At 37.9% G+C, this 288,358-nt stretch overlaps 5 protein-coding genes across 36 annotated transcripts; 3 read left to right on the top strand and 2 right to left on the bottom strand.

Moving 5' to 3' along the window:
• Nucleotides 1–11,074: 11,074 nt before the first annotated feature.
• On the bottom strand, nucleotides 11,075–21,343 carry DNAJB9 (DnaJ heat shock protein family (Hsp40) member B9). 4 transcript variants are annotated; one of them, XM_041471446.1, is made up of 3 exons: nucleotides 21,211–21,343; nucleotides 16,361–16,588; nucleotides 11,075–14,613 (listed from the first exon to the last, which is right to left on the bottom strand). In XM_041471446.1, exons 2-3 carry the CDS (start codon nucleotides 16,575–16,577, stop codon nucleotides 14,183–14,185), a joined length of 648 nt encoding a protein of 215 aa, XP_041327380.1. In that variant the 5' UTR covers nucleotides 16,578–16,588; nucleotides 21,211–21,343; the 3' UTR covers nucleotides 11,075–14,182. The 4 variants fall into 4 exon arrangements, with proteins under 4 accessions (XP_041327380.1, XP_041327381.1, XP_041327379.1 ...); XM_041471447.1 differs by lacking the exon at nucleotides 21,211–21,343 and adding an exon at nucleotides 20,257–20,301; XM_041471445.1 differs by lacking the exon at nucleotides 21,211–21,343 and adding an exon at nucleotides 20,224–20,289.
• On the top strand, nucleotides 20,527–26,271 carry THAP5 (THAP domain containing 5). 4 transcript variants are annotated; one of them, XM_041471440.1, is made up of 3 exons: nucleotides 20,527–20,648; nucleotides 24,022–24,211; nucleotides 24,856–26,271. In XM_041471440.1, exons 1-3 carry the CDS (start codon nucleotides 20,566–20,568, stop codon nucleotides 25,792–25,794), a joined length of 1,212 nt encoding a protein of 403 aa, XP_041327374.1. In that variant the 5' UTR covers nucleotides 20,527–20,565; the 3' UTR covers nucleotides 25,795–26,271. The 4 variants fall into 4 exon arrangements, with proteins under 4 accessions (XP_041327374.1, XP_041327376.1, XP_041327375.1 ...); XM_041471442.1 differs by lacking the exon at nucleotides 20,527–20,648 and adding an exon at nucleotides 20,660–21,154; XM_041471441.1 differs by lacking the exon at nucleotides 20,527–20,648 and adding an exon at nucleotides 21,323–21,450.
• Nucleotides 26,272–73,163: 46,892 nt separating this feature from the next.
• On the bottom strand, nucleotides 73,164–77,972 carry LOC121355832 (arg8-vasotocin receptor-like). 2 transcript variants are annotated; one of them, XM_041471585.1, is made up of 3 exons: nucleotides 77,259–77,972; nucleotides 76,874–77,111; nucleotides 73,164–75,832 (listed from the first exon to the last, which is right to left on the bottom strand). In XM_041471585.1, the coding sequence occupies exons 1-3, from the start codon at nucleotides 77,787–77,789 to the stop codon at nucleotides 75,633–75,635; spliced, it is 969 nt and encodes a 322-aa protein (XP_041327519.1). In that variant the 5' UTR covers nucleotides 77,790–77,972; the 3' UTR covers nucleotides 73,164–75,632. The 2 variants fall into 2 exon arrangements, with proteins under 2 accessions (XP_041327519.1, XP_041327518.1); XM_041471584.1 differs by having other exon boundaries at nucleotides 76,874–77,971.
• Nucleotides 77,973–90,411: 12,439 nt separating this feature from the next.
• PNPLA8 (patatin like phospholipase domain containing 8) lies at nucleotides 90,412–124,942 on the top strand. Of its 4 annotated transcripts, none has more exons than XM_041471506.1 (10): nucleotides 90,412–90,551; nucleotides 91,729–92,939; nucleotides 94,067–94,216; nucleotides 95,427–95,578; nucleotides 96,334–96,428; nucleotides 99,857–100,028; nucleotides 104,730–104,787; nucleotides 106,944–107,138; nucleotides 122,059–122,254; nucleotides 124,085–124,942. In XM_041471506.1, the coding sequence occupies exons 2-10, from the start codon at nucleotides 91,818–91,820 to the stop codon at nucleotides 124,357–124,359; spliced, it is 2,415 nt and encodes an 804-aa protein (XP_041327440.1). In that variant the 5' UTR covers nucleotides 90,412–90,551; nucleotides 91,729–91,817; the 3' UTR covers nucleotides 124,360–124,942. The 4 variants fall into 4 exon arrangements, with proteins under 4 accessions (XP_041327440.1, XP_041327442.1, XP_041327439.1 ...); XM_041471508.1 differs by lacking the exon at nucleotides 90,412–90,551 and adding an exon at nucleotides 90,557–90,683; XM_041471505.1 differs by lacking the exon at nucleotides 90,412–90,551 and adding an exon at nucleotides 90,693–90,899.
• Nucleotides 124,943–142,029: 17,087 nt separating this feature from the next.
• NRCAM (neuronal cell adhesion molecule) lies at nucleotides 142,030–285,401 on the top strand. 22 transcript variants are annotated; one of them, XM_041471527.1, is made up of 32 exons: nucleotides 142,030–142,137; nucleotides 187,042–187,137; nucleotides 219,242–219,430; nucleotides 221,815–221,832; nucleotides 223,816–223,921; nucleotides 225,376–225,572; nucleotides 226,485–226,607; nucleotides 226,984–227,154; nucleotides 229,635–229,746; nucleotides 231,672–231,856; nucleotides 233,313–233,444; nucleotides 241,099–241,242; nucleotides 242,270–242,381; nucleotides 242,709–242,875; nucleotides 242,959–243,106; nucleotides 243,685–243,809; nucleotides 245,089–245,118; nucleotides 246,449–246,550; nucleotides 249,402–249,599; nucleotides 249,712–249,782; nucleotides 250,457–250,682; nucleotides 250,953–251,068; nucleotides 254,532–254,736; nucleotides 254,896–255,018; nucleotides 256,052–256,228; nucleotides 257,406–257,441; nucleotides 265,401–265,526; nucleotides 266,573–266,745; nucleotides 270,258–270,378; nucleotides 273,516–273,594; nucleotides 282,426–282,437; nucleotides 283,005–285,401. In XM_041471527.1, the coding sequence occupies exons 3-32, from the start codon at nucleotides 219,340–219,342 to the stop codon at nucleotides 283,240–283,242; spliced, it is 3,864 nt and encodes a 1,287-aa protein (XP_041327461.1). In that variant the 5' UTR covers nucleotides 142,030–142,137; nucleotides 187,042–187,137; nucleotides 219,242–219,339; the 3' UTR covers nucleotides 283,243–285,401. The 22 variants fall into 22 exon arrangements, with proteins under 22 accessions (XP_041327461.1, XP_041327462.1, XP_041327463.1 ...); XM_041471528.1 differs by lacking the exons at nucleotides 142,030–142,137; nucleotides 187,042–187,137; nucleotides 282,426–282,437 and adding an exon at nucleotides 227,594–227,650 and having other exon boundaries at nucleotides 219,385–219,430; XM_041471529.1 differs by lacking the exons at nucleotides 142,030–142,137; nucleotides 187,042–187,137; nucleotides 282,426–282,437 and adding an exon at nucleotides 227,594–227,650 and having other exon boundaries at nucleotides 219,385–219,430; nucleotides 256,052–256,237.
• Nucleotides 285,402–288,358: the final 2,957 nt, after the last annotated feature.

Below are 288,358 nucleotides of genomic sequence, written 5' to 3'. Positions count from 1 at the left end.
TCACTCTTCAGCCTTTAATCTGGCTATTTCAGGAGTCTCCAACCTATCTGGCTGGCTAATTTCAGAAAATTTATAAGAATTTAACTGTCTGGATTCATTTATTTGTCTTTAAATCATAAAAAAAAATTCAAAAGCTATAGCTAACAACAGAGAAGCCCAGTATGATTAAATAAGAGACTGAGCTAAAATCCGCCACAGGGCTTTCCCCCTTCCCTCTCTCATGTACACAAGCTTCATGCACATACACACATACACACAAAGAGGGAAGAAAATGTGTGTAATGCCTTAAATACTCGATGAGAGAAACTAACCCCGACAGGGCAGGCTGTCCCCCATCTATGCTATCATGTCTGAACTGCAGTGATCTCTGAAAATTTTCCTACCAACCCTCAAGATAGTGGGAATTCCTTTAGTTGCATCTTCCCCTCCAGTGACCTCCTCTCTGCTAGTTTCAAGTAAGGGAAGGCTCTTCACTGCAACATGACATCCACTACAAGCACTGCTGGAGAAACCAGAGCTGCTACCTGCAGCACCAAGCCCTCAATACCAGGCCCACAAAGGGCTGAAGGATCCTCCTGTCAGGAAAAATACAGTGTGAACTGGAGAAAGATAGAAAGGGTCCTAAAAAGCTTTGCTTTATCTTCCTGTGTTTTTTTGCTAGTCTGTGTCATTGATGCTTTATGTGGAGGGAGAAGTAGAATTAATTTTGTCTTGTCTTTTCTCACCATAAAAATAGGTCAAGCTCAAATCTGGGGGATGTGCCTTCAATATATTTTCTGCCATAAATCTAGCTGGTGTTCCAGCTAGATTGTAGTTGCAGGCCACTAATTATTCAGTCTCTTAAACGCAAGGCATTTCATTACAGCACCGGTAGTAATTACTCACAAGAGTTGGAGTGCTGTCTCCATCCAGTGGTGAAATGTTAAAATGCTGCTTTCCAGGAGCTTCAGTTTTTCAGATTTTTTGCAAAGAATGAAACACATGATGTCTTGATTTTAAATTGCCCAGGTAGAAACTGGAAAACTTCATTGAAAGACCCTATATGAGACTTAAAATGTACATTCCATATATTAAAAAAAAAAAAACAAACCCTTATGTATTTTTATCATAAAAATCTCATCAGTAAATGCTGTGGGTTTAAATTCTTATCCCACTTCAGATTTCAGCTTTGTCTTTGAAAGCTGATGTTCTTCTGCCATTGTAACTGTTCCTGGAGACAAGAATGCAGAGCCTCACACACCTCCCTCGCCCCTTCCACCTCCAGTTTAATACAGCCACATCAATAACCTCCTCTTCCCTAAGGTAAAAAAAGGGCTTCTGGCAGTTCACATTTTTCATGTGTTGCAGCAGGAGAGCACCACTAAAGAGAGTGCAGGGTTAGAAGAATTAATGTGGCTTTGCCAGCAGAGACTCTGTAATTAGTTAAGCTCCTGGTTCTTTGCCTTTCTTATGCCACATTGGTTTTAGCTGCCATGGACAGAAAAGAACAAAATGCAGGCAGAGTTGGCTAGCAGTACCTAAAGGAATGCCAGGTTTATTCCTCACTGTAGCAGCTTGTGCTTTAAGTCTTTTAAAGACAGGATGCCCCAGCCTGACTCTTACCTTGGCCTCCAGGAACACATTCTTGTTTTCCTTCTCTTTGTTTTTTGGCCTGGCCTCAGGAAACATTCAGTCTCAGATTCTTCTCAGAAAGAAGAGAAAAAATGTTGTTGTCTCAGCAGCACAACACCAACTTTATCAAAAAATGGTGCGAAAGGTTAATTCAGACAATAAATGGCCTGTGCCAAGCTCTCAGCAATATTACACTGACCTGCTCTTTGTTTTGTTTTGTTTTCCCTAATTGCTTTCAAGTATGCCAAGGCCTGGCTGATCTCCAGAAACCTGGGGCTGAAAAACTGTGCAAATCCATTTCTAACCCATCTCCTTGGACTACCCTCAAGGCAGAGCTGGCGCAGTTCAGACAGTGGTTCTTTGTATTCTGAGGACACTATTGAAGCCTGTGCAGGTTCACTGTATGTGCTGTTTGCCCACGAAGCTGCAGTATGGGATTGGGAAGAAATCAATGTTGCCTTTCAGCATTTTAAACCCATGTATGGCCTATTTTCTTTTCTTTTCTTTTGAAGGTATGATAGCTCTGAAGTTGATAAAAAGAGTTGTCAGTAAAGCTGTGCCTGAGATATTTGGAGAGCCACTGCTGAATGCTCATTTGCTATTCCCTTCAGCTGCCAGGTAAACCCCTGTTTCCAGAAAGTTTTGAAACAAGTCTTACCAGAAAGTTCAGGAGTGTTTGGAGCACCTCCTTTTTTTGGATCAGTTCCTAGATAACAGCATTCATTCAGATGGCCCTTCTAAACTGAACAGGACTGGTAAGGTACTATTAGCACACCAAGTTATGTATGAAAATATTGTGAAAATCTAGTTTTAATTTCTTGTTAGGTCAAAGTGCAAATCTGGAAGTACTGAGGATAATTCTCCTTTCATTATTGAAGTGCTAAGGAAAGATATTTATTTTTACAGAAGGAAATCTATCTCACTCAGGAAAATCATTAGTTTATTATAAAACTAAGGGTTAAACAATCTCCCTTTTTGTTTCACATGGATTTCTTTAAAATAGATTATGCAGTTCATTGAAAAGATGTGACCTTTTAAAAAAAATGTTCTCCAAGTCCCTGGGACTTTCCTATACCTCTTCTTGGCCAAGAGTATATCCCCACATACCAGCTCCCATCCTCAGGCTACATTGTCGAGGAAAGCATTCAGGCTGGACTTGGATGGTTCCACTGGTCCTTTGAAGAAGACCCTGAAGGACATCTGCATTCCTTAAACAGGCAGATGAGAGCACCTGAGAGTTGTCTCCTCTGCTTAGGAGCAGTTCTGCAAGTCTGGCAACAATGCTAATGGAGCCAACCTGCCTCTGCATGGGGGCTCCTGCCCCGACTGCTGTTTAGGTGAATCCCACGTGAACTGTATTGCCTAACAAAGATGCTTATTGTAAAAAAATCATACAAAATTATTATCCTTGCCATTCAAGGATTAAAGCATGGTGCCAAGGAGGTGGTTTAACTCTTAATGAGAGCTATCAGCAAGTGCACATAGAGCACAGACTGCTTACTGAACAGTGCATACTCAGTGGGGCTGTGAACCAGGCTCTAGCCCCTCTCACCACATTTCATTTTTCACACTCACCTTCATTTTTCATCTTCTTTAACAGATAGATTCTCCTAAAAACTTGCTGTAAGAGATACTTGTAATCACCTACCTGCACTTCTAGACAGTGGGATTGTTCATAAATGTTGGACACTTGTTGATGAGACAGAGGCTGTCTGTGACATTAACCTGATTTCTCAGTTCCCAGCCTTGCACCCCATGACTCACAAATCCCCTGGTCCCATCAGCCTGCAATGACCTGAGAGTTCTCCACCATACTTTACTTGGAAGTAACTCTGGCCAATTTACAATGCCCCAGGGAAAAGGCCCTGAACTCCCCGAACTCTCATATAAGTCACTCATTGTATTTAAATCCTCTAGTCCATGGGTTTATTCATGCACCCTTTGTCCAAGGAAAGAAAAATTAGGTAGTAGAAGTATTTTCATGGAAAGCTTCCTCTATCTTTTAAACTAAAACAATTTCTTCATTCTGATTGAAGACTTTCCACACTCCCAGACTCCCACAGTTACTTATAGTGCAGGGCTTTGCTTAAATCATACCAGCCTTGTTCTGAGTAACCGGAAGAATTGGCAGTGACCACAAATCACTGGATCCTTGCTTAGTTCTGTTTCTCAGATATGTCTCTTGCCCATCCCTGCAAATAACCCCAGGCTCAAGATTAAGTGGAGTTGAAGTTTTCCATGCTTACCCCCAGCACAGACTGCTGTGCTGATGGTCACTCCAGGGATTCAGAAAGCTTCCTAACCCCTGCTAGAGAACCCCTCCAGAGGGATTTTTGTCCTCCCTAGTCCAGATGACAACTTTGCAGTAGGGTCTTGCAAATAGGTGGTAAAGAACAAGCAATAGCAACTCTAAATGAACTTCCAGTGAATCCTCCCCCTGGACCTGTCTGCATATCTAAGGCAAAGTTTGCTGCCTGTCTTCTAGGTGCCTACTGTAGTCACTGTGTTGTTCTGTGCTAAGCAAAAATATGCTGAGCCTTTCCAGTATATCATTAGCTACAGCGTTGGTAAACATTGACTTTGCTCCTATGCCTGGAGGATTAATATCTTACAATTGCAGCTTGTGATAAATAAATGAAACTTGAGAAGAAAAACAATGTGTTATCAGAAATCCTTGCTGTCAGGGCATTATTGTGCTGGGAGCTGGGATTTCTCCACCCCTGCTCCAGTATTTCCAGACTAGGACATATCTGTGTCTCTGGGAACTCAGTTCAGCATTGCTCTGCTGCTCTTTCAAAACAATCACTAATTCCAGATGGCCGGGGGATAGGACGCCCCTTGGTCTGACAGCACTCCCATATCTCACAGCCATGCATGGCTGTATCTGTGCTTACAGTTCTGCATCAGAGATAGCGACTCGGAGCACAGCAGTGCACAGTGCCTGGGAGGCCTGACAGCCACCACGCAGCAGCACAAGGCACTCGTGTGTGTGTGCTCCATATTTTCCATACTCCTGAGTATACAAGTCTCTAGCAGACTGCAAAAAAACACACCATAAGTAATGCAAATAGAACTCAAATTCCTCTACTGCTCATTCCAATATATTTGCCTTTCTTTTAACCCAGTCTAATTCCTTAATTTTTCTCATTAATCATAATCTATAGAATTCAGAATGTGCAACTTGCGGCTATCCATTGATTTTACAATCTAGCTGTCAACAGACCAGGCACAGTATCTTAGGTCATAAGAAATTGCCAATACAGGTGAAAAAAGAGAACAAGACTAAAGTTCTTTCTTCTACTAAGTAACATTAATGAATACCTCTAAATGTGTAGTCAGAATTTGTTCTGAAAAATCACAGTACTAAAACAGAATTAAGAGTGACAGAAGACAGACAGCTGTATCTGCCAGAGGACATCACATCAAGCTGAGCATGAATGCACCTGTAAAATTACACTTGCTAGAAGGCAGCTTACTAACAAGCTGGAAGGTGAGTACAAAAAAAAAAAAAACCCAACAAAATTATTAATAAATTTTAAAATAGTATGAAATTTTAAGAGTCTTTAGGCATTGGAATGGCTGCACTAGCTCAAACCAAAGGTCCTTCAAGTCTAATACTCTTTCCTCAACAGTTTCATTAGCAAACCCCTTGGATGGTTAGCACAGGGCAAGCACATTTGCTGGTGTTCCCTTCTACTCCCCTCAGCTCCAAATATTTTCTGCTCAGGAAATTCCTAAGCTTGAAGAGATTTATATGTTTATTAAACCCCAACAGAAAACTCTTCCAAGATTTGCCCAGTTTCAACTTGAACCACTCTCACAGTCTCGTCATCACCCTATTTTTTGAGAATTCTGTAAGTCTACTACCTCTTGTATGAAGAACTGCTTACTTTCTTTATTTTCCTGGAGCTGACTGGTCCTTGTAGCCCTAAAGACTATGAACAGTCAATCCCTATCCATGACCTCATTACCACTGATGAGGCCTGTGCATCACCCCATGGCCACTTCTCAAGGCTGAAGAAAGATAATCTACTCAGTCAAATCTCATATGCAAATTCTTTCATCTAATTATTCCTGCAGCCATTTTCCAAATGCCTTCCAATTTTAACATTGTGTCTTGAAGATCAGGGGATCAGAACTGGCCAGAGTCAAGGGTTAGGTAAACCACGGGCTTATATTGTGGCATAACTGTGTTCCCTTCATTAGTTACTCCTTCCTAAAATATGGTTTGCTTTGCTCATTTCTCCTAGACCCAGAGCTGATGTTTTCCTGGACCTATGCCCTACAGCTCCAAGGTCTTGCTAACACTGATCATCAAATCTAGGCTCATTAATTTTCATTTTACTCCACAAACATCACCTTACATTCATCTGCTTCAATCTCCACTTGTCACTTCACTTTGGTTTAATCATCCAAACCTCACTGGAAGTAACAATAATTACTGATATTGCTAATTTACTTATACAATAAATAAGTGTGAAGAGATCACCCTTACTGTTTTTCACATTTTTAATCAAACAAAATTTCGGAGGTGACTTTCTACCCCTCTTACAGCAGCTCTTTATAACAGTTTCAGGAAGAAGAAACACAGTCTCTAGAGAAAGATCAGCTTGTCAAAGAATTTGTCTTTTTTTTAAAATTTACAAAACAAGCAAAAAATCGACAATTTTCTGGTCAGAATCACCTCACATGTACATATTGGTTTGAAATGGAGTAAAACCTTTAGGCATGTACAACAGAAACAAGCCTGTATTTCTAGACTACGTTAAGTGACTAATATATTTTCTGAGCCTAATTTGTGTATTTGCCTGGAAAAGAATTGCATGCCTTAAAAAAAATGCACTAAAGATGGCATGTTGCTTATTTCATATAGCAGTACTGCTGTGCCATGTAGCATTTCTGTGGTTCTTAGGCTTCATGGACAGCAAGTAAACAGATTTATGATATTGTTGGAATAGACTGTGGGTCTCATGAGGTGTGACAGCTGTTATTTTACAGTACTTAAGTCAGTGTGAAGTGACAGTCAGCCACCTACTGGAAATGCTGCATACAGGCATAAATAATGTGTATCCACAGGAGTCCTGCAGCACATAAATGCATTAATGCAGTCATATACCCTCTTTCAAATGCACTCGCCTTGGAAAATCAAGACCACGTAGTGGGCAGCTATGATGCTCTGTGACAAATTGCCCATTCTCCATGCTTATCCATTCTTTATGACACAATCCACCGTTTTCAAAGATAGTCTTTTTGAGCTTGCAGTTTATTTAATCCACATTCTTTTTAGTACACCAATTAAACTGGACCAATTTTAGACCAATTAAATTACTGTAAATCCACAGATATGAAAATAACTACCTTTATCTTCTTCATTAAAGATCCACACATCAAAAAACACATTATTTTCAACATAAAACAGGGTTAGTTCCTTCATCACAACAGAATAAAAAAGTTTTAATAGAAGCTCCTCGTACACAGGACATGTTTTGTAACACAGCCAAAAACATTACCTGAAGCAGTCTGTTAATTTGACATTGGTTCAGGAAGCAGGACCTCTTTGAATAGTCAGAACAACTTCGTGAAAACAGTACAATGTCAGGAGACAAGAAATCTGGCCTCTCCTCATAGCTGTATATCAGATTATTTATGTAACTATGTGTAACTCAGGTCAGGGCTCAAACGCGTGACTGAATTATGAGCGTGCAATAAGCTACTGTGGGTCTAAGCAGCAATAACTCATGATAACTCCTTGCAGTCTCATAGCCAGTGAAGGATGCATAAGCTGATGCAAGTACTTTGAATGTGGGCAGATGCAAAACAGTACTTAGAAAGTGTAAATAATACTCAGTTGTCAAGGGGATAACTTCATAGAGTGCCCTATGTTGATTTCATTAGGTGGCCATAAGTTGAAATAAATCTTTTTATTTTAGCAATCATAAATCTACCTGTGGAGTTATAAGTGCTCCAACCACTTCCTTCCATTACTTCTTACAGATATTTATTTATCATTTGTTAAAAACTCTGTTTCCCTCAACACAGAAGAGATTTTGTAAAATATTTACCCTGCTCAGGTTAACCTTCACACTAACCAAGGGACTGGTTTGGGTTTGGTTGGGTGGGGTTTCAGGTTTGTTTCATTTTTAAGCTTCAAGGTTGTCATGCTAAGTGCTGATTAGACCAACTTATTCTGCCAGGGATATTTTTTTTTCCAAAAACTTTTAGATTAAATTTATATCAGCAGATTTTATATAAGATACAATCTGCCAGCACCTGTCTCACTTCATGCCAAATTAGGTATCATTTGTCCTCCCACAGATGGAATAAAGAAAACCAGTACAGAAAACCAGTACAAAACCTCATGCTGCACATGTAGCTAACTCAACAGGATATGGCAAAGGCAGGAGGAAATTATATGGTTTGCACTATTAAAAAACCCCTAAACCCATTTAAATTGGATTTGAAAAATAGGTTTTGTATGTATGGACTAAAGTCAATTGATAGAAATTTGCAAAGCAAGTAGAAACATAACTACTATAGCCACTGCCAAATGGGGGAAGTACAGCAACTGGAGCAGAGTCATCAGTCATCAAAGGCAGAAAAAAAACAGAGGGGAGTTCAGTGTAAGAAGAGGCGGACAATATGTGCTGTTGATAGTAATAACATTTCTACCACCAAGCTACAAGCTCTGCATTCAGCTCCCAGCAGAAGCAAGCTATATTTGTGCTCCATCTGCACAGGTAATGATTTAATTTGTTTGTACACAAGTGATAACATCTGCACTCTGCTCCCAGCAACAGTCTGAGCCCTTCCTCTGCCCTGCCTCCCCACCTGTCTCCAAATTCGAGCTACCAAAAGGTGGCAGAACCACCCACACAAGCAGGCACTGGCTGCCTGACAGACTGAAGATCCATGCTATTTTAAAACACCTTTCAATGCAAAAATTTACATATTAAAGCAGAAGGACTGAATCAAATCCATTGTTGGGATTCATTAAGCAATTTGGGCAGAGAGGACCTTCTTCCTCAGCTGGAGCTCTGCATGCTCAACATGAATGATTTTTGTGCTGCAATGGATTCCCCTGCTTCAGGCAGGTGGAGTCTGGCAAACGCTGCTACCACACAGGCACTTCAGCTCCACTTTATAATGTGAGCTCCCTGAAGTGCCTATTGCTGCACAGCAGAAGAGACAGGTATGGTACTACTGCCATGTGGGCATAACACACAACTTGTCATTTAGATCACCACCAAAAAATTCAGCATATTGAAGGCTAAAAATCTTGCAAGTTCCAAGCCCTAAAGTAAAATGGGTTAAACTCTATTGCAACCTCCAGATAGCCCACTTCATCTTTCCTACAGCAGTGGGAGATGAACAGAAACGGCAATAACATCCAACAAGTAACCACTAACACTTCATTTTCTGTCTGGTATCTAGATAAAATTTTAGTGGTGCTTAACAAGAGCATTCAATGTGGAATTAGAAAAATCTTCATAAGACAGCAACACAGGTACAGCTTCAGGATCTCTTGATGTACATTATTCAATATTCTGTACTTCTGTTTCCTCTAAATCCAGCCTATCTGGAGTAGCAGTAACAGTCTCTGCTTTTGCTTCTGGCTACCAAATGTACACTGGCCAGAATTCTGCAGCTTAATATATGAGATGTTACAGCCCACCTAAGACAGGTTCCTCATTTCAGCTACTAACAGAGCCAGACATTAACATCAGTGTTCAGCAGTGGTCAGCAGCTCCACTGCACCAGCACCACTGAGCCTGTTGTCAGCACCCATTCCCAGCTGCCCATGGCTGGAGATCAGGTGTCAGGCTGAGCAAAAATGTGTCAGACACCTCTCTCCCCTCATGGATGCCTTTGAGAGGAGCATCAGTTTTTGACTAGAGAAACACACAAGTCAACACAACCTCCAGCACAACCCCCTCCCTTTTGGTGCAAACACACAAAAAAGATATGTTAATACCAGGGTCATGATCATTCTTTGGTGGACTGTTCCAGAAGAGCTGCATGTGGCAGACTGTCTTGTCTGCCATCTCCAGCAAGTGTCTCAGAGCCTTGACAGAATCCTGCAGCCATCCCTAGGGACCTGAGCATCTCCACACCATCTTTCGGTGCCACTGTAACCTCAGCAGGAACAACACAAGCAGTAATGTTCATTTCAGTGCCACTGTAGTTCATAAAATAGGTGCTGTTGAATCACACACCACTGCACAATAGGTAACACACTCCAAATTAAACTCTAGAGTACATCACTTCAAAGCAAGTTGTTGAGCTTTGGTCTAAATCCAGCGGTTTGGGTTTTTTTGGTTTTTTTTGTTTTGTTTTGTTTGTTTTTTGGTGGTTTTTTTTTTTAATTGTGTCAATTTTTTGTTTGATTTTGGAAAAATTTGTTGTTTTGAAAAATTTTTCAAAAAAAGGAACTGGAATCAAGGATGAAGGAGAGCCATAGCCTAGAATTGATTCAGACCTGTACCAGGAATGACTGACAGTCAATGGATATCACAAGTGATAAGTGGCCTCTACAGAGCTGGTCTCTGCCCATTCCTGAAGGAACAGGTGCCCACAGGAGTGAAGCCAGCAGCACGGCTGTGTGAATCACTCACTAGCTGAGGGCAGACCAGTCAGGCTCAACCACAACAGCTGCCAGAGCCAAACAATCCTCTGAACAGCATTTTATTCTGAAAGGAGCCCTATACATGGCACAGCTGATAAATTCTACACATGGCTTTTAAGTCCAACAGACACTTCTAATGAGTTTTCAATTTACAAATAATTTTTAAAAACCCCTATACTCCTCACTATAAAAATATAACGCAGATCACACATTGTTTCCAACACATTTAGTCCTCAAAATCTAGGCTTGCATTATTGACAGTTTACTTGGGTTCCAAGGAAGACGATTCTAATGAGAAATGGCCAGATGAGACAAGCCAAATCCCAAAATTTTCACACCCTCCACCTTTTAAAGATCTGACCCAGAAAACAAGAACTTTCAAGCAGTCTTGTGAATCAGCACAACAGCACCTGACCTTGGCTTCAGAACCTGCGATTCCCTGCGGCACTCCAAGCCTCCAGCGCTGGCCTCATTGCCCTCACACACCTCAGCAGGGCAGAGCACAGGCAGTGACCCACCAGCTCCAGGCAGAAGCTCTCAGCTCTTACAGCCCCTGCTTCTCAGAAAAAACAAAGTCCTTTTGCACAGGCTTTTTTGCCTGCTCTGTTTAACAGCATAATACCTGAACTCCAAACCATTCCAAACTTCTCCAAAAAAATACAAACCAGGTGAAATTGACCAAATTCTTTTCAGCCCCACTCTCTTCTCCCCGCCAACTCCATCATCTCATTCAGGGAAAAGGCAGTGGTCAAAACATTCATAAAACACAAGCACCACATAAACCACTTCAATTTGGTTTCCCATCTATATCTTGGAAAAAAAAAAAAAGACATCACACCATTAATTTTAATGTGTTTAATGTAATGGCACTCTAATTAACTTTACAGTACTTTTATCTCCACTAGATACTGTGTTTCAAAAGTATAATGGGAAGAAAACAAACATAAAAAACCACTTTGATGGTAGTTTTAAAAATAAATCATTTGGAGATACATATGCATAAATTACTTTCAAAAAATTGTTCAGGATTTTATTTCTCACCCTTCTCTAACAAAAACTGATTTTGTTGGGTATTCTCCTAAGATTTAAAGACAGATCAAAGATGGCACTTAAGAAACTCTGAAGTCAGGGGTGTCATAAGGTCATACCAGGACTTCCGCTGGAGCCTGCCATGAAGCAAACACTATAAATAGGGAAAGAATGTGCAAGAGCTCCGAATAAGTGAGAAGCACAACGTGTCTTGCAAGCTTGTGTTCTGAGGGCCATGAAAGTGAACTCTTGGCTGAGGAAAGCCTGCCTGAATTTCCCCAGCTAAGGCCTATTCAAAGCAAACCCATCATAGAAAACCACAGGGACAGCCATACACTGGTTTCTGTGGATTTGACCTTGGATCGACAACAAAAACAACCAGAAGGTGACTTGGAGAACCCATAAAAATAATGGAAAGCATTTGTTGTTTTTCCCATGACAAGTAATTAAGAGAAATAATATGAAATCAAGTCAGAATAGACTAGGCAGAAGTTTTTTTAAGGTGGATCAGCTATAAAAATAGCAACACTACTGGTTTTCTTATCGGTTTCATACTTACTTACACTTTAAAGAGATCAGGAAAACAAGTACATTTTGTCCTAAGTCTGGAGCGTTCTTTAAGAGGGGAAACTAGTCTAGAAGCAGCCAGGACCCTTATTTTCACCTTAAAGTTTAGCCTGAAAGATTGTACAGTCACTTAAATGACTTGAGTTTTTGGGCTGAAATGTGTTTCCTACAATTGATAGTGTTCATTTTAGCTTTCATTCCCTTTAATTCAGAGTTCAGGAAGGAACCTGAGTGCATTGCTCATTCTACTATTTACTTTTTTTTTTTTTTAATTAAGAAAATATTCCCTTGACTAAGAAAGGCATTAATATTTTACCTGTGCATCCCACTTCTAGAGTTGCCTCCCACCAAAGGACACTCACAAATACTCTCATGTTTAATACTTAATCTTTGTGAGAGAAAGTAATTCATAACTTCAAGTTAATGATTTGCTCACTTGGATGCCCATATGATATGAATTGGGCAGATAGTTTGATTCATGCACAGGACTAAAGGAGTATGTTAAAAAAAATAAATGCAGAAATCTACAGGAAAGTACAACTTTTGCTTGAATCATATATTAATTAAACAGAAGAAACAAAAATCTCTACTTACACAGAAAAGGATGAAAAAAACAAACACACTCAATCCAGCACTCTTCTTACTGTAAGAATATTGCACATTCCGATAATGTTGCACAAATTACTGGCTTTTAATAAAGACCATATATGAGGTATTAGTCTATTAATAAATAAAGAAGAACATGGAAAAGGAAAAGCGCTTAATATAGCGCAACAATCCATTCCAAGGATTAGGCAATGAAAACAAGCCATAATATGTACACTTGAGGGGAAGGCTAAAGTTCCTTAACAAATAGGCAGCTTTCAATATCAATCTGAGAAGCAAAGGGTTAAACCTCTTAATAAAGATTTTAAGAACTCAAAGCCTATTTAGAACACTGCTACTTAAAATGCTTATTTTGCTCATGCAATCAACCTGAAAGGTAAATTCTTACTTCCCAGTTCTAAAGGGACAGCCAATTTAACATACCGAACCTGTATGACCAGTTAAACAGAAGTTATTAGTTAAACTAAGCTACAACAGAATTTTTTGACTGACATCAGCTAAAGTATTTGGGGGCTTTGTTGTGCAGCATTTTCTGGTGGTTTTTTCTTACTTTTTAGTTTTAAGTAGTTTACACTGGTTGTGGGTTTCCATGGTGCTAAAATCAATACCCATTAGTAGTACTGTCCTTATTAGCAGTTTCCAGCACCACAAGGCATTGGCTGAATACAAGGATTCTAATTTTCAGTTTTACTCTGTGGTTAGGCTAAAAATTTACCTCTCAATTCACAACACTGAAAAATTCCTGCTGACAGGTAATAAATCTGCCAATCCAAACACTGTAGCTTTTACTAAGGCCCTTTCAGGAACACCACAAATCTGTAGGCAAGCTTATCTTATTGAACTTCCTAAGATCACAGAGGGGTATCTTAGTTCAATAAAGTGAGTTATAAAAAGTACATTGCACACATTGTAATACAGTAAGCATAAAACAAGAGTGTTTTGGGTGTGCCCTTCCAAACCTTGTCAGAGAGATATTTGTACTGTGGAAGGAGGGGGGGGAAAAAACCAAAACAAAAACTTTGTGTGCACACAAATTTAAATACATGAATATCCCTATGTTCCCCTAAATAAGTCAAGGGTTTTTCAAATCCTAAGATCGTTTCAGGCCAATTCAGAAATGAAACTAATTCCTACATCACTCAGTCTTCACATATTCCCTTGCTATTTTCCAACTTCAAAAAGTAAGGGTATTACTAATACTTTTGCAATGCTAGAGAAAGTAACAAAGACCCAGGGAACTTATATTTCTGCTGCTATTTTGTGTAAATTATGTAATTTGCACAATAAGTCTGTATCAGGTAAAAACTGCAAGTGCAACCTTGGAAAGAAATTAAAAAAAAAAAAAAAGCAGCATATCGAAATTAAAGTATCTCCTCTGCTTCAATCCACGCACCAGTAATTACATCAGTCCTGAAGTGGCTAATATGAAAAAAATTATATTACATTTCTGAAATGAAAAATATATATTTTGTGTTCAAATTTAGGGAAAGTGTTTACTAAACTGAAATATATATAATTTTTTCTGTCACATGAGATTATTTCTCTCCCATTCTAAGTAGTTATTGACACATTTACTTCCCAACAGCATGTTGTTTCTATTCTGAAGACTAATTTCATCTACAACTTCTTTATAGTAGTTTAAGTGTTTTTTAGAAATACAGTTTAGAGAATTTCTTCCATGTTAGCACAAAACCAAGAAAGATTATGAAGATGTTGAGTAAAGAAGAGCTTAGAAGAAAGGAAACATTATTGTCCAGAACAGTCAGTGTACGTGGTAACCATGTTTCCTCGTCTCTGAGTGACAGTCCTGCAGTGCTTGCTGGATCCATGAAACCTGGCATCAGTTCGCACCGCATGCCTGTGTGCATTTTCAAAGTCACTGAATGAAAACATCTTTTCCATATTTTCAAACACATCATCAAACAGTCCACCTCCAAAAGAAAACTCTTGGAAAGAACGTCTTTGCCGGTTATGAGCATCCCGGTGACTTCGGAAGTGATTTTCAAAGTGCTTTTTTGACCGCGAGTTTTGACTAAATAGGTCAAAGTCTTTGAAGAGATCGTCAAAGTTGAAATTAAATGACTGATGGAACGGACTTCCATTACTTCCTCTTCCTCCATGACGGCCAAGCTGATCATACTCTCTTCGTTTATTCTCATCTGACAATGTTTCATATGCTATTTATGTTAAAAAAAAAAAAAGTTACAGTTCATTTCTATTTAAAAAAACAGAAAAAAAGAAAGCCATACACAAAGAACAGTAGCTTTCTCACTCTTCCTGAACCAAAGAAATTTCAAACAAGACTTTCATTCAATGTTCAAGCCCAATCAAGAGCTCTACATTTATTTACCTTTCTCCAAACCAAAATAAACTGCATCAAAATAGTTACTTAGAATAACAAAAACACCTATATTATGAGGACAGGTTACTCATAATACAACACAGTTTAACTACCAATATATACCCCTGTTTAGATTTGAAACAAAATAACAATGAGAGGTGCTGATCAGAAAGCCTGAAGGAGGATGGATGAGTTAGGAGCTCTACCTAACAGGACAAAGGATCTGCTGCACTCCTATCACAGAAACACAGAAAACGTCTGCAAAGCTACTTGCCACCCAGCAAGTTCTAGCTACACCAGTAACAAGCAACAACAAACACTGAGGAGATAAGGAAAATTAATTTCACCATGTGCCAATTCTCAATTTTTTGCAAGTTCAGCAATAAATCTAGATTTTGTGATTGGATATACCCAAAACTAAATTAGATTTTCCTCCAAACTTTGGTTTAGAACTACAGCTACTGGTATTCCCAGGCAGAAACTCTGATAGAAAATACACCCATTCTGATAATTAAATATTTTAAAAACTCATTTTCTTCCCTGTCAAAGATTTGCAATTATTCTACATAATTCAAAATTTAAGAGTTCCTACTTCCTCCTGTAGTAGGTGTTAACAACTACAGTAAGTATCTAATGAGGCTTGTCACTCTCATTATATTATTCACTACTTCTCTTTCAAAATAACTCTTCTGCAGACAAGGTAAACGCCAGAAATCCCATTTAGCTTAGTTAAGAGATGGACAAATAGATGGATGTTATACATGAGTCTACAGGGAATAGAAGTGGGTATACCTTATTTTTCAGCAAGTCTTTCTGTTCTTGATTATCCACTTGCACCATTTTACCACACAGCACTTATAAGTGTTATATTTGTAGGATCAGAGTTCAAATTAGACATGACCTCAGACTCTAACCTCCTGCTCAAAGTAGGGTCAGTCATGAGATCAGACTAAGCTCGCCATCACTTTACCCAGTCATTCCTGAAAAGTGTCCAAGGTTGAAGACTGTACAACCTCTCTAGGTAATCTGTTCTAACACTGGCCTGTGGAACAGAATCACAGAATTGTTAAGACTGGAAAAGAACTCCAGGATCCTCAAATCCAACCATTGTCCTCAAGGTGAAAAAGTTTTTCCCTGTAAGCACTTGAATCTCTTGCACCTGTTGTCTATTGCATTTCCACCATGACCCACTGAAGCACCTGCTGTGTGTTTTCCAATAATCTCCCCATAGTTACTGCAAGGTTGCTGTTAGGCCTTCCTGAAGCCCTGGTACTAATCCTGAGCCAGATCTTATGAAAAAGATAAAAAAGTAAAAATTAACCTCCTAGGGCTAAAGCTGTTCTACTACCAAGTATTTTTTGTGAGAAGAAGAATACGCCAAAAGCCTAATAAGCAGAAATGAATAAACTGTGTAAAAGGCCTTCCTATTGCAAGAACACAGAAACAATTCAGATTTTGATGCAACACTTAAGTGAGATTCAGAAAAAAAAACCTTTATACCTCTTATTCAGTTAAAACAAAATGCACATAGTTTATAGATGCAAGACACGTATCAAATTATGACCATAGATAGTGTATATTACCTTCAGCAATTTCTCTAAATTTTGCTTCTGCTCCAGGACTCTTATTTTTGTCTGGGTGGTATTTCATAGCCAGCTTGTGAAATGCCTTCTTAATCTGGCGGTCAGATGCATTTTTTGGAACTCCTAAGATATCATAATAGCTCTCTGTAGCCAGTATTAATTCCGTTATCATTAAAATGCAGAGAGCAAATGTGAAGACAGATTGTGTAGTAGCCATTTCTCCAGTTCCTAAAAAGAAAAGGAAATATACTTGAAGAACAAGTTGTTTTACATTCTACAACAACTTAGTTACAGCTGTAGGCCGGCAGAGGAAGACCAGCATGGTACAGGAGTAAATGACAGACTTGTAAGCACACTGTTTTACACCTGTCAAACTCTATCACGCTGTTTTCATATTCACAGAATACCTAAGTGAAAATACTGCAAAGTGACATTTCATATGCATAACAACCACTTTAGTGTCTTTGTTTTACACTTAACTGATCATTGTCATACAAAGTTGCAAAAGTAATACACAGCACATTCCATTGCATCTAACATTTCACACTGCCACACCTGAACTAGCTTTTCATTAATCTTGAGTCCTAGGACCCCAAACAGAGTACCTCTAAATTAAGCACAGGCTGCAAAAACTGACCCTACTGGAAGACCAAGTCACTGATTAGCTGGTGCAACAATAGGAGCATGAAAATACAACTGGCCTGGAGTTGACTGTGAGGTGCAGGAAGACGAGGCTATTAGACGCTCATGCTCCGGTTCAGCTTGTTTAGCCCACCTAAAGTGAACATGATGAAGAGCAGATCATTCATTTCCAGAGTTCAGCCAAGTAAAGCACACTTTCCTCTATTTAACAGTAGGCTGGCTTAGCTCATCTGCATATTAGATTGCTTTATAAAGGACAACACCTACCATATCTTTGATATCAAAAAATTCATCTGATAAATATCACTGCATAGAAAGGTTTACATATGAAACCCTCAGTGTTAGAACTAAAGGAAAAAAAAAAAGTCTTTTATACAAGACAAATAGCTTCAACAATAATTAAAAGCTGTAATTTTTTTTTTAACAACTCATCTGTCAAAAAATATATTTTGAAGCAAATATATGAGAACTTAGGGGAAAATTGTGGCATATATCAATGACTTAAACACATAGCCACATGTGATCTCATGATTTTCATGAAGGACAGAGTGAGCTGTTCCTACTAGAAGGTGAGAACAGATAATATGCCTGTGCATATTATATTTGAAACAGAGTGCAGAAAGGCAAATGTTCAAAGATAGAATGCTGGCTGACACCTGACCAGAAGGATGTACAACAAGACCCTGAACATTCCAGATGTAACATGTTCTCCTCACCAGATTACACTGATTTAAATATAACGTAAGAACAACTCAGAGACGGTGCTACTTTCCTGAAAGTTGAATAAACAAATTTACAGTCTGAGCACCATTAAAGTCAGAACACTTTTGCTAGCCAGCAATATTTGCCAGGCAGAATTCAAAACCTTTGAATACCTGATACATATGAAAATTAAACATTTACATGAAAGTCAATTCCCTCTAAACAAAATTAAAAAGCAAGAACCAAAATTGGAAAAAAGAATACCATTTCTAATAGGCAAGTCAGGGGGCTAAAATGAATGCTGTGAGACAAGAGCAAAAGGCCTGCAAGATTAATCTACCCATGCCCTCTTAAGCATTTATTTGGCCAGCAGCCTGCATGATATCAAGTGTTAAGGGGAAGCAGTTGAAACAAATTGTATTTTGATCAGTGTACTTAGATACCAAATGGATAGTTCTTTCCAGTATTCCCCATGCACAATATCAGACATATTTTTAGTACCAAGTTCTCCCACATATCTTCTCTCACCACTTCACTAACCTGATATTTTACCGCTTGGGCACTAAGAACTGCACGCATGTACATCCTCCCATGTTTCTAGGGCTTTCTTCCTGTTTGTGCTTTATAGGTGCAGACTTATGTGTTCACCTCACATATGTGATTGTTTTAATTTACTTCATTAACCCACACCTGCATCATGCTTGCATAATCATCTGCTGCACTCTCTTAAGGTCAACCATCCTGCTTCTACTACTGAACACTGAAAAGAGCTAAAAGGAACAGTTCATGTCCTCCATTAAGAGCAAAACCCTCTTTCTTAAGTCATGAGAGCCAGAGATCATCAAGTTAGTCCTTCAGGTCTTCTGCTCTGTCTCATCATCTCAACTTTTATTATTTTTGATAACAAAATACATCTGAATTTTTCTTTTTCTACAGTTCTTTACATTAGGAGTTCTGTAATGAAGTTCTTTGCTATATTTGATTTCTAAAGCATAGTAAAAAAACAGGACTTAAATTTCAAAATTTTTTAAACGAGCAAACACAGATTTAATGCCGCCCTTGAACAAATCAATCAAACTCAAATTTAAGATGTAAATAAAAACCAAATACAAATAAAACTCCAGTATAAGCAGCATTTTAAACTTCACAGGGTTATCAGAGAGAGCAAGTCTTATATTTAGATACTGTCATTTATTGGATTTACTTTTTAGAAAACACCTGTTTTATATGCTATCAGTATCTTAGTGTTGCTACTGCCAACTACTTCAGCCTTGCCATTCCAAGCTATTTTTACAATCCTTTTCAAAAGAAAGTCTCTTAAATACTTTTGTTTGCTTATGTCTCTTCACCCTGTTTGTCAATCAAAAAGGGATAGATAAGTTGCACTTTCCAGATCATACACTGCAGCTACTTAAACCACATTCCAGAATTTAATAAATTCTGTACAAATTAAGCTCATGCATTAATGAGCTCTTCTAATAATTATCTATATACTTAATTTAGATACATCTGTCAATGAAGTAAGAGACCTTATGCCACATAGTAACTGTTTAATTCTGTTGGGTGAGCAGGTACAGATCTCAACTACCGTTCACCTGTGTATAAGAAGTGCACCGTATAATGTTTATTCAAAGTACTACAGAGGTAATAACAATCAGTTCTTCATTAGTTTATCAACATTTACCAACACCTGCACAATGAAGCAATGCTTGAGGATGATGTACCTAGAATAAAACCTGTCAGATTTAGAAAATAAGAAGCTACTTCTTCTTGCAACACAAATACCCTATTCCATCGTTCTTTGAAAGTAATTAACCAAAATCTTGGAAAATGCTTATATTCAAAGTCTCGCATACCCAGAGAACACAGCGCATCACTAGTGTTCTGCTACTGCTTTCATTACAGAATTGCTATACACCAACCTGTGGAATGCTCACGTCTTGTAATTGTTTCTGCAAGCAATTTACTAATAGTAATAAAGTTTCCGAGGTCTTCTCGGTTCTCCTACCACAACTAATCTGATGAGTAAGCAAGTTTTCCAGTCCTCAAGCAGCTACAGGCAAGTCTGTCAAACGGAGGGGCTTGTACTTGTCTTGACCTCTCCTATACTGACTTGAAAGCATATACAGAAGAAGGTTCCTGAATCTTGCCCTGGAGCACAGTGAAACGAAGGAATCAACCTGGCATCACCCCACTATCCAGACTCCTCAAGACCTCTCTGGAGCCGGACCGCACCATCGGGCGGGGCCAGGCCAGAGCTGGGCAGCCGCTAACAGCCACATTCAGCGACGCTGTCCCACCTCCAATGCAGCCAGGCTGGGAAACGCCACCGCAGCGCGGCCCACAGAGGCCCAAATTCCAAATTAATGCTCCGGACCGAGCCCCAGTGGCCCCTCTCTCCGCTCCCCCGCCTAGTTTCCCACGCTGCCCCAAGCTTCCCAGCGCCCCCCTCCCGACCCCTCCGCGTTCGCCTTCACTCCACCCACTTCAGCAACCTTCCACTTTCTCGGAGCCCTTACCCAGCGGCCGCGGCCCTTCTCCGCCGCCCTCACCTCAGCGCCGGCCCCGCTCCCCCGCCGCCGCCGCCGCCGTTCCCGCCCGCCCGCGCCCGGCGCTCGCGCAGTCCGGCCCCCCGCGGTTCCTACACGAAGCGCTGCGCCATTGGTCGTGGGGGCGCACGTGACGCGGTGCACGCGGGAGGTCGCAACCTCGGGACCGCCGCCACCAGCCGCTGGGGGCGCTGTGAGCAGGCGGTGCCGCTCCCAGCCCGGCCCGGCCCGTCCCGGCCCAGCCCAGCCCGGCCCAGCCAGCCCGCCCCAGCCCGGGCCGGCCCGCCCGCCCGCCCGCCCGCGGTGGCCGCCATGCCGCGGTACTGCGCCGCCACCCGCTGCAAGAACCGCGGCGGCCAGAGCACCAAGGACCAACGCAAGCTCAGCTTCTACCCGTGAGTGGCCGCGGAGCGGGGCAGGGTCTGGGTGGGCGCTGGCCGGGGGGTAGTAGTGAGCCCCACCGCGGAAGTAAATGGCCGAAAGACTCAGCGCCTCGGGTGGACCATGCTGGTGGTCGCCTTGGAACCCCGCCTGCTCCCGGGAGGCTGGAGGGAAACGACGCTGACCCCCTGGGGGAAGGGAAGGTGTCGGGGATAAAGAGCGGACAGCTGGGACGCAGTAGCAAACAGCGTCCCTCGCACCAGACAGGCGGAACTTGGGGGAGGGAGCGATGCCACGGCAGCGTCTAAGCGCCCTGCAATAGGTGCAGAGGGCCCGTGAAGTGAAGAGCGAGGAGAGTCGACTAAAAAATAACATTGGCACTTCTGACTCCGTTTCGCTGCTGCCTCCATGGAAGCGATGTTCCAGCAGGACAGGCAGTAGGGGAGGCTTTGGCTTAATGGTGAAATGTCTTGTGTATGACGGTTTACAGGCCGCGTGAAGGGCCCGGAGGAGTGAGCAAGTAAACATAAAATGATTCCTTAAAATTAAGCTTTGCCACTAGAATTATTACCTTACCTGCATTGTGAACAGAGGCATTGGTGGTTGTTTGGAAGCAGCTGAGTTAGCTGGAACTTAGCTACTTCGGCTGCCAAAAACCAGTTAATGGTGGCTGCATTGTGCTGTCCAGACTCTGCAGGGAGCAGTCGCACCCCAGGCCTGCAGTGACCTCTGCCCTGGTGTGGTTACGTGGCTATCGCTTCCCAGGATGCTGAGTTGTAAACAGTATTTCACAATCCTGAGAGAAGCACAGTGCAGGTAGCTAAATATGAATGTATTTGTGTAGAATAAAAGTATGAAACCATTTGTCAACAGAAGCAACTTAAGAAAAAATTGAAAAATAAATTTCACAATTAGCCTCAAAATCTGGTTATGGTAAAATTTATACCTCCAGCTAGGTTTTCTTTCAGTTTCTGATTAGTCATAGTTATTCCAAGATCAGGAAGGCTGTGTAGGAAGACCTACAGGAAGACTTCTTTGAAAGAAATTTTATTTTAGATTGAAAGAAAGCTTATATCCCTGGCACATTTCTAATATGGAATGCATCATAAAAAAGTAAGGAAAATAATTACTTTTCCCTTATGCCTTAGAGAGCATGTCATATGGATAATCAAAAGAAGTTTGAGCACTGAGACATGTCTGTATTCAAATGTATGGCATCAGTATGGAGATGTTTGCCAAAACTTAGCTGGTTTATCTAGCCTTGGAGTTGTGCTCCATTCTGAGTTTCATGCTCCTGTAGAAGGGGTGCTGAGAGTTGATTTATTGATTTCTTTTGCCTTATATTAGTGACTACTGCTGACATGAATTGCAAGTTTTATTCCCTTGCCTCTTACCACTGCCAAAGAAGTCCACTGCTGCACTGTGTTTGGGGTCTGAGCCCCTTCCAAACCTTTTGTCACCTAATCTCAACTGGCCTAACTGACCTTGTTTTATTTCTTCACTTCTTTGACTTGTGTAGTGATGGCAGCTGCTTCCTCTTTCCATTTCCCCTTTTTTTGTGTCTTGTTTACGCTAGATTCCGTTGATTAGTGAGGAGTTATTGAAGCATGAGCAGATTTTAGCAAAGTCACCTTTAAGCTAAAACAATAACTTTCACTGTCAGACCCTTCTCTTGCTACAGATTGTTTTGTTTTCCATCTGAAGCTGGTTGAGTCTGGGTAGAGCAGTGAGTCCTGTGTTGTGAGGTTAACTGCAGTGGGAGCAAGTGTTCTCAAGGCTTTCTTGGAGAGGGTGTGAGTTGTGACGTGACCCTCAATGAAAGGAGGCCATCGTCTTCCTGAGAGACTTTTTTGGACCTCTGCAGTAACAGCCAGGCTAAGCTGTGTTACCAAGGAGCACGCTCTGTCACACATGCAGTGCTGCCACTGGGTGCCCATGATCGAAGCAGACAGGATTTGAAAAGCCTGAACCTCTAACTTGTCCTTCAGAGGTTACTGTGTTCTTGTTCCTTGCATTATTCCTTGCATTCCTGCAGATACACAGAGCTGGATGCATCAAATGCCTGCTCTATTTCCTTGGTAATTTGAAGACTTACATGGCAGCAAATTCAAAAGGTTGAGGAAGGGTGAAGACATGCGCATTTATGCTATGACTTTCTCTCCAAATCACCTGAGTTTGCAGTTTTGGAGCACAGGGCCTGTGTATGAGTCTGCTGCTATGTATGGCTTTTGGAGGAAGCCTGCAGCTTCAGGGATTTGAGGGTGGCATCACAAAAGCTGAGATTTTTCCTTTGTAATTATTGTTGCTCGTGATTCTCAGGGATATTGTTTTCTGAACAGTAGTCACTTAACAGTGCTCAGAATTCAACTTATGGTTTATGTGTCATATGTGGTTATATGCTAATGTAAAATTGATATACATTATGTAGAAGTACATTTCAAATACCCTGATACCTGACTGAGAAGAGGTGAGAGACAAGAGTGGTCTGAATGTTCATGTTCCTGGTACCATCACTTCTTGACTGTGCATGCATCATAATAAGCCTTTAATTTGCCTTTCATTTGTGTATTGCCTGTCATTAAGTAAATTACATATCGTCACACACTTTCTTTTTCATTTAGTTCTCTTTCTGATGTCTGACCATTTGCATGTATTTTTAAAGTCAATTTTCTTTTTCTGTGAGGGTGTATACTCATCATTTACTTTTTCAGGTAGGTTAGATGATTGAAAAGCTAATTCTAAATTCTAAAATATGATGTGGGCTCCTAATCCTGTGAGAAAGTTTAATTGCTGAAACACAAAATATAGAAATGCTTTGCATCTGCACGCATTTACTTTTTGAACAAAATTTAAAACCTGTATTGGAAATATTCACATTGCCAAATTATCTGGTAATCCAAAGTGGGGCATGTATTAGGAGGTACTCTGTTAAACAGAAAATACTAGTTGTGTCTAGAAAGACAACGAAGCCCTAGAAGTACTATTAATAAAATAAAGACCAGTCTTAACTTTCTTTAATTATGTCTCAGTATTTCATCTTCCTTCAGCAGAACTGCTTTCTGAGCAAGTGTTAGAATCAAACCTTTCAAAACATCTGGGCCATGGATTCTGAAACCCTTAGCTAGTAGAAATCAGAAATTCTACTTCTGAACTCCAGAGCACATACAACTAGAAATAATGTATATAGTGGTTGGATTAACGTGTACATGACATCCAAATTAGCATTTAATAGCTAAAATTTTCTGAAAAAAATGTTTTTATAATCTTTTCTAAAGGAAGGTTACCTTCTCAGTAACAATGAGATATTCTTATTTAAAACAAAGAAAGACAACAATAACAGGGGGGGTTGTATATTTTCTTGTTTGTCTTTTCAACTGCTTTAAAAAGATTCCCACTTCATGATAAAGAGAGACTTGAGAAATGGTTGCGGAATATGAAGCGAGATTCGTGGACTCCAAGTAAGCACCAGCTCCTCTGCAGTGATCATTTTACCCCCGATTCCCTGGATGTGCGGTGGGGGATACGGTACTTGAAAAATACCGCTGTGCCAACTATTTTCTCTTCCTCAGATGATGAGGTAATCTATTTCTATCCTTTTTTGTTTTGTAGTACGAAGCTAACCAACTATTGATGTAATACAGATTTTTTAATCTGTCAGATAATCATGTTTTATTTAAAAAATAGAATTCCTGTCCATCAATAGAGTTTGTCAGCAGGACTGACACAAAACAGGTATGTGATTCCGTAATGTAAAGGAAGAGCAACTTCCCCTAGTTTGATTGGAGGTTCAATATCTTTTCTTTACTGGAGATTACAGAAGCATTTACTATAGAAAACGTTAAATTTCTTACTAGAATAATTACTGTATCATGTGTAAAACAGTCCAAATTCCCTAGAGTTTGAAAAAAAACCGACAATAAAACAAATAAAAAACCCCAAACCACAGTAAGGAAAAAAAAAGAAAACTAAAAACCCAAATGCTATTATTGCTTTTAGAGCTTTTAAAATAGTCTTTTAACATGTAGGACCTGAAGCAAAGTTGTGGAAGACGCTTACATGAATTCTTCGGCCTCTGATGTAATTTTTAAACAGTGCTCATCTAAGTTAGTCCTTTTGCAATACCATAGTACTAAATGATATCTGCCTAATTTTTTAATGCTCAGCGATTTTCTTGTTACAAGATGGTGATTTTCTTTTTTTTTTTTTTTTTTTCTCCTCCAGGAAAAAGATTCTTCTCAGAACAGTTCACAGCAGGTACAGAAAAAAGACCAGGAAGAAACAAACGTTGTGTCAGAGAAAGTATCTGTACCACTTGAACCTTGTACACCAAAGAAAAATTCTGTAATTGCACGAAATGTAGAGGAAAAAGCAGAAGTGGTTTACTCAACTGCACTGAGTGAACCTTTACAAATTCAAAACCTGCAGCTTCCATATGAAGGTGGCTTTCAGGCAGACAGTGTCATTGTTGATAGTTCATCTAAGCAGTACATGCATCCGCCTAATCCTATTCTAATGACAGCAGCAGTCCAGAGCGTGAAGGCTACCAGTGTTCATACTTCTACAGAGGATTCAGGAGGTTGTACAGCTACAGTCCTGCAATTTACAGACCCTGAGTACTTGAATTCATCTCTGAAACTGAACAGTGCTTTAGGGTCGGTTACTGACTATGCAGTTGAAAATTCTGTCCCTCATGTGGTCTGTTCTGGTGAAGTGCAGACAAGTGAAGATGCGGTTTTACTGAGTACAGTCACACAAACTATTGAACAGTTCAGTGGAAGTGAAGAGTCTGTCATTGCTATTATAATGCCAGCTGAGAGTCCAGAAGAGCCTGGAAGAGTAAATACTTCTTTTCTGCCCGTTAAGGAAGAGTTTCTTGACATAGAGGAGACAGAAGTGATTGAACGTGATGGAAATGAAATACTGCAGACTGAACATTCATACTGCAGACAAGACATAGACAGAGATCACCTTTGGCAAAAAATTTCAAAACTCCACTCTAAGATAACTTTACTTGAAATGCAAGAGGTAAAAACTTTGGGGAGACTCAGGTCGTTGGAAGCTCTTATTAGACAACTGAAGCAAGAAAACTTGCTTTCTGAAGAAAAGCTCAAGTTGGTAGAAAACTACTTTACAACACTTGAAGTGACTATGATACAGTAAAGGCTTTCAGTTGGTGGTTCTCAAATATCTTTTTAATCTCTTTGACTGTACTTTTGGACAAATTAACTTTTTTTCCAGTTGTGGTGTTTTAAACATCTAATGAAAATCATGTGAATAGCATTCTTTAAAATGTAACATCAAACAAAGCTAAGTGGTAGAATGTTGTCTGCAAAACATGACTGGCAAGTAAAACTTTTTAAAAAACCTGAATTGGCTAAATTTTCTTAAATGTGTGAATCAAGTCAGTAAAAGATAATTTAACCCTTCTTAGCTGCAGGCTTCTCTGAAACATGCAATGCCTGCATTGGGGACAGCAGTAGAATGGGCAGAATAAGCATATAGGATGAACAATTATATACGTACATATATGCATTGTCCAGTGAGGACAAAATTGCTCTTTAGTTTTCTGCTCATCTAACATTTGTTCTGATAGTTTTTTTGTATGCTTTGATCTTATTAAAATTGTTTCTGCATAAAGGTGTTTTCTTTAGTTTGTTTCTAGAAACAAAAATTCTCATAAGAATATGGTTCCAGTGGACAGGCCCATCTCATTTTTAATTTTTTTTGTTATGAGTCAGCTCAAGTGGAAAGCAATCTTAATACAGATGTATTTGCTAGTTAGTAAAAGGGAAAGCTCTATTTAGTGAATGGTGTCTGCATTGATACTGTTACAGCATACAGCTTGGTAATGCATGTACTCTTAATAATACACTGAAGGAAACAATGTTCTGCAGAGCAGGTTGCCAGTGAAAATAGCAGAATTTTACTTTGCAAGAAACAGAATTGCAAAACTAGAAATTTACTCCCTTTTCCTGATTTTATTAACTATTTCTAGTGCATGGGTTATCACTATAGTAGACAGATACTATAATTCATTTCAAGGAAAATTAATTTGCTTAAATACTTTCTGCTTATTCTGTCAGTGTTACGCTGTATGCTCCAGTACAGTGAAAAAGTCCTAGATCTTCTGATTCCTGACTTGACATCATAGCTGTGCTAGGTGATCCTTGTTACACCCCTTCCAGCTGAACTTTTCTAGTGTATTATATTCTACAACCATTAGATTGCTTGAGGATGTGTTTTTCATTATTCAAAATGGTGTCATCCCCACCACCACAAGTTCAGTCTAGGATTGAAGCGAATGAGTTCCTTTTCAATATTATTTATATTGTCTTTTACACGCTTTCTAAGCTGTTCTTTTAATCTTTTCATGAGGAATTGAGACTCAGTTCCCACTAGCTACAAAGCCGGCCTCCAACTAGATAATAAGTTCCAATTTCAAAATTTTTGAGACTTGGAATATCTTAAAGTGCAGAAGTTGGGTTGCTAAAGCACAGTGCTGTAGGAGGTTAGTCTGCCTTAGTAACCACTGGATTAGGCTTGCTTTGTCCTGCAACTCCTTAACTTCTTTCACACTTGAAGCACAGGCTGTGCTTGGTAAAATTGCTAAAGGACAAAGGTCACTTACAATATGGTGAGTTATTTACCATGTCTCTGACTCACTCATTTTGCCCTCCCTGGAGCAAGAGAACATTCCTGTTCTGCCTTGTATGTTATGAAATCACAAGGGGTGTTCTGTATACTGTAGAAACACTGCTGCCATATCTGATCCTGTCTTGGGAGCATTATCCAGGTGGCCTCTCTGAACTGCACATTTTGTAATGTTTTACAAAGTAAGAGATCTTTCAAAGTGATTTACAAAACGCTATATGAAATTGCTAAATGATTTGGCAATTTTAGAAGTCCCATGAATGTACTACAAATCCTTTGCTAATGCTGTATATTTTAAGACTGACAACCCATTTCAAAAGTTTGCAGTAGTCCTTGAATGGCAGTGAGAACTCAGACATGGCAAAAGAATAGCAACACCATAAGCTCTTGTCTCAGCAAAGCTCTATTCCCCCCAAAATTTGAGAGGTTTAACATGAGATTTGCATTGCTGATACATTTTTGCTTTTACTAAGAGCTTACAGTATTAAAATTAAGAATATTGTTTGTGGCATAGATTTCTTTAAACATGGGGAAAACCCACAATGCTCAATTTCCCTTTCTTTTATGGAATTTCTTGAGTTGACTTTGGCTGGGTGCCAGGTGCCCACCAAGCTGTTCTATCTCTCTACTTCCAGCTGGACAGGGGAGAGAAAACACGATGGAAAACAACTCACAGGTTGAGATAAGGCAGTTTACTAAAGCAAAAGCAAAAATTTCCAAACACACAAGCAAAGAAAGAGAAAAAGAAGGGTTCATTCTCTGCTTCACATTGGTAATGACATTCAGCCACTTCCCAGGAAGCAGCGCTTCAGCACGCATAGGGATTGCTCCAAAAGGCAAATACTGTAAATAAAGAATTCCCCCCTTCCTCTTCCTTGCCTTAGCTTTTATATGTGAGCTGACACCATATGGTATGGAATATCTCTTTGGACTACTTGGGTCAGCTGTCCTGGGATCCTGCCCAGGCCTGGCCGGGAAGCTGGGGAGACTGCACAGATGCTGTGCCAGCTCTGCTCGGCTGCAGCTAAAACACTGGTGTTTTACCAATCCCTTTCCAGCTACCAGTGCACAGCACAGCTCTGTGAAGGCTGCTCTGGAGAAATGAACTTTGTCTCAGTCCTAGATTATAGCAGAAAAACTTGCCAGGTTTACACATTTTCCTTCAGAGTGTGTTTTGGACCAATGGGGCCAGGGTGGATATATTAATTTTAAAATATTCAGCATTATAGTTGGCTTTGCTGCTGACAGGAAGGTATGTCTGGGTCCTTTGCTTCAGTTATGCACTAACCCTGAATTACTGGGCTAATTATTACAAGTAAGGAGAAATAGCATGTTGAGAATCAACAAACCTCTCTGAATTAGATGCTACATGTGCAGTGCAATTTCAGTGTCCCCTAATCATTAAGCCTGGCACACACACAATTGTATTTCAATAAGCTTTATGGGCACCTGTGCTGTATATTACTCCTTAAGATCCAGTGGAAACTGCTTCTGTACAGTTGCAGCTCTGCATCTGAGTAGTGCACTGAATCATCATCATTCCTTTTGTAATGTATCGGGCTTATCTTGATCCAAGTCAAATGTGTATGTTTATCTTTTCAATAAATTTTGATTTACATCAGTTTTTTTAAAAATCTTTTGATTTCCCACTTCCACTGAAGTAACTATTTCTTCAATTAGTTACTTCAACAGATGCAATCTGTTTTCTTAAGGCACCTGTTGAATTGTTCAGCTCTATTTCTTTTCCACTGTCCTCTGGCTACTGTAGAAATTTGGCTTTTGCTTTCTCCTGGATCTTTATTTAAATCCCACCAGTTTTATTAAATTTACCTTTAATTTTATTAAAATTACCTCAAGAAGTAGGTAATGCCTACAAGGTGTTCCATCTGGAATAAACTGGTGCTTATTTTCTGTGATTTTCCATCGTCTGAATTTATCACTCTCATGCTGTGAAATTAATCTCTCATTCAGAATGCAGGGACAGCTATGGGGATTTTTTATTCCTCTCAGACTAACAGCTGTCCAGAGTTTCTCTTTTGTGCTTTCTTGTGTCAGAGGTGCAAATATTGACTGCACTTTTGCATGCATCACAAGCATTCCTTAGAAGTCTGCCTAGATCAACGTCTTTGATCTTTTTTCACTTTTTTTACCACAGTGAATTTGTAATTATTCCACTTAAACCACTTGCCACTTAAACTATCTCTGCCTGCCTGTGAGAAGTGGTGAATTAATTCAATTTTTTTATTTGCTTGCATGTATAGCTTCTGCTTTCCCTGTTAAACTGTCTTTATCGTCAACCCACAAATTCCCTCACTTTTATTCTTCTGATTCTCTCTCCCTATCCCACCAGGAAAAGTGTGCAAGTGGCAGCATGAGTCTGTCTTAGTTTCTGACTAAGGTTTAACAGTGACACACACGTTGTTCCTGATTGCTTTATGCACAACTCAATGCTCCTCTCCCTGGATGATGCCCCTGAACTGCAGGTTAATGTCGTACACACAAATCCACGTCCTGTGCTTCAGCCTATCCAGTGCTGCCTCAGCAAAGCACTAGGACAGCTGAGCAGCCTTTCCCTGTCACAGAGAGATGGTCTAACACCCAGGGACCATCACACACACAGAGAGCCCATCACACACCCAGGGACCATCACATCACCTCACCAGGGCTCATGCTGGCAGGGCTGTCTGCACTCCATGGACTCCTACAGCCGTAATTAATTATGTCAATGGCAGTGGTAAGAGACTGCTTGGCAGAATATGTTATTTCTAAACCCACTGAAAAAGTGCTGAAATTTCTTTGCTCTTGGACTTTTTAAAGCCTTTAAGGCGTTAAAGTCTTAATCATAATGACAGTGGATCTATGAGATGCAGAGCCTGCTTTTGTGAGAGATTGCAGCTGCACAGTAACAGGCACCACAAAAGACCCACCTCCTTTCTGGGCAACCCAGGAGACACTGTGAGAAGCAGAATGAATTTTTTAACCACCCAGGCAGAACTGGACAAATTCCACATCCAACCTTGAGGAAAGGCATAAGACATGGCTGAATGACTTGGTTCCTTTCCATAGATTCCACAGGCAAGAAGCCTCTTGCTGTGTTGTAAGGCTGGAGCAGAAACTGGGCCTTGTGAGACACTCAGGGAAACGGGAGGAAGGAGTGGGCTTTGGCTTTGGCATTGGCAAAGGTGCTCTTCTCTGGGGCATCTCTGCACCACTGTAGTGCCAGTTGCAGGTGCTGTCCCCCTCGTTGTGTTCCCAATGCCAGACACAGCTCAAAGTTGCTGAGAAAACCAAGTAATGTGCTAAATGTCATGATTTGCCAGCATCAAGGCAAGAGGGGAGAGAAACAGAGAAAGGGAAAAGGGCAAATTATATGCTCATGAATTACTTTAAAATGAGCTTAGATTTGGACAAAAATGTATTATCCTTTGTTCATTTATGAGACAATTTTCTGACTTACACTAAATTTCTGCAACCTCAAGCAGATCTCTGTAAATGCTTTATAATTTTATTCCCACTTACAAAAAAATCACAGCTCTATTTTCTCCTTTATTAGAACCAGTGTAATGGATTTCTAATTTACCAGACCGTTTACTGCTGCCAAGGTATGAGTTTCAGCCAAAAGATTTTCCACAAAGAAAACAGTAAGAGTAAAGCATCTAAATGGACATTTTCCAGTAAACATATCTCTTGGCATTGTTAAATATTATGGGGTACATTGCAAAAAGTCTATCACTGTTTAAATACTTGTCTTTCCTATAAAGGATTGACATTTCTGATGGCACAAAATTTATAAGCCTTTTTCATAGTCATTCAAAAAGGTTAAACCGTAGAGGTGCCTGTGGAACGTATGTCTATTTCTATATAAAAATAGTATTTATTGCATAGAACCAAAGCAGCACTGCTCTCTGTAAACAGCAGGTGGTGCTACGGGATCACGCGGTAGACGTGAAACTAAAGACATGCATTTTATTTTTATTCTGTTGTTGATTAAACATCTGCAAACAGATTAACTATGCGGGGTTCGGGGTTTTTGGGGTTTTTTCCCTTATTTCAGATGTGTCTGTGAATTTCAAATGTATCTTTAATAAGGAAGGGTAAGGTATGAACAAAACAGTGTGACATTCTCTTCAATCTTACAGAAAATAAAACCTTCAGACAAGAGGAAACTAATTTATATTCTGAACATAAAACATTAAATTCGAGAGCTTTCTGCTCAAATGAATGGCAAAAAGAAATGTATTCACTGTCCTTACGTGGAGCATGATTGCATTCCTCATTTGTTGAAGTGGGTCAGTGATTACTGTTTGAATCCCACAAACAGTTTAGTGTTGCTTATTTGCATATAAATCAGGATAATAGTGTGAGTGTTTAATCACACCCTTCATCAGGGGTGTCTGGTTCACTGCTCAAGTACTGCAGCCATGCTTTTGAGACTGGGAAGATACGTGCACAACAATTTACGTGTGGCATAATCCCCTCTAAATTTTGCTGAGAATATACAACTTGAGATGATCAGAATAATGGAGTGTTGGTCGTGCACATTCAAGTAAGATTCTTCTTTTTTCATTGTTATTTTCAAAATATTAGCAAATATTTGGGCATTACAGTAAAGGTTAGAAGTACATATGTGATTTTCTGAATGAAAGGAATGGGGCAGCAGCAGTAGCACTGCAAAACCAGAGAGTGAAAGGATATGTATCATGGCAACCACTGCCTTCAAAAGCATAAACGATCCTCAAGGCTGGTGGGGCCACGTGTTGCAGGTTCTCTGAGTCCTCAGTGAGTGGTGGTCAGCCCCTGCACCACAGCCTCCTGGAAGAAATCTCACCTGACTCTGTATGTCTCCACCATGAGGTGCACCACAACTGAGTGATATTTGATATGAAGAAGAAGAAATTAACTAAGTAAATGTCTGTTCATCTACTGAATATAGATGTTCTAGACAGATATTTCAGATTTATCTTATAAACACCTAATATATTATAAATATCTAAGTTCCCTAGTATAGATCTCACCTGTTTCCAAATGTAAATCACTTTTAGTTCTCAGACAGGGACTAATTAGAAAGACTAAAGTCTAACACGAAGCAGTTGGGCACATCAGTCCTTCAAAATTGTGCCTCAAGCTTCCTGTACAGCCAGTGGCAAGATGAAGTCCTTTGAGAATTCTAGAAGGGATTTTGCTCAGATATTTCATTTGTACAGATACAATCCCTTTTTTTCCCTTAAGATTCTGAAAGACACCTTAATCTCTGTAAGAAATTTTAGGAAAGTAGGAAAACATTCACCAGGGACTGCCTCAGTCAAAGTATGTTGAAGGCACAAGTTTGGTGCTGCAAAACATCCTCACAAGGTGCACATCTGTTATAAGAGCTCTGCCCTCCTCCATTAGCAAACTGGTTGCAGTCAGACACATTTGACCTCTGACAGCCCCTCGGGCCTGAAAACAAACTTGTTGCTGCTATAGCTCCTCTCTGGAGTGGCAGCAAGCACCACGAGGGGTCCTTTTCAGCCATGTCTGCTTGGGTAAGCACATTATAGATCACAAACACCAGCAGTCTGACCTTCGTTCCGAGTCAGTGGACTATGAAGCCACTAGGCTTTAGGGGCTCTCAGTGACAAGAATAGCTACTGATTGGAGATAATAAAGACATGAGAGGGATAGTTTCACAGCAAGCAAAATATATAAAGCCCTTTGGATCCTATACTTAGCAGCAGCTGTTATTAATCTTACATCAAAATTTTTTATTTGGTGTTTTATGTGGTGAGAAGTCCTATACCACGTAAAGCTGGCTCTAGCTGGGGGGTAGTTACATACTACCTCCTTTTTAATATGTCCTCCTTTTTTTCTGGCTGGAATAGAGTTAATTTTCCTCTCAGTAGCTGGTACAGTGCTGTCGTTTTTTGGATTCATCATGAGAATAATGTTGATAACTCAGTGATGCTTTAATTGTTATGAAGCAGTGCTTACCCTGAGTCAAGGAGTTTCCAGTTTCCCATGCTCTGCTAGGGAGGAACTGTATGAGAAGCTGGAAAATTTGAAATATTTCAACTGTTCTTATCTCAACTCACAGGTTTTACCTTTTCTTTTTTTCCCAGTTATCTCTCCCATCCCGCAGGGAGCCGAGGGAGTGAGCGAGCAGCTTCATGGTACTTAGCTGCTGGCTGGGGTTAAGCCATGGCATGGAGTGACAGCCCCATATTGCCTCAGTGCCCACTGACAGACTATGAATACTCTCACAGCACTGAATTAACCTCCCCAGGGCTGGCTCCAGCAGACTGACAGGCTGTTTGCAGGAAATGGTGAATGTTCTGCTGCTGACAGATAAGGATGAGTACAATACAGACTCTCTTTTCAGGCCAGAGCCCCAGCCCACATCTGTAGAAAGGCACCCACTCCTCACTAGCAGTGCAGCAGCCCCTCTCTGAGCTAAAGTTGCCTGTGAAGTCCCGTAACAAGTGGGGGGACTCTTTCCCAAGGAGCTCAGCTTCCCACCTGGTACAGAAACACTGTTTTCCCACTGTGAGGAAAGCACATATTCAAGGTCTGGCTGGCTCAGAGGACATCTGCTTTGACCTGAATCACAGCTCAGACCTCCAGCAGGGACTCGACGAAGCAGCAAAACCTGGACTGATGCTGGCTTGTATTCCTTTATTTCCTCCCCCTTACTGTACTGAAAGAGGAACCAATAATCTGAGGCTCTGAGACTTACTGGGGTAGGAAATCCTGCAAGGAAAAAAAATACAGATAATGAGCACAAAACTACATTTTATTATGAGCATTATTAGAATCAATAAAAAAATCCCAATTAGGGTTTTACTTAAAAATATATTAGACACTGACACTTATCTGAGACTTGCTACAGAAACATGAGCTCAGCCACAGTTTCATTTGAAATGACTAATTTCACAGCTTTTAAACATAAATCACCATAATGATATCACAGTCATAAATCCAAATGAAATTGTATTTTACATCTTTCACATTAAAACCATAAATTTGCTTCTTCTAGTATCCATTTTGTGAGATTTCAATAAATTTTATTCTGTATTTAACATCTGAAATGAATTTACAGCTTTATCCGTGGGGTTTGGTGTGTACTGAAGGATTGCAGACATTCTTTGTTTACCTTTATTTGTTGTTTTTGATCACTTTTTGCACCGATCTCATTTCAGGACCTCAAGAACACAACATCCTCTTGCAAAATCCCTCACCAGGCTGCCGAGAGCCTGCTGCTTGTAACAGGTGCTGCTTACAGCTTACACCTCTTTGTCTTACCACAAGCTCACATGTTAAATTTGTGGGGTGTAGATATGCCCATGGCTTATTGCACTGAAATCCTCAGCTTCCTTTGACTGCATCCTGGCTGGTAAGGTCCATTATCTTCCACCAGCTAATGTAAATATGTTAGGTGGTGTCCTTTTCAATGAGTAGGGTAGCTTTTTAACCTACTTTATTCAAAATTAACTCTCCATTATGTCTGAAAGGATTTTTCTTATAATAATTTGTCACTGTGGGGGTCTGCAGCTTCAGCTCCCTCATTGTTGAGAGCAGATAATATATGGAGATGGAAGAAAAAAGGCAAAGAATACAAACACATCTTTGGAGCTTTTCTAGTTATTTGATCTGTTTCTTCGATAAATACAGATTTTAAAAATTTGCCATCAACAGCTGCATAGATAATATAATAGTGGAAATCATTGATCTAATCCCCAGCACAAGAGACATAAAAGATGGAAAGCTTTTGGGAGTCACTGTGACAACTGCCTGTTCTAAACACCTGCAGGGTTTTTAAATTTTGTAGTTACTCAACACAGTAAAAAAATAATCTGACAGTTAAAGAAATATTGCAAGTTTCTCAAATTATGTTTTAGCCAGAAATGAAAGTTTTGCTTTGGGTTTTAAATAAGTGTGCTTAAGAACAATTTAAAGTATGAGTTTTTGGCATAAGTTTAATTGGAGGGGAAGTGATGCTGTGAGTGTCATGCATTAATATGAACACAATGCTGAAGTGATGGCAACTGATACAGAGGCAGAAGACTTTTACTCTGTCATACACACATGCACACCCCAAAAACTCTCAAGATAATGTACTCGCTTTAAAAAGCAAAAAGATATTTTAATAATGTTGCCAAAACACGTCCCAGACACACAACTGTTTTCACCCTGTAAGCATGAAAACCAACATATTCTTGGTCCTCAACATTTATTGTAAAAATGCATTTTATTGTTTATACAAGTTTTTAACAATAGAACATGAAGCAGTGATGAAATATTATATGACAGAATAGTATGTCCTGCCTTTTCATTCAGGACTGTCTCTAAAACTGCAGTATTTGACATCAGTATTTTACATTTGACAGGATCAATAACCTTCTGGGAAATACCCTTTATTGCTTTCTAATGAGCAAAGGGATGGATTTTGAAACAGAAAGTTTATCTGTTATCAAGTTATCTTCCTGAAAAGCTGTAACTGGGAATGAACAATTTTAAGTGAATGCTGACACCTGCACAACAGCCATGTTTCTGCAGTTCTCCAGAGAAAATGCAGAAGCAAAAAAACATGTCAGAGCTGCAGGGACATAAAAAGCATTAAGTGACTGTTCATTTTGATTTTCTTCCCAAAAGGTTTATGATTTTCAAGGGATATGAGTAACGCCATAAACAAAAGTAGAGTCATGAATTTTAAAAATTTAAATCAACCCTGATATTCTTTGTTCTCCACACAAACCATTTCCTGTCCTTTACAGCAAAAGCCAATTTCTGTTATGAAACAAATTCCCTGAGCCAGGCTCAGGCAGGCAGCCCTGTGTTAGATCCCACAAGCAGTGTGAAGACTCACCAGAGACCTAGTCAGATGTGAGACACTTATCACTGAGTTTCTAAATGCATGGTCCTCTAACATGTCCTTTATGCAAAACAAAGATTACAAATTTCCACTGCACTTTCCCAGAGCCCCCTTTCTCAGGGCAAGATGTAAGTAATTCCAAACATACAGCTTTTCATGTTGCTGCACTTTCCTCAAGTACTTCTATTCCTTAAGAAGAAGCTAAAGACTAAAGGTTGCATTTTAAAGGTATGTAGGTGTTACACATGAGGCTGCCTTTACAAATCATGCCACTAATCTTTTTTATTCGCTGCAGCTCCAAGATGCTTGGCCAGAGGCAGGAGGTGGCATGCCACAGCTGACAGTCCATGACAGTGGCCTGGAGCCACAGCACACACCCCAGGCACACCTCACAACCAGCCCCTCAAAGGGACAGCAGTAGCTGCTAAGAGGAGGTGACACAACTTACACAGACTCAGGTCTGGGAAGATGCTAAAATGCTGAAAGAGAGAGCTGATGCCTTTGTCACCTGACAGGGTGCAATAACAAAGCACTCAAGCACTATACTCATGAAATGTATGCAGACCTGAAATAACAGAACTGGCCTCAACGTACTCAGTGCTCCCTCTGAGAAATGCTACTCCTTCTTCTCCCTCAAATATATCAGAGCCTGCATGAAATGAAATTCCCAGTGAAGTCAGGATGGCCCAGAGCTGCCTCCCAGCCAGCTGTGATCCCTTCTTGTTGCAAAGGGCTTCAGAGCAACCCCAGTGAAGGACAAATATTTGCCCTCTGTCGAGTTTATTGTCACATCTGATGTTGAAAAAGGTCACTGTAAGGTAGCTGCCAAAGGAAGAAATGCAAACCTTCCCTTCCAGAGTGAAAACATTTGAAACACAAAACCAGTAACCTACCACAAATACCATAAGCAAAAGGCAGCTCTATAAGAACAGGAATCCTGACAAAGATAGCCCACATGCCTTATACCATCTGCAAGCTCCATTATTCCTTTATTGCCAACTGCTCACTTTTAGAACAGCTTCACCAAATCACACATACAACATGCCTTTGGCATCACACTTTGTCTTTATTCAAAACTGCTAAGTGGTCAATACTGTTCTTCTAAATATAATAGTTTGTAATAAATATTCAGATTATTTAATTCCATGAATATCATGTTTCTGGTTTAATATTTGATGCAAAGGGAAACAATGCTCTTAAAACTGATGAAAAGCTTTGTAACTAAAAACATTGGGTTTTGATTTGAGCCAAAACATAAATCTAATATGAAAAACAGAAGAGAAGAGGAACTAATTCATGATTCTGAAGGGACTATGAAACATGCTATAAAAATACTTTTAAAGGGTTTGAGAGAGTGAGGGCCAAACTATCACAAAACGTCAAACTTTGACCCACATTCCATCTCCCATGACCCATCACAACTGCAATATGACTGCCCACTGGCTAAACTTCCATCACTATTATGAAGGGAACATGGCTCAGGGGTGATGAACCCTGCAAATACAGCCAGTTCTGAACCTAATAGAAGAATCAATGAAAAAGTAAAAGAAAGATGATTTTACCACCCCTATTGTATAGTTCTAGAACCAGACAGGGATGTGTATGGCCTTGGGAAAGCTGAGAAAAGACTCTACATCTTCCAAACTCTAGACCTAGTTAAGTATCCATGCACAAACTACAAAACCACAAAATCCCAGAAATGTGGATTCTAGCAGGGCTCTGGAGGTCACTTACTGTGGCTCCTTCTCTCAGCAGCCCTTCCCCTCCCAGCACTGAAGCCCTGCTGCAATGGGATTCTCCAAGCTGGGCAGCTCCCTGCCAGGAGCAGGGGGAGGGAGGACAGTGGTCCTGGTACTGGCATGGCCCACAGCACCACTCTGAAACCCTCTCTCTTCTGCCAGCAAACTCTGCCTGAAACAAAAGGCAAATGTTCCCAGTCATGATTTCCGAATATAATGTTGGCTCAAAGATGTGCTTGTGTTCACACAAGAATCTACAGACCAGGCAGACATTATTCTGTGGTGAAAGCCTTTAAAATTTGTAGAAGTAGTAGTAGCAGTTTTTCCTTTGGTTTTGCTACTGGTGAAAATTTGTCTTCAAGGGAAAAAAAAAAGATGGAACAAGAATGACAATGATTCCCATCCATGTCCCAGCTGTACTCTGAGGCTGCAAAAATGTCATTTTTATTTTAAGACTGCATGCAGAGCTCTGCTTCTGCTGAATGGGAACTGAACCATCATGATGCAAAACATCAGAATTTTCATGGAGACTGCATGTCATGGAGACTCCAATGCACTGTACTGTACCTTCTCCAGTTAAGGGAAAAGACAAAGACAAAATGTACTCTATTCTTTGACACAGCTTCTCAGAATTACAGAAAATTCTTTGGTGCTAACATTTTATTTTTGCTAATACATAGATACTTTATAATATTTCTGCAATTCTTTTATCATCCTTCCCATTGCCACATTTAGCAAGAAATAGTAGGTGAAAGGCTGGAGAACAAGAGGGCAGCAGAGCCTCTTTCAGGCTTTGAAGTTATAATGGCATTGGAGACAGCCAGCATGATTAAGGGAAATCCAGGAACATCCATTTGATTCAGTGTCAGTGGAACAGCATAATCCTTCCACACTAAGCCCTGCTTTGTTTTCAGATTGTGCTGCTGATCCTAATGAGAAATATCAATGGGAGAGTAAAAAGGGGCCTGGATATCAGTTTATATTCTTTGGAATAAACAGGGCAATTCGTACTTCTGATAGCATCCCCCAGGGCTGCCAGTCACCTCTAAACTCTGCTTTTATTGGCCAGTATCTGAAACCAGTCTCAGATGTCAATCACCAAAATTGTCACCAATCATTTATATCTGTATATATGTATATATATTTCTGTACAGGTTTAAGTTTTTTTCCTTACAGGTAAAAACACCAAGGAATATAAAACCAGAAAGCCAACCTGTGCCATTTTACAGACTTTATTATGGATTTTGACATACTCCTGTGATTCGAGGCAGTCTCAGCATAGTCTGATTAAAAGTGTGAAAACATGTTCTCAGGGAAGAAAAGTGTCAGATCCTTTCCCCAGGGAAGTTGAACTAATTGGCACACTGTTTGCCCAGGAATGACTGAAATGTAACAGAGAACTTAAATGATAAAGAAATATCTTGTAATTGATAAATCCTCTTATTTCCCATGTGCCATTCCAGTTATTTCACTGAGTCACACACTCTCAACTATTAATAACTGTGAACACTTGAACCTTAAGCAAACCTCTGCTTTGAGCAGCATGGCTATTACAATATGCAAACTGTCTCATTTGACAGCCTGAGCTGCCCTTACACAGTCTGGTAGGCTGCAGACAGACACTATTTTCCACACAAAGAGCCTTTCTGCTTGAGCAGCTCCCGTCAGACATCACCACCAGCAGCACACCACGACATCCAAGTGAGCAGCTGCCACGCTCATCAACACAGCATGGTAATACTCAAGCATAAGGAGCAGAGAGGAGCTTACAACCTCCAGCAGGCTAAGGGATCTGCACCAGGTTGATGTGGCTAGGGTTTAGCTTTTGACAATTTGCAGGCCCCTGGGAGACGGTGTTTCAGTGGGCACTCATTTATGTGCTCTCTTTTGGTTGAATTTTCACTGAGAACAAAGTGTCTTGCAGATACCTTGGTCCCTTGTGTAAAAATTCATTGATTTTCTAGTGTTTTCCTCTATTCTTTGCCATTGCCATTTAAGTGTAAATAAAGTTTATACCATGAGGAAGGGTACCTAGGGAGTGTTATTTTCTCCACCATCTCAAAATGCTTTCCAGGATCAAATAGGAGTTGCTGACTTACTAAGACTTACGACTGCTACATTTTCAGCTAATCTTCTTACTTGGTTTCCCCAGCTGTCGTCATACTGAATGGGATTTAATTTTTGTAGCAACTTGCTTATCTTTGAAGTCAGTGTTATCCCTTCATAAAATCTTTTGTGTGCCAAAGATTAGAGGAGCCATTCTTTAGCATGCTCAGCTTTTGCAGCTCCTGTAGGCAGCCTAGAGAGTCCTATAAACCACTGTATCTAGAAACATGTTAATTCTGATTTGAGAATCAAACATGCTCTTCAGAAGCCCAGCTTGGCCAAAAAGGAAATCAAAACAGTTTTGGACACTGCAGAAAGCAAGCAATATTTTTTAGAACCAAGGGGAAATGAAGATCACTTTTCACTACCTGAACCAACATTATTCTGATCTCATTCTACAATTTTAACTCATTTATTTGTTTGTCTCATTGTTCCAAAAAACCTCACTACATTCAGGTAGCATTTTTCTGCATTATGGGGTCTTACCCTTCTTTTAGTATAACAGACATGCTGGAAGACTAAAACATAAACAAGAGTTTATTGGATATATTTCCATTCTAACATTGAAAGGCAGATTTGTTATTGAAAGAGTTACTTTATTTATCAATCTGGCTTACAACCAACCAGTTTCATGGCTGCTAATCAGACTACAGCAGCTGCCACCTTCAGAAGAACATGTGTGTGCCAAGATGTCTGCTGACTTCTTTGTAATTTCCCATTACAGCTCCACAGGCTGCTGAGTCCTTCCTCTTGCATCTGAATCTTATGATCAAAGAATAACAATTTTCTGAAATGAGAGTTTGTAGATCTAAAGTGCTATCCACATTCAAAAATGGTATTTTATAGCATTTTGTTAGATTTTGTATTAATTCCAGCACCCAAGTTTTCCCCACCCCTGAAAAGCCCCAACATTTGCTGGCAGCAGAATGTGCCCAGCAGAGGCCAGAGCAGGATCCATCTGTACATGGAAGGGAAAAGACCACTCATGGAGCCCTGCTCCGGGTGGTGTAATAGGCCATATGGGTTTTTTCCACATGGCTCAAGCTTTGCTCTTGTGTTTTAACTGGATCATTTGTTTGTTATTTTGAAAAGTAGGGGCTGCTCAGATTTTATGTTGGCCATGGAGATACATATTGAATTGATTGAAAACTCTGCAGTGTATGACAGGTTTCTATCTTACAGGTGTCACACCATCCAGACATCAGTAACAGCAAAACACATGCTATAGAGGAAAAGATTTAGTGACATTTTTCCATTAAATTTTCTGTAGGGCAGGCATTCCTCTCCATAGCCTACAAGTGTTTGAACTAATCAAATGTAATGCATCATGCAATGAGATAGAACTTTTCTAGAACAGGGAGTTTCACGAGACTTGGCCAGAGGACACTTGGTACAAGTAGTCAACTTGGCGCAGGAGGAGTCGGATGATGAGGTGGAAAGGCACCATCTGGGCACCTTCTTCTGCTTGGACTCACTCAGTAAGCAAAATACACCCAGAAAGGTAGGAAGTGTCATCTACATTTGGCATGGTCTTGCACTTTTGACCCTTGTTGAGACAAAATGGCAGGATAAGTGGACCTCTGGCCTGAGCTGCTACAATCATTTGGTGTTCTGACATTGATTTATGGTAATTATTGTAGTAACCTCTAAGTTATTATTCAAATGGAGGGAACCTAAAAGACCTTTGCATACATTGAAGTTAATAATTATTAATAATGCATTGTTAAATACATTTAAGGATTACTTCAATAGGACTATTCATGACAATGCATGCAACCTTTAAATGAATATTTTTAGGACAAAACTTGGTGGCATGTCTTCCATGCTTTTTAATGAGAAAAAGTCACTTGCTTTATCTGTGAGTGTGACAGCAATGATTCTGAAGATGCTTTTCTAAGGAGCCATAAAACACAGCTTTATTTTTCACAGGAATAAAAATTTTGTCTTGATCTTGCATGCTTTAGAATATGGGAAAAAAGTATTGTGTGCACAGGGTTAAACCTATTGTATCGTCATAAAGTCTTCAAACTGGCAAAACAATTATCACTCAAAACTTGGATCAAAAACAGGCAGAGGAAAAAAAATTATGCCATGAAACTGAACAGTAATAAGCTCATAACTATGTAGTCTGCTTCAGCATTTTCCATGGAAGTTTAACACACAAACATTAGGATTAAGGTTTTCTGTCTCTCACAGGATACACCCTTGTCAATTTGCCATGTTTGTTTTACTTCAAGAAAGCAAACTCAGTGAGGTGAAGTAGCATATGAAGTTTGCTGTGTTCACTTGTAAATTCCAAGTTGTGTTTTCACTTACTTTTACTGATACAGTCTATCATGAGATTTGAAGATATCAAAGACTACTAGCTAAACAATATATTTTCTATGATAACATTTAATTTCCTGAGGACAAAAGCTTATATTTTCTTCCTAAATGTAAAACAGGGCTAATACAGGCCATAAATGAGTCACTGTCAGGGAAGAATGTAGCCCCTAAAATCTGCTTTAGCAAAAACTGACAATATTCTTGAAGATCAATTACAGATGTAAAGAAAATGAAATTATTCTCATAATACTGCCTTCTTGTACCTTCCAAACCCAATCCACAAACCAACCAGAGAAGTTTGCACCACTAGGCATCATTTGACCATCCCCTCCCACCACAGCAGCTCTGTTGGGCGTTGAGGCAAGTGGCAGAGGGACAGGTTCCCTCCAGACCCTTCCCCATTCCTGAAGACCTTCATCATCCCAGCAGAACCTTCAGCATCTTTCAACAGCAAATGCCCCTGCTCCCTCCCTGCTCCCTGGGGGGGTCTCTCCACGGATCCATCAGCTGCAGGATGTGGTCCCACAAGGCAGTGTAGCCCCAGGTCGCACAGTGCACAGGCAGCAGATCCTCTGAGCCACCTGCCTTTTAACCCTCAGCATTCCTCAGCTGCTCTTTGTGTCTCTCTCGTACTTGGTTATACTTCTTTTTTTCATTCTTTACTTTAGATATTGCATTTTAAAGGGTCTTACAAAATTGGAACAACATAAATCAAATCAATGGGTTTTTTCTTTATTATTCCCTTAATTTTTCTGTCTGATCACTCACTAGCAGTTCCTGCCTCTTGAAGGAGAAGATTGTGCTTTTGCTTTGCATCTAAATATCTTTCACTTTTTAGTCATTGGTTTATACAACATTAAATGATCTTTGAGATTCTTTTTGAATAGTTTACTTTGGCCATAACATATATTCTTTTCATAAAATGTCCTATGATCTCACATATAGAAATATGGATAAGTATTTTTCAGCTTTGAGACAAGTCTTCATTTCAAGCTGTGGAAGCTATCTTACCTGAAAGAGATATGGCCCAAGGTTGCAGTTTCAAGGAACAATTTCTTTGATGCTCTGAAGTGATGACAGGTGCTAAGCAGGTGCTGCCTTTGATCTACCATTCTTGAAAGCAGACACTTCCTTAACTTCAAGTAAAAATAGGAAAGTTATTCTTTGTCAGTAATTAAACAGTAGCAGTTACCACCCAAGTGATTGACAAACTAGTTTTATTTGGCAAAACAGAAGATAAAATTGCTCTACAAGCTAAATTGCAAAATAGCCACCACCACAGAAAACTGCTGTCTGCTGCTTGTCCCACATGCATTAGGGGGCCTATTCTGCTCCCTGTCCACCAGTTCAGGGGGCTGGTTTCCCTGATGAAATTAATTCTTTCTGTTAAAGACATAGGCAAAGAAGACATTAAGTACTTCAACATTTTCTTTACTCTTTGTGGCAATGTTCTCTTTCATATCTAATAAAGGATGGAGATTTTCCTTAGCTCTCCTTTTAATAAAAACACTTTCTATTATCTTTCACAGCAGTGGCCAGATTGCTGAGCTTTTGCCTTTCTGATTTTCTATCTATGTAATCTAGCTTCCTAAGTTGCTTGACCCTTATTCCAAAGGTCATAAACCCTCTTTTTTTAACCTGAGTTTCAGCAAAAATTCCCTGTTCACCCAGGCTGGCCTTCTGCCCCAGTGGCTCATCTTTCAGCACATAGGAATGGCCTGCTCCTGAGCATTTAAGATTTCCTTCTGAAAGTATGTCCAGCCTTTCTGGACTCCTTTGTTGTTAAGGACTGTTTCCCAAGGGAGTCTGTACAGCAGTGCCCTGAATAGGCCAAAGTCCTCCCTCTGAAAGTCCAAGGCAGAGGGTTTTTGACCCCTTTCCTTACTTCACCAAGAATCAAAACTCAATCTTTTCATGGTTTCTACATCCAAGAAGGCCTCTGACCACCACATCTCCCACCATCCCTTCTCTCTGTTTATAAACAGCAGGTCTAGGGGGGCTCAGTTACCAGATATGTCAGAAGTTCTCTTCACACACTCCAGGAACCTCCTAGGCTGCCTCCTCTCTGCTGTGTTGGGTTTCAGTTTTGTGAAATATCAGCCAGCAGCTTATAAAACACTTCATCTACCTCTTCTTCATGGTTGGGTGGTCTACAACAGACAGCAGGGTGTCTGCCTTGTTAGCCTTCCCCCAAACCTTAGCTAAAACAACTGCCCTTCTCCTTTCTGAACAGCCATAGTTATTATAATGTGTGAGGGTGACTGACTTGCTCTGGGCAAACCCCTGGATGACCTTCACTGCCATTTCCCCAACCCTCAAGTTCCAGAGCTTCATATCTATTATCATACCGAGGTGGTGAGGGAAGCTGAGAGGGCATAATGAGGGCAGAAGTGATTTGGTAGTGACTGTCTGAATCTTTTAGACCTAGAGGAAATATAGCAGCAGACCAGAGCCAAAGGCAGCAGAAGGAAGCAGCGGGTAAAATTAATTTATCTCGTGCATTAGTTTGTTTGCTTCCCTGCTTTCTTGCTTGCAGTTTTTAAAAATGTTAAGCAGTGGTTTTAATATGGAAACTCGTGGTTGTCAGAAACGTCTAAAATACAAAAAAAAATATTCTTGATAAACTGCCGTAAATTATCTTTAGCTAGAGTACTGTGAACAAGCATGGGAACCAGCTTGTTCTGCCCAGCCTGCCTATGCTCTGTTTGGGAAGCTGCCAGAGGAAGGGAAACTGAGCAATATTACAAATTACCAAAAGTAAGTTCCTCACCCAGGGGTTCCAGACACCAGTACACTCCAATGTCCTTTCTTTGATGAAGCTCAAAAATATAAGGGATAAATCAATGAAAAATACATCAGAAGATTTACAGCTGTCTTCATGTGTGAGTTGCTTTCCTACTTTTAATTTCTACCTTTTTTTTTTTTATCTTTTAAGCCAAAAAAAAAGAAGACTATATCTTCTAGTTTAAGACCTTACATGTTACAGTTTGATAAAACTACTCATTGTGCCAGAAGGAGAGTGTGGGTGTAATCAGAGTGAGCAGAAAATCTCTGTAAAGGAGATTTCCTTGTTTCCCACCAGAGTCTTGTGTTTCTGGGACACAGTTCAGCAGCTGGACATGTGGGTGCAGCTCAGCATTCACCTTGGGAATTCCAATGTTTGATTTGCATACATCTGTACACAGACTGATTTTGGCAAGGCAAACACACATATTAGAACAAGGAAAAACTTTGGTTCAAAACGTCTTCAGAGTCTACAATAATCTGGTTTGCAATTTTTTGGTTCCTACTCACAGATTTTTAACATCCTTGTAATCAATTCCAACAGTTACGCTTTTAAGACAGATATAGAATGCCTTTTATTAACTCAGTGTATTTGTATAGGTGGTTGTGGTTTTTCTATAATAGTTTTCTCCAATGCATTACCTTGCAAAAGTAGCAGCAGCTGCTATTTAGTCATCTGATTAAATGAAATTCTGATCTTTGCACCCTCATGTCTCTAATGCTCTAGAGGCAAATGAGAACTAAATACAGAGCTCTCTCACCAAACAGGGCTTGGCAAGATGTTGTTCCTTATTACACCTATTCAGTGGCGGCACAGGGACAGTATTTTGCATCATAAAGGAGGTACAGGTAGTTATGTCATGTGCCCTGGTGTTCTGTTTGACAATTTGTCATCAAAACAAATTGCTGCAAAGCATTATATGTATAAAAACATTTGGAGAGATTTGTATCCAGGCAACAGTTGTAAGGTACTAGATAAATTGCCTATTACTCATTGCTTGTAAATTAGTTCCAGCTAATTTCTCCTAGCAAACAAGGGCTGCATAGACCTGATAAAGGGAAGTTATTAAAGCACATTTTAGGAAAGCTGACAAAACATTGTTTTACCAGTCTCTGGCCCTAATTTTCCTGTGGATTATGAATTTGAGCAGGAACCCCATGTGATATTCTTAACAGTGCAGCTAATTCTGACCATAGCAGAGTTGCTGATGAGGCCACATGTTTCTTGTCTGTAGAGGAAATGCTGCCTGTTAATTGCACTCTTAAAAATTATAATGATTATATTAAAAAAAGGATAAACCAGATGAAAGAGTATAGAAAAGAAGAGTATAAAAGAGTAAGAAAAAAAGAGTATAGAAAAGAAGGAATAAGGTGAGCACAGGCCCCCCATGGCTGTAAGAATGTGCCCCAGTGACCACAAAATTCACTGCTAGCTACCAGAATTATAAGAGCAGAGTTGAGGATTTTATAATAAACTGAGCACAGCTATCTCTCCTTTAGTACATGGTTTGTGGCAGATGTCTCCAGAAGATAGCGATAACCCACAGCAATTTGGAAACCACTGTTCTCTTTGCAGACCAGTTGCAGGACTTTGAGGTCACATCTCTAATGGGAGTAAAATGAAATGGGAGCTGTACCTTGGTTCTGAGACAAATGCTACAGTGCAGGTATACACCTAAACCCTCTGATTACCCCTAAACAAAGCAGTTATATTATTACATAGACACCAATATTAATGTACTATCATATTATTAGATATGATTATTATTAACACATTGATAGATTTTTATAGCTATATGGTAATTATTGTCTATATGATAATTACTAATAGTATTACTCTATAAAAATAATATTTCTATTAAACTAGTATATAAATGTTTGTGCATTATATAGATACATTTTATTTATTGCATATATTGTATATGTAATAAGTAATGTATTGATATTACTATTATGCATACAATTTAATATATTGGCTTGGCCCTTTGCTGGGCTGTGGTAACCACCTCAAGCCCAGAGACTGTTTGGGAAGCACTTAGCTGACTGGAGGCAGAACTGGGCCAAAGTCTGTGCAAACATTTTAGCAGATGGTGAGCACATACCAGAGCTCAGCCCCGGCCCTGTTAATGTCCTAATGAGCACAAAGCCTGTAATTCCTTCAGCCTTAGACAAATGCCTTATAAAAGACAGATCTTCACTTTAATCCTCTAGGATCAGTATGGCTTTCAGGACACCAGCCACCAGGAGAGCAGGAGGAGGCATTGCCTGGACTCGTGGGTCTGAAAAGGGAGGCAGGCGCGAGGCTTTTCCAAGTCACCCCATCCTGCACCTCTGGAGCAGGACTGGCCTGGATGGTGCCAGAGGTGAGGCACAGGTCATGGCCTGCACCTCCCGGCCAGGACAGCCGGGCTGGGGATGCTCCCTCCTCGCCTAAGCCTGAAATACAATCACTGCCTCTGTGAAGGGCAGATCAGCCCTCTCAGACAGCAGCTTGTCTGAAGAGCTGCACGATTAGTGCTTTAAAGGAAGGCACAGGGATCCGTGCAGCAGGCAGCCAACAGCTTGAAATCAGAATCCTCTTGTCTGGGGCTGGTGAATGTGCATTTGAGGCTGAAAGAATTTCAGAATACCTAAGAAGGAGCAGCCGAGTGGTTCTGCATGTGTTCAGATTCTTTATTTTCCTCTCTTGTGCTTAGCTACTTTCATTTATAAGCTCTGTAGGAAAACTTTTCTTTTTATATTGAAAAATTATAATTTGTAGACACTTCTGATAAAAGACCAAAACTTTCATGACAACAAATCCACTTCAATTCACATGAAAATGAATTTATGAAGGATGGCAAGAATAAGGGTTTTTAAAGTACTGGAAATATACTGAAGTCATTGCTTCCCTCTTGAATTAATATACCAAAATATTCACAATGTAATCTAAGAGTGCATACTTTCTCTGTTTAAAAACATTTTCCCATTGCAATTATTCAGGTATAATTCATTTAGATTTACTCTCTATTTATAAACTCAGAAAAAAATCGTAATGTGGGAAATGTAATGTTTCTAATAAGCTATTAAAATACAGAAAAAAATTATTCCCTCACAGAGACAAACTGCATCTCACAATAGCTCTGACTGTAATTAGGGCCTTTTAACATCTGATTTTTAAAAACTTTCTTTTATTTTAACCCTTCAAGATGTTACACCTTTCTTTTTTGTCTCCTACTAGTTCCATACAGGACTGTAATAGAAAAATATCTTCATTTTTACAAAAGCACTTTCAAACATATACCAGATCTCATTCCCAAATCTGAATTGATTTCTATGTTCCAAGCCAATATTCTGTTATGAAACAGATATTTACATCTAAGTCCTGAAGTTAGAACTATTTCCAGTGGCTCTAGTAGGAATTTGATCAAGCATTAAGTAAGAAAACAAGAATAAATTCTCCACAGAGTTTTTTTCTCTTCACCCTTTTTATTTTATGGCCCAGTGAACACAGGTATGGCAGAACCTATTCACCTGTCTCCCTCCTTAAAACCACTGATGGTTGATATGCACAAGAACGTCACTGAGCCATTGCTCATGGGGAACTGCATTCTAGAAAGGGGTACTAACAACACAAACTGGCAGAGACACCTAGGTTTTAAAAAGCAGCATGCATAATTCACCTTCTTAATCAGTGACACAGCAGTGCCATATTTCTTGAGGATCCCAAGAGCAAAAACAAAATCCTCTTCCTCATTTCTTCCTTTTAAAGACAAGAATCCTCTCCCAGCTGCAGACTACTCTTTTAAAACTAGTTTGGATCTTTTTCCTAGTTGAAACTGCCAGATTAGAAATACTACTCCTAACTTTAACTTGCTACCTCTCAAAGCCATTGAGACTGGTTTTCCTGTTATGTATATTTTAGCTAATTCATATGTAGGGACATCTTTATCAGAAACTTTGACTCAGTTCATTAGCTTGCCAGCTGTTACTGCTTGCCATGGATGATCAATTCCCTCATGTGATTCCTATCCTAAGAGCTAGATTTGCCAAAGAAGGGGGAGAAGGTAAAAATAACTGCTTTGTTAAATAAGCCATAATAGTTGTTTAACTAAATGAGATGCATTGTTCATTGGAAGAAATATTTTTCCTGCTATCACATTCTTTTGTTTTAGTTTTTTCCACTCTGCTTAGACACCAGCTGTGTTTTCTTCCTTTGTTGTGGACTATTTTTGTTGAGATCTTTAGTTTACCATTCTTATCTGGCAATGTATCTGTAGGGCTTCTATGGCAGCTATTAAGCTGCTTTAGAAAATCCCTTCCCTTAAGCCTCTTCACAAAAATAAGACAAGTGACATTTATATATATATGAATGCTGGGGTTTTCCCCTCAAATTTTCCTTGGGAGGTGAAAAAAAACCATTTTCATATGTTTTCTGATAGCAAGAAAACAAAAGAAAGGCAGCTATAGGTCTGAACTTTAACCATCAAACCACTTTCCAGGGAATAGTCAGGGCAATTGATTTCACTTGCAGAAAAGAAGTATTTTTACTACAAAGATCTTATCCCTAAATCTACCAATATACATTTAAGGAGCATAATTTTTGTTTTCAAAACAGATTAAAGATGGCAGGCTTTGTGACATTCTAACCTCCATTTGACATTCTTTTTTTTTTTTTTTCTGATTTCAACATGCACTCCAAGAAACACTTCTACAAAAATGTCGTTTTCAGCCTTTGCCACATTCTTGTAAGTCCAGTAATAAATAACACACTAAAGCACAGGCTCCAGTATTTAAACCATTTCAGGTTCAAAACCACAGTTAGGGGGTTTGTAGTCAGCCATAGCTCCTGAGTCAAGGTGGCATCCTCCTCATGCTTGAAAAGTGGAGAAGAAGGAAACATTGGAGCTGATATCTGACTTGTCATTGTTTAAGAAGAAAATTCTGCAAGACTTCCAGTCTTACATTTCTGGGACATGGTTATGGGGTGTGCAAGCAGCTGTGCAATCACATTGAGCCTGACTTTGGAGGTTTCAGCCAGGAAGATCCAAGAAAGAAGTGAATGCTGGAGACTGGCTGGGCAGGAACCCTGTTTGCTTATCTTCTTAGCCAGACTTTTCCCAGATCCCTGAAGCATCTGTCTCTTTAGAGTTGACAGGGAAAATACCTCTAGATTGAGTAGTCCTAATCTTCTGTTTGGCACCTTCAAATAAATACAGAAAGGGAGTTGAGTATAACCTCAGTGGAAAGCTGTACCTTTAAAAGACTTGTGTGTCTTCAGGCAAATTAAAGACATCAGCTACACTTCTCTCCAGTCTTTGGCTGTTAGCAATCACTGAATCCATGATCAGGAGTGTCAGGCATATGATGTAACATGAATAAAGCCAAGATAGCTCCCTGAGTGGAAGGCTAGAATGAACAAACTTTCCTCATAAATGAAGACTAATGAACAATTCTAGAACACAATTAAAGAAGATTTCAAGATTTACTTGTTGGCTTGTGTGGGCCTTGGCACATGTCCTCTGCAGTCTACTGGATGCAGAGGTGCCTCATGCCAGTTCTCTGTGGTTCAGGTTTCTTCAACCACCTAACTCACAGCAAGGTCTGCAAAGTCCTTCAGTGGGTCTTGCTCCTACCTGTAACTCCCTGTGTTAAAATGAGTTCTTGTTTTGCTTACTTAGCAGAATAACTCTAGTGCATTTATACAGCCACAAAAAAACTAACTAGACAAAAAACCTGCAGTCATCCCTGCTGAAATCAAGTGCAAAAATTACATACCCAAAGTCCATAGAATCTCTTAGTCATGTATGATTTCTTCCAGCCATCCTTCTGAATAATTGTCATGTCTTTATACTTTCCACATTTAAAAACATTCACAGTAGAATTAATCATAAACCATCTGGTTTAGGTGACAAAAACCTTTTTAAATTAGAACATTTGCCATCTAATGGAGCCTGAAAGACCTAACTATGAGACATTCTTGTTGTCAGAATGGCACCAAAGTTTACCAAGAGTTGATGCAAATGTGAAAACAAGATGATGTATGTTGAGCAGGTCAAATCCTTTGGTACCTGTGAATGAAGTCACATCCTTCTGTCCATCCTGAGCAACAAAAGGAACAGATGAACTGAAATGAATTACTGTTCCTAAGGTGCACTTAAGCATAGGGCAGGATCAATCCCTGCTGCTTCTGTAGAACTGGCTTGAGCTTCCTCCCAAGTACAGACTTGCCTCTCACCACTTATTTTGCCAATCAAATTTTGACCAGAGGCATACTCATACTCCCTTGTAGATGTCACCCTCTTCTGAAATACAAGAAAACACATTAGCTCCCAAGGAGTGCTGCAGGCTGTTCACTTTAACTTCAGTCTGCAAGTCCCAGATGCTTCTAACCAGATCTACTACATTTACCTTTCTGTATATCAACTGTCTTGTAAAAATAGCTTCTAATGATACAGCTACATTTCTTTTACTTTCCTTGTGTGTAAGAATAAGAGGGAAAGAAGGAAGTAATTGTTTGTCTCTTTGTCCAGCTCCTCTAGACACAACCTTTTAAAATCCCTTAGAAATCCCCCATACTCAAGTGGTTACATTCTTTCCTGCATTCACCCCTAGTACTAACTTCTACAAAATATGATTTATTTTCCACAAAGGATGTAAAAATTATATACCACATCCTTAGACTTGCTGCAAATCCTTGTTCAGAGTCATTGCTATAGTCTTCCACAGCAAAACCTGCCCTTATTTACTGCCCACTGGTTGCAGCCATCTGAGAAGGATCTGGACCTCACTGTATGCCATTGTTTATGAACAGCAAAATGGCTCATTTATGTCTAGATTCTGTCAGGGTTCCTTCCTTCCTTCCTTCCTTCCTTCCTTCCTTCCTTCCTTCCTTCCTTCCTTCCTTCCTTCCTTCCCCCCCAACCTTTATTTGAAAAAAAAATCAGATTTTCAAAAATGAAAAAAAGTCATTGCTTTGTCATGGCTGCTTGGGAAAACACTGCTACTCAATTAAGGGAACAAATGAATGGTCTTTAGATCCAGGATCTCATTCATCAGGAGGTGTTTTCTAGTTACTCCATGGTATCCTTATTACCGATAATGTTAGAAATCAGCAAGGCCTCCCTGGCTGACATGAAAACAACGTGCAGAACACACCCCACGGAAACTTTTACAGTGGATGCTGCTGATCTTGGTGGAGATGAGCAAGCAGGAGAGCTTCCAGTTTATTTTTACTTCTTCTATCTTCAAAGTATTCATTCAAGCACATCTGTGTGTCTCTAAATGCACCACAATGTTGGATGATGAGCCTGTTGCTAGGCTACTAACAACATGTCCCTTTATATGTCTAAAAATACATTGAACCCCTGTATTTAATGGTGATGCTTCTTCTGTATCCTAAAGTGCACATGATTATTGCAGACCACCTTGAGGCTTCATGAAGATGAGTGTTTTAGTCCTCGTTGTACAGCCCTGTTATTAAGATTGTTACAGAATCTGGAAGGAGGCATGAGTGTTCCTGCCTCCTAATTCATACATGCTGTTCTTTCTTAGCAAGCACAAGAAATAGAAGGGGGAAGGACTTTGAAGGTCATATTACTTATCTATCTGTATAAGACAGGATCAACTAAATAACTCCTGGCAGACACTTGTCAAACAAGAGTCTGCAAGTTTATAGAGATGGAAATTCTTTTACCTCCCTAAGCAACCTAATCCCATGTCTAAATATTCCCACTAGAAGGTATTTCTACAATACCCATCCTAAATTTCCCTCTCTGCTCTTTAAATTCATGAATGCTTTTATTAAATGCATTCATGGGTGTTGTCTGACTAGACAGACTGAAAAAACATAGCCAACAGGAGCAAAATTAGATACCAGGCCTTTTCCATACTACAAAAAGATGGTTATTTCTAATAAATAGAATAAAGGCAGCTGCTGCTCCTGCTTCAGACTAAGATGCAAGTCTCTAAAACAGTTTAAAAGGGGAAGCTTCCATATGTTCAGAATTCTGTATCTGGTTTCTTGTCTGACTGATGGAAAGAAACACCATAGGAGGGTTCTGATAGGAGTTTGGGGCTTTATTGAGGGAGGTCAGCGTGGAGGCCATGCTGAAAATTACTGCAATCTTATTTACCCACTTGCTGCACATAAGTGCAAGTGAATTAAAGACTTACTCCTCACAAAGGAGTCAAGGCCTTGGCTATTATGGGCCAGAGAACCAAGCCTTTGACGATAGAAGTAGATAATGAACAGGATCTTGCAGTATGAGTGAAAGAGCAGATTTTCCCTAGCTCAACAAGGAAAACTGCAACAACAAGCCTCAAAGGATACCTGCCCAAAATCCCAGGTACATGCAGGGTGCGGATGGATTTCTAACACTGTCACTGTAAATAACATATTTTGAGCAGTTGGACCAGAAGAGGAAACTCAGAAAATCAAGCAGAAGATACACAAGTAGTAGTACCAATGAAGTCTGATGCTTTATAAATTTGTATCTAAGGCATGGATTCTTTACAGCCTCTCCATCATGTCAGCAGGACAATCTCTCTCCTCTGTCAAGCTACTGACTTTCATGAAACATGTAAGACCCTATCTTACTTTCATAATTTGGTCAACCAGAAGATATTTCCATGACAGACAGGGATATTTCACCTGCTCTGATCAGGAAGGATTCCAAAATTAGGTCAATGTTAAAAATATTGTTCTGATGTTAACAATAAGCAGCACTTTGAAAATAGCACAATGAAATAGCATGGCATTTTAAAAATAATACTGAAAACCGCAGGCTTTAACACATAAAAAGTGTTAAAATTAGTCCTCATTAATGAGAAGAAAAAATCAAAACAGCAAACTACCAAGAAAATGGTACTGTCTAGCTCTTGACAGAGTGTCAGCCCTACCCTGGGAAATGATAAAAGAAAGTGAGAGCTCATACAGTGTCAAAAAAGAGAACACTGAAAATACCATAAAAGAAGTCAATGTGTTGGAAGATTTGAAGAGGTGAATGATCCTTTGACAGGACTCACTCAGGTTTTTATCCTTTTTAATAGTGGCTAGATTGAATCTATACCAGAAAAGGTTCAGGATTAACTGGGGGTTTACTCAGAAAAGACAGTTCTTCACAGGAAAAAGAAATAAAAAGCTCCAAGCAATGGCCTCTTCGTTCTTAGTGTAGTACAGATGTCTCCATGCTCACAACACTCACACTCCCCCGTGGCTACACTTCCCAGGCTGTGTAATCCCTAAGTAATCAAAGCCCCTTCAGTTTGCTCACTAATTGTCCTCCACGCAGGTTTCAGAGATGTGAGATTACAGGCCCTGCTGGAGGACAATGGGATAGAGTGTGGGTCCTCTTTAGTACGCACTCACTGAAATGTGCACATTTATTCTTAATCATTTTCAGCAGTGACTTATTATTGCAGTAGATCAGGTATGTCAGTGTTGTCTCTAATAAAGTCTTGTGTTGGTTGGAAAACAATGTCTTGCTGAAAGGGGCTATTTCTGGAGCCAGAAGCTGCTACAAAGAATGCAGGTGTGGCTTGACAATGACACAGCCTTGTAACATCACGTGGAAGGCTTGAACTGCACTCAGGTATATCATGAGCAGCACTCCCAGATACCCATTCTTCCCAGCACTGATCAGTAATAAACAGCTGGAGTTTGGGAAAAGGTAGTATTTTCAAATCCCACAGCTGTTTCTAAAGTGAGAGTGCTTTTTCTCTTGTAAAACATCAGAATGACTTTAAAACAGTGGAGCTCCACATTAAAGGAGCACCTTATTGTTGAATGGTGCCACTGCACAAATAATGTCAAGTTTCATATGCACAAAGATTTAGTAGGGGGGTTCACAGCTGGTGACGTACATCAATTAAAAGAGTGCAAGTTACTGCTCAGGTAGAAGAAAATCAGGGTGATGGAAGGAGGGTTGAGGGAGGAAGAAATGGAAAGGACAGAGAGAAAGCACAACGGGGGAAGACAGAGGAAGAGAGGGAGAAGAAGGGTGAGAGGAAGGAAGGAAGGAAAAAAGTTGTACATGTAGCCAGATAGGAAAAGCAGCAACAGTCCTCTGGATTCTCTCCTCAGTGCAGCAAGTAGCAACACTGAAGATGTCTGGAAGGATGATTTCCATCACACTTTTCCCCTTGGTACTTTCCATTGTGATTTGTTTGAAGCTCCTGTTACTTGTCTGTTTATGATGATGTTGGTACTGATTGGAGCATGTTAATTAAGTGTAAGTACTGCATAACCATTGTCTGTTAAGATCTTATGCACAAGTATCATTGCATAATATTTACCCCATCTTTAAATAATGCTATTGATTTCACTGTGATCTGTGTTTGCTTTTTCTCTGCTGTAAACAAAATCTGCAAAGTGAGAGGAGATGGAAAGAGGCAAGAGGGACAAAAAGGTGCAGATCTCAGGCTGGTGGCAGCCACCTCCCATGGGAACCCAGCCTAACAACCATACAGAGGTCTGTAGGCACCAAGTCATGTTCAAAGACAGCAGAATAACACATGGGGAAAAACTTCCACAGTGACTATGGAAAAACAGTGCCCTGGCATTTCAGAGAGAGCAGTGAAGCTGAGATACAAAGCTGTGCTGGGATACCAACCATCTTCAAATCAGAATAGGATGACCAGAGAAAGGGTTGAATTTCAGTTTCTTCTGTGAGGAAGAGTAAGAGCAAGAACATAACTCTGGAATACAAATGTGTAAAACAATATAAAGTCAACAAATAGATCTGAATTGAGCCTTTCCTCCTCTGATGGCAAAAAGAAGAAAAAAATAAAAATAATTTTAAAAAAAGCAAAAAGTAACAATAAATGAACTTGCTGGCATACATCTGTGGAGTGATGCAGATTAAATAGTGTCTATGAGAAGCAATCATTAATATTTATAAAGAAGCTCAGCAGCAGCTGCCAAAGGATGAAGGGAATGTTCAGGAAATTTCACACTGGCAATAAAACAAGTTAGGTTATAAGAATGGCAAGTTTGCATATGAAAGCAAAATGTATCAATTTACTGAAGGTCTTGTAATATATGTTCCTCCACTGGTCCAGTATTCCTACACTGCGAGCAAGCAGACGTTATTTTGAATAAACTATTGCACTGAGATATGACGGGTTTTGGTGACTTGGGAAATCACTGCTGTGAATCTTTAGTGAAGTCCTGCAGAATATATCAGGTAGTTCAACTCAAATACAATCAAAATGAGTCCACAGACAAATCTTTCAAAAGAAAAATTACTTAGGCAGTAAAAAAAAAAAGTGCAAAATTGTCCCCTCTTTCCTACAGAACTGCTTCTTGTAACAGACACAGCTGATGAGCACTCAGATGAGATTCCCACAAGACATGAAGCAGAGGGAATATTCTCCTTCATAAATTGTTCCATGCAGTAAATTTTATATATAGAAGTTTTATAAATTGAAAGTACTGAAAAGATTTTGCTGTATGAAACACAGTGGAAAAAAAAACTGTTCTGGTGTGAAAGTCTGTAAAAGTCACAAAGAAAAGCAGCTGACACAAAAAGTGAAGAATAGGTCACTTTCTCCATGCTAACATTTTACTACACTTGAGTCTCAGAGGTCCTTTTATTCATGAAAAATTAATTTCTATGTTTCTAGAAGGCTATAATTTTTCCTATACAAACTTTTCATTTCCATTTAAGCATGTCTTAACAATGAAAAGGTACATGTCATGCATGGGCATTTCACCCTGGAGACAAACTAAGACTGACAGAAAAAACATGCTTTTGTATAGCTGGGTATTTTTCCTGCCTTATCTCCTGTGCTCACACTGTATGCTTCAGGCTCCCATGTTCTGTCCAAGGACCACATCCTCTCCTTGCTCTGTAGCCGTGTTTTGCCCCCAGGATATTCCCCCTCCAGACACAGACCTCAGGCTCCCCCGGCTGCACACCACTGAAAGGGAAAAATACTGCCAAGGACATCAGAGTAAACTCCTCATTCTCCCTCAGCAGGGATGAACACTATCAAAACTTGTATCAGATAGGAATAACACAGGGCTCCTCTCAAATCATATTGTTTTCTGAGCTAGGGTCAACTGAAAGCTGAATTAAATGGATTAATGTTACAAGAACTACAATAAAAAATGAGTTGCTGTGACATGACGTCTCCTTCAGAAAAATTTAAAGGCAAGACAATTTTAATGTCAAAGCCTGGTTTGAGTTGCCTGAGTTTTTTAAGTACTTACCATACTGCAAAAAGTTTTATCTATAAACTATGCAACACAATACTTATGCTACAGCACAGGAAGAAGGACAGATGTTTTTACCCCTAAGCTTTTGATGTTATTTCAGATTATCTGAATTTAGACTTTAAAGTGTAACAATAGAAGAACTGAAACCCTGAGTTCAGCAGTGGCAAGTGAGTGTAAAGGTCTGAATGCCAATCAGAAATGCCCAAATTGGCCTTTCTGAGGAAGGCATGATCACATTGTGTACTATTTGGAGTTTCCCAAAAGTTGTAAATCTCTTGGCTAAATATATCCAAATATAGTTTTGTGCTGTGTTTCCCACTGTGTTCTAGTGGGAAATGATTAAGTAATAAAAGGTTGCCAGGGAGTCGTATTTTACTCCACTGCTTTCCTGCAGAATTTTCAGGGAGAGATCTCAACCATGGTCTTACTAAGGACTGTTGAGGAAGCAAGTCTACAATGATGCATATTCCCATGTGAAGAGCCAAAGCCTTGCATTTTATCTGATTTCCTAGTCCTAATTAACCACTAAAGAGCAAATAATCTACAACAATCTGCAACAATTAAAGCCATCAGTAGGTGGTGTTCATCATTATTTTAAATTCTGCACAACAGCCTAACAATGATAATGTAGTCAGAAATAAAATTATAGTTATTGGTTTAAATGATTGGCTGCAAAACTGTTATTATACAAGAAGGCTTTTCTGCCCTTTTGAGATAAACTCTCAGGGTATAAAGAAGATCAGCCTGTGTGGTTTCTTACTTTTATTCTCAATGACTTCTAATTAAATGTTTCTAATAAGGACACTCAATTCAAATAGACTTTAGTGTTCATCATTACCTATAAGACAGGAAATATTTTCAGATTATAACTGTAGTTGCACTTTCTAGTCAAAGTCTGAAAAATTATATATCATACCTATACTGTTCATGTCAGCACCACAGACTAATAAAGAGTGCATTTTGGGGTATTCATTGCTTTGGCCAAGCTAGAAATTTAGTCAAGCTTTAGTCATTTAGTTTCTAATTAAACATAAGAAATTAACTTTTTCTGCTATTCATCACCCATGCAACAAAGATACTTATGGAATGTTTTAAGGAAGATTTTTTCACACATGGGAGGTACTCCTATGGATATTCTACTCAAAACCAAAAAATAACTGTTTGGGGATGTGGCACTCGAGGGCAGATTTGGGCTGCACTGACCACAATGTGCACCCTGAAGCAAGTGAGATGCTAACAGAGTAACAAGTGCAAGGGTATAGGGAAGATGAAGCCAGACTCTTCCTGAAGGTATTCAGTGACAGGACAAGTTAAAATAAGGCAAATTCTGAGTAGATAGAAATATTTTTAACTCTGAAGGTAGACAAACACTGGAGCAGATGGGCCAGGTATTTTGTGGAACCTCTGTCCATGGTCCTGAGCAACCCACGATGGGTTGGACCGACCCTGTTTGTGGGATGAGAGCAGATGATTTCCAGGTGGTGGTTCCAACCTAAATTATTCCAAAACACTGTGATCCTGGACTTTAGCATTAGTAGAGTTATGCTTGTTCAGGGGAGTGTTAAAATGGTTGTCCTGGGAGGCTGATCTCACAGGCAAAAATGCCCAGGGGAGGTGGGCATTTCTGTGATGTGGAAGTGCAATTCATCCCGGTTTGCAAGAAAATAGGTAGACAGAGTAGAAAACTAACTAGCCTAAACAAGAAATGCCTAAATTCCTAATTGAGATAAATAATTACCAGACTGATGACCAGAAAGAGGCAAATGCCACACATATCTTCAAAAAAACTCAAGCAAGGAAGAGAATTTGGAGAACTATATGATGGTCAGTCTATCCATAACTCCAGGATGATTCTAGAGCAAATTGGCATGGAAGTCATTCTACATGAGATAGTCTCAAATTAGCTATGAGAGTTGAGAGGTGAAAGAAAGGACAATTATTATTCCCTGGAAACTGAGGCACCAAGTGACTAATGATTTCTTCATTTTTAACTTCTTAAGGGTTGTGGATGTTTAGTTCCCATCCATTTAAATAGAAGCTGGGCTTAGAAACATGGGAAAAAGCTCTGTAAACCCTACTCTGATAGGATTCCAAAAAGCCTTCTTGAAATTCAGTGTATCTAATTTTTATAAACATGTGAAGTAGCATATACATATGTGCCTGTGTCTGTATCTGTCTGTGCTCTCTCTGGCTTTCAACAAGCAGCCTGCACAGCATATTTTTGCCTGAGTTGGATTTAGTCATACTGTTCTGTAGCATATCACATAATCCATTTGCAGAACAGTGTGTAAATGTTTTGGGTAATATACAGGCTGAACAGTTTATCCTTATATACTTTTTCAGACATGGACCCTGTGAACCATTCAGCTTGCTCTATTGACTTAATTTTCTAAATGTTATTGTCAGCTGTTTTAGATTTGTAGAACACCACAGGCAAAATTTCCACACAATTTCAGAGCCAATGGTCCCTGGGAAATTCACTCTTTGTTGGGTATGGCTATTGTCCAAACTGCAGGTATAGGCAGGCTCCAAATTCCACAGTCACCCATTAGCCCCGGGCAATCCCAGAAATACTGAATGCCAAAGCTGTACCCACTCAGCCTCTGTTCCTTGCACACCTGTGCATAGGTGGGAGACTGTTGATGACTCTCTGTGTGTGGAGACACGAGGCTTGACTCCATTTCAGAAGGCTGATTTATTATGTTAAATATTATATTAAAATACTACATTAAGACTATACTAAAAGAACAGAGAGATCAGAAGGCTACAACAAGAACAGAACAGAATAGAATAGAATAACAAAATCCTGTGACTGCTCACAGCCTTGGCACAGGTGGCTGTGATTGGTCATCAATGGAAAACAATCCACATGGACCAATCACGGATGCACCTGTTGCATTCCACAGCAGCAGATAGTAATTGCTTACCTTTCTCTCCTGAGGCTCCTCAGCTTCTCAGGAGAGGAAAAATCCCAGCAAAGGATTTTTCATAGTATCATGGCTACAGGAGACTTCAAGTAGACATACACAAAATAGACTTGAAATCAGTAGGAAGTTTGCCTTTTTGGTTGTCCAATATCCCAGTTTCACTCTTTCCTCTCAGTCAAGCCTACAATCCACACAAGGCATTACTGCTTGGAGTATGACTCACATCTGTTTCCACAAAAACCCCAGTGAAGATTTCATGTAACACTGACAATGAAATGAAGCATCTTCATGGCATGTGCTTAGATTAAATGAAAGAAGATAGATTATGAAAAGACATCTGAAAGATAGAAGGTCTCTCTGGAGATCTTTTGAGCTTATGATCTAAGACTTAGGCTAAGAATTACAATGAAGACAAGAATATGGTAAAAGGCAGTCAAAAAACAAAGACAGACAAAAGAACCTGATTGTAACTAGGTTGACTTTAAGCTAGTAATTGAAGAAACTGTGAGTGGAAGTAACAAAGAAAAATAAGTAGCAGAGGCAGTCTCATTTTCCTAAACATTAGGGGGACTTGGCAGTACAGGGTTAGAGGTTGGACTGGATGATCTATGCCACACAAAATAATTCTATGATTCTGTATAAATCACCAAAGCCTTTATTTTTTATGTTTAAATGCAATAAAGGTTTAAAATACTTTTCGTATCTCCTTTGTTCACAATTCTATCACAAAGGAACAAAGGCAAGGACAAGGAATGATCTGTCACTTGGTTGTCAAAAGGATATAGCCATCTCAGTATCACTCCTCCATTTGAAAAATTTAGGCAACTTGTCGGTCAGGGATAAATAAGTCCTCTTCTAAGGCTGTATGCCCCCATAATAGAAAATAAATGTTCTGTGTCTCTCTCCTCTCATGTCTTTTCTCACCGAACATTTAATCTTGCCCAGACAAAAAGCTCACTTTTATCATTCTCAGTATTAACTTTTCTCACTCAGGGTTTATGTGGATCCCTCAAGGTATCATGCCTACTAATCCCTTACCCATCTTGATGTTATTTTGGGCAATTTTGAGACACCTTTTCAAAGAATTATATCCCTCTCTGTGTGTAGCAGAGAAGTAATACAGGGCAGTTTTAGATAACTATATTAGTCAGCTAACCTGTCTTTGATGTCTGAATAGTTAAAAGAAAAGTGATTTCTCTGGACATGATCTCCAAAGATTCAAGATTGTCTCCTGCTCCTTCCCTCTGTTGTGCCCCTAACTGCATATGAAACCTCCCAGCTAGGACTCCTGTGCCACCTCTTCCACAGGCCTGGTGCACCCTCACCCCTGATTCTCCAGGCATCCAGGCAGAGAAAGGCAGACGGAGGGCAGCATGGTCATTTGTCTTATTTGTGGATACAAGGACACAAGTGTGGAGATAGGAAGGGTGAGGAGAGTGTGGTGTCCTTATCCTCCCACTTCAGTCAGATGTGTCTGGGTTCATACTTGAACTGAAGGCTGGAGCCAAAATCAAAAAACCCCAAATTCAAGAGCAGAGCTGTGGCCTAAATAGTATATTGTCTTCCAAAATACATACCAAGAAGCATGAATTTTTTAGGCCATATTCAGGCAATCACACATGAAGAGTAACTCCAGAAAGTTGAATGTTTTCACTTTATTCACTAAACTTCCAATCTAGGAGTACGGAAGTAGCAGGCCAGCAGTAGTGATGAACTAGCTCTGAGAATGCATCCAGACCAATCATCCCATCCTGTAAAATCCTTGTTGACAAAATCCAGAAATAAATATAAATAGAACAAATTGCAATCTGAGAACAAAACAAAACAAAAGGCTTTATAGAACTGAAGGATCCATAAATGATTTTCCACTACATTGTCAGAACTTTGCAGTATACTAATAAATAATTAATGTAACTCTAGTTCAAATGCAAAAGTGAAGAATAAGTCATGATGTCAAGCCCATTACAGCAGGAAGCTTCTCAACTGTTTGTGTATTGGTATAACTTGAGTGTGCTTGGGAAATATAACAAGCAAATATTCTGGTTTTAATAAGTGAAAAATAGAGTATATAATCTTCTTTATATTCTCCATAAGTAGGTCTTGCCTAGTTACAAAAACAGGGCTTTGAGTTAAAAATAAAATGGAAAAAGTTTATAATCTCTGCTGCTCACTCTGCTAGACAAGTCCCTGAGCAACTTGAACTAATTGTACTTATCCTGAGCAGGGGTTTGGATTCCATCTTTTCCAAAAGTCCTTTCTAATCTAAATAATTGTATGATTCCATGATATCTTTCTCCTTTAAAGTCAGTATAAATCCTTGATTTTTCATGGGCATATTCCTCAAAAAGGAGCAGTGTCCAGTGCAAGATGAACAAATTTCTGGAGGAAGTTATTGCAAGTTGCAGTGTAGGACTTACCTCTCAGTGATGTGCCTTTTCATCAAATTATGGTGTCTCCCACTGCATGCATTTCTTGTGGAAGGAATATCAGGCCATTTTCTTTGTTATAATATGAAGTATCTGTGTGCTAAAAATTACAAGAATCCTCAGTTCATACAGCTAGCATGTCACTTGATATGACAAATTTCAAAACATGAAGGCATTATTTATGCCCAGAGGCTTTCTTATATTATTCTTCCATAAGAGATTTATGATTCAGTGATTACCTGGTTATTAACTTCTTGCTCATTTGCATTTGAAATCCAAGAAGTTTAAGTTCATGATTTTTTTCTACACAATGCAGCTTTTAATAGCTATTCAGAAGGGCAGTATATCTAGCAGAAATATCCTTTGGAAGCTCAAGTGGCTGTAACAGTAAAAAGGAGGCACAAAAACTGACACAGACCTATAGTTCTAGAGGGGTTACAATGCTACCTATATTTGCAGAGTGCCCACTCAGCTCTAGTCTTTTCAAGAGCTGGTATGAGTTTTGGGGTGTGACTACCCTGACAGTGATCTGAGATAATTTTGAAATCTGTGCATACCTATTTTTTTTGTATTTGGTAACACATTGGGCCAACTGTTTTCTCAGATACAGAGTTGAGTAACTAAAGCATTTTTTTTTAAATATGACATTAATTAATAATATTGAGATCAATTCAAAATAGAAAGACTATTCCAATTTATTGAAAAAGGAAATTGACTAATCATGTTTAATTTTTCAGGTGAATGCTTATTTATTTTTTTCATAAATTGATAGTTTTTCCATGAAAACTGATCATTTTGTCATAGTACAATTTTTTTCTTATGCTTCTTTAGCTGAAGCTTTTCACTCAACTTTTCACTCAACTTGAACCAAATTCTCCAACTGATTTGATTGTCTCAGACAAAGCCAGCAAACAAAATCCATACTAAACTTCTCATAGAGTGTTCAATGAGGGATTTCCAGGGACTCCTGTAAATTCCTTTATTATGACACCTGCAAATATTTGAAAAAGTCAATACTTCACACACATTTCTCTGACAATGCTAAGGGAAAGTTAAAAGTAATCCATATCTCAAATCTCAGGAACAAGCCAGTATGGAAGATGGAAGGCAGCTGCTCTGATGCCTACTCAAACCTGCCCATTTTCATCAAGTAATCATGTGCTTGACCACAAATTCACAGCAAATATTCAGTCCTGCTACTGGTCTTGTTTGGACCAGTTGTTCTGACTCCATCTGCAGCCAAGCCTCAGGGTCTCTGCCTCCACACTGGCTATTGTCTGAGCTGACTTCTGATTTCTACCACTATTCCTTTCCATCTTTATCTCTCCTTGGTGGTGGAACTGGGATGAATATCACTAGCCATCTACTGCATTGCTACCAAAAAAATCTAGCACATTCACAAATTTAGGGGTAAAACTACTTTTCACAATTCACTTTCTTCAAACAAAGATCAGAGAAAAGCCCCCAGTGTGTAATTAGATACTTACTGGTTTGAGAAGCCTCTGCTCATTTAATTGCCATTCCATAAGACAAGTATGGCATGCTTAATGAATACTTTTAAATAACACTCAGTTCCTTTGATATAGGCTGGCTTGTTAGGATATTAAAATTACATCTGAGACAACCTTACTAGCTCCACACTCTTCAAACTTAGTAGTTCCCATTTAAGAACAGTTTATAGAAGAACTAATGTTTTTGATATGTTTCTCAGAATAAGCCACCAACCTGCTTTTACAATAGACATGAATAAATAATGAGATTTACATGAAAGATTGTATTTGAAACTATGAAGCTAGGTTGAACTTCAAGTGCATTCGCTGGTATCCTTGGGCCCCTTTCTGTTTATTCTCCATTATTATTGTATTCACATATTTATAGAATACTTTAAAGGCTCTTACTCCTCTTCCCCTGTCTCATTTTGTTTTCTCCTATCCATTTCAATCTCACTGTTTTCATATTCAGGTATACAAACAGAAGGACCTCTAAGAATATATTATAACTGATTTGTATTTAAAAGGATATCTGTAAATTAATCTCTGTTCTTCAATAAACAAGCTGTTCTTTTAAAGACTTGCACTTCAAAGGCTGCCTTTTCTAAAAATACACCTGCACCTATCTTGGCCTCTTTCTTTAACTATACCACTATGAGTATCTAAAATAGATATTGTATATTGCATTGCATTGTCACTTGAAGATACAGAGCCGTGGGTAGCTGACAAAGGCAGAAAAGATTTCACTCATTTACTTGCTAGCTTTAATTTTAGGTAATGTTATTTGTGAGTCATGGTTTTGTATCTGGGCTGAAACTGCTGAAGGACAGGATAGCTGGAAGCCTCTGTGTTCAATAGCTGATGCATAGAGTGAAAAGCAAACAAACTATGTTAGGAAAATATTCACACTTTCAGATTACTATCTGACTGAAGAGGGTCTATAATTTCTGTCTTTGGCCATCTACTAATGTGGAATTCAAAATCATGTGTGATTTTAATAATGTGACGTCTTAAAAATGTGAATATCATGTGGATGGAATGGTTTATCTGTTTGTAAAGCACTCAGTATAATCATATTTAATAGACCGTTTGAAACTCCTTTTTTCATAGTGTATATAAGGATACAATGGAAAGAATAACTGGCTTATATAATAGTCTCTCCCTCTCTGAAAAACACATTAATGTGGATCAGAAATCTACCTATATGGCCACATATCCCTTGCAGAAGAATAAAATGTTTATCACCTCTTCCTCCAGATATTATGTAGAGAATGCCAGGAACCTAAGCGGCCTCTGAGGACAATTCACAAGGGTTCTTTCAGATCTTTGCATTACATTCAATCCTAATGTTTTCATCCAGACCTAAGATTAGGAGACCCAAAAGATGGCAGGCTTTTGTCACTCACTTGATACCCATTGGCTCTGACATTATGATTTAGTCATTGAAACTTTAATTTTGAACAGAACACTATGAAACTTCAGAAAAAAATCCCAACATTTAGGAAAAAAGGTACCAGTTGTTCAAGCAGCAATCAACTTCAAACCACAGACATTAAAAAAAAAGTCATATAAACAGCTGAAATATTGAATTGTTCTTCTGCCAAGGAGCAAGCTGTAAACTTTAATAGTTATGTAATTTGTAGATGTTCTCATGGGCGTAGGAGAAAATTGGCACAAATGCTTTTGCAATAGTGTCATACAAATTGGCATTGTCCACTGAACCTCAAACCTATATTTTCATCTCTCTTATAGTTTTGCTGCTCTGTAGCATATGTGCTGCACAAAAGCTTGGCTAGTAACTGCCTGCTATCTACAATCTGTGCTTCCTTAAATGTATCTGCTTGGCATTGAGGCAGGCTGCAAATGTGCCACTCGATTACACAGCAACCCAACAACTGCCAGCACACGTGGATGTTGTTGTGCTAATGTTACATAGCGTGGAACTGGCTCCTAAACATCATTCTGCATGTGACACATTAAAGTATTTGACAATATTGTTTTAAAGCCTGCTCAAGGACAAATAGTCCTATTTTCCCCAGAGACCACAAAGGAAACCACAGATTTCCACATAATGCACCCTTTTGCCAAAACATGCTTTAATACAGACAAATGAGGCAAACTTTTGTTTATAGGGATGTTGTACAATTGAGCAATCATCATGTTTGCATTTACTGTATTTTTATTCTTGTAGTAAGTGGTCTAGTCCTAAATAGCCTGAGACATGAAAAAGCTTTCTAAATACCTTCTCCTGAATGGCAATTTCGCCTTGCCATTTTGCTAAGTGGAGGATTTTTTTGTTTCTATGTCTAATTGTGCATATGCACTAGGTTTCAAACCTTGGATTTGATTTTTTTTTCTTTAAATCGAGCCATTTTCCTGATTTATCATGTTCATTACATGAAATACATTAGGCACATTAATCTGTGGATGATATTTCACAGTCTGAGTGTGTAGCATGTCTGGGGGTGGGCAGGTTTGCTGTCAGGACTTGTGACCCTGCAGAGGACCCGCACTCCACCAGTCTGCTCCTGAAGGACTGACTCTGGAATGGATTCTTGCTGGAGCAGTTTGTGAAAACTGCAGCTAATGGAAAGAAATCACATTGGAGAACTTCATGAAGGACTGTCTCCTGTGGCAGGGACCCCATGCTGCAGCAGGGCAACATTTGTGAAGAGTCCTCCCCATGAGGAGGAAAGAGCAGAAGGGACAATGTGTGATGCACTGACCACAGCCCCCATTTCCCTCCCCCCGTCCTGCTTGCAGGGAGGAGGGAGACAATCCAGGTGTGAAGTTGAGCCTGGGAAGAAAGGAAGGATGGAGGGAAAAGGTGGGGGTTAGGATTTGGGTTTTTTGTAATTACCCTTCTCTGATTTTAATTGGCAATACACTAAATTAATTCCCCAAGCCGAGTCTGTTTTCCCCATGACAGCAAATGGTGAGTGATCTCTCCTTGTCTTTGTCCCTACCCACAAGCCTTTCATTCTATTTTCCCTCCCTTTTCCAGCTGAGGAGGAGATAGAGTGACTTTGGTGGGCACCTGGTGACCAGACAGGGTCAACCAAACAATGAAGTCCAAATAATTTTGCCACTAATGAAAACTCTTCTAAACACTTACATTACCTTTGACACCAGAGAACAGAGACACTGTAAAATAACTTGAATTAATAAAATGAACATATTAATTTTGAGAGTTCTGGACCAATATGTGAAGAGCTGAATTTAAAGAAGCAGAGCTCAAAATAATTTTCAGAAAAGAATTTTCAGAATTATTTATTTTTCATTTTTCTATTTTATTATTACAAGGTGAATAAAATGTGAAATCATGCAATGCCAAAATATTAACTAGGAAGATAAGGGATATTTATACACTACCACATTATGACACTCTCTACCCACTTAGCATACTAACAATATATTCTCATGACATTCAGTGTTAGAGAAATGTTGAAACTTCTAGAAAAACAGTACTGCTTGCACAATTCCTTTCCCTTACAGACGCAAATTGTTCATGAATAATTTGAATGCAATTCAGTTCTGAGACTTCTGTCTGAATCAACTCCACATTTCCAGGACAAAACTGCATTCATAAACTTGTAATTGATTTCTTAACCTGAAGGCAGAGCAAATATTTCATCTTTGGGGCAGAGTTTTAAAAAAAATCAGAGTATTACAAGATGCAGTTTATATCAAATCACAAGATTAAATTTTAACATATAAACATATCTTTATCTGGCATGGATATTTTTATTGTAAAATTATGGAATTACCCTAGAAATTGATTTATAAAATAGTGTTCTATAGCTTTCTATGGATAGTCCTTTTGTGCCTCCAGTTATTTTACAGATGGTGCACATAAAATACTGTATTTATTTTAAATAGCAAAGTATCAAGTTAATTCTTTGTTTTCTATCAATTATTTAATTCTATCTTGCAGCCTTGCACAGCTTAAAATTCAATAGGATTAGACTAATTTTACGTTTATGATAATCCTCTCATCTGCTTTAATTTACAGAAAAGAATCCTTATTAAAGGAAAACCTGAAGCTACTGAATTAATAAATAAGTCAGCTACTCAGTCTGGTTTCTTAATTTCAGTGACTGAAAATCTAATTTTTATAGTGTCCCTCAGGTAGTTCATACAAAATTCAGCTCTTCACGGTCCTTGCTTAAATTGCAAGTAAGATGAGTTTAACTGTCTCATTCTTAGCAGAACAAAACCTCTATCACAGCTTAATTCCCTTCTCTTGCAGAATCATTTGGGAGCAATGCCAGAAGTATCAGACTAAGGTGACATTGCAGTGAAAGGAGTCAAAAGATGAAGATATTTACACATCTATATGTTTTTAAGTTGCAGAGATGCAACTATGTGCTGTGTCTTCCTTTTATCCTCAAGCAATAAATAAGAGGTGAAGGTGGGGGTGTCTTTGGCCACAAAGCACCTCTGCCCTCTGGACTCCTGAAATAGGCAGTGGCATCCCAGCAGGACTTGTTCACAATGATGTTAACTTCCACACACTGATTGCTCATTTTGGTGTGTTCATGCCCAGCTGGATACTCAATGCATTGTTTCATGACACCAAAAAAGCACAGGCAGTACCTATGGATATGCTTGTGCTAGTGCCTCCGGTATGGACATGCACCTGAGATGCTCCTTGATCACTTTGCCTGTTTGTGTTCATATTTCCATGGGCAGACAGCCTTGTTAATAATACAAATGGTCCAGTTCTGATCATCTGTTGTCACCACTGTTCACAATAAACACAGAGTGCTTCACCTTTACAGTATGCAACATTAGCACATGTGCATTCTTAGTGCCATCTTACTCCTGCTTGGAGAGCATTTGAGAGGGAAATTTCCTAAAAACTGTGTACAGAACATGCTGGGCATGCTTCATCCATGATCTACAGGACAGCTGCAGAGCAGTCCTGTGGCAGATTTGGGGGGTTAACCTAGTGAATTATCCACTTGCATGCTAAAATTCCAGCAGGAGTGAGGTAGAGATCAGTCTCTTTTCTGAGGTAACAAGTGACAGGACCAGACTAAATGGCCTCAAATTGTGTCAGGGAAGGCTTAGATTAGATATTAGAAAAAAGCTTCTTTACTGGAAGAGTCATCAGGCATTGCAAGAGGCTGCAAACGGCAGTGGTGGAATCACCACCCTTGCAAGGGTTTAAAAGGCATGTGAATGTGGCACTTGAGAATAAGGTTTACTGGTGAATATGGTGGTGCTGGATTAATGTTTGAACTTGATGGTTGTGGTGGTCTTTTCCAACCTTAATGATTCTATGAATCTATGAGTCCAGAGCTCTAAGCGTTCAACTTGCCATGCTATCATTCCTTTGATACAATTTACATGTAAGGATCACACAATCCAGCATTAATTATTTGTGTGAATGCAAACAAAAGGAACCCCAAATGCTACAATAATGTTTTTAACCTCATCTTTCACAGCAAATGCATTGAACTCCAAGATTCAGTACTCACAGTTGCTGAGCTAAAAAATAACTTATTTTCTGAGGTTTTTCATATATATTTTTTTGGAAGAGATAGTTACAGATAAACCATTACCATCTCAGAACATAAGTCTTGTCAAGAAAGGATCAGGAATATGAATCACATTCCCAGTAGACTGTAATTTGTATTAAATGTACCAATAGGCAGTGCATTCAAATCTTGACTCTGCCTGCCAGAAGCCTTGTATTCTCCATTAAAAAGTACAATTTTTCCCATCAGTAAGTCAAAAGCTGGAATTACTCAGCATTGAATCATTTGAGGCCAAACATCTATTAACACATTTAGAGACATGGGCAAATATTTCCAATGCACTGTGATAGCTGGCAGATAATTTGCTCCTAGTATCTCTTCAAAGGTCTTGGTAGAGACAACAACTGAACTCATGAATAAGCTAAGGAATACAAGAACAGCAACTTAAAGCAAAAATTTTGGTTTAATATCCAAGTAAATGTATAAACATGAATCAAATTTTTAATGTTTTCTACCAAAATTCATTTTAAGGTAGTTTCACGGAATTCAATGCACAGCAATAATATTGGAACTAAAAAAATTGTCTTTATCCTTGTAGCTAAATAAAATAGCAGCATCATATATAAAATGTACATTTCTGATTGAAATAATGGTTCTCATATTTTAGCTTCATAACTGGTCTACATATGTCACACTGTCCTAAATTTGTTTTCTTTGAAAACTTATTGTAGGATGTATGATGATTTCATCTGAATAGTAGTTATGATAGTGATGATCATGATGATCACTTCTATCACGATGATGGAAATGATAACAGTCATGACAAGAAATCACATCTTTCTTGGGTCTTATTATTTTTTACTACATTGATTGTCTTGAAAAGTGGTCACTGGCATGTAAGGAGAAATCTTTCTAGTTATATCCACCTCCCCAGCCATAATTTCCAGAGATTTTCAAGTTCAAATGTTTTTGTTTGGCATTTTTTAAAACTTCTTCTCTAGATGGCAACGTAATGTTTCCTCCACAAAGTCCTACTGATTCCTGCATTGTTAACACAGAATTCAGAAGATTTGTAGCTAAAATCCAGGTAATACACAATTTTAATAATTTTGGTACACTAAAATGGATGCAAGAAACACAAATTCAAAATCCTAAAGATTGTTCAAAGTGTAAGACATGATATAAAAAAGCTCCTGATGAATACAATAGCACTTTAATAGGTTTGCACTGTATCCCTAGGACAACATTTGGATGGAAAGGCAAGAAGTCTTTGCTTGGAGTTTCATTGCCCCCAAAGTTCATTATGGAGATGGTGATATACCTCAGTTAAATTAGTTCCTACAACCTACTGGTAGAAATCGTATGCTTTGGTCTGCTGCACCGGGGAAAGGATGTGGCTAGTTAGTTTCACTCAAAGTCTGTTTTTTCTTTGGCTCCTAAAGAGTGAAGTTCAAATTAATAAAAATTTTTTGGAGTTAATTGTAAAAATGCCCAGAATCTGCCCCCTTAATGAGATGACCTTCAGAAAGTCCTCAAGTGGTAATCACAGGAGCGTCATATTAACCCAGGGAAAAGACACAGCTTCTGTCCTTTTGTTTCAGACAGGCAAAGTGAAGATAAGCTCAGCTACCTTAGCAAGAGATTAAGGCAGGTAGAGTTTGGGAAATATTTTGCAGATCATGAAGTTCTACCAGGGACCAGGAGAGCAGAGAGGGACCTGTTGCTGGGCACACATACGGCTGAAGAGGTACAATTTGGAATGGCACTCAGAGTTTTGATCTGGTAGGATAGATTAAATCAGTTTTTATTTCTGATTTTCTAACAGCATGATTTCCTTTCAATTCAAATCTATATAGATCAGCTATGGATCATCATAAATAGATCCTCAGTAGAGAATAAATTATTTGTGACTGCATTACTACAAGTAACACAATTCCTATTGGAACTGTTTGCAATCCTGTTTTACTGCTGTATGAACAAACTGTTTCATAATCATGGATGTTTCCTGTAGATAGGCAGAGCATTCAGGCCCAAATCTCTACCTTGTGAAGTCAGAAAACAACTTTATTTTTTTTTTTTCCCCTACTCTATGGTATCCAACCCAAAGAGAATTTTCCTAAATGAACTGATTAGCTAGGTCGTCCCGCTCTGCCTTTGCCAGTTCATGACACCCTTAAGCCAAAAGCAGCTAACATTCACAACCTCTTGAGGATAATTTGTCCTGGTCATGTGTTTGACAAATAGAGATTACAGCTATGTTTGGGTCACAGAATAAACCCTGCCAGTTCCAACTTGTGTCTCCATATCATTCTGCCAGTCCTCTCCCAACAACAGAGACACAGGAGAGGTTTATTCCACTCGATAACCAGTTTCTCTTGTGAGAACTAAATGATCAAAGTGAAATTGTCAGGACGTTACTTTGGCACAATCTTTAAAATTCCTCAGCATTATTTCATTGCAAGATTAAAAAGATTATCATGCACCACTTCTATCTTCAGTATTCACCATTTACAAGAATGTCAACTGGGACTGGCTATGAAAATATAGAAGCAGTTCTGTAGAATAAAAAAATGATCAAAATATATTGTTAAGAATGCAAAACATGTTGGGATTTTCTTTTCATACTACTAGGTTGTTTTTGTAGTTTCTTTTTCCTATAATAAATCTATACAGAACCAATAGATTACATTGTCTTTCATCTTTCTTATCTCTACTGCAAAATATAAACTACTAATTTTTAAGCAAGAATCTAATTCCTTTTAGTGAACTGTGCCTTTCCCAAGTAGTAACAAAACCATGGAAAGTAAAAAAAAAAAAAAATCCCCACCCAGATAACCAGAAAGCATGTCACAGTGCCAGCATCAACAACATAGTAATTCATTTCAGGACTGGGAACAGTAGGGGTTTTTTTTACTCAGAATTTATTTGTGTGAGAAAACAGAACCTAGGCTTTGATGAGAAAGGCTTTCATCTGATAATTGGATTTTTTCCATTTTTATGGGCTTCCACAGTGCTCCTGGGGACTCATATATTTCAGTTACTGACTCTCCCATATGGATTAAACACCTTGGCCAGACTACAGTGTTGTGCCAAAGTCAACCCTCTCTCTTAATGAGATACTGCAATACCTGTTGGAAATCTAAGTGCAGTGAATTGAAAAATATACAGTTCAGATGAAGATTCAAAATAGAAAGTAAAAAAAGGGCACAAGATGTTCAAACAACTTCCAAGAGCACTGATGGATAAATTTACAAAGAGGAAAAATTTTATTTTTAAATGTAGGGGTTTTTTTTGAGAAATAAGATAAGTCCTGAAAGGGGTACATTATTTTAAAAAATAAAATGGAAAGGAAAAAATTTACCCAAATGAATTTCCCATCATTTGAAAATGAGTTTTGATGGAAAAACAGTGGACCTGAACAAAACCCCCACTGAGACTGTTAGTCAGTACTACCCATGGGGTAGGCAGGGCATGTGGGATAAGGACGTACATTTGGAAAATGCAGCCCACTTCATTTTCCTAAGAGAAAAAGCAGGAATTCCTGTGTTCAAATACCTCCTAACAGACTGAAACAAAAAGTATGCTTAGCCTGTAGTTTGCACCATAGTACAGTAAACTTTAATTTTCTTTTTAAGAGCAGGACTGATGTCAGGGGAAGGAAAATTAAAAAATCAGAAAGGAAGTACTTGAGAGACAAAAATATAAGTGTTTTGAACATTACAGATGGTGAAAAATCATCACTGAACTTAAGAAGTTCTGATATTTCATCCACTACATGATTAAAATATCTGAGATAGGGACAGTTAACATTTCTCTCATACTTTTAATGAACACAACGAGGTACTGTTATTTGCAAAATCCAAATTATTTATAGGGCCAGTAACAAATATATCAGCAATGCACAAATGTAAGTAGTAGAAGTTATACATTTAAAGTTCTACCAGAGATCAGATCAGGTGGTGTCAAATGGCACAATGACTCCACTGTGCTGTCTGAACAGAACTGTGACTTCCATGAGTTCTGGATCTGGATGACTCTCTGCACATGATCTGAATGCTTGTTTTCTTTGCAAATTAAAGCCTTTTGAGGAGTTTTGCTGCTAATACAGTAGTGCAGTAACACAGGTGATTCCTTGAAGCATTTCTGTTAACAGTTCCTTTCAAGTCTGCATATTATACTGTGTAACTAACTACAATCAAAGGAAATGGAAGAAAAAAAAAAAGCCAAAACAAAAATGCCACCATTAACCATTAGATTAGGTCATAAGGGAAAACTTCACTAAGAGCTAATTGACTGAAAGTCTAGAAAGTCAGTGAGTGGCTGTATCAATACCCTATCAATAGAATGGATTGTATCTTCGATATTCTTACCCCGGATGAGGACATTAACTTGAGTTACAGATTTGCTCTAACAGGGAATTTTTTGGTGGGGTAGAATTATTAACTACTAATTAAAGGGAGAGGGGAATAAACCAGCAAAAAAACCTACCAGCTGTAATTATAGTAAGACACTTCATACAAACGCTTCCCATTCCTGCCTGGCTCTGGTACTACCTTCACCCACCTTCTTCCTCTTCCTAACATCTGGAGACCTGTGCTTGTCAGCTGGGCTGGGCACTAGCTTTTCCCACTATAAAGAACAGCAATATTTGGTTCTTGCCCTTATCTTGTCTAATTATACAGAGAATAGAATCATAGAATATGCAGCCATTTCAGCATAAACACACCTGAAGCAGAACTATTCACTGTACAGCAGAATTTCTCACTATGTGATCAGTGTTTAATTTAAATCAATATTTCTTTGACTACAATTTAAAGACTATTAAAACCCCACAATTTTATAGCTTTTCTACTGATATTTGAGACTGCTAGCACTCAGAAAACTGAAATGTGATGAAACACAGTATAATGTAGACAGATTACACATCACCAGATGTAAGCGCCACAAAGAGTCTCTGGGAATGCAGATCCCTTCTCACCTGAAAGAACCTTGCTGATACTCCTTCCGTATTCCTCTGATCAGATTGCAGACATTGAAAGGAAATAAGTAGCTACGTCCATACAACACCCACACACCAGCAATCAAATGGCATTTGAAATAAAGATATGCAGATTTATTTTTACAGCAAAGGGAAATATTTGAATTTGAACATAAAGGGATACTAAGGAATAGAATAATTGGTTCTCTGCCAACAAATCCCATGCTAGAACAAATGGGTCTGAATGCCAAATGAAAGCATCCACTTTTATTTAGAGTATGTATATGTGTGGGTATGGGGTGTACACAGGTGTCCAGTTAACTGCTTACACATCAGGAAATGCATGGAAAATCAAATCCCATGGAGTGAAGCCAAAAAACCTGAACTGCTTCTATGCTGCTGATACCTGCAAGCCACAATGGAATTTGAAACTAAAGTAGGGGTTCAATGTCACAAGCACACCAAATTCTTTTATTTTTTAAATTATATTAAGCTCCTTGGCACTTTATAAATGTACATAAAGAGTTAATTTAAACCACCTGCTAGTAAGAGCTGGCAAAAGCTTTTTCTGACTTTGTGCTGCCTTCTCAAGATTTGTCACTGTCCCTCAATCACACCAGAATGATGAACAATTCATGGTTCACTCTGAAAACATATTCAAGTTTAATTAGATCAGGTTTTTTTCAATTATGGTTCAATTTGTTGGACCAGGTAGTAATAAAATTTTACTACTTAGAAATCCAGAATCACAGATGCGGATTTTAAGTACTTTAGGACACAAAATATCTAAGATACTTTTAGGTATCTTTGTCAATCTTTACAGGAATTCAATCACCACAAGACAGTGGTGATTGAAGCACTGAGTCAGGCTTGCACAGCACAGAAACTTCCTGAATATGCTGCAGAACTGCAGAGAAATATATTTTTACAGCAAAAAACAATTTTTCAGCTTCCTTATCCACAAAACAAGGGACGATGGTAAAATATCAATATGTCTTGTGAACAGGGGGAATGTGACAAAACAACAAAAAGCTCTCAGCATTTATGCAGAAGTACTGTTATCCTCAGGGTCTCTGTCTGCGAGATGAATGCTCCCCGTGAACACGGACTCCTCTTGAGCCGAGGTACTCTCCAGCTGCTTATTTGTGCAATATGGAATCTGGCCACAGAAATACATGTAAATCCATGGGTTGGCACAACTATTTAGATTGCCAAGGAGCATTATAATGGTGAATGCCGAACCTAGAACAAAACAGTTATAGGAATAAGAGACGAATTAAAGCACTCTTATGAATATAAGGCACATTTTCACAGTCTGCTGCTTTCTGCTGTATCTATTCATATGTTAAAACCAATCCAATAGTAGGAAATTCCCATATCAATGCAATTTGCAATTGCTGAAGGTATAAAGCAGACTTTGTTGTATGCATTCAGTTAAATAGTTTCATATAGCCCTTTTTGGAAGTAGTTGCATTAATTTTAAAAGCAATTACTAAGCTGCTAAACAGATACAAATAAATACAGGTATATATTTTTACATAAATTATGTAGAATAAAATCAAACTCACACTGACAGGAGGAATTCTTAAAGTTCAGAAACTACCATTTTTATCAGGCAGGACTATTATATTTTCTTCTCTTTTTTTTTCCTCTTTATTTAGAATAGGTGATTTAAAGACACATATAGAGTCTGCCTTTCACAAAGAGACAATAGTATAAATTTGTTTACAACATGGTGTTTGATAACTCTCTCAAGTTTGCTTTTTTGATTTATAAAGATGCTGGCTGACAACTTTTGGTTGTTTCATAGTTTACTACAGAGATTTCATCAATACGATTTCAATAGTAAAAAAAATCAGATGTCTTACAACACCACTGTTCTACCCAGTAAATAAGAAATAATTTTATTACTTTGAATAGTCAATTGCTTCTTTTCACCTCAAGAACCCAAAACACTGCTGCTACAACACATACAACCTCTAAAAGTCTGAGGCTTTGATGAAGCACATGATACTTTTCACCATGCTGTTAGTGAATCTTTAAATGGTTAATCACTCAAGACACACACACACAAAACAAACACATGATGTTTTGATCACATAACACGAGAAGCTCCCTGTACCTAATTAAACACAGGAGATAATCAATCCAGGTATTTCTTTTTAATCCTCCCCAAAAGACCACATGTAACCTTTACACAGAAGCAAAATGCAAACATAAAGCACTCGACAGCAGTGTGCTAGCCTGCTCTGCAGCTGTGGCTGAGGAGGGAGAGCATCTTACCTTCGGTCAGGATGCTGGGGAACCACACGGACCACAGCTGGGCAATGAAGAAAGGTGACCAGCAGAGAACGTAGGCAACAACTGTCACCACTGTCATTTTTACTGTCTTGATCATAGCCTTTGAAATACAGTTCACACTGCTTGCTCGGGATGGCAGGACTTGATTCTGATTTGTTGCTTCACATTCATTCTGTTTTTTCACATTTATATTTCTTCTGATTATTTTGCAAATCTTGACCTGGCATGTGATAAGGATTGCTGAGGGAATGAAGAATATAACTACAAAAATCCAAGTCACATATGCCCTTGGGCCCCAAGGCTGAATAAATTCACCCCAACATTCAAAGACACCTGGAGATATTTCAGTCTTAGAAAAGATAAATACCTGCGGTAGGCTAAGAATCAGTGCTATAGACCAGCTGCTGCATATGGGGATGTTCCAGAGAGCTCTCTTCTTCTGGAAAGTGACCATAGGGTAGCAAACAGCTTGATATCTGTCCACTGTCATGACCACTATCATATAAGTAGAGGCAAACATGCCCAGCAATTGTAGATACTTGATAATTCTGCACAAGAAATCTGGCCCTATGAAAACATCTGTAATATCCCATATGAGTTGAGGCAGCACTTGGAAAAAGGCTACCACTAAGTCAGCAACGCTGAGGTGAAGCATGAACACATACATCCTAGAAAGCTTCTTTCTTCTTCGCCACAGCACCAGTATGAGAATGAAATTGCCCACAGACGCTGTCAGAAATATGACCCCCAGTACAGCAATCTCTACTTGTGCTAATTGCTCATCTCTTTCTGGTCTTCCAATAGGATCTGACTGATTTGTTAAACTCAGGAATCTGTGAGGAGGAGGACTCTCGGTCTGACGTGTGTTATCCTGCATAGGAAATGAAAAATTCTTCATAATGCACAGAAGCTACTCACAGTAGCTGCCACTTGCGACTGAGGTTGACAGCTGTGAAGCACTGGCTGGCAAACAAACCAGCCTGGGTTCGAGTTTCAGGATATCTTCAAGCAAATCTTCCTGCTCATGCGAACTAAAGCAGTGGGACTTGGATTGTGATAAAATTCTGCCTCTTGCTGGCATGCAAAAAGGCTTTATATAGGCTCCCAGCAGACAGAGACTTATGTAACTGCAGAGCCCTCGGGTAGGCTGCAGGGACAGCAGCCAATGGCAGACCGAGCCACACAATTGGGGGAAATATATAAATAAAAGGCAAACTTCAGAGACTCAGTGTGACTCAATTACTCACTTCAGTCAAAACCCGAACTTGGAAATAGCTGTGGCCAGACTCGTACTCAAATGACCTTACTCAGGAGAGTTCTTGCAAAAATTTTTCTACGCAAACCAGAGGAGCGCACTTTAGGAGAAGCGGGAGGAAGGTTTATACATAGATAAAATTGGATCCCTGAGCTCAGGCACATCATAATGGCAACCTCCAGGCTCCTGGGGCAGGACCACATCCTAAATGTAGCCCAGAGAAAGAAATGCATTTTTCCATAGCCCTTTTTTTCCTTCTTCTCTTTTTTGGAGTCACCTGGTTCTAAAATAAAAAGAAAAATATTTGTACTGCCCTAAAAATATTTTTTTGTTTTCAAAACAGGGTCAAGACTTAGAGTTTTTTTCTCAGCAAAACGAAAAATAACACATGCGAAATAAATTATTGGGATTGTGGGTCTACTGAGAATTTAATTTTAAAAAAAAAGTGAAAATTCAGTGGCAAATCCAACTGAGGAAAAGGTCTCTATGATGAAACAATACCCAAAGGTCTTATTCTATTATAGTGCTAAAGTCTGTGAGATAATTTTTCAGTATCTAAAACCTTTCATTTTTGTAAATACAAATTGTATCATGAACACAGGAAATTCATTGTTCTTCAACTTTCCCATATGACTTTTGCATAAAGTTTGTGGCAGATAAGAATAGAAAATTTAAACTGATTTCTTTTGTCTCTTAGCCTGCTCTCTTAATCACAAAAGAGAGAGATTAAATAAAATTGATCAGTTTAATATGAAAAATAAAATATAAAAAGATATTTGTATGCAATCTTACTTGAAGCTAGGGCACTCATATCCTTCTGGTTACAGTCAGGACACTGGTAGTTTGAAGTCTTTCTGAGGAGCAAACCAGTAAGGTGAAAAGCAATATCCATGCTGCATATATAGTACATAATACTGAACCTAAGCTGATTAATCACTGTGATCACAATTATATTATAAGAACAGCTCAGGAAGCTCACAGACAGACTACCACTTCTATGCTACTGAAGGTTTTCATGTACCAACGAACAGATGAAGGGCAAAATTCATAAAGAGGATGCTGTAGTAGACTACAAAAGTTTGGAAAACCTACATGACCTCTTTGCTCTCCCTCTTTCCCCCTTATCTGCCACCATGCAATGGATGTTAATAGCTCATGGCTGTGAGAACAGACAACAGAGAAGCTGAAGAATCTCAGGAAACTTTTCCACTGACAGCAGCTGTAAGTATCCATTATCTAGACTTGGCTCAACACTGCTGCAGCTGCCTGAGCCTACAAAAGCTTTTCTTTAAGATTGTGTTGCAAAGACTATGAATCACAACAACTTAATCTAATATACCTGATATTTGTTTCCTACATTAAGGCCTATTCGTAGGAAACTTGGATTCCTGAGGTTGTTTCCTTTTAGTTCCGCCCCCCCCCCTTTTTTTTCCCCCCCCCCCCCCCCCCCCCCAGTCTGGAATCTAGCTCAATTAGTGGGAAATTGGCATAGCAAGACCATAAGGGAAAAAATGGGTTTACCTTAACCCTCACTCTCCCTTCACCCAGCAACTTGCAGAAGAGTAACTGCCTTGACCACAAACAATAAACCCCTGGAAATGCTGCTGATGGCAAACACTGCGCTGGAGAGCAGCTGGGCTGATCTCAGGTTCTGTCTTTTGATGGAGACTAAGTTTCAGATGTGTGCTTCAAAATCATTTGCCTTGACCACCTTCACTCCACAACTTAACAAAAAGCCAAGTGGGATTTTTATTCTTCCAGCAAGATATGATGTAAGCATATACATCTCTGCACAGCTAGGATTAAGTGGGTTGAAACAGGAACATGTTGAAGAGAATATTAAGTTTGGGGTCAGGCATGGAAGACAAACATAAATTTGTATTTCATTATTATATTTCAATATCAAGAAATTATAAGCAAGAAGCTCAGTATATGCAACAGAAGTAAATTCTAGGATATTATTGGAAGACTAACCAGAATATCATACCTATTTGTCTGATTTTTCACAACACATAAGGTATGGATAGACACATATTTCAGGCAAATGTGTTTTATCAGCTATTCCTAGAATGGTCCAACAAGATCCCTGGGAACACACAACTCTTCCTCTACACATGCACGCAGCACACAGTGTCTGGGCAACAGCCCAGGTGTCAGATCCAGATGTGAACACATGCTAAAGGGCAAGCACACTGTGAAACAAGTAGGCTTCTCTATGTTTATTAAAAGGGTGGTGGCCCTCCTTGTACAAATTGTCCTAGTGATGTAAGACTCTATTCCATCTTGCATATAATCAGTCCAATATATGTTAATGGTTTCATAACTTTATAATTGTTCCCTTTCAATCTTTTTCATCCATGCAAGCAGATAGTCAGGATAATGTTAAATTGAAATTTAATCCACTCTGGGAATATAACTTGCTGAGAAAAGAAAACTAAGATAACTGATTAAAATGTTCAAGCAGCCTTAGTTGTTCTTTTACGACAATATTGTCCTCCCATTGCCCAGCTTTGCTTCATTCCAAACTGTATCTGTCCAAGTTAAATTATTTTCCTAAATTATTTTAATTAACTTCTGCTGAACTTCTCAGTGTGGACTGTCATCTAATGTTTGTCAATTAGCTAAAGGGAGAGATTCAGCTCACAGATTAAGACTCCAATTTAGCTATCTGCTCTGAATTTCAGAAAACACAGCTGCTCAACGCAGGGACAACGCTGAATTCAGACCACTTTACTCAGGGTTTGTCCAGTCAGGTCTTGAAAGCCACCAAGAGCTGAGAATCCCAAAGCTCCCTAGCTAACTGGTTACAAATGTTTATTTTCATTGCAATAAAAAGCTTTCCTTATGTGTCATCAGACCCTCTCCTTATTCAGGCCACCTTCTCTTGTTCTTCTGGCACGACTTAAGTAAAAACTTGGCTCAGACCTCTTGTCACCATCCTCCTAGGTACTGCACGGGCACTATTAGTGCCTCTGAAGCTGGCTTCTCCTCCTGGCTGCACAAGCTACATTGACAGCATTATGGAAAATGTTGTATTCAAGGAGTTAGTGATCTTGAAGAGTACGTGTCCATTCTACTGAGCCTTGTACTTAAAGGGTGTGTTGACAGCGGTGAATATTTTGAATTAGATGACATGCCAGCCTGTCAGGAGAAAATACACGTGATTGCCACACAAAAGAAAAGCTCCACATTTTGGAAAGAAGGTGGAATCCCTCCACAGATGGCATCTGTGCTGGGGAAGATCGAGGTAATGTCTGTCAGATGCTGCACAAAAATGGAGTTCCCAGCATTGGAAGAGACCTAAGATTTCCTCATTATCCATATTGCTGGGGTTTAGCCTACTTTAAGAAAACAGCTACTTCATTACCCTCTTTATTGTTGTACCCCCTGGTGCAGAGCACAAGCCCAGCTCACTCAGCCTCTCTCACTAGGCTACATTTTCCAGCCCTCTGATGATCTTCACAGTGCTATGCTGAGCTCATTCATGCTCACCAACACCTCTCCTGTGCAGGGGCTCCAGAGGAAATATTCCATGTGTGGTGAGTGGGGAGTGCTGAGCTGGTGGGGAATAAACACTTCCCATGAATTCCACGTGACCTGTGTGTGTGTCAAGTCCCATCACAATCTTTGCCTTCCAAAAACTGCATGAATTGCTGTGCATTGCAGATTTTTTTGCCAAACCAGGTAAGGAATATACGTGGAAGCAGAAATATATGCATTTTAGGGTTAAATGCCTTCAACCAGTTTCTAAAACCCAGAAACTGTTTAATTTTTGACAGACATTACTTATTAAATACAACTTGTGAAGGAAGAGGTTTGCAGTCTTTTACTTTGGAATGGATAAGCGAGTTCTAAAATGCTTCTATTTAAGAAAAAATCAAATGGGAAATATTGCTGTCTGCTTTTGATGTAAGAAACCCAGGTCTGCCTCTTTTCTCAGAGAGATTCTGCAGATGTGAAGAGCTAGTAGATTATTGTTAGTGCACTTGACTAGCCATGAAAACCAACTAATTAAGAAAAACAAATTTTTGCATGAGTTGCTACATATTTAAAGGATTTTAGAGGAATCAAAAATTATTTCCTTACTGCTGATGTGATTCTATTTACATTCAAATATTAAAATGTACAAACAGCTTCCACAGGCCCTATAGGGAGGAAAGGACTAGAATGTGCAGTAAAAGACTCAGTTACCAAGAAGATGATAGAAACATTTAATTCTTAATACCTTTTTGCATAAAATACTTACTTAGTAATATATTCTAAGGTAGATAAAAGGAGTCACCATAGTAATTGCCCTATTGATAGGGACTACGTTTGAGGAGATGTATTAAGTAATGTAAATACATATCAGTAGCATGAAATTTTATGAGAACTGCTTTATGAGAACTTGCACTACTTATGGAAGCAGTGCAATGCATTGCAAATGGATTCTTTCCTACAGGAGATTAGTCAAAGTTACACATGAATACTGTTCAACACTTAGCCTGTAGCACAGATGCATTTACAGCAAGGGAGGTCCATATTTTCCACTAAAGTAATACTGCTTATTTCCAGAACCTGACAGATAAACTACTTTGTTGTAAGTCTTTTTTACTGAACTAAAACTACATACACCTTAATGATACTGTACAATCTCCTACAGTTCTGGATTCTTAAAAAAAAAAAAAATCCCACCATTAGTACAGCAGTTATTTTAATATACAAGGTTCTTTGGACCCGGCTTCACAGTACACTTATATAGTTAAAAAGTTACATCTAAAGGAAATGTGCCAAGAGAAGACAGAGACAAATACATCACAGACTATTACAGACAGCATATAATGAGTCATGCAGTGTAGGCAGCTACCAATGCCATTGTCACCACACAAGGAGACACAAAATGACAAATAGCATCAATAACTTTATTCCTCATAAAGAGTTAAGCTTTGATTGGGACAAAAACATGTCTGGTCAGGAAGGAGAACTCTTAAGTGAAGCCAAAAGATTATTAGAAAATGTCAGGACAACCCGAAACCTCATCCATTTCCAGGCAAGATGAACTAGACACCACCCTTAACTTTTCCAATTCATATCATAATGAACACAGGACAGTATTTTCTCCTGCTAGCCCTGTTTATACACCGAAAGAGAACTGTGCACATCTCTGTTTGGCGTACATGTGTTATGTGCGTGTAAATGCTGCTCTCCTGCACACATGTCACCTGGATGTCTTTCACATTATAAGGAACTATGTTCATTTCCCAAATGAGTAAATTAACTGTGTATTTAAAGGAAAAGGGTACTGCTTTAGTAAGATTAAAGGCTACGTCAAATCAAATGCAGGTCTATACAGCCTTAGAATGTAAGACTGCAACACATCAACTATACTTACTGTTAGGCAATATTTTGGAACAAGACCTTTCTAAATTGAGTGCATCCTCCAGTAGGAATTAGTCACAGGCATGATAGCCAGAGGGGAAAAAAATGTCTATGGGCCCCCTGTGACTTGTAACTAGGCATGTCCCAGATACTCACCACAAAACAGTACCACTAACTACGTAGAGTACTACGTGCCTCTTTTTAATCCCTACAGAGATTACGTCTGTAACAATAACTTTTTAACCTGTTTTAGTAAGAACTTTATTATTCGCTATCGCCAACCTCATTCTTTAGGTAAGTTTCTGATTTTACAGCTGTTACTGACAGCAGTGAGTGAGGGTGCTACTGGGTCCAAAGCCTGGAACCAGTTTGTTTAATTCATGTTATTATTATGGTGCTAGAATTATTTTCCACAATTTGTAAGCCATTCTCTAAGAAATGCTTCTTTCCTATTGCTGCTATAAAATTTCATGCAACTTTAATAAAGTGTTTACCCATAGAGTACAGAGCTTTTACTCTTTCTTGTACAACTTCCATCAGGCTATTTTAAGACAGAAATAAATCATTATAAATCAGTTACATAGGCTTCTGCCAAAAACTGTCTTTTTCATTTGCAGTATTCCAGACAGTCTGGGTTCTCTATTAGGATGTTAAATGGCCTGATAGCTCACCTGCCACCAGGGTCGTGGAAAACAACTGACAGAAAAGGAGCTTCACCAAGGCTGGTCAGAGCGAAGAAAAATGGGGAAATAATGCGTAACTTTAGGAAAACTATGATGAACTGGTTGTGATGAAGAATTACAAAGTACTTTTTCCACAGATGAGAAGTTAAAAACAGAGCTTTTTATTAAAGGGAAAAATGCTAAGATGGTACATAGTACAATACTGAGAGGTCCAGATCAACCATGGCAATAATTTAATTAAAAGACAATGTAAATAAAAATGACAGTCGGTCTCTCCAGCAATTCTGAGTAAGCAGTTGCAAATACTATGGACAGTGAATTAACACCAGCAGACCTAAAGAGATTCTGCATTTTTATCTCCTTCCATTTACACAAAAAATCTTGGGTGACACTCATACAATCATACACTGAACCAGATGCTGCAGTAACAAAATTAATATCACTTACTGAGTGATGAAAGGTAACAGAATGACTCTAATGATAATCACAGGGGGCTGAAGAGGAATTTATAATATGACCTCTAACACAAGTTGAATTTTAAATTCTAAGTAATCAACTACATTATTAATATCTAGTTTATAATTATTGATTGACACACTCTTGTTTTGGCAGATAGATTTCTAGAATGCACAAAAGGGCAGAGACCATCAGCTATGAGCAGTGTAGACACAGGAAATCAAGCACTGAGGAAGAAAGACAAGGTGGGATTTGGTGGGATTTGTCACAGTCTAGTACTGTGTATGCACATCACAATTAGCTAGAAGAACAGACATTTCAGAGTGAGATTCAGAAACCTGGGGATTCTGACCCTTCTTTTTTGAAGGATGTATCTGGGAGAGAAAGGGGATAACAATCCAAAATATTCACTGGCTTCTAGGTGAACTGATTACATAATGTTTGGCACACTATAATATTCTTTGAAGAGAATTTCCCCCTTAGCAAACATGTTACTTCCACATTATTGTCTAAGATTCAATGACAATAAGGAGCAAATAAGCCCAATTACTTTGGGTAACTGAAGCAAGGCAAAGACACTAAGCAGCTGCAATCTAAGTCTTACATTATTTGCTCTTTGGATTTACAGAAGACAATTTCACAATGATGTGACTACCTGGCAAGGACAGTTTTTTGTGAAAGTTTCTCTTTTATTTGAGTTGTTTAACCCTTTCTAAGGCTCCTAGATTTTTTAGCTCTTTGACAAGAGCAAAGTATTGAAGGGAAGTAACAGATAAAAAAGCAATATGAAAATAATGCAGAAAAATTCCACTTGATTATTTTCAGTGTTTGTGCCAAAAACCACATCCAAATGAAAGGCTGCAGAAAGATCCATGCTGTCACAAGCATGTGTTCAAACATCTTAATTCTTATTACTTTCAGAGTTTTCAGTGAATATTCATTCAAGTTGGAAATTAATTATTCAATATTCTATCCCTGAAAACAATGAAATGTTTTCCCATTTTTGTCTGCCATCTAGTGTTAAGAGGCAGAATACTTGTGTTAGCAAAGCCTAAAATATTTGCTAGCACTACACAGCTTCTGTCCATGTCACATTATGCTGATGAAAATACAAAACAGTGTTTTCCCTGCACTATTATTAGCAGAATACTGCTCTACCAATATATGTTAACTTGTCACAGTGCCTTGAAATACTTGGGTTTCTTTAAAATTTGAGTCTCTCAGGTGATAGCTCTGTATTTTCAGAATAGCATCCATAATCAATATGACAAGTAAAAATAAACTAATGTTATATATAAAAATGCTATTCATATAATAGCTTTTTATCAAACATACAGTGAGAATATGTGCAAAACTATTTTCTCAGAATAAAAACTTCTACATTTCATAGATCAAGAGTGAGAATTGTAGACAGACAAATTTTGGAACCATTATTTCTGGTAAATATCCAATTCTTATCAAACTGCCTCATAACCCATTATGACTTTCCCTCCAAGCAGCAGTCCAAGACAAACATACAAATATGAATATTAGAAATAATTAATGGAACTGAAAAGTGTAGCATGCATATAAATGAACACAGCTAACTCACCTGAATTATTGCACCACAATATTTTGGCTATACCATGACAAAAATCACGTACACCAAAGAGGTAGAAAGAACTCTCTTTCTTTAAAACAGGAAGGTTCACCACAGCTGAAGTGCAACTTGATTTACAAGTTTTCACCCTACCTACAAAAACATGTAGTAACAGGTATAATGAGAAAATGTTTTTAAAGCCTTTGATTTTTTGAATTTAGTAACAGAGAAAGAATGAATTAAAATCAAACTACTCTCAGTGTTGTCCTAAACTGAAAACAATCGTGTTTCATGGGACCACTCTGAAAGAGCTTGAGTGCTGGGTATGCAACCTAATAGAGATCAACAAAAACCCATCAATAATCACAACAACAGATTTCTCTCTTGATACTTCCCATGAAAAGCACTGAAATGGAAGTATTTTTCAAACAGCTAATATACATCCTATTAAAAGTTAAATATATCTCAAAATCATTTAAATGAGATGATATCTATATTAGGTGAAAACAACTACAGAGTTGGCTACTGTCTGAACACCATATGTGGATTAATCTCTCTTATACAAAAAGTAGGTATTTAGTCAAACACAATGAACTCATCTTTGACCACTAAGAGAGCTTATAAAATTAGTCTATCTTTTAAATAAATTTGAGATAATTTCTTCTTAATGTCATGACTACAGTAAAGAGAATACTAAACTGTGAAAATATTTGAGAAGGTGCAGAATTTCTGCCTGGGAATACATAAATTCATCTTTTCCTGTCCAGTGTTTTTCAGCTTTTGTATTGATTCATGGTTGTTTTGAGAAGCTGATGGATCATGCACCTCTGAACATGCCAGATCAGACAGGTCTGCCCATCCTCGGGGAGAGCGATATGGCAAGAACATCCGGGTTTGTGATTGGACCAGAAATGTGAAATCCTCGAATCTCTTCCTTAGCAAAGGTGTGAATCAACACACCATTCATTGTACATATCCCAGTGGTGAGACAAATGTCTGAGCAGGCACAGGAGAGAATTTTACAATGAGATTATGGGATAAAGTGTGACTGTTTAGGAAGGACCCATGTGCAGCTAAGAGGGAACAGTTGCCTCCTACCTCAAATACCTTATTTGCCAGTCCAAAACAGAGGCAGGATGTGCCCGGGCAGGATGAAGCTTATCATGTCCAAACTTCCTTCTTAGTGAAGTTGTAGGTCTTGTTTTGCCTTAGCTTTTGTTGCTGTAAGAAAGCAAGCTACCCTGCTTAAAGCTAGCTCAGACTGTGGCTTCAGATGGGTGACTGCTTCTTAAGTCATCTGACGAGATGCAACTCAGTTCAGCACACTGGCAAAGGCACTAGAGCCCTGGGGCTTACCGGAGAGCAAACACACCCAGGGAAGCTGCTTAAGCTGACACTGCTACACATTCTAAAAGTATCTGTACTGCGTTGCTCTCATAACAGTATTCAGGCTTTTACATGAAGTAACTCATACATCAAGAGGCAGTGAAACCTCCCTCCTTAACTGCATTTGGCACTTAGGGCAGACCCCACTACTGTTTGAAATATTTGGTTTAAAAATGAGCTTAAGCATACATAAGGAAATCCTGTGAAAAATTAAAGAATAGTAAATAAATCTTGAAAACATGAGCATACCACCACTGGATAATGCAACCAGATTTGTATTAATCTACAAATAAGGCAGGCAGACCATACCAGCAGAACAGGACAGAAGACAGCAACTCTGGAAACATTTAGTAGGGAACAGATGAGCACCTGGGTATGAACTACCACTGTACTGTGCAAAAGGATCCAAATAATACGTGGCTCATGAGTTATTTGTGGCCACTGAGTACTTCACCAAGAAAGTGACATGCCTTGCGTGTAAAATTGACATTGCATTGGGTTAATGTGACAAGGTTTTGGTAGGGAAGAGTGGGGAGTGGGACTAGAGGGGTGGCTTCTGCAAAAAAAAACATCCATTTTTTTTCCCTGTGCTGGAAGGCGTCAATTCCAGCAGGCTCCAAGATGAACCTGTCACTGGCAAAGCTGGGCCCAACAGCAATGGTGGTAGTGCTCCTGTGATAACATACTAAGAAAGGGTAAAAGCTTCTGCACAGCAGCAGCTGGGAGAGAGAGGAGAGAATATGTGAGAGGAACAACTTTGAAGGCATTTGGGTCAGTGAAGAAGGTGGGGAAGGAGATGCTCCAGGTGCTGGAGCAGAGATTCCCCTGCATATCCTGGCAGACCCCACACCAGAGCAGGCAGGTGCCGATGACCCCATGGGAAACCTGCACTGGATCAGGCTCTTGGCAGGAGCTGTGGCCCCATGGAGACAGGAGTCGACGCAGGAACAGGTTTGCTGTCAGGACCTGTGCCCCTGCAGGAGACCCACTCTGAGCAGCCTGTTCCTGAAGGACTGACCCTGTGGAAGGGAGCCTTGCTGGAGCAGTTTGTGAGAATTGCAGCCCATGGGAAAGATTAACACTGCAGAAACTTGTGGAAGACCGTCTCCTGTGGAAGGGACACCACACTGGAGCAGGGAAAGGATTGAGAAGTCCTCTCACTGAAGAAGGGGTGGCATAGACAGTATATGTTGAACTGACTGCAGATCCCATTCCTCATCCCCCTGCTCTGCTGTATGGGGAGCAGGGAGAGAACTTGGGAGTGACGTTGAGCCTGGAAAGAAGGGAGGGGTAGGAGGAAAGACTTGATTTTATTTCTCATTACCCTATTCTGATTTAATTGGTAATAAATTCAGCTAATTTCCATAAGCTTAGTCTGTTCTGCCCATGATGGTAAATGGTGAGCGATCTCTCTCTGTCCTTATCTCAACTTGCAGACCCACTGTTCTATTTTTTCTCCCCTGACCAGATGAAGAAGGGAGCGACAAAGTGACTTTGGTGGGCATCTGATATCCAGATAGAGATGTGGAGAATTTAACCTGTGCAATTTATAAAAAAATGCATGCTAAAAATTACAATATGTAAGGAGTATAAATTTTCCTTTGAGGAATAAAATGCAGGGCAAGAAAATTAATTTACTACTTTATTTGTGAGGAAGAACGGAAGCAGACAACTGGAATCTGAAAGTGTACGTGTGACACGACCCCCGTAACCCTCATGGTAAAGCCCCCATTGTTCCACCTGGGAACAATGCCACCTGAAGTTTCAGCAACTTTATTAAAACTGTTTCAGGCAGGCCATGCAGGCAGAAATCTCAGGGCCTGCTGCTGCTCTGAAGCCCGCCTGGGAATGACCAAAGTGCCTCATAACTGTCCAACCCATGAAAAACCTATCTGTCACCAGGCAGGCCATGCAGGCAGAAATCTCAGGGCCTGCTGCTGCTCTGAAGCCCGTCTGGGAACGACCAAGGTGCCTCATAACTCTGTCCACCCCATGAAAAACCTATCTGTCATCGTTCCCTAACCATCAAACAGGAGATGGGGGGAGCATATTGCCAAGGCACCTGCACTGAGGAGGTACAAAGGCAGGGTAGGGACCCTTCTCTTCCCGGCCCCTTGCTCCCAGGGACTCCCCAGGGTGTGGCATCAAGAGCCCAGTGCTGGCAGCAGCGTGGGGCACAACCTGCTCCGCTGTGCCCGACCTGAAAGCCAGACATGTCCTGGGCTGCACCGAAAGCAGCACGAAGGGAGGGGATTCTGCCCCTCTACTCGGCTTTGCTGAGACCCCACCTGCATCCAGAACTGGAGTCCTCAGCATAAGAAGGACATGGACATCTTGGAGCAGGCCCATAGGGGGGCCATGCAGGAAACCGGAGCACCCCCCCCAAAAGGACAGGCTGAGAAAGCAAGGGCTGCTCAGCATGGAGAAGGTTGTGTGGGGACCTGAAAGCTCCTTCCAGCACCTGAAAGGGACCGACACAGGAGCCAGAGAGGACAGAAACTATAGTGACAGGACAGTGACTAATGGGCACAAACTGAAAGACGGGAAATTTAGGTCAGATATCAGGAAGAAATTCTTCATTGTGAGGGTGGAAAAGCACCAGACCAAGTTGCTGGGCCAGGGATGTGAATGCCCTGACCCTGGCAGCGCTCAAACCGAGGCTGGATGGGGCTTTGAGCGCTCGATGGGGCTTTGAGCGGTCTGGTCAGCCGGGCGACAGGCTAGGCCCCACCAATCCTGCTGGTCCGTTCCAAGCGCCGCCCTCGGCAGCCCGGGGAGCGCCCACCGCCCGCCAGAGGCGCCGCCCCGCCGCGGGTGTTGTGCCGGGCCCCGCCGGCTCCCGCCCGCTCCGCTGGGGCGGCGCCGCTCGTGAGGGCGCGGCCCCTGCCTGGCGTTCGGCGGCGGCCTGGGGACAGGGGGGAGGCGGGAGCCGCTGTCCAGCAGGTACCGCCTCCAGGACGGGCCGCGTCGCCGCCGGGTCGGGCCGCATCTCCACCGTGTCGTGGGGCCATATGAGGACGGGGGGAACACGATGAGCGCGTGCCGGGCACGCGGGGCTCGCTCGCGTAACGGGAGGTGGGCCGGGGACAGCGGGGCCTGGACTCGGTGCTTGTTTACGCCGCCACTCTCGGCAGCGTTTCGGGGAAATGGCGCAAGGCAGGAACAGCGGCCGCGCCTGCCCCCGAGGCCGGAGGCGCCCCCGTGCTTATATAGCCTGGCCCGGGCTGGGGCCCGCAGCCGGCTGCGCGGCGGTCACCCGGCGGGACAGGCACAGCGCAGGCAGAGCAGACTGTAAGTAGCGATGGTGCTGCCGGGGTTTCGCCTCTGCTGTCGCTGTGAAGTCGGCCTGCTCAAGAGCTGGCCTGCGTGCCTGCCTGGCAGCCCTTCTCGGCATTTGTCACTGGCGCTGGAGAAGCCTGGGATTATTTTTTGGGCAAATAATGCATTTGCTTCTGCGATATCAGCACGACTCTGGTGTGCTGTGTAAAACGCTGCTCCACCAGTTGCACTTTTCTTTGCAGAGTAAGGATTATATCCTGCCCTTGGCTCTTAGGATGGGCACGTTTTGATGAACTTTGATCAAAGCATTGCATATCAGCACGACTCTGGTGTGCTGTGTAAAACGCTGCTCCACCAGTTGCACTTTTCTTTGCAGAGTAAGGATTATATCCTGCCCTTGGCTCTTAGGGCACGTTTTGGTGAACTTTGATCAAAGCATTGGTGTCACTTCTCCCTTGTGAGGAATTCTGCTAAGCGGTGGTAATATAATGACATTTGAAACGTTGTGTCTGCACAAGATAATTTGCTGAAGAAACGGCAATCAATTTTCCATATGTCATTAAGTACTTTTGAGAAGTGTCACATATTGTTCAAGATGAGCTTAAACTGGCCTTTAGGGAGTAGCATGTTGAAATGTTGGGGTGAGCTACCTGCCAAATGTCTTGAGCAGTGGATTTTCCCATGAGATTATTCAATTTGATTTGAGTGTTTATTTGTCTTTACCAAACAGATACACAAGCTTCATCTGTTTTAAACAACTCAGTGATTTTTAGTTTAACTTGTTTCTGGTTTGGGGTTTCCATTGTTGGTTTTAATTTTGTTTTGGTTTTTTCTTTTTCAGACAACACTACATTACGGGATTTACTTATTGACATATTTTTTGGAATGAAGTAGAAAGCAATATAGAAAAGGTGCAATTATTTATAAGTTATGACAGTTCATTTATCCTTAGATGCATATTTATTCTTTTTGATTAACCCAAAAAATCTTTGGTGGAAGCAGAGAAACAAATACCTGTGTTTTGGTAGACCTAAAGCCTGCTGGAGGATAAATCATGCTGCACACCTGAGATTTTTTCATACAAGTGAGCCTTGGTGTAAGTGGGCCAGAAGCCGAACATTTTGGTATAACAAGTACATTTATAGCCATGAGTTTTTATACTACAGAGTTTCCAAACTTTTAACTTCTTCTTCTAAAGGACTTACGAAGGTGAGCATTCGCATGTCACGAATTAAGAATACTATAGAATCTGTTTCAAAGGCAGTGTCTGGCACTCACAGTGAGCTGGTGTCACGAATAGCTCGATTAAAGTCCCACTCAGGTACTTTGGGTAAAGCAAATAAAAGTAGTGCAGATGCAAATAACATCAGCACAAATCTAGAAAATGATAAACAAGTTACAGATGTCAGAACTCAGGACGATTGCAACAGAGGCCCAGCTGCAAAGAAATCCACTTGTGCAAGTGAAAACTTGGAATCTGTGTTAGTAAGTTCAAGCAGCACTTGTCAAGATACTCCAGAAGTTTCAGCATCTACTAAAAGTCACCTTTTTCATGTAAGCTACTTTTCTACAAATTTTGGAGAGACTTACAACTTTGTAGCTGATCATATCAACTCTTACTTTAATAATTCTGTTATGGAACAAGGAAGAAAAAGGAATGCTTTATTACAGGACTCTGAAAGTGAAGAGAGGAATAAGCTTGGTTCACCAGCAAATACTGTAACAAGCGAAGAAAAGAGAGTGAATTCAGCAGCTGCTTTAGCTCCTGAAGCAGAGATCTTGGGTACTGAAAAGACAAATACTGCTCTCCCAGTTTCCACTAAAAAAAGTATTGCAGACTTTCTTTCGTATCCCAGTAACAGTGTACAGGCTTTTGTCGACAGCTATATTGGTGGGTTGGTTCCAAAGTTAAGATCAGATACGAAAGTTGTTTCACCAGAAAAGAGTAAACAGCAGGAACAAGAAGTGTCTGAGAAAAGTGATGAGGACAAAGCAAAAGAGGCCAAGACTGCAGAAGAGAGAGAAAAGCATTTGTCTCTTCAGAGAGAAAAGGCAAGTCTTTGTTTTGTGTTAATTTACGTATTATTTTTATATGTATTTTATACAAGTGTGTATATATGCTACACTAGTGTATGTACCTATATTTAAGCATAGACACACACACATTTACTTACGTAAATACGTGTGTACCCCTGCATATACTTGCATACAGATGTACACATACTTTTACTTTCATATAAGTTTGTACTTCTATACTTCCATATAGGTATATATGTGGTGTTTCTGCACACAGCAGGGAGTTAGAACTAGATGATCTTAAAGGACTCTTCCAATCCGAACTGTTCTCTGATTCATTCTGTGCACTTTTATAAATGAGTACATATATAAAACTATGTAGATTGTATATATATGTATGCATACTTTATGTAAACTTACATATATATACATGTACTTAAAAGTAGGTATAGGTACATCTATGTTTAAGTATTAGATGTTTTATGCAGGTATAGATCTGGTTATGCAAGTTTATATATGAAGAGTGTCTGTGTATGTATATATGCACACACACACACCTCTGTGTGTGTGTGTGCTGTAGGTACATGTATTTAGTTCATATATGCATAGAGTCCATAATTACAGACAGATCTAGTTGTAGTGTTTTTTGTAGCTATAGTAATTTTACAGTTTATGGTTTGTTAATGGTTTAAATACCTGAAAGTCCATCTGGTTATGCAAGTTTATATATGAAGAGTGTCTGTGTATGTATATATGCACACACACACCTCTGTGTGTGTGTGCTGTAGGTACATGCATTTAGTTCATATATGCATAGAGTCCATAATTACAGACAGATCTAGTTGTAGTGTTTTTTGTAGCTATAGTATTTTTACAGTTTATGGTTTGTTAATGGTTTAAATACCTGAAAGTCCATCTGAAAGTCCATCTGAATACATATTGAGCTGTTTGTTTGGGGTATTCTTGCTGTAAACTTTATTTTGTTTTCTACTAAATAAAGAATCAAAAGGTTTTTGTTGATAATTTAAACAGTGCTTACTTGGAATCTGTAGGAGATCTCTGGTACAATGCTATTCATGGCTTCTGAGAAATCTTAAAATAACACTTTGAAATTAGTCTTGACATGTTTCTCAGAGTAGTTTTATGTTGTCTGTCTTCTTTAGATCATTGCAAGAGTGAGTATTGATAACAGGACTCGAGCTTTAGTTCAAGCTCTGCGGAGATCCTCTAATCCAAGAGTCTGCATCAACAGGGTTGAAGAACTGACCTATCATCTTCTAGAATTTCCAGAGAGCAGAGGAGTTGCAATTAAGGTGCAAATAGTTTTTATGCATACATAAAAATCAATCTGACAAATTATTGATCTAGAACAGCATAAATCCTTCTGTGCTTTTGTGGACTAGTCATATTTCCTGTTTGCAAGGATTGTAGTTTGAGCATATCTTTTTATAACTTTATAGCTGGTTCAAGCAGATTCATATGCAAGCTACTGTGAGTTTAGCTAAAGGCTCTTAAGTTTGCAATGTTTAATTTAGAAGCACACGGCATGGTCATGTGGGTAGGTAGTATAGCTTTTTCCAGTGGTAGATAAAGGTCGTACACTGTGTCCCCTGTGGCAGTTGACAGATGGGAGTGTGCTGTACAGTTGATCTGTAAATGCACAGTACTTTCTATGCTTGTTTACATGCTTTCTTCGAAGAGAAGTGGCAAGAGAACCATCAAATAAGTTAATGTAATCTAGTCCTACTTGTTTTCTTCCCTGCATTATGAGGGCAGGAGGTGGGTGGTAGGCTACTCTAGAAGTACTAGCTAAATCACAGCATTTGGCAACCTTGTGCCTTTTTCCACAAGATGTGACAAACCTGTGACACAGATGGTGGAATTTCTGGAAGAAGTAGCCTTTGGGAATGGAGTGCAGGCCAGATAAATCATCTGGGCAGGGTACAGGTCAGGCATTTACATAAATATATGTGAATTACTTTATTATGAAAGAGTGTATTCACTAGTCCCATTTTGATTGTAATGCTGTGTATCTTTGTGGTAATGTCCATTTAAAAAATACTCTGTGTGGGAAAGCATTTTAAATTTTGTTTTGGTATTAGTGTACTTAGAAGGCATTTCTTGTTTTGAAGCAGTGTGGTACTTACTAAGCAAATGTGGGATTTTACCTGTACTTGGTGTGCCTCATACTCGAGTCTACACTTGGCTGATATGATACTAAGTCAATAAAAGGAAAGTGGTAAATGTAACTTTCCTAGCTATTAAAAATATTTACATATCATCTTGTTTGTTTAATTCTGATAGGTAGTTACTATAGCAGTGAGGTGTGTACAGCATAATATTGACATCCTTTCTTTCCCTGGTTAGAGAAAGACTTGGGTAAATACAGATTTGAGGAAGTTTTCTTCCAAGTTTAACTAGTATATTAATTCTGTACTGTAATGCCATGCTAGTAAATTTAAGAATGTATTCTTTTGGTTTAAACATATGGTTAGAATTAAATATCCTTGTATTTATCAATAGGAAAAATTAATCCCATGCCTGTTGCGACTGAGACAGGCTAATGATGAAAGTCTTCAGGCTGCTGTTAGAGAAACTTTAGCTCTGATTGGCTATACAGACCCTGTGAAAGGCTGGGGAATTCGAATCCTCACCATTGATGGAGGAGGAACAAGGTAAAACTTCTGGGGTTTTACATACTTGTAACCTTTTTCGTACTGTAACCTTTTTCATACTGTAACTAGAAGTAAAATTTCAGTCTCTCTTTGATAGACAAATGCCCAAAGAGGCAATGTATGAGTTACATTTCTGTCACATTTGACTGTCTAAGGGATGGGTGCTGTTTTTCTATGCATTTCTGCTTGAATGGTGTTTGTTTTGGTGCTCATTTTGCCATACACAGTTATCTCGCTCTATCCCAACAGAATTCACACTGCTGCACTCAAGATACTGTTTTGTGATAGAGTAACACAAATCTGATGGTTTCTAATTCATCTCTCCCATTATTTCAGATACATTGAATTGAGGCCAAGGAAGCCCCATACTGGAAAATACTATGCCCCCAAGGGGCATTATATAGCCTTGTGAAGACCAAAATTTAAGTGCTGTGTAGTGGGAATGCAACTAAAATCTATCCTTAGTCTACATCCACAGAAATTGATCACCCCCCAAGCCTTTGCTGTAAAACAATATGGCTGTAGCTGTTGAATACTATTTTTGGTATGCCTGAGTATGTCCTTCATATTTAGTATACATCATTCTATTGTAACTGTGTTCTTCTGCTGTTTTATTTCCTAAAATATTCAGGATTCTTACTGTTGCAGCTGTTCAATTATAATTAGTTATAATGAAGCTAAAGGTGATTGAAAAATGATTAGAGCTATGTAAGATAAGACCGCCATTGTATGTGAAGGGGAATTTTGTGTTTCAGGGGTTTAGTTGCACTTCAGACTCTACGGAAACTAGAAGAATTAACTGGAAAGCCCGTTCATCAACTTTTTGACTACATCTGTGGCGTAAGCACAGGTAATTATTAAGTCACAAGTTGGAGTTCTGCTATCAATGTAGTAAAAGAACATCTGAGAATATATAAAGATTTTGTAGTTTCTGAGTTAGAGTGTAAGCTGGGAAAGTACAGTTGTGATTTCTAGAGTCTTTCTTTTTGCTTCTGAATAAGAACTTTGGGTAGTTCATGACAAACTTATGGCTTTAAACTGATTTGTCATTTTTTCACTTTGTATGAAATCTTCAATTTGCACATAGAAACAGTTATCTTAGGTATTTATGGAGCTTTACAGACTACTAAGATAATAGCCCTCAAGAACTGATGCTGAGTCAGTCATGTTTCCTTTATTAAGTTAACAGCAATGTTTCATCTTTATTAATTGCCTGCCAGAAGGACAGAATGTGCCTGTAGCAAGATCTTGAATGATCTAAATTAGAGGAAGTGGTCAATGCTGTGGTGCCCTTCCTTCATATTGGTCTGTACAGGCTGGAGAAATGGCTTGGCAGGTTCAGTAAAGCCAAATACAAAGCGCTCCGTCAGAGGTGGGCTGACGGCCTAGAAACCAGCTTTGCAGGAGAGGACCTGGTCTTGTTTGGAACAAGTTGGACATGAATCATCACTGCACTCTAGAGCAAAGAAAGCTACCACATTGACTTGCATGGACGAGAACGTACCCAACAATTGAAGTGTCTGTTTGGCCACAAAGATCTTGTTATGGGCTCCTCTATAAACCCTTAATCTTTTGGGTGTGTTTTTTGTACTGGGTGCATCTGGCAGAGAGCCAGGGGGCTGGAGCTCATGACATGTAAAGGAGAGTGCAAAAACTGGGTTTATTTGGCCTTGAGAAGGCTAAGGGCCTTTATCCTGGTTCAGCTAATGGGAAAATGTAGAGAAGATGGATCTGGAATAATTTTGAAGGTGTACAGGGGTAGGAGAAAAGCCAGCAGACAAGTTGGAGTATGGGAAGTTATAATTAGGTACAGGATCATGTTTTTCTTGCAGGGTCAGTCAGACACTGGAAGGAGTTTCCTGTTCAGACCTTGTAATCTCTGTCCATGGAGATACTCAAAATTTGGCTGAGCAAGTCCTGAGTAGCTTATTCTAATTATACCTGTTGGAACAGGAGGCTGGACTAGATGATGTCTGCAGGTCCCACCCAGACTTATTTACACTTGTGACTCAGTGATAAATTACTCCTCCCTAGAAAGCAGGAAACTCCAAAGCATAAGTTTCTCCTTTAAAGTAATCTCCTTCAGAAATTGTTAGACCAGTAGCAGCACAAGTATGTTTTCTAACGTAGGAGGTATGCTGTAGTTTACTAGCTCAGTTTCCTGAAGAAACCCACATTCTTCAAATTTTCTGTCATACTTATTTTCGATCAGAAATTCTATTAAACACAGATCACCCTGAGTAGAAGAAGTGTGTTTAAAGAGATTTGCTTAATAGACTCAAAATAGTGGAGGAGGGTGTTTCGGTCTTCTAGAAAGAATTTGTTTGTAGCCACAATATAGTTCCCTGCTTTACATTTTTAATAGTCTTCCAAATAAATCCTCCATTAGTTACTTTAGCAGTAAGTGGTTGTTTCTTGGAAGATGGTTTCCCTACAAAACACTTGTCCAGTGTTGTCTTCAATGAATATAGGTGTTTTTACCTTGGATAGAGAGGCCTCGTGTTGTTAATTTACTCCCACTACTGTCACTAAAACTAACTTGGTTTTTAATTCTTCCTCAAATTTTGGGATTTATGACTGCTAGTAAGTACTTAGCAAATTCTTACTTAGCAAATTCTTTCAATTTTTTTTTTACGCAATTACGCTTTTGTCTGCAGTTGTCCAGTTTGCAATAATAAATGGAAAGACATGGCTGGGTGAGGCTGTTCTTGTCTGCCAGCACTGCTGGCAGTTGTGTTTGTATTGGCAGTACATATGCCAATAGTCTTATAGTTGAATGAATTGTGCTTCACAAGAGTGATGGATTAAATTATAGGAAGGATGCCTCTTGTGCCCTGCACTTCTCTTTTCTGCTGCAGTTTTTGTATTTCTTAATACTTTTCAGCTGTTTTGCCTTTGAAGTTTGGAAATACCCTTGCTGTGAATTAAGCATCACTGTCTTTGTAGTTATCTTCCCCATGCTTCTCTTCATTGAGGGTCAGAGAGTGTAAATGCAGGTAGTCACAGAGAAAGATCATTGCAATGATGTTGTAATAGGCTCTGCACACTTTGAATCTGCTCACCAAAATATCAAATGTATGATACTGTAGAACTGGTGCTGGAGAGTTTAGAGGAAGAGAATGTGAAGAGGATTTGCATGACTCAGGAAAATGGGTGTTTCTCTCCTGCTGGTGTTAAGTCTGGGTTGAATACAGGCATCTGGTGATTTGGCAATTGAGATAGTTTCTCTTTATGAAACTTTGTGTCAAGTATGATGAAACTTTGTGTCAAGTGTGATGAAACTTTGTGTCAAGTAGGCCCGTGTTACCTTAAGTGGGTGTGCTGCCTTTTAAGAAACTGAGACCATCACATGGCTAATGCTCAGCCATCACAGTTGGTGGGCGCTGTGAGAGTGAAAAAGGGCTGGGAAATCATGTTTCTTTTAAAGCTATCTGTAACTTCCTTCCTGTAGTTTTTTTCTGCTCATGCGTTGTACTTTTACTCTATTTCAAAAATTGGTACCTTTTAAAATTAACTTCATTCACACCTATGGCATTTATTTTCAGATTGAAAAAATCATGTGTCCTAATTATTTCTAATGCTTAATTACATGTTCTCACAGGCGCAACTAGATTTAAAGGTTTTTTGTGTCCCTCTTCATTTGATATGTCTGAGAATTGTAGTAATGCATTAATTGTGTTTTTCCACAGTCCTTTTAATGGTATTTAGCAGCAATACTTTTTTGAGTGCTGTTATTTTGTTCCTGCAAGGGTAGGTCATAATTTTTGTTAGGGACACACTAGATGGCAGCATGTATGAAACTAATTATAAATGGTTGCAACCAAATGTAATCCAAACTACTGGAATTTCCTTTATTTTTGCAGAATTTTCCTAGAATATTTCTCTATTGACTTAAGAGTTTGCAGGGTAGCAAATAATGCTCCAAATAAGTTTTTAGTACCACAGCATAGATTTCTCTTACTCATTTCCCTTTCCAAGTAGTGGATTTCATTTGCTTTCTGCCATATGCTTGTTATAATCTGCAAAATGAAGTAATGTGATGTTTTAACTTCTCATATTTCTGTTTTTGAAAATAGACTTTTTCTATATTGTGTACGGTCTTTTAAAACGTGGTTTGTGATCGCTGAGCAGGAATTTAGTGAAAGAAATGTCAGTTGGTCTTGCTGTTTCAAGACAGGTATTCTGTTAACCTATGAACTACATTAACTGGTAATCCATCTTTGTAATCTTACTCCAGGATATGTGTTTGTAATATTGCAAAATATTTGTTTTTTTCAGGAGCTATATTGGCTTTTATGTTGGGGCTGTTCCATATCCCCCTGGATGATTGTGAAGAGCTGTACCATAAGCTAGGATCAGATGTTTTCAAGCAGAATGTCATTGTTGGAACAGTCAAAATGGGCTGGAACCACGCCTTTTATGACAGTGATATATGGGAAAAAATGCTCAAGTAAGTAAAAGATAATCAGATGAAAAATCATTAGTGCAATGACTGAGTGCATTTGGTTTTGTTCTTGCTTCACTGGTGTACAGATTCTTAAAACAGCTAGAAAGGATTAACATATACTCTCATTCTTTTGAAATAGCTGTTTTCATATTTACCAAGATGCTGGAAGCTTTTAATGTAATGATTTATGTTTCTGGGGAATAAAGTAAGCTTTACTGCACTGGTTTCTGATTATATTCCTGTATGCTTGCCAGCTCTGCTAGATGTGACTCGTTACAGATTTGCTACAGATTTTACTAACCACCTGCTGTGCCCTTTTTAGTAAAGGAGATTGGTGAGAAATGAAATAATGTGCTGTAGTAGGGATTTTTAATGTTTGCTGCTATACTGGAGGGCTTTGTCCATTGCCACTTTGAAAGGGAAATGAGCTGTAAGGGTTGCAGTGAAAAATTATCTGCAGTGTCAGAGTTGCCTGTGAAGTGTATTCACTTGCATTGATGGCTATTCAGGAAAAGCCGCTAGAAATAATTATTATATTACAAGTTTTATTTCTTAGCTTTATTAATATGTATTTATATTGATAGCTCAATTGTTTATAATTTTTAGTAAACTAATGCCACAGCTTTCCAACCAGCATAAGTTGACCCTGCCACTGAAAGAACTGAGCTATCTTTTCTGAGAGACAATGTAAAATGGTAAAAGGTTCCTTCTGATAAGTAATAACAAGTTCCTTTGAGAGTGCAGTTACTGTGTTTTATGGGATTAAAAGCGTTTTTGTGACATAATAGTGGGAATACCAGTAGTGTCTGAATTTTAAGCGTCTTACTTCTTTGATGAAGTAGAGGGAGAAGCTTCTAAGCACTTCTTGTCTGTGCTCTTGCATATTTTTAGAAATAAATAAATTTATCAAATTAATATCATTAGCTTTTCTCTCAGGTATCTAAAGGTGTTTTTTTAGAAATTGGATTTTTCTCTATCTTCCCTCATTTCATTCCCCACCCAATTAAATGAAGTCTTGTGAAGATCACAATAACCTAATGTTAAAGTATTTTACATGGCTTTAATTAAAATACTATTGTTTTTCTGCAGCTACATGTAGTGTATGAGGGAGGTAAAGAACTCTACTCCTGTGCAATAGACAAAAGCAGGCAATTAATATATCATCCACAGAGTAAATTAAAAATTAAGTGTGCTGATCAAAAATGACTTCTTGGTCATTTGCAATGTTGAAGGGAGATGCTGTGCCTGCACAGCATTTTGTTGCAGGGATTCCTAGAGGCTTCCCTGTGGTGTGGGGGCCTGGAGCTGAGGAGGGAATTGTAAGGTTATATAGTATCTCTTTACAGCAATATTGAAGGTCAGGCTATTTTTATAGCATGGGGAAACTGCTGTATGCTTTGTTTTGAATTTAAAAGCATTACTTGTGCTGTGTGTGTTTTTGTAGTTTAAATGGTAACTTGTCAGCTTTGCTTGAAATAGAGACAATCCATTGACAGTGTACAGACGTGTAATACATGTTTAGTCCTACCACAACATCAGTGGTGGTATTTTCTGTCAGAAGGTATTCTTGCTGAAAATAATTAAGTTGATGTTCCATCAGTCTAATGTTCCATGCATTTATGGGATATATTATAAATTGCATTTCAGAAAATGACAACTAATTTTGGTTAGCTGACATATCATTTAGAGTACTTTAGGAAATTGGTTTCATGTGTTCTGTGTATGTCTGTTTTAACTCTCTTACGTAACAATTTGAGGACTGGTTTTAATGGTTTACGTTATGCAGAAGATTTTGCTTACAACATATCGGTATATGTAATGCTATATTGAATTGCATTTTTAAGAACCTGGCTTATAGTTCCAACTTCTCTGTTTTCTTTTGACTGTTGTTGACATATACAATTTTCTTTTTGCATGCTGTCTTAAGAAACTACTGGAGAAATTTGGTGAGCAGCTAGGGGTTTTCACAAGCTAGCTAAAGTCTCACTTTGGGAATTTGTAGTCTTGAGAAGCAATCAGTCACTGTATGAAGCGTAGGACAAATATTACGTGTTCTCTTTTGGTAGGAAGATGGATAAAGCATGTGTTTGGGAATACAAGTAATAACACTTCAGTATTTGTTTTGCAGAGTGAAATATAAATTGACGCTGCTCTGTAGTCACTAGATGGGTAACACATTCCATACCAGCACAGGGTATAAAAGTCTCTTCTGTAGGTTTGGTAAAGATGTCATCGTTTTCTGGTATTACTGCTGCTGTTGGAAGAGGGTGAAAGTTACAGTTTTGCCTTTTGCATTGAGTGCTCTTTCTCCAGAATATTTGCATCACTGCTGTAGCCATTAGAATGTTTCCTCCAGCATATGGTTGACAATATGTTATTCATAGCATTATTGAAATAAGTGTTGCAATATTAGTGACTTGAAGCAATGAAAGAGCAATGTTTGTGAAAGAGACTCGTTGTTTAAGTAGGTCATGTCTAGAGGACATAGGTCACAGACAGACTCAAACAAAGTAGATAAATGGAAAAATAGAATGGGATAATAACCAATGAGTGGAAAAATGTAAAATGCTTACAGGATTTAAAGTAACTTTAATATCAGAAGTGATTTGGGTTGTCATGAACAGTTTAATGAAACATCTGTATGCTTGTGGTCAGACAAGATTCAGTGTATGACAGTTAGGATTGAAAATACATTAAGTACTATAATGCCATTATATTAACTCACAATACAGTTTCATTTAAAATATTATTTACAATCCTGGTTTCCCCATTTAGAGAATATTTCTGTTGCAAGACTGGGGGACAAGTAACCAGTGGCCTAAAGACAACACACATTAAGAGTCTTTATCATTAACAAAAGCAAACGAGTTAAAGCAGTAATTTGAGATAGTAAGGCATCTTGAGAATTACCAGTTTCTTCTTTTCTTTACTGTGCAATAAAATTAGAAGGCTTTTTTTTTTTTAACACAATATGTGAATAAACTGTGGAATCACTTCTGCTGTTACTTCATAAAAGAAAATTAAACAGTGAGACATACATTTATTTAATATGCAATTACAGTATTAATGGTAGCAACAGAACTAAACTAAATGTGGAGGTGATACTAAACTTTTCTCCTTACACTGTAATGTCTGCAGTTGTACAGTAGTTGAAAGGATTTCTTGTACCTACTCTGGAGTTACCAGTTTCTGGCCTTCATAAAAAACAGGATGTGATGAGGTAGTTATTCAGTTTGATGGTTCCTATAATTAAACAGAGGATATTGCTTATGCATTTTTTTAATCTTTGCATTCAGGGTTTGGGAAAATACCTAATACAGACATTTCAGAAGTAGATAAAAGTGATGCAAATCAGTAGATGTCTTTGATATCTCACCTCTGTCAGTCCCATTTCTTTTTTTCCTACTTCATGGTTCTGTGTGCCTTCATCTCCTTCTGTAATCAGTTAATGAGTGCAGATGTCACTCTTCCCCTTCTGGCTGGCGATTCTGAGACTAGAATCAAAGCAAAAACAAAACTGTGCTACAGGTACAACAATTGTGTCAGCAGGAGTTTTCCATCATAGGACTGGAACCTGTCTCCCTTCCTTCCTCCCTGTCAAGGACGTGTATGCAGCCATCCTTCAAGCACAAATATCCACTTGAAGAGCAAATTGTCCTAATTGCACATACAGTCTACTGTCTGCATGAAAGGCTGCTGCTATGGTAGCCTTTAAAGCTTCTTTTGTCTTCTGACCTGAGTAGGTCGATAAAGCTGTTGGTTTTAACAGTGGAAGTGCTACTCCCTCCTGTCATGGGTGAAAGCTGTAGATGGATGATCTCATAATAACAGCACATGGAATATCTTTACTTTAAAAGTGTGTCAGTACAGAAAACCATAATTGCGAAATGGGACAGATGCATTCACCAGTGTTTGGGTGGGCTGTCTTCTGGGGGGGAAGAAAGCTTGCTGATTTAAAGGATAGCCTGTTTGGAGTCATTATTGGTGACCACCCACTCTCTAGGAGTTTTGTACCTTTATTGTAAGCAAATCAAATTTGAAGTAGATGGTGAGGTGAATCACTGGCTAGTATGGTAATTTGCACCCGTCTCCTCTGCTGTGCAGAAGGGCTATCTTCTAGTTAACAATGGGAATACTGACCCTGATATGATGAGAAATTACAATGCTTACCAGTAGTGTCATTTATGAAAATGTATTCGTGTGAAAAAATATTACCTCAGAAAGGAATGATAAGTGCATATTGGATTACTGTTATGGAAGACTACATGTAGATGTTTTAACTTTCTTCTAAATCATACGGAATGCCATCTTTCTCTCTGTAGCTTTTGTTTCTGTAACTACAGAAGAATGATTTTTCAGTACTGTATAACCATTTAATAAGGATGTTGATTTTTTTGATTCCTAAATGTGGCAAAGTATTTTGTCTAACATGTAGTTGAGTAATCGTAATGATTTATGGTTAAGTATGTGAACTGAGTAATTTGAATCAAGACCTCTTGAGTCACTCTTGAGACTTACTTCCAACAGTCTAGAAGGTTTGAAGTGTCAGCCCATTGAAGTCAATTGTATAAATGGGATTGTTAAATTGAAATACAAACATTGCTTCTTTTAAATGCAAAGGTCTCAGAAATAAGGATGATAAAAATGTACATCTTGTTCATGCTAAACTGATGGAGCATTTTCCATTTTTTACACTTTTTTTAGAGAAAAAATGGGCTCAAATCTTATGATTGAAACTGCAAGAAAGTCCAAATGTCCAAAGGTAAGTACTGTTTTCTAAGGTAAATATTAATTGTATATTTCACAAGTACTCTTAAGAGTTCTGAGTAAATTCTATACCTAGAAGAACATTGGATAGATAGCATGAATGTTGAAGTGCTCCTGGGCTTCTATATGTGATATCCCATGCTTTTAAAGGATAAAAGTGAATTAGATTCTTACATTTTGGCAGCAGTTTCTGGTATTTTTATTACTTCTAGTTGGAATATATTGCAGAGAACTTGTAAGCATAGAAATACTGGGTCAACATTTTGGGGTTGTGCTAAGCTTGTTTTTTTAATGTAAGAATTCTAGTGGAGATTCTGGAGATTGTGTCATGTCAGCTGTGATCTGTGTTAACTGTGTTGCAAGAGGGCAGGGTTTCTTCTCACTTTGTTTGGGGTACCTGGTTTTCTCTATTCACATTCTTGGGCCCCAAGACCTCTTCTCTTCCTGTATGATAGAAAAGGCACTAAGTCATAGGAGGGGTGTTACATGCAGCAGCATGAGAGTGAAAGATGAGAAAGCATGGGTATTTTATTTTTGGTGAAGGATAGGGTGTGAAGAAAGAAGAGAAATATAATAGGATATATTTCAGAACAATCTGTAATTAACAGGTGTTTTGGTGTCCTAGCACTATATTCAATGCTTTACTGTTAAATGGAAGATATTCACATTTTTCTAAACATAGAAACATGTGCCTTACTGACTGCGTTCCTAGTCCGTGTCTAAAACAAGGACATGAAAAGGCTGGTGTGGTATGTTGCTTTCTGAGAGAGAAGCTATCCTGTGTTGACTTGAAAGTTATCTTTGAACTGGGATCTTTGGCTTCCTTCCATGTTCTTCAGTAATAAAATGTGAATATAAATAGAGCTGAAACTAGCTGTTCCCACTAATCTCTTTATAGTGCTGTCAGTGGTGGTACTCTTTACAAGGCACAGCAAAATCACAATAAAACACACAGTTCTGTGCTCTGCTGTTGCTAAATTCATGACAAGATGGGTTTTTCCAGAAGGTGCCAAGAACTTTGCAACATAGACTGCATCATGGAGTGTATATGGGTATTGCCAAAAATGAAAGCATCCTTTTAATAATTTCTATTACATTTTCTGAAGTTTCTTTCTTACTGCTTCTGGTAGTACTTAGAACTAAACCCTCCTTTTGAGAAAAAGCAGGAAACTTACTCCATCAAATGATGGAGTGTGAATCAGGCAGTTTTGCTTTTGCATTGTAATGTAGAAGTTACACTTTGGTTTTCTATGAGGATGAATTTACAGTGAATAAATTTATTGAAATTAAGTAGCTGAAGAGTGAATATGCATCCAGTGATATCACAGCATCAGCTGTGCTGTTGAGTAACGTTTCATGAAAACACCCTCCTCTGTAAAACAGTAAACAAGATAGAATTGAGCACCCACTTGGCTGCTGAAGAGTGTTGTTCTGACAGTGCCAGCCAGGCTGGCTGCATCACCTCTAAAGGTCTTGCACATTCTAACACTCATTCTTAACTACATGTACTTTCTCCTTATGATTAGATCTGTAAGATACATTATTTTTGTTGCCATAGTTGGGGTTTTTCAATGGAAATACCATTTTGGCTTTTCACTTACATGAATTGTATGTGATTTTTGTTACTGACATTTTAGTATCATTACCAAAAAATCTTGAAAGACTTTGATTCTTGTGCAGGAGAGATTCTTACTACAGTTCTTTAACTCTGGTTGCAGTATAAAGTAATCATTTTCTTGGAGAAAGAAATTGATTGACAGTTCTGACATTCATATTTAATGGCAGTGTTGTATTGCTGGTTACAGACTTCTGAGAATGAAATAAAATTTCAAAAGGAAAAATATTTTAAAATCATATAGTTGACACCTGCATTTTGTTTAAATATCATAGATATTTGTAGAAACAGAATAGCCAGTGGAAACAATTAATTGCAGGTTAAAAATAGCATTTTCTTTAGGGATTTTTACTTTCACTTTTTAAAATTCAGCTAGACATTAAAAAAAAGTAAATAAATAATGAACCTAGTAAGATTCCAGAGGGGCATTAATGTATACATTGAATTTCATATGGTGGGAAGCTTTCATTCTCATATTATGGTTATTATCATCATATATATATATAAAACTAATTTTTTTCCTCCTCATTTGCTAGGTAGCTGCAGTAAGCACCATTGTAAACAGAGGAACACCACTGAAAGCATTTGTTTTTAGAAACTACAACCACTTTCCTGGCGTTAAGTCCCATTATATTGGAGGCTGTCAGTATAAGCTGTGGCAAGCAATTAGAGCATCATCTGCTGCACCAGGTTACTTCCAGGAATATGTTTTGGGCAGTGACCTTCATCAGGTAGGTTGAAATCTTCTCCTTGAGTCAATAATTTCCAATTTTACAGAAAAAACATGGTCTGAATCTCTGAATCAAAACTAAGCAAATAAGTTGGTAGCACAAAGGAAATCTAGGACAGATGGGGTAAGAAAAGATATTTTTAGCTTCTGTAGCCCTTACAGAACTAGAAAGGCTTAAAAATCTTAGTCTTCTCAATACAAACCTAAGCTCTTCTGCTATTGCTTTCTTCTCTGCCTGGGAGGAAACCTTATATGAGTTGTAAATTGCCTCTGACTTCCTGCTTGCAACTGGTATTTCACTGAGCATTGTTTCACTAAATAGGTGGTGTAACTTAAAAATCTAACAATATTGTAAAACGTGAAAAAAAAACCAGATTATACACTTCAACATTCTTTTTATTAGTGCACAAACTCAGTTTATGGTCTACTTTTTAATTCTTTCCATTGGTAGCTTATTCAGCTTTACCCTGGTTCTGGGCTAGTAAGAAGAGTAAGAGATGCCACAGAAGTAAGATTAAACTCAGGACAACTGCAAAAGAAATTCCCTTGAGGATAAAGCAATGTCTCCTATCATCACTGCATGCTATTTTATTATATTACAGCCTCTCTTGGTGACCCTGATAAGTAAAGAACAAAGCAAATGAATTTCTTTAGTAGTTTTTTAACCATAGGTTTTTAGTCCTCCAGTGCCCTGTATTATTCTGCAGTTTTTCAGGTTTTCAAAGAATACTTCTCAGAATGCATACTAATTTAAAACTATCAGTATTTATTTTAATAAATGCAGATCTGATGCAGATCTGTGGCAGAAAAGACTACAAAGGGTGACTGAAGCAGAGACCTTCAACAAAGTGAGCACAGGACTGACACTTAAGTTTAATGGAAGCATCTGTTGCATTTCTCTTGTATTAATTCATATGATGGCATTAGCCTCAAATACTGGAAAACAAGGAGCATATTTTCTGTAATAAGATGTACCTGGATCACCTGCAGAATTTCTGATGGTGTCTATTAGAAGACTGTGTAATATCCTTAGCATTGTAATGTGCTTGAGTAGTACTGAAATTTAAAGGCTAACAGGTAAATGAGTATAAGATGAAATAGAGAAAAATTCATTAGATTAAGAGGTGGTAAAAAAAACCCATGAGTACAAGCAAACAAACAGCTTGAATATTATCTGAATAAAGACAGTATATTTCCATATTTTGATTCAACATTTATAAGGTGATGAAATAATTCAGCTATCTAAAATGTGCATAGAAATTAAGGGGTGAAGGGGAAGGGCTCAGGTTCAAGAGATTCTGAAGTTTCTTTCATTGTATTTTTTCCCCTTTTTGTTTAGGACACTCTCCCTCCCTCCCTCCCTCCCTGGGATTACCCCCCACAACCTTCCTGGTATGGTGCATCTTGTTATCCTCAAAACATTTTAATCAACTACTATATGAAATAAGCAAATAAGTTTTCACAGGTTTTTAAAACTAAAAGTGGAATAACACATCAGATTCCAAGCCAAAGCACTGCTTGAAATCCTGAAATGTGTTCATCTTCCATCTGGACAAACAAAACTGGGAAGGGAGCTGCTTTAGCCTTGGGAGCTGTTCCAAGCTGCTCCATAACTGATTGGATGGGTCAGTGTTAATCTATATAAAGAAGTTTTCTTTCTCTTCTCACCTTTCCACCCCCTCTTTCCTTGAATTGAAAGTACTTGGAAATTGATCTGTGCTTTTAAATGAAGGATAGCTGAATAAACAACATGATTTTATAACTTCTACACAGTGCTTTATACAATTCTTCATCTTAACGTAGTTTCTGAATTGCCAGACTTGTGTGAAATGCAGTAAGGCTGGTACTTATTTCATCGATTTTCACTTTTAAAACTTTTAAACTTTTCAGTTTACCAGACGAGGGAATGTATAATTAGTGTTAATAGAGATCAGATTCAGTATTTTCAGACACACAGGACTGGAATAAAGTCTACCTTTTTTTTTCCTTACTCCTGAGTCTTTGGACAAAGCCCTTCCATCTGATGTTACAAACCCTTTTTCCCAAGTTCACCATTTTTCTCTATTTGATGTATTATAATTACTAGAAAGCTAGGGCTTAGGATGTAATTCACTTTATCAGCCATAAAGAAGTTTGTGGTAGTAGAATTAGATGCTAAATTTTTGGATTCAGACTTTTTAATATAATCTGAAAAATCTCTTCACCCCAGCCAGGAATGTTTAAACATTTGAATTCTTATAGAAACCACCTTTCCTGCCTGACATGCTTTTCTTTCCCCAGATAACATTTTTCTTACTACTTTTCTTACCACATCTCTATTTCCGTAATTATCTGGTTTGTGGTGGGGGTACTTGGATATCCAGGTACCAAGTTGCATGGCAAATGCTCCATAACTGTCTGCTTGCAGCTTTCTAGCAGAGACTATAAATCCACTGCACACTCTGAAACAACCTTGAATTGCCTTGTTTTAACCCTGCGGTAAGAGCCTGTGCATGCAGCAGACTGCTACTCTTATTTCCTGGGGGTTAATGGTACCTCATTGGAAAAGGCAAGATATTCAAGAGTTTTACCTCTGCTGAAATACCCAACATGAATTAAAAAAAATACATATGCATAAATATATTTTAAAATAGATAGACTCCTAAATGCAGTCATATTCCTTCTTAAAATAGTTTTCTTATCAATATATTAATACTGGTAACTCTTTGTTCTTATAGTTCATATCATAAATATGGGAATAGTAGATTCTTGTTAAGCATCTTTATTCTGAAAATGCACTGCAAGTGTAATTGCAAGTTCCTTGGCCAGTAGTATATATGGAGTGTATATGGAAATTCTTGCTCTTTTCTGTATGTACACTATCTAACAGATTGAACTGCTTTTGAACTACATGAATAAATGAAGCATAACATTGTTAGATTTTTTTGATAATGTTGTGATTTTTGAAAAGTGCATCAGCACAGTGTGCATTAAGTGTAAATAATAATTTATGCCAAAGGCTTCAAAATTGCAGTATAGTGTCAGAAAGATGGTGTTTTAAGAATTTTTTCATTGATTGGGAACTTCCATTAATCACTAATTCCAATAATCTGTTTTCTGAACATTAACTGTGCTAGTTTCTTACTAGTTTATATATAGCCTCCCTCTGAAGTGTTGATATTTCTAAACAATTCCAAGAACAGAGTTATCCAAAACGTGTGTGAAAATTCAGAATACTAAGTACAATATTTGTTTCCTAGCTTTGAAGTTTGTGACTCTTTAAGCATTATATAGAGACCGGGTTCCATATTAGCTTTCAGTTGTACATTTAAATCTGAATGAGAAACACTCTGGCAGTTCATCTGACTGAAGACTCTTCAAATGTGTGAAAATATGTATTTTGATAATGGAAATTTAGTGGATTTTTTTTAGAGTCATCCTGCATATTCATTCTTATCAAGCTTTTGTTAGAATCAGAGTCCTTTCACAAACTGTATATAGTAGCTGAATGAGAGTTATGTGTAGGGTTGAGATGAATTCTTAAAGTTCTTAGGTATGACTCCAGGTGTCGGTGGTGGAGACGTGGCTGAACTGAAGTGTTGGCATGACTCGCTTTTTCGTAATTGTGGAGCTACACCTGCGTGTGTATTTGTGAAGACACACGTGCCCTTTCACTGGAAACATTTCACTTTGATTTCCTGTACTGGGCACTCTCAATGTAAAGTGTGTTATTTTTTTAATAAGGTTATAAATCAGTTTTACAGTTTTTCTGATATCATTGTTAAGAAAGAGGTTTCTAGGTGCCTGAACACTTACTTGTGCTGCAGGTGAGCTGATTACTTGGTTTGTTAAATTTCTGTAAAAAGCCATCAGTTGTTGCAAACAGCAATATTTACATTCAGGTCAATCATGCCATGCTCTCTGGTTCCACTCTGTCAAGTAACAAAAAACAGTGCAGCTGTTGGTAGATGAGGGGGAGTAGGATTAATATTCTTTGTGGTTCAAAAGAGGAACACATTAACATTCAAAGGGATTTAATCCCTGTAACATGCTTCTCCAGGAACCCTGCAAGTTAAGACAGACCAAGTCATGATACTACATTATAGAAGCTGTATTGCCACATGTCAGTTCCTTTATTTTAAAATGTATTTTTGAAGTACTGAAGGCTCTTAACCTCTCCCCAGTCCTGCTACATCCAGTGACTTTTTTTCCCCTCTACTTCCTTCAGAGGGGTGTTATTTCTTGCATCTATTTTTTTTCTCTGCACTGTGAAAAACATTTGAGGTACTCAATAATGTCACTTCAGTAGACAATAAAGTATGCTGAGGAAATTATTAATTAAATTAATTAAAATAACAACTTAGAATGTAAGAAAATCATTATGCACACACTTCATTTAATAGCAACTAAGGATTAGTTTTTACGTCCCACAGGATTAATTGTAAGGGCAGCAGGGATTGTGTATGTGATGGTGGTAAATTCAACAAAGCCACAAATTTTTCTCAAATAAAATACACCAAATTTAATACAAAGGACTTAATCACCTTTTTCTTACACCTTCCCATGAATCCATTGTTGTATTACAATTCCATTTATTATAATGCTTATGTTGATGTATAATATTGCTCCAATAAATATGGTTTTTTTGAGCAAGGTCAAATAGTAAAGCAGTTAAATTGGCTCCTCGTCTGTTAGTGGAGTTTTGATAATGCAGGTGTAACAGGATGTGTGATGAGAAATCAACCCAAAAATAAAAAATGTATGTAGTACAACAGTTATAACTAAAATTTGAAGTGAGACCTTTACTGGAAAAAGATCATTTATGGTTTCTACATATTTTTCAAACTTTCCCTTTCATTTTATTAGGTAACAAATCTGTAAAGCCGATTCGTCTTTATAGCTTGTTACAGGAGAGGCCTTCAAAAGTGATTTGCTCAGTGCATCCTACCCTAATTGGTTTTACATGGTAGCTTTTAAAATTAGATTCAAGGGTGCTTCCCAGGCTCTTAGAAGACATAGAATATAGGTCACATTGAAGTTCTTTTCATTCTTAGGATATGCCACGGTGATCAGTATGTGCCAGAGCTTATGCAGGCTGCAGTTTAATAGATGTATCTTGTTCTCACAATGACAGAATCAACTCTTTCTTTGTTTCTCTGTCTACTTTTTGCCATACACGTATGCCTACAGCCCTCAAGGCTTACTGTTTAAGGAAAAGGGAATTTACTGGCACATGTAAGTTACATGGATATCTGCGTATCTTTCTCTCTTATGGATTCCATAGGTTTGGATAACAGCTCTGAAGGTGGATGTGCACTGTGCAGTTTACCAGCCTTTGTGAAATTGCTGTGGTTACTGTACCAGTATTATTTTGCAGAGCAGACTCCTTGAAAGATTCCCTGCAGGGGCTTGCTAAGTGACATATTATTGGCAGATGTGTTTAGTGTAATGAAATTGAGAGTGTCTGTTGTTTAGGCATTTAACTTGGAAGCATTCTAAGGGCTTATTTAAAAGAAGAAACAAAACCTTGCTCTCAAATAAGCTGTAATCATTTAACTGTTTTTTTGCTTAGACTTTTGAGTCCATGTATCTTCAGTGACACTGTTGACCAGCTAATATTTGCTATAGAACAAATCTTGTAAGATCAGATTAGGCTGCGTAGAGTGGAAGATTATGAACGGAGTCCATTCAGTAATCTCTGTACAGACAATCTAGGTTCTGCACTCATGTTCTCATGTTGCAACCACTGTTTCTTAGATCAAAAAGAAAAATTTTTCAGTTCTTTATACCCTATAGTTTTTATTTTCCTAGGTTGTGTATTTGTCAACACTGACTTAAATGGAGCCATATTTCCAAAGAAAATAGCTTTGTGATGTTCATTGCAAATAAAAGCCCAAGGATGTGGTGTGGTTATTGATATACTTTTGCCTCTTCCCTCAAAGAAAGCTTGATTTTGATATATAGTGGTCTGGTGCTTAATGTGTCTGATGCTTATATAAAGACACTTATCTTTTTTTTTAATTTTCTTAGTCTAAATATGTGAATCTGTCTCAGTTTTTCAAAACAGACTCTGTTCTCTTGTTCATCCTAATGGTCTACTGCTGCACCTGCTGCATTTTGAGTAATCTTTCTTGCAACTGCAGTGTTTTTTGCATGACCCAAAACACATTTTGCAACGTTGAATCATATATTGGAGTCAAAATTAGCACTTCTAAATCAGAAACATTCAGAGCCGTTAACTTGGTCAGGCTGGAACATGGGTTACCTTAACAGTATGATGCGTTTCCTTTTTCAGAGGAAGATAGAGAATTACACTTGTCTTTATAAGTGGTCTTGCATTTTATATGTTCATGGTTTAAATCATTGTGTGATAGTTCCCTACTCAGAGCTTTTTCATTATGGTTGTGATACCAACTGTGTTTTGTCATTTAGCCATATCCTTCTTAATTTAGGGGACTTGTGAAAGTGCAGAACTTTTCCTTCAGTCCTTACTCCCCATCCACCTGCCTCCACTGTGGATACAGGTACTAGGTAGTTCATGTTCAAATCCTGAATCCTTCACAGCAATTATCTTCAATGAATTCACTTTATTTCATACATTTTGTCCATTTTAAGATTAAATCCTTTAGCTGCAAATATTCTTCATTTCAGTTGCAGTGAAATGAAATCTAATGTTTGAGTCAACATATAAAGAATGAAATTGTCTTAAGAAATTTAGTTAGCTTGCATAATTCTATAAATAAAGGAATATAAATGGAAATCCAATTTTAGTTTGAAATTGCAATGTGAAAGATAAAAAGAAATTAGTGGAGTCTGTAATACATTTAGATTTGAAAATTGACTGTAGAGTTATCTTAAAGCATCGATATATGGTTTTGAACAGACGAATGACCAACACGTTTTAAGTAGCATTTTTAAGTGATATATCCAATAACGAGCCACTTACATTCCTTATGGGTCACTACTAGTCTTTCTGTATTTTTCTCAATGCATTTTGAAGTTCCTGACATTTTACTGTTGTTTAATAAGCTAGCAGCTAAAAATGTGGACCAGTTAATTAAGAAAACTAATACAAATATGTAATAGCAATATGTAATGATGTAAAAATATATTGAGTCTAAATATTTCCATTGTTATCTTAGGAAATTAAATTTAAAGAATTTAGAAATTTTGAAAATATGGTCGCATTTCATTAAGTTTAGGGTGTCTATATCTGGGATTCCTTGCTCAGTTGTAGAGGTTTTATATTAATTGTTTTGTGCAGCTTTCTCCTTAGTCCAGTATATTCTGCCATAGCAAATAGAGTATTTACATACTTCCTAAGTTGAATGTTGTCAGCAAGGACAAAACTTCTAGAATTGAGTATCCTGGAGTCATCTGAATACAGAAGGATTTTATTCAGACCCATGGGTTTGGGGGTTTTGTTGGTTCGCTTGGTTCTGGGGTTTTTAACTGTACTGTGAACTTACCTGTGCTTCACAGGTGTCATAAGAGAACCTGAATTTGAGTCTGTGTCTGAGGTCAGTGTAGGTTCAGCCATGGGCCCATTTTTTTTATAAGGTTACAAGCTCTGATCTTTGCTTGTAATATTACAGCCAATTCATCATTTGGGAAACATGGTTAAAATGCATACAGTTTATGTATGTGTGCTGTTGTTAGCTGCAGAGTTAATGTAATTAGATCTGTCATGCACAACTTATGCTTTTAATGAAATATCTGTCAATATATTTTATTGCCAAACAATTCTTCCTTTCATGATGTCTACTAATATTTAGCAAATTTCCTCAGTACCCTGTAAGCATACATTTTCTGTATGTGACATAAACCCATAAATTCAGTGATGTCTTCAGAACAGCAGGTCATTTTCTGTGACTTAATGACTCACTAGGATGAGTTAATAATTCAAGATAATCACCTAGAAGTCTATCTCAGTCAGGCATTTGTTCTACTGAGTGTAAAATATATTATCAAATGTTTTGCATATAAGACTAATAGTATTGACAGTTCTTAGAAGCACTGATCATGACATTTGAGTGTATGCCAATTGTATTATGGTGTTGCTAGTTTTTAGGGGGAAAATGATAAATACTGTATGGAAAAACAGTTAAACCAAAAAGGAAGCTTTTTAGTAAATTTTCAAATGTTATTAAGATTTTTATTTTTTATTTTTTTACTTTGTTGTGTGATCTCAGTATAAAGTCTCTCTGTAACTGGTGTGGCAGAAGTACAAATATAGCTAATGCACCTTCACATTTTTTTTAAAAAAGAAAGAATGTAAAAGAATGCAGTAATGGAAATTTAATATTGGTGTAATTCAATAATATAAATACCAATGCATTTAATTTTCATATTCTGTACAAATGTTTTCTCTAGAATTTCTCCCAATTCCAGGTCAAGAGAAATCCCTTGCACTCTTTATGACAAGTAACTTAAGTGTTTCTTTTTCTAGTAACTTAAGCATTTATCTTTTTATTTAAAGATAAATCATAATTTTGAGACAGCATTTCAAAATAATGAGCACAAGGTGTTTATTTCAGGAATCTAAAGGAGCACTCTGGCTCTCCCTAAATAACGGAATTGGTTCTTTCTGCAATTGTTAGAAATTTGGTGTGTGGGAGGATGGCATTTATATCAGCCAATTGGGGCCTCTACTGGGAGTTAACATAGTGCAGGATATATTATAATTGTATGTAGTTGACCCCAGTAGTCTGCTTCTTAGCATGATTATAAAGCAAGGGTGAATCTTCCTGAATAAATTGGATTAAATATTTGTATAAGGAGACAACTTAGGTCATTGTATACTTTATAAAAAAAGACTGAAGTTATTTAAAAAAATTTCTCACTCAAACAGCAAAGTGGAACATACTGTTAGAATGAAGTGAAAACAAATTGTTCTTGGTCACTATACATTTAGAAATATTGGCACTGCCATCCATTGCTTGTCAGCAAGATGAAAACATGCTGCTTCTGTCCTGTTTCATGTTTATAAAACTTCATATATTTTGCTGAACAGTTTGTTAAGGAAAATAAAGATTGCCTGTCTTACTGGGAGCTCCTCTTCATCAGCTTCATCCTCAGTAATACTGTGATCGGTCTGACTGATTACTTCCAAGAGGAGCGCCATAATTCATGTATATTTCAAACATATTTATTATATAATACAACAGCATAATCACATAATCTTTGTGTTGAAAAGGTTATGTTTGTGCTAAAGCTATAAGGGGCTAGTTTATTGTACAGTTAAATCTGAATGTGTAGATTTCTTTTTCACAAAGCACTTGTCAAAAACTGTAACTTTTTAGCCCAGTGATGCTTTACTGAGCAAGCCTTAAAGCTTAGGGTACAAGTACTGACATTTTCATATTGACACTGGGTGCCCAGAGCAGTGAGAGGTCTAGGCTGGGATGTGAATCTTGAAGTTACCTGTATTGGTAGACCTTACTACCTTAGGTATTGAAAGAATTCTCCCCTTTCTTATTCCTATCTTCTACTCTGAGGACATTTGCTGCTACATACATAAATGTATTGAGATGATTTTATAGAATGATTTTGCCCATTACTTCTGGGAAATAGAGTAAATGTTTTTAAAGTAGCTCTTTTAGTTTTACTAGGTAACCCCTTATTACTATGCAGCAACTCCTCAAACTCCTAATTTGCAGCAATTAGACTTATCCTGAAGCTGCATATTTGTGATATTTATGTTGACTTTAAGCATAAAATTTAAAAAATACTTTTCAGAAGTCCACTCAGAGTCTTAGCCTGTCTTGTCCTGTGATAGCTTTGTACTAATTCTGTCTCTGCTTTTTCACAAAGACAGTGAAAGTAAACAACAGAGCAAGTCTGTAAGAGTGAACTAAAATGCAAAGCATGTCTGCATAGGCAGTGAGGTGAAGTGGTTACTATGGAGCCAACAAACTCAGCTTCCAAATATCAGACTTGGCTTTCATACATTATATATCCTTCATTCAGTGCTGGATTATTTTATTCACAAAGTTTAGGATAATTTAAATGAAACTGTGCAGGCACAAGGTGTTATACAAAACAGTTACAAGGCTCAACTTGAGTCTGACAGAATTAGGAAATGCAATGAGAGCCTATGAATGTGGAGAATGTTCTTGTGAGAAACAGCCGCTCTCCCATGGTAAAGTATAGTATGATTTTTGAATTTTAGTATCTTAATTTCAAATAATTATTTTCAAAGTATTGACTTAAGTATGTCACTAGTGACTTCATGCCCATTCACCATAATTATTTAAATAGGACAAGATTTTCAGAAAACCCTGTGCTACCAGGTTCCCACGTGCTCTGGAGCGAGTACTTCCTTGTAGACTTCCTAGTCTATTTTCCTCTGATTGTTGAATTGGCACCCATCTGTTTCACAGTGTTTAACCAGGCCTTTCTTTACCTCTAGAACTGTAAAAGCAGGACATCTCCATCAGAGGTTTTTTTTGGAGCATTTGTTTCAAAAAGGTGCATTTTTCCTGCTTTAAATAATGAAGATCTATAAGCCAAGTCACAAGGGAGCCTTGCCTGACCATTTTGCAACTATCAAAACGCTGATAAAAAATACTAGCTACAGCTTTAGACTCCTTGTTACCTACCAGCAAGATCTAAAAATATGGTTACTGTTGTATTAAGGAATTTTTGTGAAAAAATGTGTGTTAAAAAATTCATTGGCTTAATCTGGGAATAAGATATTTAATAAAACAGAACAACTGCATGTTTATCACCTGGAAAGCATTTGACAAAAGACTGAAAACAATGTCCCAGTCCCTGAGTTCACTGCTTTGCTATCACTAGCAATTTTGGGGTTGTATTATTATTAAGTTCCATTTTAATATTAACTTAACTTGATTACTTCCACTATTTTTAATTTAGAAATATCTATTTTTTTATTTAGAAATTTTTAAGAAGCCTTTTTCTTTGCTGCTTGCCTGCCTGATGACTTTGGGAGAGTTATGCCCCCTTTTCTACTATCTCCTTTCATTAGCATTCCTACTCCAGCACTTTGTGTTTGGTGTACTGCCAGCAAATTAAGTTGACTCAAGTATAGAATGGTTTTGCAAAGTTCAGCAGATGAAGCAGTGTCTGGCAGTTGCCACTGCACTGAGCGTAGCAGCAGAGAAGAGAAGGGATGACAGATGTGTGTTTGGGAAGTGAAAAAGAGAGTTTGCAATTGGGTTGAGATCTAGCTAAATGAGAAGAGAGGATGAAATGTAGGGAAGGCCAGATAATCCAAGAATGGGAGAACAGAAAGAAAAAGGGATCTGCCCTGGCTTTTTGCCTAACACTGAGTCCTGAGTCAAAGCTTGGGCCAATTCCACCTGTTGTGGAAATAGGTCAACAGTTCAGTCATTAGTATGAGTTCCTGTAAGTTGCCCTTTCTGTTAAAGATTGCAAGGTGTGAATCATAGACTCATTTGTGTTAGAAAAAGCCTACAAAGTCCAGCCATTAACCTAACACTGCCCAGTCCACCACTAAACCATGTCCCAAAGCGCCACATCTGAATATCTTCTAAATACTTCCAGGGATGGTGACTCCACTACTCCCCTCTTCAGTGTGTTCTAATGTTTTTTGGTGAAGACATTTTTCTTAAATGTCCAACCGGAACCTCTCCTTGCACTACAAATTTTGCATTTTCCACAAGACTGAGACTGGACTGACAAAATTCAAATTCTAATAAGAATGGATTTTGAGATGTAATTTTGTTTTACAGCTAAAATTACATACATCTGTGATTCATGTGGTATTTCTTTAAATAGAGTAGAACCTTAGGAAAACTGGAGGAGGAGAGGGCCTCAGGTGGTTATCTGGTCCACCCACCTGTTCAAAACAGGCTAAACCTCAAAGCTGGGTTGGGTTGCTAAAGACTTAGTTTTGAAAACATCCAAGGATGGAGATTCCACAGCTGCTCCAGCTCTTAATCTGTACTTTTTGTAAGAATCTGGGTGTTTCTACTTTAGATAGTGGAACACTGTGATTAGCTTCCTCCTTTTAACAGGGTGAGCAAACCTACTTCCCTGCGTCTCGTCTCGTATGTTATGTGCTTCAGGCCCCTAACCATCTTAGTGGTTCTTTACTGTATGTGTTCCAGTTCTTCAGTGTTTTTTAACTGGGTGTCCAAAGCTGTACAATGTATCTATCCCCAGTCTAGCCTTGTGCATTATTGAATAAAAGGGGATAATCACATCTCTTGAACTATTGGTTTTGCTTTTAGACCCAGTGTATGTCAATAATGTGTAATTTATTGAATATTCTGTTCATATGGACCCTGTGTGCACACAGGCAGTACCATTCCATAGGAACATAGCTAACAATATAGAGGAAAGGACTGACACATTGAGGACATTCCAACTGTCCAAAAGGAACTGATAAACTTAATAGGAACCAAAAAGGTTTAGGGCTGCACATAAAGTTAGCAATGCTTTGTAGAATTTGAATTGTAGCTTGAAGCTTATACTATCAGTTAAAATATCACTTTATATCAACAAGATTTTTGCACCATCATATGTGGTATAAAGAACCTTATTTTGTTTTCATTATTTTGTTTTGAGACAAACAGTGATTGATGTTGCATCTCTGTAGCTGTAGATCAGATAAATTTGCCTTGTTTACTTCCAGTTATTTAATTGAACAGAAGTTCAGAGTGGCGAGAAAGCTCATGGAATCTGGCATGGATGAGGAAGCTGTTGTTAGTTACCAAGACATTCCATACTATTGGAGATCATTCAGTATTTATGTTTATTGCATTTTAGTTAATGTACTTTTATAAATATATTTTAAAAGCCCAATGCTTACAATAAATATTGTAATTAGTAAGTTATAAATAATATAGATGAGTTTATATAGTATTTTATAGCTATAGAATAAGTTCAACAGAATGAGGAAAAAAAATTAAGACAGCGGATTTAGCAGTTCTCCAAAACAAGGATCAGTGAAGTTTCTTGTGATCCCAGTATCTTCTGTACAAAACTGCAGAGTCAATCATTGGGAATTCTGTTCCTGTGTCTCCAGGGCAAGCATGGAGAAGGATATGTCATGATTTCTTAATTTTAAAATATTTACATCTGGCTTTCATATTTCTGTATTGCTAGTTCAGTAGGCATCTTGGGATGGGCTTTTTTCTAGTTTTATGAAGTTGGAGGAATTATTCAGAATCAGAAGGGTTAGTTTCTGTTCTTTAATATTCAGAATGGAAAATTCTTTGTTGTTTACATTTTCTTTGAATGCACATAAATGAAATCATAACTAATTTTAAAAAATGGTGAAAATACTTTTTCACAAGAATTTCAGCTTTTTACGTAATCAGCTGTATGGTTTCTGGAACTGCAGATTTAAACAAATTACTGCAGTATTTCCTTCACTGGGTCCTTAATAGTATAGTTTAACTAATAGCATTATTTACTCCTTTAGTAGTTGATCATTGTAAGCAAAAGCAGTACAATGAACATCACTTTTTTAACAGATAATATTATTTGAAGTATTGATTAGGATGTGATTATTATCATCCATAATCGCTTTGGAGGAGAAGAAACAAGTCAGTTGCCTTTCTTAGTCCTGCTTCTAACTTTCAAAAACTAGCATGTGTCTATTACCTGTATAAATGCTAAAAGTTGTGTCTACATCGAAAATCATTAGGAATTTACTGTTATTACAATAAACCTAAATTGGAGAATGTTTAAATATGGAAATCATTGCACAAATCTGTTAGTTATCATCACAAACAGATTTGGTATGTATATTTTATGTTCCTTTGATCTTTTATTTGTCAGTATTACAAAAATATTGTAGTATTCTAGTATAATATACCCACAAACTTCTGATAACACTAATTTTCCCATGGTGTAGCAGTCCTGTTTAATTATATTGACAGTATCAGTGGAAATTGTTTTGTAAGGATGTTTTAAGTCTAGGGTTTAAAGAAAGAATTAAGCCCCACTCTGATAATTATTAAGATTTTAGATAAAGATTAATGAGGAATTATATAAAGGACAAAAACGTCCTTGTATTTAGTTTTCTAGACTAAACATGAGCAAAGGCTAATGGGCACTGAAGAGACCATTCATGTTAGCAGTGTATTTAGTGTTTTGAGCAAGGTGGATGGTATCCAGAGAGGGTTCAAAGAGCTTTTTGTAGGTTGAAATGAAAGGGTAATTAAAAGAAAGCAAACTCAAAAAAAAGCAGTGATCCTGGTTTTACTGATCTAGCACAGCTGTAGTTTCAAGGAGTTTCTGTAAAATGTTTTTCCTCTCTAAAACCTTTTTTATTGTAAGGTATTCCTGGGTAGAGTTGCTTTTCCTTATTGTTCTAGTAATGTGGTGGTCAGATATGGGATATAGGGAATTCAGGGAACTTTAGAATATAGGGAGTGCTTGCATTATACCTATTATAGTAAATACTGTCTTTTATATTTTACTTGTTGGTATAGATTCTGAATGGATACAGCTGTCTTCATCTCTGCTATTGGTAATGTTCTCAAGCTTAAATTTTGCCTTTATAACTGCTGGTTTTAAGGCATTCCCAGAAAAAAAAAAAGCTCTGTTCAATTCAAATTCCAAGTTAATCTATTTCTTGGTTGGAGTGAAGGTCATTTTACTTTCAGGAAGTGCTGAATGTACTTCCTGAGATTCAGTGGATCAAAATCTCATTGTCTGAATGCTTCTCAGGCTTACTGTCATTCACACTGATGATTCTTATTAGTCCTGAAGTATTTTATCCCAGTCTCATCACCTACAATTTTAAGACGTTGCTAGCGAAAGATGTCTCTCCTCAGTTCTAGGGTAGCATTTGTTCCTGGTAGTATTGGGCTGAATTCTGATCTTCAGACAACTTAAAGAAGCCTCATATGCCCAGGGCTATGCTAATTTAATTTATAGTTGCAGTTTATTTTGACCATATGTTATGTCTAGTACCAATATTTGTATTTCTTGTTAATTTACAGGATGGAGGTCTGCTCCTAAATAATCCTTCTGCGCTGGCAGTTCACGAGTGCAAGTGTCTCTGGCCCAATGTTCCATTGCAGTGTCTGATTTCATTGGGCACTGGCCGGTACGAAAGCGAGGTGAAGACCAATGTCACACACACCAGTCTGAAAGCCAAACTGACGAACGTTATCAACAGTGCAACTGATACAGAAGGTTGGTGTCTTAAGATACACTTGTACTGTGACTGTATTCAATTTTATTTATGGTTCTTAGATCATAGTTCCAATTCAGAGAACAATCTTCAACCTTTTTTCTTTCCTCTTCTCTACCAGCCCCATGAAGCTGAATTAAAGCATGTCTCTTTGTAACTTATCGTGTATAGTTTTAGTACCAGTATTACATGTTTTCTGGAGGATAAATATTTCTACTTGAACTTTAGGATAAAAGGCATATTCAGAAATTAATTTTAAAGTAATATTTTCTTATATTTTATTTGTTTTTCCCATAACACAGAAATGCTTGGTAGTTAATACAGAGCATTTCTTTTCAACAGCTTCAGAAAATATGCTTTTATACCTCTACTTTTCCCAGGACTGTACTGTATCTTCCAGTGCTGATGACTTCCATTGCTGTCAGGAAAAACCAAGCATCTGTTTTCTAAAATAAATTCTGTTCCTAGATGGAAGTGTACTGGAACTCTGTCACTAGCAGTTTACATCTGTTTTATTTTTGTAAATAGGAAATAGTGATACACAGATAATTTTGCCTCCCATTACAAAGAAAAGTGATAAAAGTGCAAAAAGCCGGGGAACAAGAAATGGTCTTATAGTCTAGATCCCTTGCTGTGGTCAGCTGACTGTCACTAGTAGGAAAAAACTAGATTTTTGATTGCCTTTTGGTTTTTGCACAGCTGTGGAAAGGCAGTGGAAATTGTGGGAAGGAGATAGGTGCTGTCTACTTTCTATCAGAAAGTTTCATTGCAGCTGAAAAATTAGGCAGGAAATTTGAAGGGAAAAGGAAGAAAGGAAAGTTCATTGTGGAGACCAAGGGAAAAGAAACAGAAAGGGGAGAGAGTAGATTTGAGCAAATGAGAACTTGTTTTACAAAGTAAAAAACGGAGAGTATTAAATAGGGCAAGAAAGACTGGATGTGGTGACACAAGAACAGACATAGCTGAGTAATTTGCCGGAGGAGAGGCCAAGACAAGATTATTTCAGATTTACAAGAATCTTTTGCTTTCATCTTATACCTGATATTTTTTTCACTTCAAACTTTTTATATGACAAGAGATGTTTAAAAGAATGGAGGAACACAGTAAGAATACAAAGAAGACAGAATGAATGCTGAGGGAAGTGACAGAAATGGAATCTTAAGTGAGCCAAAAAAAAGATGTAAAGGGAGAAAGAAACAGGTTATAAAAAAGAACATATAAATGCATTACATAGTTTTTTATTTTACTAGTTAACTGAAGTCATATACTGCAACTTGAATATTTCAGATTAAATGCATGTTAAATTCAAGCCTCAAATCTGTAGTAATACATTAAAAAAGTATTAATAGTTGTAAACAAAATAAAGCTTTAGTCCTACATGTTTTTACTTTGAGATTGCAGAAGGACGTACCTGTTTTTTTCATAATATGTACTTCTGTTAGTACCAAGTGTAACAAATCACAGGTATCCTGAAATGGGAATATGGAAGTTACATTCCTGCTCTTCAGGATATGCTCTTACTTGTTAAGGAATGGAATGTAATTAAAAATCTAGATAGCTACAAAGCTTACTTAATTGTCATACCAGTGAAGTTGTCTTGGAATAAAAGATGAATCTTTTCCAGAGTAAACAGAGCTACAGGGTCATTTACAAGCCTACTAATGAGAAAGGGGCTTTGATGAGGCAGTGGTGGAAAAATGTTTACTCAGCAAAGCAGCACATTATTTACTCTTGCTGTGTCATTCCAGAGCAGTTTTTGTTCAGATCACTTGCAGGACTGTTCGACTCTCTCATGTGAATTTAACTGTTTTCTTCATTTGTTTTCAATACAGAAGTTCACACCATGCTCGATGCACTGTTGCCTCCAGATACTTATTTCAGATTTAACCCTCTTATGAATGAAGACATACCTCTGGATGAAAGCCGTAAAGAGAAACTCAATCAGCTGCAGACAGATGGAATTCGTTATTTAGAACGAAATGAAGAAAAACTGAAAAAAGCTGCAAAAATATTAACACAAGAAAAATCAGCTTTGCAGAGGTTTCGGGACTGGTTAAAATTAAAGGCTGACATGTATGAAGGCTTGCCGTTTCTTTCCAAATTGTGAATAAGTAATGCATGAAAGATAAATGTAAATCTTGTTCCAGAAAATCCATTTGGTACTGTAAAGGAAGAACGTTGATTCAGGGTAAATAACATCTTTGGAAAGCTATCAGAATTCTGGGGAAAGCCATTCAGGATGGCTGTTTTGTGCACACTCGTTACAAGGTTTTATGGTGTTAATTATTTTTGGAACTTAATGAATCTTACTGTTGCTCTACCTTAATTTCTAAAGTCAGTAAAACTGAAAATTATGGAAACAATTGTGCAATGCATTTTTGGATGTATGTGCTATGATTGTGGCAGAAAACCTTTATTTATCAACTACCAGGCTTATTCAAAGTTAATTAAAAAACAATCCTCATTCACTTTAGTGTAGGCAATGTACCTGTTAGGCTCTTATGTAGGCAGTGAATTTAATAGAAATGTAATATTCTTGCAAAAACTCTGCCTGTGTTAATTGCACTTTTACATCTGAAAGATAACATATAAATTTGTTTTTTATTTTAGTGGATTTTGTACATAACAGTATTGAGTAAAATGTTTGGATGACTATAAATGGCCTATTAAATTATCAACATTAACTGGTATTTTTAGAACTTTCTGGTTATTGTTTTTATGGTAATAACTTCAGATTGATTAACTCATTAATTGAAAGTAATCCCAAGCCCCAGAACTTCACTTAAGCAGCTATTGCAGTTAAAGAATAAAGGAAATAAAATATTGAAATAGTTCATATGAATGAGACAGTTTCTTACAGAAACTTAAGTTTTGGGTGCCAGACTTGAGGTGTAGTTCTAGTCAAGAAGAAAATTAGAAGTTGCAGCATCAAATTATATAAATTTCCTTTTGTCTTCCAACTTTCATATATGCATTCTCCTGAAATTATGTCAGGGCTGTGAAGTTAACATTTAAGACATAGTCCAGTCCTATTGTCCATTCCTTTGGGCGTACTTCCTGCATATGCCATGAGGGATGCCGTGAGCTGTGACAACCCAGTGTCTCAAACAGCATTTTCAACAACAGGAAGGTACGTGGGAGTTCTTCAAAACAGTGCAGTGAAATTTGAGGTAGACACAGCTGCTGTCATATGTTGGCATGTACCTGTTAATAAGATTGTTTTCCAGGTGCCTGGGGGAATGTTTGTCTGGTAGTAGACAGCTACGTTGCATGAGAATATTGACAGGATAAAATGTAAGTTCTATGCAGTAGCTAAAGCATTCAGTTTCACCAAAATCAGTGCATTTGTCACTTTGCTGTTTGGAACTAATCGCCTGCCGTTGCATTATCTACTAAAAATAACATTTATTATGATAGTCACCTTCTGTACTTATTTTAAAACATTGAAAATGTTATTAGACTTCAGTTTGGAAAGGAACTATGAGGCAGAGAGCTGAGATTCTTGGAGGTGCTACATCGTATTCAGAATGTGCAAGAAAACATTTGATTGGGATGTTTTTTTCTTTTTTTATTTAATTTTATATATTTTTAATTTTGACCTGTGTCATTTTACTCAGATATTCATCCTTTTCATCCCAAGTTCTCTCCCTTATGTTTGCCACACAAGGCAGAGATTTATGATCACAATCCAGTTTTCATTTATACAGCCTCCCGTTTGCATTCCAATTACCAAGAACTGAGTAGAAGAATAATGAGATCAAACCTTTCCCATAGGTGTGAGATGATTTAAGCATATACAAAAGAAATGTCAACATTTTTCTGATAGAGGTACTTTGTACAGAGTTAAACCGTGTTGCACCATAAGTCAAAACAAACAGTATCAGGTAGTCTCATGGAATAACACACATTGCACACTTCTCTGGCAAAGAGCAAAGTCACAGCATCATCCATGAGATATCAAAGGCATTATTCTGAATTCATAAGTTTCCAGTCACAGTTTTTTGGGGCAAGTATTATCTAAGGAAACAGGCACCTTTAGTGAACAAAGTGATAACATTTCCTTTTATTTCTTTTATATAAATAAAACCTCATGTTCTGAGGATTTTATTTCAAATAGGGTAAGATCTGGATTCGTGACGATACTGTTTTTGCTGGAAGCTGCTCTCATATCTTCATTCACCCCTTTTTCCCCTCCTCTTTATTGCTATAACAGTATTTTTCTTAAGTGTGGCTTTTAAAAGTACATACGGAATTGAGTTGAGCTATAGAGTAATTAATTCAGACTGGTTTAGGCCTCTGTGTATGTAAATTCACAAGGTGCTTGTATTGAATGCCTTCAAATTAACTTGATCCTTGGTGTTGCAAGTGCTGCACTGTCATCAAGCACTAATGAGTTTTTTCTCCTCTGTAAACCATTTTGAAATGTGGAGGTGCAATAGGTATTTCACTTGAGCCGTAATTAGTTTTTAGTTACTTCAAAAGAAATCAGCAGTTTGTTAGAAATCCTAACTACTATGGATGTGTTCCTGCAGCACTCTATAAAGTAAAATTATTTTCAGGAGGTTTGAGGCATTGGCTGTGGAATGCTGCATGATACTTTAACAGCAGAAAAGGGAATAAGAACTGTAGCAGAATGATATCTTGCTAAATTAGGAAACAGAATTTTAAATTAAAGGGGTTTATTGATAGGGAGCAGAGGAATTAGCACTGGGTCAAATACAAGCAGGTTTTAACTGATCATTGTGATGGACTGAAGAACATGGTAATTCTCTTCACAGATGAATCTAGGAGGGATCATGAGTATTTTGAACAATATGATTTCAGTGCAGCATGGATTTGAGAAGAGAATGAAAAAAGTGCCTCTGAAGAATAAAAATGTTAACAATGGGAAAAGGAATACTCCACTGCAGAACATAATGTTAAAGGACTCCTGCTTTGAGAAAGTACCCCTGGGAATGCTGTGGGGTTATCCAGTTAAAAAACTGAAACTGTCTCAGCAGTCACAGCCACTATAATAAGTGTATCACTGCACCAGAGAATTCCCCAGACAGGAAAATATGAGCAAACCTGAAAAAATTAGATGAGTGTGAGTTTTGAATCTAGAATAAGCAATCACAAGAAGAGAGTAAGTAGATAAGCATTCTAGGTAACTTGTGCATTCAGAGATGACTGCAAGGTTTGTCTGACCAGATGAGTGTTACCATTTCAAAATGTGCCTGTATCCTGGAAATAAAATCAGGAACTTTATTGGTGTCTCTGCCCACAGAAATGGGGATGATCTTAAACATGATCTTTAAGGTCTCTTCTAACCCAAGCCTTTCTAAGGTTCTGTGATGAGTTTAGGCTTTAGTTGAGAAAGTAAAAAAATTTGCAAAATTGACAAAATGTCTTTGATTTTGAAAGGCAGAAAGAAAAAGTACAGACTAGGAAATGAACAAGCATAAAATAATCTCTCTTTATGCAAAGTCAGAAAGAGAAAAGCCTCTTAAGTTTTCTTAGATGCCCTCTTAGGTCACCTCTTAGTTTCTAATTATCTGTGCAGAAGGAGATGTTAATTGAAGGAGGTTTCATTACCAAAGGAAAGAAAATAAAACTTTTAAGTATCCAAGTGTGACCACTTTAAGATACTTCCTGTCAGTATCCATTCCAGCAGTGAAATGAAGATACTGATTCTATTGCACAAGCTGCAGGCAGCCACAGTTGACTATAATTATAGTTTTGGTCAGTGCTATTAGAGAAAGAGATATTCAGACTAAAACAGATGCAAAGAAGGGCTGCCAAAGGGAAGATTAGGAGAGTGTGGTTTGTTTCATCCAGCAAAACAAGGGCTCGATGGAGGGAACCTGCTGCTGTTTAAAAATACTTCAAGAAGGAAAACATGATAGGCTAAGGGACAACACTTGCATAATACCAAAAGTGCTCAAACTTAGAAAGCAAAAGGTGCTAAACCCACGATGAGCAAGGTTACAGAATGGCTACACAGAATCAAAAGAGCAAAAGAAACTGATTTAATGTAAATTTTACAAATCAGCTTCCTGAAGGGGATTCTATAATGCATTGTGCCTACCAGTGTCCATGGCCAACTGAATCCCTTTAACCTGTGTGGCAGGTGAGAGCTCATTAATCCCTCATATATAGCAGAATCCATAGGCTTGTGGAAATGTCTAACAGCTTCTTTTCTTTAGTTCTAATACATAAGGATTATGTCTTGTCTTTGATCCATTACTTATATTTCATTTATTTTGCTTTTCTTGCTGAGTTGGTAAAGGGAGCTGATACAGGCTGAAGTAATACAAGACAAATGAAAGGTGAAAGAAAAATCTGGTATGTGCTTACTATTTATTGGTCACATTAATTTTTCATCAGAGATTAAAGTACTTATATTCTGCTGGGTGAACAAACAGTGCTGGTTTTCTTCCATTACAAGACTGTTCTCAGACTGACAGGTATTAAATACAAACATAATCTGTTGCAGGGGAGGATATGTTAAGACCTCCTCTGAGCTTAAGGACTGCATCCCAGGCCAGCTGTGATACAAACCCATAGACTTTTATGTTCAACTACATAAGGCAAGACAGAAAACACAGTTGTTTGGGTTTTTTTCACACTGTTGCTTAAACAGCGAGTCAAATTTTCAGACCTTGGGAACTGTTCTGTTTGAAGGACAGTTTGCTGCTAGAAGTAAGATATATTCTTGGTGCAATCATATTCATTTACGAAGAAAAAGAAGCATGACAAATGCCTTTTCCTCAAACTGCAGGAACAAGATAAATGGGCTCTTTCCTTGCTCCAGCTGCACATCACTGAGGTGGAGGTGCTACCCCCCAATTCTCCTGCTCACTGCTGAGCCTCCTCATTCCCATACCTGCAGTTGTGTCTGCTCCTGGTACATACCCGTTAATTCCAGTGTGCCACCTTGTCCAATACTCTGCTGATGGCCTTCACTGTTTGCAGATGTTTGTAATTATTTAAATTGTTCTTTCTTCAAGATTTAACAAGAACAATTCTATTATTTATTTTAATAAAGCTGGCAGTTTTCAGTAAGGGGGAACCATTAGCAATTTTCAATAAACTGTAAAATTCAACAAGCAATGAAATCTTATATTACTTAAATCCCTGGTAATGCATGTTTAATTTATGGAAACAGTTCAATTATGCTTTTTATTTATGATTTCATTTTATTTATTCATTTCTTATATCAATATCATTAACAGCTATTTCCCCATATAGTTGCAATAGCATAAAAAGTACACAGGAGCATTTTGATATCTTTACCTTTCAGGAAGAAGCCGTAATCTAACATTTTCACGTAAAACTACAGAGACAAACCGGAACCTTTGAAGTGCAATGCTGAGCTCAGCAAAGTTATGCTGTTAGCATTAAAAGCTCTTTTTTCTTTTTAAAAACCTTGGAAACTGAAAAGGGAACAGATTTTTGTTCTTACACCATTATTTTCTAATTGAATGATGTAATAATCATCACACTAATACCACAGGGAAATGGTCTTCTAGAATGTCTCAAAATTCGGATAGCAAATCCCCAAATGTAACTCCTTAAAAATCTGGCATGTGTCCAGGGTATCATTTCAACAAAAGATGCTGTTCCATACTTCCTCACTGGCTGCTCTGTGGAAACCAGAAATATGGTCCTGTCATTTTGTAAATCTCATTTGATTGTATTTTCAGGCAAGAGAGTCAAGCAGTCGGAAAACTTGTAACAATGGGACAACAGGACCTATACTGCTAAGAAAAAAGAAACAGAAATGTTGGAGAGTTTACAAGCTGAGTAGGGAATGTCTATATCATCCTACAAGGAAGGGTAGGTATTTCAGGTAGTGTTTAATATGAGGAGTCAAAGGGCAAAATCATTGACACTGCTAAATCTGACTTCATAGCATTTCTTTATAGAATCTACTAAGACATAAGCATGCCATAACTGCCAAATCTGATCACTGTGTCCGTTCCAAGCAGGTCTAAACAATCTGGTTATGAATACATTGGGAAAGACAATAATATTTCTGTAGCAGAATAAGTTTTAAATAATTTGCACTAGATATATCAGAAATCATTGGGAAGAGCTGCAGATTAGTAAGGAAAGCTTAGATGAGATTGTCAGGAAGCAAGTGTGCTCTGGACAGCTGTTTATTGTGTGGGTTCATATATATATATATATATATATATATGGTTGTGTATATTGGAGATAGTAAAGAAAAAAACAAGATAAAATACTTCCAGCATGACATTGTTCCTGTATATTTTATGCCTGGTCTGTAGAGTGCATCTACTTCAGATAGAGAGAAATGGAAAGCTTTTCCTCATCCATTATGCAGGGCTTAGCACACTGCAGCCTCTCAGGTAAACATTACATCTTTTCAAACCAATACATTTACAGTAGGTGCATCATAATTCCACTTAAAAGAAACACTGTTAAAAAAAAGATTGTTTTCCTGAACTGCATATATCCAGCACGTTAGATCATGACTGTGGGATTGCTGCTGTCTTCTGTCAGTATGAGTTGGTCACTGGTGTGAGGTCCTGTCCCTGTGGCACACCCAGAAGGCAGCATCGTTACCACACAGTTCGTGCTGCATGCTTGATCATCCTGCAAATGGCCCTGCAGGCACGGGACGCTGCAGCTGCTGGACATGGGCAGCAACTGGACATTCAACATACTCCTCCTTCACACTGGAGTTGGAGCCACTTCATATTAGTGGTCTTTCTGACCAATCAGGCCTTTAAAAAGTCAAAGCACACAAAACAAGATAGTTCTCCTTCCATCTGTGGATAATGAGGAAGAAGACTTAGTTCATTATTACCATCGAGGACACAATGCCTTTGCTTTCCTCCCTCACAATAGCTCCTTGTAAAGAAGAAGCTCTTGCAGCCAGGCCTCAGAAAACAATACTCCATGGTCAAAATAGGTCACAGTCAGCTCAAAGTCACTAAGCACTGGAAAGGACAAGTTCTCAGGTCCCCAAAATACTTGAAATATCTGGTTTCCAGTCGGGCTTAGAATACTGAACCCTGAAGGCATTGTGAGAGACTTAACAGTGCCAAGAGGTCCCTCTGCAGAGATTCCAATGGTAAGTTCCCCATTGCAAAAGCACTTCAGAGATGTGGAGTCTCCAGAAGAAATAAAATCCATCTGACAGCAAGTACCTTGTTCTAGTAACCTTTGCTATGGAGAGTATCCCTGACAGACCTGATATCAAGTGCCCAGCTGACATACAAGGATGTTTGTGAAATAAGCAGCTGCTCTTAGCAGGAAGATGGTGCCAAGCCTTCTCCTTTCTGCCTGGGACAGTTCCTCAAAAGAAGATTCCCATGCCAGCCTTCTGTCTACTGGACAATGAGAAAACATAGTTTCCAAGCCAGATTCAGTGCTGGGCTGAGGGGTCTTAGATCAGGTTCTCAGATGTGTGTGGAAAGGAGTGTTTCCTGAACAACCCAAAGGATCAGCATAGGTGCTGCTCTGCTACAAACCTATTTGTATTACTTTGGTTGTCGACATGGGGTGACATGGGGATAGGCAGATTGCTACTCCAAATTTATTTCTCTATTGTGTGGAAGGGCACTCGTCTGGTGATGTTGGTAAAACCTCATTATTGGTCCCAATATGTGCCTGTGCTGCCACGCTTTTTCAGAGAAGTGCTGTCTGTGACTCTATGAAAGCACACCTCATGGAGAGGGTATGGAATATGTGCTGGCAGCCTGAAATCACTGCAAGGCACAAGGAGGTGTTCTGACTGGAACAGTGGAAGTCATGTTCCTTGAGGAACGTGGATCCTCTGGACAATAGCTGAGTCTTTCTCCAGAGCCTGGAAGCATTAGGGATGCAGCCAGAGGCATTCTAAGGGAAGATAATGAAGGAATATGAAACTGCACAAAGCAGAGCCAAAGCCTGTTCAAAGTAGCTAAGAAAACTTCTAATTAGGTGCTCAGAAGTATGTACTTTTTTATGACAGTTTCTGGACAGCTTTTCTTCCCTAGTTACCTAAAAAGAAATGAGAATAAAGAGCTTCTTCAGAAAAGGTAAGTCACCTTGTCAGACTGTATTTGTAAAAACAAATAAACTGAATCTCATAAACCCTTTCTCCACAACAGTAAACAACAGATTAGAAAATGATTGAATGCAGTTAATTTTGTAATCTGATGCAGACATGCTCAAATAGCTTTACAGAGATATAGCACTGCAGCCTTCCTTTTGCTTAAATTAAACAATAACTGCTACAGCTAGCCTGTATTGTAGCGTTAACATCTGCTCTGCAGTCACGGCTCTGGAGGTCAACGAATCAGATCACAGAAGGCTCAATGTCAGTGTTTTACATCTTCATCCAGGTGTATGTGCTAGAGCTGTGCTTTCTCTCTAAGCATATGTCTCTATCATTACTAAAACAAGATGTCATGGTAGATGGTGGCAGTAGTCAGCTGTTCACTCAAATGCATCTACCCTTCCTCATCACTGTGAAGATGTCTAGGATTTAAATTTTCGCTCAGACAGGCCACCTTGCCTTATTCTCATCTTGCTTTCAAGGTCTAGAACAATAGCTGCTGTGAATCCAGCTCTGGGTTTACTCCCCTAGGAACAAATGGTATGATAGCATTTCTGTAGGAGTTCTGACCTGAGTACGGTTTCAAGATGTTCCCTTTTTCTTTCCCAAAATAGATCAATTTTTTTCTATGTCATTGTTCCCCATTCTGAAGAACTCATATTTTTTTGCTCTGCCCTGTGGAACTTGTCTGACTTCTGACACCCTTCTACTTCTAATGCTGTGATGTAAAGTACTGTCTTTAAAGATCACATGCCTAATTTTGAAACCCAATGCTGATTGTAAATGGTTTATAGAACAACCTCTGTGCTCATCTTTTCCTCTGTTTATTTCTGGAAAAGAGTGGACTTGCCTAAGATAGCTCTCTGCATGTTAATTCTTGAATTTCTGCCATAGAACATAAAACTGTAACATAAAATGATGTTACAGTGTTACAAGTATACTGTAAAAGTGTTACAGAAAAAAAAAAGCAATAGTTTAAACAATAGTGCAAAATGTCAGTGTTACAGCATTTCTAAACCTTTGATACGAGCTCAAATGTTTCTTAGAACAACAGATGATACAAGAAATAAGAAAATCATTATTACATAGCTAGAGTGACAGAAGATCATACATAGATTTAAAAGTCACAAAATCAGTTCCCTAGGTCCTAAGGTTCGTTGACCCACATTGCCCCTTGCTGAGTCATCAGAGTCTGCCAGCTACATGCATGAGAGCCAGTGCCAGCCTACAGACCACCTTGCTTATCACCAGTTGGGACTTTCAGCACCAAGGAGCAACAAAACTGCAATGTTTTACGTTTTTAGGCTTGCTTCCCCTCTGCCTTTATTATTAAAGTAATCAGAGAATCATAGACTATCCTGAGTCAGAAATGCCCCAGGAGAATCATTAAGTTCAAGTCTGGGCCCTGCACAGGACAGCCCCAAGAGTCACACCATGTGCCTGAGAGTGTTGTCCAAACTCTTCTTGAACTCTGTCAGGGATTGGTGCTGCGGCCACTTCCCTGGGGAGCTTGTTCCAGTGCCCAGACACCCTCTGGGTGAGAAACCTTTTCCTTATATCCAGTCTAATCGTTCATGCCATTCCCTTGGGTTCTATGGCTGATCACCAGAGAGGAGATCAGCACATGTCCCTCCTCTTCCCCTCATGATGAAGCAGTAGGTTGCTATGAACAATAGGTCCCCTATTCCCCTCTAGACTGTTCCCCATCTCTGTTGCCCTTCATTGGATGCTCTCTAACAACTTAATATATTTCTTGTATTGTGGTGCCCAAAACTGCACACAGTGCCTGAGCTGAGGCTGCACCAGCACAGAGCAGAGTGGGACAATCCCCTCCCTCAACTGTTTGGCAAGAAAAAAAACAGAAAAAAAAATCAGTTGGTATTAGTTTGAGTAAACCAGGAAAATCTTTTTTCACCACTCTTGGTGAATGACACAATTATCACACAGTCTGTGCTCTGTGGTCACTTCAGCCATCTGATTTGAGACCATATAGCTGATAACTACACGAATTTGCTTCTGAAAGTTTTGAAAATACTCAAAGGAACTCCTGAGCTGAGGAAACTGCTGGACTCCTGTAGCAGTCAACATCACAGCAAGCAGGGAAGCAGGTTCTGGCACCGGAAGAGGCGAGTGATAATTCTTTAAATGTGAGCCCTGCCTGAGCACTTTGGAAGGAGCAAGGGTATTTACAGAATGAAAGACTAACAATCTTAGAACAGACATTGGAAAAGGGGCTCACTTCCAGTGAGTGAACACCAGGGATCGTACATCATAATTACAGGGTGTTGTGTATTTGAGTGACACACAGCACAGAAATGGCAGATACCCAAACTTTGTGATAATTGCTGTAGGTGATAGTAGCTCTTCCATTAAAGTGTAAATAGTGAGGCAGAGAATAGTAATTTCCAGTGTTCTTAGAAACTGTGTAACTTTCCTCTAGTTTGTGAAAGGAAAATGATATGCTCTTGCCAGAAAAGAATGGAAAAATAACAAAGCTCAGGGTCTATGTGGCAAAGGGCAGAGGGTTAGGGGGGATCAAGCAGAAGAGGACATAACGAAGCATTTGGTGCTGTACTGAGGAGTGCTATGCCAGTAAACCATGAATTGGAAATGATTAAACAAAATAAAAAACACAAGCAGAAGCCCATCGGCTAGAGACAGAATAGTAAAAGTAAATAGTTATACTTGCTTTTTAAGTATCAGTGCAATTTTCTGTTAGGAATGAGGAAATAAAAGAAAGGTATTCCTTCTGTTTATGTTGATGCTCCCACTGCACATGAAAGAGAATTTTGCAAATTTGTTGCACCTCAAGTTAACCTCAAAAGCATGTGGAAATTATGTCTACCAGTATGTTACTTGACAGCATTTGGAAAATCTCAGCATTTTAAAATCTTAAAATTCCTTTATTTTGTTAAATGTGTCATTATATTTCTTGTGATGCACAAATGCATTGGGTTTAATTAATTTCTTATGTTCCCTAAATACCATTTTCAGCAATATTTTTTCAGAGTAATTTAAAGTATTTGATTCATCTGAGGCAGATTTCTTGAACACTTCTAAATTCCCCGTTCATACCTAGAGGTCCATACAACTAGAACATTCCGATGGGATCTCAGCTCCGCTTCCTGGTTTCCAAAGGGCTGGTTGGCTGTTCCAGTGATCATCAATCACATCTTCTAAACATCATTTTGTGCCTGAACTATGACAGACCCTAGGAATTATTAACTAATCGCAGTGCCATTTAAAGCTGAGAATACTCACATACTGTACAACAGTACTCACTGTAACTGAGGGGATGGGCTGCACAAGGATTGCTTTTCCTCCTTCCCTGGGCGTTTTGCCAGTGTGAATTTTACATTTTCAGAGTCAGAAATCAGGGTTTTTCTGTTGTGTTTTGAACAACCACAAATAAAACCACAAAGAGTGAAATCTTTCATTTGAAATAATGCTAGTTTTCTGGACCTTTAAAAATACATTTTTATCCTGATATGGTGACCAATACAAGAAAATCTTGGAAATATGTTTGATTATGCAGAAAAAATAAAGCTGATTGTTCACTGTTGTCTGCTTCAGAAAGCTACAAGGACCATGACCTGACAGCTCTCTGCTGTAGAGCCAGTCAATGTATCCAGAGATTTTCTCACTGCTAAAGAAATCCAAACATAAGCCATTAGGGCAATGGTGTGTTTGTAATTTAAAACTAATTTCATTCTCAGAAGGTACAGCAGATTTAAAGAAAAGGTGTATCCTAAACAAGCAGACTAAAGCCCTTTGGGTATTTTTGTAGATCAAGACTAAAGGATAACTTCAAAAGGACTTAATTGATAGAATTTTTCACAAAGTTTTCCCTCTCCATGTTCTCAGTTTCCCAGGCAAAACCTTACCTTTTTTCTAAGGCTTATACATGCGATCAAAATTTATATTAATGTATTGGAAAAAGGAGCAGCCCTTTCTTTTTCACCAGCTTTGCTCTTTTTCTCTGTTATCACAAAAGACTTCAATACATGCTCAGTTTTTGAGTGTATGTGAAAATTGTTAAGTTCATTCACATTACAGATATGCACAATAAATAAATGCATTAATAGTTGGTGGATAGGAATAGATGGTGGATAGATCATTTCCGTAATGGAAAAAACTCCACTGAAGACAAAGTCTCTTAACATATGAGACACTTTGCTGAAGGATGAAACAGGTTAAATCATAACATCAAGCTTGACTTTAGGCTCCTGCTTTTGAAAATGAAGCTGCTTAGTACTCAACACTTTAGAAGTCCTTTGGACAAATTGCCTGTGTCTGTAGGCTTTTGATCTTTGTGGGGTAGTTTTTCAAGAACCTTGAACCTTGAGTTATGCTTCTGAGAGATTTTTAACTATCTCAGCCAACCTCTTCTAATGGAAAATGTGAAATCTAATTATACATTCAAAAAGTGTTTGGTGTTTGCAGACAGTTTAATCCCACTGCATGTGAAGGACTTCCTTTATTTACATATCAGATAAAACACTGGTCCTGTTGAAATTAATATCAAGTTTCCATTGACTTTAGCCATTTCACCATGTTGAACACAGCTGTGAAAAATAGATGTAGTTTCTGTAATTTGACAGAAAATTGGTATTAAATACAAATTTTATAATCCTTTCTCAAGTTTCTGAAAAGTTCCAATGGTCCTTTATATCCCTTGAAATCACCTTTTGAGTAAGGACAAATGTACTGTTGTCTGCATATGATGGTATCTGCAAATGTTGTAAAAAGTTCATCTCTCCATTGTACCTGAAAAATTTGATCTCTTAAGCATTCTCAGAGCACATCCACCTGGATGAAATAAACTTGACACAAAACCAAGCTGATGGTACTGTCTTCTGCAGTTAGAATTGGTCAGGGTATTTGACATATGTTTAACTCTTTTTCCCAGCCTTTGCTAACTAGCAGCTAAGAAACTGAGTACTCCTAAATAAAATGGTGTTTCCATCTCTCCTTATGAAGGTATTCCACTTTCCATGGGATTATTAAATACTCATAGGCACAAGAGAGAATGCTCTAATCATTAGTCAGTGTAAAACATAGACACTCAAGCCACTGGGGACAACCGAGGCCACTTAGAAATCTAACACAGCGACAAAAAAGACACCAAAAAAGAGCAGTGACATACGTTTAGACATAGGGTTAAAACTCAAGTTTCCTGCTAAACAGTCAGATATATCAATTACACTTTTCTTGCTTGTGTGAGATGTATTTTATGTGTGTAATCTTACTGTCTCTCAGTGTTTAACTATCCTGTAACGGTGGATTGAAAACTCTATCTTCACCCTCAGATGTCTTGTAAAGTTTGTGGCCTGAGAAGTTGAAACTCATTAAGCGAAAGAAACAACTTAGCCCAGAGTTCCTGCTTTCTTTATAAGCGCTCTAATGCTCAAGCTAATGAAAGATGGGGTAGGTGATAGCGTCAACAGTTCAGTTCCCCCTCTCCACCTACTTCTCAAATAAAAGAATCATGTCCTTTCATTTTTCATTCAAGCATCTAATTCCTGAAAGAAGTTTTCACCCTGTGAATCCCTGGCAGTATTTGCCACCAGCTTTGAATAGCATAAGTCCTACATAGGCATGATTCAAACCATGGCATTTACATGTGGCTGTCTCCAACTGGCTCTTGGCTTAGCCTGCTAGCCTTCTTGGCTTCTAGGAGAGCTCTGATTTCTTGTAAGGGAAGCCCAGGTGACAGCTTATCGGTGCCTAGGTGACAGAATCAGACATGTAGTACCTAACTCTAGTCACAGATTGTCTGTTGAGAGAATAGCTCTGAAACCTTAAATTATTTTTCAGTTGTTGACAGCACATCACAACACTTCTGTGCAATGTCTTTCCTGTACAATCCTCTTGCTACCCTAGTTCTCAACATATCTTACATCAAAACAGCCTCTGCCTGGTGCTCTGTGAAAGCTGATTTGTTACTGTTACCAAAAAGTGCAGCTTTTAACATTAGACATTATCACTTAAGCTTTTGAGCTTGTCTTTGGTCTCTTTTCTGCTTAGAAATATTCTCATTTTTTGCTGCTGTAGTAAATAGAGTTCTGAAGAGTATTAGTCCAGCAGTTAAGTGCATTTACTTTACTACTTAGTATCAAAAAAAAAAACCTCCAAAAGAAATATTAAGTACCCATAAACAAACTAGATTAAAATTAGTCTCAAAAGTTGTTCAGTGTTTGATTGTGGCCCCCAAAATCTACTGAATATGATTAGTCTAAATTTTATTGACTTTCAATACATTCAGTGGAGTATATTTCACTCTTTTACTTTGTAAAGTACTTTTCAGGCTACACCATGCTCCATTCACCATTGTACGACCTCAAAACAAGTGGAACAGTGGGACAGTGGCATAACTCACGTTAAAATCACATGGAAGGCATTCAGCTGAGTGCATGCAGACTCTTACAATGTAGACATTTACAGCTAAATGAGACACCCGCTGGTCCTGTTACTGTTAATGGAGAGAAACAGGCATTTCTAGGATGCAACTTGGTTTATTCTAATGTAGACAGCTAAAATAGGTTAGATGAATCACACACTAGAAGTGCCTATTTCTGGTTCCCTTTATGCTCAGCGGAGAGACTGACTAGCTCAGATGCAGACATTCCCATAGTAGACATCTAAAGTTAGGTGAGATGAACAACCAAAGATGTCTTCCCACATCCCTTTTAAATGTCTGCTTTAGGAAGAAAATGTCGAAGAATTATTTTCAGCTAACACTAGCCTGTGACAGCAGCTCTCTGGCCACAGAGAGAAACACAACTTTCCCAAGCATCGTTCTGGGGAAAGTCTGTGAGATCAGAGAAAAGAATGAGAAACAATTCTTATCTCAACTTGATACACCTGATATTGTGAACATGTGGAATGTGTTATGGAGATTTGTTTACCAAAGGGTGGTTTCTTAATTAGCTAATAGTGATAGTATTTAAATTGGAGGACCAATTAGGTCCACCTGTAGCAAACTAGGGTATAAAAGTATGGGTTTATTAATGGAGATTATTGATCAGCCTTCTGTAAATATATTGAGTCTATGTAGCTTATCACCCAGTTGGGGGCCCCTTAAAATGACCCTAGCCTTTACCAAAGTATCATTCCTTTGAGTATTTTATTTGTAACCTCCTCCTAGAAACACTTTTCAAGATCCAGATCACAACTGATACCCATTACAGACAAGTATTTGATTTTTTTCCTTTGTCACAATACTGCAATTGTGAATCAATTTTGTATTTCAAATAAATGTGTTGTCTACCTGATCAGTGCTTCCCTAAACAGACTACAAAAACTCCAACAGATGAATACAGAAGAAAGCAGTAGATGATAGCTAATTAAACCAAGGCTGGTAATAAAGGAAAATGAGTACTAAGACTATGCTTCAAACTGCCCATCCATGGATATAATTGCAGCAGACAAAGTGAGAAGAAAGGCTACAAAAAATAATATGTCTACAGAAAAGATGCAAGGCAGCAGAGAACTCCGAAAGCTAATACTCCTTCAGCCACAAAACTTCTGCTTATCATAATGGCTGTTGCTGTCTATGCCACCAAGCTCACCTGCTTCTTTTTGCTTGGTGCCACATCCTACTGTCAGTAAGCGTAGCAGTCATCCAGACAAGCAGAAGCCATCACCAGTAGCTCCTAGCTGTATAAACCTTTGAATTTACTTGTTTACTAAGAATTATGCCACAATTTGGAAAGAACTACTTTGTGCTATTGAACGTGTATATCTGTTTATCTATGTAATAAAAAAAATGTATAGACTTAAAATTCTGAGGGGAATCACAATGGTGTAATCATACCAGCTGCAACACTACAGCTTCACCCTACATCAGTAGAGCTGTTTATTATATCAGTGTAGAGTTGTTTTTGACATCCTCCCTGCCCCAGTAAAATCTCTTCACTTACATACGTCTTGTGGTTGAATTTCCACCAAGTTGTTTGCCACAGCCCACTGGTTTGTGCCTATAAAGAGTCGTATGCTGGCCATCCAAATACTAACCAGATCTTTGATCCTACATTTCAAGAAAGGTAAACTTTCAACTCAGATCTTTCCCCTCAAGTTTCCTGAAGTTCTACAGTCAACCTCCTGAAGATTTGGCTCACCGTGTTGCCTATGGAATCCATCAGGGATGCAAACGGACAGATAACTTCTCAGCTTTCTCTCTGCATTTTATACCTACATTTTCACAAAGCCAGGAGTGGCTACACTCCTGATGGGAGACAATATCGTGGAAGAAAAGTCAGGCAGTATCCTAGCATTTTAAGGCCATCTGTGTATACACTGATGCACATTTACTTAGACTGTAGTGTTTTTGTAGTTAAATAAATCAGTCGGAAACATGGGAGATGTATAGCAAAAAAAAAAAAAAATAGTTAGCAAACAAATTAAAGAACATTGGAAGACTTTTAAATTTAAACAAAAAAAAAAAAAAAAAAAAAAAAATAGTCAGCAAACAAATTAAAGAACATTGGAACACCTCTCTGTATATAAAATGGTTTTTCTTCACATTCATTTTTGCATATTCTGCTCTCAAACATTAATATCCTGGCTTCAGATTGACAGGAGTTTGAATATCTCCAAAGTCTAAAGCAGTAACATCTGACTTCTTGTTTAACCCTTGGATATTTATATTCATGAGCTATATCATTTACAGAATCTGTTATTCCTCTCAAGCATTGTTTTCAGAAGGTCAGATGTTCAGATTTAACTTGCCAGAGTCGTAATGTGGTTTCTGCAGAGATGCAGAGTAAGGGCTATTTGCTCATCTTAGGCATTGCGTTTTGCACTATTAAATTATCACTGTAGAGTTCACCTTGAGAGCTGTTCCCTGAAATGTATAATGGTTAACCACCACAAAAGTTGCCACCTTGCAATGCACAAAAGGCTATTCCTACAGCGGCTGATTCAAAGGCAAATTCAGCAGCAGCAGTTAATCACATTTACTATGTTAGAGTTGGATTAATTTTGAGCAATACTGAGCACAGCCCATGAAAGTCTCAAAGTTTCATGAAGATAATTTCTGATGTCGTTCATTAAACGAGCTGATGTGAAAGGGAAGGAGGGCTCTGTGAGAGGTGCGCTCAGCAGAAAGGTTTACTTGGAATAAGCCCCGTTCCCGACTCTTCTCCAAATGGTGTCACGCAAAGCTTCCCTGTCAGTGATCGCATCCAAGCGCCCGCCTTCCTGAACTTGTGAACTGCAAATTTAACGAGTTCAACAGGACAATTCTCGAGTGTAAAATAATATCCTTGTCTCCAGTTTGGGAACTCGCTGAAACCATCTATTTAGAGGGGCACTGCCGGGCTAAAATAATGCGGCTATTTAAAACACTGCCCTTGCCGGGGGGGCAGCGCCGGGGGTGCCGCGGGGAGCGCTCGGCTGTCCCCAGCCGGGGGAGGGCACAGGCGGTGCCCGGGGGCCTGCCGAGCACCGGCGCCGCTGGGGAGGCTCAGGGTCGGGTCGGTCCGGGAGCCTCTGAGCGGTGCTACAATGGCGATTCCACCCCGGTTTTAACCGAGGTGGCGGAGGCAGGGAGCGAAAGAGGGAGGGAGGAAGGGATGCCCAAGATGGACGCGCCTCGCGCCCCCTCAGGTGCGAGGGACCCGCGCCCCGCCCCAGCCCCGCCCCGGCCCCCGCGCCGCGCGCGCGCCCACACGGGNGCGGGGGCGGCGGCGGGGAGGGGACAGCGCGGGAGCGCGCCCGCCGCGGCTCTTCTCGCCGGGCTGCCGAGCGGGCAGCAGCAGGAGCGGCAGGAGCAAGAGTGCGAGTACCCCCCGGACCCTCTTCTCCCCGGGCAGAGAGGGGCCGCACCTTCCCGTGAGTACCGACCTGGCCGTCCCTGTCTCCGCGCCGCGCATCACGCAGAGTGAGCTGCCGCGCCCGCCGTCGCGCCGGTATCACATCCATCCCCGCGCACCGCCGGTGTCACATCCATCCCCGCGCACCGCCGGTGTCACATCTCCCCCACACCGCCGGTGTCACATCCAATCCCCCCGCACCGCCGGTGTCACATCCATCCCCCCGCACCGCCGCCTCGACGGCGAGGAGCCGCCCGTCCTCCGTGGGTGCCGGGGCTCCTCCGAGGGGGCGGGCGAGGAGGCACGGGCTGAGCCCGCCCGGGCCGCGGCGGCCCCGCGGGGCTTTGTTGCGGCGGCGGCCGCTGGCACCTCCCGGGGCCGGCGGGCCGGGCGGAGACGCTCCGCGGCTGCGGCGCGCCCACATCCCCGGGCGGGCTCGGTCGCCATTTCGTGCGCTGCCCGGCGGGGGCGAGGGCCGGGCGTGTGCGGGGGAAGGAGCTGTCGGTGCTGAACTGCCGCCGTCCGCCTTTCGGCTCTTGCTTGCGCCTTTATTTGTCACCCGTACTTTTCTTTTTTCTTTCCCCGCTCCTCACAGTTGCGGTTTTATTTAGATATAAAATAGCTACAGTGTGTCTGAATTGTGGGCTTTTCGTGTTTTCCCTATTTTGGCTTCTTGAAGGCGATTAATGCAGAATATCGTGGTGAAGTCTGTGCGGCGAGTGCACTTGTCTCTTTGGTTATAAAGTAATAATTAACCAAACCTTCAGCTGTCGCTGAGGTCTTCAGCATAGATGTGTTAGTTTTGAAGTCTGAAATGTGTTTAAACCAAGGCTTTGGAGTCTAAGTGTAAACAGTACCTGATTAATAATGCCAAGCTGTTTAAATATTTAAGATCATAGTGTGCTTCAGCCCAGTTAATAAGGCTGTTCCATATTGACAAGTACTCTGTGAAAAGAATGCTGTTGCTTAGCTCTGTGTAGTTGGATAAAACAATGGAAAATGTGATATATAGTTCTGCAGTGAAACCTATGGATCATTACATGATGTTCTTTTATCCATAAAGGTCCAGCTTTTGTGCGTTTATTCAAAACAACCTCCTACTGAGCAAAGAAGGTAGTATTAAACACCTGGGTTTCTTTTTTCTAATGTTCCGTGTCTTTGCATTTCTTTCTCTGTCTGATTTTGATTCTTAATTAAGTATATTGTGGAAAAGGTAGATGAAACCTGAAAACTTTATTGCATCTAATAGGTGCGCTATTAAGAATTTCAACATCTCGCATAATTTAATGTAATGGATATGATAATTTATGGGTAGTAGTTATATGGGTCTGTGCATAAAACAGGTCACTGTATGACATCAGAAAGCATCTGGACTGTCTTTTGGTTTTGAGAGCAGCTTATATGCCAAGAGGCCAGTCTTGCTGCTGTTCTTTGGCAAGAGATATCAGCTGGAAAGAGAAGGGTAGTTCAGTGTTGCACAGCTCAAAGAACCTAGAAATCAGAAAACTGACTTGCAGGTGCAGCATCTTCTTAATATTTGTCTAATGTGTTTGATGTTACTATTTGTATGAATACACCTCAGGCATTTGTTTAGTTTTGAATAGAAATTGCAATGCAAGTGACCAGAGCTCCTAATGAGTGTGATGCCGAAGTCTGTGAAAGTTACTTATTTGAATTTCAAAGTACTTTGAAATTCTCTTGTGTGTCTAAAATTAGCTGTCAGACTATATCAATATAGAACTGGGAAAGTGTTACATTCTGAGAATATTGAATGTAAAGGATGCTTGGTGGTGACAGAACTTGGGATCCATTGAATGAATTCACATTCTGGGCTGTGCAAAGGCAGTGTAGCCAAAGGCAAACTGTACAGTTGTGCGGCCACATCGGATGGTGGAGTAGTGTACACCAGCTGGTGCTAAGGATGGAGCTGAAACCTGCTTCACAACTCACAGATAAACCCACAACTACTCGTAATAGTATCTTAGTTCTGTCATTAGCATTACTGGCCACAGTAGAATTATTCAAAAGTAATAATGTTCAAGGTGAACGAGATCACCAGAATCTGAGCCTTAGATACTGGTCCATATCTTCTTGGACAAAGCATATTATTTATCACATATACCACAGCTTGTTTGACAAAAAGAGCTGTAATAAGAAGATGTGGCTATTTTTAATGGTCTTTATTTTAAGAAAAGGAAATAAATACAGTGATGCATACTGATACCTCCTGTTAGCTTGTTGTACTGTGGTGTTTCTCTTTGGTGCTCAAAAAGGTGACAGCAGAAGCTTTAGTAACCAAGTTAAGAGTTTCTTGGGGTTAATAAGATGTCTCTCTAATTGTCAGATTTTATTATTTTGAGGATTCCGATTTCAAGTCAGGTAATGCATGTTGCCTATTCTTCCTGCTTTAGAGAAATGACTTGCCATGGTATCTGGACATAAAAGATATGGAATACACTAAGGGTTTGGCATTTTTTTGAGCACTTTGATTGAGCTCAAATAGCCCAATCAGCCTAAAAATTAAATCTGTTTTGCCTGCACCTGTGAAATTGCTGTTATTCTGTAGTTTGTTCATCTGTCTCAAATCACCTTGAATTGTGATTACTTAACTTCCATTATATTGACAGCTCGGTAAAATTGTGCTGTTCAATTTTCACTGGACTTGTTCATTTCTTCGCGTTTTATGAACAGAGTTGGTAAAAGGGGAAGTCATACAGAGGAAAGTATATCTTGGTAATGAAAGCTGAAGGAATAATGTAGGAGGTATTGTGTTGGGCAATGTGCAATGAATTTGATTTTGCCTTCCTGAGTGGGCTGATAGTATTTAAAAAATTCTGTTAATACTTTCTGTGCAGTGATAATCTGTTGCATTTTAAATTGGTGTGTGTATTGCCTGTTCAGTATTAAGGACATTGCAACTTGTGCATTTATGAATGTCTCATAAATGTGATATTAAGGGAATTTGTAGAGTTAATCTCTAATAATAAGATTAACATGACGCACCGTAAGTTTTGTCCCGCAGTTTGTTAACCAGGAAGGGATAGTTGCAAGCTGGCTATCTTGCTTTCTTCTGAGCTACTGGAGGCTGGCTGAGCTTTCAGTTATTTACCTCAATAGAAAACTGAAAGGGAAAAAGTGAACAAAGGAGGTCTGTTTTGCCTGTCCCACTTGCTGGGCTGTTGTCTTTGCCCTTTTCAGTGAAGGAGGGGGTAGAGCTGGGTCAGAGTTGAAGAACACTGAAAAGGAATTCAAGTCTTATAGTGAAATGTGAATGATAGCTTAGTTTGAGTACCGAACACATTTGTTAGAATTGATGTTTTTCTGTCTGCGGGAGCTTTAACTGACAGATGGTGATGGACTGGCATATAGACTGCTAGAAGGTGCAGCTAGATATGTGTTCAGACCCTGATTAGACACTCAGTAAATAAGTGCATATCTGATGAGACTTTTAATACTGGAGATACTGATGCTAGACACTGTGTGACACACTAGACATTTGATTGTGTGAATTAAGGGCAGACCCCTGCAGCTGGCATACATTCAGGCTTACTTGTCTAGCCTAATTGCATTGCAAATACTCCTCTGGATTGATCTTTAGCTTCTCCCTTCTAGTAGATGTTGAATAAGTACAGAAATGTTCATCTGGATCCTCTATTAACTGTTGTTAAGAAGCTTTCAAATTTTTTTTTTTTTTTGGTTGGCTGTATGAATTGGGATGTATCTTAGCATTCATTTTGTGAATACACTGTTTTCCTACACTGTTTTGGTTTTGAAATGGCTCAATTCATAATGTGGCTACAGCTTTCCCCTTGTTAACTTTTTAGTATGGAAGCATAACAGCTTGAATTATAAAATGTTTCTGTAAGAGCTCACAGTACCCCCATTCTCCTTTAAGCAACTAAACTTTATATAAAAAAGCAGCATTTGATGCAGAGCATTTCAGATGCATAAAAATAGCCAAGAGAGGAAAAAAAAGGCTAATTCAAGTTATGAGGACGTGATAACTTTAAAAAACAGCCTCATTAGAAAGGAACTAGCTGTCTAAATTGTCAGTTACATCAGACAGAATTGGTACAGATGTTGTCTCTCTAAATTCTGTAAATACTCATGTAAGACTGCTGAATTTGGATGCATCCCAATGGGAATTGAGTTGCCCTTATACTTTGTCCGCATCACTAGGTATACATGGGTTTTAATTTCCTTGGGTTTAAAGTATGTAATTGTTACTGTTCAACAGCTTGTTTGAGGAAAAAAAACCCTGATCCATAACGTCCTGGTTTTTCTGGACAGCCAACCAAAAAATTACCATACCATTTTCCTTTAGACTGTTACCTAAGTGAGGATGTGACAGCGTTTATACATGAGTACAATTGTCTTTTTCTGATCTGTGCCTCTGACTTCAAACTGTCTTTTCTCTGTGTTTTCAGTGCTGCTGTTTGTCCAGCACGATTCTGAGGGTTCATGTAAAGGACTGCCTTTACAATGTCACAGCAGTGTAGGGCTCTGTGTGTGTCTGTGTATTTGCAAAGGTGCTGTGTAATCAGTGAGTGCAGGAGTCAGCCTTTCAGTGCCAGCTCTGGAGTCAGGAAACAGTTCTGGTGCTGGAGTTCACTGACCAGAGCACAGGGGCTGGCCAAGGGGAGGCTTCCCCACTGAGTGTTGGAGCATGGGCAGGGTAGTAGAAATCAACAAAATTCAAAAGACAAGGAAAAATTAATCTTGAGAAGGACCACTTTTCAAGAATGTTTAAGAGTTCAGTGGTGTTCATCAGTGGGCTTGTACACAAGTTTCTCTTTGTGATAAGGTCAGTGGTTCTCTTCACTGTTTCTCCATTTAGAAGGACTTAAAAGTAGAGTTTCCCACCCTTCTGCTCTTCTTATCTCTAAGACAGTCAATGCAGGAGGTGCATGATGTGCATTCCTTCTTAGAATTTTCAGGTGATAGCAGGAAGAGGAAAGCTCGGCCACAGCTCTTCTTTGGGTGTTATAAACAGGTTTAGTGACTTCGTTACTGCCACTTTGAGTAAGCTGGAATCTGTGGGTCCCTCCACCCAGCCCCACCACCACCTGTAGACCAGTGCTGTGGTCTCTGGACAAACTAAATATATAATAGGAAGTTAAATCCTCTTTTATTGGTGCTCTTTTGAAATGGAAGTAATTTTCAAAACGTGAGATCGGCTGTATTTGGTATATTTTGTGGAATTTGTTACATGGCAACAAAAAAATCAAAACTCAGTTTTCCTGTTGGGTGAGATGAGATGTTGATAGGCTGTGCTAGCCACTTTACTGATTTTTCATCTCTTCTGACTAGGTAATTCCTACTGAAGCCCAGAAAAGCAAAATATATTCCTTTTCGTTTCCCACCCTTTCAAAACTGTACAGGATTTCAGTAAGTTTGCAAGAGAGAACTCTTCATTAAAAGAGAACAAAACTGGAGGTTTTGCTTGCAATGCCGAATACCCTGAAGCCTCTAGGCATTTTGAGTCTTGGAACTGTGAGTTTTGTGTTCTGGTCCAGCTGCTGTGAAGAGCTGTGTTCTCTCCACAGAGGAAGTTTTTTTACAATGAGAACAATCAGCCATTGGAATAATCTCCCCAGGCAAGCGGTTGATTCCCCAACACTGGACACTTTTAAGATGCATCTGGACAGTCTTGTCTAGACTGTGCTTTTGCCAAGAAAAGCTGAACCAGAGGTCCTTGAGATCCTTTTCCAGCGTGGTGTTTCTGTGGTTCTGAGCTATGTTCTTGAGGCTCTTGCAGACAATCCAGAATCTTCCAAGCTTCTTTCTGATGCAGGTGTCATTATTATTCCCTTGGCCTAGGTTTGGTTAGGGCATAGAGGCAGATAAGAATTATCACTATTGCTGCAACTCAGACTTAGTAGAACTACAAGGGTCAATTTTGGGCTTGTGAAGGAACTCATCCTTCATATTGGAGCTGTGTGTAGCTTATGTAGTACCTTAGTTTGGTTTGCCTTTGCCTACTGTAGTGATTGTGTCTTTATAGAAGTTTTTATACAGTGCAGCTCTGACACATGTAATGTGAAAATAATCTTTCAAATATCCCTGTTTTCCCTCAGAAGCATTTAATGTGTTGATGGACCTCGGAGTCTAGTAGCCAATATTTCAATGTATTACAAAGTATAACATCCTTCCCAGACAACACCAAACTTATAATCTCAATATAAACTGAAAATTCAGATTTCTAAAATTTGAATTTTCTGCTTTTCTGTAGCTGGCATGATTAAAAAGTTATATGTTAGCTTGGTTCTAGACAGAGACAAAACGAGGAATATCTTACCTTCTATGTGAGCTGTTTCTGCATGATAAAGTTGAAATGTAGGCAGTTGACTAACTGGAGAGCAAGCCAGTCCAAGGTGACTAAAAGCTAAATATCTATTAGACCTTGTAGGTGATAGTTGTGTAAAGTGCATTTTTAACTTAAAAAGAGATAAAAATGTTGGAACATAAGAAGAAGAGTGTGACCACCAGGGGGCAGAGACAGTGTTTAATGACTCCAACCCAACATCCTTAGGAAGGAGTCTATGCCTATAAAAATGCAGTGAGATAATGATTGAATAAATAAAACAGTAAAAAGGCACAAATTTTCATACACTGACAGAAATGTAATACTGTTTAGTGTTTAAGATGAAAGTAAATGCATCTGCTTAGAACTTACCTGAGGTTTTGTATTTCTGCAGTGGAAGTCAGAATAGTTCATCAGATCATGCAGTTAAGTTAAAGAACTCATTATTTACAGGTCATTTGCCTTTATATTGAGTCCACTAATTTTAATTTGAGCATGTTTTTCATTTGGAAATGAAAAGTAGACTCCTTTCTCAATAGTTTCTCCCTTGTAGTTAAAAGAATAAAGAATCTCTCTGAATTAAATTTCATGTTTTCCCAGATATATCCCAGGATTTGCATATAGCTTTATTTTATTAATAATATTCGTGTCCTTTAAAGTGTGTAATTTTGCTCTTCAGAGTATTATGGAAAATATTAGAGTATTATGGAAAATATTTAATGTTATGGACCTTAAATTAAATGCTTCAATAAAGTGGCCTTTTTCAGGAAAGCTGTAGTGTAGATTTTAGTGAAAAATGATGTCTAGTAATTTTTAATTAGCTTGCTTGATAGGAATGTAGGTGTTTAATTAAACTAAGTGAATATTTTGGGTTTTACTGCTCAGGCGCTGGCTCAAGTTACAGTAATGGTGTCTTTTCATTGAATTATTTTCCTCTAAAACCTAGACTGGTTTTGTGATGAAAGAAAAGCCTTTAACCCATTGTTTTGAAGCCACAGTATTTTTTACAATCATGTCTTAAAAGACCTTTGGTTGCTCTCTGGGGGTCTCAGCTCTACAGTTATGCTGGTGCTTTTTACTACTAAAGTTTTGTGTAATTCACAACCTTCTCACCTACTTGGCATTGAAATACAGGAGTAGGTTTCTCATCACATCCAGAACTGACAGGGTCAGACATTTGAAAGGGTATCATGGGAATAAATATGAATATACAAATCTTAATAAATCATTCACTTGAATAATGTGTCCTAGCTTCCCCCCACCCCTCCATGTCTAGAAACTTAGAAACACCTGAAAATGGAATCAGAGTTGCAGTTAATAATTGGTTGAGTTTTGCACCTTTAAAAAAAAAATAGTTAAAGTTTTGAGACTTGATAGCTCTCTACAAGGGCTCACTTCTGTCCCTTAGATACAGTGACAGAAACACTATTGCTGAGAACATCTGTGGCATCACAATCTGTTGGATGTTAAGTGGCTGCCAGGGCTAATGCCAAAGTTCACATTAATAGGAAGATTAGTCTTTGTGTTCGTTGTGTTATCCAGACCCTTGTGTGTGGTTTTTTTCCTGAGGTGAAGCTGTCCTAAAAGAGTCAAACATTCCTGTGAATTCCCCTGCCCACTTAGTTTAACTGAGATTACATTGAAAGACAGCCCAACAGCTACTATCCATACTGAAGACAGCAAGCTAAAGTAAATAAACACTTTTTTAAAATTATTATTATAGATGGGAAAGTTCAAATTGCAAATTAATAGGTAGCTTCCTTGTTTGACTGTCAATAGAAAGACATTTATTGAAATGGAAGAGAGAAAGTGCTGAAACCAGATGAAAATGTGACAATAAAGTGAGGAGAAACAGAGCAAAGAAAAGAAGCCTATTTAATTACATTCAAATAGGTACTATGATTTCTTGTTTACTAAAACAAAACCTCAAGCTGTAGTTTTAGTGAGTGATGCTCATAACTCTGAAGTATTGTCTGAATTAGTAAAGAATTAAGTTTGAAAAAAAATGGTAAGATTCTTTTCATAAAGACGGTTCATCTGTTCCTTTACTTGCTGCTCACAAGTGGAAAAATGACCTTTCTGTGGCGGTCTCTTGATCTATGCTCCAGTGATTATTCTGCACACATCTGAGTTGTGACAGAACACTGGAATGAAAATTGCAAAATAGTACAAGAACATATTTCTCTGAAAATGCAGAATAATAATGATCCCTGAAGCCGAGTGCCTGGATTATTCGAGATAGTAGAGGATGGAGTGAGACTTCTGTTTCTGAAAGTATATTTAAAAATAGTTGAATATTTGCTTTTATTAGTCAAAGATAAATATCTGTGGTCTTGGGAAATAATTTATAACTCACTGTGGTGAGCTAGTGCACTACTTTAATTTTGGATCCTTTTCAAAAACAGAATTCAGATTAGTGGAATTAGGAAGTGTTTCATCATAATTTCAGTAATTCTTCCCAGTTTTGGTATTAACTTATTTTTGTAATTAACAGTGAAAGGTACTGAACTGATGGTCTTGAAATATGACTTGGAATTTAAACATTTTAGTACTTTTCAATATATATCCATTCAAATATTATAATGGAAATAGAGATATTGATAATTTTTAACACTAAATATCATTGGAAAGAACAACCCATTCCTTTTTGGAGAGAACTGAAAATATAACTCAACCTTAGTAATGTAATTCAATTTCTGAACACTAATCCTCTAACAAAGACTTGAGCAGAGCCCAAAATTAAACACTTGCAAGTCTATAAGTAGGACCCAGAAGAGCAACATTTTTTACTCCCTTTTTTCCTTTGTCCCTTCATTGCTTTTTCTACCATCCAGTGATAGATTTTTAAATACCTGCTATTCAGTCATAGGCGAGTAATTTGTATGTAAATCTTACTTTGAGTGCAATTGAGTGTTAGTAGCACAGAAATGTAAAGTAAAACTTACAGTTGCCTTTTAAGAAGGCTTACATACTTTAATATAAACAAACGGTCAGACTTTGAAGTATCTTAAAACCTTTGTTGTCTAATGACTTCTGATTTTCATATAAAATTATTTTGCAATGTTCTGTGTCTTCTTTGAGGCTGCAGCTATCTGTCCATATGTTACCAGTCCTAATGAGATTGTAATGTATGACTACCCCTTCTAGACACAATTGATGGGTACTATGCAGTACAGTTTTTTAACACTTATGTTTTTCAAGAATATTAAAGCCTGCTCCACTAAATAGATTCATATTGGTGACTTTTGTTACTGTTTTATTGTATCACTGTTCAGTACCACAGTTTAAAAACGGTGTGTGAAAGGACACATGGTTAGCATAAATATTCCACTTTCAGAAGCACTTCATGTAGCATACCTTGCTCATCAAAAGTTACGTTTGCTGTTAGCAAAACTGCATTTGAGGTGATTAATCTTATTGGCGATGTGGAAAGGAAATCTTAGGTTAAAATAGTTTAATTCTGAATAGTGCTTCAGTAGCTTCAGTACTGGAAAGCTAACAACTATACTGTAAAGAAAATATAATATCCTGTAGATAGGCTGAGGATAATGCCACTAATACTGAGTTTGGAGAACCAGCATGGCCAGATTATCCTCACTGACTTCAGCATGAATGGATGATACTCCGTTGTAGTGAAGTTATTGATTAGGTACAAAGCTTGATGACAAAAGGTGATTAGTTTTGAGATTTCATTCATTTTTGTTATAGTTTGAAGCAGAGGGTGTGTTTGGGTGGAGCTTCTTTTCACATCCAGGCAACTGTCCCAGGAACTGGTAGTGCTTTTAATGTTACACTGGCAAGTTGCAATCATTAGAAGTATCATCATACAGTAGTTTTAAATAAAGAGCTTTCCATTATGTATATTTCTGTTGATTCTCCAAGCTGTGATTTCTGCTAAGGTTATTTCTATTTATTTTTCAGGCTATGTATTGACTGTGCTATAAACGTAAAAGTGTCCCAAATTGACTTCTTGTGAACATAGGTAAAGAGCAGGAGAGTAACTTTTTGTGCTGTGCTGTCTGATCTCAGGTTGATATTAGTGAAGGGATTTGTGTCCATTCATGGTCAACAGTCCAGCTGACTTCCTTGACATGTTACACTGCTGAGTGTTTGTAACTTACTGCTGTGTATGCATGAGTTGTCCCTGTGGCTTTTTAAAAACTTTTAATAATTATCTGATCCCTTTACTGCCCTGGATAATTGAAATAAAAGTATGCTTGTAGGGAAGGAAATGGGGGTGGGAATGACACCTTCTGGGTGATGACTGTGCTGTGCACATCAGCACTGGTTCCCAGCTGGTCCTAAGGTGTAACCTGTGTTTGAGATTACTGCTGCTCATCACTGTCGATTCAAAGCAGTCATGGTTGATCTTTAAGGAACTGGGAAACTGTTGGAATTGCCTATCAGTGCATATGAAGAAATCAAACTAAGAACAAACTCGTGTATAATGGCTGGGTTTTTTGAGAAGCCAGAGTTGTGAAGCTGATCATGCTTGCACTGACTGAGAATCTGTAATGCGAGTGCTAGGTGCAACCTTCACTTGGGAAATACTGTTCTGATCCTGTCTGGGTAGTAATTTAAAGTACTTGCAGGAACTTGCAGTGAATTCACTTCAGCTATTTCAGAAAAATGTGTGAGAAAAGAGTGCAGTTCTATTTTTCCATCTGGCATCATTATTTTAAAATTACATGAAAATGTCTCAGTGTTACTGGCTTTTTCTGGTCTACCATCTATGTAAAATGGGAATAATGCCTCTAGGATTGATCTGAAGCTTGAATTACGCTTTTGATCATTTGCTGTCATTTAGTTCAGTGCAACTTTGATAAAACAAGTATTTCTAGGTACTACGCCAGAAACCTAAATTTGGAAACAATTAAGGAAGCAACACAGATGCAGATGGAGTAGGTTTAATGTATTGACAAATTTTGTGAGATGACCATAGTGTTTCCTTGAAAAAGACAATGTAATCCCTTGTCTCCAAATAACTTCCTCAATATTGTTGCACAGTCAGACAGCTCTTTGTTTAAAGAGTGAATGGGAAAGGTAATCAACTGGTTTCTGTCGTGTTGAGTAATGCTTATTTGAGGAATCCAATCTCTTTGATAGGGTCTGATGGTCCTTTATCACATGGTGGTGGAAATCTCTTCATCTGGATTAAATGAGACTCCACAAAACGTTTTCTGCTGATTATGCACAATCTGTTTCTTTCGTTTTACCATCAATTCTATTCCATTTTGTATTTCCTGCCTGTCTTGCATCTACACAGGAGATTGCCACGTAAATAAAGATAGTTTCAGCTGCCTCTGGGAGTCTCTGGGAATGTTGGATTCTTGACATCAGATGCTGTTCCTGCTTGCAGGCAGCTCCAGTTGGCCTGTGCACAGCTGGAGCTGCCTAGGGAAACTTCAGGGACTGTCCATTATTCCCAGCTGAAGAGGTCCTGTTTACCAGCTGCCTTGTTATAAAGGTAGGTGAGTTTATTCAGTCATCATGCTGTGCAATGCTAAAAGGGACTGATTTGAGATATTTCAGTTGAACAGTTCCTGGTCCATGCTGGAGGCTGGTGAGTAAGTGTGCTGGGTGTGCACACAGACACAGCCATGGTAGCTGTATGGTGTTTTGAATTTAATTTTGTTTTCCTCCACAATTATAAATTCTGTATATCTTGCTACAATATAAAATATATTGGCTTAGACCAAAATTTGGTAGTAAAATCAGGATAAAGGAAAGCATACACATTTTACAAGCTTTCTGGAAAAATTTTGTGGTATTGTGCAGTTTTCCTGGAAGCACACTATGTCTTAAGTAGGTTCTGTGCTAGTGTTAATTGGTAACTTTACAGCCATTGTCACTAACAGCATGTAATGTTGTTACCAAACAGCCTGCTGTAGCTTCTGAAATGGGATGTCTTTATCCTGATGACAGCAAGGTGTACAAATGTTAGTTCTTCATCCAGACTGTGTAGCAGTAGAGTTGGGCAAGGGGAACTTCCATCACGCCTCTGAGCTTTCAGGTGATGAAGGCTGGGAGGGTATTGCCACAAATGTATCCTTTTCCCTCAGGCATCTGCTTTTAGCTACTGTCAGAGATGAAGCCTTGGGATACTTGTTACTCTGCTGAGTGTATGCCAGACTTGCTAAAACGTGCAGCACTTGTATTTTCAAATTAAAGAGACCATCAGACTAAACTAAACCAGATCAGGGCTTGGAACCCTCTTGGACTCTAGGATATTTTCCTGACAAGTGTTACTGTAATAATTGAATTTATCTGTAAACAAAGTGTTTGTTGTGTGTTTATGAGTAATAAATTGGAATCCTGTCTTCATGACTTAAACTCAGCTGTACCAGAATCTGAACTATTTGGTATAGGGTAGATCTGCCCAACAGAACTTTGCTTTTAGGGTTTTGTTGAAAAGTAAGAACTCTCTGAAGGCCAGTCCAATGAAATCCTTGTCTGTTTTTCCTTAAAATATTAAGGAATCATTAGGATATTGTATCTAACTTTAAATTTGTTCCTTTGCTGAACAGAGTGGGAAGCAAATGTTTAAACCAGGGGACTTCCAGAAATCCTTTCCGACCTTAACTACTCTAATTATTCTGATGTCTTTTGTCCATTTCAGAACAAGGTTGGCTATTGTTCTTCTGTGGACAAATGTTTCAGAGTAGTGGAAGAAACAACATTTTTTTTTTTTTTCTCAGTGACTGGGTCACAGAGGAAGTGGGAGATCCTGGTTCTGTTGTGTTCTGGTTGGTTGGTTTTTTTTTTTTTTTGGTTTATGTTTTGTTTGCTTTTTGGTTTGGTTTGGATTTTGGGGTTTTGTGTTTTTTTTTTTTTTTTTTTTTTTTTTGGTTTTTGGGTTTTTTTTTTTTTTTTTTTTTTTTTTTTTTTTTTTTCTCTGGGCTTCATGGGATCTCAGTCACTTCTGTGCTCTGGGTTCTGACTGCCAGCACCCAGAGCATTTACATGAAAGTTCCCCCTGCCCTGAGCCCCTGTGCAGCAGGGAACGAAAGGCTGGCCGAGACTGCATGCCAGATCTTACTCTCCAAGGAGCCTGTATTCTGTAATAAACCATCAGCAGCCCTGTTCAATCAGCCCTTCTCATGGGGAGCTTGAAGTTGGATCTCCCATCATTAAGTATGTGCCATAGCCATCTGGCTGAGGGAGAAGTCAGCAGAATTATCACAGTTTCTGCTTCTCAGGAATTGTGATCCCTGCCACATCTGACTTTTGCAGTTCTTCAAGAGAACTCTTGCAGACTTCAGGTGCTTAATCACTTCTGCTTAGAGAGCTGTAGAGTGCTAAACCAAAGATAGGTTTAGTTTATCTGCTCAGAATATGTGTTTTGTGCACAGCTGGGGGAATGAAGTTGACTCTCTAGGAACTCACCTGGGACCTGTGCTGTGTACTTTGGTATCTGCCTACATTCTGGGACATTTTTATGCTATAAACTAAATTACTGTTCAAAATTTAAGTGGGATAAGGTGAATTAGCATAAGGTTTAGTATTAACTCCCTACCATAAAGTTATCTGTTTTATTAGTGGCAAAACTTTGTTTTATTATCCCATCCCATGGATGTGAGTAGTTCACCAAACTGGAACATCAGACTCTAATTTCCAAGGATAAGTGATGATAACTCTCTAATTTAATTTGTATTTGTACTAAAATACTAAACTTCAGTTCATACAACTGTGCTGTTTATGTATACCACAAATGCTACAAAGACTATTCATAAAATAAAGAAAAAGCCCCAAACCAGGTCTACTAGGTGACTCCCAGTTTGGATGTTGCATTTGTGATTAGAAGACATTGATTTGATGTCACAAGTATTTTTAACAGGATTTACAAAATGCAAATAGCATTATGTAAGACAGATTACCTATGGCTTTAATACAGGATTGTTTTTAAGCCAGAGGCTACATTTTGCTGGGTTATGTATGTTTAAAACTGAGCACATTAGGATTAGGCTTGGCAGAAGACCACTTTCCAAATCCTTGATATTTTCAGGTTAGATTACTTCAATTTTTAAATTTAATATATAAATGGAAAATCTGAATTTTGATTGTTTTTTAAAGTAACTTTCAAGGTCAGTAGCTTCTTGGGTCAAGATTGTTACACACAATCTGATTTGTGTTGGTAAAATCAGAAATTTCTGTAGTCCATCATACCCCCATAAAGCTTTTTTCTAAGTCAGAGGGCTACTTGATTCTAAAACCAGCAGAAAAGACCAAATGCATTTCCTGCATAGCAGAACATATGTGGATAACGTGTCACATTGCCAAGCAAGTCAGTCAAGTGTTGGCTTTGCAATGAACCATGAGGAAAATCTTACAGGCACTTAAACTCCAAATTATTTCTCAAAGGCCTCGTATGTACAGTATCACAAGTTCTTGACCTTTAGGTGAATGAAATTTCAGGAAACTTACACAGCTGGTGTGGAACAACTCCATGTGACTCTGCATTGTTGTCATTGCTTTATGCTCTGAATGCCTGAAATATGGCCCTCCCTAACAGGCCAAGAAAGTCTCTTACAGTGGTAATGTTTCCTGCTGGAAAGCTAAATTGTTTGATGTACTCAGCAGCCAAGGTTCCCTGTTAACAGACTTAACTGGAAGGATGCCTTTTTGTGCCCCCAGAGTAATTTCAGTTTTTCTGTTTCACGTAGCTTATGCCTGGTTTCATGCAAATATGTTGACATCTGGTTTGTTCACCAGATTTCTTCCAAACTTTTATTACCCTAGTGTTTTTCCCAGGGAAATATTTGGCAGCATGTCCTGCATTACAAGGTACGTTTAATATATAGATGCCAAAGAAGAAAAAGTAGAAACTTAAAAGAGGGGGAAAAAAATACTTTAGCACTTGTGAAGTGCTAGTATTGCACATAAATATGCAAGAAAAAAAACCCTCAACCTGTACTTGGCATATAGATAGTTTATTCTATTTTAAATAATAAAAGTTCTTGTATTCTGTGACATGTATTTATATCTCTTAGTACAGCTAGATGGTTTTTCCATCAGCTTAGTTGTCATTTCTGTGGAACTCTGTACTCTGAGCACCAAATACAGCTCCCAAATGCCACAGGCCATAAGAACTTTAACTGTTAGGGAAATAATCAGAGCCTATCCTTTTAGAAGATAAATTCCTGTAGTATTCTTTGTCTGCCATTTCTAGGGAGCATTCAGATAAATGCTGATATGCTCTTCGGTGGGGAATGATGATTATTTCTGAGACTGAAAAGTGGATTCTGACTTTCGGAATTTTAGGATGGTGATAATTTCTGATAAAAATTGGCTGGAAGGCACCTTTAGAAAAACTCCTTTTAAGTGATTACCAACAATTTATGTTCAAAGAGATAAAAATACAATGGAGTATGAAGCTTGATATTTCTTAAATACCAAGGAAGCAGCTGGAAAAGCCCATGGCTTCCTGCAAAGCTCAGCTTTCTCTGTGCCCCTCAGTTTTAAGCAGACAGGAATTAGTCCTGGAGATAATGTCCTCAGCTCTTAGGTGACAGCCTGGTCAAGGACATTCTGGTGTTCTGCATGGCTGTTAAACCTCTGCTCTTGAATAGGTGGGATTAGCAGGGGTTCTTGGATTTTGCAGTATGAGGGGAATGGGTGTGAAAGAGCTCTGTGATGGAACAGCAGTGGTTGCTTCCTAGAGTGACAGTGCTGCAGGGAGAGACGGCCCCTTTCTCCTGTGCCTGTTGAGCTACAGGGGTTGTTTGTTTTTTTTTTTTTTTTTTCCTCCAGTAGATTCCTTGTTACCCTCTGTGCTGCCTTTTGGTCAAGCTGAGCAGTCTGCAGGGCACATGTGCCACAGGCAAGCCTAGGATGAAGCATGATGCAAAGGGGAGGTTTCATGTACTCCCGTCAGAAACTATTTCCTTTTTTTTTTGATTGATACAGGGAACGGGTAAACATATACCTGTGTAGTAGATATACCTTCAGAATGACACTTGTTAGTCTCCACCATGTGGTAGCCTTACCCCATAAACTCATTTAAATGAAAAAGAGCTCTTTTCATGGGTACAAATGAGCCAGAAATTGCCGGGGAATTGTTAGGCAGTAAGTTAGCAGAGCTGAGGTAAATACAGCAGGTGTCTAGCAAGTTCTCTGCTATCACCACCTCACACTAGTACAGTAACTGAGCTATTTCCTCAGAAAGCAGGAGGGTGCTAGTCCACCTGGAGAGGTAGAAATGCTGGTCTGGCAGCTCTAGAAAGCTTAAGTTCTAATGCTGAGTCTGATCCTCCTGCGTGCTGGCTTTCCTTGAAGAGGCTGACATGGCACTCTGACCAAAAGGACACTGGTTTGTTTTATGCTGGGGATGTGAGCAGGGTGATGATCTAGCCTTCTGTTTTGCAAAGCTGTATTAAACCAATGTGGCCCAGCCTATGTTACTGCTTGCTCAGCCTGTTCTAGGGATCCAAACAATTAGCTGTAGATAATATCACCTAATTCCACTGTGAAATAAAAGAGAATGGGTGGTCAAAAACCTCCTGACAAGAGCTGTTTTGCTTTGAATAATGCAAATTAAGCATCCTAGGCCAGTGAGCAGGGAGCTTTTTGCCTGTAGACACAGGTCTTTGTTCCCTTTTCTGACAGACTGCGTATCCATTCATCTCTCTGATTAAGAGAGCTACTGCTACAGTCAGTCAGAAATGGTAAGTGTGTGTCTGGCTGCTGTTGTTCTCTCTTGTATTTAGGAAGTCTCTGCACAAGCACATTTAGCTGTCTTTATGTTTGGGCTTGTAAATGGTGACAAGTTAATATAAATTAATTTACAGATCAGTGCTTACTCCAGTCCCTTTGTAAGAGATGTGAGCAAAAATTGGTATCTCTGCATAATAGAAGTGCTAAATGTATTGTAAGAAAGGGAATACTTAACAGAAAATACCTTTTTTTTTTTTTTTTTTTTTTTTTTCCCTGGAATGTAGGATCTTTAATATCATCTCTTCCATAACCATTTTGAGAAAAGAGAAGTTGGACTCTAGTTGGACTCTATTAATTCATCATGGGTTTTGGTGAGTCTTAGTAAGAAAATATTTGTATCCTAAAGCCAGTTTTTTAGACCTCTGTCTATTTAGAACGCCATCTATTAAAATGATATGTGTTCTTTATAATTAGAGAAGTAACGATTTCTATACATGAGAAAAGAGGCAACTGGAAGATTGTTTTCAAAACTGTTTCCCAGTGTGGCTGTAGACTTTTTTCTGAGATTTGGGGGAGAAAAGTGGTCTTTGGAGGAAAAACAATACACACCAGATGCAGGTGCAGCTGAATTATACTGTAAATATCTGATATGTGTATAAAAGATACATTAAAAAAAATGCTCTTCTGTTTGTGTTGTTTTCCCAGTTCTTGGTTTTTTTTCACCCAGTGATGAGTGTTGCACTGACTTTGGTCTACTCATAAACTTAAATACTGAACATAAATTCAGTATTTCATTCTAGATATTTTTTGACAAGGAATTCACAATTCATTATGTAGCTATTTTTTGTTTGATTTTTGTTTTTTGCTATTTTATTGTCTTCTGTTTTACTGCAAGGCCCTTCTTCAATTAGTTGTAGCCAGTCTTTGTCTTTATAGTCACGAGGATTTTGGAACTCTTGAAGGCTCAGAGTTTGCTCCTTTTCCAGGTCATTTCTGAATACACTGAGCAGCATAAGCCTGAGCATGGATCCCTGCAGGACTCAGGATAGCTTCCCTTCCCTCCAGCATGATTACCTAGTTAGAATTTTAAAGCTGCCCCTTTCAAAATAAGTAGAATCTGTAATGAAGGCTCCAAGCTTGTACTCCCACACTTAATGCCTGGTCTGCATTTAGCAACCAGTGTTCAGTGGCAGTGCTGTCAGATAATTTCTCTGTCTACTGGTTGCTGTGGTTTTAACCTGCTTTGGTGTCCTAAAATTCAGGCTTATACTGTGGGACACCACTAACTCTAAGCTGCTGAAACTTGGAATAGGGAACAGGGGGAACAGTGTGTAAGGGAGGACACATTTTAGATCTGTTTTATGCAGTAGCTGATTGGAAATAGTTGGGAAGAAGTTCACAGCTGACTACAAATCCATGTTCTTTTTTTCAAGGTGTAGTACTATACTATGTGTTAGGATTTTAAATTATTTTTAAATAGAGTAAATGAAAGTCTGATAATGGTTTTTTTCCATCTTAACAGCAAAACATCAGTTCTGCTTTTGAAACAACCTTTTTATAAAATGGATATGGATACTCGGACTGAATTACAATTATTGTTTTAATTGCTTGTGGTATAAATGCAGAAATAAAAGCTGTGTGACTTCTCTCTCCCAGAGATATAATCATTTAATGATAGTCACAGTTTTGCGTAATTTTTAATACACTTGCCCCTCTTCAGCTGCTGATTCAATATATGGTGACAGTTGAAGATGAGGTCATTCTGAGTTCAATCCATTATCAAATGTTACCTTTGCATCATAAAAGCAGAACTAAAATGTGTCAAATTTGCAAAATGGCAAGTTGTCTGTGGCGTGATGGGGTATTGTTTTGGGTGTGGGAGCAGCTGCCAGGTTGCAAAACCAGGCTGTAGAGGTGGGGAAAGTGGCAGCAGAGCTTCTTGCCAGTGAGAGGGTGGTATGACTCAGTGCTCTCAATGAACATGCTTGACTTCTGAGTGCATTTCCAGCCTTTTCTTGGGTCAGAATAGCTGTAACTTTGGGACAGCCTGACAACGTTGCCTTTCTGTGTAGTCATGTTGAGAAAGCTGACTGATTCAGACTTCTTTTTAAATAGTTGCATGTGTAGTGGCTTTTCTGGTTTAGCAGTGCGTTGGTTGTTATGTGCTGAGTTGGACTAGCAGTAATTCCTTGCTATAATATACTCTTTTGCATGTGTATTTTTTTCTTATGATTCAACTTTCCAGTAAATTGGAAATAGCCTTCTTTGTTCAGTATTTCTCCCCTCCTTTCACTAGTCAGTGTCAGTGTAAGGGTTTCATTGGGCAGGACACTAAGAAAGGACAGACAGTTGGAGGCAGCAAGAAAATGAAACCTCAGAGTACTCAAGGGATGATAAGTGACTGGTAGTGGCAAGATAGCAAAAGATTTCTTTAAAAGAGCTGTGTGGAAGAAGCAGAGAACTGAAAGTGTTTTCAGCTATATTGAGAGAAGAAACAGATGGCAGACTAGAAAACTAGGGGGAAAAATGGCAGGAAAACCACATGGAGAGGACTGTGTTGTCTTGATGGCAAAATTCAAATTGAGAACAAGAAAATAACTTTACATTGTAACATTGTAGAAGGCCATCAAATTTCTCAGGCAAAACATGCTCTTAGTGAAGCCATGCTGGCTGTCACAAATCACCCTCTTCCATGCGCCTAAGCGTAGATTCCAAGAGTATTCGCCCCATGATCCTGCCAGACACAGCAGGGAGATTGGCCTGTATTTCTGTGGGCCTTCCTTTTTTCACCTCTTTTAAAAATGGGTGGTTTATTTCCCCTTTTCTAGTCAGTGGGAACCTCATGGGGCTGCCATGACTTCTCAAACATGATGGACATCTTAGCAACTCCATCTGCTGGTTCACTGAGGACCTGTAGATTGATCTCATCAGGTCCCATGGCTTTCTGCCCCTTCAGGTGCCTTGATGGACTCAAACCCCATAAACCCCATCTTCTCCCAATCTCCTTCACTTTCCCAGTCCCTGCCTCTGCCTCTGTGATGTGGCTGATGTGCTTGGAGCAGTTGCCAGTGAAGACTGAGATCACTGAGTACCTCAGCCTTCTCTATATCCCAGGTAACCAGGTTTCCTTCTGGAGAGAGCCCACATTTTCCCTAATTTTTCTTTTATTGTGGATGTACCTGTAGAAGCTTTTTTTGTTGCCCTGGACAGATGTAGTTCTATCTGGGCTGCAGTTTTCCTAAGATGGTTCCTGGTTGCTTGCACTATTGCTCTGTATTCCTCAGAGGCTCCCCATCTCTGCTTCCACCATCTGTAGACTTCCTTTTTGAGCTCCTCATTCATCCATGCAGACTTCCTGGTGATTTTGCCCTCTTTGTTGGGCATTATTGCTGAGCTGGGAGGAAGAGATCTTTGAACATTAACCAGCCTTCTTAGGCCCCTCTTACCTTCAGGACTTTATCCCATGGTACTCTACCAAGTTCCCTGAAGAGGCCAGAATCTGCTCTCCTGAAGTCCAGGGCAGTGAGGATTCTGTGTGCATCCCTTGTTGCCCCAAGGATCTTGAAGTCAGGGTAATCTGAAGTGGCTGGTGCTGCCCCTGTGGCATCTTTCGCTCCCTGTTGCACTGTTGCTCTCAGGCTCATGTTTATATACTTGGAAAGGGAATATATAGAGTCCACATTGTCTCTAGGGCAGTGGCCTCATGTGGAAGAGGTTTTCCCTCAGTCTTTTTCTTATCAAAGAAATATGCAATTAAAACACAACAGTAAGTCCTCCCATACTCTTTTCCTGGGCTGGATTCATTAAATAAATAACAGGCTGTTGTAGCACCGTCTCTGGGATCACAGACATGCTGGTGCAGAATCGAGCTGACAGATGAAGGCAGCACAAGGCACTACTGATGAGGAGTCTGTCCCAGCTCTTTTTTCCCCAGAGCCCCTGAGGCAGTTCATCTCAGCACAGTAACCTATTTCAGTCTTACTGAGCTGAGCTGCAAATTTCATTAAAATACAAGTCAAATTATATATAAAAAAAATTATAAGACAAGCTTGATTAGGAGATGAACTATAAAATTCATATTACCCCTAGGTGTTATTTGATCATTATAATTTTTATTTGAATTTGAGAGCAATTATCTGTTCTAAATCTTGATTTCTAAAAAAAAAAAAATTGATTAAAAAAATTGAATGTTTTAGTAGACATAAAAATCTTATTTTTTGTAGCTGATTTGTGTCTGTTAGGGCCATAGTTTTTTACTTTTCTTTTTTTAAAGTCAGACTGTGTGTAATGTTCATCTTCTGAATTGACATGCCTTGGATACAGTTAGAAATAATGTTGAATCTTTGGTTTATCCTTGAGGTTAGTCTTACACCCTTGTAATGATAGTAAATTTTTTAGGTTGACTGACTGACATGGGCTTGTGTGTTCTTTGAAAGGGATTCAATTATTCTACCCTTTGGCTTCTGAAAAAGCATAACTGAGTAAGATTGGTGTGAAACTCCCGTGTTTATATGGGATATGTTCTAGGAAACATCTGTGAATGGAGGGGAACTCAGGCTGTCCTGCCTGGAGATGCAGAAGTTCAGGCATGAGGAAATGGCACTTTGTTTTGGCTCTGCCCCAGAAAAACAGACTTGTGACCTTTCCCCTTTATTTCTTTCTCACACGTTGTGGGTTCTCACCTACGTCATGTGTTACATCACAAATTCAGGTTAGACAAGACCTGTTTTGTCAGACAGAGCCCTAATTCACCATCAGGGAGGAGAGACTTGGCCTGCTCAAGGGCAGCTGAGCTCGTGTGAGTCTGAAGTGGGCAAAGAGCCGCCCAGACTCCAGTGGGCGAACATTAAACACTGCTCTTGTGTAAATCTAGTGGTTAACACTGTGAGGCTCCATTACTTTCCTGGTGAGATACCCACCTGTTTTCATGGATTTCCATGGACTGGATTATTCATTTTCAGCAAAGCTTGGAGTTCACTGAAGGGGAAGATGATACTTTTTTTAAACTGATTTTAGTCATCCTCAGAGATTCCCTCATATTTGTCAGTTCCTCTTTCCATATGCATTTACTCACCAGCACCAACATTTTTATGTATGTTCCTAGGTGTTTGCATGTAAAGACACTTCCATTAATATTTAGTCTATTACCTGTCTTAATGCTTGTTCAGTTTGGCTGGAATAAAGAGGTCTGACAATCATACTGTGATCTATACCTGCCTGTGATCCACTACATTCTGGAACTCTAAGAAAACTTGCTCATAGATTTATGGATGTGCATGTGCTAGAGGTCATAGTGTTATCCACACACTGTGGGAATTTACTTACGATTAACTTCACCAAAACGTTTATTTGTTTGCTACTGAAAACATTCGGTGTATGCTCTTACCGGTTTTATTCTGCCTCGACCTTTAATACAGAAATCTACTCTTCCCCAGTGCTGCTGATTTCAGAGTAGGAAAGCAGTTCAGTGACTCATGAACATGCTCCCATAAGCATTTGTGGCTTATTATGTAAGGCTTCATTTTAGTGATACTCAATTTTGATATTTAATACTGTGTTTCAGAGTAAACATAATTTTTTTTCAGCTTTTTTATTTGTTTGTTTTTGAGTGTTTTTTTTTCTTTTTGTTGTTTGTCTAATTAATCAGTAATCTAGGAAAAACATGAAGGTGTTTATCTAAGAAAGTGCTAATCACTGGGAAGTAATTTTATTGCTCCTGGTATTATACCGGGAAAACCTGCTCTCTGTCATTCACAGTGGAGAACTAAATTATGTCTGTTCTTGTATGGTTAACTCTTAACATTGCATAATGACCAAAGGTTACTGCTCTCTGAAAATTCTGCATACCTTGGCATTTTTTGTTTGTAAGATCAGAGCAGCTGCTCCTGGAGTGGATGAGTGTTAGTCTGGACAATAGAGAGGTTGAGGTGCCCACCTGAAGTGGAAGCCTGGATAAGCTTGGTCAGGGAGGCACAAAAAGTTCCCGCTCAGTGCTTGGCACTGGCCCTGCCTGGACTTGGGCTGTTTCCTGCTGTCTCCAAATAAAGCTTTTTTTGCTCTGCCGTCCTCAGCAGGTGCCAGGAGTTTGCCTTAGGTTCAGTATTAGATCTAAGCCAGCCTTATGAATTCATGCATTGAAAGAGAAGCTGACTAGCTCTCTTGGAGTTCAGGGTGCTGGGTGTGTCTAAACCGTCTCCAGTAAGCAGCCAGAGATCCCAGCATGAGCTTGAGAGACCTAGTCTGACTGCTCACAGCCTTCCCGAGCTTGGCAGGGTTTACTAGCCCAAGGCCAGCATGGAGAGGCCGAGTGTGCTGTTCCTCACACGGTATCTGAAGCTGGTTATATGCGAATTTTCATACAGAGCTGCTTTACAAGGCTGTGGTGTTGCTGAGCCACCTGTACCACGCTGCCTGTGGTACTGTGAGCTCAGGCACGGCCTCAGGAGAGGCCAGCTCATCCCTGTCATCACCGTGGGGGTCAGTGCTGGGTCCTGCACTGCCCTGGTTTGTAGCCCTGAGCTGTGTCAGGCCACAGTGTCCGTGGAGACCCATGGGCAGAGATAAAGCCTTTGTCTGAGACAGTCTGAGGCTGTCTGTTTTAATGGTTAGCAGGAAAGTAAGTATGGATAGCTTGTAATGAGTGGGAGTGGAGGATAACAGTGAGAGCTAAGGAAAAAAGTGTGTCCGAAATTTTCATCTTCACTTGTGAGAGAGGGAAGTTCCTCTAGTGATGGAGGAGAGGATGTGAATAGTGAGGTTTTCCAGTTGTGAAACCTGGACTGTTTCTTGTGTTTCCTGTTGATAGTGGTTTGGTAGAAATGATTCAGTGGCTAAACTGTGTGGTCTGTCCTTCAAGAGAAATATCTTTGTGCAGCCCTATGTCCTAGGCAGCAATAAATGGCACCTTCTGGACCTGCTGAGTGCCCTAAGGAGGAATATCTGCCTCCTTCTGTACTAGTGACTGTGTGCTGGAGCATGGAGTGGCCCCCCTACAGAGGAGGAGTTGGCCCTGCCCTCGTACTGACTTCTTGTGGCTGAGATCAGTGCCCTGAGAACAGGAGCAGGGTTATGTTCTGTCAGGAAGGAGTGGGTATTGAACCAGGAATGCAATGGCCTTAAGATAATGTGGTTTCCAACAGGTTTGGATCCCAGATGATCCCTGCTATCCCATTGTCCAGCACCAACTCAAATAAAGTGATAATGAAATGTTACTTCACTGAGCATATGAAGTAGGAAGTTCTTCCCCTCCTATGAAGTACTTACCTGAAATCTAAGGCAGACGTTTCTTCTCTGGCCTTCTTAGAATTAGAGTTTTAAATTTCAATCACATAGAAGTGGTTAAACACTTGGTTGCCTAAATGAAACAAGAGAAAAAGAAAAATCTCTGGGAAAGAGAAAAATCCCAGATGGATTTTGCAGTTCACACCAAAAGGTAAGTTTGTCTAGACTTTGCCATTCTATTTATCTTTAAGAGGAGGAGTTGCAATGTAATTTTCTGTTTGTTTCATGCTTTTTTCATTTCTGTTATTTCATTATTGTTCATGCAATTAGGTCTAAGAAACTATCAACTCCAATAAGGAAAGGGTTTTTAGGTGGAGAGAAATGATAAAATATGTGTTTTAAAATATTTTTAAAAGCTTTAAGGTATGCATTTGTAGTTGAAGGTTGAACAGTGGAATACTTTTTATGCTATGAGAGGAAGGTGTGGTGTTTCAGGGTAAGCTTCTTTGCCATACAAAAATGTAAAACTTTCATTTCATGTTTATTGAAGTATGGAAGGATAAGGAAAACAGAACTTGGGTGTCAGGCTCAACAGGGATTCTTATGACTTCTTTTCATGTTTCCCTCCTGCTTAATCTCTCATAAATCAAGAGAAATACCATGTTATACTTTCATACGATGTCGTGTTTTCAGTCATGATTAGTGTGCTTAATAGGCATTCTTATTTCTTCAGTAATTAATAATGAGTGTCTAAAAAATGTTGGATTTTTTCCTCTGCTACATTTCATATGCTGCTTCTTAGGGAAAGCTATATGACTTCACTGCTTTTGGCCTATTTCAGTTGCCATCATTGCTCTGTAATTAATTCTAGGATGCAATGTTGTCGTTCATTTAAGTTCTTTCCCTTCTCTGTAAAGACAGCCAAAGATGCCTGTGTATAACAACCACCTTTGTTGAAATAATCAATGAGGTTCAAGATGATTTATAGAAAACAGTGGGCGATTCCCCTTTGTTGGAGGGTCCTTTGTGATCCTAAGGACAGCATGTCAGCGTGGCGTGGCAGTGAGTGGGCTCTGAAGGGCAAGGGTGCAGATGGGGTGATTCATGGAGTGCTGAAACAGGATGATTTCAAGTGAGGCTTTTCTAAGTTCAAATGCAAAATGCAGAGAAATGTTTTCTAGGAGTGCAAACACTGTTTGGGAATATGTGAAATAGTCATGATTTTGCATTGCATTTAATGTATTAAACCGGCCCGAGACAGTTCTTGAGTTTGTCTCTGCTTTCCCTCCCGTTGGTAAGTGCACTGCCTCATTAACTTCCTGGCCTAACAATAAAGACCTTGGAAAGACTTTTGTGTATCGCCAGACAGATGATGCAAGGCATAAATACAGCCTTGGGAACATCTTTAGTGTCTTTTTTGGTGAAACCTGAACATGAAGGTTGTTTTTTTTGACTGGCAGGATTTCAGTAGACTTGCATCACTGTTGGAGCCTAAGTAAGTTTCTTTTTTCTTGCTGTACTCTTCAAAGTGATGTAATGGGGGAAAGAAAATTGCAGTATTTCACAAGGCAAGAAAGAAAATCGTATCTGAATGATGGTTTTGGCACTTTTTAGTTTGAAGGAGAGTGATGACAATAACCTCTAGTTCAGATAATAATTCCCAGTTATAATTATTTGTGAGAATGTGCTATATTATGAATTCTATGCTTTCCTGACATAATTTTCAATTAACTTAATAGCTGTTAAATTTGACTGAATCTCTCTATGCCCTGCTTAACATGTCTTGCTTTGGAAGGCCTTATTTTCCTCATTAGCTGTCTGTATCCTCAGTTATATTATTTCTGCCTTCAGCCGGATTGTAATTTAGTTTATTAGATGTTTTAGCATAGAGTGATACCTAGTCAATTGTCCGATGTTGTTTGACAAACTTAGCACTATTTCCCCAGATGACCTCTCAAGGAGCTATGAAGCTGTGTTGCCTTCTAGCAGTGGACCCATAAACTATTTTTCAAGCAGAGTGAAAAGAATAATTTAGTCATGGTCTAAGAAAAAGCATACCCAGTTTCCTTTTTAAACAAAATACTTGCACGGTTTTTACTGGAGAAGATATGTTGTTTTTTCTCCTTTTACACAGGATGAATTTACACTGGGTAGTACCAGTGTTATTCAGATGCCACTAGAAAATAATAACCCAGAAAAATGAAAAATGCAACAAATGTGTCAGGCAATATTTATTTTTTTAATTTGAAGGCTGTCTTCTTTTTAGAAGGAATTCTTGATGAAGAAGTTTTTGCTCAAAGGAGAATGATAATAAATACAGTATTTAGTTACACTGCTGAAGGTGCTCATCCTGAAGGAAAGCAAACTACTGTTGTCTGTTCTCCTCATTTCTGTGGAATGTAGAACATTCTGTGGAATATTCTATGAAATGTAGATATTCTGTGCAGCTTCTGTGGAACAGTTTTTCAGTTGGGTTTTTGAAGTGTCATTTAAAAAATGTTTTGCAGTTTTTAATTATTTAACATTTTTAAAGTCAGTCTTTATGTCAGCAGATAAGCTGGGAAACTTAGTCACTTAGTGTTCTCTATTAGAGGGTTAAATGTTTTAAAATGGAAAAGTAGATTGAAATGCTTGTTTTCTAGAGCATGTTGTTAGCCCTCACATTGGAAATTTCCTTTTGAGGCAGTGGTGGTGGTCGGGAAATTAGCAACGTTTATTTAAAATACAAATCTCCACCCACCATGCTTAAACCGTCAAATATTCAAGTTCCCTTTTTAAAGGCTTATTGCATAATTGAAGCAGTCATAAGCTTTTGTTTCTAATAATTGATCTATTTAACTTGTTAAATGAGTTCTCACAGAATGTGCACAGCTGTCTGACTTGTATGGTTGTGCTGATCAGTGTGTGCTGCAGTGCTCCTTATGCTTAAAAATATTGTATTGTAGGTATGTGGTGGAGGTTTGCTTTTGTTAAGGTCAGCCACTTGGGAGTTCTTCGTTTGGTGAATCATGTAGGATGGTGCAGTGATTAGATGCCAAGTCACGATCCAGTGCTTTGAGCTAATTTTACTTCCAGTGTGCTGCTTTTGAATTAAAAGTTCTTCCTACTGGCACTGTTGTGTTTCAGGCAGGAAAGAAGCTGTCCTTTAGCTGCTCCTTGGAGTGGGGTTCCTGTCAAGGGTGTGTGCCTTGCAGCACAGGCTGCTGGCTCTAAGGATCCCAGCTGCTCCCCCACTTCTTTTAGGGGATGGCATGTGTGTGTGTATAGGAGGATGCTTCTGCTTCTGCAGTCCTGAATACATACTAGGTTTCTAAGGATGTGGGAACACAGAGCCAAAAGTCAAGTGTTGCTCTGAGCAGACCAAACATGTCTGAGCCATCTGAGTAAGCTGTGTGCTGCACCAGATCTGGATGCAGCTTTTCTTCCAGTTTGTTTTAAAAGTGCTTGAGAACAGCTTCCTAAATTAAACACTTGAAAGGAAATTATACCTGAGAAAACAATACTGAGCTAAAATTAGAGCTCTGTTCAAATCTGGAGATTGTTTTTTTTTATGTATTCATTCCTGTTTTGAGTCATTTTAGTTCATACATACAGGCACAGTGCTACCAAATTGCATGAAATAAGTATAATTTGTAACAGTTGGTCATGTCTCACCCCTTATCATTAAGGGAGGAATTGTTAGTGCTATCTGGTTTTTAAACTGTATGACATTAGTGTTTGCTGCAAGCTAGTTTTATTTGAAAAGCTTCAGCCAAAGTAATTCAGTCACTTCTGAAGATGATGACAGAGTAGAAGCTATTAAAATAAAAAAGCCGCAGTTTTTACTTAGAAACCTTTGCCTTCCTGTACAGGAATGGTACTTTGTCATTGCTGTGACTAATTACTGGCTGAATTAAAGAACCTTTGATATTTCAGCTTGTCTGTTTTCAGTAGCAAAGCATAAGATGTAACAAATACTGTAACTATACTGAGTGCATCCTAGATCATACCTGGAGGTGTCTGACAAGGCTTTGTATTTATAGTAATAAGCTATTGGAGCTGGCCATGTTTGGGACTTGGCAAAAGAACCAGTGGCTTAAGGGGAAAAGGAAGTTTGCCCTTTAGTTTATAATATTGCTTGTCAGTAATTTTGAGGAATGAGTAGCTGGTAATGTGGAAGAGCAAGGAGACTCAGCAGGAGGGTGAATGGTTAGGCCCAGACTCTGTGAGAAGTTGTGAAGCTGGGACTTGGAATTGCTAGGCAAGAAACAGATCCTTCCCTGTTAAGCAACTGGATTAAGGTGTCTGTCTTGACACTGGTAAGTGCTGCTTCCTCTAATGGCCTGGGCACTTCCACACTGTGTGCTGTCTCCTTCGAGTCCTGTGTGGTAATCCTGTGTCTATGACCAAATGATGGTTTTGGAAGGTTCAGTTCAGTGTCTGGTATAATGCCAAGACTGCCAGGATCTTCTTTTTCATAGCATGGCCTCGGTTATGTATGTTGTGTGTCCTGGGGAACATAAGACCGTACAAGAGCTGAGAGCAGCTTAGGATGGTGTTGGAGCACTGTTGGCTGAAATAGAAATGATGCTGTCCACTGCCAGCAGTCCCCAAGTGAGGTGATAATTTGAAAAGCCAGCTGAGGGAACCAAACACTATGGATGGTCATAGAGATCAGTGCTTAAGCTCCTGCACAGATCTTTTTTGTACTCATGTGTTGTCATAATGAATGTGGCAGAGATTAGGCCTCTGAATTTGGAGGATTGAGAGAAGCAGATTGACCTAAAGGACTGGAAGCTTGTTTATGTGCTTGTGTTGGAGGACAGACAGGATGAGTGCAGTAGGTAAGAGTAACAGCTGGGAAGTGAGAATATACCAGGAAGAACCCAAAGGAAAAGCTGAAGCTTGGATAGCAGAGAGCATGAGATGAGGTCAAGGTGTAGCAGTATAAGAAGAGGTGGGATACAGATGCACAAAAGGTTCCTCTAGGCTGAAATGTGCTTGTGAACTGTCTTCATTGCATAGCTTCAAAGGTTGACTCCAAAATTTAAGGGTCATCTTTCTATTGCTGTGTGTTCCACTGCAAAAGCCTAAGTTGTCTCTTCTGCTGGTGGCGTTTTACAAAGAAATGTTTTCTTTTTTAATTTTTTTTTTTCTCTTTAGATCACTTGTGCAGAGGCCAGAGTTTAGATCACTTGGAACAGATCTGAAGTTCCAGTTCTGCTTTTAAGCTATGTCATTATTTATAATGAAGAATAGGTAGAATTTATATTCCCAAAAATTTCTCTGAAGATCTACTATGAAAGATTTGCTGAGAGAAATAAAAAAAACCCTCCAAAATAAAGTACTCAATAGAAACATTAGAATAAATTTGCAAATGTGGTAGGAACTTGAGTCTCATAGTACATGTGCATTATAATCATTACATGATAAGGCATGCTGAAATTGATGTAAATAATAATCTGCTTATATAAGGGGTAGGGCTGAAATTGTTGCTGGAAAATTTAATTATTGCTTTGGTTATAGAGATCAGTATAAAGATAAACAGTACATGGTAGGATGAACTGTTATGAAATATACATGGAATTGGATGGGGGGGAAGCACATGTAGAAAGAATCAACAGGCCACTCCCAGAGTGTTAAATATCAAAATTTTCTGGAGAAACATTTTGCAGAAGCTCCCCCATTCCCTAGGACTGAATTCCCAATTACTTCTAGCATGGACGACTTGAGTTGTCTATTTTCAGGTACTCACTCATAGTCTTGTGGGTCTTTCTCTCACTTTCTTCTCCTGGAGTTTGTGCTTGCAGCGTGGCTGAAGCCGCAGCTCCCAGGCTGGTGGCAGTGCTGTCATTGTGGTGCTGGCAGGTGATCTGTCAGCTCTTTCTCTGCCAGGCAGGGGGGGTTTGCAGCACACAAAGCCCCAGTTGCTGCTGCCGGTTGGGAGAGCGCAGAACTTGGCGGCTTTAATCATTTGCCAGCTCACAAAAATACATTGGGTTTTCCAACCTTATAGCTAAGATCAAAATAATTTCTAGTGGAAGTTCAGTTTTGTTAGTGTTCCTAGCCTCTCTACTTGGGGCAAAAGCAATTCCTAGGTATTGTAAGGAATGAGATACGGGGGTTATTTTCTTCATTATCTTAGTTTTGCTGCTTATTAGAGGAGTCAGGTGGTTACTGTGGATGGCTCACCTTCTCAGCAAGTGGTGAAAATCAGTTTGATGCCCTGTGGTTTTGACAGGTGTTACCAATATGTGTACTGGGTGCAAAATGAAAATATCTTACTCTCATTCTAGACTGTGTTGTTATCAGTTGCCACTCTAGTTCTGTTTCCAGTGTTTCAATACCCAGGTGCCTGAACTAGCTTCCTAAATACAAATGCACTTTCCACTTTCCTCTGATATATAAAAAGAATAAGGACATATTCCACAGTGATTTCAGGGAATGAAGCAGAGCTTAGTTGAATGGGAGGCTGATTTAGACTGTCAGATACATTTAGCTGAAAGTGTAACGTACCATTTATGTAGGTACATTACAGTGTTTGCTGGAAAAGGGGGCATAATTTGTGATGATTCTGGGCAGTGGTGACACTTACTTGTAACATGGCAATTTGAATTGGATTGGGAACTGGGATCAGGAGGATTGGGCTGGGGAGAGGATGCAGAGTCCTGGTAGCTGCACAGTGAGGAGACAAAAAGTAGAACCAGGTAAGTCTGGGAGGCCCATACATAACACAGTGAAGAACTAGTATCTCTTACTGTGATCTTGTTATCACCAAAGTTTTTTGTGTTCTGAAGCTTGTGTGATTGTCATGCTGGTGCTTATCATCTGCTCTGTAGCCCTGAGTCATTTCAGCTCTCAATAGACAGCGGCCAACTTGACTGTGCCATATTAAGTGGTGATCTGCAGCTTGTAGAATTCTCTGTAGAACAGTCTTACATTTAAATCTATATTAAAAAGATTTTTCTTAAGCTTTCATTTTCCAAATAAGTGAAAGTTCTTGTACTTCACTTTATTTGTTGCCATATGAATTTTATTAGCTTCCATATTAACACAGAAGGGATGAGGGACTGTCTCATTTCTTCTACTGACAGGTCCTGCTACTCTGCTGTTGGCCACCTAAGTTAATCCAAGTTCAACATCATTTATCAGGTTACGTGGAGGATTGTCATGCCTTTGTAAGGCTGGCAGAAAATGGAGCTCTTTTAACAGAACTGCCCTTAGCATGAGGCTTCAGTGGGTTTAGTTCTTGTTCAGTTTAAATATAAAACCAGAATGACATTCTGAAATTATCAAAAGCCATTGTTATTTTATCAAGATTTTTTTTTCAAAGTAGGTTTTGATTTTGACTTAAAAAAAAATTTATTTTTTTTTAATGCAGATACCATCATTGAGTTGGTTGTGTTGTAATTGGCATGAAGATCCCATTCTTCAAATGTCCTCAGGAGCTGAGGAAACAAAGTTTTGCACTCCATGCTTTAAACCTGAATCTCTATCTCAAAAGAGTTCTTTAATGAATTTTTTATTTTGGTAGAATAGACATCTTGTCAGTGTTTAAAGTCAAAACAACATTAAATGTTAATAATGCCACAGCTTTACTTGCTGTGTGTTTTAAAACTACCTTAGAGCTTCGAAGTCAGTTGGTAGCACTCAGCGTTAACCTCAATCAATATATGCCTGTAAATCCTTTTAAAGAACCTGCAGTGCCTGTTTTTTTTCTTATACTCCTTGTTTGTTTTTTTTTTTTTTTTCTTCCTTTAGCCTGTTTGAATTCCAGTTCCCATCTTGAATTTGGCTTTGTCAATAGTATACACTTAGTCTCTTCCTGTTCACAGTGTTTGGAGAGTAAAAGTATGTTTTTAAAGGTGTTTGTTCCTTGTGGTCCTTGCCCAAGTATTTTATCTTTTCTGATAAGGGAGAGCTGTACACATATACCACCACTGGCTGTTGTGTTTTATCCTAGACAAACTATGACACTGTGGCAACTGCAGAAAATAAAAACAATCTGACTTGCAATTGGAAAACAGTTCTACAGTAACAGCAGAATGAAATACACTTTTTATTTTATTTCCTGGTTTACTTAACATGTCTTCAAGTCTACAATCTTTGTTTTTCTATAATCATCCTTGAAGTATTTATTTGTTTCATGTACATCCTAATAAACTTTACTGTTCTTTAAAGGAAAATGTAGTAGTAGCTAAAGTAATTAATATCTTAAATGGTTAATTTTAGGTTTAAGTATATTTTAAAATAAACCCCCCCAAAGCTTAGTTTTTATTTCTCTGTTTACACAGAAAAGCTTATTTACCGAGTCAATAATCTCTTGAATAATCTCTTAAGATGAAAAAGAAATGTTTTCAGTGTTTTGAGGCTAAATCACAATTTTTAATAGGCTGTATTTGCTAATGTAATTTCCAAATATGTTTTGCATAATTTCAGTAGGACTTGGGTTTATCATAAGTTGGCATTTCACCCATCACAGATCCTGAGCCAAAATATTCCTGGTTTTAAAATGAGGTAACATCTCTGTCATCATGCTTTCAGGAAAGACTAATAATATATATTGATACCCACAGACCATAATAACATAACTAAAACAATCAGGTGAGATTAAAGTTTTTGTTTTATCTATTTACTGGTTTTTCCAGTAAATAGTGAAGTTAAAGAAATACATGAAGATCGCTGGGAAGAAGTGTAACTCATTGGAACTGGAGGTTTTCTTGATACAGAGAGGTGGTACTGAGAGAGAAGTGAATTAGGAGACCATGTGATGAGTGGATGTTCAAGCTTTAATGGGATATTCACAGATCCCTTCTATACCATGATTTTTTTTTTGTGTGTCAAAACAGTGACTAATATTAGCATACTGAGTAAAACAGCATCAGTTTCAGTCATGGCCTTAGAAGCCCCTCAAAGACAAACCCCTTACTTTCTGAGTTCACATTTGATTACTGTGTATGTTGTAAACTCATCACCATTTGTGGCATGAGGCTGCATTTTCTGTACTTTTGGAGGAGAACACAGCACGTTTACCTCAAGCACCTGCTGAAGTGCATTGGTTTCCTGGGTAGAGCAATTTGGAAAACAGAGCTGCAGGCTCTGGTGTAAGTAAAACCTGTCCTACGGATGGAGATTTCCACTGAGTTTGTAAAACAGGTAGCTATTTTGCAATTCTATATATGGCATACAATTTGGTAAGCAAAACAGTTCTTTAAATGGATTATATTTAAATACAGAAATCATATGTAAATTATATTCCTCCTTCTACAATTGAAAAGTAAAATAATTTGATACCTTTAGACTTGTCATACACTCCTAATGAAAGGAGGAGATGGTGTTATTGCAGAGGGACTCCATGGCCTCAGGAGGTAATCTAACATAACTGTACCTGCTGGTGTCACAGCTGCTGGAGTTACAGCTGTGCCATTCTCCCAACTGCTCCAGTTCTGTCTGTGCAGCAGTTCTGGCTGCTACAAACCAGGTTTGCTGCAAAAGGCAGTTTGTAAATAACTGAACTGGATGGTTGGCAACTCCAGCAGCCTCCTATGTGCAAAAATGATTCCAAACACCTTTGCTATCCAAGCTGCTAATAAAGGAGAGGTACATCTGGTGCCCATCAGGTTGTTTGGTAACTGCAAAACAGGCTTCTGCAAAGTTCAGGTTCTTGTAGAGATTTATATATATATATATATAGTTTTTTTTAAAATCCTGTAGGAAGTCATTTGACAAATGTGTGAAGCAAGGAAAAGCCTATAAAGGGCACAGCTTCTTTGGGGTTTTTAAGCAGTGATAAAGCCAGTTTCTATATGTGTGTGAATATTTAATCTCTTACTGCAGAGAAGACAAAATCATGCAATGCATGCAGATCAAAACCTGGACCTGCTGTGAGTTTGGCTGTGTGGTAATTTGGCTGTAATAAATATGATATTAATTATTTTAATAAAAATTCCATATTGTAATATTTAATAATGACTTTATTTCTACATGAAACCTACCCTTCTTTTTTGGTGTTTTTGGATACTGTATACAACCTGCTACTTTCTTCCTCCACTGCTAGTATTTGCATAGTGTATTTTCTTGCTGAAACTATCTTTTGAATGTGTGATTTTATTGCTTAGTTCACCTTTATAATATAGAGGTGAACTAAGCAATAAATATATAGTTGCAATATAGTTTTACTGTCTTTAAAGGAAATACAAGTTCAATTTTTTCTTGTTGTGGAGGTGAAAAATCTGTTGTGCTTGTGTGGCTCCTGTTTATTGTTCCCGCAGTGGCTACTATAAAAATGAAATATTTATTCTATTCATGCAAGCCAAATTCAGCAGTTAGTTGCTACACTAAAGCATTTGACAACTTGCAGAATATTAATGACACAGAGTCTTTGTGAAGATGTGAACAGCACATCTAGAGACAATACTTTGAAATCACAAGTATAATTACAAAGAAAAATATCAAATGTCCTATTTCCATAAGTAATGCCAAATTATTCAAATGTATTTAAAATCAAATGTAGTTCTAACTGGACTGCAGCAAGGAATGGTTTCAGGCCTTTGAGTATTTTTTTTTTTTTATATCCAGGTCAATAGTTGGAATTCGTTCTAGATCAGTAGTCATGAAAATTAATTTGCTTATCAGAAGACTGACAAAAAAACCTTTTTAAAATTGAGGCCTTGAAGTCTTAATTGTATAGTATGGAAGGGCTTTGCTGTAGTGGAAAACTTGCAATGTTTAAGAAGTTAAACCTGGAAGCAGTTTAGTGTGTGTTTTTTGGGATAGATGTTCATGTTTCAGTCTCACAAATAGAAACCAGGTTTAAAGTGAAAGTTTGTGAAAGATGAAGCCCAGAAATGCAGTTATGTTAAACTTTTCCCTTTTGAAAATGGTCAGATTTATCAAAATGGAGGCTTGCACACCACAGCAACTGTTCCCAGTGTGGGTGTGCATGTTCACACAGGTATTGTGTGTAGCTGCTCAGTTTTTAACGCCCCCTTCCCCTTCCTTCCAGCTGTGCATGGCAGTGGTGCCTTGAGAACTCCTCTGGGGCCGGCAGTGGGCACTGGGAAGAGCTGGGACACAGCAAAACTGGCACAGGGGGTCAGGAGGTGTCTCCATCTGTTCTTTTTTTTAAGACGGCTTTAGTGCTGAGTGCTGGTTTTTTTTGAATGAAGATCTTGTATTTGGAACTTCCTGGAAGAATTATTATGGATTTGTGCCTTTTCCAACAAACAGCCTTGACTGCAGTACTTGCTGGAGGAGAGACTGGAGATAAAATGTACCTTTTTGCTCAGTAGATGCAAGCCCCCATGGTTTGTCTCTGAGGAAAATCCCTATTCATTGTGTTTTAGGATCTTTGGGTAGCAAGGACAAAGGGGTAGAAAAGGTTTGTTTTTTTGTTTTTTTTTTTTTACTTCAATATGTTCCTCAGATGTGATCTGCGAGGGGGAGAGATTGTCTTCTCTGTCTCTAAACAAGCTGTGCCACTGAAGCAAAGTGCTGAAGACTGGGTGAGCCATAGCCAGTGCTGCTCAGTGTAAGGAGAAAGAACTGCTACACACCACGTTCCCCTTGCTTATTTAAGAGCAAATTACAGCTGCCTGTGCCAGTGCTTTGGGGAGCCCAGTTCTTTTGTATGCTTGGCATGCTCTCTGTGTATGTACAGCCCTTAAGGAGTTTCAGGTGGCTAAACTTAGTTTCAAGATGTCAGTCAAGTTATTGACACAATTGAAGCAGGCAGCTTCTAAATTCTATCAAAATGATACAGAGAAAGAATGGTAGATAGCTGGAGAGCATTCAAGTAAAGTTTAAGGCCTGGATAATTTGGATGTTTCTATGTGTGATGATAGATGAGGGTGGACAGAGGAATGTCAGCAGCTGAATGTGGCCTCCATTCCAGCCAGCTTCTCTTTGGGTAGTGCAGGCTCAGGTATAGCCCACATGGCACATGCAGAAGTTCAAACATGTGCCTTACCAAGAAAAAGAAAACTCTTGGACACCTGAAGCATCCCAAAAAGATTTCTACATCCAAAGAAGACTCAATTTTATTAATTTTTTTTCTTCCCTTAAGAACAGACAGAATCTTGATCCTGTCTTGTTGGGATTTTTTGTCTGCCTGTTTGAATGATCTTTTGAATGGTGCATTTTGTTTTGTGTTCCTGTTTGGTTGGTTTGGGTTTTTTTACAGAATCAAGATTGTAACCTTTGTCGTGCGGTCATCTTCTGTTATCTTCTTCCTTTTATCCTCTTCACTTTCTTTCACGGGCTTGATTCTGTTTTTTTTTTTTTTTTTTTTTTTTTTTATTTTTTAATTTTTATGTGTAGTTGATGCAAATTCATTTTGTCTATGCACTTGATGTCTTTAGTTTAAGTAACTTCTAGTTAGCTACAGGCACTGCAGCACCAGCAGATCTGTTTTGTTCCTGAAGCTGCAATTGCTTTTCTAGCTGCTGATAAATCTCCTCATCCCGAGGTTGGGAAGTGCACATTTGTCTACACTTACACTGTGTTTCTGTATTTTTAAATGGCTTTGGGCATCCAGCAGTCAAGGACACTCATTGTGCCTAAAGAGGAAGGGCAAAGCATTTGTTCCACTATGAAAAGGGATGGAGAACAGTACTAGAGAAAATCTTAGTATAATTAAAGCTAATGCTGTGAATCTTATTATGGAGCTTCCTCATTAAAAAGTAACATGAAAACATAAAGAAAGCCCATGTACAATACTTAACTGGGTGTGCTGGTAAAATAATGAAGTGAATGAACCTTGAGTTATTTGAAGAGGACTCTTCTCAGTCAGCTGTGCTGGAATCACTTTGGGGAAATCTCACACTCCTTGGCAACTTCTCTGTGTGATAAACAGCTTATGTGTCTTACGTATGTGAACAAAGGCTCTCCCTGAAAAGGATTAAGAGGAATGGGACCTGCGTGAGTCTGCATCCCCAGAGCTTGTGAGAAGGGATTTTCTGTAGCTGGCAGATAGTCTGCTTTGGCTGGTACAATGAACTTCAGGAAAATGTAGAAAGGAGACAAAAGTCTAAGAATTGTGGTCAGGACATACAGGATACAATTATTTTGGAACAAAGAATAGTTATTCAGGTCTACTTAAAAATTACTTAACCTGATTTCCCTACCATAATGTGTTGGTGACTGGTAGGAAGTAACTGGCTATATATGTTCTTGTATAGAGACTCCTGTTTGTAGGAAAAAAAAGCAAAATGAATAAATTATTACTAAAAGAGCAACAGCAATGGGTTTAATTAAAGTATGTCCATGAAATTTCAGTGGTAACAGCTTAAAACCAGTAGAAGTGGTTATGGTGAAGTTTTAAAGTAAATAAATTCTGTAATCCTTAGAGGATCCTGCTCTTCACAATTATTGCTTTATAATATCCTAGACTTATTAGATACTCCTTAAAATTCATCTCCCAACCCAAGTACTTGGGTTGAATTTTTGGGATAAGGATACATGGGTGACAGTGAATAATCACCTTGCGTATCTTGTTATCCCTGTGAAACTGTCTTTTTGAATGTCACCTCCATTTTCACGTATTTTCAGACTCCACAATCATAAAGATACCCTTCATAAAGAAACTCAAAATTTTTACACACTAAATTATGATTGCTGAAAACTTTACTGGTAAAGTAAAGGAAATTGAAGCTGGAAAATGAAAAATAAAAATATCAAGTTTGTGTATGCTAAAACATGGCAAAGAGAAGATGAATCCATCAAAATGTATACAAGGAACAAAGCTAAAGCAAGACTATGCATTTCTTTAAGTCTTATGTAGGAAATGGAAACATTTTGCCTCTTGATTTTCAAACAAACAATAGTAGTAGTAGTAGTATGATCCAGCATGCCTAATCTGCATCCTGGTGTAATCATCAAATTCAAATACCATCTTTGTCATGTGGACATTAATGGTGTACATTTCAATACCGAAATCTGTACTCTAAAAATTAAAATATTGACATGACTTCAGAAGTAATTGTTAGGCATACAGAAGCTTTAAAAACATTCAGTGTACAACATAACAGGTAAAAGAAGCAGCCCATTTTATTATCATACTATGATTGTGATCATACTTCGATCTTCATTGCCCTAACCTAACTGCACGAGCAGCTTTATTTTGTGTCTTCCTTTGCTCCATTCCTGGGTCATTGTGAGTCATGCTGCATTTCTAGAGTTACAGATCCCATATGTGTTTGCCCAGTCCAACCTACCAGAGTCCAAAGCCTTTCTCTGGGGTTAAGCTGCACCATGAGGTTAGCTCTTCAGCTGCTTGAAGGTCTCAGATGAGTGTTGCACTAACTGAATTTTGATGAGAATATGACTTTGACCGCAGCATAAATTATTTGTTTCTTTTCCTAAGTACTATGGTATGTCTGGAAAGAGTTGAGGACATTTGGAAAGGCAAGCCAAAAATGCATTCAACATTTCCTAGATGTATGGACAGTTCTTAGATATTTCTCTGAATCTTTTTTTATATTTTCTATCAAGCAGATCTCAAAGTAAGGAATTGTGTGCTGTATGTGCATATCACAGTTTTTTCAGCTTAAACAGTTCAAGAGGCCAAAAAATGGTTTTGTTAATAAGTAAATTGTGCACTAAGTCATTCCTAGTGATTATATTAGTCTAAAGCTTCCTGAGGCTAAAATGGTACTAAGATTTAAAAGGGTAATATTATGATTACAAAAGTGCCTATCTCAGTGAACATTTCCAGAGGCAGACATGATTATTTCTGTTGAAGAAAAAAAGCTATTGTGACTGAAAACCTTTTCCTAATAGAAATGTATTGGGAAGTAAGGGAACCATATCAAAGGCTTCTTTTTAAGGCTTCTTTTTCTCCACCACAAAGAGCCTGTTTTATTATGATAGCTGCTGTCCTAGCATTCAAATGACAGATTTTGCTATGGGTTTTGAGCTGTCAATTAAATATAGCACCTCGATTTTTGAATGTTTTGAGTAGCCCACAGAGTAGCTACTGTCTGAAAAATGGGAGTCACAGTGGGAAGCTGAAGGGGATGGGCCTCTGGAGCATTTAGTGTTTAATGGATCTACAGCTGTAGTGAAGCAGTGTGCAGAAATAATTCTGATTAGACTTGGTCAATCAGATGACAAAATGAGCCCTCACCCTCCATCATTCAGCTCTAAAATTCAGTGGACAATTTCTGCTTAAACCCAGTTAAGTGCGAAAACTCTGGTCAATCAGCTATATATGAGCTGATTTCTTGATATAATGTGCTGTCGAAGGCAGAGGGGAGCAAATAGTTAAGCTACTTCATTACTCAGATAGTTTTCTTCTGGGACTTCATTTTGGAAGGGATGATTGAAACCATGAAAATAGCCATTTTGAGAATTGAGCTTTTCCAAGAATTAAATGTTACTAAGTAAAAATAACAGATTAATACTGTGCCACATTTGTGGCATGGTAAGTAGCTTCTTATTTACAGTTTCATGTCTGCTGTTGTTGTTTCAGTGTACAGCTGTAAATGTGCAGTTAACTGTATGGCAGAGGTTTTGCCTAATCAACACCATACTATTTGATGATAAATTTCCACATAAAAAAAATTAATGATCTATAATGGTAATTAACCTCTGATTATTTTTTTTTTTTTTTATCCTTCTCAGCTAAGCGTTTGCAGCTCTAGCATCAAGACACATACGTGAAGTGAGAGCTCAAATTAGCATACTCTGGTTCTATTTTGTCAAGTTTAAGAGTTCAGGTGGATGCAGTCATTACTGAACCTCACTGGCAATCTACTTTAAAGTAGATTCTGAAGTCCAGCTCATGCTTTTGTCAGGAAAAACATTGTTCTAAGAAGCTTTAAAAACAGAACAGGTTTCAAAAGGACCAGATGAAGTTATTGTTCTGAACTGGTTTTGGTGCTAATAGAGACTGACGGAATTCATCCTGCTATCTGTAATAAGAAGCAAAACCCTTAAAGTTAGAAATGTTTTAACTGGACTTAAAACCCAAACAAACAAAAACCCCCTCAAAAAAAATCCCTCAAACAAAAAAAAAAAAAAAAAAGAAAAAGACAAACAAAACCGAAGCAAAACTAAAAAATCAATCAATCAAACAAGTAAAAAGCCCCAAACCAACCAACCAAAAAAAAAAAAAAAAGAAAAAAAAAAAAAAACCAGAGGGAAAAAACCTGTATTTGTAACAGAACAAGCAGAAAGTTTGTAAACAGGGTTTCTTTCTTTAGGAGTTGAAAAAAAAAGTTAGTTTTCTGTACCAGTATTACTTCAAGGTAGTTCCTTGGAAAGGCAGGGTGGTCCAGAGGCTCGTGTGGTGTATGAGATCAGTGTCTTTAGGACTGTGGGCAAGCACATTTGGCTCTCTAAAGTGTTTTCCTTTATTTCTCTGTACATTTTTACATTCTTACTCTGGGATTTCACCACTGAGTACAGATTGTAGTTTTTGCAGTGATCTGTCTCTTAGACACCCTGTTGGAGATAAGGTATTGTCCCACTGGCAAGTTGACAAGTAGAATAAATGTAAAGGAGAAATTAAACTATATCTCAAAGTAAATACGCAAGTCACAGGTAGCTGCTTGGAAGGAAATTGTGTATAATATAAGATCTGGAGAAAAATATTAATGCTGATTGCATTTTCTGTGCACTACATAAACAAAACATAAAAAACCCTATATATATGGCTTTTTTTGTTTTTAAAAAAATTTTAATTACTCTTAAAAAAACAAACAAATGGAAAAATGCCCTAATAGTGTGAGCATAATTTTATTAAAAGGTTCATGCAGCTAAGCAGATTTAGCTCTGCTTTTCTATAAATACAGGGAAATGTTTAACCCCTATTGTATGGCCACAAAGGCTGTGCTGATCACACAGAAGCTTGGGAGGGCCGAGGACAAAGCGACGGGCGACTGGAAACGGCCCCTCTTGTGCGTGCCCCTGCACACAGAGCAGCAGCAGCAGGGCTTGGCACCAGAGTTTTGTCAAGCTTGCAACATGAAGGGGAGCGAGGTACAAATTCTTACCACTTGCTAAAAGGAAGAAAGGAAAAAATAACCAGCCAAAAAAGGAAGAGGACCATGACAGCTGTATAGCTACGTGCACAAGGTAATGGCTGAGCTCCCTTCTCTAGCCTGGTACTTCCCACTCACTCAAATAGTTGAGATTTATGTACCTTAGTGTTAGTTGGTTTGATTTATTGGAATGAAGTATCATGAAAAAATTCAGGTTATAACTTTGAACAGGAGAATAAACCTATGCTATGTAATTTACTGAAACATTTAACTTTGGTTAATAGTCTAGGAATTGACAGAATGAGGTTAGCATTTGTATCCATGAAGGAAGGGCGTGACTTTGCAAAATATTAAGTATCCGAAGAAATCTGTATTCTGTTTTGTTTAGTATAATATGAGTAAAATTTGGGCATTGCCCTTATGGATGCTAATATAATCCAGCTTGGACTACCCACTCTAGGAAGTGTCTTCATGAGGGTGTGTGTATCAGAAATGAAAAAAAAACCCTAAAAGCTACTTTTGTTGTATTTCCAGTGTATTTTTTTCCATTATTACTTTGGCAGAATCATCTGGGTTTGGGCACACCCAGAAATAAGATAGATATGACAGCAAGATGGATCACTGCCCCCCTCAACCAGCCAGGGTGGTTTCTCCTTTTCTGAGAGCTCCTCATTAATCCTTAGCTCTGAAAGAAGAAATTACACAAGGCTGAACAATGGAGCTCTGCAGTATTGGTTTGCAGAAAACTGTGCTTAAATACATTAAATATCACAAAGCAAATATTTTATATTAAAGAACTTTGCACAGTATTGTAAAGTAAACAGAAATTCAATTAAATATATGTGTATATAGATACATTATTTTATGAGAAAGCTGCACATTGTCTCACTCTTGCTTTTTAAGGCTGCATTAAAAATATTCAAGTGTCTTGACATTTTAAATAATATTTTTGAGTACATTTTATGTAAAACCATTTAGCCAATCTGATTATGAAACAAAAAATGGATTTTTTGTATTTTGGATTTTTCACATTTGAATTTTTTGCATAGTTACCTATTGGTATCTGTGTATTATTTCTTTTTCTAAAATTAGCTTCCCTGAAGTCTACCAACATTTTTACAAGAAAAGCAACAATACTCTGTAAGTTGTAGTTATTTCATGAATATCTGAACAAATAAGTATGCAGTAAGCATAATGTTAGGTCAGAAAATTTAAAAGTGTGCTTTACATTTCCACAATATGCTAGTGACCAAGCAAATTATAAGACCACAAATATATCTTACAAAATTTAAAACCTATTTCATCTAATCTATGGACTTGTTTTAGAACCATCATTTTTACCCTCCTCCTTGATTTTTATTTCCTACTCATTTTTCCCCTTCTTTTAGTGAATCTTAGAAGTCTTGAAAAGGTTACCCATGGTGTCAACAGAGTTGTGGTTTTCTTCTGTATATGAGGTCTTATACAAGTCATCCCTGGGTTTCAGAACATGCCTAACTTTTAAACAATGCCCTTGAGGCTACAGATGTTCTTAAATGGCAAAAACAAGAAGAAGGGGACAAATATCTGTCATCAAGGTGGGCTGATTGGCAAGGGCTGGGCTACATCTGCATTTTAATGCTTTAGTAAATGAGTCTCTTGAAAGAGAAGGCTGGCCATAATCTGAATGTGGTTTAGGTGCTGTGGTGTTCCTGCAGCCTGATAAGTAGCTGGTGTCTTTTTAGTTCAGAGTACCTGGGATAGTGGGAGCTGTGTGCAGCCCACCAAAGTCATGATGGCACAGGCTAATACTGTAAATCCTGGGGTCTGCTCCAGTGGGTCCTATGGAGGCAGGCAGAGGCTGCAAATGAGGATGCAGTGCCTGGCAGGTGAGAACTGCAGGGCTGTCAAGAGAATCAAAACTTAAGGCAGTCTTACCCATGCTGTTGTTTGGAAGGATTTTCCAGGCTGGAACACTCTGTAAAGCACACTCAGGTTTTGTCTTGGAGACAGCTGGGGGATGGAGCCAGCCAGGAAGCAGCATGAGTGGCAGGGTGGATGTATCTGGTACCTCGGAGTAGTGGGAACTGTGTGATCACTGTCAGGCTGTGCTGTGGTCAGTTAGGAGCTGCACACAAGTTCTGTGTTGGCTTTGGCTCATCCAGGTCCTGCTGGTTTGCAGGCAGCATTTCCAGCCGAGTATAGAGGCAGGGGGTTCAAAGTGGTTTGAGTGCCTGAATAAAGATTAAGGCAATTGAAGTGAATCTCCTAAGAGAATTTCACCCCAGGGAAATAAATTATGTATGTATGCCAAAACTCCTGATGTTACAAAGATAATGTATTGTTTCCAATGTTTTATTATGTAAGAGCAGCAAGTTTTTTTGGAAGAGCCTGATAAAAAGCAATTTATGAGAAGTGTTGCTTGTTACTGAAAGAAATAGCTACAGGAGAGCTGTAGTCCACAGTTAAGATTTGGCCAACTTGCAGGCCAATCTAACAATAAAAAGGCTTTAAAAAGTATGTGGAAAGAAATTGTATTACTAAATTATCAACTTGATGAGGAATTAAACTGATCTTCCTGTATCAGCACTGTAAGCTGAGATGTTGCAGTCTTTCCTGGTTTTCTTCACAAAACAGTGCCAATCTGCAGTTAAGACTAAACAAGGCACTTTAATTACTTTCCTAAAAATAAAATGTATATACTTCTATGTACAGGACACAAAAGAACAGGTGCTGCAGTGATGCTGATTTGTTGCTGTTGGCTGCAGTGCATCATCAGTTCACTAAAATAAGGACAGCATATTGTGGCAAGCATAGCTGAGTTTGCAGATTAGCAACATATACAGCTAAAAGATGATAAGGGGAGTCCTCAGAAAGTTTTTGAAGCTCACTTTGAAAATTCCTGGTCCTACTTGAACCTTGCTTACTTGAAAGTTCAACTCCTCATGTGCACTACCGTGGAAAGATAGGCAACTTGTCCTCAAAAAAACATTAAAAGTAAGTTTAAAATAGGTTAAAGTAAAAAAAAAAAAAGTAAGAGATTAGAGGAATTGGCTGCAGAATTCTTGTCAAAAAATGAAGAAGGTAGCAGCTGAATTCAGAACAAGCCTCTCCTGCTGTCTTCTCTTTCTTTGTTTTGTACTTTTAAACTGGGGGAGGAGGGGAGCAGGAGATGTGAGTCCCATCCATCCACTGGAATTTAGGATGTTCTCCTAGAAAGTAGGAGTTAAGGGAAATTTCTAATTTGTTTTAAGCCGCAGCCCTCACTTTCGGGGCAAGTGCTGTTTATGACCAAACATTTCCATTTTGCATCCACCTCTTCCAGTGGATGTGTTTGGAATTCTGGGCACCCATAGCACAAAGAGCACTGAAGTGTTTAGTCCTGAGGTACCCAGTGTACCTTTAGCTGGGTTCCTGAACACTGGAAAGAAGTGGTTAAGCTTCTTGGCTGTCTTGCTCAAGCTTTGTGAAGCACTGACTGGTTATCACTAATGGTGCAGTGAACCTGGATAAACCATGTTTGCTCTAGGTTGATCTAAGTGGCTGTTTTGGAGAGCTAAATGCAAAACACAACTTTGAAACCTAGGGGGCTGCTTTTCTTTCTAATGCTTCTTTTTTTTTTTCCTTTGGCCAAACATGTATTAATTAGTTATTATTAAAATACCATTTCATTTGACTTAACTGAATTTAGTATTGCAGCTTTATCAAGACATATATGAAGTATTTGTTGTAATTTAAGAGTTATTTACCTCTATAAATATTATTTACCTCTATAAATATTTCAGGTTGTATGTTATTTTTTCAGGCAAGGCAGTAACATAAACACCTGTCATACAAGAGTTAAGAACAGGAGGAAAAGCAAAGAGAGAGACCAACTTCCTTAGAAGTTATTTGTTCAAAGGTAAGATAATTTTTTCCTCTAAATTTTATTTTCCCTTGCTAAGTGGAGAGAAAACCCCTGAACTACTGGCATTGATTTTCTGTCTCTTAAGTATCCAGCGTAGTCATAGATCTGTTATGCATTTACCTGCATTTTCATATTTGTTTGAGTTAACAGTCTGTGATTGATGTCAGATTTTTTTTTTTTTAATTTCAGCTCAAGATTTTAACTGAAGGGCATAACAAAATGTGTTAACTAGAAAAGCAGCTAAAAATATTTCATAGTTTCACATAATTGCAGGTAGCCTTAATCATCTCTGAGGTTCTTTACTGGTATCAGGGCAAGTCAACTAGTGAAACAGTGAGTCTGGAAAAATGGACTTAGAAGGAATGTGAAATATTGTACCGAAAAATGGAAAGTTTTTTCTTCTAGCATAGACCACAAGTTTAGTGATTCTTATCCGTGAACATTCGGAAATCTTTGCTCAAATGGTTTAGGTTGTAACACCTTTTTCCCAATCCCCTTTGAACTCCTCCCTGCTCTTGTGTTTGCTTTGTGTAACTCTCTCAGTGTAAGAAGAGAGATAGCTTTGTTTGAAGTGAATAGTAGCTGCTGAAGAGTCATCTGTGGTTTAGTATCTGATTTTCTTTAAACTAAAAATCTGATTTGGGGATCCTGAGTGTGGTACAGTATATGGTTCAGTAGAACAGAACTCTTATATCTTTTACAGTATGTAGTTGTGGATGGTTGTAAAGCATTTTATCCCTCATTTATATGGTCAAGCAGACAGAGCCCCTGAAAGCATCAGTAATGTGTTTAAAACACAGAAGGGAGGAGATGGTCACTGAAGCATTTTGACTTCTGAATTACTTGCTGGCACTGTTACTGAAAATAACATTTAGAGCATCTCTCCATGCAATGAAGATACTTTGTTTGCTTGTTTGTTTTTTACCTCTTCTGAAATGGTTCTTGTGTTAGTCACGCAGGAGTTAAATGCTTTATTGGATAAAGAGAACTGTTACTGTAAGGTTTTCAAACTAAACTCCTCTGAAAAAAAAAAAAAAAAGACCATTGAAGACTCTGAAAGGCTTTTTGGATGGTAAACAAGTTAAGGAAGCTCTGAAGTTCTTTGGCTTTGCTACTGGCTGCTCTCACTCACCAGGATCCTGGCACCCTGTCACTGTGCCTTCGTTGCCTCCATTGCTCCAGTTCTCCTGTCAGGGAATGCCACCATACAATACATCCCCTGGGGCTAATTGGATGAGTGACAACCAGCCACCTCCAAAGTGACAAGTGTTTGAATGCCTAATTGGGTCAGTGCACAGGTGCCTGCTCTTCATGAATGAGATGTTCTAGCTTTCCTCTGTGACGTTCTCTTGGTTCCTCTCATTTTTCCTACAGTTGGGAAACAAAATTGTCAATACTTTGATGTGAGAGAAAAGGCTTTATCAGAGGAGAAGGATGATTTCCCATTGCCCTGCTTTGGTTAAACTAGCTTTACTGCTTGAGTACTGGCTGGAGGAGACACACAGAAATTCATTAAACTGACAGAAGTTTGCTTATACAAATGGACATTTCAGTAGACAATAGGGTGAATAATTTGACTGGTAAAGACAAATATATTGCCTTAATCTCTATTTTAGATGGTTCTCATACTGTTTAGACCTATGGACTTGGGCATCAGAAAAATCATGGGAGATAAAAAGAACTTATTTTGTTGTAGTTGCCCAATGAGGCTTTTCCTTAGTCAAATAAACAAATAAACAACTTCCTATAATGAAGTCAGACAGAGGTAACTGTTTCATCCTATTGAAGGCTTGGTGTGTGCGTAGAAAATAACTTATGTTTAAGCCCACAATCTATGTTACTTAGATGGATTTGCCTTCCTTTTGTCCCCTCCACAAAGAACCATAGGATACCTGATTAGAAAGGGTGTCTGGAGGTTTTCTTGTCCGACACCTGCCCTGATCAAGTAAAGCAACTTGCTGCTTGGACAGCTGTTGAACAACCATAGAGTAGAAAAGGGTTTTCTTTTGTTTAGGTGGAATTTCATCCATCTTAGTTTGTGTCTATTGCCTTTTACCCTGTTGCTGGGCACCACTGAGAAGTGTTGTTTACCCCTGTTCCCCTCAGGTATTTATACACATTGACAAGATCTCTTGCAGCCTTCTCCAGGCTGGAGTCTCAATGCTTTCAGGCTCACCATGTCAGATGCTCCAATCCCTTAATCATCTTGGCAGTCCTACACTGGCCTGCATTCTGGGATGTTTATGTTTGCTTGTGCTGGGCAGCCCATGAGAGGACACAGCCCTTCAGGCATGTCTCAGGAGTGCTGAGTGGAGCAAAATGATCTTGATCCTGACCTGCTGACAACATATTTTCCTAATGCAGTACAAGATGCTTTTGGCCTTCCCTGCTGCAAGGGTACCCTGCTGGCTTATGGTCTTGCTTGGACCCCATGAGGACCCCCAGGTGTTTTTCTGCAAAGCCTCTTTCCAGCTGACCAACCCTCATCCTGTTCTGCTGATTGGGGTTATTCCTCCCTAGGTGTAGGACTTTGTATTTCCCTTTGTTGGACTTCATAAAATTCTTGTTGGTTTATAGCTGAGCTTTTAAAGGCTCCTCACCACAACCAGCTGGTCTGTGAGCTGCCCTTCCCAGTCGGTGTCATCAGGAAACTTGCTGAGAGCACACTCAGTTTTCCATCATCCAGGTCATTAATGAACTAGTTCAATGGAACTGGCCCTAGTACTGATCCCTGGAGTACACCAGCAGACTTTTCTCCAGCTAGACTTCATGCTGATCACAACCCTTTGAGCCCAGCAGTTCAGTCAGATTTCAGTCTTTCTCACTGTCCATTTCTGTAGTCTGTACTTTATCAGTTTGTCTATGGGGAATTTATGGGAGACCATGTCAAAAGCCTTGCAAAAGTCAATATAAACAACATCTGCTGCTCTCCTGTCACTCAGAGCCTGCCATTAGCTGGGTTGTTCTGCCCAGAGTGTCTCAGTCCCAGCAGGTGCTGCTGGCAGGGTGGCTCCAGGAAATCAGTGTCTCCCCAGTTGAAGGTTTGTTTAAAACAATATTCTCACTTTTGCTTTGGCTGACTTGAATGTGTGTTTCTAAAATAATGCTTTTTCATTGGTGTATATTTAAAAGTGTGAAGAGTTATTTAAACATAGTAAAGTTCACACTCTAAGTGGTGTGAAGTCAGCTAGGTAGCTACTGTCAACACTGTTTATACAGCAACTGTTTATGTTTCTCACTGTCCTTACTAATAAAAATACCTGCTGACAGAAGTGGAAAATAAAGAGAAGAAAAGGCTTGACATGGCGTCTCACAGCTGTTTTAAGATAAACAGACTAAAGAAAGGGTGCTTTTAATTGGCAGGAGACAGAGGAATTGTTTATAATAACAGAAGTGCAATTTTTCAAGTTTACATTTTTCCTCATAAAATCTTATTGTGAAAAATGCCCTCATTCTAACAAGGCTGTCATATCATCTAGTTAAATGTAAGAAACTTAATAGGAGAAATTGTCTGGAAAAGAGAAGCATATTTCAATAATCTGTAGTTTCCTAACATCAGCAAAGAAAGGATGAAGAGAGCTTTGTATTCAAGAATCAAGATGTAAGCATTTTACATTACAGAAATTATCCCTAGAAATCAGAGGTATTTTTAACAGATTGGAAAATGGAAGGGTCTAGAAATAAAATACTTCTATTTTAATTTGTGGAGTTTATCTATGTTAAAAAATACCTTGCAAGGCTTTCATTTATTGTTAAACTGATATGTTTCATAAGTGTGTTTACAGCTAAAAAGAGTGTAAACAGAAGTAGCTGTAACTCATGTAGGGATCACAGCCACTCTAGTTCTACTGAAGACTGCCCAAATGTAGTAAGTGTTTGGTGTCTAGGATACTTTTGGTGTTCATATAAAACATTAAGTTTTGCCCAGCTTTTTTTCTCACTTCATAATCTCTGATTTCCTCATATATAGGGTAAATTAAGTGGACCTCTTTAATCACTTGTTCCTTTTTTAGGTGTCTTGCTATGTGTTTTTTTCAGTATATTAAAAAAGGACAGTGTTTAAGTCGTGAGTTTCCTGAGTTTCTCAGCTGCTGATGCATGCTCATTTTACAAGAACTTTGGGTGATGACTTCTGGGGGATAAAAGTGATACTCCTACATCACTGCAAATTTGAGTCTGTTCCTGTGGTAGCTGTGCTTGCAACCATTGATGCCATAAATAAACATTTTATAGCTGTTTTTTTTTTTTTTTTTTTTTACATAATGTTAAAAGGGGAGGGATGGTAAAGAAAATAAAAGAAACGTTAAACCAAATTTTGCTTGAAACTTTCTGGGTCACTAACAGCAGCAATTAAAAGCATTTAAAATGTTATGAAGTCTGTTACACGCTTCTAAATATACAATCAAACATTTTCTGAGTGTGTTACTAGTTAGAAAGAGAACCAAAAGCAAGTTTCAAGTCTCCCAAGTTGACAGTACTCTAGTACTCTCTGTAGCTGATTCTACTTTAATTACAGACAACTCCTAGATTACATCTAGTTCTTGCTTAGTTAATGCTTCAATAGCTTGGGTGTATCTTTGTTTTATAAAGAAGTATGGAGGGAAAATAGATGAGAGGTATTGAAACAGTACAGTTTATAAATTTGACCCAATTTAGACACAGATACTGTATGACACAAAAGATGAGCTCACAAAATCATTTAGGAAAAGATGATTGGAAGGGATTACAGCAAAACGTAAAGGACAAAGGGTAACAGTTCAACATAGAGAGGGATAAATTGTTTTTTAAATCATTGTTGGATTTTAAATCACAATTTTTTATTATTGTCTATAATAAAGGAGGAAAAATACTCAGTTTCTTGTTTTCATCATAGTTATAAAAGAGTTAGAAAATATAGTCAGCATGCATAATGTTATGGGATAATCTGGATAGATTTATGCATCAGAAAAATATAATGGATGCATAGGCAGAAATGTTGTGCATTTTAATATCTGGAGGGCTTCAGCCTGTGCTGAAGGCTGATGTTTTTTTGCAGAGTCTAAATGACCCTTTAATTATCTGCATATTCTTCTAGTGTTTTGCAGCAGGACTGTATTATGTCTAAAGGTATGTGAATATTTAAGTGACTGATACAATGTAAATCTTCATTTTAATTTTGTACTGTTTCTATCAAGGAATTAATATTCTAAAAGCGTTAAGACAGCAAAGTCATTTGTGTGTTGTTGATTCAGCTACATGTTCATCTCTGAAACAAGATGTTCATGTTATCAGTGTTACAGACTGGTAGTACATGGAGAGGTATCTGGAATGTGTGGATTTATTTCTATAAATGTAATATGCTAGCAAATCTAGATCTGTGCTTTAGATAGAATGAATAAGGCAAGTAGTGTGTTGTAACTAATTTCTCTCTTCTCTTAATTTCCCAATAAATTTCTATGTCAGCTAGTTCTCCTGTATCAGAATCATATAGTAGCACCAGGGGAAGGCACAGAATGGATAGAAAGTAATTTACTGCTGAAAAGAATAGTAATTGCTCCACTGAATGGGCTTTAATCATGATTTTGCTGCAGTCTTCAAATTCTGAACTATGTTTTGTTGATCAGTCTCTAGGAAAAAATACCAGTCCCTTCACGGGGATCAGAATTGCTTATGATTTCAGAGCCTCAGTTTCTTCTGAGTAAACTGAAACAACCTTCTGAAACTTGCAGAATTGTTCAGAGTAGCCAGGTAGAAGGTGCACTTATTCTTTATGCCCCTCAGTGCTCCCAACAGGATGCTGGGTGTATGTCACCCAGAATTAATTCCTCAGTGATCCCTATTGTCTTCAGAGGAGGATGAGGTGGATCTCTGACCTCAGGACAGTTTTCCACGAGGCTCTTTGCTTCTTCAGTAGAGGAATTTGGCCTATTTGCAGTTAGGAAGCTCAGCAGGGACAGAGGAGAAGCACCTCTAGTATCTCAGGCTTGTTTTTGTGAACAGAGGGAGCGCTGTTGATGCATTCCAAATATGCATCACATGTGCTTCTGCAAGCTTATAATAACAATTTAGTTTCACTATGATTAAGGCTTATTTTTGATTAAAACTGAAATAAATGTCGTTAAAGTTAACCCTTCATGATGATGTATTCCAGCACCATTAGGAGGCCTGAGTATCTTGTGTGTACAAGTCTTGATTCTTCTGAATTGAAAATTTAAAGAATATTCACTAAAATATTAATAATAAAAATGTATAATGAGTGATTAACAGCCTGTAGTCTAGCATAAACCATTTTTTTTGTAGAGGACTTTTTTCCAAACAACAAACCCTAAATGGATAAATAATTCATTCTAAGCTAGGCGTTATTGCATCTCAGTAGTACCTTAGTTTACATTTTCCTGACAGATAATAGAGTTTTCAGAACTGCATGAGTTATATAATTTACAGTATTGTGAAATTAAGTCAGCACTTTTAGGATTTTTGCTGAAGTTATTTGGCTAAATTCTTGTGGTTTAACCTCCATATTTTCTGTCTTGTAAGAAAGTCTTTTTGCTTCACTATTGACAGTTCTTTATTTTGAGAAAGGTTGAATGTGAGACTCTAAAATTGTTTCAGTTACAAAAAAAAAAAAATTATTAACTTCATGTTCCTCTTCGCTGTATTTCTTTTGTTGTGTCATCATTTGAACCTTGCTGGCCTGAAATGTATGGTGCATAGTCAATTTGGAGGACCTGCCAAGAATGGAAGAACTGTAAAAAGGGGCTGAATAACTGCAGAAGTTTAACTTTCTAAGAAGATACATATTCAAACAGGAAACATATTACTTGTATTGCCAATTAGTTAGACACAAATTATCTGACTATCCCAGTTCTCAAAAGTATTGTTCCAGTGGAATGTCACATTCCACTGAGAATGGTGAGAGCTTCTACATCCTGTATATGGCTGTATTTAGCTCAGTAAATTTCATCCAGTCAAATATTGATTTTTATGACTGAAGGGCAACTCTGCCCTCCTCACTGACTGTGGAAAGATGAATTTCAGGCTGTTTCCCCAGGAGTCTCCAGGGCTGATCTACGCCTTGGAAGTTTTGTTGGCAATTTACTGGGCAATTAAATTCCCAGGAAGTACTTCAAAGGAAAATGGATCTTTGGCTGGCAGGAGTGGATGTTTTCCAGCCAAAGAAAAGAGAAAAATATTGCAAGAAGATTTAAACCCAGTAGGTATATATTAAATAACCTACCACTAACTGTCAGGTCTTTCTACTAGCTGAAGTGTGTTCAGACAGATTTCTCCATCAGCTTTTAGGCCACACAGGTTTGGAAGACATTGAATCCTTCACATCTAGAATACCAGACTGCAGAAGGATGATCTGCTTCCACCCATTAATGTCATTCGAGCAGTTGTAAAAGTTATGAAGCAGAACCATATATTGAATGATGGTGTGGAGCAGCATAAAGCAACCAGTCATCCAAACAGTATTAGTTGCCTTGGAGTGCTTGCAGAGGCCTGAAGAATCTGACAGCTTCAGTTCATGCAAATTAAATGGATTAAGTTTCCTACCATTTGTTTTAACATTTTTTTTCATGATACTTCTCCATGTCTCATTGATTCAGGTAGTAAGAGTGTTTGCTGTTGAAAGAGTAGACAGTAGTTTATGGGTTTTGGGCCTCTGGGATCCTTTCCAGAACAATGAGGTGGTTCAGGAATGTGGAAAAGTGATACATTCATGAATTATACTAGTTGATAAAAAATACTGGAAAGACACAAAATATTAATGCAACCTGCAGATATTAAAGTGGTTGTGGGATTTAATGGGAACTATAAAAGAGTTATTTCTCTACATTAACATTTGAATCTTGTTTCTTTCCTTACACAGTTCCCACAAAACACTACCTGGTGTAAAATATGATTGGGATTCTCAACATTTTCATATGAATGCTGCTATCAGCTTTTAACTTAGTTTATAAATAAGCTTTTAATCTGAAGGTTTTGTAAAACAAATTTTCTCACTGCAGAAGTATCCTTTGTTTAGGCAGTTGAAAATTAACACAAGTCAAGAAAAGCTGATGGAGCATTTTTTTGACTCCTTTTTGGAATCTATACAGGAAAGTGATGAATAGCTTATGCCTAAACTATAAGGAAACTGGATCCACACCTGTTCTTTTTAAAACCAAAGTAGTTCTTCCAAGGTGTTTGATGCTTATTTGCTGGTATAAAAGAAGTAAGTTATGAAGAGGATTTTGAGAGTTGATTCTTCATACTGCTATTCCAAAAATTGTACAGATAACCTGTATGAAGTTGCAGAAGGATTTCTCATTGATGCAAGGTAACTTTTATTGGTGTAACTGTTTCACTTAAAGGCCCAAGAAGAATTCTTAGTTTTATTCTTCTTATGAGCACCTTGTAACACAGTCTGCTCTTTAACAAGTGTGACAAAGCACTCATAAAGACCAGAAACTGCTTCCACAAAACAGAAACTGATGTATCAGAGGTTCCTGTTAGAGGGCAGCCCTACACAAGATGATACCCGAAGTTTGACACACAGTGTACTTCTAATTACTAATACTTCTTTGCTGTACTTCATAAAAGCATTAGGTTTTTCTTGAGTGCAGAGTCCCAGCTTATGGAGTAATAGAAGCTCCTGAAAGTTTCATGATTAGGGCCTTTTGCTAGCAAAAACATGAAATGCTAAAGGCCTACTATATAGATTTCCTCCTACTCTGTAGCTATGTGAGCACTGGACCAGGCTCCCTAGGGAGGTGGTCACAACACTAGCCTGTCAAAGTTCAAGAAGCATTTAAACAACATTTCCAGGCACATTGTGGGATTCTTGGGACTGTTCTGTGCAAGGCCAGGAGTTGGACATGATCATCCTAATGGGTCCCTTCCAACTCAGCATGTTCTATGATTATTGGTGTGATTCTAGCACACTAATGTGCAAAGTGTTGCTGCATCCTTTTTCCATATTTAAAGTCATTATATGTTCTCATCACTGTACAGAAGGTTTGCAGTTCTCTTTTCTGGTTCTATGCTGATACAATAGTATTTTAAGGAGAAAGAATTTAAAAACTTCCATTAGTTTCTGTTGTGTATTATGTATTTCCTCACTGTGAGATAACTAGCTGTTTGACTACTATGCAAAAATTATCTTTTGTGTTCAGTATAATAGGGGACATAGATGCCCAAACCAACCAATTGAAGTACTCTTATGGTGTTCAGTGCTTGAAAACCTGTGTCTGTTGTTTCTGGGTTTGCTCCAAGGTGTTCAAGTAGGATCTTGTGTCTTGTCTATACAGTGCTTCATCTTCTCAGCTTGTTCATTGTCAATTTATCACATATCCCTGAGTTCTATAAGGTCTAGCATTGAATGACCTAACCAGACAAGAACAAGGTTTTCTTCCCTGGAAAAGTACAAATAAACAAATATATGAACACTGAATTGGAGGTTGTAGTAGCAAATGTTCCTGCGCCCATGATTGTTCTTGTAGCTGCAGTAGCACATCTTCTCTTGGAAAGGTTCAGCTCTTCTCCTACACCTGTTGTTCAGTGGAGGGCTCCACTGTAGGTCTTGCCTTCAGGAGAGCTTCAAGAAGAGGTATTGCACAAGAAGTGAGCCTGTGAGAGAAAGGTTACGAAGAGCACTTAGGACTCAAACAGGCTGTAGGGCAATATGCTGTGTGCGCACTGTACCTTGACAGGTGTCAGCAGGTATTTCTGTGTGCAGTTACTGTCCTTGTCTGCTTGGTACAATCACTGCCTGTGACATGTTGTGTCTGACAGTGGCTTCTCTGTGAAGCCTGTGAGATATGGTTGGCACAGCACCTTTGATCTCAGGCACTCTGTTGCACCCTACTTTCTTCTCACAGACCGCAGGAGAGCTGATTACTTGACCTGTACTGCACTCCTAAATTTAAATCACATTGGTTCAGCACACCTTCCATTGTCTCCAGGAGGAATCCATTTTGTACCAGGTTATGTAGCTCCTTTGTTACTTGTACTCATCCAGGTGATAACCTTATTTGTTTTGGATGCATTCATGTCTAATTGAACTTAGCAGCAGAATTCTTATTGACATTACTAAGTTAGGATATAATTCATTACCTTTGGGTGTCTGTGGTGAGGTTGCCTTCCTGGTGGTATATGAAAACTGATAGAATTAGGTTCAGAATATTTAATTTACTTCTCTAGTTTATTTCTTGAAGCTGTTTACACTTGTACTAGTCTAGGAAGATCCACAGAAAGATGACGATGCTTTATTCAGTGTAACTAATTTGAAAGGAGAGTGGCCATGACAGCATATAGAAAGCTTTCTGTGACACATTGTGCTTTGATTTTGCTTGGAGAGAATTCATTTTTTTCACAGAGATGGTATGGGGCTGTCTTTTGGATTTGTGCTGAACACAGTGATGGTAATATGGAGATGTTTTTGTTATTGTTGAGCAGGCCTTACACAGACCCAAGGCCTTTTCTGCTCCTTGTTCTGCTAGGAAATTGGGAGGAGACACAGCCAGGACGGGTGACTCCAGGTGACCAAAAGGAGATTCCATATGACATCATTCTCAGTATATGCAGAGGGGTGAAGGAGGAGGAAGGAGGGGAATATTTGGAAAGGTGGTGTTTGTTTTCCCCAGTAACCATTACACATGATGGGGCCCTGCCCTCCTGGGGATGGCTGAACATTGCAGAGCAATGAATTAATTCCTTTTTGTGCTTTGCGTGGGTTTTGCTTTTCCTATTAAATTCTTATCCTGTGTACATCTGAGGATAGAAAACTGAAAGTTCTGGCCCTAAACTTATTAGACAGAGGCAGGAAGAAGGACCTCAGCTTTCAACAGAACTGAGGTAAAATCTCACTGACCCTATAATGTAGCTGTGTGGGCTATCATCAGAGGGGAAAAGTGCTTACAGTATCACTTGCTGGCATTCACTTGGGATCAGTATTAGAATAGTACAAAGTAGTAGGTGATTTCAGACTTCTAATTAAACACCAGGGATTGCATTCCCTCTGTTGCAAAAGGTGAAGTCTAATATTTGTGATATGAAATCTCCAGTTACGCTTTTTTCTGCAACCCTTGTAAGTCTTTTGTGAAATAGAAAAACTGTTACATTGCAAAAGCATCTGTGGATCATCTACATTTTCAGGCTTTTATTAAATGGTTAATCTATATGGGATTTGTGGAATTCAAAGCAGAAACATTGTTAAATAATGCATGCTGAGGAAAACATAATCTCATGTATCCCACAGAGGCTTTTGGTTTTGTTTTGGGATTCATGAACTCTCATGGGCCTTCTAAAAATTAGCAGATCTGAGTACTGTAACAGCTCAATAATGTAATCAGTCTGGCATCAGGAACCCTCTTTTGCAGAAGCTAAGTGTCTTTTGATATGTGATGTGGTCTGATAATGTTTTAAAGCTCTCTGGCTTCACCAGAGAGTAAATGATTGAGTATCAGCAGTTTGTAAAGCCTTTTAATACTGTTGAAAGGATAGATAATGACAGTGTACAGTTCTAGAACAAAACAATAAAGACTGGGATATACAAAAGTTGTAGGTCACTTGGATTCTAAAATAATTACAGTTCATGTGGTTTTGGCTTTTACAGCTTTTGAGTATAAATTCTCTTTCTTTTTGTTGAATTTCTATGACATGTTATTCAGGAAACACATTTCTGCAAGTAAACCATCAAATGTTTAGCCACAGAAAGCAAAAAACAGTTCTTTGAAATCTGTCATCTAGTCATCTGTCTGTATATTCATTAGTTTTTGAAGTGCAACCAAAGCAGACATGAATTAAAAAGGATAAAATTGTTTTGAAAGATGATATATCCTTCTCATGTTAAAATTTATACTCGAGTTTTGTAAGGAAATTACTGACCTAATCTAGTGGTAAAATAACAGAAGAAATTGAATATTCTGCCTGGCAAAATACCAAAAAAATTTGAATCCATTAATTGCTCACAAAATGATTTTGTTTTGTAATTCCTTTAAAGCAAATCATGCTAGTGTAGAAAAAAGGATGGGCAGACTCTCTGGGAACAGTAGAAAGTCTTCTCTTTTGTGTCCACCTACTGCAGTGCATTCTGTCAAGTGGCAAAAGGAAAGACTCTACCTACTGTCACTGCCAGTACCTCTGTACAAAAATGTGCTTTCTTTCATCAAGAAAGGTTAACATGCTTTTCATTGCATTCTGTAGTCAGTAAGATGATGTGTAAATTAATTTTTAATTTCTGAGTACAGCACCTTTAAACCTACAACTAGCTTAGTAGAAAAACTCCTGCAAAAGTTCTTGTGCCCATTGACATCCTTCTATTATTATCAGTAACGCATGTGGTACTTCTTTCATGTCTAAAGTACTTGCCTACCTTTAGAGAACAAAATAAATGGTTATTTATTGTTATGAGATAGAGCCTCCTGATGCTGATAGACTGACTTAGCTACTGCTGTTTGTCTTGACAGAGCTAAACTGAGCAAAGTGCTTTTCCACTCAGAAACATTTGTCCATTTCTCTACAGAGAAACCTCCAAACAAATAAAGGATTCCTACAGATTTGAAAAGATGACAGCTGGCATGTGTTCTCACTGACAATGCTGAAAGAGAGGGAGAAGCTTAAACAGAACCTGAAAGTGTCAGTGGCCTGGGCAAAGTGGAGGCAGTGAGCTGCTCCACCAGGGTGCTGCCTGAAAAGACCATGAAGCTTTGAGCACAAAAATAGCACTGGATTAATTTTTGAAAGAATGTCACATTGGACTCTCATAGATGAATTAAATGTCTTTTTAAAATCTCGTTTTTTGGAATAACCTACACAGTGGGATGCCTCTTGGCCAACATTCATGTCAAAAGCAGTATTTTACTGTATTGACAATGTTTTGAAAGTCCTTTTTTTTCTTCCTAAACGATACCAGTTGAAATTAAATTAGTAGCCAGAACCTTCTGCAAATCTTCATTCTTCTATGAGCTTTTGTTTAACATGGCACACACTTTGATTGATTATTTGACAAAAATAGATTTTAAATTCTGATATTAGGTCAATGAGTTCTAATGGAGAATGTTGGATTAATTCTTCGTCTTTGTCACATTCCAGAATATTATATTAACCTAAGTTTTCTGTCAATGATCTGTCTTTGTTTGCACCCCTTTTCCATAAATACCTTAAATATAATTTTTCATATTCTTTTTTAATAGCTGATTTGGCTATTGGGTAACAAAGATATAATTTGCGAACTAGCGTGCAAATAGAAAAGCTCTGTTGTGCCAGAAGCATTTAAGATTCAGTGAGCACAGAAATTGCAGTCAGGGTAGTTTTTTAAATAAAATACTAGTTTTTAAATAAAAAAAACATCAGAGCAACAAATTCTAATTATGTTGAGAAATACAGCTCTAATTTGTGACAGGACGAACTAAATATTATTTTCATAGGTGTATGTGTGCACATATATAAATATACACACACATACATTATGAATTGTATAAGTATGTAAAGTTAGTAACTTTATCACTTACACCATAATTTTTATAGAAAAATAGAATGTTCTGGCTTGGAAAGGACCATGGGCAGGGACATTTTACACTAAACCAGGTTGCTCAAAACCCCATCCAGCTCTCCCTGAACACTTAAGGGATGGGACATCCACACTTTCTCTGGGCAACCTGTTCCAGTGCTTCACCATATTCACAGTAAAGAATAGTTTCCTAATATCCAGTATAAACCTCCCTTCTTCCAGTTTAAAGTCACTCCCCCTTGTCCTGTCAATACCTGCCCTTATAGTGTACCTTTCCAGCTTTCTTTTAGGCCCCTTTAGGGGAACTTGTGAGTCTCCCCAGAGCCTTCTCTTCTTCAGGTTGAGCAATCCCAATTCTCTCAGAATTGTCCTGTGAATGGTCTTCACAGGAGAGGTGCTCCAGCCCTTTGATCGTCTTTGTTACCATCCTCTGTATTTGTTCCAACAGGTACACATCTTTCTTGTGTCTTAGTATTCTTTTCTGGAGATTCTGCTCTCCATGATCTTGCCAAGCACTGAGGTGAGACTGACCGACCTGTGGTCCCCTGAGTTTTCCTTTGTTTCCTTTTGTAAAAATGAGGGTTATATCTCCTCCTTTCCAGTCAGGGAACTTAACTGGGCTGCCAAAGCTTCTCAGATATGATCGAGTGTCTTAGTCATATTTTACCTATCTTTAGAAATAAAAGCCTTCAGATACAAAATTTATGCTATTTATAAAATAAATTCTGCTAAATATATGTGAAGGATGATACCATATTAGAATTATTTTACAAGAAACTGCATACATTGGTATATGGTAATTGCCTAGACTTTCTTGAATTATTTCATTCCCGATAAACCAAATACACTAATTTATTCAAGTACGATTTAAAAGGTTGGTGGATATAAAACTCAGTCAGGGAAATCCAATAAAGTCTTGACATTCCTTTTTACATGACTTATGAAGCCTGCAGAATATATTGCTTCTCTTCAGAATTAAAAATTCACATATATAGCAGCCTACACTAGGAGCAATGCTGCAACTCATTAGAAAGAAATACAAAGACATACTTTGAATCATAAAGATGGGGAAAATAAAATGTCAGTGTTTTTTAATAAAAATGTGCAGTGAAATTTATGAATCCATCTGTCATCTTATGAAATGTGTCTGAGACATGATGAGAGAAAAATTGGTATAGACTTTATGGGCTTCTCTGCTCTTGTGATACAGACATGTCACAGGAAGTGTGTGAGGGCAGGAGATCCAATTCTGTTCTCTTCTTCCTTGTGGGCTTTAGAAGAAATTCTGCTGAGGATCATACAATTCTGTGCATGTGAAGCGATATAAATAAAGTAGAACTCAGTCCAAGTTAGTGTTCTTTTTAGCCAAATTGTTACTACTGAAATCAGTTTTCTATGAGGTAGAAATTTTAGTGCAGGATTTTTCATATTAGGACTGCTGTAGGATTGTTTGTGGCATCCAGCAGTTGAATACGTTTAAACCTGAAAGTTTTGCTATCTGGAAGGAAATGGGATGCTTTAGTGCAAAGCAGTCTAAAAAGAAAGTATGGCTGGGAATCCTAGACGTGGAGAAACTGTGTCCTTGCTGAAGGTCATGGAAAAGAATGTCTGAATGAAAGTCATTCAGAATAATCAGCTGTTCAAAATACTGGATGGCTGATTAGTCTGAATGGAAAAAGCCAAGCATAAACAAAATTTGAAGACTGTGACAGAATTCTTTGGGAAAAGCAGTAAGTCTGCAGTTCTGAGAAGTTCTTGCAAAGTAAGTGAAAAGAAAGCCTATTTGGGAGGCTGTCTTTGAGGAAAATATTTTAACTTTTATATACTTGGTAGTGATTTGAAAAATCAGTGAATGTTGCTGACTCACTGTTCATTGAGTCAAATGGATTAAGTCAGAGATACTGGGATCTTTATTTGATTTTTAAAATTAATAATACATATCCATTTTCAGATGTTTGACTCTAGTTCAGAAGTAATTGTCCTTGGTTTTGCAGAGTATTTCTTGCCAATGCTTAAGTAGGAAGGAAGAGAGTCAGCCATCAGAGAGTGATGGGAATACTTCAGTATTGCATTCAGCTCGCATCCATGAAGACTTAGGCTGGGGATACAGTTTCACATGCTGTTTTACCTTGTTTAATTTCAGGCTGTTATCCCAAAGAGGTAGTTCCTTTGAGGAAGTCCCTGTCATGTCAAAACCTAATCTTTTCTTGCAGAGGTTTGCTGTCTCTTGGATCAATGAACTGATGTAGCTCGCTTGGGATGCTACAATTCTTAAATGTGAGGGGAGAGGGCAGGAGCTTGCAGTGAGGAGCAGAAGAGCTCAGGACCTCTTAATATCTTCTTGACAGCTACTTCTCTTTAGATCAGAGCAAGTCTAGTGGGAAAATCCACCCTTAAATAAAGTGCCAACTTTTTCATTTAAATAAAAGGAAATGCTGGAGAGAACGCTAAGGTCTGTTCTTGCAAAAATAAGGGAGTATAGCCAGGGAATGGGTGGCCCTAATTCCATCCCTTCACACACACACACACACACACACACACACACACACACACAAAGGTTCTATTTTAATTTGTGGAAATAACTTCCCTACATAATTCTGTGACTCCACCCCGCCACCCAAAGAAGAAGTCATTGTTCAAGACTCTGTGAACCTTCCTGTTTTTCATACCAGGAGTTGTTTAGGGTATATGAAAGATGTAAGTACTGAAAAGTACCTTCTGATAAAGTACTTCAGTGATCAAGAGATTACAGTGGCAAATAAAGGGGAAACTGCTTTTCTAACCTGGCCCTTAATGCTTTTATAGTTGCAAAACCAGTTGTATAGATGAATTCATTTATAGACCCAGCAGTCAAGTTCATTCAGGTTTAATTTTATTTGTTTTCTGAACTCAGATTTTTGAACTGGGGGATTTTTTGGTGCAGGTGTCTTGACTCAAATACACTGAAGTGTTCATTTTGTTAAAACAATAGTTTAATAACTTCTGTCCATTTTAAATATTTGAGTCTTTCCTTCCTCTTTCTGTTTTCCCCATGACATTCAATATCTCTGCCAAACCAGTGTAATGACTTAGGGTAAACATCCTCTGATTAAATATGTGAGAAAACTTATGTGTGAAGTTCAGAGAGTCTTGGTCATGCCAATCTTGATTTTATGTCTGGAAAAACTGGTTTTTGACATTAAACAAAAGGTGTATCATACTTTTCCCAGCATATACTGATGTGAATCTTGTAGCATTGAAAATAGCCAAGATTGTCAGCTGCTGTGGAAAAAAAAGGAACGTGGTTTAATTAAGCAGAAATGTATTATCTTACCTGGCAACTACCCAGCAGCAAGCATTATATGTGAAAATCCATTTAATGTGTTGGACCCAGCCTTATGCTGGGAACTCACTATCAAGATTAAAGAAGAGTGAGAAAAGGTCTTATTTCATCTTTACCTTCTCTGATTTCATTGACAATGCTTCCAAGTGACTCCTTTTTAAAGAAACCAGCTCCTGTTACAGAATGAGTTGTGAAGTTAAAAATGTGTCATGAGTATGAATGCAGAGATCCCTGTGATGCACTGTGAAAACTTGTACACATTTTTAAAATAGTGATATGGGGTACAAAAAGCCTGGTTGGCTTTGTGTTCCATTCACATTTCAAATGTGAGAAAACCAAAACTCTTCATTATATAAATCTTAAAGGAGACACAGATTTTTTCCTTTTTCTGCTATTCAGGTTTATAGGAAAAGTATTCATATATCCTGCTGAAAATCCCTAAATATGCCTGATGTCTGCTTTTTTCCTCTGGGAAGAGGAACCTTGCAGTGGTTTCTTTGCTCATTGCTGTCTAGTGACTGCTGCACAGGCAGCCAACTTGATATAACCCCTTTCATAAATTTGATCCAATTCTGTATAAAACTCAGTGCAAAACCCCAACAAAACAAAGAAAACCCCAACCAAACCCGCAAATGTAGAAAACCTCAACACATTCCCCGCACCCTCATCCTTGGAACTTTTTTATATGTCTTGAATGAGACATTGTTTTCATGCATTTAGAGATGAAAGTTGATTTGCTGCCTTAAATTTGACTCTGACAGGAAGTGAAGCTTTTAATTTAAAGTTAAATGTTGCCTGGAAAATTTGAACCTAACTGAACTGTAGAATATACTTATGAATTTAACTTATTGTTTAAGCTAGAAACTGGTGAACTACTTATCAAATGATTGCTGTGAAACAGCTTGAGTTGAGTTCCTGTAAGGAAAGAAGGAGGACTAGAAGAGGGGCTGCCCAAATTTTGCAGCCTAGATTTGCCAGCCAGTCTTAGCTATTGTAACTGAATTCTGTTACAAGTGTATTATTGATTTATTATTTTAGTATTCTGACTGTAAGAAAAGCCATGTCTCAAACCCTCTTCTTCAGTATGAGGTAGACTGTTCTTATTCAAGGTCTGATTAAGGCTTTTTCCCATGTTGGGCTTTATTTCCCATCACCCTTCCTCATCATACATGGCTGCACTCAGCAGTGTGGAGAATAGCTTTTCTGTCATTCTGGTGGTGCTGGCTAGCTTACAGCTTTTGTGAAGGAAGGAAAGGCAGCCCCTTTCTGTCTTCTAGAAGGAATGGTGCTTAGGAGAGATCAGGGTTAGGGAAGGAGGGATGCTGTCCATTCACAGCTGCTTGTCTAAGGAAGGTCTTGTCTTGATTTCTTGCTCCTTTTTGGAAGGAGGCCCTCCAGTTCTGTAGTGTGCTGGTATGGTGGCACCTTCATAAACATCAGGAACCCACCTGGTGGGTAGAGCTGCCTTTTTGTTTGTGCTATGTCCATGTGGTCTGTGAAGCATTTCCCAGGAGCCCAACCTTAGGTTTCAACTTCTTCCCATAGAACATATGGAAAATTTGGTAAGACATCCCCATTTCCATATGTTTTGATTCCCAGAAGTACTGCTTTGAGATACATTATTCTTTTGAGCAAATCTGAATTGGGAATTGAAGCTGTGGAACCCTAGGGAATAGTGCCTGAAGGGAAGTTAAAGGTGAGACTGCAAACAAGGCTGGTTTCAGAGATGTAAGAACAGAAGATCAAAAATTACTTTCTTCCCTATGGTGCAGTAGTTTCTACATGTCCTTACAGACCCAATTAAAATAACATTTGATTAAAATGAGTACAACAAAGCACAGTTTTTAATGGTACTATATCTCTGGATAAATTGAAAAACCACCAAAATTTAATTATATATTAAAGATTAAAGAGTACTTTCTGGTTTTAGTTATATTACAGTTTCTCTAGTGTATAAGCAGTAAGGCAATTTAATGTAAAATTAAAAATCCTGGGACAACAGCGTCTGTCTCAATTCAAATTAGCATGCCTGAGAAAATAATTTTGGCCTTTAATGTTGATTTATAGCAATTTTTCGTTCTTTACGTGCTGAAATCCAAAACAGTGTTGTGTTAATATGGCTGTATTACCTGCAGGTGTTGCTTGAGAGTTGAGTGAACAGTCTTTTGTATTTTCTTTGAAGGATCAATATTTCAAGATGTGTGAAGGAGAAGGGTCTGACTGACAAGCTGCCTTGATATACACTGTTATTCTAACTATGACTGGCTTGACTGAAAATTGCCTCAAAGAGTAAGGTAATTTATAAAGACTATAAAGCGTAGCCAAGTGTTTGAAGTAATCAAAGTTAATGAGGAGTGATTTATTTTCACTTTTAAGGTGCCTTCACTGTTATAGTTTCTTGAGTTTTTCTTTCTGAAATGTTCATATTTGATACTGCATTTGCATGAAAAAGGTGCATTAGATGTTACAACTGCAAAAGAGATTAGAGCTGGCAAAATTGAATTGAAAAGTTTTTAATAGTTGTGCTGTGATAAATTGTTCTTAGTGTACCTGGGTAATTGAAGAGAAATCAGATTTTCATTTTTTGTGTATGTCTAGAAATTGAGCATAGGCTTAGGAAAAAATGGTAGTTTGGAAAGAAGATGTATACATAATTATAAATCAGTGCTTTTTCATGAACTAGGAATTCAATTCATTTCAGTGCTATCTCATTTCTCTGCCTAGACATACTGTCATAACAAGCAGGTATTACTTTGGAAGCCTCATTGTGTAATACAAATATTGTATATGTATGTAAGTAAATAAACTCTTTTTATTTTTGAATCATTAAATGTACTCCTTCTCTATTGTGGATAAAATAATATGCTTATCAGTTTACTGGTACCAATTTACAGTCTGGTTTACAAGTTGTGTAGTGAAGTGCTTTTGCAGTACTAATGACAGAATTTCAATAATATTTTTTGTTGTTATTTTGGGATTTTGTATTGTGTTTTCCTCTTGCAATGCTTTTTCCTTCACCTTGAAGAATCTTTCTGTAATTCAATATTTAGTATTTCGTGGGAGGATATCATATATGCTTAGAATAGTATTCATATGAGAGAGAGAGAGAACTTCTAATGGAAAAAAGATTTTTGTCATCCATTGGTGTGAAGAATATGGTAGGCTTAATTTACACAGAAAAATGTACTATTCTTGCCGTGTGTGTTGTTTGCATTTGAGATTTTGAAGTAAAGGATAAATTAATTTTAAAAAGTCAAAGAAAATAGTGAACACAGCAATATGAGAGAAATTCTCTTTATCCTCTCAGTGGTAATATGAATGTGAAATTCAAATGATTCTGTGAACAATGTAAATTTTTTCATCAGAGTGTAATGTTTACTTACATAATAGATCTGAAGTCTTGGGTGAAATTTTTTTGTTTCATTAATGAATAGCATAGACATACAAAAAAAAAGGCAAAAAAATTTTCCTAGTTAGGGAACAAACTGGATTAACTTCTTGATGAATAAATGAGCTTTTTTTACCCTTAAGGTTTAAATTAATGATTTTATAAAAAGGCATACTCAGGCTCTAGTTACGTGCTTTGTTCTATTCTGCTTGCTTAAATTGCACCTGAAATTACATTATTTCAGTGGTGTTAAATGACTTCTCTGATTCCTTTAAATGAGAAATTGAAAATATTCTTAACGTATAAAATGTATTTGAAATGAAAGAGCACCAGCATGGAAATGTAGGTTAGTACATCCCATTTAGGCTTCAGTTTTTTAATGATGTTTTAAAACTCTATTAGAAATGTAAGATTTATTGTGAGAATTAAGCCGCTGGGTTTTATTTTTGATACATTAAACTAAAAAATACATTCATTTAAAAGCCATACTAATCCTTTAACATCATATTATCAGAGAAATTGTTCACATTTACATAAATGTGAAATGCGTAAAAATAGACATTAATTTATGTTTTTTTAATAAATTCTCTTTTCTTGGCCTTTGATAATGAAGGTACAAGAAACAGAACTGGCTGGAGAACAGAAAGTTAGCAGAATCAGCTGCAGTACAGACAGAACACATCTTAATCAAACCAAGATTTAATTAAGCCAAATGAAGCCAGATTTGATTGAATAACACTGGCAAAATGAAGGATAAATACTAAAAATATGAATTTTAGTAAACTGTATCTGTTACTTGAAGCCTTCCCACTAAAATGACATTACATGTGTCTATTCATTTGAACAGATGTGGTTTAATAGTCAGTGTCCGTAAAACTGGCTAAAATCACATAGTTTGTTTTAAACAAGAAGAAAAACATAGTAATAAATGGAAAGCTTTCTGAATAAGAGTAGACTGTGGGGGGAAGTAATAACAGGTGCAATGCTGGTTCATCCAAAATGTCATCTGTGCTTCCGAAGTTTTGATCCAAGGTACTTACCCTGCTCTGAACTGAAAATGTTCATTCTTACAGAATAATAGTATCACAGAATGGGTTTGGTTGGAAAGGACCTCTAAGATCATCACATCCAACCATTAATGCAGCACTGTCAAGTCTGCCACTAAACTATGTCACAAAGTGCCACGTGTACACGTCTTTTAAATACCTCCAGGCATGGTGACTAAGCCACTTCTCTGGGCAATCTGTTCCAGTGCTTGACTGCCCTTTCAGTAAGAAATTGTTCTAATATGCAATCTAAATCTCTCCTGGCACAGCTTAAGGCAATTTCATTTTTCCTATCTCATGTTACTTGGGCAAGGAGGCCAACCTCCACCTTGTTGGAACCTCTTTTCATAAGGTTCCACTTCAGCCTGCTTTTCTCCAGGCTAAACAGCCCCAGCTCCCTCAGCTCCTCCTCATCACATCTGTGCTCCAGACCCTTCACCAGCCTCATTGCCCTTCTCTGGATACACTCCAGCCCCTCAATGTCTTGCTTGTAGTGAGGGGCCCAAAACTGAACATGGGATTCAAGGTACAGCTTCACCAGTGCTGAGTACAGGGCAACGAACAATCACTGCCCTTGCTGGCCACACTCTTGCTGATACAGGCCAGGTGCCATTGGCCTTCTCGGGCAGCTGGCTCATGTTCAAATGGCTGCTGGCCAAAACTCCCAGATCCTTTTCCACCGGGCTGCTTTCCAGCCGCTCTTCCCCTAGCCTGTAGCACTGCCTGGGGTTGTTGTGACCCAAGGGCAGGACCTGGCACTGGGCCTTGTTGAACCTCATGTGACTGGCCTGGCCCATCGATCCAGATCCCTCTGCAGGGCCTGCCTTCCTTCCAGCAGATCAACGCTCCCACCCCGCTTGGTGTTGCCTGCAAACTCACTGAGGGTGCACTTGATCCCCTGTCCAGATCATTGATGAAGGTACTGAACAGGCTGAGCCCCAGTACTGAGCCCTGGGGAGCGCCACTGGTGCCTGCCTGCCAACTCACTGCCATTCACCACCACTCCCTGAGCCCAGCCATCCAGACAGGCTTTTACTCAGCAAAGTGTATGCCCATCCAAGTCCTGGGAAGCCAGTTTCTCCAGGATAATGCTGTGGGAAACAGTATCAAAGGCTTGTCTACTAGGCAACATTCACAGTCTTTCTGTCATCCACTAAGTGGGTCACCTTGTCGTACAAGGAGCTCAGGTTGCTCAAGCAGGACCTACTTTTCCTAAATCCCTGTTGACTGGTCCTGAACCCCTGGTTGTCCTGTATGTGACACATGATGGCACTCAAGATGATCTGCTCCATGAACTAACAGTTCCAGATATTGACGAGGTCCCCTCTCAGTTGTCCCTTCTCCAGGCTGAGCAGGCCCAGCTCCCTCAGCCTTGACATGTAGGAGAGATGTTCTAACCCCTTAATCACCTTTGTCACCCTCTCTGGGACCTGCTCCAGGAGCTCCCATGTCTCTCTTGTCCTGAGGAGCCCAGAACTGGGCACAGCATTCCAGATGTGGCCTCACTAGAGCTGGGTGGAGGTTCAAGAAAAAAAAAAAAAAAAAAAAAGAAAAACAAAGGCAGCAGAGAAAAAAGAAAACTTGAATTCCGGTTAAAAAAAAAAAAAAAAAAAAAAAAAAAAAAAAAAAGAAAAACAAAGCCAGCCGAGAAAAAAGAAAACTTGAATCTTCCCTGCTTTATTTTATCTATAGAATTGAGGTGTCTAGCTGCAGAAGGAAGGTTTTCTGATGGTGATGAAATTAATCAGAACTTTGTGAGTTGTTGTGAATTATTTGAGAATGAGGAGAAATCAGAGTTGCTTACTTAAAGATGTGGTAAAAATCACTTCAGAAATTACTGTCTGAAAGTCTTGAAATAGGCAAATTCTTTCCAACCATTGTTAGGACACTATTCACCCCTGCACATATGATCCTCAGCAGCATTCCTGAGCACAGTGACCTGGTTATGAAATGTATCACAACACTGGTGATATCTGCAAACAAATTATAAGTCGGTTCATTTACTTAGGTTTCACATAATTCTCTTGGGAGCAGTGGCAGCATGAATTAGTGCTGTGTAAAGCAGGAACAGACTTCATTTGCACAGCTATAATAATTGTGAAGATTATCAACTCTCGCTTTTAGAGAGGCAAGAATATTTCTATAGTGTTGAAGTGTTTGTATCACAGTTCTCTGTTCATTACAGTTTTTAATGGTGGGCAGATAACAGGTGTAATTGTAACTACTTTGACAGAATTATTTCAAATTAAATGAGCAAACAGGCTAACTTTTACCTGTTGAATAGGTGTTGCACATAGGTGGCTAGTTCCCAATGCCCATCACCAAAAAATGTACCCAGGGCAGCTAGCTGGAGTTGGTAGTTTGTTCTCTCTGTGCTGTTTACCCTCCTTTGTTCATGTACTTGTTAGGGTTTTATATCTGACAGAATGCCTTAGTCCTTCCTTTCTGGCAGTGTCCCTGTTCTGAGTGACCTCCTCTTTAGCATAACTATTCCAGCATTTCATACTAATATTAGTGGTTTCTGCTCTACTTCCCCCAGGGAGGAGTTGCAGTCTGTGAATCAGATCCTGCTCTTTTACACAATATGGTTTTCTCAAGAATATCTCCAGGACTGCAGGAATACTTCTGGACAGTCAGTGCTTTTGGGGTTAGCTGTAGGGATGCAGAGACAATTAACCAGTGTAATACAGAGTCTATTACCTTCTTCTTAGGTAGCTCTGAAACCCATGCACTGAATTCTGATGGGTAGAAAAAAATTAGGAAAATAAAAAAGAAGTCCATTTCATCACATCTTCCAGGTAAAGAAATTAATATTTCAGGGAGTATTTCAGCTGAGCATCCTCTTTGCATATTTACAAGGAACTGAACTGGGAGTCTTCACTCAGGGTATGGCTTCACTCACCACTTCACTATGGTATGGCTGTCAAAGCAGGCTGATAATACATGGATATTTTTTCTTATAGCACTGTTTTATTCTATTGCAAAACCTTTCAGAGGGAAAGAGATGGGCTACTTGAAAATGTTTGTCTTGTTGAAGTTTGTGCTGCATTATTTGTACTTAAAGAGCGACGAGATCATTTGCATGCTCCAAAAGTGTCAAAGCATGAAGAACTATCCTAATGATACCATCATCTAGGTACCTGTTTTTACCATCCACGAGCCATAAAAATGTGTTTTCTTAGTTTATTTTCTCTCACTTACTCTGAATTCTTTCTAACTTACTTGGAATTTTAATGGTCAAGCAGAATTCTTTCTTCTTCTTGATCCCCATATTTAGTCACTTACTTCAAGCCAAACTAGCTCTCTCTAAATTGATGCGAGTTACCTTTTCACTCCTTTGTAAACTCATGGTCTTCAGCAGATTTGCAAAGTTACTCTCAACTCAAACATCTCAGCCAAGTCTTTGAAAGACAGTAAAGTATGTATACATGCATAAGAGATGATGTGTGTTTGTTCAGGCTGTCATGAATCTAAAGGACTGCTGAAATAGATGTCACTATACCATTAGTTGTGTGCTCTAGTCCATAATTTCTGTGTGAGGGGATTAAAAAGGTAAGAGAATCTGAATCCAGTCAAGTATTTAGGACACCAGAAAGGACCCAAGCAAGACTGAGACATCTGTTTAAATCTGCAGTACAAAAGTGCTGTTCAGATGCTGATTTGATTCTGGGGGCATCTAAACTTGCCAGGCTTACTAGGCTTACCTACCTATTTGAGGACTATCCACAGCTTTGCTTGGCCATGCCTATAGGCACCCCAGCCAAAGCAGTTTATAATTTAAGCTGAGCAGGATCTAAAAAGCAAGTGCTGCTCTGTTTAAATCCTCAAAAGGGCCAAATCCAATATAGGCCTTCAGGGAATATGTAAGACAACTGTAAAAGCACGTATTAGCCTTGCTCCATTGTTTTAAAAATCAACTCTTAGTTGCTGCTTTAAGGATTCAAGTCTGTGACACATGACTGAATTTACAGGCTTACCTGCAGCCCGTAATTAGATATTTGACCTCTGTGTTTAGTTGTTTGGGTTTTTTCCCCTGCATTTTTTCATGCTCATAGGTTGTATTTCTTGAGCAGATAGTTGAAATAAGAGTGGAATTTTTAAGGACCCCTATCTCTGCTTTGTTTAGCTGTTTCCCACTGTTCATAGTGATCTACCAAAGAGATCCAGCTAGCAGCTATGAAATTTTAGGCATGTTCTCATGGCAGATGTGTTGGTCATTTCCATGGTGGAGACAACTGGGCAAATATGTGGGTTTTTTTAATAGGACCAAGTCTTAGAAACAGAAACACTGTTTTCTTATGTTGTTATATTATTACAAGTAACATGGTCTTATATTATTTCAAGTAACATGATTAATTGGAAAAAAATTATGATGCATCATATTAGGATGGAAAGCCTCTTTAGTCGTAGTAACCATTAGTAGATATTGTATAATATGTGTTGAAGATACATAATTTTATGTCATTCAGCAAGTCTAGGTGTCATGGGCCTACCTGTGAGCTCCAGAGGTACCAGTAGGGAAGATATCTGGTTCACAGGTTTTCATTTTTAATATGTTCCTTAAGACTGGAAGAGAGCTGGTGTTCTGCCCAGATTCAGAACAGACAAGCAGATTGAGCAGGGTAAGTATAGCCTGATATAAATCACAGTGAACATATGGAAAAAGCTGATTGGGGACTCAGCTGATAGGGAATTAAAGGCCTTGAGTAAAATTGATTCTGCTCAGAGTTTTATGGAAAATAGAGCTTGTAAAACAAATGATTGACGAAAGCTTGATTTTAATATTTTAATATCTGGTAAAATTACAAGTTTGATAAGATGGTGTCAGTGTAAAAGACTTTGAAAAGCATTTCACTTACTGCCACGTGAAAGCAATTAATAAAAACATGAATTGAACTATGTAACAAAACAGACCAGACTTTGATGAATAACAAACCAGTTGGCAGGTCTTAATGTAGGATTGTCAGTAAAGAAGTTTCATGGACTAAGTGTCTTTCCCATAGTTGAAAATAGAGAGTGACGGTAGAGAGACTGTAAATTGTGTCTGGATTGTGGAAAGGAAGGAGACCACTATGAATGCTTAAGTACATTCTCAGAGCCAAAATCATAATGCTGAGTGTAGTGGCAGTTCAGGAGTGTAACCAGGCTGATGATTTTTTGCTGTATATAGAACTGCTGAGAACATTTAGAGTGTGGCACACAAGGGTATCTGCCTTTGTCAGAATAGCTTGAAAATGGCTAAGTGCATATAAACATCTAACCCTAATAAGTATCTGAAGCATCTGAATTAGTCCTGAGGAGATCTTGTTGAATTCAAGAGTTCTGTCTGTGTAGTTTATTTTTCATCCAGTTCTCTTTAAATGGATGTCCCTATAACATTTACAGTGTAGCCAAATCCAAAGCAATGGGCTTAAGCTTCATAAACAGGAGATCACAGAAGATGATTTAGTATTCCCTGGTGACTTTAAAGGATAGATTTATAGTAGATTGTGACAACTTAAAAACTTGGAGGAAAGCAGGGTTCTAAAGGATGAGAAATATTTCTAATGTGGTGTTGTCAAACCATGACAAACCTGTCCTGGGTTGACAGGTGTGCTTTTAGAAAGTTTTAAGTTATTTCTTTTTATTGGCACCTCTGTTCAGACACTCTAAAGCTATGTGTCCTGTGGTAAGTAGATTAAGACCAGCTATCTGGAAATAGATCATAGCTTGGATAATTTACATCTAATAGGTAAGAGATGGATGGGGAAAGCAAACCAGTTGGGACTGAATGGACTGCAAGATTATTCAAGAGCAGAATTTTGAGTACTACTTGGGTCTGGCAACACCTACCTGAGTGTTTAGTCTATTATGTCATACTACCTCCATAAAAACTGTTAGAATTATTCTTGTTATACAGCATTAGTGTTTTTAGTAGTGCTGTGTCTTTGCTGCTTAGGTAGTATAATGCTAAGTCCATTGTTACCTGTTCTTATTTGATAGATTTTAATTAAATAGTTGTTTCTAATTAGTGTTTTTTATGTGGCCTATTATTGAAAATACAAGATAACCTAAAAAGGAGGGTGAAATTTGAAACCATTTGTTCTAAAATATTTTAAATCATCTTATTAATACTTGCATAGTTACCATAGTTGTGTAAAACACATAAGTCCTGTAAAGACCTTCTATTAAGTGATAAAGGTATTGCTGTTGTCCTCAAAAACAAGCATTTTGTGCTTTTTGATTATAATCTTCAACTCTTTTTTAAAATGTACAAATCATTAAATACATTTATGCCATTTGAAATAGCTTTTCATGTTTCTGTGGATATAAGACTGCTATGAAATAAATTTCCTTGAAAACTGTTTATTTTTCCTATATTCTAATTATATCTGTCTTTCATTGTGAGAAAAAAAATAGAGGCATTAGACAAATGAGGCAGAGGAAGTTTTTTGCTAAGTAATAGTTTTTCTCTAATCTCCAGTGTCTAACTTGTACTGCATTAATTCAATCATGTTTATATAGAAGATAATGCTTTTTTCCCTAATGTGTATGAAATATTCCAGTTATTCTGTCATGCAATTTAATAACCCTTTCACATTTCTTACACTGACCTTGGTTTCTGTTCACATTTCTAAAGACCGTTTTGTCTTAAAAATAATGTAATTGAAGAGAAATGCATAATCATTGGTGCATCAAATGTCTGTGAAACAATATTAAGTTTAGAAAATGCTGTCTAACTTTGCACTAGGTTGAATTTCAGTAAACACACTTCCTTACACTCTTACATCCTCAAAAAGAAATATTGCAGCAGCACTTACAAGGAAATTAAACTTGTTGTATGCTTCTGTTGAAGATAGCCAGAGGAAAAATGTGTCCTCTCTGTCATTTGGAGCCTCAATTGACTCAGCTTTGAGGTGTCAATTGATAGTGTGTCTGTCTGTATTAATATTCCAATCAGAAATCAGTATTACTCAGTACTGGTGTAGCATAGTGAAATATCCTCTGTGTGTGCATGCGTGGGTGTGTGGTTGTTTGCTCTACAGCCATGGATACTGTTCACTTGTTAACACTCTCTTTGGCAAATACTGACCTGACCCAATTGTAATTCTATGGTGCCAGGACACAATTCAGGGAGTGTCAGAGTGAGTAGGTAGGATGGACACTCCTTCAGTAGAGGGGAAGTATGTAACCCATGATGTACCAGTGTCTTCTCCCAAGTAGCTGGCAAAAGGACAAGAGAGAACAGAGAAGGGTTAGATTAAATATTAGGAAAAAATTCTTTGCTGAAACAATTATGAAGCACTGGAACAGGCATCTCAGGGAAGTGCTTGAGCTCTCATCCCTGGAGGTAATTAAACACACGTAGCTGTGGCACTTAGAAACATAGTGAAGTGTTGGACTTGGCTGTGCTGGGCTGATAGTTAGGCTTGGTGATCTTAAAGGTCTTTTCCAACCTTAACAATTCTGTGTTTCATTTTTTCTTGAGCTCTTAAAATCAAGGAGATTCTTGTCCCTTTTGATGTACAAAAAGAATCTTGAATTCTGCCTTCCAAATTATCCCTTCCATATACATGTTGTTTTTCCTAGCTCCTTCAGTGTTTGTGAAGTATGTGGTTTTGCTGTTTATAGCCAAATGGTCCCAGTGAAGAGACCACTGGGAGCCAACTGTGTCTTAATATTCTGCCATATAGTCTACCTCAGGCTCACCTCAGTTGCCTTCATTCGTTCTAATTGTGGCTTTCTGTGGGTCATTTTTAAAAAGTAATTTTTTGTTTGTTTGTTTGGGGGTTTTTTCCAAGTGAAAAAAAGGTCAATCTCTCTCACTTGATCCTGGTTCTTTTGTAATAAGTACCTAAAACCCTTACCTTCTGAAATTACACTTTTTGATGAAATACTCTTGCACTTTGCCTATGCATTTCTATTTAACTCGACTCCTGTTTGGTATCCCATAGCTTCAACCCTTAGTCCATGTTGTTAGTTAGCATCTCATCAAGAAGCACAGAAGTCATACCAAGTGACACTTTGTTAAGTACAGAGGTATGCATGTATAGAAAATCATATTTTGTACAGATTGGTGAGCAAACTCCTGACCAAACTGTCACAATACATGTGTTTTCCTATGAAAAGGTTGAAAAAAATGTCTCAGTTACAAGAGATCGTAAATAAATTATCTGGAGGAAAAGTCAATCTGCTGTAAAATTTTTCAGGTTTCGCAGTTGAAGCCTTTACATTGATCTGTGCTTAGAGGCCTGTCCTTGTTTTGTAGCAGATAATGCTATGTCAAAGCAATGTTTAGTTCTACATAGCAGCTGTTGTATTCATACTAAATTATGCCAGATTTAATCTTGAATATATTCAGCAAGAGCACCCAGTTGTGCTGACGAACCTAAAATCATTTCCAGTAATATTCTGTCACAAACCCTTTGGGAACATTGGCTCTCTGAGGTTGAATTCCCATATTATATCCAAACATCCCAGCAGTAGATTCAATTGGTATCCAACTGGAACTTTGCAGTAGCAGAGGTAGACAATATGAGACAATTTCTCAAGAGTATTACTTTCCCAATCATTTTAATTGCCCCTGACTGATTCATCAGTGCTTGTGTATTCATTTGTACTTGTTCAAAGCAAATGCAGTTTGATTTTACAATGCTCTCAAATCACTGTAATACTCATTTTACATGTCGAAAGAACAAGACAATAAAGTGGATAATCAGGTTTTCAGGGTTTTGGAAGGAGAACTGAAATGTTGCATGGAGAAGAAACAATAGAAGTCAAGGTTCACTTGTGCGTGCAATACTTCAAAGAGTATCCTGTAAATCCCAGGTCATGGCACAGAGAGGGCACCTTGATAATTGCAGTGATACTGTAATAAGGAGACGACATATTAATCAGGAGAACAGTGGGTGAGAACCTAGTTTAACTGAGAAGAGTAGACAGCTGTGGTTGCTGGAATAAAATCAGCTTTTCTGGAGTGCACTTCATTGCAGGAAACATGCTGGAGTGTTCTCAGGCACTCTTGACAGAAGCTCTACTCCTTCCCCTTGCTCGCTGCAGCAGGAGTGTAGTAAACTGTATGTGCCAAAATGGGATAGGGAAAACACTTCTCACCTTTCCCAGATCAACCCCAAGCAATTTAGGGTGCTTATTTAAAATGTAGCAAAGTTCAGTTTGTTTTTCTAGGAAAGTCTGAGTATTTTTCATGCTTTCCTTCTACGTCTGAACCCCTTTCTGAGTATTTTTTGGGTTGGCATGCCACCTTGACTGCTTGTGCAGTTCCAGTTTGTATAAATAATTATACAGAACTATGGTGTCCTCTCTTCTGATGTGTTTTGTAATTTTTCTAATCTGCCATGATAAATAATTAGTCGTTACATTACAGTATGCAGTCCTAGAGATAGTTTGGAATGTCAATAAGCAGCTTGCCCTGTCCCGTGATGCCCAGTCAGCAGTTCCCAACAACTCCAAGTAGTACATGTCTAGAACTTTAACCTACTGGAATATTCTTGTTTTGAAAGAAAAATCTGTTTTGCAGATAGTGATAGTAAGAATCAGGTTAGGATGAGAAGTAGAGCTCCACATCTCAATTCTATTTTCTAATTCCAGTCTTGCTCAGAGGACTGTACAAAGAGAAAGATAATTTACAGCAGCAATTAAGAGGCATAATTTCTTCTGTAATGTGAAAATTGAGGGAAATTCTTACCATAGACTGGCTTAAGTAACTTCAGGAAGCACAAACAATTCTTAATTTAACGTTTGTAATGTAGCTGCTTCTTTGCAGCTTTAACTCCTGGTGGATAGCTTTGTGTTTCATATCTGTAGCCAGAGCTAAGCAAGTGTTCTCTTCAAGGTGAATTAGTCACTGTGAACTTTCTGATCCATCTGGGAAGTACTTTCTCAGTGGATGTTCATTCACTGAGAGTGCATTGTGCAAGCACTGTTTGGGTTTCTAGGGCTGCATAGCTCTTTGTAGGTCACTGGTGATGCTCATGGGGCTTGCGGGCAGATAGTTTTCACTCCTCCAACATTCTCAACTACAGCTTGGTCCTGAATGCAGCAAATAAGAAGGGAACCAGAATCATTCTGCATGGCTAATGTGATCTCTCATGCTTGGCTGAGGGGGGAAATCTGACACTTTTCAAAGAACTTAAGTTTCATTTCCAACAGTTTGTCACATATGAAAGGAGGAGAAGAGTTTGAGAATATGCTTACAGTTAATTATATTTTGGTTTCAGGCTAGAAATGACAAAGCATTTTGATGTTACCTATTTTGAGAGGAATCAGATATCCAGAAACAGGAGCCTAGGTACAGTACACTGTAGCACCTTTGCACCTTCATGAAGTCTTCTGTATTCAGTCTACAGCTGTCTTATTAGAAAGAGTTCCAAAGCTGCAAGATGCTGGGATACCTAACTCAAAGCTGCAGAAAGATTCCACAGTTTACTTGGCAAATTCATGGCTTGACATGTTTTCATTGGAGTAGATGCCTAAAATGCCTCTTTCCAAGAATGGTGCAGGGTGTTTGAAGGAGAGACTAGGTGGGCATTCAGAGCTTTAATCCTCTAAATTTACTTCAGAGGACTGTTATCTTTAGTATATACTCTTTTTTTAACTAGATGAACTGACTGATGCTTTATCCTTCTTAGGAGAGGCATTTGTATTTCTGTTCAATAAGGTTGTAGGAGTTCTTCACTAGCTTCTTTAAGAAAGGTCATCTAGATGACCTAAGAACTTGTGAATTTCTTGGATTTCAGTAGAATGCATGGTATAACTCTTATCTTTAGATATAGTATTTAGACTGCTTGTGTTTCATAATATTAAGATGCATGTGATTATTTAACTCTCCATTATATCTGCATATCATTCTTTTGTTTTTTATTTATCAGGTTTCTTGTCTATACCTACATAACTACTGCAAGCTATCTAGTCTTACGAAGTTGAACTTCATTCTTCAAGTGTGATTTACTCAGTACAGCCCAAAATCATGATGAAAAAGATGAGCATACCTACAAGCAAAACTTCGCTGGTCCTCTTTCTGTGCCAAATTATTTCTGCACTGGATGTACCTCTTGACTGTAAGTACTAACCTGATAAATACGTGCAGAATAATGGAAGCATAATTAAATAATTTCTGTAGGAAGCTGAAGATAACTCCAACATGGAGCTAAAAATAGTGTGTTTGGTTACACTATTAAAGTCCTGATTAACAGGACCTTATGAATATTTACACTGACTTACTGAAGATTTTCAAAACCTGTGCATATAAAATGAGTTACATTGTTCAGCTGAGGAGGTGCAACGCAGGATTCTCGCAGAATCCTACTTACACTTCAGTGTGCTTTTGTTTGATCAAACTGAAGAAGGCCAGAAAAGCCCTGCTAAATGCTAATTATTTGTGAAATTAAGATCATGTTGATAATTTTTTAAAAATCCCAGGACAATTCCTAGTGGCTGTAAGGAATCACTTACCTACAGAGAAGAGGTTCCCACAAGCTGATATGACAGCTAGTAAGAAATTAAAATACCTAAAATTCAGACACTCAAAGCATCTTTCTTTTTTTTTTTTTTTTTTATGCAAAAGGGTAAGGCTCTTAGATGTCTTAAGTAGTGCCTGAAAACAGTTAAGAACTTTCACTTAAAAACATGTTAGAAATGTGCTGGGCAGGGAACTCCAGTATTAACACATGAGGTGGGGAAATCCCACAATCTGAAGTTCTTGTCTGATATAAGACTATGTTAGTGGGGAACCTTGAAGGTAGCACTCCATGCTGAAAACGAAGCAATGGTAGCTGCTGCATTTTATATTCTCAATAACTAATTTTATTAAATCACTCATGTTTCAGGTTGCTGTTTTCTTTCTAAGATGAACATGATCACATTTTCAGAATTCAGTGAACCATGTTGCACCTCTCAGTGATGATTCATTTGTTAAAATAATTTCCAGGGAAGAGAACATTAGGGCTGGGGTTTAATTGATGGATTAATACATCAGTAAATTTGCCTGTGATTCTAATTTGCATGGTTTTCTTTACCCCTGTGGTTTTGATACCTTCCTTCCTTCCGGAAATGCATGTCTTTCTTTAATAATCATTGACATACATTGCAAGTGCTTTGGTGGTTTTTTTTTTCCCCTTGCATTTTACAAGCCTGTCAAACCAATGACCTGTATTTCTGTAACAAAATCAATATATCTGAATCACATCCAACTTGTTGTGTTGTAAATGCCCTTAGAGGAATAAGCTGTGGATTAAGGAAGGCTTTGAAAATTTGATGAATAAATGAATGTGTTATTTTTGAAACTTAATTTTTCTCCTTAAACATCTTTGCAGGCTATAAATAGTCTTTTAAACCTATCTTGTAGTTTAGCAACTAATATAAATTCTGCACCTCTTTAATATTGTTGTCTTAAGAGCAAGATTTTGGGTTAAATTTACCAGAAATGCATCAATAGACAAAAATGAATAGCCCTTTTGGATGTATCATTTTAATTCTGTACTGAGAATTTAATTCCCTTTTACTTCATTCTTAATGAGTTTGTGAGGTCTGATAAAGTCACATCCTTGAATTTTTAGCCGGAAATTATATCTAGAATAATGGTATTGCTTTCATAAATAATGATGGGAATGGTCTGTGGGAGAGCACCACAAGGGAAGGACTTAGATTTTGTTGTGGGTCTTCCCTGAATATCCACCATAGAGACCTGGTGGTGAGAACATACTTGATTGGTTCAATATTTAGATTTCCTCCAGGTTAGAAATCCCTGTTGATAGCAAGTTCAGTAGTTCCTAGTCAGTGTCTCCTCAAAGCAGGCCAGGAATGACTGAAAGTGTAGGGGACTCAGGGACATTTGGCCTATTGGTAAAGAGACATAAATTTATGTTTATGCAAAACATTGGAATTAAGCAATAAAGATCTGGCAGTTCAGATGATTATTTTTGTTTAGTTATTTTTCAAACCAAAAAGAGTTGCAAGTCTGTTGAGTAGAATTAGATGCTTTTGTCTTTACAAGAGTAATTTTAGCCTGGAGCATTCTCTTTGTTCTTCCATGTGATCATATGGGTGGATTGATTTTGACTGCAGCATGAGCGTAGTACACTCCATTAATTGTAATTTGCTGCTGTCACCTCAGTATTATTGTTTTATGTCCTTGCAATGCCAAAATCACATAGCATGGTTGCCTTTAAAAAGTCAACACTTCAGGAAAGTTTCTCATGCCAAGAGCTTTAAGATAAATGTAGTAATATCTGACGCAGTGGAAATTGTCGTTGGAATTTCAGGCGTCGCTGCATGGGTTGCAGTGCTGAATGTTTTAAATGTTTTCTTTTTAATGGTGACCAATGTACTTGTCAGAGATACTTCTCTTCCCTCTCAAAATTGCTAATTTTCTCTTCACTAACACATGTTTCTCTTTAATCTCCATTTGTCCATTCAACTGCTGATTCTGATGTGGGAATAAAAGCAAAACTTCTAGAAGAATGTAAGTTACTCTTCACTAAAAATAGGCTGCGTGCTGCTGAAAATTAAAACAGATTGTGCTGCAAATTGAATTTGCAGTCCAAAAATGTGTGATTCTGACATCTTGTTGATAATTTGGTTTGCTATGTCTGGATGTTTTATGCATGCAGTGTTCAGGAAATACTAATGTACATAAAACAACATTCTGATATTCCAGATAAATTAATTGTGTGATTTTTGATGGTGTGCTATTTGAACATTAAAATCTTCACTCAATATCAGCTTGTGCAGTGTTTTATTACTACTTTCAGGAGTAAATATATTTGATAAAAGATTTATTGGAATATATGTACTTTTGTACTATTTTGCATATCTGATTTGACATATTTTTATATCCTCAGTGGGTATAGCTATTTAAGTAGACCTCATATTTTATGGGTTCTAACTTAGCTTTAGTTTTATGGTTAATTTAATCAGTTTTAAGTGCAGTCCCTAACACAGCAGTGGAGATTGCAGGTCTTTGATGTGCATCAGATGGAATATCCTGTAGGCTGGGCAGTGTTTGTGTCATATCCTTTTTCAGGGTGAATTTGCTTTTCCCAAGTAAGCATCTGATATATACTGACCCTGAGAAATGCCTCTGAGAGGGAAAAGGACTGCCTTCAAGTACTCCTAAAGAAATACACACAAAGGCATCATGTAAAAATGTTGCCTTCCTCTTTCAAAGCTTCTCCCCTGTGCAGTGAGGAGCAGAACCCAGTTCTCTGTGGCCTGCTCTGTTCTGCTTGGCTGCTGTGTTTTGTTATGGTTCCATGATCTGATTTCTTTTCATTGCTGTTTCTTGCAGGTAGAGTTTTACAGACAACTACCTCTGTCTGTGCAAAGGAGTACTTAATGTGTAATGGTATCCTTAAGCAAGACTTAAATAAAAATCCCAGTTGGTAGAATTTTAACTGTCTGGAGTGAGGCATGAGAACACAGCTAACTCTAATGATTGAAATATTTTGTTCCAGTGACTAGAAATTACCCCAAAGCCCAGGCAAATGGTATTGCTGGACAGCTGATTTACAGCACTTAGACAGGGATGTTCATGGGCATATTATTAAACAGGTTTATTTAGGTGATACTAAACTATAAACATATGAATAGTGTTGAGGAAGACACCTTTCTCACTATCTTAGTATCACAGTGTTTTTTAATGCAAAAATGGGCATAGATAATGGTAATAGGCTATAAATTACCATAGGTAGACACCAACTACTTTGTCAGGTGAACCAATTTTGTCCTGTACTACTTGTTTTATAGTACTTGAAAAATGACAAATGTTAAATGATTGCTTCTCCTGGGACAGTTCACAAGACTATATTTTTAATGGATTTCTTAAGGGGAATTGGTGCTTTACTTTTCCTACATGTTTACTTTATTTGGAAACTATTTTTGTCATTTTTAACAGCGTATTTTGCTTATAACACATTCTTTACTCCTGAAAAGTAGTTCTTAAAAGCATGCTTTGTAGATTAATGCAATATCTTAAGGAAAATAAATGTGTGGAAAGGTCTCTCTCACAGAGAATTCGAAAATATGCAAAATGTTTAGAAGCACAAAGCAATGTATATTTTTTATATTTTTTCCTTCTGTGTGGTAAAAAACCATTTTGTGGAGGTTTATGTCTTGCAACTCTCGATTTCAGATTTGTTGGACTTAGAATTTGAGTGTCCTTCCTGTTGAAAGCTGAGGTATAGAAATGATCTTTTCATTAAATGTTTTGGCCAAGATCTTCATCCACTGTAAATCAGGATAGCTCAGCTGGAAGTTAGTATAGCTACACTGATTTACAAGGGTAGAGAGCTTCAGCCTCCTGATACAAAGGATACTTTAATCCCACTCTTCTGTCAATGATTTTGTTCCTAACTGCAGTTCTTATTTCTTTGCTTACAAAAGTGTCATGGTAATACTTTGAAAATATTGTTGAAATCATCTCTCTTTGTTGTATTTCATAATGAAGTGTCACAACCTCCTACGATAACTCAGCAATCTCCAAAAGATTACATTGTTGACCCTCGAGAGAATATTGTAATACAGTGTGAAGCCAAAGGAAAGCCACCTCCTAGGTTAGTAGCTTTTTTTTTTTTTTTTTTTTTGCTTTTATTGGCCTAAGAGTATGGAAGAACTAGGAGAACATGGACTTTCTCAACCCACAGTGTGAATTGTGTGATATCAGTGTGATAACCGTGTTGGTGAGGGCACCTGGCATAAAGGTTTGTGGATGTGCTGCTACCTATAGCTAGAGCAGCAAAGACTGACTGTCACTCATCCCAAATTCAGGGGTTTGTTCCACTTTTTCCACCTCTCATTTGAATCTACGTTACACTTTATTGCATTCTTAATATTATTGGTAATGGAAACCCCACATTATGAAACTTCACCTGCAAAGTTGTAAGAAAGCGGTTCACTGTTAGTTCACAATGCATGGTAGTCCTCCCAAAAACGCTGCATTGGGGTGCAGCACTGCTGCAGGTCCAGTTCTTCTCTCCCCCAACACAAGGTGCAAATATCATGTCCAGTCCTGCTGCAGAAGGTCAACGCACAATTTGAGTCTGTTAGAATCTGAGCTTTTCTGGTGCCATTTACATTTATACTTTAGGAACATTCTAACCAGCACAAAATGTGTTTGTGCTTAAGATTCTGAAGCTGGAATGTAACATGTACAAAAACTGCTGTTCACAGGGTTTGAAGCTGGGAGTGCTCAGCACTTCATAGGTGTTGGTCAAGCTCTCTGTAACTATACTTCTGACCATAAATGGAGCATAAGTAAGAAAGTGGTGTTTATGGTTTAAGTTGTAGACTGTGAACCTCTGCTTCTTGACAATTTTTTATGAGTTCTATCAGTCTTCATTTTTAAAGACTGTTTTCAAGATATCTCTTGTTTTGAGTAGTATCGGTATAAATTTACTAGGTCAAATAAAGGCTCTCAGACTATATAATTTCTATTAGAGAATTATGTTTGCATTAGAATAGTGAAAAGGACTCAGACTCACCGCAGTCTTTAATTCACTTGCATAACTTCAAAATCACCAAACCAATTAAAATAAATGGTCTCCTGCTGGGGCCTGAGATGACACATTTCAGCCCTTAGCAAGTTTTGAAAGACAGGTTTATAAACCCTTTCAACAATAGGTTTTATAATGGAAATGCTAATGCAGCTTTAGCAATATCAGTTCTTGCAGATGTTACTGCATCATTTTGAGTAGAAAGGAAATCAGTTATTTTCCATGTATGATTAACCTCAGAAATTTTTAATGTATTTTTAAAAAAAAAAAATTAACTTTGAAATAGCTCTTGTAAATATGTTCAGCCAAATCTATTATCTTAAAATATTGCCAGATTTCTTATAGTAAAATTTCTGTATTGCTTTATTAGTTAATTTAGTTTGGGAACTAGTCTTACTTATCTGCTAATGAAAAAATAATATGTATTTTTGTTAATGGATTTTTCTTCTTTTTCTTCATACAGTCTACAAAAAGGAGCTAAGAATAAAATTTTCTTTTTGTTTTTATTGTTTTAGCTTCTCCTGGACACGGAATGGAACTCATTTTGATATAGATAAAGATGCACAGGTAACAATGAAACCAAATTCAGGGACTCTTGTCATAAATATTATGAATGGTGGGAAAGCAGAAGCATATGAGGGAGTTTACCAATGTACAGCAAGGAATGAACGAGGAGCAGCCATTTCCAACAATATCGTTATAAGGCCTTCTAGTAAGTAAAGCTCTTAATGTTCATAAAGTGTGAAACACTTTGGTTTTCTTACTTGCTTATGAACTTTTTGCCTTTTTGTTTTCCTGTCTTAAAATTTCAGTCATCCAAATGACCATGCTAGAAGTTATTGCCTATTTTCTAATACTTAGGTATACTACTGTATTACAGGTTCTCTCAAATATGTTTTTTTACAAAAATTTAATTTTAATTTTTGAAATTTTATTTTTATTTTTATTTTTTTCTTGATACATCTGGCTAACCTTATGATGTTTAAAACTGAGTTGTATGTATGACACAAGCTGCTTGAATAAAATATTGTAAGGCTTTAAGGATAATTTGTTGACATGGGTGACATAATTGATGACCACAATTTTTTTTCTGTTTATGAAGTCTGTACTCCATAGTTTTTGTAATAGCTTTAAAACATAACAGATCTGAACTAAAAGGAATCTAAAATTTTTTGATTAATGGTAGATTGTTTCTACAGCTTTTTACAAGCTTTATCTCAGTTTAATTTTCAAGCTTCTCAGCTTAGTATGTGCTGTTCTCACATCTTAGTTAAAGAGAGTGTGTATAATACTGCTTCAGAAATGTCTACCTCTTTTGCTATTTTAGTACATCACCTTTCTTTTCATTATAGTAAAAAATTTGCAAGATACTGTTATAAAACCTTTAGTGAGCAGACAAAATAATTTGAATCAGTTGATTATACTTTCAATAAATCATTGCTGTACTCTTCTTCCAAGAAAACATAAAGAACAAAAATAACAACTTTAGCAAACATGAAAGGATTTAACATTCTGATGGATGTAGTTCTTTCATTTCTCTGGAGTACTTTGTGCATTTTCCCTTTAAATTTTTGAGTTTTTGCCAATGCAAAGTTTGTGTGTATGTCAAAATCACTTTCTGTAGGATCGCCTTTGTGGACAAAAGAAAAGCTGGAACCAAATCATGTTCGCGAAGGTGATTCACTAGTACTGCACTGCAGACCTCCTGTTGGCTTGCCACCACCTATCATATTTTGGATGGATAATGGTGAGTTTGTTTCTTAAGCAATTGACTTTTTGCGGTTTTTCTATGTAGTATGTCGTTGCTTACCAAAACCACAGATGGTGAAGTTTCCCTCTGAGTTAAAAATCCAGTGAATTTCCATTTCTGTAGAACAGAGGAAACAAGCAGCCATACAGCCCAAAAGCATGAAGCCAAAAGCAGCTGGAGATCTTAACGTAAGTTGTAGATTAACCCACTGGGGAAGAATGGGTAGACAAGGGATCTCATCAGGAAGCTTAGAAATGTCTGTACATGTACCAAGGCACAAACAAGTGTAATTGAATGAATATGGAGTCTGCAGATCATAATAATAAAGTGTGTCAATTATATTTAGCATAAATGTGTTCTTTCTTTCCCTTAGCTTTCCAAAGGCTGCCTCAAAGTGAAAGAGTTTCCCAAGGTCTAAATGGAGATCTTTATTTTTCTAATGTACAACCAGAAGACACCCGGGAGGACTATATCTGCTACGCAAGATTTAATCACACGCAAACTATACAGCAGAAACAACCCATATCTGTGAAGGTCTTTTCAAGTAGGTATTGCATCACCAAATCACATACTTACACAGTATTTATCCAGAGTTCTCAAGTTACATGCTAAAGTTAAGTAGTGTTACGCTAGGGAATTTTGTCATTTCAATTTTGAATAAGAAATTACATTACTGTATAGACTTGAAGCATAATTTCCAGTTTTCTTGATATATAATTGATTTTAAAAGCTATGATTTTTCACTTTATAAGGCTTTGTATTTTGAAAAAATGTTTAAGAATTTATATATACAGTGTAAAAAATAAAGTTTTCAAATGTTTTTCCAGTGCAAGAATATGAAGTTATTATAATTATTGTAACTATTGAAGCAAATTAATCAATCACTTGATTAACTCACTGCGGCCATGTCATCACCTTTTGATTCCCAGAACTTTTATTTTTCCCTTTTTTATGCTTTCTTCATGATATTCTGTTTATTTCAGTGGATTCATTGAATGACACTATAGCTGCTAATTTGAGTGACACTGATATTTATGGTGGTGAGTTACACTGGTCCCCACTGATACTCCTTGTTTTATAGTAGCATTTAGTTAACTAACTTCACCTCCATGGCTACTTAATCTTTTGCTCCTTTTTCAGTTTCTAATAAAGGTATCAATTAGTGCTGGTGATAATACATATTTTGCAAAGGGACTGCACAGTGTGATGCTTTGAAATATTTAATTTTTCAATACTCTTGTAACATACAGCTCATAGAAAATATAAACACTTCTAATAAGATCACTTTCACACTGGTGCAGATTTTAAAAACTACTTCTATACTGTGTTCATTTTTAATATTTTTCTTCCAATTTACCTAGTAGTTTGATTATGTTCATTATCACTAGGACTATTCAATGTCATGTGCTGCATAATAAATAACAACAATTAAGCACCTAACAGATCCACTTTACATTTAATAACTTACTGAATGTACCCATAAATTCCTAGCGGTAGGATAAGTTTTGTTTGTTTGGTGTTTAAGCTGGTCTTTCCATTAATCTCTGTTGAATGGTCTTTTGTATGTTCTGAATTAAATCCTCCTGAACAGATGTATGTGTGTTTAGCAAGGCTGACTTTGGAGCACCACTGATTCTAGACTCTCCACTGGATATTGAGTGACATAGAAAGTACTTGATATTTATTCAATTTTTTTTTTGTCTTTTTCTTTGTGAAATGGGTCTTTGTGCATATTTGACCATAACTTATATTAATCTAAAATAAAACATGGGCACAGAATATTTTACTTCTCTACATAAAAATTACATGTTATTCAGGAGGGACAAACAAGAAATAAGTACCTGAACATAAAACAATGTATTAGCTACAATTAGTGAGGAAAGCACTGTTGGGTTGGCTCTCAACTCAGAACCACCATGGGTAATTGTCCTGAACACTCACAGTCTGGCCAAGTGAGTCTGCAGCCCTTGCCAGTGCCAGCTCTGGGTAGGTGAGTTGTTGCTGTGACTGTTGGCTGTGTTCTTGACTCTGGACGTCTCTGTTCTCCCACAACTTTGAGATGATTGTGTACGGGTTATTAAGGAATTCACAGCACATACTGGATTAAGATGAAGTGTTGTATTTATGCTAATGTATCAGTAAATCCTGTACTCTAATGAACTTTGATTTTATTATGTTTCTAATCCCATTTTTAAAAAAACAAAATGATTCACTGTAATGATTTGGACTCTTACAGCACTTCAAAGCCATTTAATTCTATATGTTAATATTGCTGCAAGAGAACATTAGACTATTCACAGAAAACACTCTATAATTACAGAAAACTCTTATTCTGAATTCCATGAAGGCATAGGAAATACCATATTCTTCAAAAGCCAACAGAGTATATCAGAAATGAGTCTTATATTTATAGCTGTCGGTTTACTGTGCTTATTGCTTACACGTTAATCAAGGGTTCTGTATTGCAAGACTGGGGTAAAGCTTGAATTAAAGTTAAATTCATAGTAAGAGGAAAATCCCAGGATTAATTTCTGATACAATGTCTCACATTGTCTAGAAAATATTAAAACACATTCCAAAGAACCTTTCACTCACTTGGTTTATATTTCTGATTAAAAATAACTTTGCTGTATTTTTATTTTGATGGAAGGCCAGAAATTTTCAGTAACACTCAGTACCTCACACCAGTGGCCTTACTCCCCATTATAGTTCTGTTGAACAAAACAGCAGCTACTTAGGATTAAGACTGCACAGTTGCCTATGTAAAAGCTTTGTATCAATTGTTCCTGTCTTTTAATAACAACATTTCTCTTCTATGTGTTCAAAATTGTGGCATTTAACAGATATGTTACGTATGTCAAAAAACTAATGTGTTCAGCTTTGTAGTTGTGCTGCACAATGACTTTTAATCAAATGGCCAATGTGGAGCAAAATCTCTGTTCAAAATGTGAAAGTGGATGTATGCACTTGATTGGTATCAGAATAAAATTTAGAAATTAATTGTTTTACTACCTCTTGTTCCAGCAAAGCCAGTTACAGAAAGGCAGCCAGTTCTTCTAACACCAACAGGTAGCACAAGTACCAAAGTGGAACTCAGAGGAAATGTGCTTTTGTTGGAGTGCATCGCAGCAGGATTGTGAGTCACTTTTGAGACTTTTTTCCCTAAATAGAAACAGAGGGAAACATTTCAGAGATGCTTAAAAACATGAATGCTGTATAAACCATATGTGTTTCAAAGAAGCAGAAGTGTAAAATGGAAAGAGCTTTTTTAAGGAACTCCACCATTTACTTGGGCATCTGCAGACTTTGAAACTGGCTATGAATGTGTATGGCCTCTGCCTTCTCGTATCCCCAAACCCTATGCACAGGATATGTGTTGTGCCATTGTTTTTAAAGGATACAGGCAAGAAATGCTATAGACTAATCTCAGGCATATATCCACAGATTTGCAGTCAGGAATAAAGCTTTCTTAAGTTTACAGTCATTAGGTTCTCAAATTATATAAAAATAGATAAGAATTTGCTGTTCTAATCCAAGAAAACTGCTTATATGTGATAATAATTACTTAGTAGTGCTAGGTGGGAATTGTTAGAACAAATCTTCAGGTCCTTACATCTAATTTCTCATTGTAATTGAGCTTAATTGGTACTTGTTTCTTCAATGCAATGCAAGGTTGCTTCTACTGGTTATTGTGCAAAAAGAAAACTACTGAGAGCAATTTAACTTCATGAGTTAGGTTGACCTTTAAATAATTTTCATTCTCAGGAAGAAATCTGAGAATAGATTGGTTATAGAATAGAAGCAGAAAACCTTTAGTACCTATTTCAAGAACTGTAAATATGTTTGCAGTGCACAAAGGCAGAGTGCTCTCCGGTAGCCATGAGGAATGCCAGTAATTGCAAATCTTGCACCACAGTTCATGCACGTGTTCACTTGCACGAGCTCCGCAGGGCATGCTCAGGCACAGCTTGATCTGAGCATCAGTGCAGTATTTCTGTCTCAGCTGTGGCCTGCTCAGGTGCCTGCCCCAGCAGCACCAGCAAAACCACCCCTGTGAGTGCAATCAGCACCAGCCCAGGTAATCTTCATCTGCCATATAGTTATATGCCTTTCGACAACCCTGCAATATTTGGTGATCCAAATTCCAGTAAAACAGCTGGATAAAACCTGTGGAAAAAAAAAAATAGACATATATTATATGGCTTTGTCTTTAGCTGTCATGTAATTAAAAACCAAATAATCAGTGAGGGAATACTTGTCTACAAAGGACCAGATTCAGATTTTATTTGAAATAACTACTCTTAATCACTGACACTATAATTAAAAGTCAGCTTTGCTAGGTGTCTGTGTTATAAAATATGTGATATTAGACTGCTAAGGGAACGTTTGCTTAGAGTCATTACCATTTGAGAGAGGACATTGTATTCAGCAAGCAACAAATTGCAATTTCTTGTCATTTTCAAAGTATATCTCCATACACAATTGTGTTCAAACACAATTGTGTTTTAACAACTTTCAACTTCAGTGGAGCAACATGGGGCATAGCCAAGATTTAGACTCAGTGCAGTGACAAGTAGCTATACTTGGCTCAGCATTGACATTTTTTTCCTGATTTCTCACAATAAATGTTTCTATCTCCTTGCAGCTCTTTTGTGAAGTTTATGATGTTCATGAAGCATTAGGATATTGCTCACACAAAGGACAATTATAAACTTGTCATTTTATGGAAGCTACCTTTAAAAGCACCATAAGCATCAATTTGATAGTAGAAGCTTGTCTTCATTTATTAAACATCAGGTTTTTTAGGTTAATCAGCAGACAAATGTATTCTGTAATTATTAATCCTATGAACAGATGGCCATTGACAATGTTGGTGAGACTTGTCATTTCCTAGAAACAAATGCTGGCAGATTTTTCATATTTGTTGGATGTGGCCCAGAATCTGGGTAGAGGCTCTTAAAATAATTATTTATAAAACATATATTAAAAATATTAACGTACTGAACTCTTACCTTCCTTTTCTTCAATCCTTAAATTTGATCTGTGCTTTTACTTCTCCAGACCCACACCAGTAATCCGCTGGATCAAGGAGGGTGGGGAACTGCCAGCCAACAGAACATTTTTTGAAAACTTTAAGAAAACTCTCAAGATTATAGATGTTTCAGAAGCTGACTCTGGGAACTACAAATGTATAGCAAGAAATACTTTAGGTTCAGTTCATCATGTCATTTCAGTAACTGTGAAAGGTAATATTAAAATTATCCTTAATGTAATGTTGTCAAGGGTCCAGAATGCAGGATGGAAGCAGGCTTTCTAGGATGAAGTACAGCTAAAAAGATGAATGATAATGGTTAAAAATCACCCTGAGGAAACATTCAACTGTCTGAATTCTAACACTGGAAGGGCTTTACTATCTATAATATCTTTTCATCTTTTGATGTTACTTTGGAAAGCATCAGGCTAAACTGGTTTTTACTGTAACAGTAGTAAGGTAATGCCTTAGTTTGCACAAGTTCTACATTTATTTTAGATCCTTTGATTATCTGTCATTAGACTACTTCTTTCACTTCTCTGTCTTCCTCCTTATCTCTCTTCATAATTTCATCCTCATTTTCTCCATTTTTCTTCATTCATACAGCCCAGATTATTTCTTTCTTCTATTTTACTATTGTCTTACAGTCTTATGTTTTTCTTCCTTTTTCTCTTTTACGGATATTTCTGTTCCTATTTTCTTCATGTTTTTTACCCAAGATGATGCCTTATAGTTCTAAAAACATTTACAACATGTTTGTCTAAATAGGAATTGTAAGTATGCTGTGAATACCATGAAACAAAAAACTGTAATGACAGTTAATTAGTCATTGAAATAATCAGCTGTATTGCTTACTTTGCATGCTAAATAGTCACTTATTTTGTTGTAGATCAGCATCTTTTTATGATCACATTTAACTTCCTTTCTAAGAACAGAAGTTTAATTTTTTGTTTGCATCTGTCCATCAATCCAAAATCTGAAGATTAATTGCAAGATGTGATAATATATGCTGTTTGTGGTTATTTATTGTAGAAAAGGATGGAGAAACGTGAATATCTTCTAGTAAGGACAGTGTTTCACCCATTTTGATCTCTGTATTTTAATCTGTCTCAGGTAAACATCTGGCCCCACTGCAATCAGCCATTGAATTGAGTGAGACCAAGGATTTTGCCATTTTAAAATTTCACTCTTGATATGGAATCTTTTTTTTTGTAATCAAACCTAAATTAATTCCTAACAGTCTAACTACTAAGAGCATGGGTATCTCTGAAATTAATCAGAAGACCACTGTAATGTCTGCAAATGCCATACACAGATAAATTTTGCTTTCTTTAGGAAAGGCAAATTAGATTCAAAGCAGGAAACCCTAAATAAAACAAAGATCCTCTTATTGTTTATTTCAGAATTTTAATGCAGTGGGTGACCAGAGGGTCAATTTGGCCAATGTATGATCTATCACTTAATTATGTCTCTCACACACACATATATATCTATATTTATATATATATACACACACACATATATATGTACATATACAGTAACAGTATAGCTGTAAGTCTGTATCTACACATAGCTTGTTTGAATTATCTTCTGATTACCATGCCTGTGCCTTATGGTTTTCTGTACATAATTTTGGAAAACAATTGCCTTCTTTCTTTTCTTAAACCCAGCTGCTCCATACTGGATAACAGCACCCAGAAACTTGGTTTTGTCTCCTGGAGAAGATGGAACATTGATCTGCAGAGCTAATGGCAACCCAAAGCCTAGTATAAGCTGGTTAGCAAATGGTGTTCCCATAGCAAGTAAGATTCTTAATTACCTTACAGGAGCATGAGTAAGAAAATATGAGGAGTCTCAGGATGCTTTTTGTCAAATAGATGTGAAGAGCCTGTATTTGTGTAGTTTTTGCCTGACAGGTAATGCTAAATCATAAAAGATATGATAAAATACTGTGGTTCGTAAAAGCTGAACAACAAAATGTGCCTCTAACGTGTTTGAGAGAACTAAAATGTGTAATCATTCTTCTGGTTCTTCTGTCTGGCATTCTGCCGGTAGCATCTTTGTGGATATTGGATGGTTCCTCTCACAGGGCCATTGCTGGGATGTCATTGTTAACCCTGTGTTTCTGTGGCAGACATGTCTGCTAGGTCTCTTCTTTGCTTCCCCACTGCAACTCTAATGTTGCCAAGAATCTTAAATGTGACATAAAAAGTGAAGTCCCCACATGTGTGGATATACAGAGCACTTGTAGGATTTGCAGGATTTGCAGTACACTGCACGATATGCAGCTTAGTGTATGTTTGAGCCTTCCAGGCTTCAGCTCTAAGAAGCTGCTGCAGCAAAACTGTCTGAATGTGTCAGCAGCTACCTGGCAAACAGTTTGTGCCAAGTAGGTGTCAAGGAAAAGGAACCCCTAAGGCAGTGGAAGAGCTGTTTCTGTGTGCATGGGTAAGAAAAGCAGCCCTGAACTGGTGACTGAGCCACGTAATTGCTGCAGTGCTAGGACTGGCAATGCTGTATGACAGACACAAGGTAGCTGCTGTACATAGTACAACTTGCCTTGGAAAGAGCTTGCTGGAGGACACTGCAGTGTGGTGTCAGCTGGGTTTGCACTGAGCATATCCTGTACTGTAAAGTCACACTTGGTTCTTCTACCTTTATCCTTCCCCTTTCTCAAAACAATAATAAAAGGCCAGACAGTCTCACCTGTTGGCTCGTGGTAATTTACTCTAAAATACTCATCTGTTTAAAGTATGACAGTGTCCCTTCTGTCACTTTTAGAAGTTTAGGAGTTGTTTAAGTCTGTTGGCAAAATATAATTCACCCAGTGTGGGACATGGAGAAGGATTGTCTATGGCCAGAATCTAGGTAATAGCAAGAAGTAAACAAGAGCCCTCATTAGATATATTTGAACTATTTGGTATACAAAAGAGAATAAACTTATTTGTAGGGGAAAAAAAGGGCAATGTATTGAAACAAATAGAAATATTTAGCAAACAGCCTGTTTCAGGAATTTTAATTAAATGGAAGGTGACATCTACAACTTGAAATTTAAAATGAGAAGTTTCCATTGGTAAATAAGTTGTGTAAACTGACATTAATCACCTCATCAAACAATGGTAAGACAGGAAAACAGCAAAATATCAATGTAATTTTGTACAGTATATATTTATAAGTAAATATATCATAATGCATATGTTATCATCAAAGTTTGGTACCTGTCCTTCACTTTTCATTCTGGGTTTTTGGTCGTCTCCTCTTCCTTTGTTGTTTTCTGTATACTCACCACTCACTTTTTGTTTATTTGTTTGGAGGGGATTTTTACCCTGCAGTTCTTGTAGTTTAACTATTATTTCAGGCCTTCTGACTATTAAAACCTTCATCAAGCTATGAGAGTCAGCTTTGCCTTGCTCTTCTTCCTTATCAAAGCTGTAGGAACAAGCTGTTCAAATGACACGCAAGTACATTTTCCAGAAAAGCAGTGATGTGTTCTGCTTTCTTTCACAGTGACAGTAAAACATTAAGAAACAGAGTTTCCAGAAGCAGCTGCAGGATGCCACCAAATTTCCTAAATACAAGGCAGCATATATTGGACTGGCCTTGAGGAATTAGTACACAAAGTCTTGTTGAGGGTATTCAGTAAAAATTAAAAGACTTTAATTAAATTACCCATTCAAACTCAGTATGGAAGAAAAAATAAAAGAACACAGGAAATAAGTAAGTGGGTAGCTCAGCCTTGTATTAAAGGTCACTTTTACTGCTGAGAAAAGCTGAAGTCTTATCCACATTAAATATTTAAGTGCAAGTTGATTGGATGCTCTAGTACACTGCATCTGTCAGGGCATCTATGAGAGGCATCATGATCACAGAAAGTGCTGTTCTTAAGATTTTTGTGATTTTTTTATTATTCTGGGTTATCAAAAGCTGTTCTGGAAATTACCAAGTACAGTGTGCCTTTTTGTTCACTTGTTACTAAATTATAGAATTGAGCCCCTTATCTTCCAACTGAATGATTAGGAAATCACTGTAAAAGGAAACTAAAGCAGCTGTTTCTGCTTCAGGGCAGTGCTGAGAGAGCTACACCCATGGCAGGATTTCAAAGAAAAAGAGCTAAATTTGAATTTCAAAGCCCTGCTGTCATCATATATCCCACAATGTGCCTCTTGTGGCCTAGTAATCTGTTTGCAATACTTTAATTTTCTGTTGGAAAGCACAACTGGGAGATACTTAATTCTTCCGGTTTTGTTTTTCCATAATAGAGTCAGACAAGGAAGAGGGAATCTTGAAGAAAGAACCATTCGTCCGTATCTCAGTCAAAGGCTGAGGTTTAAATATCTATAGGGAAAAGGGGGAAAAAATAGATAAAAATGTAATGTGTGTGTGTTAGCAACTATAAAATAAACTTGCAATGGTGTGAATTTTATTCAATATTCCAGTAATCTCAGTTAAAAATAAATTTTTAAGTAAGACTTTAGGTTTCCCTGAAATATTTTAATTAGTTTTCTTCAACAGTCATGCTGAAAACACCAGAATTTCTAAAAAAAAGGCTGCTTTAGACATGTTGGAATGATAAGAACCTAACCTCCTAATGTTTTCTCAGAGGAGTATGTTGAACTTACATGCCCAGTCCCGCTAAGGTCAATTAGAATTACTTTGGCAAGTAGCAATTGAAAGTTCGGGCCGTGACTCTGTGTTGCCTTGTGCTTCAATTAACACTCAAGATCTGCATTATTTTTATCACTGCGTAATCATTGTGTCTTACTGCTTAGATATTCAGCATGGTTTTACAAAAGGGAAGCCATGCATAAAGTGTCTCAACTTTTAAGAAAGTAACAATGCAGATTAATTGGGAAGGGGAAACGCTTTCATAATTGGACTTCAGAAAGGCATTGCAAATACTGTACAAAAGACTGATTTTTTTGGTCCAGTGGTTTATAGTTCATGGTGAGCTATTAAATATTAAATACAGACACTTAGATTTATACAAAGTAGCTCAAAGGTGCTGTTTATCTTCTTTCAACATATTCTTTTCTTCTTATATTACATTCCACATTGAATCTCTAGGTTTGAGTTAGTCCCTGTTAGTACTTACACTGAATTTAAGGGAGAAACATTAGCCCTTACATTTCTTTCATGAAAGGCCTTGATACTCTATGGCTGAGAGATTCACCATCCATCATTTTCTCTGAGAGTACACACCACAAGCTGTTCACTGCAGCCGTGGGAGGGAGGGGAGAAATTTGCTGACCCTAATGCCCCCCAGTATTTCAGTCTTGGAAAGAAGACTGCATGGGAAGATGTTTATCCACTGCTTCTCTGTCATTGTGTTGGAACTTTGCAACTGGCCTAGGAACTTCAGCAGATTATCAGTTGTTTTTCAATTCTGCGCAAAATAGTCAAGGATGGTTATCGTTAGTGCAGGTAATGCTGTGCCTTTGGAGACAACAGAACTGTCAGAAACTCAGGAGGAAAAGCATTTCAGTGATCACAGGAAAATAATATGCTGAGGAGCAAGTGAGAGTGGTAAGAAAAGGAAAATTACAGTCCTTTACCTTTTCAGTTATCCATGGGGTTTTTATCCAGATTTTTTCCCCTTCCAGTTTTAACTACTTCTGTTCAGAGAGCATGTAATTCTGTCTTTTTTCAAGGAAAAAAGTAATAATGGTGCCATAGTGGTTATTTAAGCATACTAGAAAAAGGAAATTGCTTTGGCTGTCAGAAGTTTATGAAACATTCAAATGAACAGAAGTTACAGTGCTGATCTCTAACTACAACAAGAAGTATCTGATGGAGGCCCTACCTTCTCTGTTTAGGAATATGCTGAACATAGCTAGAGTCATGAAGCTGTATCATTGTACAATGTGATGAAAAAATTAGATGAAACTAGGTCTTTGTTCAGAAAGGACCAAAACACATTTATAAGCTGAGATTCTATGTTATTGGGAGCAAATGTTGGCTGTTAGATGGCACATGTTCACCTGTCTTTCTACCACAGCCGAACTCCTATAGCAAATCCTCGTAATTCATTATCCTGCTTGTAGAAGCCCATTTTAAGTATTATGTAGGTTTTTGCTATTTTGCCTATCAGTGCCAAATTCAGAAATTTCTAATATGTCAAAAGCATTTTCTCTTTCTCATGCTGCTATTGTGTAATGTGACCAGAATATTCAGACACACAAGCAAGCAGTGCTTGAGTGGTCCTGCCATCACTCCTTTTCCCCAGAAAAATATTTAAAAAAAAAAATTTAAATGGTAGACGGGTATATAGAAAGGGCTGAAGTACGGCATGCTATTTTTCTTTAGGTTTTACTAGCAGGTTTGACCTTCAGGAACCCCAGGTCCCAAAGACCAGGGGAAAAGACTAGAATGAGATGTACCCTTGGTGGAAAAGGATTAGCTCAGGAGCAAACTGAACATACCTAAGTGTGTGGCCCCTGGTGGGATGCAGCCACCAGTGCTCACTGAGCTGGCATATGTCATTGCAAGAACCGTCTCCATAATGTTTGCTTGATCATGGTAACTGGGAGAAGTGCCTAAAGAAGGAGAGAAAGCAAATGTTACTCCTGTCTTCAATGAGCCAGAAGGAGAAACCAGGGAACTACAGTCAGTTTTATCCCTGTGAAGGTGATGGAGCAGCTAATTCTGCAAACCATTTCAAGGCACATTAAGGACAAGAAAGCTTTCAAGAGTAGTTTTCATGGCTTCACCAAGGGGTGACAACTTCATATGTTTCTATGATGAAATGATTGGCCAGATAGGTGAGGGCAAGGGTAGTGGATAATGCCTGCCTGGACCACAGTGAGGCCTTCAACTCTGTCTCCCATTGGTTCCTCATGGACAAGAGAGAGGTGGATAGAAAAATGGCTGAATGGCCAAACTCAGAGAAGGTAATCAGTGGAACAAGGTCCTGCACCTGGGGAGGAACAGCCTTAGTTAGTGCCAGTACATGCTGGGGGCCATCCAGATGGATAGTGCCTTAGCAGAACAGGGCTTGAGCATCCTGGTGGATGCCAAGTTGACCATGAGCCAGCAATGTGCCCTTGTGGCAAAGAGGCTAACATTATCCTGGGCTATATGAGACAAAAGTGCCAGCAGGTAGAGGAAAGTGATCCTTCTCCCATCTGGACACAGTTTTGGATAACTGGATCCAAGTGGCCCTGCTTGAGCAGGGGGTTGGACCAGATGACCTCCAAAAGTCCCTTCCAAGCTCAATGTTTCTGTGTCTGCGAGTGCAGCAGTGGGTGCTTCAGACCATTAAAGAAGCTGTATTCAACAGACAGTTAAATAGATTTCTGTCTTAACAGGGAGCTTTTGAATCAATGCCCTTCAGCATCCAATTGGCTAGACTGATTAACAGAAAGCACCAGCTAACCTGACACTTCTGCCTTCTTTTCTCTTGGGACCCCAGCTTGAAGCCCTTTTCAGAGAACAAGCACCTCCTTTCCTTCAGATAGCTGAAAGGGGATATCTCCTTTTTTCCTTCACTACAGCAGTGAGAAGGGAGGATGCTGCCCCTCATTCTATAGTGATTTAGTGGTTAGATCATTCTTTTACAATGCAACTCCTTCAGTCATAGAAGATTGAACTAATGGCTTCCCTCTCCTAGGAGGGGCACTACCATCATCCTGTAAGGGATTAGGTGTTGGAGTGTGTGTGATGGGGGCAGTCTGTGCGCCCATTAATGACCCAAGGGGATGCAGAAAGTGCTGCAGGATTTAGAAGGCATGAGTGGAGGAAAGAGCAGAGCCCAGGGCTGGAAGCAGCCATGCTTGGATGGCTGTGGGCTGTTCTCCTTCCTCGTGGGAGAGCAGTTGTGCCTGTCTTCTGTTTAACTGTGATTTGTATGCAGAAACAGAGCGCTTCCCGCAGCTGACTGGCCTGCCTGCTGGGCTGCTCACCTGCTCCGGCTATTTTCAGCCCATGAATCTTTTAATGAAAATGGCATTTACGCAGAAAAGGAGGCAATGTGAAACATGGAACACAATAGGAAGTAAAGCAAAAGAGAGAAAAATATGTGCCAGCAATCCATAAGTCCAGAGAATAAGCACTTAAAATCTCAGTAGTACCTTTTTCTTCCTTCCCGAAATTTTTGAATTTGTGATGTTGATTTGAACTCAGAGTGATGGAAGATGAGAAAAAATGGAAATGGAAATCTGTTCTTGAGGCAACGGTTTGGAAATTGAGGTATTTACATGAAAAATGGCCTTAGATTTCATCCAAGCAGAAGCACAGAACTGTGGTCCTCTTTATCTGGTTTCTTTTGTAGAGAGTTCATTAATACATGCTTTAAGTAAATGCAGGAGAAATGTCTCCATTTTCTTTACAGATGAGAACTAAGGTATTGTGTGAATCAAAAGATTCATTTCTGTCACATAAAATTGATGTTAATTTACTTGATTGATCTCTTTTTATCAATTCAAATAAGAATTTCCTTGTATGAGAATGTGTTCCACAAATATACTTTTTCAAGCTTCAGTAAAGGTGGCAATTTTGATGATGCATTTATTTCTGTATAAATACATCTATTTTTCATATTAGTATATCAGTAATTTTACCATTAATTTTCACTATTAATAATACTTGTGTTTTTTAATACAATAATAATATATCTGGTCTCATTTAGTATGTTCATAACATATTGAACTATAGATTGTGCATTTTTATGCAGTGTGGTGTTACAAGCTAAGATTTTTCTTCATTATACTTCTTTAATGCCATTCAGTTGTATCAGAACTGACAGCTATTATTCTTCTTCAGTATTTTCTTAGAATTTTATTTTCAGTTATGTCTTGGATGCTTCTGTGATGCAGAAGCTGTTTGACAGCTCAGGCCACTCCAGAGCAGTTGAGGAAATGGCACTGTATAATTCTTACATAAGAGAAAGAGTGCCACCTACCGAAGTACTAACTCTGCTCTTGAGAAGATTGTTTCTTGACTTGGTTAGAAGGAATGCTTATTCTTTACTCTGAGATGATTTTCAACTGACTGTGACTATTTTTATATTTGGAAAATTATTTGTGGTATAACAATTTGAAACTTTAAAGTCACAGAGGACTATGTCACTGTATCAGCATTTTGTTTTGACATTCAGAAATATTTCTGTAATTTCCTAGATATTGACTGTATTTGCCCAAGTCTCATAATATTGGTATTTTTCCTCTGTATTCTGTGCAAAATAGAATCTCAGCTTCACTTCCTTGGAAAACAAACAAACAAAAAAACCTCTCAAAAAATGGGAACTCTACCATCCTGAGTTAATACCTGTAGAATGAGAAGAACTTTTTAAACTGTATTAAAATCCACATTTTTCCTAGTGATCAGTCACCCAGGGAAAAAAAACCCAAAACTTTAAGGGTATATTGGTCTTTCAGATTCTTCCTTCTTTTCAGAAGTATGAAACTTGCAGTCCAATGGCTGTCTGGGAAAAGGAATAACTCTTTTTCTTTACATCAACAGTTGCTCCAGAAGATCCTAGCAGAAAGGTGGACGGTGACACCATTATTTTCTCACACGTGCAAGAAAGGTCAAGTGCTGTCTATCAGTGCAATGCTTCTAATGAATATGGATACTTGCTAGCAAATGCGTTTGTGAATGTTCTGGGTAAGAAAAAGACTTCATCTTTTTCTTGGGTATTCAGTTGTCTCCTGCTAACACACAGACTCTGCTCAAGCCTTGCTTGAGGTCTCCATTGGGAATTGATCTATTTCCTGGCCCCTGTAAAGAGCAAGGGTATACATACCTTTTTTTTTGTAGGGTATTCCTGAATTTCACTTTCACTGTTCCAAAGTGAGAAGGAAAAATGTTTAAGCTGGGAAAACTTGGAAGAAATTTTATCTCTCTCTTGTTTTTTTTGTTTGCGTAAGTCAGTCAAACAGAAGCACAACAAAGAAGGCAGGAATTAGTATTGCTTAAGTTAGTACATTTCAGTACCGTTTCATTGAGTCTGGATGTTTTGGATTAGTGGAATAGATGATCTCCAAGTTGCTGCTGCAAGGGTACATGATTATGCATTTGTCTCTAAGGCTTCCCTGGCATGTGTTTCTGATTACAATGTGTTGTGGCCCCTCTAATTCTTCTCACTGAATTTAAAAAAGCTAGTAGCAAAATCCTAGGCAGAATGGCCTCTAGTGACTCTCCTGCAGGAACTGGCAGATGCGTTGATTGACATGGTCGGTTAAAAGAAAGAAAATGTAGGTGTTATACCACAAATGCATCCTAGCTTCTTTCTGCCTGCAGGTTTGTTTGGAACTAGATAGTTCAGTCTGTACCCAGGAGATTATCTTCTTGAAGTATGTACTGATTTAAATTTTCCAATTTAAATCATTGCCTTTGGTGCCTATCACTATTACTTGTAAATAGGCACGCAACTATTGTTTTTCAATTTCTTGTTAATTATTGTTGTTTTTCACAAAATAATTTCCCTGCATTAACTTTTCCTCAGGATAGTACCAGTAGAGCATATTTGAGCCCAGACTGAGATCCAAAATCATCCCAGGGAAAAATGTTTTTATGTAATTCTTTAGGCTATTCTTAATGTCTTTGTATTTTGTATTTGTAACTATGCTTTTTGCTATGTATTTACTATTTGTAATGTTGCAACTATATGCAGATATCTTTGTCTTTTCAGCTGAGCCACCAAGAATTCTAACTCCTGCTAATAAACTGTATCAAGTCATTGCAGACAGTCCCGCATTGCTAGACTGTGCTTATTTTGGGTCACCTAAGCCTGAAATTGAATGGTAAGCTCCAGCTGTGCTTATGTTACAGAAGATGAGCCAGTGGTATCTATGGAAACAAACACTTGAAGCTTTTAAACTCTTCTAAATCTATTTACAATTTTAAAATAATGTTTTAAAATAAATGCTGTTTACAATTTTCTAATACAATATTGCATGTACTTAATGAACAATCAGTAAAGTTACACCTACAGAGTCAAGTTTAAATTTCTTTGAGTGCTTCTGTCTCTATTTTCTAATGTGGCAGTCCTAAGTTTGTATTGTATTGATAATAAAACCATACAGAATTTAAGTGTGATGCTGGCTAATGATATTACTTCTTATACAAAGGTTTAAGGGAGTGAAAGGTAGCATCTTGCGTGGAAATGAGTATGTTTTCCATGATAACGGAACCTTGGAAATTCCAGTGGCTCAGAAGAATAGCGCTGGTACATACACATGTGTAGCAAGGAATGAATTAGGAAAGATACAAAATGAGGTGCAGTTGGAAATTAAAGGTGAGAAATTAGTCATTCTTTCATCACTGATTAGTACAGAATTTCAGACTTTCTGGATATCTAATTTTAGTTTTAAATTTCAGATCCAACGATGATCATTAAACAGCCAGAATACAAAGTGATTCAGAGATATGGCCAGGTTTCTTTTGAGTGTATAATAAAACATGATTCTACCTTACTACCAACAGTTACATGGTTGAAGGACAATGATGAACTGCCAGATGATGAAAGGTAAGGACCACATAGTTTTCCTTTATTTTTAATTTTCTACGTCCCTTTGTCTGCTCCTTTTCCTGATCTTTGAAAGGAACATACTGAGGAACATATGGACCTATTGACATATTTTCCAAAGAAGACTGATAAACATCATGGCTATCCAATATTTGGTGACTAGAGGACCTACCTAGTGTGATGAAAATATCAAGATAGAATTAAAAATGAAATGAGATGTAAACATTTATACAAACTGTGCACACTGGCCTTATAGATTAAGTGTAAGGTAAAGATAATTGACTTAAGAAGCCAAACAGATAACAGAATATGATTTTACTCTGGATCACAAATATTTAAAATTTGCATATATTTGGAAAGAAAAGCACATTAGAATAAAAGTCACTGTGGGAAGATGGTCAAGAGCAATGGGGAAAAAAAAAAGAAAAAAGATGATGTTGTCCCATAGCTTAACTTGGGTAAACATAGCTGTTTAGGCATGTACAAGTATATGGGATTTCTTTCTTATAACTGTTATAAGTTTCTTATAACAGTGCCAGTTATGGAAAAATCAGTGGCTGCATTTATTGTATTTACAGGTTTCTAGTTGGTAAAGACAACTTGACCATTATGAATGTAACTGATAAAGATGATGGAACATACACTTGCATAGTTAATACTACTCTGGACAGCGTTTCAGCAAGTGCTGTGCTTACTGTTGTTGGTAAGAATGCTCTCAAACTTCTACTGTTAAGTATGAAAACAGCATTAGATTTAAAGTGGAAAGCACAAACATGGTTTTTGTTTTTAGGACAGGATAATGGGAATGCCACCTAAATGTCAATGTGTTTCAGTTTTCAAAAAATGTAGTCTCACCTTACAGTTTGCATTTGAATCAGCTGCTTACCAAACAACTGAGCAGCTACAGGGCAGATTCGTGCTGTATAGTTTTTTATTTTGCCCACATCTGAGCTACTACAGGAAATTAAATTTTGCAAGGTATTTGAACATAAAGGTGGTAGAATCACAGAATGAATAGGGTTGGAAGGTACCTTTAAGGTCATTTAGCTCTAATCCCTCTGCCTTGGGCAGGGACACCTTCCACACAACCTGTCTGGGCAACCTGTTCCTGTGCCTCACCATAAAAAATGTCTTCCTAATACATAACATAAACCCACTCTGCTCTAGCTGAAGCCATTTCCCCTTGTCTTACCACTACATGCCCTTGTGAAAAGGCACTCTCCAGCTCTCTTGGAGCCCGTGTAGGTGCTGGGGACTGCTCTAGCGTGTCTCCAGAGCCTTCTTGTCTTTGGGCTGAGCAGTCCCAGCTCTCTCAGCCTGTCTTCATAGGAGAGGTGCTCCAGCCCTGTGGTCACCTTAGTGGCCCTCCTATGGACTCCTTCCAACAGGTCCATGTCTTTGTTGTGTTGGGAAAATGTTATCTCAGGAATCTCTTCAACAACTAAATTATGCTTCAGAAAGACTGAGCACACTTGGTTGTATGACTTCTCATGGATTGTGTTTTTAGTTCAGTTCTCTGTTAAGTTTTTATGATTGCAGATTCTTGCCAAATGTATTACTTTTCCCCTTCTCCCATTTCTCAGAAAGTTTTAAGTAGATGTCCTGAATGATTCTTACATGAGTTCAATCTGAGACTCAGAGCAAATATGCTTGTGTTTTAAAATTCTGCTGTGATCTTATGCCTATTCAGGAATGATCTAAGCCAAAAAACTGGTATTTATTTAGGCATTTTTATAAGATGGTTTACTTATTTATTTTCTTGATCTATCCTTATTTTAGAAAATTAATAGAGTAAAATATTCAAGAATACTTTTTTAGCTCCTCAGTGAAAAATTATAATGTGTTTTTTTTTAAAATAAACCATTCAATCTAAATAAGTTAACTTTTTTTGTATCTTAATATCTGTAGTCTTTAACTACCTACAGGCTTCTGTTTCTTTGGCTACTAACTGATTAAATCCTTTATATTAATGTTCTTTTCAGCTGCTCCCCCAACACCAGCTATCATTTACGGTAAACTAAAACAAGTTCTCTTTCTACATCATCAGGCAGATATATTGCTCATTTGCCTGTTACAATTTTTTTTGCCTATTTTTCCCCCTTTTCCTCTGTGTGTGTGTCTGTGTCTGTGTGGTTTCATCCCATTTTATCAACTACTTCATTACTGTAGCACAGAACTTTGGAATGTTACAGTACAGGCTGCTTTATATTTAGGAAATAACTGGCTTTCAGAGATAAATTACTTTTAATTAAGATTGGGTGTAGGATGGCAATGTTTTTCTCATAGACCACACTGTAACACAAATCAGTTATATAATAAATGAAATATCTAAAATGTAAATCCAACTCTTTGGTGAAAGGTAATTCACTATTAAAAACTTAGCACCAGCCAAATTATGGTGTATGTTAACCTTGGTTTTGCAGCCTTGTAGTCCTGCTTTATTTTATTTCATAGTTTATCTTAATTTTACTCCACTCATAAGTTGAATATGATCATACTGACCAGTTTGACTTATAATTGATGAAATCACCAAAATTTTAAAATTTAACTTAAACTTAAAAAAATAATAGTCTGTTAGTCAGGCATAGTCTTATATTTGATGGTATAGAGCCTTTAATTTAGTAGAATGTTTTCTGAATTTGGGGGTTCAAGTGCAATATAATAAGCTAAAGTATTTTTAAGTGTAAGGGTTTTAAGCACTTTTATGTAAATCCTGTCTGTGTTTTTTGTGTAGCAAATCGTACAATAAATTACCTTCATGAATTTGGAACAGACAATTATATCTTTATGCATCATAAGGATGTATAATAACAGCTTGCCTGGTATTTCTGAGTCTTTTTAAAAGAACAGCGAAAAATAAATAATTTAGTAACTTGCAATTAGTTTCTGTTTGAAGTATACTTGTTTTGAATTCACATAAAAATATTTGCAATGGTTCTAGAAAAGCTTCTTTGATATGAATGCTTCTTTATTTTCCATGTTGTATAAGGTATGTTTGTTACAATAGATAACCACCCATAATAATTCAAAGATAAACTAAACATGCATTTCATAATTCCTTGCATCTCATCACATTTTTATATCACATTGCACTCAGGCATAGATAAAAATAAATACCAATTCTTGTTAATGTATAGAAGTTTCCAGGTTACATCAGTTCTCCATTTTTGTCTGTTTTGTAATAATTGCATGCTATTAGTCTTTAAGTTATGCTTACATAAATGAGTAGACCTGCCCTGCTATATTTGTGGAATTCTTTGATTGGAATGTAAGGATTTTTTTTCAAATATTAAAGTACAGATTCTGGTGTGGTTACTTACTTTTTGTTCATTTGATTTACAGCTCGGCCAAATCCACCCTTTGACTTGGAATTGACAGGTCAGCTAGAAAGAAGCATTGATCTCTCATGGATACCAGGGGATGAAAACAACAGTCCCATTACAAGTATGTTTGATTGTATCTACTGCACTACATTGCAAGTGCTGTTCTAATTGTTCTCAATTTCCAAATACTTCTGGAATAAATTTTGTGTACAGCGTGGGAAAATGGTAAATTAACTCTCTAACTCTAGCTGCCATTTATTTACCTATCATACCCTTAATAATTACTGTACAGCCAAGCAGGAACACCAGCAGAGCTGGGCTTTTTCATTCAGAAACTTGTGCTAGATAATATAGAAGTTATATATACTGATGTAAAGTCTGTCTGACAAAATCCAATTTTATGAATATGTAGAGAGCAGACTTGTTGATTGCTTGTATGCTTCTGAAGGAGAGAGTTACTAACGTCTTGCATTAACTCTTTTGTAATTCTATGAATTTGAAATAGCGTTAGTACTACCATCATCAGTGATAAACCATCTCTGCTGGTGCAGAAGTTTATTCTTCATGAAAATATAAGGTAGATAGTTTTTCTGGGTTTTTTTTCTAGTCCAGACAGTTAAAAGAATAGACCAAATCCATAAAACTAAACAATTAAATATCTATAAAATTTTGAGGCAGTAAATTTATCTTAAATGCTGTTATTCTTCCCAGTAAAATGTAATGAAAAGTCTTACTTATATTGAGCAGAGAGGATGGGGGGAGGGAATTTAGGAGCAAGGAACAAAGATATTAATGTTTGTTTTCCAAAAAATCATAGGATCAGAAAGACTTTTTTGGCATTACTTTTTCCCTGTGAACATCTTAATTCAACTATTTCATTATTTATGCAGTGTGTTTTTAGATAATAACAGTCACAAGTTGCTAAGACCAGTGTAGATGTTATGTTTGGAACTAATTAGTTAGACTGCCTGGGTGTTGTTCTCCAGGATTTGATGCTGGTTTGGTATCAAAACTGAAAACAAACCATAAGGATCAGGTATCTGGAAAGAAACACTTGTAAAAAACAAAATTTCACCAGTTTCTGAAAACATCAAAGATTTTGACTGTATTTTAATGAAGCACTAAGTGATTTTTCTGAAATTTTACCGTCTCAGGCATCTCTAATGTATATCAACTAGTAATATACCTTAAAATATAATATATAGAAGATAAATGTAAATAGTTAAATATTGGTTTATTCACATACATATATTTTAATGAGTATTCTCATTTTTTCCACGCTAGAAGACAGAAGTGTTGTCTTTCTGTAGGAATAAGATCACATTGTTGCAAAAGATTTAATACTAGGCAGTGTTGTCTCTTGAAGGTTTTTCTAGAACAAGATTCTGCATGCACTCTCATATTGGAAACTGAACTCTTCTAACTAACTAAATAATGCTGGGTTTACTTATAATACAGTTTATATTGCTGCATGGTCTTCTTAGAGGCTGCAAAATAAGGCATTTGCTTCCTGAGTAAGCCTATTTCTCTTGCTGCTGCTATCACTTCAAAGTGCAGATGAAGACTCAAGGATTGCACTTCATTAGGAGTGTTCTGTTTGTACAACATGACTGACATGCTAGAATCTCTCTGAAAGCTCAGATAGTTTTTTTCCCCTTGAAGTTGCCTATAAATTATTCTACTGGAGTTGCAGGCAGAAGGCTAGTGGCCAGGGAAGCAAAAAGCATCAGTGAACACCTTTTTGGCATATAATATTCTCACTTTTTCAGCAAGGCTTTATCCAGGAGACATCGCATCCCAAGACCTGTGTCACTGAGCAAACAAAAGCAGCAATAGGTCAGACAGTAATTTGGGGTCAATTCTCCCTCTTACTACTTAGGTCAGAATGAAATCTGCCAGCCTTAAGTACAGAAGACTATGATTAGTGCTGCTTAAAATATAAAAGATTATATTTTGCTCCTCAAATTGTTGTGCATTTGTCTATGCGGTGCTGTAAGTATTCTTATAAGAGAAATTTTTAGATGCCACTCTGAGTTTTTTTAGTAGTCTGAACAGAATCAATCTTGAGTCATATTCTGTCTCCACCCACACATGAGATAGAGGAAAATTCTTGTTATACAGCACACAAATATTTGATGCCCCAGGTTCCATGGAATGTGCTCAGACTGTACATTCTTCCATTTATTTATAGTGTCCTAAAAATTTCTCCTAAGTCTTTCAGAATTCATATCTCATATCTTACAGCAAGGTTTTTTGGCTGTTTCACATCTGTAAAAAAATGTCCTTTTGTCTTTCATAATGAATATGATTTTCTTTTTGGAATTCTACAAACCTATTTATCCCTGAGGTTATATGCTTTGTAGGGTCTTGACAGTAATCATCATAATGTTCACACAGAGTGCTCTTAAGAAATTTAGTGTCTGAACATATGTTCCCTGATTTAATTTGAAGTTAATGAAAAGTACTCTCAAAAACCTTCCTCAAGTATAGGTTCTTGACTTTAAATAGATTTTCATTATTCTAGTTTCATTGGGGAAAATGGAATATTCAGGGAGTTTTAAATGTATACAGGTATTGCCTGCTGTCTGCTTGATACAACTAAGAACAATGTATTTGGCAGTCAAATTCCACTTACTTGCTGTGATAGTTCAAGGGCTCCCATTAAATTAAAATCCAGTACCTGGCAGAGAGCTCTTGTAAAAATGTGTTATCTGAGAGATGGCTGCATTAGTGACAGTAGCAAAGGATAAAATTAAGGGTTTATTTTTATATTTCACCTTTATTTCTACTTTTGATATCCACATTATAGATTTGTGTTAGATTTATATATTTACATGTCAGGTTCCATGATATTTGAAAGCACTGGTTGGAGCAATCCCTTCTGGCTAGCTCATTCAGAAATGAAATTCAGTACTTGTCTGGGAAGCTGTTTTGAGTTTTGACGTAAAGTTGGATGCAATTCCTGCTTGCAGGCTTTGTGATTGAGTACGAAGACGCGCTGCACGAACCAGGAGTGTGGCATTACCAGACGGAAGTCCCTGGCACTCAGACAACGGTGCAGCTGAAGTTGTCGCCCTATGTCAACTACTCCTTCCGTGTGATAGCTGTCAATAAGATTGGCAGAAGCCAGCCCAGTGAGCCATCTGAGCAGTACCTGACAAAATCTGCAAGTAAATAATTATTCCCACTTCCCAGTGATTGATTCCTGCTATGAATAGCATTGAGTTTGCTTGGAATCACACAGCAGCCATTCTTGTTCACGTGTAAACGTTTTCTTTTTAGGCCCTGATGAAAATCCTGCTAATGTACAGGGGATAGGCTCAGAACCTGATAATTTGGTAATAACATGGGAGGTAAGAAGGGTCTTTTTTCAGGATTTCATTTGTTTTCAGGTTTGTGAGTAGCATTTTTTTTTTTTTTGTTTTGAGAACCAATGATGAGAATACCCAATTGCCTGTTTAAAATATTCTTGAAAAGGAGCTAGATTCATACATTTCCCCATATTCGTTTTCCTGGAAAAACTGATTTTTTTTTTTAATATGAAAATAAGTTAAAGCGGGGGGTGTGCATATTTCCTTGTGTGATTTCTCAAGATAAGCCAATAATTAGGTAATACAGGATGTTTTGCTGCCACTTTAGAAAAACTTCAAAATATAAAAGGAGGTTCATTTCAAGTAGAGTCTAATTTTTAGAGTGAATTCTAATGTGGATGCTACTTCTACTGTCACCTTTTATGATAAACTAATCATTGTGCACTTCCCATGAGAAAACTTCTGTTGAAGTTTTAGTGACCAACATCACTCAATGTGCTTTTTTACCAAAAAGTGAAAACTGAAAAAAAAAATGGTCAACTGAAGTGACCTCTTGTAAAAGCTATATTGCATAACTTTCAGCGGTGCTTCTCTGTTGCAGAATACAGTGGTAAATTTTCAGTGACATTCTATAAAAGAATCAATGTATTTCTTTCTAAGTTAAGATTTTTCAGATGCTTCAGAATATTTAAAAAAAATATTTCTTTTCATTTCAGCCTTTAAAAGGTTTTCAGTCTAATGGACCAGGGCTTCAGTACAAAGTCAGCTGGCGCCAGAAAGATGTTGATGATGAATGGACATCTGTTATAGTTGCAAATGTATCTAAATATATTGTGTCTGGTACACCAACTTTTGTTCCATATGAAGTTAAAGTACAAGCTTTAAATGACTTGGGGTATGCACCAGAGCCATCAGAGGTGATTGGACATTCAGGGGAAGACTGTAAGTTTTGTAGTTTGACTCAGTTATCCTAATTAAAAGGAACTAAACATGTAATCTGAGTGGGTATTTAAAATACTGAAATATTGATAAGGGAGATAGTAGTTATTTTTTTAATTAAAAGGAAGCAATTTGGAGATATTACTCTGTAGTATCAATGCTGAAAGCATAGGAACATTTTAACCTCAGTACAATGCAAAGACTCATACTAAAAAACTATGTTTGTGTGGTTTCTAATTCTAACTAGGTGCTTATTGCATCCTTTCCACACAGTGCCAATGGTTGCTCCAGGCAATGTGCAGGTTCATGTTATTAACAGCACATTAGCAAAGGTCCATTGGGACCCAGTTCCACTGAAAACTGTCCGAGGACACCTTCAAGGGTACAAAGTAAGTACTGTCAAAAGCATTCTCTTCCTTGTTTATTAAAATAGATCAATCTTCCCGTATGAGATTGTATCCAGATTGTGTAACTGACATGTAAGAGGACTCGTGCTTTTCAGTGAGCTCCCAAGTTCTGCTGACAAGTGCAGCAGCTTTGATGCAATTCATACAGAGTTCAGCAATGTTCCAGCCCTGTAGCACTAGCTTTCTGTGACATTGTCCTTGCAGAAAAATGGCATGTGTTTGCAATCAAGCTTGCACATGTTAAACAGGTTAAAAAATGGTAACAGATCTTTTTCCAAAGTAATTTAGAGGATGTGAAGAACTACTTTTGTAGGGGTTTCTTCTAGGTCTGATGCTAAGGTTACTAATTTTCTGCTTCAATATGATTAATCATGTTTTTAATTCAGAGTAACTGGGCACTTACTAGCATATGCTGGCTTCTGTGTCTTTTTGGAGGCCAGGAAAAAGCTCAGTTTAAAAGCTCAACTTAAGGACATATGAAATGGCAGAAGATTCGGAGTGCCCATATAATGGAAGGAAACTTATTGTAAGGTAGTGTGCTGCCTTTGGTCATAACTGAAAAGGCTGTGCTGGAGAAAAAAGACTGCAATTTAACAGAGAAGGGGAGACACAAGGACTTCAGGATTTGAAATTGGTGTCCCTGGAGGATAGGAAAAAGTTGCGGAGGATAGGGAAAAGTTGCTTCAGTGAGGGAACTACAACATCCTATGTAACAATTGAAGAAAATCAAAGTAATTCTTTCTTTGCTCCTCTGTAAGTATTCTCATAAGTGCGTTCTAACAAAACGGATTATTTAGTCCAAACTAGAATAAGACTAATTTGAACTACTTCTTTTTAAGTGAAAGGAGGTAAAAGAAATATTTGAAAAATTAAAACAGTAGAGAGTATTTGGAGGAGAATAAATATGCACCATACTTATAAAATGGAGCAGTCAGAAATGTTGAAACTGAACTTCAGTGCTCTATAACTGGTTACCACATGAATGTGAGTTCCTGGTATGTGAGTATCTCTTTCCTGCCAGAAAATACCATCATCCAGAGAGACTTACACTAATTCTGTATGAGGTAGTGTGAATGTTTGTAGTTTGTGTGCTGCTTTGCCACACTAACACAATAAACTCAGTTGAGAAACAGGACTTCACTAGTCTCTTGAATGTTTATCTAAAGATGACAGCTTTACATCCATCTGATATTTCATGTACAAATGGGCAATCAAAGGAAAATGTCTGTGATGATTAAAGGGTTGGAATCTAGTGAAATTAGTGGTAGTTATTAATCAAGTTACAGCAACACTAAAGCTCTTAATCCAAATCACCAAATTTCTATTAAAGAGCTATAACAGTACCAAACCCAAAATCCATAGACACACTTCTCCCTATACATCAGGTGTTAAGTTCAGCAGCACGGTTACAGTGAATTGTCATCATCCAAAGTTTAGATGGACAGTTCTTTTTCCTCTGACTTTCAGTGTCTGAGGGTTGTCTTCTATCCTGTAATCACTGATGGGATCACTTTCCTTTCCATGTGATCTAGGGGGTTAGTCATGTCATGACCACTTCTATTTAATTTGTTATGCTTTCTCTATATACAGTATAATTTTTTTTCTGTGGGGTGGAGAGCCACACAATTACACAATGCTAAGAAAAAGTGAAGGTCAAATAAGTTACTTGATAATAATAAATAAAACAAGCTCACAACCACAGGACTGACAGCAGACCAGACCACTGAGTAGTTTTGCTGTTCTGGCTAGGACAGATGTGACAATGATATATCCTTGAATAAGCTGCAGATGCAGCAAGAATACCTTAAATAATTTTTGCAAATGCAGCTAAATCAAGCTAAAATAGGTTCAAGACTAGACAGGGCATGAGAACTCATAAGACCTGGTGGGAAGCTATTATTAAAAAGCTTTCGCTCAATACAAACTGAAAACTTTTCTTGGATGAAGTATCTTCATCATTGACGTAGCTTTACAAAGCACACGACGTGCTCTTTGTAAACACAGAAGCAAAATCCTACTAGCACACTCAGGCTTTCCTAATTAATAAAATTCTTTCTGTCAGTAGCCCAATATACAGTGTTGCACTGGGGACAGATTTCTTAACAAAGAGAGAACTAAGAGAGTAGCTAAAGAGTCACGTCTTGAAGGCAAATGTCTGAACAAAGCAGGAAGAGGTATAACTAAGCAGCACTCTCCAGCACATAATTCATATTTTGCTCTTGTATTAATCTAGCTATTACTCAATATACTGCAGTACTATAAAGCTTTTCAAACCTAGGAAGAAAGTATGGAAAACGTGATGTACTCTATTTTGTTATAGCTTATGAGTTTCAGTACCAATAGTACCAACATTTCAAGTTTTGTTAGCTTGTAAATGATTTTCTACAGTAGCTGATAAGATGAGAGCTGTAGGATGACAGCTGGTGATATTGAAAAACATTAACTCAAACCATGTAAAACACAGTGGCATTTAAAAGTGATTGGAGTGAAATGGTATGTTGAAAGCTGGTGTAAGTGCAACATTGCTTTATGGCTATCTAGCTGGGCTTTGCAAGTCTTAGCCCCTTTTTTTGAATTCCTATGTGAAATCCAGGCTTCCTGAATTAAAGAGGGGTTTTACAGTTGGCCTGAATAGGAATAGATTTTTTATTCATTTAGATTTCTTAATGATTTTTAGCTTCTGATCATATGTGTATGAAAATGATGCTGTGAAAAATAAACAATTGTGTACTTGAAGATGACAATCTTAGGAGTAGCACAAGTCTTTTGGAGGGGCAGCTATTAATAACTTTCAAGTTACCATGGTAGAGAGACTGTGTAGTAAAGAGAGTGCAGGGAAAGCATCTCTGAGGCTGATATGTGGTTTCTTAGAAAGTCAGCTCAATGGACACCAGCATCAGCTTTCTCATCAGATCAAATTATCACATAATTGGAGGAACAGTTTCCCATCACTCCAGTACTGTAACCTTAGATTAATTTCAGAACTTGTGTGGTTTTCCAGCCAAATCAAATCTTTTGATTTCTTTCCCATTTATAGGTAACCTGACATCAAGGAATAGCATGGTCAGGGATGTGATCTAACAAGGAGGCAAAGTCCAAATCTGCTTTGGAAGGCCTGTAGGCATCTTACTGAATGAATGGATAACTTCTGCCTCCTGGATAACAGGAGAATGATCACAGACCAATGTAGTTCCCAACCAGAGCTTGTATCAGACTGGTTTTGAGCATTAGCAGATTGGCAGGTGGTAGTCTGCACTCGATTGTGTAGACTGTTTCTGGACAAGGTCTGTTTCTGGAGCAGGAAAGCTCTGTGCTGTGTCTAACCTGAGCTTATTAAAATTGCAGTTATTTCTACCTATAATTAATGGACACTCCTGGAAAAGCTCAGAGTTTAGAAAATCTGAACACCTAAGCACTCACTGTAATTTTTTTTGTTTGTCTTTAGGTTTACTACTGGAAAGTGCAGAGTCTGTCCAGAAGGAGTAGACGACATGTAGAAAAAAAGATCTTGACTTTCAGGGGAAACAAGACTTTTGGAATGTTACCAGGGCTGGAGCCCTATAGTTCTTATAAGCTGAATGTTAGAGTTGTTAATGGTAAAGGAGAAGGACCAGCAAGCCCAGACAAAGCATTTAAGACCCCTGAAGGAGGTATGAAATGAAAAACCTAGATATTAAACTTAAATGGGGTTTACTTGGACTTCATAAAATAATAATCTCTCTCAATACAGTAATATTCTTAAAAATTAATAATTAATGGCCTGTTTTAAGTTAATCTACATTGTATTTACTCTATGTTCTTTTCAAAAGTTCCTAGTTCACCTTCCTTTCTGAAGATTACTAACCCAACACTGGACTCTCTGACTCTGGAGTGGGGCTCACCCACCCATCCAAATGGTGTTTTGACATCATATACACTGAAGTTTCAGCCAAGTAAGTTCAATATTAATATATTTTGGGAGTTGGACTTCTGATCTTTCAAGTTCTTTCCAACCCAAGCCATTATTTCATTCTGTGATAAAACTCTAACTTGGGCAATGTATCTACCAAATAATAATCCATTTATGAAGAAAAAGTTATGTTAAATTTATAGTGTACAAAAGATATGATTGCATTGTAAGTGTCAAATTTGAAAAAGACTAATATATTTTGATAATATAGATGACTGTATTTGGAAATCTTTTCTTGCTGTAGTGCAAGGTTAACATTTTTATTACTTTCATTACTTCAAACCATAATTCACGGACAAGTGGAGGTGAGGTCCTACAGATAAGTGGCATCCAAGTTAGATGCAAGGTACTACTACTTACAAACTCTATGTTCTAACTGCAGAGAAAATGTCATTAGAAGTAAATCAAAGTATGCCCAATTACATTGTTTTCTGCTTTTCCAATTTTTACAGTATTATAATCTTAAAAAGAAAGATTTGTAAATGTGCCATTTACTCATCTCAGAGCTATTAAATCATTTCTTTTGGATCCCAGTTGCTTACTTAGCCCAGAAATTTCTCAGCAGTGACACTGGAAAGGAAAGAGTTTCATATGCATGGAACAGATAAAGGAAATTTACCTTCCTCCACTTACCAAATCCATCCCACTGTTCTTTGACATTAGACACAAGTAGCTTCAGTGTTTTCTTTTCCTAAGCATACTGAGCTTAGAATTTCAGAATTTTTCCATGGTGAAGGAGGGCTTCAACACTGCATAAATTCAGATTATTTGAACTGAACTCATTTGCCTTGCATTCAGAGATTTATGAGAATGAAATTTGATCTTAAAAAACTTGCTGGTGTTTCCTGCCTGCCAGTTGGATTTTAGCACCTTTACACAAAGGTGACTTTCTTTTGAAAGTGTAGATGCAGCAGACAAGCAAAAAAATACATGCAAAACAAAAGCATTTTAAAATGCAATGACAGTGTATGCAAGTTTCCTAATTTTTTTGTTTTTCTTTTTTATTGTAACAACAGTCAACAACACACATGAATTGGGTCCCTTGGTAGAGATAAGAATTCCTGCCAATGAGAGCAGCTTGATATTAAAAAATTTAAATTACAGCACCCGGTACAAGTTTTACTTTAACGCACAAACTTCAGTTGGATCAGGAAGTCAGATAACTGAGGAAGCAGTAACAATTATGGATGAAGGTAAGATATGTATGTATAAGGAAAGTCCTTTGACTTTAAAAACCCCTACAGATTGTATTAAACATCTGTATCTAAATATAGCGATTGCTTCCTTTCACTAAGGAAATAGGACCAAGTGGTTTTTTTAAGTTTGGTTTGTTTTTTTTTTTTTTTTTGTTTTGGTTTTTTTTTGTTTGTTTGTTTTTGTTTTTTTGTTTTTTGTTTTTTTTTGTAGAGCTTTCTTAACTGTGTCATACATGAATAAAGCATTTCAAATATTTTTAAAGAAAATACATGTAAAAGCTTTCTGCTGTAGTGGGAACCCCCAAAGAGGTATAAAGCCTCTTCTTTTAATATCAACTCACAAGCTCTAAGACAGACATTGGCCTTTCTGAGCTTCAAGTTTCATGTAACTTTACATTTTTAGTGGTTTATTGTCTATTCACCTATTCTGCATCATTGACCAGCTTTGGTCACAGAGAAAAATACCGGAATGATGCGGGTTTGTGATTAGAGGTGGTTATTTATTTTTTGTAGTATGCAGCAGCTTCTGTGAAATCTAAATTGCTTTCACAGAACTGGCAAAAAACTGTAAAACTGTTTAAATAAGTTTGTCATCTATGGCCCCAAGTAACTGTATAGTATTTCAAAACCACCAAGTATATTGATAAATCCTGTCACCATTGATTTTTATATTTGTAGCCATTCTAGAGCTTTATTAGAGTTGTTTTTTAATTAAATACAGATGCTCAACAAAATAAGAATAGTTTAAAGCCAACAGAAAATTTGGAACTTTTTTTATAATTTTGATCATCTTAATATTAATAAGTCTATTTTGGTACCTTGTTTTCGCATATTTTTGTGCTCATTAAAATGATGGTTTATTGGAATTGCCATAGATGAGTTGCTATTCAATGCAATTTCTCTGATAGGGTATTAGGTTTGCATATGAACTGCATTTATTTTAAATCTTGCACCTTAACAAGCATGAGCAATAAAATATTTTAAATGCATGTACAATCATTTTGTCTTGTAGTAGTCTGTCAGGGTTCAGCATAAATGGATTCTTTCTAATTTATTTGAATTAATACATTTTATCTAGTCTGCATGTTTTTTGTAGTGAAATTATATATGTATGTTTCCTTTGGTGTTGTATCTAATTATGTAGTGTTCCTATTCTTGTTTTCCTCCATTAAAGCTGGTATTCTCCGTCCTGCTGTAGGTGCAGGCAAAGGTAAAATGAAACTGCATGATTTATTAATGTGTGGATTTTGCAGTGTTGCAAATGGGGAAATTGCAGTGGTAAGGAGAGAAAATCTTGGACTACATATTTTTGTACAAAGTATAATCAGGGCTGGAAGAAAACAGTTGTGGAGGATTTTTGTTTGGGTTTGTTGGGGTTTCTTTTAAGGAATACAGAATGCTTATTAATACCTTTCATCTGTTTATTTTGCCATAGAGTTCCAGGGGAATTCATTAGCTTTGCTTCAGCAAAGTCTAATTATTTCTGAACATTTAAGAGATGTATGTCACTGTCATAAATATTCAGGATCCAGGTGCACTAGCACTGATTAGCTGGAGTAGAAAAAACATTACTTTCGCGAAGGAGATTCATTTACTGCTTGTGCCATATGCATTTTTTTGTTTTAAATAATATCTGCACTCTTGTTCTCACAGTGGATTACTGCTACCCACTTGAACACATTTACTTAATTCGCAAGCCAACTGTGCATAGGAGACAGATGACTGACAATACCCTCTGTCTACTTCTCAGTTTGAGTATCAGATTGAATATACAGGCACATTGAATATTCCCACTGCTTTAGGTTCACAGATCTTGTGAGTGAGTACTTGAGGATATTTCAGTGAGTACAAGCTAGTATCATTCTTTTTCATTACTTTTGGTAATATTTAGTTCTTTATGATGCAGTTTTGCACACACTTTTAATGAATTTTTATACCTTCATTGTCAGAAGCAAAGGTTGTCCTGAGATAGCTCAGGCTCAGGAATGTCTCTCTATACAGAGGTGTCATTGAATGACAAGTGTCATTAGCACTAATGAACACCTCTGCTTCAGATTCTCAGACCATAAACATCACAAGTCAAAATCTGTATATGAAGTACCCAACATTTCTAATAAACTTGGAAGAGACAGCATAAATTATTTTACATATAGTTTCTTTTCACTTGATTATCAGGTGTTATGAATGACAGCCATAATAAAGATATTCATTCACTTAGTCTGGTATAAATCAGACAATATATAAATATATGTATGCCTGCATTTAGGAATACATATATATATATATGTATATATATATTTATATGTATATATAAGTACTATCAGATGTATTTCTGCAAATGTGTGAAGTTGTGGAGTTACTTTGATGACAAGTCTTTTTTTACTATTTTAGTCTAGTCATAGTTGAGAAGTCAGCACAGATTGGAACAATCAAACTGGCTTTAGTCCTGGACATGCACAGCAGAAATGTAGATTAAGTTGTCATTATTTATAGCTGACTCTAAAAAGTCATGCAAGGAAAAATGGATTCTCTGTGTGAAACTGAGGTGTAATTATAGCTGTATGTGGCTATCAGAAAGCATCTTATTTGTAAGATTAGCTGGAGCAGCTCACATTTCAGAGCTGTCATCTCAGGTTCTCAGAAAACTAAGCAGATGTCTTTGGTTCCATGTTGTTTATGGTTTCAAAGTTTTCACATATTCCTGTAGCATATAGCTCTTGCAATTACAAAGAAGACTTTGGACTTGCAAGCAGCACAGAACTAAAGCCATGACATCTGTTAGGACATCTGAGTTGCTGCAGGTCTGAGATGAATGTTCTCAGTGGTTACTACAATACCATGTTAACTGCTTTGCCACTGATCAGGCACCACGAGTAAGGAAAAGGAGGATCATATTATCAAGATGGAGCCCCGGATTAGTTGGTCTCATGAGTGGGTGGATTTGGAAGATAGAAGTGCTCAGCCCACTCAAAAAGTAGCTGTACCCAGCAGTGAACTTTCCTTTTTCTATTAAGTGCAGGAGGGCCTATATGTCTTTACAGTTCTTATTAATTTGGACCCGAAGCCAGAACAAATTTAGACCACAACCATTTTGTGGTCTATCAAAAACATATCAGGTTTTTAATTTTGAAGGGCAGAATTTACCAGGAAAATGTAATTATCCTTTTTTCTTTTGATTTGAGCGCACTGATCCTGGAATTTAAGTAGACAGTAAGTCCCAGATTCAGCCAGCCTAAAATGCTGAACTGAATTTCAGCATTTGGTGTTTTCTACTGGATAGCTGCCTGTGAAGACCTGCAGTTTGGCCAGTCATATACATTAGACACGTGGTCCTGGAGGACTTCAAATAATTTAAACCTTCGTGAGCTGTGCCACTTGGGACATATTTCACTTCTCACAGTAAAACTACAAATTAAAGTGCAGAGGGATATATTGCTGTGGTAAATCTAAGGATCTTAATAGATTCAATATTTTTAGTGTCACAAGCCTACATGAGTAAATCATTAGATGTTATTTACTGGATGAAAAAGCTATTGTATTATAGTTGATAATCCTATTTGACTTGAGCTGTCATTTTTTCTTTCTAATACTGTGATGTTATGAATTACCTAAAATTGATCAAATTAATGGTACTACAAAGAAAAAAAGAAAGAATTTTTCTTAGCAACCTATATTCTAAATGTGTCTGAAAATTTCATATGTAAAGCAGAATTTATTATACCTAATGTTAGATATTAAGCATGCCCTGGTATTGCCATTTAAATATTGGCACCTAACCACAGGCATGAGGTAACAGAGCTGTGAGAAAAATGAAGGAATAACCCAATTACATGAATAAAATAATTATAGTAGCACCTGCAAAGTGACTCAGATGATCGCAGGATCAAGTCTTTTCTGTCCTTTTCCATTAGAAGTTTCGAATAACTGCCATGTAGAGGAAGGAATAGAATTCCAATTTGACCAGTGGTAGAAATGAAAGTTGCTGGTAAAAATAGTCATAGGGATGCATGTTTTTTGTAAGCTGAGGTATAGGGAGTCATGGCATGGCATGTCAGCCTCATTCACAAGCCTCCTCATTTTACTTTTTAGCTTCTTTTTGATTTAGTCAGCATTTATATTTGAAAGCAAGGACTTCTAATCTGCATGCATGCTGACACTGGTAACTGGTAGTCTTGAAATGGAATTAAAATAAGTTTGTGAGATCACAGTAACCTTTAATTGTAGTTCGTGCCCCCTGTCACTGGTACTCACTCTGGTCTGTCTTCTTCATGTGAACTTCATATCTTGAGTACTAGTGACAAATAGTACTCCCTTTTGTTACAAGGGGGTTTAATGAGTAGTCTGTCCTTTGGGTTTGAAGCTATTCTTTTGGGGTTTTAGGATGAATCACCAGTATGCAGCTCCTCACTGTAGGCTGGAAATCATTCTGAGCTGAGTTTTTATCTCTGTTCTCTTTGTAGAGCATCTCAGTTTTCTTTGTTCTGTACAAAATGTAGTTCTTTAAATAAGTTTCTCTGCCCACCATCTGTTTTCCCTCTCTCTTGAATAATTTCACATAATGTCTCCATGTCTTTTGCTAACAATTTCAAGCTGCTTTTACAGTCAAGTTAAGTGTAGTATTTTTGTATTGCTCCTTCAACCACTCTCCCCCTGTGGACTTCTCCATTATGTATTTGTGTGATTCTTTCAGTAGAGCCTGCTATGCAGAACCACTCTTTTGTCCTCTTTTAAGTTCACTGGGAACAATGCTGATGCTTTGCATGCTAGACTATAGAAAATTATTATTATCACTGTGCAAAAATTCCTGAAAATGCCTTTTGCTTTATAGATGTCATGCTACATGCTCATCAGTGACATAATTTTTTGCATTTCTTCTTTGGCTTCTGTATTTCTTACACTAAAGAAATGCTCTTGCAATTGATCTAAATAATCCCAGAAGTGACTGATGCCCATTTCTCACTGCCAGAAATGAAATTCACTCCTACTGTTACACTAAAGCTTGAATTTCGTACTACGAATGTTAAAAAGGCAAAGGAAAATAAACCTCTTTTCTGTGTCTGACAGGCTCTGGCAGAATCTGTTACCTTTGTTCTTCATTTTTTCTTGTGTGGCTGTGGGTTTTTTCCTTTAAATTAACTTTTCTCTTAATATATGCATTTTAACTTAATTGTTTATGATATATTGTTTTGTGGGTTTTTTTTTTTTTCCCGTTTGACACTAGTCTTCAAATTTGTGCTTGGCACTCACCCAACATTTTTTCCTGAATATCAGGTGAATTCCATGAAAATTCCGAAACTTCAGTCACTTTAGGGATTATTTGATTTATTGTTCTTCTGGACTAAATATTGAGAAAGAGTACTATTTCATTGTTAAAATACCTTCCAATCTCGTGTCCTGTCTTATTAAAATTTATTGATTCTGCAGCCTGGCTATAACTCTTCTTTTTAGGAACTGTGTTCCTGAAAGGCTGAAAAATTAAATAAAACTCTACCAAAAGACTCCAGTAAAAAAGCACTGGAATTAATTTGAAAATAGAAGAAAATTTTACTTTGAGCCTAGGCCTCTTTCTTGATTGGCAAATTGGCAAATCATGTGGTACTACAGGAATAAAACCATACTTGGAAATGCCAGCTGAATTTTGCATTGTATCGAGGCAGGAATGAAAAAGCTTAATTTTCCAGAGGTAGACGAATAAGAGTGAGTCTGTATAAAACCTGTAGCTTACCAACAGTCCATTCCCATGATTTTTAGAGTGATGCTTTTGCCAGCACTGCTGCACTGTGTGGGGCATGGTTACAGATGAGAGAGCACAGTGCTCTGCTCTCCAGGACAAAGTTTCCTGCCTGCCCCTCTCCCCCCCTTTTTCCCAACTGGCGCTTGCACATGCTGGGAGCTTCTGCCAGCTGACGATGACACATTTGCCATTTGTGAACAGTGCTGGGAAACGTATTGAAGAACTGAGAGGTTAATTATAATTAGAGGTGTGGTGATTGAGAAAACAAAGAGTCTGGGTGGATTGACTACAAGCTTTAAATGTCATAACCAATTCACCTCCAGGCTTTTATCATCTCAGGATCCATCAGCTTTCTTTTATGTTCTTCTGTGTGTAGTCATGTTGCAAATATGGCACATTTAACAGACTTAAGTAAGACTTGGCAGGCCTGATGGCAAATGAGATCAAGTAATAATGCAAAAGAGGATAATTGAAAAAATAATAATTTTGCAAAGAAATGTGCTACTGAACAAATTTCCTGGTGCACCTTATTCAACAGTTAAAACCCACAGAATTTAAATCTGACCAAGTACTACATGTGGGTAAATCTGTACAGCTATTGGTAAGAATCAGTTATGAGTGCATTTGATAAATATAAGCATAAATTAGTCACTTGAGAGAATTTAGATGTAAGATAGCAAGGAAATTGCAGTAACTTTCAGAGCAAACTTGATTGTTTGATCATATCATATGAACAGAAAGACTTTTACCAGATACTTTAATCTAGTAGGCAACTCTTTAATGAGAGCAGAAACTGGAAGTTTGAGATGGAAAAATACCCCACAAGATAAGATCAAGCAGTTATTGAATTTGCTTAGTAATTCAGAAACTCCATCATCTGGGGTCTTTCACAGAAGATGAGACAGTTTCCTTCATCCCCAAATGCTCAGGCATGAGAAGGGAGAAGTTAGGGGTAATGCTGTGGCATCTGTTTGCAGGAGTATCAAACAGATTTTTGCTAACAGTTTTTTCTGTCTTTAATATTGTGACAAATATCAGTCGTACTGTTGGGCTGCTAATTAGACATCTTCCATGGAAGACCAAAATCCAGGACAGTATGGCTTTGAGAAAATACAATTTAATGAAACAAAACAAAGTCATACTTCAAAATACAAACCACTTGTTTTCTTGGCACAGCACAAATGCTGAGATTGTTATTGAAATAAACACCTGTTCCTATGTCTAAATCAGGAAGGAAGTTTATACATCCTGTCTGCAATCTCAGACTCTGCACCCTTCTAAATTTAGTGACTGCTTTTCTTTCCTCTTGCTACCTCCACAAGTGGCACAGAGAAACAGAATCTAATCCCCTTGCATTACCATAGTTATATCGTTACATGCTAGATTTCCCATAGACAGCTCTGGCTTTGGTATTTCTCAGGGTGGTTGTTGTGACTTAGAGACCTAGAAGGCTTGCAGAAATTTTTTTTTTTTTTTTTTAATCTAGTGCTTTCTCAATTATTTTGTTCAGGTGGTTTTAATAAGAAAGTAATCTGGTTTTTATTATTTAAATACTGTATTCCTTATTATTTTGGTTGGTGAAAGAAATTATATATAAGGACAACTTAGCTATAAAAACATGGGGGAGCAGTACAGATTGAATTGTTGAATGAGTACTACTGGAACAGAGTTAAGAAGAAATATGCAAATATGGGGATAAAAAATTTATTTTGTAAAACATTGTAATAATCAGAATACATTATCAGAAGAACTGATGGAATTTGCCTAATTTAGGTATTTTTAAAAATATTTAGAAATTGTAGTTTTCTAGACATGGTACTCATATTATTTCATCTGTTCTAGGGGCCCAAGTAAGCCATTTTCTCTGTGCATGTCACTTTGAACTTTTTCCAGCTGGCCATATGGACAAAGCCAGCCTGTTAGAAGAAGAAAGTAATTTAAGTGGATAGATAAATTCTCTGTAGCTTCTTTTGCCTTGATAACAGGCTTTTGTTCATTTTTTTTTCTTGTGTAGATGAAGCCATTGGAATCCTGTCCTTTGTCTTTATTGAGACTAGATTTTTACCTCTGATGTTTCATGGTCCTTTGGGAAGCATTTTTAATGTTTCTAATAGAAAAGATATTTTTAGCAGGATAGAAAAGTCAGTGGCAAAGTGAAGCATTTTCAGTTAAAACTGATTTCATACCTCTGAGGAGCATCCTCTTTGAATCTGCCCTATTATAGCATTAGAACTATATAAAATCTATGTTTTCATTAGTCTTAGGCAAGCAGAGACACTGAGCTTTATGTCCATTTGTACCAAGCATTACTGGAGCTATGGTATGAGCAAAGAACAAAGGTCTGAGCAGAGAAGTGGCTAATTTCAGAATGCTGAAGCTCTTCTTTGCGCAGATGTGGGCATTCTGCGTGTCTGTGAGAAGTGCTGTCGTCTGAGCAGAATGGCAGCAGTGAGACACAGTGCCTTACAATGGGCAGCTCCTTGCATTCCAGTCCTTGGTGTCCTTCACTCCAGAGTACTTTCATATTGGCTTTCCCATACCTGATGTCTAGTTTTCCAGTGTCTAAAGGGGCCACAAATGTATAATATTAACAAAAGCTGATTTCAGGAATGTCCTGTGAAAGCAAAGCTGCCAGTACATACATACTTCAGTTTGTTTTCAAATACATGTGTATCACTTAGCTGTTTCATATTTTAACTAGTAAAACTATTTGAAAGCTGCATGATCTTAGAATGTGCATGTGTTATTTATTTAACAGGTAAGGTTTTACTGTATTAGTTAATTGCTACTTTTTGATGCAAAATGTTTTTACTCTTTATTTCTTTCTTTCCTACTATCTCTGATGGTGAAGGATATTCAGAAATCCTTTTTGCAACTTCCCCAGTCATGCATACTGTCCGTCCAACATTCTATAAGGGTATTGTCTTCCTTTTTTATCACTATCCATGCAATAGAGCCAAAATCCTATAAGGGCTTGCACTTGGGGCATTTGCAGTCCATTCAGTGCCACATGCCATAAAGGGAGGAGCATACCACCTTCATGCCTCCCTTCTGTCCTACCATTTCCCATTACTCTGACAATGTTCTCATCTCTTTCCAGCTGTCTGCATTTTACTTCCAGATGAATAGAAATAATGTTTTTCAGAATTTTGGCAGTTAGGTACTTTTTAAGTATTTGGCAGTTTTGTGGTACAGAGCATGCTCAGTAAAATACATAGATTTTACTTTATAATTTCTTAGTGTAGTAACTGCCTGGGATTAAATTTCAAAATACAGTACTTTAGTCACTAATTTCCAGTAATGGAACCAATGAAAAATGTGCTATACTTTCCCTTTATATGGTCTAAATTAACATAGTAACTTCTTTTAATAATTTTTTTAAATGTATGAAGTCACAACTGCATATTCTGCTTTGTTTTTCTGTTGTGTATTTAGTTCAACCACTTTATCCAAGGATCAGAAATGTTACAACAGCTGCTGCTGAGACCTATGCCAATATCAGTTGGGAGTATGAGGGACCAGATCATGCGAACTTTTATGTTGAATATGGTGTAGCAGGCAGTAAGAAGTCATTTCATTAAATTATGCTAAAGTTTTGAGATGTATTTTGAAAGATTTTTATAGTAAATGGGGTCTTAAATTGACCCAGTGTTAATGATAGCTCTTAAATGTCTTAAATTATTTTATAATTTGATCAGGAAGATCAAATAATTTTCATTTTAATAAACATCAATGCTTAGCAGGTTTTTGATGAATAGATAAATATGAACCTTTGTTCCTTTGTATTATTTTATAAATTCTTTTGATCGTGAACTTCTGAAAACATAGTTTGCATGAAGTTGTTTATTGTGAAGCGATTACATGTGTAAAAATACGATTACTGGCATTAAAATAGGATACAAGGATTTTCCTAAATTATGCCCAATTCAGGAAAGAAAAAAGATTAAATAATATATCCTTTGTTAAATTAAACCTTAAAATAAGATATGAAACAATTTATGTGCTCTTACTGCCTAAAACCAGGTTTAAAACTTTGATAATACTGGTAATAATGAGAACAAAGTTAGCTAATAAAAGCAAGATACTTCTTTTCAAATACCCCACCCTTCTAAAGTTATGAGTAAAGGTGACTAATCTGAAAATTGGAATAGAAATGCATTTTTCTGGATATTGGCCAAAGAAATAGCTGAATGTCCTAGAAAAAAGATACAAGAGAGATTCAGACTTTGAAGTAGAGCTTCTTGGCCAAAATAAATATGGACTGAAACTGCAAGTATCATTTAATAAAATGACTAAAATCTATTTTAATGTATCTCATAATTACAACTGCAATAAGCATTTTAAAAATAAATTAAATTTGTATTCCTTTAGTACAATGGAACAAATGTTTAAAATAATTTCATAATTACTGTACAATGAATTCTTCAATATGTTGCATGCAATTTATTACTCATAATTTCATATAATTATTTTTTGAGAGAACAGCTATTTTTCTCAGATGATCCATAGTTTAGTCAAGTAACTGTCAGTATTATTTTGTCTAGAAACTTTCAGTAATACAGATAAAATTAAAATACCGATTTGTTGTTTTCCTAAAATTTTTATAGGCAAAGAAGATTGGAAAAAAGAAATTGTAAATGGTTCTCGAAGCTTCTTTGTCTTAAAGGGTTTAACACCAGGAACAGCATATAAAGTCCGGGTTGGTGCTGAGGGCCTGTCTGGTTTTAGGAGTGCAGAGGATGTGTTTGAGACAGGTCCAGGTGAGGCGCACTGTACCATAGTACATTTCTGTATCCTAGCCAGAAACGTGTTAGACCAACTGCTGGAATGCCAAACTGCTTCTAGCCAAGAGATGTTGCAGCTAGAATCTTTGCATGTTCCTTTTATAGAGCAATGTTAAATTATTTTATAAACGCCTAAATAATAATGCCAGTTTATTTATGTTTGAATTATGAATGTTTCCATCCTTTCAAATCGCTCTACTTGACTGATGTTTGTACTAGGGGCAAGATATGCCCTGCCCACGCTCCATCTGTGTGCTGTGCACTGAAGATGACCTATTTCTAATATTTGTAATTAGTATAATTTCAGGGCTGTATTTAAATAATGTTGCTTTTTATAGAGCTAAAATATTTGCATAATCAGAAAGTGCAGATTCAGTTTGATGTCTCATGTAATCTATTTATACCGGTGTTAAGACATTCCTACTTGTAAATCTCTCTTTTCCTGCCATATAAAAGTTTTATATGGATTTTGATGTCACACATACATCCTGGGAATCAGTAAGGCTGTTTAAGTTCCTTATGTTCATACTGCAGTCTTATTTCTTTGTAAGCAAATCAGCAATGCCTGCCAATTACACTCAGGAAAAAGATTCTATTGGAAGTTCTTTGATATTATGCTGAGTATTGTGTTGCCATCACATGCCATGCCATCATCATGTTCTTGGATAGCTGTTATTATTTTTGTCTTTGCTAGCCATTTCTGCTCATTCCAAGCATTTTAGCCAGTGCATAGTTGTACACCAGTAGCCTCACCAACTCCAGATTGTTATGTTGTAAGAAAGTAATTTAAATATGAAAATACACTTGAACATTATGTTATAACTATCAGGCAACAGCATTGGTAATGGGTATGCTGGTTTGAAAGTGAGCACTTTCTAAAATCATAATTTTTTGCTTTGATTTGTTCAATTTCTGTTCACAGTTTATCATGTTGCAGGAAGGTTTGAAAACATGGTGCTGAATAACAGTGAATAACAGACAAATATGTACAGGCTGAACACAAAGCCAGGAACAGCTAGTGGTACAAAAGCCTACCTGTGAAATGTTATACAAATACACATTCGAAGCATAAAGGAGCAGTAAATAAGGATCAAGACTGTAATATAATTCAAAACAAGCTGCATGGAAACCTTTCCAAAAGCATATTCCTGCATAAAAAGTACTGAGCCAGTAGATAAGGATTCCTATACTTACCCAGTCATGTTGACTCATGCCCTTGTGTAATTAAGGAAGAAGGGACTTTAGACACTGCTTTCTGCTTCTTGATAATGGAAAGTTTCAATGTTCAGCATGAAACTATAAACAGCCTATTTCTTACAGAAAAATCTTGTGTTACACTGTCTTCAACCTAGGTCAAAGCTTTTAAACACTGCAAAAAGTTGGAGTGGACAAAGAGGCAAACACTGGAATATGTCCTTATTAGGAATGAAACTTTGATATTTCAAATATGAGGCTTTTCCCACATTTTTTTCTTTGACAAGCATTCCTACAGAGCATCTTCACAATGTGCAGGTTTATCCTTTTGGGCATTCCAAAAGGATAAACCTGCACAGTGTTCTGTATTGACTCCTGCATTAGTGGTTCACCAAGATGCAAGGTTTTTCTGCCTGAATCAAATAATTTGCTTAGTGTAGGCAGGAAATGTGCCATTTTTAAAGAAGCACAGAGATTTAGAAACCCCTTTCCTACTGGGAAAGCTGTAAGTTAATACAGGAAGCTGCATAAGTAAGTTTTCATCTTCCCATCTATCTTGCATATTTTTATTCTTGAATTTTTGGCTTGATTCTATTTCTTACTACATTTGAATGTGAATTGTGCTTTTGCATTTTGTTACAGTATGTATTATACAACATCTAATGTCCTATTATGGGTGCAGATGCACAAAACTCAAAATAATTTTAACCTTAATATAAAAATAATTTTTCTTTTATTTGCACTTGTCGTTCAGAGGAAGATTGCTTTTGTGATTTTTTTTTAATTGCCACTTTTTAATATTTATATATATATATGTATTTATGCATATTTATATGTGGCATAAAGAGTAGAAGTATTTAGGTATATAAACTGTATATGACATGTAGAGACTTTGATGCAAAAACAGTTTAAATTCTTGTGCATATGAGAGTCACTTTCTAAAATATCAGAAAACATAAACAAGGACTGAGAAATCTGCTGATTGTATCTCCACAATAACCAGGCACATTAACTCACTGAATTATTTAAATGAAAATCAAGTCATAGCTTTGCCCAGTGAGACCAAAAATAAGCATTTGAAGAGAATTAATTTTAGCATAGTACTTCTAAAGTGGAAGACACTGGTCTTCTGTATGGAATGGACTGGAGATACTGTATCCAGACATTGGAAGTACTTTCTGCTTTCCATAGAATCCCTCAGGAATGTGGGACCATTGGCTGCTTTTCCAAGATACCTGTCTCACACTCCTTAACTAGAAAATGACACTGAGACATTGGCTTGAATTCTGTCAGTTGAGCAGCTCTTCACAGAGTTTCATACTCTTTGGTTTTGTGTCTAGAGAAGAAGCTGAAGAATGAATAAGATAGGTTGGATGGATGTTCATCTTCCTCCACTTCATATTTTTTTTGTTTGGAGCATGTATCCCTAACTTCTCTCACTCTTCCCACTTTCTCCCAGCAGCTAATCCTAAATCAAGTTGCCTGTAGTGTGTTCCCAGCAGTAGAGCAGAAAATAAGCTTCATCAGAATAATTCTCCTACTGTGTTGGAGACCACCGATCCAGACCCTAGACCACATAGTTAATTCCTGTTCTTATTAGTGCCTGTAATGTTTTCTTTGTAGTTTGCTTATTATTTACATTATCTTCCAGCTAGAGTCAGCATTTGGAGAGAAATAGTGCCAAGGGAAGGCTTCCCACCTCACTAATGACAAATCATGGCAATCATGATAAATTAATTGTAGAATGAGGTATGGGTTTGAGGAAAGAAAGAAAAAACCTGTTGCTTAATAAAGTTTTAAAGGATGCTTCATTGTTGATTTTTAGTTGAAATTTCATGTTAGGGCCCTTGAATGATCTGTCTGTCTCCCCATTTCAGAATGATGGAAATGCATTAGCTTATCAGTATTGGCTTTTCATTCATTTTGAGGATGCAATTGACATATTTGTGTGAACTATAATTGGCAACTTCATTTCAGGAGTTTAATTAATTCAAAATGGTTGAGAATAATTTTGAGGTTTGTGGAAAGCAGTGTAGTATGTGCGTAGATTTTGCAAAGTAGTTGCTAAGCTTAAATGTTAGCAGACTTTTTATATACTGAAAACTAACTTTTGTGCATAGGTACTTGGAAATATTCTGAATAATGGAAATATTCAGAAAATACAGAATCACTGTTTTTCTTAATGCTATCCATTTTTCACAGTGAATGTTATTCTTTAATGGACATTATATTGTCGATTATTTATCTGAATTTGTATAGCATTGAAATGCAGCAAAATGTAATTTTTCTTCTTCTATCCCCTAGCAATGGCAAGCGGCAGGTAGACATCGCTACTCAAGGATGGTTCATTGGTCTTATGTGTGCTGTTGCTCTTCTGATCTTGATTTTACTGATTGTGTGCTTCATAAGGAGGAATAAGGGTGGCAAGTATCCAGGTATGCTATTTAACCAGGGGAGTAAAATTTATCTGTTGGTAACCCACTAAGACAGCTCTCAGGCTTATCTGTTTAGGTGAAATTACATTTGCTGCTGCTTTACATTTACACTGTGTATATGGCAAATCAGTCTTATCATTCCATGGGCTTAGCAGGAGCCATCTGCCTGTTGGTGGGAAACCTACATCTATTTCAGCATAGGAGAAGGACGACTTTCTTCATTCCCAGAGAGTCCTATCAGTGCATGACCTCTCTAGAGAGGTTTGAGCTTTGCTTGGAACATCACCACTTGTGATGTTGAGTGCACGTTTCTTAAGTCCAGTGTAGGTGGACTGTAGTTTAATCCACTAACATGAGCTGAGTTAGAATTTATTTGGTCAGAAAGTCCAAATCATAGCTTCCGGTAACGTCAAAGTATGGGGAATGCATGTCACAGGGACAAATCTCTTCCTATGTTATATTGTTTCCAATACCCTGAGTTCTTCCCAGAATCTGTGTCATCTTCAGCCTCTGCAGTTTTGCAGCTAAGTTTAAAGCTACCATCCTTAAGTTAGGCTGGGGTTTTTTTTTCTATTTTTTTTTTTTCTAAGAAGAGTTGTAAAATAAATGGTTTTTTTTATAGTATGTCTAGGAGTGGCCAAGTATGTTTTATAATTTTTCATTAAAAATTGTAACTACACGATGTCTGCCTTCTATCAAAACATGCATCCCTCCTGGTGTTCATTACAAAAGGCATGTATGTGTATGTATGTATGTGGACATATAGGTATCATATATATCTTTCCCTAGTGTTATATTTCTTTCTATGGAGTAGCTCCATAGACCAAAGCTCTCTTGAAAAGGATAGTGAGAACCAGTTTGCACAGTACTGCCAGATAGTACTGCCAACAGAGCAGCTGCTGAGGTGTGAGTGACTATGAATGAACTTCAAGTGAGCACCCAGGGATAATCTGATTGTTCAGTCTCCTATTCTAGCTGCAATAGAAAGCACAGTTGCTAAGTTTCATGTGAAATCTTGATTTAATGAAAAAAATATTTTCTCCTAAGGTTTGTGAATAGATATCTAGACTCTAGAATGCTTATTTAAAGTCAGCTCAAACTTCTTGAAGTTCATACTGTTAATTTGGGCATGAAAAAGATGGATACATTTAGAAAAGTATAAAAGAAAAATCCACTTTGTTTTATTTTCTTCTGCTTATTTTGATCAGTGCACTTCTAAAAACTTAGTGTCAGGGAACACTAAGAACTTCAGCTCTTCATAGGGAAGTCTGCTGGAATAGAATAGCAGATGATTTTTATGAGAAAATCACGTTATTAAGTACTAGAATCCTGTTCTACCCAATCTAAATGTTAGATTGTTTTACAGAGAGAGCAAAGATTTGTAGTGACAGCAAAAATTAGGTAAGAGAATTTTCTGTTCCAGCTGCATATGCCTATGAAGAAAACAGATTATTAAGGAACACATAATGTTACAAAGAGTTTTATGACAGGCTGCAGATATCATCTTAGGGGGTTTTGCCTAATATTTGGATTTTTTTTAAAGAGAAAATGAGATAACAGAGGATATAGAAAAAGTGATCCAGGTGACTGAAACAAGTGAAGTGATGAAACTGAAAAGAGTAGGGAGGACATGGAGTGAACCACCCTCTAGAGGAGGGTAAAACAGATGTTTCGAATAAAAGTTTAGAGGGCAGTTGGATGCTAAGGTTGTCATTACTTTGTGGATCCTTGATATTGCTGCTTCTGCAGAATTATTAGTTGCAAGGTATACATGTTTTCGTGCACAGATACCTATGCATATACACACATGTATGTAACAGACCTGATTGTTTTTAAGATTCCCAGAATCAGTATGTACTGGTGTTTATAGCATTGACTTTGTATTTCTTGGGTCATTGCAAAGGTACTGTTCCACAGGTAGTGCCAAATTGAAAGCACTAAGTTACGAAATCTATGAAAATTTAAGTTATGAACTCTTTTTCATCATAATTTTTGCATGTCATCTTGAGGTTGCCTGTGGTTTGTAGGAAGTAATCCATTACTTCAGTATGAAATTATAGTAGCCTGATATGTCTCAAGGTGTTATGTGTTATTGCAATTATGGACTTAGTAAATACTGTCAGGAATGATTAATATCCTCTTAAATAATGGCCCACAAATCAGTGATGTACAAATAAAGTGTGGAAATTACCAGAGTAGAAGACAAGAGATTGTGTATTGGATTATATGACTGTATCTGCTAGACAAGGGAAAGATTTGAATAGATGCCAGAAAAACAGAAATGAAAAGGCAAAGGGAAGAACCATAAATAGAATTCTTACAGTCAGTATATTGTTTTATCCTATTAACAATGTTAACTTATAGGAATATGTGTCATCTGTGAATATCTGACTCCTCAGGTGCTAGTGGGTTTCTGTGTCAATGTGTACATTTATTATGTTATAGGGACAAGTTATATGCCTAGATTTATTCTCACCAGTGAACAAGGATTAAACCTAAAACTGGAATGTGCAAGAAATACATTTGTGTAAAATTTAGATTCCAGTGTATGTGACTTCGCAGTGGGTTTGATCACGTTGTAGAAAAGAAGAAACAAACCATGCCTAGTATTTTGAGAATTATTAATAATGGAAAAAAACTCTAAAATTCTCTGGAGGCTTACTACATGAAATTAAAGCAGAAAATGTACAAACTGACAGTGAACAAAAGTGAATCTGATTCAGTTTTATCAATCAGTATGAGAAGAATATCAAGAAGAAATAGAGAGCATTGTTAAGTAGAACTAAATAATTCAAATTTGATTAAGCAATAACTCTATTAATAGTCTCAGTAAATAAGTTATTTTAGTAGGATTTTTAACTATTTTCTCTCTTTAATGCTAGAAATAAAAGAAAGAAAAAGTTCTGCTAATACAAAATGACATACAGTCATACTTGAATGAAAATAAAATCCTATAATTAATTAACAGATCTTTTTCTTAAAAAAAAAAAAAAAAAAGGAATAGCCTAAGGCCCCATTTGAAAAGAGTTTTTATTCAAAAGACATTCCTGCCAAATGTGATCAGTTTGAGAAATTAAGGTCTTAGACTTTCTCATCTTGCAGTTTTCTGATAAAAATTACTATTTCAAATATTTTAGTGAAGGAAAAGGAGGATGCACATGCTGATCCAGAAATACAACCGATGAAGGAAGATGATGGAACGTTTGGTGAATACAGGTGAGCAGCTTATGTGATTTGTCATGTTCACTGTTCATGTCACACATGTACTGTATATAGTATGACACTTATTAATTTAAGACTAACTTTTTTTTCCATGTCAAAGATTTTGTATCCAGTGTTATTTAGAACTAAAAATAGCATTTCAACCACACCATTAGAAAAAAATTATCCAAGCTTAATATAAGCCATTTGCTAATGCAAGGTGAAAACCACATTCAAACACAATTGTATGTGTTCAAATGCCAGATGCAGTGTCCTTTCAGTTGGGGCACTGTGTTGAGCATTATAGGTTTTGAAAATAAATATCTAACTGAAGCCTAACAAAGACAATCTGGTGTTAATTTGACTGGAAAACAAATGCATTTAAAATACCTGCCAGTACTAACATCTAATCCAATAACAGAGGTGATGTTATACACAAAGGTGAAGGAGTGTCCAAAGTAGAAAGAAAGCAAATCTACCTTTCATGTATTTCAGTACAAGATATATGGCAAGCAGCTTCAAAGCATGCAGCACAGCTCTTAATTCCTGACACTCTTCCTTTATGCTACCCAAACCTGGCATTACCAAAAGCATGCCTTGGCAAGACTATTCATACAACAACTATGAATATAGCTTATTAAATAAGCAGTTTATTTTGTTTTTTATTTGTACAAAAATAATGTTATTATGTTGTAAATAGGTCAATACGATTATGTTTTATGTGGGTATGAAATAGATTTTTTAGTGCATTCTTGTGTCCAAAGCAGTGTAGAAGTTCTTTATTATTGCAAAGATTTGGCATTTACAAATGTACATAGAAAAAGCAGATTTTTTTCAAGAAGAATCTACTTTGTTGCCATAGCTGCTTCACAGAAGGAAAAGGTACATCTTGATCTGACAGGACTAGATGTACAGTTCTGAGTGCTAAGGAGCAGTTTCTGTTTACTCTTCTTTGATTAAAAACAATATACTCCATTTTTAGGTTAATGAGTTCAGAGTAGTATTTTATTACATCTGTAAGTGCATATAAGTTACCTAAATTCACCTGATAAAAAGGGAAGTATGAAGCACTCTTTGGAATAGAGTTTAAAAAGTACTATATAAGTTTTCCTGGGAAGCCTAGTTTGCATACTCCTTCATTGCTCTACTGGTTCTTGATACTTGGAACTTCCAGCAGCAGAAACTGACCTTTGTACAGAATTGTAAAAATTATATGACCTCAATGCATGTTTTCTCAGGCCTGGAATAAGTATTCAAGCCTGCTTTCATGTGCAACCTGTAGCAAGATTTGAATTTACATCTCCATATTTAAGTGGCTTGAGTTGATCTAAAGAATGATCTAGAACTTTATTAAATTATTTTATAATGCATTTATTCACTCATGTCTAGTGAATATGGGCAGATGCATGCCAAGCTTTCACACTTATTCACATGGGAGAGTTCATTCTATGTACCCTGCAAAAACTCCTTTATAAAATGTATTTCTGTGTAATTAGTCTATATTGGGCTTTCCTCTTTTTTCCTTAGAGACAGGGCAGGAGCAGCAACCAGTCAGATTACAGAAGATACCTTGTCATCCTCTCTGCAGCCCAGCATCACTGCAGTCACTCAGTTCCCAGTTTGTCTGCCTCACATGATGCGGTGCTTCTTTGAGGAAAAAGGGTATAGGGTTTCCCTTGGAAAAAAAATGTAATTTTTGAAAGATCTAGGAATTCGAGTATTTTGAACTTTTTTCATCACTTCAGGTCCATGTCTGCTTGGACAGGAAAGAAACTGGACAAGGAAAAGAAAACAAAAGGTAGCTGTGCCAATTCTCCTGAAGCAAACCCTGTCTTTACCAAAGCAAAGTCTGTGAGATCTGACAGATCCAACTTCTTCAGAAGGTCAGGGGATCAATACCCCAGCACCAGATCAGAGACCTCCTACACCAGGAGGAGGGCTAGGCAGTCTTCAGAGCTTACAAGGGTTAGTTCTGTCTCTGCTTCCCTCTGCCGAGAGGAAAAGAGATCAGACGGATGGAAGTACAGGCATGGCTCTAGACATCATGCTTCTGAGCAACACATAATGGGGTCGGAGGAGGGCTCAGATTCTCAGGCAGGACAGCCATCCCCTTTCCAGCAACCCCTCAGCTGCAACTCAATTGGTGGCTTACTGGGAAGGCAGCATTCTTCTCTCCAGCACTGGTCCAGCCAGACCCCAGACTGCAGCTCAGATTCAGAAGACACTCAGAGCTCCTGCCACAGGAAGGTAAGACCTTCTACTGCTACTCACTTCTCCGAATCTGAAAAGAATTCACTAATGAAATCTGTAATCTTGCCTGAGCTGGCCACTGTCTTAAAGGATGCTTTGACAGCAGCCAGACAAAGCATAACATCTGTGGCACAGGCTAGGTCCCATTCAGTAAAGCATCCCAGGGTACCAATTGCAGAAGTTCCACTGGTTCCTTTAGAAGCATCTGGGAGCAGTTCCCAGACTTCTGAGTTTGATCATATGGACAGTGTAAAAGATCAAACAACTTCTGGGAAGGAGAAACCTGAGACTGACAAGGCCTTGGAGGTTGAATCAGCCCCTGAAGACGGGGAGGTGACATCTGAGTCCCGTACAGAAGATCCAGAAGGACCAGATCCTCTGCGTAAATTTGACATGGAGAATCAGAATTACCTTTTTGAACACATAAAGAAGGTGCTAATGCTAAAATCTTCCAAATCTGAATGTGCCTCTGAAGAAGGCAAGGTAGATAATGCACTTCCTATCCATTCAGCTGTGGAAGATCTTGTCTGCAGGATTTGGGGAAATCCTGAAGCCAAGCATGAAGCCCCACCAGTCCTACATGAGCTCTATCCTTTTCCAGTGGATAAAGCTGCTTTGTGGGGGACCTTGCCTGAGGTAGACAGAGCATTGGTTACTGGTAATTGTACACCTGATAATACAGATGCTCTCCCTAAGGATCCTACTGACAGAAAGATTGAGGAAGCAATTAAAAGATCTTTCAAGCTAGTTGCAGCCCAGCTTGGAGTATCTATCTACTGCACTTATGCTTCTAAAGCTTTGCTAATGTGGTTAGAGGAAGAACAAGCTAGATTCAAAAAGAAGTGGGTCCCATCTGGTGCCATGCAGAGAAAACGCAGGCTGTGTAAAATTGCAGCTAATTTTATCCACGATGCAGCTGAGGATTCTCTTAGACTCACTGTTAAAAATGTGGCATGCCTCACTGTAGCCTGGAGAGCTCTCTGGCTGCGTCCTTGGAGCCCATCACTAGATCTGAAATGTAAACTGCTGTCTTTACCATACACAGGGGGCAAGCTGTTTGGTGAATCCTTAGTCCAGATCATGCAGGATGTCTCAGAACACGGGCACTCCTTACGTCAGAAGAAAAAAAAGAGCTCTGTTGGAAGCTCTTCCTGTTCTCCTCACAAGTGTCTGAGCTCCTTGCGTTCTCCTCCAAAGTTCAAAGGAGGGAAGGGAAAGTATAAGGTCTCACAGTCGTTTCATGCCAAGTACGAAAAAACATCTCACTTTCAAAGAGATATCAGACCATCAAGAGGAACTTTCTAAGAACATAGACTTGATTCCTAGTTTCACAGGAACTGAGAAGAGTGAAAGACATGGAAATCTTTCAATATTTCAATAAACCCGGTGCTTAGAAAATTAGTTGTTTCCAAGTAAGATTTAAATTATGAAGTTACTTAAATCTTAATGACTAATTAAGATATTCTAGATAAATCATAGCTCTCAAATCCCTTCTGTTTAGGGGAGGATTTTTTGCATTCGATTTCTAGTCTTTCTAGTGGTCTTAGGATGGTTTGGATTTGTTTGAAGTTTTGCACTCCTCAGTTTCAACTGAGAGAATACTTTCTGTGTGAGAGTTGGCTGGTCTGTAGGACCAGACAACATCAGATTTTTCTGCCATATTGATCTAATGAAGGAAATAATGCTTTAGGAAATGCAGGTGTTTTGGGAACTAAGGAATGACTATGGCTGCTATATTCCTGTGACTGGATGGATTCCTTCATTTTTAAATAATAAGGGAAAACAGTGCCTCTGTAGCAATCTGCTCTGCACTCTCAGTGGTTTTCTGAGTTGTAGAAGACTGAGACAGTAAATTGTGGACAGTCATTTTCTACATCAAGAACCTGCAAGAAACAGAAGAAGTACCACAGATGTGTGTTGAGATCAGCGTACATGTAAATAAGCCTAAATTTTCCTTCTGGTCCATAAATGGAGAGAAATTAAGAAGTTATGACAGCTACAGACCCATGAGTTCATGGGTAGGAAGACTGGAAGCAAGCAATTACAAGGGAAGGTTGAAAGTCCAGTGGTCTGCAGAATGTTCTTAGGAAGATGAAACAGGACAAGGCAAATACAGTAGTGGAATTGCTGCTGTGGTAACTCAGGATATTTGCACATTTTGGTGAATTATTTTGCCGCTTTTCTTCAATATTTTGACACACAGTGTTTTTCCTAGAAATTCTAGGATATGCTGTGAGACACTGTGGCAGAGAGTTCTGGATTGCTAGATAATACATTACTCTTCCTTCTTTTTCTGAGTTGATTAACAATTAAAATAAAATTTGTAACTACAAGTGTAGGGTTTTTCTCTTGTAGTTACTTAACTTGCAGCTTAGGTGTGTTTCCATAAGGGACCTAGCCATGATTTGTGCCTCAGGACTGTAGTTCTAAACTTGGTCCCTTCCAGGGCAAGAGATTATCTCAGTGGAGATTATCTGAAGAGCTGAACAGTCCAACTGGATTTGGTAGTGGTCTTACTGTGTTCTAATTTACGCACATGTACTTTCTTTGACAATTCTTTTTTTAATTCTTGAATACTTGTGTGATTAACAACTTTTTCAGCACATTGCTTTTTAAAGCCAGAGCTTCATCACCCAGTTTTTCCAGCTTCTGCCAGGATTGAAGATTGAGTATTACAGAGATGTTAATGAAAAACTACTCAGAAGACTGATATAGTTGTGCTTAAATAAGAAATAGTAAAATGGTTTGAAGTCTAGATTGACTGTAATAATATTAGGACTCACAGTCCTAATAATTTAGGAGTGTCAGCGGAAACCTCTTAGGTGTAGGGACAGATTCTCCTGGAGTATGCAGGGAAGCCATAGAGGAAGGTATTTCTGTGGCTTTACCTGATAGCTTTTATTTAAAGATTTCTGGGCTATTGACCTGAGGTCACAGAAAAAGGAATTACTGCCAACCGTTTTCATCTTCTGCATCCACTTTCTGTGTCTCATAGCCCAGAATGTTTTACCCACTTTGTTTCTTGTTGCCTTTCACCTGACAGTTGTGCTGTAAGGAAAAGAAGTATATTGCTAACCATATATTGAGTCTTTTTGCATGTCTATGAATGTGGCAAAGTTTAGTTGGGAACTAGTTGCCTGCTGGACTGCAGAGGCATCGTAAAAGTGTCTTCCCCATTCTGACTGGTTGCTGCATGTACCCATATCTAAGGAAGAAAAATTGAAAAGTTGAAAGAAGAAAGGAGATTTCAAGGTACATATTTCTTTCAATAACTGATAAGCTTGTGAAATGGAATTACTTTTTTTAAACAAATAAATTTGTACTTTGCACTTATGCTATTGTTACCTTCATACTTCTTATATCTCTTGATAATTAACTTCAAGTTTGATATGTGTTTCATTAAACTAAGAAGAGAAACATATTAATATAATAGCAATCATTAATGATTAATATTTAAATGATGCTTTTAGAGTATGCTTTAATAGTAGACACTTTTCTTACTGAAGTGTATGTGCTACATATAAGTACTTATCAAAATGAAAGCTACATATGAGTCTTCTTTGAGAAATTTTCATCCCTAAAAAGCTACTAGTATGGAATTTATTTTTACAGCAAAAAATAGTAAAAGTATGGCTACACTTAATTTCCATGGCTCTAAATAAAGCATTCATACCCATTCTTACCTCATGTTTGGTTCCCTTCCAGTATTGTTTTCTGACTATTAATTATATGCACTGCATAAATCACACTTTAAAAAAGCTTCTTCCATTTGCCACTGTAATTTTAGTCAACACAATTTGCACTTTTATTTTTTAATATCACAATATTACACTAGGTACATAATAAAAGTCAGCAAGCAAAACCACAAACAGAAACAGAAAGAAACTATGATTTATCCTGATTGCATTTTGGAATAGTTTTATGAACAGGTGTAAGCAAGGTTGGCAAACCTTGTGGGTACAAAATTTATGGCTTTACCATGTTTTGGCAATATAATACTATAAAAATTCTACAGCCTGAAGTGTTCTATAGCTCTTGCTAATATAATTCAGCAGCTTTTGCAGTTTGCTTCTTGGCAACAAACAGATATTACATTCATTTTGCCAGACCACCAGAACCCCTCCTCTTTTTTGAATCCCCAGGGTAGCAAAAGTGTTGTCCAAAACATTGGTGTGTTCACTTTTTTCTCCTTCTATTTGTTTGGTTTTTTCATCTTTCCTTCTCAATTTCTTTCTCTTCCACACAAAACACTGTGTTCACCTAAGAGTCATAATCCAGTTTGATACAGAAAAAATGGTACCATGGCATATGTTATCTGTTCTGAAGTGTTCCAGGAGTGTTGGATAATCCCACTTGTTTTTCCACTGCTAGAGTCGTGGCAGAACCTCTCTCTAGACCTATGTAGTGCAACAAGTGAAGGAATCCCCGGGTTCAGATTTGATTTTTGCATTTGCTGTGACTGTGCTCTCACACCAGTGCTCACCTCCATGCGCATACACTCCTGGGTAAATCTGCAGTTGTTTTTGCTTTTAATTATAGAGATTGTAGAATTCACATCCTGACTAAAATATAGAAAAATCTTATACTCAGTGCAACCAACTGTGTAAGTATTTCTTCATTGTTTGTCTTATGCATAAACTTCATTTCCAGAAATATAAATAAGGAAACCGGAAGAGCAACACAAAGCAGAAGTTCTCATCCTCAGATTTTTCTAAATTGTAATGGCAAATCAAGCTTTTCATTGGATTAAACACAAAAATGTTGTTGTATTTATACATTAGCGGCATATTGTTTATATATTTATATTCTAACCTAGTGAATTACATTGGCTAGGGTCATACTTCAGAATATTTGTGCAGAGATTCATGACCAATCAGAATATGATACAATTGCAATTTTAATTTCTTTTAATGTCTGTGTATTATGGTGTAAAGAATTATGAAGTTATTCACCTGAAGTTAAATAGTAAACCATATAGCAGTGCTCTTTCTTTAACAGTTTAACCCAGAAAGCAGATCTTCCCTGGGAGTAGGACTGGTTACAATTTCAAAAGAAGGGCCTGGCCTTCATTTGATTCGTGCAGCCTGTTTTAATGACTCTTAATGCCTTCTGATGGGGGCGTTGGAGAAACTGCATATTGTATGAGTATTAAATACTTGATTCCATCTTCAACCTTTTAAATATGGGGTCCTTCCAAAATGAACTCTCTTCAATAATGTCTCTGTGATCTGCTTGTGTTCACAGTGTTACAAACATTTTCACTCTGCTGCTGGATTCTTGAAGTTTTGGAATACAGTCTTTTAAACATTACTGGCCTGTATGTTTGCAGCACTAGTGAGCAAAGATCAATGACATTTATCCTTGTGCCTTGTACACCACAATAAGTAAAACATCAAAGCTGATACAGTCACATTTGGAGGTTTTGCTTTTGTGTGCTTTGAGCATGAGGATTTTCTTACTTGTAAATAAGAGAGATATTCCTACCACTTTTTTTCTGCTGTATATGCAGAATGATAAAATTTCTCATGTGGTTTTTCTGTAAGTATATGCATATTAGAGTTGGCCTTCTTTTAGAATTTAATAACTTAGTGTTTTCCAAAACAAACAAACAATAAAAAAAAAAAGGTGATGAGGAGAAATGGCTTGGTGGAAAATGGGTATAATGGTTTTCTAGCAACAGTTTCTCAAGAGGGCTTTTGTTGGCTAACTATATGATCTGATGTGGCCTTGTACATCCTATGTTTTATATATATATATATATATGTTTTCTCTGGGTGCTTAAAAGTATTAATTAGAAAAAAATTGCATTATTTTATAAGATATTAGGTTTTAGGAATTAGAGAGTTAAAATAATTTGCTGAGTATATATTCAGCCTAGTGTTCTAGAAATTGCAAAATGTAATTTTGTTTCTTTAATATTTTGTATTTATTTCTTTCTATTTCTCATAAACTGTGAATCTAAATAAAAACCCCAAACCACTTCCTTTTTTTTTTGTACCCTATATGCAAATCAAGTCATATGTTCTGTTTAAGACAAGGTAAATAATTGCACCCAAAAGTGCAGCTGGAAATAGTGGGTTTCAATTCAAAATGCTTTGGAGCTGCTGCTGAAATCCTCATCTTGACACTGAAGTGCAATGTAAAGGATTCTGAAAAGAGCCCAACTATATCTATTTCATGAAATAAAAGCCTACCACAGCAGCCAATTTATTTGAGGATGTTGATGGTGCTGCAGCTTTTCCACTGACAAAGGAAAGACCACAATACTTTGCTACAGAGATCTCCTCTATTGGCCTTTCTTTCCTTTCCTTTTTGTGTTGTCCTCCAAATCACCATCATCATTGTCAGAACATTATCAGCCATAGAGTAGGGTAGGGAGATGGATCTGATAAGAAATGAGAAAGACTAAGCATGCTCTCAACTCCTCAATTCTAGCTACTGTAAGCTAAATTGTTGCTTTACCTGTTAATATTGTAGAAATTTTAAGAGCAACTTATTATTGATACAATACTGATCACTATCAGGATATGGACTTTGCTTTTCTTCTTAGGCTATTTTCATTTGTTTCTTCTGCACCCTTTTAATGGAATATGTAGGTCTCTTGAAAGGTAAGGTTGAAAATTGCAAGTCTGGCCTGCATTATGTAACAAATTATTTGAAATGCAGCACTTTTATTTTCTTTATACTAGTAAAGAAAATCAGTATATTTCATTTAACCGAATTCATTCTTCATTCATTTTCAAGGAGTCAAAGAAATTAAGAAGTTTAACAGACTAACTTCACGGCACATCATAAGCTTGTTACTTTGGAGAACAAACAAATTATTTTTTTATAGCTTTACAACCTACTTCTTAATGCTTGCAGTTGCATCTACATGGCCTCCAAGCCAAGGGCCCAGGTCTTATCACTGAAAAGCCATGCACGATGGGGGAAAAAAAAAAAAAGAAACCACAACTCCCCCTCCCTCCACTGAAGACATTCTCTGTTTAAACCATTCTTACACCATGTTTTCATATGAACTACATCATATTGATTTGTCTCTACAATGTGATGTGGGTTTACTAAAGGATTATAGGGCTGCACACATGCTTTTCATAAACTCTGCATGCATGGCTGATCTTTTCTTAATAAACAATACATCCGTTAATCCCATGTTTGTTTGTTTGTGTCTCCAGCGATGCAGAGGACCATAAACCTCTAAAAAAAGGAAGCCGGACACCTTCAGACAGAACTGTGAAAAAAGAAGACAGTGATGATAGTTTAGTTGACTATGGAGAAGGTGTAAATGGTCAGTTCAATGAGGATGGCTCCTTTATTGGACAATATAGTGGTAAAAAAGAGAAAGAACCTGCAGAAGGAAATGAAAGCTCTGAGGCTCCTTCTCCTGTAAATGCCATGAATTCATTTGTGTAACCACAGAACTTGATCCCCTTGTATCTCCAGTTTGCTTAAAGCACTTGTACATCCTCCTTCTCATACTATGAGCACGCAAGTAATGGAGCTCCTCACCATCAGATGTTAATGCTATGAGAATATGCAGGTTAACACCAGTACACAGCATAATGACACAGTAAGTGGTATGTTACTATGAATCAAAATAGAAAATTCAAATTTTGTTCAAAACTTGGGTATTTATACTTTTTTTTAAAGGAACTGACACAAACGGTAACATCAGCTTGTAATTTTGTTTCCTGTTGAAAATACAGTATAATGCATGGAAAAAAAACCCCCTACACAACTCACAGGTAATCTTGTGTACACTATAAAGACATGGTTTGACAATTTGTTATGCAGTCCTCAGCTGAATCCCTGGATATGAATTCCGTTCTCAATGTCAGAGTGTTATAGTAGTATTATATAGAACTTCAATGTCTTTGTGGACATTGTTGTGAAATTGGTGACTTAATGTCTAGCTATCATGTCTTTTTGCAAGACAGTTAGGAACAGTATGTACAGTATATAAATGCTAAATGATTTAAGTATGACACTTGCATTTGCTGATGCTTAATGAGACCCTATTATCTGCTCTTTGCTCCTATTACTTTATAGCCTTTTTAATCTATCAAGTATTACAGCAGTACAGTGTTCTATTTTTACATCAAAACATATTGAATTGATTTTAGGGCATAAAAGATATGCATTGCAATGCATTTTGGAATTTGTACAGTCACTGAAAGAAAAACTTTAAAAATTAAGGAAAATATTCCAGAAAACACAGGGCAACGTACATTCAGTGCCTTCATACAATATGCATTCCGTAATGTGCTGTACTACTAAATCAGTTGGTGCAGTAAACTGTGATTAGCAGACTGTCATTGCCAAATAAAGGAAAAATGTGAAGAAAAAGAAGTGTTATGAAACTGTTGTGCTAAAAGTGGAAAGTTTAAAATATTTTAAATTACATAAAGAAGAGTATGATTTTTTTCCCTTTAAAAAAAGCTTCATACGCAGTTACAGCACAACATGTTTTCATGGCCTTAGAATACTTAAAAATGAAAACAAACAAACAAAAAAAAATCCCAAAACACAACCAGAGTTAAATTATTTACTAACACAGCAAGGTGTAAGCTCTTGTAAAATAAATCATTAAAAACCAAACCAGCTGACTCCATCGGTGAGAGCGCATTTCTCTCTGTGTTCCAGCCTGATCAGTGTGGCAGCTTTGTAATTATCTCCAGCCTGAAGCAGTGTGGGGGTTACCACTAAGAACCACAGCATTCCATCTGACAAGTGCTAATACGGTTTTTTGGTAAAGGATTACCCTTATCGGTTACAAAATTATTTTCTCGCATACTAAATCAAATGTTTACCTCCAAATATAAATTCTTATAACAACCTATGGTTGAAGGAATGCTCAGTTTCATTTGCCAATAAATTGGTTTTTCATAACTTGCATCAAGTTTAATTTTAAGTAAGCTTTTTATATGTAGATATTTTGTTGAATTTGTAAATACACTTAAAGCGTAGATGCTATATGCTTCTAGGTGTTCCAGACAAATAAACCAAGAAAGCTCATGTTGTACTGTGTAAGAAGATCTATAGCCAATGGTGTGCATGGTATTTTAAAGCATCTACTTAATTTTTCTTTTCTTTTTTTTTTTTTTTTTTTTTTTTTTTTTTTTTGCTGTGAAAATAAAATAGCGATCTGCTCATTTACTGCAGATCTGCAGATTCCAGCTGAACCATTCAGAGCTTTTGCCAGTGCACTACATTAGCCCATAGGACACCTTGCAGCTTCCATGTATATATTGTAGGTAAAGCACAACTGAAGTAATCCCAAATGTAACCCAGCTGTAATAAGCTTCTTTCGCACCTTTGAGCTTTCCACTGGTCAGTTTTTTTAATGGGAACTCAAATACAAAATGAATTATATGAACACTGATTACAAAGCACAAAGAGAACATTTCTTCACAGGATTTGCCAATGGTTTTGGTAAAAAAAGAAATATCATTTTACTCTTATTTAATTGTAGATGCTGAATTATCTGTGCATGTGGGGGTAAACATACAGGCTCACTTCTGTAATAGTGCAACGGATTTTGTATTAAAAATAAATGTGGTTTTAAAATTTCACTGTTTGTTCTGTTTACACTAGCAGTAAAAATCACTTTAGATTAGTCCTGTAATTAAAAATTCAAAGCAGAAAAACAGCATGAAGGAGCTCTGACAGAAGTTGTTCCCATTACGGCCGCCAAATTATATACAGAAAGTTGCATACCTTCACATGCTACCATTTGAAAAAAATGGTAAATTTGTCTGACCATTTCCCATTGAAATCTGTGATTTGCATTTTACTTCCATGGATGTTTTTATTATTTATTTAGCCATATTACTGCAAAGAAAAGAACTGAAACAGTCGTGTTCCATACCTGTAAGTGTGAATAAGAGAAAGTAAGAATGTTGATTTGAAATTAAAAGCCCTCAGGTAGGATCCCAAATAAGGATTTTGCATCCTAAAGGAATTGTCTGACAAATTTATGGTTATCTGTTTTTAAATAGTGTATGAAATGAGGAATTTTTAGTCATCATCTTTTACAGTACACAAAGTCCATTGCAATGCTCTTTTCATATCTTGTCTATCCTATATATGAATGGAAACAGACTGGGAAGGAGGGCAGCTGTTCTGCATAGAAGACTGCAGGAGAGCCATGGATTCCAAGAAATGCAGGTGCTTCAGGAGATGTATCCAAAAGTTGATGTGTGGGCATGATGCTTGAAAGAGGGATCTTATCACTGAATCAGAAGCCATTCTGCCAGCCTTCCCATATGTAATTGGAAACTCCTGGATGTTTCAGCTCCTGACATCTGCACAGACTCAGTTCTGGCGCTTCTATCTTCAAATACCTTCACACTACCTTCAGATATCAGCTGTCTTGGTTTTTGTACAGGTATCTGTTGATTTTTGCAGCAATGTAAACTGTCTGGGAGATATGAAATACAGCTGTTTCTGTTTCAATTAAAGAATACTTCCTGAAAAGAGGAGTCTGAGTTCCCTAGGCTCCGTTGGAAAGAAGGATTTCATACAGTAACAATTTTTGGAAACACACATACATAATCTGTGCATGTTCCCCAAAGTGTACTAATACATATAGTTGCTACATTTTCCTTTTACTGATATACATTGCTTTTGATTTTATTCTCACTGAAGTGATTGTATAAATCCTGAGGGAATTAAAGAGGATACCCCAATGGTAATTTTTCTTGTAATCTATTCTCTCATTGTTCCTAGGAAAATACAATTTCCTCATGGTTCCACTTAGCAGAGGCAAAGTGGCAAAAGATTTGGGAGCCACATTCTCTTTTTATGATGTCTGGTCTATTTTAAAACAGAAGCCCTAGGAATTATATATGAAGAAATATTATCTACCATATAGAAATGTCTTATTTTCTGAAAAGAATGAACTGGGGAGAAAATCATCTACCTTAGGAAAGAACATTTCAGAGACTTGGCAGAAGCAGGAACTGGTTTTGTGGGAAGATGGAAATAACTGAATGTGCTACTTGTAGGAATCTACCCCCAAATGATGTCCCTAGAATGAAAGTAAATCCAACTGGCCATCATGTTTTAATCTCTGAAGTGATCTCTGGCTGCTCTTTGTACATGAGAAGTGGAAACTTTAGATCAAGCTGTCAAGATAAATACATGTCAGCAGGACTTTGACAGTAGATGTGATCTGTTGTGACTGTAAGCAAGGAGAAAAATGGTGATCCCAGTGTTCTCATGAATTTTGGCAGCAAAAATGTACACAACGTTCCTTACTGTGCTCACATGTAAATGAGCTGATTAAAAAAATTGTGATCATGTTTGATACCTGAAGGATGGATTCTTCATTTGGGGTTGGAGAAGTTTGTGCTGTTGTGTGAATTTGGCAGCACTGGCTTTGTCCCTCCGGGAAAGCCACACAGGATAAATGTGAAACCAGCTGGCAAGTAATAGGTTTGCACATGTTTAAATTGGAGAGAGGCAGAGCAGGAGACAGCTCCTGTCACCTGGACCCAGCCAGTCTTTTGACCTGCTTTGTCTTGCCCTAAGGTGCAAATAAAATACAGAAGTTTAGAAGGTAGTTTTCCCTACCAGCTGAAAAAAAACCCATGGCATCATGTCAGAAATATAAGCCAGTGCTTAGATTTAATTCTGCCTGGCTTTCTGTCCCATTTTGGATATAAGTGATGAAGAGAAACATACCTGGTCCATGCTGTACAAATATGGGTTTCAGACTTGAGCTTTTAAACAGGGAAAGTTTAGGTAATCCAGTTCTGGTGCCAAACTTATTTAAAATTACCAGGTCTTGCACTACATTGAGGAATGAACTACATTTACCTTTGACAGTGAACTGTACTTGATATGTATCTTCCAGAGGGTGCTGCTATATTTCCCATGTTTCCAAGACTTCAGAAAAGGGATGCTTTGTCTTTGAAGCCCAGTATCTTACCTGAGAGAGGATAGCAGCCCACTCCTCTGCCCTGTGTTTGCAAAGATCTAAAGGGCTTCAAGACTTCACAGGACTAAGGGAACAAATGGAGTTTTCTAAATAGCAGTGTTCAGGATATATTTCAAGTAGATGTTCTGCAATATATGTACTGTAGTGAAAGAGAATTATGGTCTTGCCGGCATGAAAAGTTTGCCTTCTGGTGTGGCAAGAAGAGGTAGTGAAAATGGAAATGTTGGGACAGAGAAAATGCAAGAACAAAAGTATAATATGTGAGGTTTCTTGGAAAGAGTTGAGAAGCAGCCAGTAGGATAGCTGGCCTGAGTGGTTAAAAGAGAAAAACAGACAAATGGCAGAGGCAGCAGGAGCCCTTGCTAGTGTGGAGCAGCACAGCCTGCTGGGTGCAGACCAGACTATCTGTTGGTGACAAACAGTGTAAAATAGATCAATAGGACATCATTCTCCTTTCAGATTTTTTAAATTATTATTTATTTTGTTATTTTTGCAAGAGACGTAGAAAGACTTAATCTTAAGACTTCTTTAAGACAATCTTAAAAATGTCTGTCAAACAGGTGAGAATTGCCAGAAGTTTGTAGGTTT

Source organism: Pyrgilauda ruficollis, unplaced genomic scaffold (genome assembly GCF_017590135.1).
Source record: "Pyrgilauda ruficollis isolate IOZ18807 unplaced genomic scaffold, ASM1759013v1 scaffold27, whole genome shotgun sequence".
In the NCBI taxonomy this organism is placed as follows: Eukaryota; Metazoa; Chordata; class Aves; order Passeriformes; family Passeridae; genus Pyrgilauda; species Pyrgilauda ruficollis.
This window is presented reverse-complemented; position numbering and strand designations above follow the sequence as displayed.

What these genes read in the sequence shown, in the direction of transcription:
- DNAJB9 (XM_041471446.1), bottom strand. Translation starts at nt 16,577, where the DNA reads ATGGCTACTACACAATCTGTCTTCACATTTGCTCTCTGCATTTTAATG. An exon ending in ATTTAGAGAAATTGCTGAAG is followed by an intron (nt 14,614 to 16,360) that starts GTAATATACACT and finishes TAACATAAATAG; the next exon opens with CATATGAAACATTGTCAGAT.
- THAP5 (XM_041471440.1), top strand. Translation starts at nt 20,566, where the DNA reads ATGCCGCGGTACTGCGCCGCCACCCGCTGCAAGAACCGCGGCGGCCAG. An exon ending in CGCAAGCTCAGCTTCTACCC is followed by an intron (nt 20,649 to 24,021) that starts GTGAGTGGCCGC and finishes TGCTTTAAAAAG; the next exon opens with ATTCCCACTTCATGATAAAG. An exon ending in TCTCTTCCTCAGATGATGAG is followed by an intron (nt 24,212 to 24,855) that starts GTAATCTATTTC and finishes TTTCTCCTCCAG; the next exon opens with GAAAAAGATTCTTCTCAGAA.
- LOC121355832 (XM_041471584.1), bottom strand. Translation starts at nt 77,789, where the DNA reads ATGAAGAATTTTTCATTTCCTATGCAGGATAACACACGTCAGACCGAG. An exon ending in CCCCAGCATCCTGACCGAAG is followed by an intron (nt 75,833 to 76,873) that starts GTAAGATGCTCT and finishes GTTTTGTTCTAG; the next exon opens with GTTCGGCATTCACCATTATA.
- PNPLA8 (XM_041471506.1), top strand. Translation starts at nt 91,818, where the DNA reads ATGACAGTTCATTTATCCTTAGATGCATATTTATTCTTTTTGATTAAC. An exon ending in GCAGAGGAGTTGCAATTAAG is followed by an intron (nt 94,217 to 95,426) that starts GTGCAAATAGTT and finishes ATTTATCAATAG; the next exon opens with GAAAAATTAATCCCATGCCT. An exon ending in GAAAGTCCAAATGTCCAAAG is followed by an intron (nt 104,788 to 106,943) that starts GTAAGTACTGTT and finishes CTCATTTGCTAG; the next exon opens with GTAGCTGCAGTAAGCACCAT.
- NRCAM (XM_041471527.1), top strand. Translation starts at nt 219,340, where the DNA reads ATGATGAAAAAGATGAGCATACCTACAAGCAAAACTTCGCTGGTCCTC. An exon ending in ATCTGTGAAGGTCTTTTCAA is followed by an intron (nt 227,155 to 229,634) that starts GTAGGTATTGCA and finishes CTCTTGTTCCAG; the next exon opens with CAAAGCCAGTTACAGAAAGG. An exon ending in GAGTGCATCGCAGCAGGATT is followed by an intron (nt 229,747 to 231,671) that starts GTGAGTCACTTT and finishes TTACTTCTCCAG; the next exon opens with ACCCACACCAGTAATCCGCT.